The sequence below is a fragment of the Magnolia sinica genome, chromosome 15, assembly GCF_029962835.1.
Source record: "Magnolia sinica isolate HGM2019 chromosome 15, MsV1, whole genome shotgun sequence".
In the NCBI taxonomy this organism is placed as follows: domain Eukaryota; kingdom Viridiplantae; phylum Streptophyta; class Magnoliopsida; order Magnoliales; family Magnoliaceae; genus Magnolia; species Magnolia sinica.
In genome coordinates, this window is record NC_080587.1 from 69,897,983 (window position 1) to 70,178,191 (window position 280,209).

At 41.1% G+C, this 280,209-nt stretch overlaps 5 protein-coding genes and 2 non-coding genes across 9 annotated transcripts in view; 2 read left to right on the forward strand and 5 right to left on the reverse strand.

Moving 5' to 3' along the window:
• The window catches only part of LOC131227966 (putative D-cysteine desulfhydrase 1, mitochondrial), a 16,734-nt gene extending 900 nt beyond the window's left edge, over nucleotides 1–15,834 (reverse strand). Inside the window, exons 1-9 of one of the 2 annotated variants that reach the window (XM_058223780.1) lie at nucleotides 15,598–15,833; nucleotides 9,675–9,740; nucleotides 9,302–9,496; nucleotides 8,723–8,833; nucleotides 7,213–7,304; nucleotides 5,284–5,376; nucleotides 1,951–2,008; nucleotides 1,754–1,867; nucleotides 478–575 (exon numbers count right to left, since the gene is read on the reverse strand). In XM_058223780.1, coding sequence (XP_058079763.1) covers nucleotides 478–575; nucleotides 1,754–1,867; nucleotides 1,951–2,008; nucleotides 5,284–5,376; nucleotides 7,213–7,304; nucleotides 8,723–8,833; nucleotides 9,302–9,496; nucleotides 9,675–9,740; nucleotides 15,598–15,810 — 1,040 coding nt within the window. In that variant the 5' untranslated portion in view covers nucleotides 15,811–15,833. Of the gene's footprint in view, nucleotides 1–477; nucleotides 576–1,753; nucleotides 1,868–1,950; nucleotides 2,009–5,283; nucleotides 5,377–7,212; nucleotides 7,305–8,722; nucleotides 8,834–9,301; nucleotides 9,497–9,674; nucleotides 9,741–15,597 lie in introns of both variants that reach the window. The other variant, XM_058223781.1, reaches the window with a different exon arrangement.
• Nucleotides 15,835–65,310: 49,476 nt separating this feature from the next.
• LOC131228042 (probable cyclic nucleotide-gated ion channel 20, chloroplastic) lies at nucleotides 65,311–119,706 on the forward strand. The gene is made up of 13 exons (XM_058223878.1): nucleotides 65,311–65,479; nucleotides 66,910–67,438; nucleotides 67,606–67,797; nucleotides 68,744–68,842; nucleotides 79,453–79,590; nucleotides 79,893–80,141; nucleotides 91,784–92,047; nucleotides 111,159–111,304; nucleotides 113,446–113,523; nucleotides 115,722–115,851; nucleotides 115,962–116,208; nucleotides 117,662–117,833; nucleotides 119,344–119,706. Exons 2-13 carry the CDS (start codon nucleotides 66,926–66,928, stop codon nucleotides 119,468–119,470), a joined length of 2,355 nt encoding a protein of 784 aa, XP_058079861.1. The 5' UTR covers nucleotides 65,311–65,479; nucleotides 66,910–66,925; the 3' UTR covers nucleotides 119,471–119,706.
• A 19,812-nt stretch (nucleotides 119,707–139,518) lies between these two features.
• On the reverse strand, nucleotides 139,519–150,733 carry LOC131227762 (uncharacterized). Of its 2 annotated transcripts, none has more exons than XM_058223566.1 (4): nucleotides 150,332–150,733; nucleotides 149,982–150,046; nucleotides 148,021–148,082; nucleotides 139,519–140,451 (listed from the first exon to the last, which is right to left on the reverse strand). In XM_058223566.1, the coding sequence occupies exons 1-4, from the start codon at nucleotides 150,581–150,583 to the stop codon at nucleotides 139,895–139,897; spliced, it is 936 nt and encodes a 311-aa protein (XP_058079549.1). In that variant the 5' UTR covers nucleotides 150,584–150,733; the 3' UTR covers nucleotides 139,519–139,894. The 2 variants fall into 2 exon arrangements, with proteins under 2 accessions (XP_058079549.1, XP_058079548.1); XM_058223565.1 differs by having other exon boundaries at nucleotides 139,519–140,454; nucleotides 150,332–150,732.
• A 21,790-nt stretch (nucleotides 150,734–172,523) lies between these two features.
• On the reverse strand, nucleotides 172,524–178,787 carry LOC131227257 (peroxidase N). Its single transcript, XM_058223001.1, has 4 exons — nucleotides 178,514–178,787; nucleotides 174,902–175,084; nucleotides 174,615–174,780; nucleotides 172,524–173,169 (listed from the first exon to the last, which is right to left on the reverse strand). The coding sequence occupies exons 1-4, from the start codon at nucleotides 178,733–178,735 to the stop codon at nucleotides 172,751–172,753; spliced, it is 990 nt and encodes a 329-aa protein (XP_058078984.1). The 5' UTR covers nucleotides 178,736–178,787; the 3' UTR covers nucleotides 172,524–172,750.
• A 14,814-nt stretch (nucleotides 178,788–193,601) lies between these two features.
• Nucleotides 193,602–193,708, reverse strand: LOC131228329 (small nucleolar RNA R71). Its single transcript, XR_009162837.1, has one exon. It is a non-coding gene; the product is annotated as a small nucleolar RNA R71 (small nucleolar RNA).
• A 36,696-nt stretch (nucleotides 193,709–230,404) lies between these two features.
• LOC131226980 (uncharacterized) lies at nucleotides 230,405–231,164 on the reverse strand. The gene is made up of 3 exons (XM_058222669.1): nucleotides 231,023–231,164; nucleotides 230,775–230,839; nucleotides 230,405–230,684 (listed from the first exon to the last, which is right to left on the reverse strand). The coding sequence occupies exons 1-3, from the start codon at nucleotides 231,162–231,164 to the stop codon at nucleotides 230,571–230,573; spliced, it is 321 nt and encodes a 106-aa protein (XP_058078652.1). The 3' UTR covers nucleotides 230,405–230,570.
• Nucleotides 231,165–246,077: 14,913 nt separating this feature from the next.
• On the forward strand, nucleotides 246,078–246,182 carry LOC131228421 (small nucleolar RNA R71). Its single transcript, XR_009162923.1, has one exon. It is a non-coding gene; the product is annotated as a small nucleolar RNA R71 (small nucleolar RNA).
• The last annotated feature ends 34,027 nt before the right edge of the window (nucleotides 246,183–280,209 follow it).

Below are 280,209 nucleotides of genomic sequence, written 5' to 3' on the forward strand. Positions count from 1 at the left end.
CTTGAGGCACACAAGAAATATAAGGTGGGCCTATCGAACAGACGATCAAATTTCACAATTGGACCTGTTTGTCATAATTTTTCTGGACCATTCATTTCTCAAGCTATTAATCAGATGGTTAGGATTGTCTGGGAACTGCAGTGGGCCCATGAAGAGTGTTGAACAAAATAGTTGGTCCAAATTGATGAATTGACCGTCCATGTTTCCATATAACCAGTTTGCAGAGCAATATGGTGCATGCAAACTAGTAGTGTAGGATCATTCCCCAAAAACAAATCAAAATCGTGCATGCAAACTAGTAGTGTCGGAGGTTGGTTTGCATGTCAAACTCTGAAAAATCCATGTCACATTCGACACTGTACCCAGATCCCAGCAAAAGAGATTCTGCCCCCACAAACCACCAAAACAAAAAAAACAAAACAAAACAAAACAAGAACAGAAATGGAAATTTTGATACAGAATATGATCGTGTCATACCTGTAAACAGGGTCAAGAACAACACCAGTTGATGTAGCTATTTCTTTAACAAATTTAAGCTCCTCGGCAGTGTTCATTGCATAGCCTAGGCCCTTAGCCTATGAGACATAAAAATTACCAGTTAGTTCTAGTCCCGTATCAGCAAGGAAACAAAGATGGGTGCATTTTCTAAGAAGATCACCATGGTGCCATTGCTGCACCCAAGGTTTAAAAATGTTGCTATGACCTCATAACAGCAGACTGGTCATACCGCTATTATCATGGCAATGGCCCTATGAAATGGAAAATGGGAAAAACAGAAAAATGGAAATGCATCCAGCCAACAAAAGATAACGGACATTTTTACTGGAAAATGGCATCATGATCCATAACATAATGCCCTTAGCCTATGAAACACAACTCTAATCCATGTATGCATGAATCGCAGGATCCTTCTAAGTAGGTGCCGCTCCTGCTTTGAATTGCACTTTGGATCCTTGCACCTGCTTCCTAAGCATTTATACTTTGATTTTGAAACAGACGCTTCCCAGCTACCGCACTCAAACCTGTTCCCGCTTCTTTTCCCACTTCATGCAACTATATGCATGATCACTACTAAAACTAAAAGAAAAGATCAATGATATTGTGCAGCTCATCACAGTGGACTTGATCAATTATGACAGTTCTAGTTTTACTTCCCATAAATAATAAGATTGCTGTTTCCAAACTCTGTAGATTTAGGAATTCTCGAGATCTTACCTTTCCATTCTCAAAAAGGAATTTAACAGTATATACCCAACTATACTAAGAGGAGTTACATGATCCTCAGTCTGAGTTGCAAGTGGGACCCACGTCTAGAAGATAAACTGTTAAATCTGACAGTCACCAACATTGATGGACTGTCCCCAAAAGTCTTGACAATCTTAACACCCTAAATCAGACCCACAAATAGACAACTTTTTTTCTACTTGAAACTTTCACCTACAAATAGACAATTAAGGTAACAAGAGAGCAATGGTCGACATCCAACAGGAAAAGGCCAAAGATTGGATGTGTAGGATATTCCCATCTCGACATTATTGGGCATGTTTGATTCACTGTGGACCCGTTAGATGAACAACATCAACCATGGAACTATGGGCACTGCTTGCAGGAACTCAGGACCCAAGGGTACCACACAAATCCCCAAGCTGGGGATCATAGATTTCCTACAATAATGGACACAAACATGGGAAACTAATTAATGACATATGTAAAACAATCCAGCAATCTTTTGTTTATGTAAGAAACTGCTCACATCTTGAATGTCGACGATTTCATGCGAGTCAAGACCCGCTTGAAGTCCATCTATTAGGCCTTGAACATAGTCATAAAAGTAATCAGGATCGTCACAAACAGAGAATGCATGAACCTGCAGCAGCGAGCACTAGTTAAAGAAATCACTTGCTCAATTAGTGAAGACAAGGAACAACATCAGAAAAGGAAATGACATACTTTTGCCTTTAACTTGCTTAACCTTGACCCCAATGCCAGACCAGCAATAGTCCCACCACTAGAAATTGAGGAATGGGAAAAGTTTAGGCAGCCACTACACTCTAGTACTCAACATAGTTGCTATATAACAATTAGAAGAAAATACTACAAGAAAAAATATGCAAGATGGAATAAACATACAGGAAAATGGTACTATGAAGTTAAGCTCATGGGAGCTTCCATGGGGTCGAGCTCTATGGGCCTCCCCATGATGTGTGCTGGACATCCACGTCATACATCTCGTGGATCTCCCTAGGTTATGGGATGTCCCAAAATCAGTCAGGTCTGGAACCCAGGTGGCCAACACCATCTGGAACTGCATGAAATCATGCCTAAAAGATCTAAAATCACTTGGTGGGCCCCACCTCAGCTTGGAATGGCCTGAAACTTGGTGCAACCCCTCATCCAACTGGGACACACACAATTGGTGGACCATATGCCTGAACCACATCTCAGAGGGCCCTATAAACAATCATGAAGGTTTTAATGGGTGCTCATCCACTCTACATTGTTCCCTGTGGTGTGGCCCACCTAAATCATGGATTGGCCTGATTTTTAGGCCCATGGCCCATCATGGGAGAGGTGCATCTGATTCACAGTTTGGATGTCCAACACACATCATGGTGGGGCCCATCAGAGCTTGACCTCATGAGAAGCTCCCATGAGCTCAACCTCATTGTACCTTTTCCCATACAAACTGGATAACTATATTGGCAAAAGATGCAAAAAAAGTGTATATATGACATTGACAAGTCACACTTCTTAGATTCAAGTAATTACAATGGTGGAATAAAGTTGTCTATTCTTTGGAAGGGGAGCTGATACTCTAGATGCAAGAACAACAATCACCATGTTAAGAAAGAGTGGGGCATGTTGAAATTTTTTGTAGTTTGCACGAAGCATTCTTTGTAATTTCTATGTACTATGAGGGAATTCTTGTAATATATGTAGATCATATTTAGATAGCTTTGAGAAGATCTCTAGGATCTTGCTAGATAAGCTTGAGAATACTTCTAGAATCTCACAAGCCTATAAATAACATACCTTTGCATTCATTGCATTCATTTAATAGAGAAACGATTCCTATCATGGTATGCCAACATGGTTGCATAACGGCCGTAACAGCCAGTACATAATGGTAACGGTGGCAACTGTTGTGCGCTACAAGACCGAAGCGGCCGTAATGGCCATTACAAGAAAAAAAAAAAGGCCCGTAACAGCCCCGTACAGCCTTTTCTTTTTCTTTTTCTTTTTTTTTTTGAAAAAATCTGATTCAGCCCCGTTATGGGCCAATTTTTCTGTAACGGCCATTACAGCCCATATCATAACAGTAACGGTAGTAGCTGTTACAGCCACCATTACTGTTATAGAATACCTTGATTCCTATACTTTCTAGTTTTTTCAAGGTATTAGAGCAAGACCTATTATCCAACTTTCCTCGTAATTCAAGTAGCCCACTGATCAAATCCCTCCAACTCTAGCATTCAAAATTTACTGATCTCCAATCACGTGATGTGCTCATCTCATTCCCTCGGTTTGTTTTCATCTTCTTTCTTTTCCTCCACATAGAAAAAAGGGTCGTCTTCCATTGATTTCTTCTTCCCAAATCCTTTACTCCTTCAAAATCTCAATTTTTCATTAAAAGTAAAGAAAAAAAAACTTTCCTTTTCATCTCCCCTAAATATATCTTGTTCCATTAATTTCTTTCCCGATATCCTCTCTTCAAAATCTCCATCCCTTCCCTTAAACAATGGTCAGCTTCAGCTTTTTCTCAAATTAATCCTTCGTTCTCTCCATCTAAGCTCATTGGTGGTATTTGGAGATGCAAATTAGGTGGTGGGAATGAGGAATGTTGGTAACAATAGGAGTGGGAATGAGGAAATAGTAAAAATTGCTGACCAAGAAGTTTCCCAAAATGACCACTTTCGATATCTTGATAATTCATGAGAGTGGAGAGATTGATAAGGACGTTGCCCATAGAATTTAAGCAGGGGTGGAAGAAGTGGAGATGTGCCTCTGGAGTTTTATGTGATCGCCATGTACCACTCAAACTGAAAGGGAAATGTTAAAGGACGGCTCTAAGACGGCCATGCTTTAAAGGACGTAATGTTGGGCAATTTAGGAACAAGATGTCCATAGGATGTGTAGCTGAAATGAGGATGTTGAGATGGATGAGCGGCAAGACAAGGATAGAATTGGAAATGGATGCATTCGAGGGAATTTAGTAGTCGCACAAATAGGTAACAAGATGAGGGAAAGTACACTTAGATGGTTTGGTCATGTGCAACGGATATCAAGAACTGCGCCGGTTAGGAGTGAGTGCGTACAAGTTGAAGGCTCAAAAAGGGCAAGGGGAAGGCCCAAAAGGATGTGAGTGGAGGTAGTAAGAAAAGAATAGATGGCCCATGGTCTGACTGAAGTTATGGCCCTTGATAGAGTGGAATGGCAATGTATGTAGCCAACCCCAATTAGTTGGTATAAGGCTTAGATGATGTTGACCAGCTTCTACTTGGAGCCAAGTGCCAACAAAGTCTGGCATGCATTTGGCGTAGGTGGAAAACAGCACTTGCAGTAATGGCTTCCATTCTTCCACATTTCCCCCTCCAAATTACAAGATATCCACTGGAAGGTACAGAAGATATCTCACTCAGGAACTGAGAATTTCTAATATATCCTTAGAAAATTGAAGCTTCCAAAAACTAATAAAATTGAAAAATATTAGCCACCTGTGGTAAATCATGAATAAGCAAAATACATGAGAGAGGAACTGATTTCAGAAAGTGAATAGTGAATCTAAGAGAATTGCTTTGCTTTCCAATTCTGAACCAACACTCAGCACTCACCAACATAAATATGTCATCATATCAGTATCAATATTTCATAAGGACGTGACAACATTTTGACTTTACTAAACATTTCTTACACTGAAACATGAGACAATTCCCAAGTTACAGCAATAACTTGCAATGCTATGTTACTGAGAAACAAAGGTATGTGGTCTGGAATTGTTACAGGCTTAGAGCTATGCAATTTTGTAAAAACCTGAAATTCAGGAAGCATCTATTACTATCACAAGAGATTGCCCATTACACAATACAGAAGTGTTGTAGCCATGCTGATACGTGATTCATATACTACACTGCTTTTAATTTATTTTTTTTTAAAAGGTAATTCATATACAATATAACTATCACTTTGAAGGTCCAGCTGAATAATACACAACATAGTTGTATTAGTATATGAGTTAAGAGGACTGTCATGTGTTAGCTGTGGTTTGCTAGAGAAGAGTATGACCTGCCACAAGCTACAACAATGTCATCAAATTGACTTTCACCAAACCCATTCTGAAGTTGCTGCTCTATCTCCCTAATTGCTTCAACGTAGCCCCTGAGAAATAAACAATGAAAAGGGAAGCAAGAATTGTTATATAACCTACGTGCTGTACAGAGAATGGATGAACCAAGCATACACCCTATTTAAGAATAAGATAAAAGCATACTCCTAGCTGACTATAGGAATGCTGAGACAGACATAATGTGTGATGATCAAGGAGAATACAACCAAATTCAACATCATCAATGCTACCGAACAGAAGAGCAGACAAACACTTCAGTTAAACTACCTACCAAACAGCGCTGGAGATGTACATATGAACATGCAAATAGATTTATTTTCAGACATGAAAGCATATTCACATACTATGGTGCATGCATAGTGCATACAGTACTGCTGTGGAAATTCAAAGGTGTCATTAAATAAATTTTAGACCTCACAACTTAAAGGCCAGCCAAAACAATCAGCCTCTGATCTCTTCCTTAAGTGTATCTGCTCAAATCGAGTGAAAGTAAAAGAAAAATCTAGTAAAAGTGTGGCAGACAGAGAGAAGGAAGAAGCTTTGCTTCTGCACCAGGAGTTCTGCTCCATCCTATCCGATTAAAAGAATCCACTTGGATTAATACAGCAGAGCAAAACCAAACCCAGAACATAACTTTAAAACCCTTAAAAACCAAGGTACACCTTATACAGCAGGACCACCCATATGCCATCATCTGTTTTGTTCATCTGCGAGTAAACCCCACTCTGCAGGGCCAGTAAGATCCAGATGCATGAAAAAAAGACAGAAAGAGCAGTGTCTCCCTATACCATTCTCTATCTATTTCACCATTTGCTCTAGCAAATATAAAAACAAGAAATTAAGATAACAGCATGGAAGTATGGAAAATGAAAATGTTCTAACAGCATAAAAAAATCGGTGGCATATTTTGAATAGAAGTTCAACATGATTTTATTATTGTCGTTGTTGTTGTTGTTGTTGTTATGGTAGAAGTTCAATATACAAGCCAAAATTTTGAAGTAGCAATGAAAATAAGATTAGTGATCATTAGTTTCACCTGTTGCAGAATTGACTTGAGTTATTAAATTAAAAACAAAACAAAAAAAGAAAAAAGAAAAAGAAAAAACAAAACAAAAACAAAACAAAAACAAAACAAAACAAAGCAAAGAACAAAAAAGAGACTGGAATGCTAAAGATAGAACATCAAAGTAATTGATAGAAGATTAGATTATAGTTAACATCCACGAACACCAAAACAGATAGGAGATGAAATTCCAGATATCATCTCCATCAGAGTACAAGACATCCACCAACATAAGCTCAGAGAAATTATATGGTCCTTAGCCTCATCAAATGTACATTTGCTGATGGCTGGGATTCCATACATGTTGGGCCAATTATTCAGTGTTCCAGAACATAGGTCTGATGGGCCCCACTGCGGACTGTTATGCCCCAAAAACCTCCCAGATTAGGAGGTTCTAACCCTTCAATACTTGGCTTCTTTACCATTGAATGTAGACAGTTGATGTATTTGTTTCTTAACCACCTAGTTTTAGGCCACTGATCAAAGGGTTAGGATCTCTTCCAACCTGTGATATTTTTGAGGCATCCCACATCCATGGTGGGGCCCATCAGGACCAATGTTCTAGGTCACCAAATCATGGGCCCCACAATGGCATTGAACTGTATGTTTGATGAGGCTCAGGACCCTAAGCCCAAGAGAACACATCAGTGAAAGTGGATTGCATACGCCAGTCCGAAGCTCAACATGGTAAAACACCAAAAACCTTTGACATGAACAAAAACGAGCAGATCAAATCTGCATTAAGCTCCTGTAGGTAAAACAAGTAAAAACTACTCAAAAGAAGATTAAGACATCCCAATCTCACCAGGTCCCTAGTGAGTTTGATCCGCCAACAGGAATGACATATGGTCTTCTCCCCTCATTTAGTAGCCTCTCTTTTAGCAAGTTGCCAAGAGCCTGAGGTCCAAAAAATAAATATAAAAAGATTATGCAACTATCAAACTATGCAACAGAAAATAAAGGAATTTCTAGTAATATCAGCAATGAGGAAGTTGGTAAACAACATAAATATGAGGTAATTAGCTCTGGCTAATACTTCTTTTTATTAATGTTACTTGCATCCAAAAAAGTAACATTGTTGGCAGAGAGGCAAAACAATAGAAGCTCTCTAATCACATAATAAATTTTTTGGGTGCTCCTTATGTGCATAGTTATGAAATTGATGTTGATTGAAGGAAATCAATTCTCATAATGGTAGATGAAATGGTCGGAAGATCCTATGATTAATGAGGATAAATGAAGAGCCGAAGGTGCAAACAAATTCTCCATGATCTAGTTGACATTGCATTTGAGTTTATAACCATGAATAAACCTGAAGACGCTAACAAAAAAAAAAAAGACCTCTGTGAAAGTTGTGAAACTGAGATGGAGAAAGATTGAGTTCCAGGTTTTCCAAGAAAAAGATCGAGTTTCATTTCATTAGTTAAAAAGGATATTTGTACACATTTAATATACAATTGTTATGATAATGTTATGGTATCATAAAAGAACAGCAAGTGCATTGACCAAATTTCTGTCAACAAATAAGAAGATACTCCAAAATTCCCAACAAGGGACTCCCTTTAAGCTGATAAAACATGTAGTCCTCTGACAACTTCCCATCAAGAGCCAGAATGCAGGTTTCTCCTCCAATGTAGCTTTGGAAATAGATTTCCAAGAAATAAATTTTCTCCTCTAATACCTCCTTTTCCTTTTCTCTTTTCAGGCTATCACATGAGGATGCATTTTCATTGAATCCTGTCATATGAAACAAATGGGAAAATTCTGCCAACAAAGCATCACAGAATACTCGTGATTTGTTTCTCTCATTTATCAATAAGATGAAGCTCTGATACCTTTTTCTTATGAATACTGAATACATGAAGCTACAAAACCTGGTAGTTGAAGCTCTTATTTTTGTGAAACAATACTTATTCACTGCAATAAACGAGATATCTAATTAAGCAGTACAAAATCATCGTAAAAAGAAAATTGGAATGTGTCTATCTTTATTTAATAATAACCTGAAAATAAATATAGATACTCTTGGAAATCATCTTAACTAGAGAATGAAAGAATGCTGTTTTCCAAAATGTAAATAAAAACAGAAACAAATTCTCACAAGTTCAGAAAAAGTAGGCAATTTATACGAAACTCTCTATTCTTTAAACCACATACAGTTAAAATAAATGAAAAATAGTGCAATAAGTCTTGGAAGAAAATAAAAGAATCAAGGCAATGAGTATTGGCAGATAGGAAGACCCTGAAAATGAGTATAAATGTAGCAAAAATAGATAGCTACAGAGGATGAATGGTTTGGGTGGGACAGGACAAACCATGCTCCCAATTTTTGAATATTCTTCTTTTGAGACAAGTTCAACGTGCGCTCCTACAAGCCGCTCAACAAGGAGATTTCCTGTCAAACCAGGATCTTTGTCCACTAGAACCTGCATCACATAGAAGTAAATATCTGGGTAGATTTATCGCAAATTTGGAGATTAAAGAATAACGAGGCAGGGATTATATGATCATCAGCCCAAAATTAGGTGATCCAGATTCCAGACCATTGATTTGATGGGACAAAGTGGATGGTCCTTGCCCTAACAATCTCCTCGATGAGAAAATCCAAAGCTTTCAATTGATACCCTGCTAAATAGATGGTTAAGAAAAGAAATATGGCTGTGGTCCAAATTCAACTGAAAAGAAGGCAAAAGATGAGATGATTAGGACCCTCAAATCTAGGAGATTTTTGGAGCATGCTCCATCAAGAGTGTAGTACATCAGATCAACTGCTGGAGCCCAAAACCATGGGCTCATGTATACTAAGCACATGAGGAAACTATGCATATCCTCAGGTCAAGGATCATATAATTTCTCTAATAACAAAACAAGGTGCCAAGAGAAAAACAAGAGACCTTGGATGTGCGTAGTATCAGATAACAGTCAAGGTTCAAATACTTTGCAGCCACAGCTGTTGCACGGCAGTGGTTGCTCTGAATTCCTCCTATTGTTATAATACAGTCTGCATCATGTGCTATTGCATCTGCCATCAAGAATTCCAGCTTCCTGACTTTGTTACCACTCAGTTGCATTCCTGAAAGATCATCACGCTATATAGTTCGAAGATTTTCTGTCAGTGTACAAATATATGAGGGCAAAACATAATGTCATTTTCACAAAAAATGGTATCAAAACTTCCAAAAGAAGAAAATGCATTTCTAGTAGCACGATTGGAAGGTGACAATATCGAAAACTAAATAAAGCTCCGAATTGCTTATGGGTGATTACCTTTATGTATACCTCAGTATCTTTCGGCAAACCCGGAAGATTCCATTTGTGAATTGGAGTGGGAAGCTGAACAAATCAAAAGATTTTTCTCAATAAAACAAATCAGACATTGACCCATGAACGGTTACAGCAATTTGGTATTACCATGAAAAGCAACAACAATTTGGAGTCTACTCCTCCAATGTTCAAACTTCAAACTAAGAGAGGCAATTACAATTTTGTAATCTCCATTTAATTGAACTAGTTATTGTAATGCAAATCAATAGTTCATCCAAACATGACCTAGCCATAATTATACACGAAGAGTAGTATGGGTTTTGAACTGCAACTGCAAAGTAAGGCCTTCATAAAAGTAATAACATGAGGCAATTTCAGAATCTCAGATGCAAAAGCAAAATGTCAAGAAGAGATAAGTGCATTTTTTTGTATACTAAATCACATTAATGTCAAAGAATCCAAACCACTGCAAAAGAATAGAAAAGACTCATACACACCACTCGAGCAAAATGATACATATGAGGTTGTTGTGTTGTATCTACTGCAGAAATGAAGGGGATAAGAGTATGCATTTCTTTCATAATATAGCTAGCGCAAGGGCCTGGAGAAATAGAATAAGCAGTTTGGTAGTAAATGGTAATAGGACATCGGATGAGGGGCAATATGCATAGGCTACACTTTTGTTTTCGATGCGGAGGCGGGCTCGGGCTTGGTTGATAATCTTCAGAAAATCATTTTGCTTTGATGCAGTTTCTGCCTTTCTAGGCTAAGCATCAACATTGCCAGAGAGTGGAATGCTTAAGAGTCCAAGTGTATGGTTGAGAAGCTTTCATAGTTGCCCGCCGATTTCAGATGTAGAAAAGGGGGCCTTTCCTTCAACGTATGTAGGTTTGTCTCTATGCATTGGGAAGCCGGCTAGGTACCTTTGGGATAAGATTATCGAGATGAAGTTCTCAAGTTAGAAGCATCATTATCTATCTTTGGGAGGCCGCTTAACCCTTATTAAAGCAGTCTTTTCTAATATACCAGTGTAGTTTATGTCATTATTCAAATGCCCTAAATCAATGCTAGATAGACTGGAAAAGTTGAGAAGCGATTTCTTGTGGCAAGGGGTGGAGGAGAAAAGGAAGTTTCATCTCCTTAGGTGAAAAGATGTTTGTAAGCTAGTATCTTAAGGCATAGTAGGTATAAAGGATTTGGGAACTATGAACATGGTGCTTCTTGGGAAGTGGTTATGGAGATATAGTTCTGAAGAGAGAAGACTTTGGAGGGAGATTATTGCTAGTAAATACAAGGTGTCGAAGGGCAAATGAGGTGTGAAGAGCTCATCTCTACACCGCCAGTCTAGTCTTGGAAAATAGTGGCTTCGGTTGAGTATTTATTTAGCAGAGGGATCTCCTTTTTCTTTGGGGGTCAGGACTCGGGTTCGCTTTTGGGTGCATGTATGTTGGAGAGATGAAGCACTTCAAGAAGCTTTCCCCAAAGTCATTCGCATTGCTTTAGATAGGTTTATTTTTGTGGACGAATGTTATTCGATATGCGGTGGTTAAGTGAGGTGATCTCCTCCTTACAATAGGGAAATGACAGATGAGGAGATTTATGGAGCTGACGAAGATGCTGAATCTTTTGAAGAATGTGATTCCCTCGGTTTAAGAAGAGGACTTGATGATTTGGCAAGGTCATAGTTCAGGCCGCTTTTCTGTTTGTTCTTTCTATAGTATGATCCATGGATCGCCTTGCATTCATTTATATCTGCTCCATAAGTGGTTTTATGGAGCTCCTCCTAAGGTGGCGGCATTCGTTTGATTAGAGGGAAAAACGAGAGTGTTAAATATTGATAATTTACAAAGAAGATCCCTTTGTTCTTCCCAACATCTAGTTGATGTGTATGGAAGAGGAATAGTCGATTGATCACCTCTTCACTCACTGCACATTTGCTCGAAAGGTGTGAGACCACTTACTGGATGCTTTTCATATTGCTCAGATGATGTCAAAGTTGGTTGTAGATCTTTTATGAGCCTGGCATGGAGGAGGGGTGGGGAAAGTTGGGAAAGCTATATGGAGATTGCTTATTCTAGCGATTTTGTGGTCCATATTGGGGGATCGTAATAGGCAGTGTTTCCAAAACAAGAGCTCATCACTTCAAGAGGTCATTAGGGAAGTTAAATGTAATGTCTTGTGTTGAGCTTCTTATGCTAAGGCAGTTAAATCTACTAATTTATCCTCTATTTTTTGAGGTGTAGTGTTGGGTTGTATCTTTTCGCGAGTTTTGTGTGCTTCTAATAAATTTTATTCTCTTAAAAAAATTTAAAAATATTTTTTTTTTTAAAAAAAAAAAAGGAAGCAACCATCAAATTGAAATTGCATTTGTCCAAGTCCATTTCGAAAGTATGATTTCTAAGGAAATGACAGTCTGGTTGTTTCCATCTCATTGAACTAGTAATTGCAATTCAATTTGATTTTGCATCCAAATACGCCCTAAATGTGGTCACCTCATTGCTCAATGAGATAGGTGTCATTCTCACAATGCATCAAATCTGGTCAAGTTCTGCTGGATCCTAGCTTCAGCAGATGAAAGAGTGGAGCTTATGGTATGTACCGAAGGAACACGACATAATACATATGATGCGGCAAGCAATATGCAAAGGCTGCCAAATTAATGCAGAATAATCTTGTATACTGCCCATTTCAAGTGCATGCTTATTTTTCAATTTCTGGTTTATGCAAACTGTGAAGAATGAAGAATTATATGATATACCCTTTTTTAAAAAACAAAGAATTATATGATATGAGATCTTCGTCTTTGCACAGCGCATGCCGGTTTTCGTGTCCAACAAGTGGGCCCCATGGTTCACTAAACCAGATCATTGGTCTGTTTTGCACCTTGCGTTCTACCGTGGATGGACCATTTCATAAAATCTCCCGGATTAGAAAATGCCTCCAATATTGGGACTCCTTTCAGTTGAATATGGACCGTTGCTTTATTTCTCTTCTTAACTATCTATTTGTAGCACACAAATTGAAAGGTTGAGATTGTCTTACTGCGAAAAATTTTTGAGCATTGACCATCCACAGTTGGGCATAGTAGACAAGTGGTGTGGATCATAGAGCCATGTGCATACTAATTTAGAAACAATCACAAAAAATTCCACATCCCACATAAAGTCAAGCATTCAACAAGGGGGATCTACAAGGGTCCAAGTCTACACATGCAAGGGCTGGATCAATTAAAATTATAGACCAAAAAATAATCAAAGGAGAGTAGATTCATCCACACATGCAAAGGATTATTTTCCCAATTCAAGGGATTCACATATTTCAATTCGGGAAACCCTAGGGTTGTAAAAAGGGAATAGAACTTGGGAGTTGGGATTTAAGATAATGTAGGGTTAGGGTTAGGGAAATAGGGTGATAAAGGAGTGAAATAGAGGAAATAAACGAACCCGAGGTGATCCACACGTGTGGATAGCGGCTGCACCCAGACGCATGTGAGTGGGATCCTGGCCGCACGTGTGTGGGGCCTACGAATCTGAAATTGGCCAACTTAGGTCTGGTCGACAAGGGGAGGTCCACCTTCACGCCAAATTTCGAGATAATCGGATGTCTGGTTTTTACACGTTGCTCCGCCGAAGTTTCAGCCCTCCTGCAGGGCCTGATTCTACAAATCTACTATAGAGGAAGGATTAGCTGCAAAAAGGGATGGATTTGGAGATGGGATGGTTGTGGGAGATGATAAATATTGAGGGTAGGAGACAGGGGTGATTTGAGATGGGTGTGGCTTTGCACCACGGTAGTTAGCCCTTCGAAGAAGGGAAGGTTTAGCACCGAATTGGATTTCCACGACTCAGAGAATTAGAGAAGCAGGAAAACGCAAAATTTTATTCATAATATTCAATGGAAAAAAAAACCTACAAGGGGTTGCCTATTTATAAGAAAAACTTATACCCCAAAAGTCGCACCATGTGCGCAACCTATTACTTAGAGATGAAGTAACAAAAATAACAACTAATTAAAGCAATCTAAACTGTCCATGATATTCCTAACAACAATACTAAGCAAAACTCAAAGTACTAGATCATCTAGAGTAGTGGGCCACGATCATGAGATCCAATGGTGGGATCCACATGACGATCGGGTCTACTCTAAGGAACCAAAACACAGTCCTCTAACTAGGAGGCCCTCCCTAGACGTCGTCATCGATCCAGATCAATGGTGGGACTCTCCTCCTCCTTGCGTACGTGCGTAGGGGGGCATGCATGTACACGAGATGTCCCCATCAAATCTTGTGCATGTTGTGCAAAGATGCAGGCTGTGTATTAGAACATACTGCCTGAAAAGCCAATAAATAAATAAAAGATGGAAGGCATTATATCATACTCTACGGGAGTATGGTGGAGCATATGTATCATGAAGCCAAAGCAGTAGTAGATTTTTTTGGCTAAAAATGCTTCAAAAAACTATCAGGTGTGGGTGGGTACTACACCTCCCATGATGGTAAATGTGTTACATACTAGCCTTTTTTGTGTTGGTTGCCCTCATTCTTTATGTAGTTAGTTTGTTCGGTATTTAGGAAATGGACGGATTGATCACATGGCACGCACGTGGATCAATCCAAACTACCAAATTGAGGGGCCCAATGCAAATGAGACAAATCCCAAAAGACCAAATAAATGATCCTGACCATGAAATTTTGCACCTTCAAGTTTGGGCCACTAATCATTTCTATTTATCTGTCCTGATTAATTGGTCCGCAATAAGATTGTGATGATCACCTGGTCAGTGTGATTCGGGGCCATGCCCCATTCATACCAATATCCACGATTTGGACAATCAGCAATTGACGCATACATGTGTGTGCAGATGATCAACCATACTCTACCCGACCCACCCCCCCCCCCCCCCAAAAAAAGTCCAAATTAAGAAATAAAAGAAGAAGCAAAAAAAAAAAGAAAAAAAGGATGCATTTTCATTAGATACGCCCACATTAGGCAAGAAGAGGGCGACTCTATCAGCAAGTGTGGGTGCAAATATCAAATTTCAAAGAGAAACTGCATAAAAGGTCGTTTGGATGCTTGTAAAGTTTTAAGTTGTAAACACCTTGCACCTGAAAAGAGTTTTAGGTGTAAACTGTTTACATGTTATTCTGTTTGGCTTTTAAGTGGTAAAGTATATACGGATACATAGATATGTGTTTGGCTAACATGTAAAGTATCTACAATGTAGAAGTAGGTATTCACACCAAATAGAGCCTACGGCAATATATCATGCCAAAATCTGCAAATCACATAAAAAGGGCTCGACTTTTATTGGGGCTTAGGAAAACATCAAAGTACACACGCTGGACAGATTGGATTTCCTGCATCCATCACAATTGTCCCCACAAACAATCTGGAAGACTTTTAATGGTGGGTGTCCCATCCCAAATGTGCCCTCTCATGTGGCCCATCTAATAATCAATCAGGCTGTTTTTTCAGAGCCATAGGAGAGCATCAAGGGACACACATGATGGACAGATTGGATCCACTTTACACATCATGGTGGGCCCCACACATCATGAGTGTGCATCAACCATTGTGTTCTACTATGTATAATATCTTTTCAGTTGTAAAGATTTTTACATGTAATCTGAAACATGGCTTTCCTGTAAAAGAAAAAGGTAAGTTTACCTATAGCCCCTTCACAGCTAAGGATTTTACAAGGATCTAACTGACCCATAAGGTTTACTAGATAAACACGTAAGCATAACCAAACAAACAGCTAAGTTCAAAACAAAAACCGGACCAAATTTCAATATTTTGCCATTTAGGCCGCGTTTGGTTGCACTATCAAATCGAATTGCAGTTCGGTCACTTCCACTTTACTGGGAAAAAAGGGGGAAGATTTTATCGCGACAGAGAAATAAAAAGGGAAGGGGAGAGAAAATTACGTGTCCGAGGGAGAAGATATGGGAAGGGATGGGGCTGAGCTTGGAAGCAGCCCATGGTGGAGGGGTGTACGGCCTCCTGCTGAGGAATCCTATTTCCTTTGCGTTGGGATTCACGCCATCTGTTTCCATGATTAGGGTTTTGAGGGAGCAGAAGTGCTTGCAAGCAGAGGAGGGGGTGAGAGCTGGGCGGAGAAAGATGGAAGAAGAGCCCATCTGTTTTTTGTTTTTTTTTTCTTTTGGAAGGAGGTACTTTATTGGAATTTTACAAAATCATACATCATGCATATGATATTTACATCTTAGTCCTATTTTCAATTAAGTTTTCATTAATCATTTTATTGTCAACTAATGCCTACCTTTTAACTTAGACGCAGATTGCATACGGTGCAATGTGGGCCCCACTATGATGTATGTGTTTAACCCATGCTATCCATCAAAATTTCCAAATCACTTTGGGGCACTAGCGCGAAGACACCACGGATCAAAAATCTCAGGTGGACCACACCCCAAGAAACAGTGGTAATGAATCCCAACAGTTGCATACTTGTTGTGGGCTACAAAAGTTTTGAATCAAGTTGATATATGTTTTTTCTCTTCATCCATATAAGTCTACGTGTTCTTATAAAGTGTTCTTATAAATAGGTTGGGCGGTAAACAAATGTCATGGTCAATGTTACAGAGGATACTTTTCAGCTTTTCTACAAATACAAGAATAAAAGTAAGTACTAAATCTATGAGATTTACCATTCAATTTGATTTTGTTTAGTTGGGTTGGAGTTTTTTTAACCAAAGGTCATGTTATGATTTTGACTTCATAAATTAACTTTGGATGGATAAAGGGAGGGCAAAGTTTTTAGTTCTTTTTATATTGTCAAACAGTTAAATAATGAGAGAGTAAGTGCCAAAACAAAATTGAAAAAGTTGTCTCATTTAAAATTCTAATTATAGCATCCTTCTCTCACATTTGATATCACTTTTCTGACACAGAGAAATGTGCTTTAACATCTTCTTTCTTATTGGAGGGCATTTAATCAGCACTGTCGTTTCATATGGTATGGTCCAGTTGAGATTTGTATATGCTTAATATTGGGTGGTTGGCCCAGAACAAAAACCAAAAAATAGTAAAAATGAATGAACAGCATGGATTTACAAATTACAATACATACCATGCATACGCAGATTTGCTTCGCTATCGGGACTTTCTGCAGTGGAAAGCGTTGTTGGGACCCACATAGATTTATGTAACAAATCTAGTCCGATTCATCAGTTTTGAAAGACAAAAAAAAAAACAGGAATTTAAAAATCAGGCAGATCTAAAACTCATGTGGGCCACACCACATGAAACGGATGGGATTGGACGCCCACTAATGAAAATTTTGCTGGAGCCACAGAAGTTTTGTATCAGGATGATATTTGTGACTACAATTGTTTATCTGAATGGTAATAACCCTATGAACGGTTTGGATAGCCTATACGCATCATTGTCAGCTCCACAGAAGGTTTTAATGGTGGATGTTTGCGTTCCCGTCTTTAATGTGGTGACGTGGCCCATAGTTTTCAATCCAGTCCTATTGTGGGGAAGCGGATTGCCTGTGACCCCACAGAGATATTCCTTTGCCTGGGTTGTGTGGGGCCCATAAATATGTCCGTGACAAATCCACTCCGTCCGTCTGCTTTGCAAGACCACGAAGGACAGGCGGCTAAAAAATAGGCTGATCCAGAATTCATGTGGGCCATACCACACATCGGGATGATATTTGTGCTTACAGTTTATCCTGGTGGTAATGACCCTATTAACCGTTTGGATGGTATATAAACATCATAGTCAGCTCTAAAAACGTTTCAACGGTAGACATTTCTGTTACCACTGTTTCATTTGGTGCGGCCCACCTGAGCTTTGGATCTATCAGAATTTTAGAATCCTCTCCTATTTTGGCCTTTCAAAACAGATGGACGAAGTGGATTTGTCACGGACATCTCAATGAGACCCACACATCCTCGGCACAGGTATATCTCTGTCAATCGGGTCACAGGAAATCCGCTTCCGATGTCGAGAATTTTTCCAGTTGAATCTGGACAGGTGTTGGTTTTTGTTTTCGGCCGTCTATATGCGGGCTACAAATCTGAAGGTTGTGATTGTCTTATAGAGCAGAGTTTTGATCATGAACCATGTGCACACGTATCAAAAGTGAAAACCCTCGTGTACGGTGATAGTTCCCATTCCTTATCACTGGAAGGACCCATTCGTGTGCGTCGTGTGCTTGTGTGAATGCATCTGCATCAATCCAGACCATTGAAATCATACATCGGGCCTGACACAATAAATCACATTGATTGGATGATCCTGATCATCTAAGAAATGGTAATTTTTCTCAACTACCCTTTCGTGGGTCACTACATTCTTTCGGTCTGATCCTTTGTTTAGAAACCATCCACGTTGGTGATCACGATTTGGATGGTTCGGATCCAGCCATATGCATTCTATGTGGACACACTGGTGGGTGTTCCTGTGGGGGATATGCCACATCAGGAATGATCAGGTACTGCTCTGCTTCCTTTTAAAGCTGGCAATGGGCCTGCCGACTGGCTTGGGCTTTGGACTGGGCTTTGAGCTGTTAACTTAGCCTGTTGGCTGTTATTGGGTTTGATATGCATGGCCCAATTACTTTTGGGCCAGGTCCTGGTCCATAGTCAAGTTATTTTACCTAAGGTGGATCAACTTGATTTCACATCTACATGTCTTTTTCCGTTTGTTTGGTTGCGGGTTATTTTTCCTTCTTAACTGTGAAGCAATATTATTAAGCATAGGCAAAAAGAAAAGACAAAACAAAGATTCCTAATTACTTGAATAATTGTTATTCTTGCAATTGCGGTATCTTGGTTTTTACTTAATCTTTGGATAAGTATGAACCATAGATGATATATTTATGGTGCGAAAAGTAGAAAAGCATATTTGGTTTCCAACATCATAAGTAATTTATCGAAAGTTTGTTTGGTCCCTCTCATATCCATCGTTTATCATGTGAGGCAAACTTTTGATGTGGATCATTCATTGTGTGGGCCTCACCTTTAATGTGCGATGTCCATAATGCAGGGCCCACCTTTGTTGTGTGTCATTCATCATTAGGGGGCAACCTTTAATGTGTAGAGTTCATTAGGTAGGTCTCACCTTTGACGTTAGTCATCCGTCATGCCGTGCCCACCATCAATGTCATTGTCCATCATGTGGGGCCCATCTTCAGTATCCACTGCTCATCATATAGAGCTCACCTTTGATGTGGACCACCCATCAAGTGGGCTCACCTCTGATGTGGGTCAGCCATCATGTGGGACCCGCTTTGGATATGGGTCACTTATCATTAGGCTGACCTTTAATGTAAATTGTCCATCATGTGGGACCCACCTTGATGTGGATAGTCCATCATGTGCGGCCCACCATTATTTGTTTCTCATCATGTAGAACCCACCTTTGATATAGGTTGCCCATCATGCGAGTCTCACCTTCAATGCAAGTGTAACACCCCATTTTTTTTAACGGTGGGTTCCACCATATCCTTTGGTGTAGCCCACTTGAACTTTGGATCAACCTCATTTTTGGGCTAATGCCCTAACTTGATCTGGAAAAATAAATGGACGGAGTGAATTTTTAATAAACATCATAAGTGGGGCCCATCGTGTTTTTTTTTTTAATATAAAAAAAAAACAAAAAACAAAAGTGACGTGCCTGTGCACGTCACCTAAAACTAATCCCACTTCCCAAATTTCTCTCTCCTCTCTTTCTTCTCCGTAATACAACTACAAACTCAAACTCATCTTTGGCCATCAACCCACCATTAGCTCCAGCATCAGACTTCAACCGAAAATAATGTCGACTCTTCTTCACACTTGACAAGAGATGTGCGATATCTGCAAGCTTCCAACCACAATACCCACTAACCAAGTTCATTGAAGATTCAAAATCTACCTTCCTTCAGCCCCGTGGGACTCATCTGAGTCATCTAGAACAAAGGGCACGTTAAGATCTATCTTATACAAGAATCTGCCATTGAAAATCATGACATCTCCTTTGTTAAGTAGCCACCACATGGTCTACATGAAACACTATTTCAGATTCAAATAAGAAGTCATCTGGGCCGAATGGACCGCATTTGTATCGATCTTAGATCTTCTCGCCTAATCCAACCATACATGGGATATGTCACACTAAATCAGGTAGGTGATTTTCTCGATTGAAAAGACTGCATTGTTATATACTTTCATTTCATTAATGATTTATTTCGTAATGCTGATTTAAGACATTTAATGTTGGTTTTACATGATGTAAAATGCATTTATTTGATTTTTAATATGTGGAATAAATTCATTTGATTATTGTTAAATGCTTTTAATTATATTATGGGTGTTCTGCCCTGAAAGGACCATTATGTTATTTTGATACGGGTGTTCTGCCCATGGTCATTCCTGAAAGGATAAGCACGGTACAGATGCTTTGCCCAGGGTCATACCCAAAAGGATCGGCACGGGTGCTCTGCCCTGGGCAATTCCCTAAAACGATCAACACACACGGGTGCTCTACCCTGGGTATTTATTAGAGCTGGGCATTGGTCCTGATCGGATCGGATTAAGTTCAACTCGACCTGATCCGAAATTCTACAGGCTTGACCCGAATCCGATCCGATCCGTGCCCGGATCTGGGTCACATGATCCGGACAGATCCAATGCATGGTTTTCATGACTCGAACAGTGTCCGACTCGGGTTGGAAAATCAAGTCGGATCGGGTTGGGTAGAATTCGAATATATAAATTTAATTAAATTGTTACATGTGATGTGGTCTACTTTAACCTTTAATATACGTACTTTTTGTACTCAATGGCTAAAATAATATGTAAAAATTGATGAACGGCTTAGATAAGACACACACATTATGGTGGGCCCCACATAGTATGAAAGAACTTCCTAACTAACATATATAGCGTTTTTAACTTTTTATTAAATCTTTGACGTGCAGTGCACGAAAATCAAATTACTTGCCTTTCTTCAAAGTTGTACAGGTGATTTCTTAATCCAAGTGAGCAAGGTTTGTAGATCTAATCATAGGGTATGTGTTATATCAAAACCGTTCATCCATTTTCCAAGCTTGTCTTAAGGCTTGAGACGAAAAATAAGACAAATTTAACTATCGAGTGGACCACACGAATGGTTTAACAGTAAAAATCATTCTCTACTGCTATTTGTGGTGTGGGCCACATGATCTTTGGATATTATTTATTTTTGTCCATAATACTCTATAAGTATCTCTAAAAGTATATGAACGGTGTAGATATGATAAATACATCACCGTGGGGCCCATAACTTTGATCTCCTTTGAACCGTCCGTACAACACAGAGCTCGAGGAGCACCTGCAGCTCGAGGCGGCCAAACGTATTACAGCTGGAAACGGATTGGCTACTTCCTTGGCCACCGAACGTCCGTGCTCTGTGGGCCCCATCATGATGTATGTGTTTCATCCATGCCCTCCATCTATTTTTATAGATCTTTTTAAGTCATTATAAAAAAAAAAAAAAAAAAAACTAGGTATATTGAAATCTCAAGTGGACCACATTATAGAAAACAGTGTTAAATGAATTTTGACCATTAAAAACGTTATGTAGGCCATAAAACTTTTCGATCAAGCTGATATTTATTTTTTCCCTTCATCTGGGTCCTCATGACTTGATCAACATATTTTATGCAATCTATATGTTTTATCCACATCGTCCATCCATTTTTAGGAAAATTAGGGTAAAAATAAAAAATATATTTCATACTCCTGCTCGCCTATCGGTTCAGGTCTATTCGGTGCGGTTCGGGTCCCAATCAGTTCGGGTATCCGGGTCGAGTCGGTCCGAACAGAGGTCTATCCGGACCTGACCTGAAAAAAAAAAATTGGATCTGGAAACTACAACCCGATCAGGCCCGATCTTGGCTGTCGGTTCTGTTCGGAACGGGTCAGATTAAGTCGGATCCGCCGGATCGGGTCACAAATATACACCTCTAGTATTTACCCTAAAAGTTTATTCACCAGGTGTTCTGTCGAGGGTCATTCCCTAAAAGGATCAACATTGATGCTCTGTCGAGAGTCATTCTCTAAAAGGAGGAACACACACGGGTCCTCTACCCTAAATTAAACCAAAAAGGATTTTAGATGACTTGTTATTGTTGTCATATAAAATATCAATTCAATAATCGTAATTAATCCTATTTATTTTATTGAGTTGTATTGGTGTTAAAGTAGAATTTTTAATTTTGGAAATGATATGACCCTACGAGCCATCACGCTCACACCCTTATAGATTGTTTTGCAGGGTCTGTGTATGAAGAACCAATTAGACAATATTGAAGACTTTTCTTTTCTGTTTATTTGGAAATTTCTTAAAATTCAATGTATATTGTTATTATTTATTTTTGAATATCAATGTAACTAAAGATTCAAGGATTGAATAGTGGACAATATTTAATGGCAATGATTAGTATCTTTTTAGTTGCTCTGATTGCTTTGAAAATGCATGGAAATAATGTGGGTTGTGTTGTATATTTTATTTAAAGTCGACTCACAGTCCTGAAATTTGGGTTCGAGCCTGGCCAACTGGGGTTCCGAATTTCGGGGCGTGACAGATTGGTATTAGAGCCTAGATTTTAGATTCTCACGAGGACCTTAGATGTATGTTATATTAATGATTAGATTAAGCTTAGGTTAGAATCAACTCATGACTTAAAATAGAGATTGAATTAGAAACCCCAACTTAGGACCCCCTTTGTTCTTGTGAAAAATTAAAAAAATAATAAAATAAAATTCAAAATTCAAAATTAGGATTCCTTTTCTTCTGTGTTAATATATAAGCTAACTCTATTTAGACCTAACATCAAGTAAGGATTTCAATCTGGACCATATATGAATTTTATAGAATTCTAGCTCTCTACTTTTTGCTAAATAGCAATGGATAGCAAGATTTGACTGACTTAAAAAATTCGTAACTAATTAAGTACAGCTTCGATCAAGGTGATTCAAAATCTAAATCGTATATTAATAAATTTATTTTCATAGAAAATTTTATTAAAAATTATAATTCCATACTTTTATTGGATCAATTTTGAGTTATCGTCAGACCGTTCATAAATCATTTAATTTTGGACAACCTTCACTGTCTGAATTTTAGAATTTTCTGTAAACCTTGGTATATGTTGAAATTTTATAGCGTGTTAACAGACTTATAAATATATCAAAAAATAAATTAATTTAGACCAATCCAATGTTTGAAACTATCCAATGCATCAAATAGAACAGTGTCTTCGACATCAGAAATTTTTGCACTTCAACTTTGATATATACCTCAATACTGTTCCTGTGGAACCATCACGTATACTAACTCCAACCACCAAATCCTTCCTTGGAAATCCAATAAATATTTTGTGAAGCATATTTTCAACTAATCATAGATTGTAGTTATAAACAATTCGAGTCATGTCACTCTACCATGAATGCCTGAACCTAATGCCTTTAGAGTTGATCACTTGCAAATAGAGTAGCTAGGACCTAAAATATTTTTAGGTTGCTTTGGTTATACCGGCCATGATCACACTTCTACATCCCTACTGTCAAAATCCTGCTACAACTGTGGATTTGAAGACCATGTCGCATGTCTATGCACGATCTCTTCCTCTTCGCCAACCGTAAAATCAGGACCACATAAGCAAGTCTTTAGGCCACCTCCACAGAATGGGTTGTCATCCATACACCAACGATCTCTACTGCACTCTTCAGCGCAACCATCATCTCGAGATCACTTTCACTATATTTTCAAAAGTTACAAGGTCACCCTAGCAGCAACATTCACCATACCATCTATGATGATATTCGAGTGTAGTCGATAGTATAGTAAATTTCGGAGACGAAATTTTTGTTAAGGTGGGTAGAATGTGACACCCCATTTTTTTTAACGGTGGGTTCCACCATATCCTTTGGTGTAGCCCACTTGAACCTTGAATCAGCCTCATTTTTGGGCTAATGCCCTAACTTGATCTGGAAAAATAAATGGACGAAGTGGATTTTTCATAAACATCATGAGTGGGGCCCATCATGTTTTTTTTAAATATAATAAAAAAGCAAAAAACAAAAGTGACATGCTTATGCATGTCACCTAAAACTAATCCCACTTCCCAAATTTCTCTCTCCTCTCCTTCTTCTCCGTAATACAACTGCAAACCCAAACCCATCTTTGGCCATCAACCCACCATTAGCTCTAGCATTAGACTTTAAACGAAAATAATGCCGACTCTTCTTCACACTTGAGAGAGATGTGCGATATCTGCAAGCTTCCAACTACAATACCCACTAACGAAGTTCATTGAAGCTTCAAAATCTACCTTCCTTTAGCCCCGTGGGACTCATCTGGGCCATCTAAAACAAAGGGCATGTTGAGATCTATCTTATACAAGAATCCGCCATTGAAGACCGTGGCATCTCCTTTGTTAAGTAGCCACCACATGATCTACATGAAACACTATTTCAGATTCAAATCAGAAGTCATCTGGGCCGAATGGACCGCATTTGTATCGATCTTAGATCTTCTCGCCTAATCCAGCCATACATGGGATATGTCACACTAAATCAGGTAGGTGATTTTTCCGATTGAAAAGACTACATTATTATATACTTTCATTTCATTAATTATTTATTTCGTATTGCTGATTTAAGACATTTAATTTTAGTTTTACATGATGTAGAATGCATTTATTTGATTTTTAATATGTGGAATAAATTCATTTGATTATTGTTAAATGCTTTTAATTATATTATGGGTGCTTTGCCCTGAAAGGACCATTATGTTATTTTGATACGGGTGCTCTGCCCATGGTCATCCCCGAAAGGATAAGCACGGTATGGGTGCTCTGCCTAGGGTCATACCCGAAAGGATCGGCACGGGTGCTCTGCCCTGGGCAATTTCCTAAAACGATCAACACACACGGGTGCTCTGCCCTAGGTATTTACCCTAAAAGTTTATTCACCGGATGCTCTGTCAAGGGTCATTCCCTAAAAGGATCAACACCGGTGCTCTGCCAAGGGGTCATTCTCTAAAAGGATCAAAACACACTGGTGCTCTGCCCTGGATTGAACCAAAAAGGATTGTAGATGACTTGTTATTGTTGTTATGTAAAATGTCGATTCAATACTCGTAATTAATCCTATTTATTTTATTGAGTTGTATTGGTATTAAAGTAGAATTTTCAATTTTAGGAATGATGTGACCCTACGAGCTGTCGCGCTCACACCCTTATAGATTGTTTTGTAGGGTCTGTGTATGAAGAATCAATTGGACAAGATTGAAGACTTTTCTTTTTTGTTTATTTGAAAATTTCTTAAAATTCAATGTATATTGTTATTATTTATTTTTGAATGTCAATGTAACTAAAGATTCAAGGATTGAATAGTGGACAATATTTAATGACAATGATTAGTATCTTTTTAGTTGCTCTGATTGCCTTGAAAATGCATGGAAATAATGTCGGTTGTGTCGTATATTTTATTTAAAGTCAACATACAATTCTGAAATTTGGGTTCGAGCCTAGCCAACTCGGGTTCCGAATTTCGAGGCGTGACAGCAGGTTTCCCATCATGCCGGGCTCACCTTGGATGTGGCCTATACATCATTAGGGGGGAACCTTTGATGTGGATCATCTATCATGTGGGGCCACCTAGATATGGCCCATCATCACAAGGGGTGCACTAGATCTAGATCATCTACCTATTCATTGGATCACTTTGCAATCTCATGAACTTAGAAAGGGTCCATGGCCACAAGAAAGGGTCCATGGCCACAACAAGCATATTTCCTTAGATAATTTTCTAAATTATTGTCACCATTGAAGATAAAAAAAAATAAGTTACTTTTGAAAGTTGAAAAGCAACAAATTAAAAAAATTAGAAAAACCTTATAAAAACTTATAAAAATAAATTAGTTTTTCTAAAAAGTTACTTATTTAAGTTTAATAAACAAACAAACTTGTTTAAAAAAAGTAATTTTTTAATTTATACAAGTAAAAAAAAAAAAAACCTACTTATTTGATAATGTGTCTCTAATCAGCCCAGTCATTGGAGTGACCCTTTTAATAAAATAAAAAATAAAAAAAAAATTTACACAAGCACACACCCCCCCCATGGTAGAATTTCACAACCTATGGGTACTCTCGAACCCTTGACCTGGTGTTGGAACTCTTGAGAGTACCACCAAAGCAAGAGAAAGGACCCCATTGGAGTGACCATTGTCAAGTAATACTTTCAAAACTTGCACTTCTTAATATATGAAAAAATATGATAGAATTTCACTCCAATCGTTATTGAAAATTTTCACATCTGGCCTATATGTCATTTGGTGCACCTTGTAAGGGGGATCGAAGCCTTTATTACATTCTATGTGCCCGCCATATTGTCCGTGTAAAATCCACTCCATCCATTAGGTGCATTGCTCTATTATATACCTTAGGGCCAAAAGTAAACCAAATTTGCAAATCAAGTGGACCACACCATAGGGAACAATAAATATAAGACGTTGGTATATATCTCATCAAACCTATTTATTACTTGTTGCTCGGTAGAATGAAGTGAAAAATAAGTAACAATGCTTTCAACAAATTAATTACTTTAGAAAATCATCATGATATGGTGCCATATTTCATACAATTTAATTACCAATTTAGGAAATAGGTACCTAAAAAACAATAGAACCCTCCATGATTATAGTCTTTCTAAAAAATCAGGTCAATACACTAACTAAATGTGTCAATCATGTATTTCGAATCAAACCAACGATTGTGTTCAGTTAATCTAGACTACTTGATGAGTGGACCCATCTGATTTTTATTCCGGGTGATCTTCATGGTAGTTCATGCGCTGGCAACATGATGGTGTGAAGGTTGGTATGATGGGACGCGGATTGCGTCGTACCCCTGGCCGAGACGGTAATCCATCCAGGCAGGGTTCTGTGGGGCCCAGCGTGATGTAAGTGTTTTATCCACGCCGTTAATGGTTTTTCTCAGGTCATTTTAAGGCATGAGCCAAAAAATGAGGCAGGAAAATCTTAAATGGACCACAAATTGGGGATTGAATATTCACCATTAAAAACTTGTTGGGACTGGAGAAGTTTCGGATCAAGCTGATATTTATTTTTTCGATTCATCCACGTCTACATGACCTTATGATAGGTTGGATGGTAAAAAAAACATCACAGTGGCCCTTATAAAGGTTTCAACGGTGAGTGCATTATCACTGCAGCTTCCTTTAGTGTGGTCCACTGGAGCTGTGAAACTACTTCATTTTTTGTCTCATAACTTAAAATGAACTGAGAGATAATATTAACGACGTGGATAAAGTACTTACATCATGGTGGGCCCCAAAGAGCCCTGCCCGGACGGATTTCCGTCCGGTATGATGCCCCAAGTTACGGTGTATCGCCGGTAGTTGATCAGTTATCCTAATAATAAAAGGTGAGTGGATCCGGTGCTTAGTGGATGCACCATAATTTTAGTGCTTCCACATCTACAAAAGCAGGTTAAGTTGGTGAGATCGAAACCGTTCGTTTTCAATATGATTGGACCATTACTAAAAGATTGAAATATCTGGACGATCCTAACCCTTCAATCGGTGGAATGCAAATGAATACTAAAAAGCAAATCATCACTAGGTCTTATCAGCTTGAAGTTGGATGGCTAAGATGGTCTAATAAAGTAATTTTTAATTTGTGAAAAATCAAAGGTGGATCCCCCAACATGTCTAGTTCATCCACCATTCACATGTGCCATGTGTATGCCACGTAATATGGAAGTATAAAAAATGGTAAGATAGTAGCTCCACTTGATTATTAACTAAAAAATCAATAAAAAAAAGCTGTGACACTTAGTAGAATATGTTTATTTGTAATCATGCATTCATAACTTATACAAAAGGCATACAATTCAATTGAATTGAACTGCCCAAACACTATATCACACTTTAGATTGATCTTAAATTAAGAATCATATTAATTTGAAGTTCTAACTAGTTGATTAGTTGACATTTATTGAATGGTTAGTGTGAAAATGTAGGCAGTGTAAATTGAAGAAACAAACATCTCAATATTCACAGGGGTTAGGATCATCCAATCAATGTCTACGAAGGTTAGAATTATTTAATGAGTGGAGTTATTGGATGAAAATTTCTAAAGTTCAAGCACAATATGCAGACTCTATCTATGTTGGAGATTAGGATGTCCTGCATGAGATTTGGATGTGCCTGATTTTTGGGTGTCAAGAAGGAGTTGAGGGGCCACATGTGATGAATGGATTGGATGACATTCAGATATAACACTGGTGTTGGATATGAGCCCATGAGGCCTACACAATTTCTACTTGAAATATCCTCCGGTGGGTGCCCTCTTTCTGTTGAAATTCAAATTTAAGTTTAGATAGAGAGGAGATAAAGATGAGGTTTGAAGTAATAGGAATAAGCCATATCTATATCATAATCGACTCCTCTTAATTAATTCCTTAAAGATATGGACTCTCCCAAATGTATCCCTAAATTTAAATAACCTAGATAAAAGATCAAGATAAAAGAGAAAAATACTTGTTTATCTTTAATGATATTTTTTTGACTTTGTGAAGGTCATTAATATATATATATATATATATATATATATATATATAAGGAAAAGGTACTATACGCTCGACCGTATTAGTGCTCGGGAAGATTTTATAGGAAATCGGAGAAATATGGCGTAGATTAGATACTAAAATGGCTAGAAACGTTATTGAAGTGATGCCACCAAGTTTCATGGGCCCTACCATGATGTATGTTTTATATCCACACCTTCCATCCATTTGGAGAGATCATTTTAGGGAAATATGCAAAGAATGAGTTAATTCCAAAGCTCGGTGGACCCAACGTAGAAAACAGTGGGGATAGTGAGGCCCACCATTGAAAACTTCCAAAGGCCACAAAAGTTTTAGATCAAGCTGATATTTGTGTTTTCTCTTATTTCATGTCTTTTTTAACTTTTGAACGGGTTGGATTTCAAATAAACATTATGGTGGGCCTTGGGATAGTTTCAATGGTGGGAATCACTCTCCCCGCTGTTTTCTGTGGTGGGTCCACTATAGATTACTCGTGCCCTGAAATGATATTTCAAAATGGATGGACGGTGTGGATGTAACACATACATCATAGTGGGGCTCACAGAACTTGGTGACGTAGCTTCAATAGTCGACTCGCTACTCAACTGTGCGTATTAAAAGGGGAAGCAGATTGGCTGGTGTACCTCACCCTGCTGTATTGACGTTAGCAAGTTTTTTTAGTTTAATCATGAGGAATGTGTTATATATATCCAAACCATCCATCCATTTGGTGAGCTCGTTTTAAGGCTTTGGACGAAAAATAAGATAGATCTAACTATCAATTGGACCACATTGCAAAAAGCAGTGTAAGATTGAATATCTACCATTGAAACCCTTTTTGGGTCACAGAAGTTTTGGATCAGTATGAATTTATTTTTTTTCCTCTTCATTCAAGTCTTTTTGACCTTATGAACAGCTTGGATAGAAAATAAACGTTCTGGTAGGCCCTACAAAATTTTCAACAGTGAAAATCATTATCTCCGCTGCTATTTGTGGTGTGGTCCAAATGATCTTTCGATATGATTCATTTTTTAAATAATGCTCTAAAATGATCTCTACAAATAGATGAACTGTATAGATGTAATAAATACATCAATGGGCCCATGTAACTTTGATCTCCCTTAAACCGTTCGTACAACTCGAAGCTGGAGGAGCGTTGGTGCTCGTCTCGCACGACACGTACCTACAGCAGCTATATGGCTGGTGTGAGATACACTAGCCAATCTCAATCCACTTCCATTAGAACGCGGATTGCATCCTACCACCTCCTGGATGCCGTCCGACAAGGCTCTATGGGGCCCAACGTGATGGAAGTGATTTATATCCACGCCGTTCAACAATTTTCTCAGATCATTTTAATATATGAACTAAAAAAATGAGGCGGGTCCAAGGCTTATGTGGACCACAAGGTGGGGATTAAACGTCTACCATTAAAAACTTCTTACGAGCTGGAGAAGTTTCGGATCAAGCTGATATTTGTGTTTTCACTTCATCCACGTCTACATGACCTTATGAATAAGTTGGATGGTAAAAATGCAATAAAAACTTATTTTTCCCTACATAACCATTACAGTGCGCCCTAGGAGTTTGTAACGGTAGAAATTCAATAACAATTGTTTTCCCATGGTGTGGTCCATCTGAGATTCAGATATAACTTATTTTTGGTGTAAATCCCTTAAATTATATTTCAAAATGGATGGACGGCATGGATAGAAAATATACATCATGGTGGGGTCCACATAGCACCAGTTTTGTTTCTCCAATGTCCCTATAAAATCTCCCGTTATTTAAAATTTTTATCATCTGACTAATAATGTGCTGCCAGCACTCGACCTTATGAAAGGTATAATATGATCGAGCGTATAGTACCTTTTCCCATGTATATGAAGTAATTGAACTTATACAAAAGCACATGTGGGGTGCAAGGGACATAATTGCCTACAATCCTGATTAAATTAATGGGCCTCTTGTAACTCTTGCAATTAAAAAGGTTCCACATGTATGTATTAGATGTGGGGCCTATAGTGAAAATCAAAGATTCTCTTATGTGAAAAAAAAATATTGCCCTTTATGTTATGGCACTAGCATTTGATGGGTGCGCATGATGTTGTAATGGTATTGTCCAAATCACATACCTTGTAATGGCAATGTTTATCTTCAAGCCACAACAAGGATTACCAAATATGGAGTTTGCAAGTATCAAATGGCATGTCAGCACATGTGATGCTGCAATGGTATTGTCCATCTTTATGTCATTGCAAGGATTATCAAATATACAAGTTACAGGGACTAAATGGCACGTCGGTGTATGTGACATTGTATAGCATTGTCTAATAGCAATGTCCTTCTTCATGCCATTAGGACTACCAAATTATGGGGTTGCATGAACCATATGACACATTTGTGCATGTGATGTCGTAATGGCATCATCCAGATCACGTAACTTGTATGGTAATGCTCATCCTTGTGCCATTATGAAGACCCTTAAATGTAAGGGTTACAGGGATCAAATGACACATTAGTGCATATGATGTTGTGATGACATTGTTGATATCACGTAACTTGTAATGACAATATCCATCTTTGTACCATTTTAAGGACTGTCGAATGCGAGGTTACAAGGACCAAATGGCATGTTCGTGCATGGGACGCTATAATGACATTGTCCAAATCACATGAACTATATCTTATTGGATGTTACATAAGCATACTTCTCGCCCTCTTCAATAGAGATCTATTTATCATGTCTGCTACCCCATTCTACTATGAGGTCCTTAGAGTTGAGAAGTGTCTTGTGATGCCTTGTTCCTTTCAAAATTTTATGAATTTCGCTTCTCTATACACTATGTCATTGTCTGACCTGAGATACTTAACCCGTCTCCCGATTTGTTTCTCTACTTTTCGCCGTCAATTGCTTGAACCTGAAAAAGCTTTAATTTTGTGATTTAGGAAGTAGACCCAAAACTTCTTCGAGTAATCATCTATGAAGGTCACGGAGTATTGTGCCCCTCCCTTAGCCGATATTGTCACTGGCCTCTAGACATCAGAATGAATATAGTCGAGCGCCCCGCTACTAGTGTGTGTGGCTGACGCAGGGATGGACGTGATGAGGTCGATCACCGTCTTCCTCAAGGGGATAACTACTCCGAATCCACAGAGCTTCTCTGGACTCCTCACAGAGATACCTCAAATCCATGAGAGAAAATAAGAAAATAGAAATAAATTCTATAAATTTGAAATTTAATTGATTGATGATATATATATATATATATATATATATATATATATATATATATATATATATATATATATATATATATATATATATATACAATCATTTTGTAACGTCTTGGAAAAATCCGTATAAGGACCCAAATACCACCTTAGTCAGAAATCACCCAGGACTAAAACCTTTAGAAATTAAGTTAATGTTAGCAAGTGCTAAACTAGAGTGCTTATGAAATTAGCACTAATCACTTTAAATATGATCTGCAAGATCCAAACCGTGCAGTATTATTGACGCTACATTACCCTAAAATCTAGAATCCATCCCTTAACCCGGTTGTTCTCGGGAGCACACCGAAACTCCGTATCGGACCTGGACCGCACGTCGAAAGTCCGATTACCCCGAAACTATACGGATATGACCGCATTACTGGACTTGACAATCCTCTCGAAAATCAAGTCCTAACTATGTCTAAAAATGCACAACTTGAGCCCGGAGTGAAGAGTGTGAGAAACGTGAAAATATTTAGAAATAAAATCCGAATTTAAGTAATCTGAGTCGTGTCGCTTGCGGGCCAAATATAAGGATTCAGACCGTTAGAATCTGATCCAAATACACCCTCAAATCAGGAGAAATGTCCCACACATGTCGGTGTACTTGTGACCCTGATCGAGTGCCCATGACTGTTGAACTGAAACTGGTCCGCCACGGCTGATCTACAAATTCAATCGAAACGAAAACTCAGCCTATTCTAGATCCATGGTCAAGGAGCTTAAGTCCGACCGCACGTGAAAAAGGGGCTACCAGAAGTGCTCCGTTGGACCGGAACAGTCCATATTTGGATATAACCTAAGTATACCTTGGCCCTGGGGCCATTCCCATCAAACCTAGGCCTATATAAGGACCTTAAACCCTCTCTCTCTCATCTCATACGAATTTGAGAAACTCTAGGAGAGAGAGAAGAGAAAAGAGGGAAAGTGAGAGTGAGAGTTGGAGATTCTTCCTGGGATTCAATCCCGCTACTCCACGCAATCAACCGCCGGTCCTGTATCGCTATACAGGCGATTCCGACTCCGTACTTAGGTAAGAAAACCTAATCCTAACTTGTCATAAGATTTTCGACTAGCGTATTAGATGAATTAGCTAACCTATTCCCTGTTATAGGTTATTGTGGTGCCGTAGACAAGACGTAGCTTTAAAACTGAGTTCGTTACGAGTTTACCGGTGAAAGGTGCGGACTATAAACGTATAGGTTATGGTTTTCAAGGCTTTTAATGTCAGATAATGGTTTATTACTCATGTGGGTGCTATTTCACATGCTAAATGTGATGTTTATTTCCTGTTTCAGATATATACGAACTATATTGAGTTTAGTGTATTCCATGTATTTGTAAAAAGGATCGTATATGTGTGAAATTTGAAAGTGTGTTTGCCATGATTAATTGTCGTGTGTATATACTAGTTGTATGTGTAACAACTCCTTGATAAAAGGATTTGCCCTAGTATACGTTATGGCCAACATACGTTATGTATGTTGGAATATGTAGTCTAAGTGTTTGTAGAAATGTCTGAATGAACAAGTGTGTGATGAATTGTACTTTCTATGAGCGTGAGAAGAGATTCTCAACTACCTTAACGATGTGTATGATTTCCTCCATATAATTTATATTCTTTGTCTGTTTAACTTACGCACTGCATATGTGCGAATTCCTGTTTAAGTTGAAATCCATCAAATGCTCATATGCTAGTATAATTGGAATTGTTGATCCATTACTGTTTCGAATAGCTTGTTTGATTATCTGTTATAATTGAATATGTTTAGGACTACGGAATAGTCCAGGCAATCGGTAACAGGCATTGAATAGGTGGCTGAGGTTAATTTTGCCACATAAAACGTGATTGATGAATCTGAGCCGTACTTGGGATATTGGCAGTGATTAGGCCACACGGAGTGCTTATGCACTTCATGTCGATCAACTCAATGTGCGCTTGTACTAGTCGAGCTTGTCAAGTAACCCGATTAACCCGATGTATGTTCACCATGTATGAACACTACTGCTTGAATCTAAGGTACCAAACTCACCAGTGAAAACCCTTTTAAACCTTGGTACCTCAAGCTGTCGGCCTACGCTAGGGTGACGAGACTCCCCGTAGTGACCAGTAAGCAACCCAGACTCGTAAGCCGAATACGGTGGTATGAGACACTGTATTCGAGCTGTCGGCCTACACTGATAAGGTGACGAGCCCTTTGTAGTGACCTCGAGTGTACGCTAAGACTGCGTAGAGGTGACGAGCCCTTACGTAGCAACAGGAGTACACTAGGCCTGCACTGATAAGGTGACGAGCCCTTTGTAGTGACCTAGAACCGTAACATCGTATGAGATTTACGAGGATTGACGACCCTAGAATGGATCATTATTTGGGAATTGATATAAGGGAGGTACATTAGCTTCTCAATCCTACTGTATGAAAAGGACTAATAAGAACTTGGTAATCACATTCATGCACCGCACTGCATGTACCGTTTGGCGTTAGGCAGAGCACTGAGGAAGTGACTGACATGCGCGACCGTTAAATAAAGATCGCAGAGGGAGTGCAGGCGAGGGTATGCATCATTTATACATATCATTCTTGCATTAACCAGAGTACTTAGGAATGTTTGATTGTATTGTTTTATCTTTACTGCTTGACTGAATTGATAACATATTAACCTTTACTTCATTGTTCCATTTAGTTGATCACTCACTCCCACGTTACGGGACGGTGTTGTACACACTTACCAGACTCTAACTTAGATGCAGATGGAGACTTGACTGATGAGGCGGAGGCGGACTTCGTAGACGATGAGGATGCCTTCTCCTATATGCAGTATTCTGGCGGGTTTACCTAGACCGTTCTAATCGACAGGGCTTAAGGGTTATGCTTATAGTGGACTATTACATTTTGGCATTTTGTAATTTGAATCAATACATGTAATTATTGACCTGGCAATGCATATATACTTTGTGGACCTAAACCGGTTTATAAAGTTATACATACTCGTTTCAATCTTCCGCTTGCGTATTACAACTGTCCCTGGATTATGTTTTGCTGATTTGGCTTAATCTTATTCATGTTTTATGCATTAATACGGACGACATTTAATCATCATTAAATATGTTGCATAAGTGATGTGTTGAAACTCGGGAGTTGGACTTCTACTCAACCCTCGGTTTTCAGGGCGTTACACCTTTAAATTGTGATATCAAGCCTTGGAAGAAGTTTCAGAATCAAACTCCAACTCAAACTCCCTAAAATTCATAACTTATAGTCATAATTTCTACTAGACTTCATGGTTTTCATCCAAAAATAGTAAGTGTCCTATTTGGCTTAACCATGCTACTCTCCTAATTTTTATAAGCACTTTTCATGTTGGACACAACTCTTAAAGCTCAAAGGATAAAGAGTTATAATCTAACTAAACTTACTATAAATAGTATAAATGAAAATAAAATGGATTTTCAACCATCGATCTGATGGAATCTCACAAATTCAACATGGGTAACTCGACACAGCAGGGTTGGGTGGCTAAAGTAGCTTCTCCTACCCTAAAATCATATTGGTACGTCAAATAACTCATTCTGGTTTGTGAGATATACATGTTTTAAGGTTACGATGGTCCAGATCACTTTTACCTCCGATCGGGCCTTCTCAGGTCCATCTTGGACATGAAAGTGTTCGCGACCTACTCTACGTCAATAGCAGTGTTGAACCTTACCCCACACTACTTGCCTATGATGTCATGCTCACGGAAGTCCATCTTATATGCCTTAACTCTCTTCAACAGTTTTCATTTATAGAGTTCGATCATGCCTTAATTGCATATGCCATAGATTTATATTATCTGTGACAGATTCTGTGTATGAGATGGTAATGGCCTCACCCATAACCGTGCTCTCGATGAACTTGTACAAATTTTCAACCTTATGTCCCTTCATCAATACCATTTCACTTATGGTGACCTTTAATACACCACCAAATGCGGTGAATGTACAACTGCCGTTCGTATCTAAAACTCCAATGATATAAAATTTTTCTTCAGATATGGGACATGCCTGATATCACCAAAAGTCCAAATGACTCCGGCAAAATTCCTTACCTTGATGATTATTATTCTGATGGCCTTGCATGCTGCATCATTTTCTATCAAAACACTTCCACCATCATAAGACTTATAGGAATCGAACCAAGTCGTATTCGGGCACATGTGATACGAACATCATGAGTCTAAAATCCAAGTGTCTGAGAGACGACTCGTACTTGAAGAGATTGAGAGGATATCTCCTTCTGACTTCTCTTTTGCTATACTTGCCGATTCGCTTTTGTTCCCTTTCATTTGTTTTTGCTTTATATGTTATCCATTTATTTATGACAGTATCTCTTGAAGTGCCCCCTTAATGTTGTAATAAAAGCACCCGTCCTCTGAATTTGACTTCGATCTGGACATTTTCTTCTTGTCTGATTGAGATCACTCCACAGATCGCTCAAGTCCCTGACCCCCTTTCGCATCTAGCCCTTCCACCTGAGAGTCCTCATCATTAGATTTTTTCCTCATCTCATTGGAAATGATCACTACAGTGATTTCTCTAAGCTTCACTGTATTTTTCTCATACAACAGAGTAGTGATGAGATGGTCGTTTAACGATGGAAGCAATGCTAGAAGTAGCAACGCTTTGTTTTCTTCCTTGACCGTCTCTCCGAGCATTACCAACTCGCTACATAGCTTTGTAAAGAAATTGATTTACTCCAAGAGATTTGTTCATTCCTTTAATTTCAAACCCGAAAAGTTATTTCCTCACGAACAACTTATGTGTGGGAGATTTCGACATGTATAAGTTTTCTAGCTTCTTCCACATCATCAGGGGTGATTCCTCATCTAGGATGTTGTACATAACCTCATATAACATACATAAATGGATGATGCTCGTAACTTTCTTCCTATGATTGCTTCATTCATTATCCGACATCTTTTCTGATTTTGTTTACAACAACGCCTTATTGAACCCTTGTGAAACTAGAATGTCATTGACCTTCCATTACCATAAACTGAAATTGTTCTTCCCATCAAACTTTTGTATATCGAATTTTGATATAACATCTTCGTTCAAACCCATACCTCCAACCTAATGCTCTGATGCTACTTCGTTTGAGTGAACCTGCTCTATATCATACCATAATGATGTAAACCCAAGCTAACAACAAACCTGGATCAAACTTTAAGTATTAGAAATTCAAATCTAACACCATCGCTAATCTGTGCTTTGTAAAAGTATAATAAACGAAGATAGAACAATATGATGATGCAATATAACAAAACCAAGAGCAAACAATCACAAACACGATGATATTTTACGTGGAAAAATCATTTTGGAAAAAAAAAAAAAAAAACCACGGCATAAAAAGACAAAGATCTACTAAAATCAAAACCTTAGAGTTGTATAAACTCGTCTTCTTCGATTACAAATATGCCCAATCTCCATTTGTGATGTGCACCTCTTGGAAACCCCTATATCCCTTAAGAAATCCTTCTGAAGTCCCTTTACAAGTATAAAAAACCCTCTCTCTTGGTCAACTCTAGCCTCTTGAGAAAACACATGTATTAGTTTTCTATTAGCCTTGAGCCCTAACAAGAAAATTAGGCTTAACTATCTTATTTCACGCAAAATCATGAAACTCGACGGTCACACCCACGGTCGACTATGAACTATTACAAAGAGTCATAGTTGACTGTGAATCATCATAGAGAGTCATGATCGACCGTGGGATTCTATGGTCGATCATGAACATCATAGTGAGTTATAGTCGACCGTAAATCCTCATAGTTGACCGTAACTTGCAGAATTTCTTTACAAAGCTATGTAGTGAACATTTTAGGAGCGTTAGGTGAAAGCAGGAAATTTTACACTTTATTTATTTTGCACATGTATATATTGGAGTCCCCAGTTGGGTGGATTCCATGGGTTTGTCTTGTTGAATGTATTTTATGACTTGTATAGTCTCTATTTGGGCGAATATCACTTTTGGAGTTGTACAGTTTGATTATTAGCTATATATTTTTTAGTTTATTTATCTCTACCTAACTTTTAATACCACTAATTTAAAGTTACTTTGATTATTGATCATGAATTAATGTTAACAGGATTGTGCTGGCACGTGAGAACTCGCCCACATGCATTTTTCTAGGTTTACACCCGAGAACTCAGGATCAGAGTCTCCGTACTCGAGTATCAATTTTCGAAGCGTGATAACCACTTTTAGAATTGTACATCTTGAATATTAGCAATATATTTTATCTCCACTTAATTTTTTATGTCGATGATTTAAAGTTGCTCTAATTACTGATCATGGATGAATGTTAACTGGACTGCATAGGCCCACGTGCTTTTTTGTTAAGTTCACACCGGTGAACTCAAGATCGAAGTCTCCGTACTCGGGTGTCGATTTCGATGTGTGACAGGCCCACATATCGTATTAGAGGTTCAACTTAATCTATAACAGTTCATAATCGATCAAGATCCTCCTTTAAATTGTCTAGAACACTTTAATTTGACTATAAACTTATATACCTTCAAAAATATTAAATATCAATAGTTACTTATATAATATTTTAGTAGAAATTAATGGTTCAATGCACATACTTTTATATACTCTATAACTCAATTAAATGTTTAAATTTATGCGAACCACATCATATTAATTATAAATAAGATGAGTCATATGATTCTAACTTCCTATTAATTGATTTGCAAGTTACTAGATATGGAGGAAGCGGTCAAAGATGAAGATTAAAATGTTGCATCAAAACTTTCTATTAATGGACATGAGTCTTTCTAAAGTGAACCATTAATTAATTTTTTCATTGTAGCCGACCATTTAGCACACAACACTTTGCTAGTTAAGGCATCCATTCAACGCAATTGTTAGTTCATGATCCATTTAAAGTGGGACACACTACTTGGACGGTTTGATTTAAAATGCCCATGCACGGTCCACGTACAAATTTTTAGGGACGTGGAAGGCCTACAATACCTTGACGTAAGAAGTTTGGTGCACTCATGAGCTAAGTAGGGCTCACCGTGATGTTTGCCCGGACATATTAAGGACACGAGTCCAAAAATGAGGCTGATGTAAGACTCAAGTGGGCCGCACAATAGAAAACAGTGAGGATTGAAGATCCACCGTTGAAACATTTATGATGTTTTAAAAGTTTTCGATCAAGCCAATTTTCTGTGTTTTCGGTTAATCCTAGTAGATAATGTGGCACACTTGAGTTTTGTATCTATTTAATTTTTGGGCTCATGTCCTAATATAATCTGTCAAAACATGGAGGGTGGATTCTTCACAAATATTATGGTAGAGCCCACCTAAGCATCCTAGCTCGAGAGGATGTCAAGGACTCTCCGGCAATCTGCATCAATTTTTGAGTGCTTGCTTACCTTAGGGCCTGTTTGGCCGGGCAAATCCCATGTGATTAGGAGGGATGGGATGGATTTTAAGGTAATGATGGTGGTGTCAGTGGATTGGTTTAAGATCCATGGGATTGTTATATCCGGGACAAGTTCACTGGGTTTGCTTGGCACGCCCGACATATCCCGGGATTTTACCTTCCAATCCATCCAACCAAGGGATGGGATCAATTTTTAGGTAATGATGATGATGCCAGTGGATTGTTTTAAGATCCATGGGATTACTCATATCCCGGGACAAGTTCACCGGTCTGTTTGGCTCGTCATGCATATCCCTGGATATCGCAATCCCATCCCTCCTAATACCGTGGGATCGGTCTGGCCAAACAGGCTCTTAGGATTAAAGTTCTTACTAATATTAAAATACATCTGCGAATGCCCGTTAGGTGTGAAGGGCCTTTTTGAAAGTACGACCTGACGCAGATGTTTATAGCTACAGCAGGAAAAGGCCGGTTTTTCAACAACATCCATGGAATTATAAGCTTATTTTACCAGGCAGTGTGGGCCCACTCTGGGGTAGTGTCCACATCCAATCCATTCATAAGATGCCTTTCCCAAGTTGAACCTACGGCCCAAAAGTCAGGCCAATGAAAAACACTGGTGGGTCGTGCCACGGGAACAGCTGGGATGGGGTGGCCCACCCTTAAAATAACTTCCAATTTATTAAGTGCAAGTGACATACAATCCTTCCAATAGGTTGGCCCCACAGTGAGATCACATAATGCAAAATTCAGCCATAGATATTCTTCAGATGGGCCACACCATAGAAGACAATTTCTAACCATTGATAAATAGAAAAATCCAAGAGTGGTACGCTTGATAAGTGGATATGGCTGATTTTGAATAAAAAAGATCCTTTGATACGACTAACCAATTGCACGGGTTGGATATGGCACAAACATGAAAGGCTGTAAGTTATCTACTAAGTTATATACTGCGGGTATGCATATCAAGAATAACCGTCCATCTAGGGTTTAATTAAATAGGACGCGGATTACCTACTGAACCTGACAGCAGGAGTATCGCTACTGAAGTGACGTCACCACATTTTGTGGGCCTCACCATGATGTATGTGTTGTATCCACACCATTCATCCATTTAGAGAGATCATTTTAGTGCATGATCCAAAGAATGAATCAGATCCAAAGCTCAAGTGGACCTACCACAGAAAACAGCGGAGATTGAACGCCTGCCATTAAAAACTTCTTGGGGCCTCATAAGTTTTCGATAAAGATAGTATTTTTGTTTTTCCTTGTTCCATGTCTAAGTTGGATCTCAAACAAGCGTCGTGGTGGGCTCTAGGAAGGTTTCAACTATGGGCGCCATGCTCTCCATTGCTTTTATGTAGTGGGGCCGGTCCACTTAAGCTTTGGATCTAGCTCATTCTTTGGCTGATGCCCTATAATGATCTCTTCAAATGGATGGATGGGGCCGATACAACATATACATCATGGTGTGGCTCATAGAACATGGTGTGGCTACTTTCGGGTTGAGTACCTAATCCGCGTCTGATCCTAACCATACAATCGGTGTTCTTCAAGATAACGCCAAGGGCCTGTTTGGCCGGTCGGATTTGAAGGGATTGGATGGTATTGGAAGGGATTGGAAGTTAAATTCCAGGATTGGCCGGCGTGCCAAAGAGAGTCGGTGATCTAATCCCAATCTCATGGATCTTAAGACAATCCACTAACAACACCATCATTACCTTTAAATCCCATCCAATCCACCCTAATCCGTTTAAAATTACCCGAGAGGTGTTTGGTTGGAGGGATTAGAAGGGATGGGAAGGTTTAATCCCAGGATTGGTCGGGCGTGCCTTGACAAACTAGATCTAGCAATCTAGGGATTGACAACACCATCATTACCTAGAAATCAATGCCATCCACCCTATTATCATTCAATCCCTTCCAATCCACCCGGCCAAACGGGCCCTAAAAAACAAAAATGAAAATGATTGAAGCTCGGTGTGGAAAAGTGCAATGAGAAAATAATGGATAAGATTGTGCCATCCTTGTGAAGGTTTATTTGTGATCGATCCATTATATTTCCCATTAAATGCACGGTGCAGATTGATGTGGACCTCTTCAAATGCCAAAAGAGTGCTCTATCATGTTTCACTGCTCTAGTCTCCATCATAGACTTGGCTGGGACCCGGGAAATGTGGGCCACAAAAGTTTCGGATCAAGCTGATATTTGTGTTTTTCCTTCGTCCACGTCTATTTGACCTTAGCAACACGTTGAACGGAAAAAAAACAGCAGTGGGCCCTGGGAAGTTTTTAACGATGGTTACTCAATAGCCATTATTTCCTGTAGTGTGGTCCACCTGAGATTTGCATCTGATTCAATTTTGGAATCATGATATGAAATGAGTTGGAAAAACGGATGGACGGTGTAGATATACAAGGCATGCATTGATGTGGGCCCCAACGGTCAGCTTAGCACCAACATCTACAAAAATAATTACAACCGTTGGATCAGTGGTGTACAAATAAACGGCTGAGAGTGTGGAAGTCATCTTATATAGAAAGTGAAATCCATGGCTTTGCCTGTCTCTTACAAGTCTACCATGTGTCCACTTCTATAAAACGGACGCATGAGGACAGTTTGAGCAGACCGTGGACTTAAAAGTCCTCTCGTGATGTGCACGGCGGGGAGTGGATTAGCTATTACCGGGGTTACACTATAGTTGGTGTTCCTCTAACCGTGTGGAGCCCACCTTTATAAATTGTTTGTGTATCCAATTCGTCCATCTGTTTTTTCATATAATTTTAAGATGTGATCCAAAACTTCAAGAAGATAAAAATCTCAAGTAGACCACACCACTAGAAACAATTGTGAATAACTATTAAAAACGTCTTGTGGGCCACAAAAGTTTTAGATCAATATGATATTTATATTTTGATTTCATCCATGTATTATTGAATCATCAAGAGATTTGATGGAAAAAATAATAAGTATAACCTTAAGATGAGCTCTTTGAAATTTGTGAGACACTCAATAACCACTGTTTCCTTCTGTGTGGTACAACTGAGATTTGGATCAGCTTAATTTTTGGGAACACCATCTAAAATGGGCTCTAGAAACGGATGGACGGTGTGGATATGCTAAAAATCATCAAGGTGGGCCCCATGATGAGGCTAACACCTGGTCCGCTACCCACAGGGGACGCAAATTGAGCCCACCTACCTCAACGGTGAAATGACATTGCGAAGTTTCTTAGGTAGGGCAACACGTTGTCAGAGATGTCCCGAGTACGTACTCCCGGAAAACATTAGAGTCCGGATCCTCTGTTATCAGGTCAACAGAGAAATCCTGATACCCTAATTCTCATTGGTCCACGTCACCACTCACTAAAAAAATAAAAAAAATAAAAAATAGCTTCGGACGCCAAACCATTAGGGTAACAGGATTTCTCTATTGACCTGATAACAGAGGATCCCGACTCTAAAAAGAGTAAGGGTGGATGTCCGACAGCGTATACATTCCACCAGTCAAATATTGCCACGTCTTTTCACTACTTTGGTATTTTTCACATGCAGCCTGATGTGGTGGGATACGATTAGCTGATCCAAATGTGCGCGCTCGAGTAAGTACTCCGCCCGAGCAACGGTGCAGATTGAGTAATGCCCCGCCAGGATTTTGCCAGAGACGGTCCTGTCAAGGGCACTTTGAGGCCCACCGTGATGTGTATGTTTTATCCACGCCGTTTATCCATTTTGAAATATTATTTTAGGGCATAAGCCGAAAAGTGAGATATGTTGAAGTCTCAAGCGGACCACACCACAAGAAGAAGTGAGAATTAAACTCTTTTTGAAAACTTTCTAAGACCAACGTTGCTGTTTTTTGCCATCCAACCTGTTCAGAAGGTCGCTTGGACCTAGATGGGGTGATAAAATAAATATCAGCTTGATCCAAAACTTCTATGGCCCATGAAGTTTTCAACGGTGGGCTTTCAATCCCATTGCTTCTTATGGTGTGGTCCACTTGAGCCCCTGGTATAACTTATTTTTGGGCTCATGCCCTAAAATGATCTTTCAGGACGGATGTACGGCGTGGATGTATATACATCACGGTGGTCCCACAGAGAGCCTGACAGGATCGTCCGTCTCTAGCTCGGTCTGGTGAGGGTAGTTCCCAGTCCGCGTCCTCTCGGCGGAGTATCTAACCAAGCCGGCATTACCTGAGTCGAGTCTGGCGGCGACGTGGAAAGAGGTTGATTCGATCTCCACCATTTAAGATTGTAGGAGACTCTTCAAACGTACCCTTGGCATGGTCATAAGGCAATCTAGACCGTCCGAATTGCTGATCTAAATGTGCAAGGTGGCACCGTAATTGAAAATTTGCACGGATATTATTAACCATCTGTTTTTCTTTTTCAATTTGAACCACTCTCTATTTTTAGCCATCCGTTTGATAGCCATTAATTGAATGGTTAGGATATCTTGATTATTGTGAATTCGGCCATATGATCCATCCACGATGAGACCAGCAATTTGGACGGTCTATATAATTGTAAGTCAGTCCACGTGTGAGTGAGGACACGTCACCACCATTCATTAAATGGAGCACAACTAACATGGAAGTCTAAACGTTTTGAGTATTACGAAGACGCCAGCGAGTACGAGGACAACATGATTAGCTTGGGATTGCGTAGCATGAAAAGAAAGAATAACGCTAGATTATTAGACAGGGACCTGTCACTACCGGCCACCGTGATAGCAGTACCGTGTGTATCCAGTTTGTGAAAAATGTGACGAGTAAGTAGTTGGGCTTATGGAATTGGATAGCTCTAGTGACATGGTTGGGATTCATTAGTTGCCGAGCTTGGCTGAAGCTCATATATCTAGAGCCACAAGGCAAGACATTTATGGAGGCTGATACAACTTTTAAGAACATTCAAAGGGTTCTTTGGAGGCCGCTTCATACCGACCGAGTTCATGCATGGGTCGACTATTAATCAAGCACAAGCTGACTAGACCTCGGCCTAACCTCAGTCTGACCTATCCTCTAAGTTGGACATGTTGTATTTTGTTTTAAAATAGCATTAAAATTTGAATTTTTAAATTTTCGGTAATTTCCCTCCAATTTTGAAAAGTTGAAGTACTTTTGTGTTGTGGGTTTTGTCCCACATCGAATTTGAAAAGGTAAACTATCTTGTTTATAAGATAGTCTTTTTGCCTAGGGCTTGAGCCCCTTTCAGGGGGCATGTGAATTTGGTCCTGTGGGGGGGCTATGCCAATAGCTCTAATCTATGTCATTAACCACACACGCGGGCGCCCGCCGAGCCGAGCCGAGTCCGTGTGCGCGTGCGCGACGGGACGGGCTGGGCTGGGCATGGGCGCGGGTGCGGGTGCGGGTGTGTGTGTGTGTGTACTCGCGTGGGTGTGTGTATGGGTACTCGCAGGACTGTATATGCGGGAGTGTACTCGCACTTGCGCCTTTTCGTTTTAAACCAGAGAGATGCGTCCCTTCCGGTTGGTCGCCTCGGTTGGGTTTAAACCCAACGGACCTAACCTTTTGAAAAGGGTGCTTATGCACCACTTCGGAGTCTATAAAAAGACATCCGATTCCAGTTTCAAAGACATGAAAAATCCTTCTCTTATAAAACACTCTCTGATATTCGGTTTTAAGCATTTTCTGCTGAGTTCATCGCTGAGTCAACTCAGCACTTTCGGATTAAACTGCAAGTGGTTCGAGCCCGTGTACAGTGAGTGCACCGCTGGGACCGGGTCATAGTCGTTGTATCCTGGAGGTCGATTGCTCTGGGAACCTGTTGCACTTGGGACGCTGTCCAAGGGGAGCAAATTCGATTTCAAGCCGAGTGACTCAGTCACGCCTCGACTCATTCAATAAGTTCTTCTTTCTCAAAATTTATTTTCCTTTTTTGGTTCTCGATTTTTAATAGTCTATTTAATTCAACTAAATATTCCAACAATCTTGAAATCGAATTGTTGAATTACATAGACTATGGCTACAGTAACAGTAAATGCTTCTACTGAGTTAGCCAAAATCGAACCGTTCGCTGGACAATCATTTAAACGGTGGAAACAGAAACTGATGTTCGCTCTGACCACCCTGAAAGTTTCATACATTTTATCTGAATCATTTACTATAGATCCAGCAAATCAAACTGAAGTAACAGATGAAAATAATTGTAAAAATTATATTCTAAACTCTTTATCCAACGAACTATATGACGTGTATGCTTCTTACGTGTCTGCTAAAGACATATGGACTGCTTTGGAAAAGAAATACATATTAGAAGATGCAGGCGCTAAGAAACATGCAATTGCTAATTTCCTTCATTATGAAATGACAGACGATATACCTGTCACAAATCAGATTCATGATTTTCAAAGTTTAGTTCATGAACTATCGACAGAAGGAATTAAGTTGGATGAAGTGTTTCTTTCAGGAGCACTAATAGAAAAGTTACCGCCCTCCTGGAAAGAATATAAGAATAGAATGAAACATAAAAAGAACGGTATTTCTTTGGAAACCACTATCGTACACATACGAATAGAGGAGGCCAATAGAATCAGGGATCAAAAAGAAAATAAAAATGAGATAGATTCAAAGGCGAATCTTGTAGAATCAAGTCGGGCAAATAATAAGAAAAAGGGCAACTGTCATAACTGTGGCAAACCTGGACATTATGCAAATGAATGCAGGCTCAAAAAAAAGAATGCGAATAATCAATTCAAGAAAAAGGAAAACTGCTACAACTATGGAAAGCCTGGGCATCATGTCAAAACCTGCAGGCTTAAGAAAAACAAAGATAAGCCGCAGGCTAATCTTACGAAAAGTGCAATGAAGTTTCAGTCGATAGTAGCTGTGGTGTCAGAAGTCTTCCTTGTAAACAACTTGGAGTGGGTGCTAGACACTGGTGCAACTAGGCACGTGTGCAAGGATCGTAGCATGTTTACCTCCTACCAAGTATCAGGAGATGATGAACAGGTGTTCATGGGTAATGCTAGAATGTCTCCAGTTGTAGGGAAAGGGAAAGTACTTCTGAAACTCACTTCTGGAAAGACTCTGATGTTGAATGATGTCCTACATGTGCCCGACATTAGAAGAAACTTGGTCTCTGGTTCACTCCTCAATAAGGCTGGTGTTAAGTTAGTTTTTGATTCAGATAAGCTTGTAATGACTAAGAATGGAACTTTTGTTGGTAAGGGGTACTGTAGCGATGGCTTATTCATTATAAATGTATCCAATGATAATAATAAGAAGACATTCAGTTCTGTTTATACCGTTGAACCTTGTTATCTATGGCATAGTAGATTAGGTCATGTGAATATAACATCTTTGAAGAAAATGAAAAGATTAGGTTTATTACCTAATATATCTAATGAAGAATTTGACAAATGTGAAACATGTGTCGAATCAAAATTCATTAGAAAACCCTTTAAACAAATAGAAAGATCATCTGTTCTATTAGAGTTAATACACAGTGATTTAGGTGATTTTAGAAATCACATGTCTAGAGGTGGAAAAAGATATTACATAACTTTTGTAGATGATTACTCTAGGTTCACTAGAGTCTATCTGTTAAGGAACAAAGACGAAGCTTTAGATGCTTTTTCTAAATACAAAATTGAAGTTGAAAATCAGTTAAATATAAAAATTAAAAGACTTAGAACAGATAGAGGAGGTGAATATGAATCTTCTCAATTTAGAGAATTATGTGAAAAGAATGGAATAGTTCACGAAACTACAGCTCCTTATACACCAGAACAGAATGGAATAGCAGAACGTATGAATAGAACTCTAAAAGAGATGATGAATGCTATGTTAAATAGTTCTGGCTTACCCTCAAATATGTGGGGAGAAGCAATTCTATCTGCTTGTTATATTCTAAATAGGATTCCTTCTAAAGCTTCTGAACAAACACCATATGAACTATGGAAGAATCATGTTCCTAGTTACAAATATATTAAAGTGTGGGGGTGTCTTGCTAAAGTAGGATTACCTGAAACTAAGAAAAGAAAGTTAGGTCCTAAAACGACTGACTGTGCATTTATAGGTTACGCACAAAACAGTGCGGCCTATAGGTTTCTAGTTTTAAAAACTAAGGATAATATTCTAGATCCTAATACAATTATAGAAGCTAGGGATGCAGAGTTCTTTGAGAACATATTCCCTATGAAATCTAAATCTATAGGAATAGAGGAAGTCAGTGAATCAGATATTGCATCTACTAGTAAAAATGCATACGAGAAAGTAGTAGAAGAGATACAACCAAGAAAAAGTACTAGGGTTAGAAGAGAAACTAACCTAAGAGATGGTTTTTTCACTTTCTTAGTAGAAGATGATCCTACAACCTATATAGAAGCAATTAACTCTCCAGATGCAACCTTTTGGAAGGAAGCAATAAATGATGAATTAGAATCTATTATATCTAATAACACTTGGGAAATTGTAGACCTACCTCCTGGAAATAAACCAATAGGTTGTAAATGGGTGTTTAGAAAGAAACTAAAACCAGATGGGACTATTGATAAGTTTAAGGCTAGGTTGGTAGCAAAAGGCTTTAAACAAAAAGAAGGAATAGATTACTTTGATACATACTCTCCTGTAACTAGAATCACAACTATCAGGGTCTTAATAGCGATAGCTTCCATATATAAACTGGTGGTACACCAGATGGACGTTAAGACAGCTTTCTTAAATGGAGACTTAGAAGAAGAAATATATATGGAACAACCTGAGGGTTATAAGATATCAGGAAAAGAAAATAAAGTATGTAGACTAATTAAATCATTATATGGTTTAAAACAGGCTCCTAAACAATGGCATGAAAAATTTGATGGTGTTTTAAAATCAAATGGTTATCATATAAATGATGTAGATAGATGTGTATATAGTAAAATTTCTGGAAATGATTATGTTATTATATGCCTTTATGTTGATGACATGCTTATTTTTGGAACTAATATTAAATTAGTTAATACAACTAAGAAATTCTTGTCATCTAAGTTTGATATGAAAGACTTAGGAGAGGCTAGTGTAATCTTGGGTATTGAAGTAACCAGGAAAAATGATGTTATTATATTATCTCAATCTCATTATATTGAGAAGATATTGAGAAAGTTTAACCATTTTGACTGTTTACCTGTCAGTACTCCTTATGATTATAGTGTGACTCTCATGAAGAATACAGAAAATAGTGTGTCTCAATTGGAGTACTCCAGAATAATTGGTAGCCTTATGTATCTAACAAACCGTACTAGACCAGAATTGCTTTTGCAGTAGGTAGGCTAAGTAGATATACACATAACCCTGGAAAAGAGCATTGGAATGCTTTGTCTAGGATTTTGAGATACCTAAAAGGCAGTATAGCCTATGGTTTACATTATAATGACTTTCCTGCTGTATTAGAAGGATACAGTGATGCTAATTGGATTAGTGATTCAGATGAGACAAAATCCACGAGTGGATATGTCTTCACTTTAGGTGGAGGAGCAGTCTCTTGGAAGTCTACCAAGCAGACATGTATCGCTCGGTCTACTATGGAATCCGAGTTTATTGCCTTAGAAAAGGCTGGAACAGAAGCCGAGTGGCTTAGAAATCTCTTAGCTGATATACCATTGTGGCCAAAGCCTGTATCAGCCGTATCTATTCATTGTGACTGTCAAGCAGCTATAGCGAAAGCAAAGAGTAAAATATATAATGGAAAGAGCAGACATATTAGACTCAGACACAACATAGTGAAACATATGTTGCGTGATGGAGTCATATCTATTGACTTTGTGAGGTCAGAAAAGAATCTAGCAGATCCTCTGACTAAAGGACTATCTAAAAGGTTAGTCAATGATACATCGAAGGGAATGGGGCTGAGCCTAATATATGAGCTGCCAGTGTCGGCAACCCAACCTATACAAGTGGAGATCCCATGAGATAGGTTCAATGGGTAAACAACAAGACACGAGGTAGATGATTGCACTGAGTTGTATGAGCCCCTTCTATGGTGTACAGTGCGAGCAGCAACGCAGAAGGATGAGTTGTTAGAACTCTTAATGAATCCATAGCCATATATTTGGTGGTGTATATAGTTGCTGCATACACTTGATGGAATTCACCTATATGGGTGTGGAGGTGGAGGCCGCTTCCTATGAGAATCTAGGCGAATTCTCTAGAGCACTCATGAAATCCAGGTAATGGTGTATGGCCGAAACGCACCGAACCGCAGAATCACTTGCAGAGGAAGAGTTGTGTGAGTGGCATGTACTTGCGATCTACATTAAAAGGATTCAGGTTCAAGACTATGGTGTCACCTGATTCCTGTAGACCTGTCTTGCTTACTCTAATGTCGGTTCAAGTATATGGTGACACCGGCACCATTGCACAACTATTACGCTTTAATCCGAAAGGATTTTATTTTAAAACATGTGGGGGATTGTTGTATTTTGTTTTAAAATAGCATTAAAATTTGAATTTTTAAATTTTCGGTAATTTCCCTCCAATTTTGAAAAGTTGAAGTACTTTTGTGTTGTGGGTTTTGTCCCACATCGGATTTGAAAAGGTAAACTATCTTGTTTATAAGATAGTCTTTTTGCCTAAGGCTTGAGCCCCTTTCAGGGGGCATGTGAATTTGGTCCTGTGGGGGGGCTATGCTAATAGCTCTAATCTATGCCATTGACCACACGCGCGCGCGCGCCGAGCCGAGCCGTGCCGAGCTGAGTCGAGTCCGAGTCCGTGTCCATGTCCGTATCCGTGTGCGTGTGCGCGTGCGCGACGCGATGTGACGGGACGAGCTGGGCTGGGCTGTGCGCGGGTGCGGTGCGGGTGCGGTGTGTGTGTACTCGCGTGGGTGTGTGTATGGGTACTCGCAGGACTGTATGTGCGGGAGTGTACTCGCATTTACATTTTTTCGTTTTAAACCAGAGAGATGCGTCCCTTCCGGTTGGTCGCCTCGGTTGGGTTTAAACCCAACGGACCTAACCTTTTGAAAAGGGTGCTTATGCACCACTTCGGAGTCTATAAAAAGACATCCGATTCCAGTTTCAAAGACATGAAAAATCCTTCTCTTATAAAACACTCTCTGATATTCGGTTTTAAGCATTTTCTACTGAGTTCATCGCTGAGTCAACTCAGCACTTTCGGATTAAACTGCAAGTGGTTCGAGCCCGTGTACAGTGAGTGCACCGCTGGGACCGGGTCATAGTCGTTGTATCCTGGAGGTCGATTGCTCTGGGAACCTGTTGCACTTGGGACGCTGTCCAAGGGGAGCAAATTCGATTTCAAGCCGAGTGACTCAGTCACGCCTCGACTCATTCAATAAGTTCTTCTTTCTCAAAATTTATTTTCCTTTTTTGGTTCTCGATTTTTAATAGTCTATTTAATTCAACTAAATATTCCAACAGGACATGGGTCAGCCGTCAGTCAACGATAGGTTGACTACGGATCGACCATACCTCAGCTAATAGCCGATCGAAGGCCAGCCATCCACAGTCAACTACAATTTAGCAGAGAATAAGCGGCCAGCATAAGCCATCCAAACATACTGATACTCCAAGATCGGTCGACGATTGGTCAAGCTCCGTCAGTCATTCCCATCTGGACGCTTAGAGCCGAGCCAAAGAGTTGGCACGATATCGAGATCCTCGGAAGATAACTTCCGATTACGGAAATCTAGGAGATCGAAGATCTCCGGATCGTCTTAGATAACGATCAATCCCCTCCAAAGAAAGGTCCTGAAACCATAGGATCACATCTCCTCTATAAATAGAGGACTTATCTACGGTGAAAGGTACAGATACATATTCATTCTTCACCCCAAAACCTTTACCACTAGGCCCAGATTTCAGGCCTGACTTAGGCATCAAACGGTCCCCTGAACTAACCAGGGTCTCCTTTGTCCTCTTCTTGTGTAGGCACCAGGTATTCAAGTATTGAAAGGGGGGTGAGTCGAAAGCTGCATCAACAGTTTGGCGCCATCTGTGGGAATCGACATTACGAGTCATGTTCCGCTCTATCAAAACCTACGATTTGTCATGGCAAGAGGAAAGGAAAAAACCCAAACTCCTTCAGAGGCAATTCCGATCGCAACCTTGTCGTCGGAGGAACAAGGCCCACAAACAGTGGACCGGCCAGAGCGACAAGAGAGTTGCCAAGGCTCTTTGGTTCGAAGAGCCACATTTGGTCCGTCCAGGTATGGGCAGCGAGACACCAGAGGAAGCAGACAACGCGATTCACTAGAAAGAGAAGTCGGAGACATGAGGGCTGACATGAACTACATGAAACAGAAGTTGGAACGAATGCAACCTCTGCGAATGCAGCAGCCCAATCTGGGGGAAGAGCAGTCGAGTGACGTATGACAGTTTGCCAATCCTCAACCATCAGCCCCCGACCGCTCCTTAGCCGAGCCAGCATCCAGGGCCTCCCGAGCCCGTTCCGACTCATGTCTCGGAAATGGCTTCGCTGCCCACTTCCGACCTACGGCACGAGATAGACTGGAGGAGACTCAACCGATCCTCGGCCGAAGGAACGACGGATAGTGAAGCACCCTGGAAGGCCGCGTTCCTGGCCCTGAAGAAAGAAATTATGGACATGAAGCAAAGTCGGATGAGCAATGCATCTGGGCTAGAAGAGAAGGAATCACCATTCATGGCTGACATAATGCGTGCTCGGCTCCCTGATTGGTTTCGCTTGCCCCAAATCGCATCATACAATGGGAAAGCCGACCCTACTGAACATATAGAGTCCTTTCGGACTTATATGGAATTACACGACACCTCGAATGAGGTGATGTGCGACACCTTCCGCTCACTTTAACCAATGTTGCCCGACTCTTGTTCAAGCAATTAAAGCCGAGGTCCATTAGCTCATTCGACGAGCTCAGCGAGGCCTTCGTCGCGAATTTCATAGGGGGCAAGAGAAGGCTTAAAGTTTTAGGCTATCTCAACAATGTAGTCCAGAAGGACAGAGAGCTCCTCAAAGACTACATTCAGTATTTCAACCTCAAGTCACTACAGGTTCGAAAACATTCAGACGAAATAGCCCTAAATTCCATTATGCAAGGGGTAAGAGACAAACCGTTTCTCTCTTCCTTGGATAAAAATCCTCCATCCACTTTGACTGAGTTCATGGCTCGATCACAGAAGTAGTCCAATGCCGAGGAAATTAGAATTTACGAGAAGCAGCTCAGAACAAAAGCTCCTCGGCTAAGGGATCGACAAAGAAGGAAGTCGACTTAGTCGATGCCGGTAAAAAGTGTAAGAAAGATCAGCCTCGAGACGAACGAAGGTCGAGCAAACGACCCGATAGCAAGTTCACGAACTACACTCATCTTAATAAGCCCCAGGAATAAGTCCTGATGGAGATAAAAAAAAGTGAACGATTCGTCAACTGGTTGAACAAGTTGTGAGGCAATCCTAACCGACGCAACAAAAAAATTTATTGCCACTTCCATCGCGATCATGGACCCAACACGAGTGACCGCTACACTCTGAAGCAAGAAATTGAAAGGCTCCTTTGCGAAGGCCATCTCGATGAGCACATGGATTAAGGAGCCAGAAGGGCCGCCACATCAGAAGAACACCCGTGTGAAAACCAACCATTAGAAGAAATTTGAATCATCGTCGGTGGTCACAAGGGCGAAGGCAACTCAAACAACGCACGGAAAACCCATGTGAGGAACATGAGTCGACCCGAGTCTGAGATCATGATCCTGGCCCGGCCCTTGAAGGAAAGGAAGCTGGAGAAGTATAGCGTGAACTTTACTAAGGCCGATGCCTGAGGCATCCATCATCTATGTGACGATGCTTTGGTCCTCACCGTCACAATCGTTAATCGCAAACTCTTCAGGATCCTCATCGATACAAGGTTGTCCGCTGATGTGCTATTCACCCAGGCGTTCAACAAAATCAGCATCAAACGGTCCGCATTACAGCTTGTCAGAACTCCTTTGATTAGATTCTTAGGCAGACAAGTCCTACCTGAGGGAATCATTCAGCTCTCACTCACTGTTGGGGACGTGACGAACTAAGCAACAACTATGGTTGACTTCCTGATAGTCAATCAATCTTCGGTCTATAACAATATTCTCGGTCGTCTTTCGCTTTGTCTTCTCCGAGCAGTAGTTTTGACATACCACCTTTCCATGAAGTTCCCGACCGAGTCAGGAATTGGAGTCGTAAAGGGAGATCAGCATGACGCCCGGCGTTGCTATGCTACTGCCTTAAAAGCTCTATCTGAAATAGCAACGATCGAGTCTCTGGACCCGCTTGACGAAGCTCCCAAATGAGGTCAACCGGTGGAAGACCTTGTCCAGGTCCCTCTGGATGAGTTTGACCTCTCCAGAATCGTTTGAATTGGCTCGTTCCTGATTTCGTGGTTGAAAGAGAAGTTGGTCGCCTTACTGCGCCGATACGCCGACGTCTTCGCATGGTCATACGAAGATATGCCCAGGATCGAACCTTCGATCATCAATCATCGCCTCAACATCGATCCGACCTACAAGCCGATCCGACAGAAGCGGCGTGCCCTCGGCCCTGAGAGGTATGCCGTCATCGAGAAGGAGGTCAGCAAGCTCTTCAAGGCTAAATTTGTCGAAGAAGTGTACTATCCCGACTGGGTAGCTAACATTGTGCTCCTCAAAAAGGCCAATGGGAAGTGACGGGTTTGCGTAGATTCCACCGACCTAAACAAAACCTACCCGAAGAACAGTTTTCCTCTCCCTATGATTGACCAGTTAGTTGACAGTACTGCGGGGCACGAATTACTTAATTTTATGGATGCCTACTCAGGATATAATCAGATTATAATGCACCCCTCTGATAAATCGAAACTACCTTTGTCACTGACAAATGTCTTTATTGTTACTGAGTGATGTCATTTGGTTTAAAGAATGCAGGAGCGACCTACCAAAGGTTGGTCAATAAAATGTTCACCCAACAAATAAGGCGGATGATGAAAGTATACATTGACGACATGCTCGTCAAGAGCATCAAAGCAACCGAGCACATCGCCGACCTCGAAGAGATGTTCCTCATCCTCCAGAAATACCAGATGAAGCTGAACCCGAGCAAGTGCATGTTCGGTGTAGGCTCGGGTAAGTTTCTCGAATTTCTAGTCAGCTAGCGAGTAATCAAGGTAAATCCAGATAAAATCCAGGCTCTGCTTGATATGGACTCACCAAAGACAATCAAAGATATTCAGCTGCTGACCGGAAAAGTCACTACACTTAATTGCTTCGTGTCCCGAGCCACAGATAAATGTCTTCCCTTCTTCAAATAATTGAAGGGTCGGCAGATGGTGAACTAGACAGAAGAGTGCAAGACAACCTTCCAGCAGTTGAAACAGTACTTGGGATCGCCACTGCTGCTCTCTAAGCCCGAGCCGAGCAAAACACTGTTGATCTACTTAGCAGTATCCGACGCAGCTGTAAGCTTGACTCTGATTTGTGAAAATGAGGGGAAGTAGTTTTCAGTTTGTTACGTCAGCAAAGCACTAGTCTCGTTAGAAACAAGATATCCGACCTTTGAAAAAATGGCCCTAACACTGGTTATTTCTTCTAGACGCTTGTGGACATACTTCCAAGCCCATTTGATTGTTGTTTTGACCAACCAACCATTACAGCAGACACTTTAGAAATTAGAAGCATCCAGACACCTCACTAAATGGGCGATCGAGCTAAGTGAATTCGACATTTAGTATAGGCCCCAAGTCGCAATCAAAGTTCAAGCATCGACTTTATCGTTGAAGTCACACAATAGTCCGAGCCAATCATGGCCGATCCTTACCAGGTCGATCCACGTGAAAGCTCAGCCGATGCTCCAAATTCAGAACAATGCAATTCTGCTTCCCTACCCGCCTAACCCCATTGATGACTATATGTCGACGGTTCATCCAACTCCAAGGTAAGCGGGGCAGAGGTTGTCCTGGAAACTCCCGATCATACATACATGCAGTATGCCTTGAGACTCGGATTTCAAGCTTCAAACCACACGGTGGAATATGAAGCACTGCTCCTTGAACTTCGTTTAGCGGCCAGCTTGGGGATCACTCATCTCGACGTATACAGCGACTTATAGTTGGTCATCAATCAAATATCTGATGTCTACCAAACCAGGAAAGAGCGGCTGAAGGCTTACCTCCAGAAAGCAAAAGAACTTATCAGTGGTTTTCAACACTATACCGTCATCTAGATCCGACGAGCAGAGAATGCCCAAGTTGACTTACTGGCTAAGCTCGCTACAACTGACGAAGATGAGATCCCCAGGTCCATCCTAATCGAGTACGTCTCCAAGTAGAGCATCGACGAGACCGAGGCTGTAACCGTACTCCCGATTGATTCAAGACCCTCTTGGGTTGATCCCATCATTCGTTACATCGAAGCAGACGAGCTACCTGAAGACCGAGCTGAAGCTTGACGACTGAAGATCCCATCCGCCCGTTACACTTTGCTCAATGGGATATTATTAAGAAAGGATACTACGTGCCTCTGTTGAAGTACTTGCGACCAGACGAGGCCGATTACATCCTAAGGGAGATAAACGAAGGTATCTGTGGAAATCACTCTGGAGGATGATCTTTGGCTGATAAGGTGATGCGACAAGGGTATTACTAGCAAACCATCCAACATGATGCACGAAAACTCGTCTAGAGTTGTGACAAATGCCAAAGGTTCTCAACCGTCCCTCGACAGCCACCCGAAGAGCTCACCCCTATGATCGGCCCGTGACCTTTCGCTCAGTGAGGGATCGACATCATCGGACTTTTTCCTACGGCAAAGGGTCAGACGAAGTTCGCCGTTGTTACCATATATTACTTCACCAAATGGGCAGAAGCTGAACCATTGGCTAAGATAACCGAGCAAAAAATCACCGACTTTGTTTGGAAAAACATCATTTATCGACTCGGTGTGCCCCAGACCATCATCTCCCACAACAGGAAATAGTTCGACAATAAACAGTACCGAGAGATGTGTGAGAACCTCGGAATCAGAAACGTATATTCGTCTTCATGCCATCCTTAGGTGAACGGCCAGGTCGAAGCTGTTAACAAGATCATCAAACAGCATCTCCAAACTAAGCTCGTTCGAGCCAAGGGAGCTTGGGCCGAGGAACTTTCGAAAGTTCTGTGGGCCTACCGAACTACAGCTCAGATCGCAACAGGGAAGACCCCATTCTCCTTGGCATATGGGTTAGAAGTCATCATCTCGGTTGAGATCGGATTGCCGACCGCCCGAGTAAGCTCGTTCGATGAACAAGATAACGAAGAACTCCTGGCGCTCGGCCTCGATCTCCTGGATGAACATAGGGAACAAGCTCGACTTCGGACTATCGTTCGTTAACAACAAGTGTTACAATTTTACAACGCTCGAGTTAAAGTAAGAAGATTTCGAGTTGGAGATTTGGTCCTTTGAAAGACATTACAGAACATTAAGGAGGTAGGCGCAAGTACGTTGGGGCCCAATTGGGAAGGACCTTACGTAATTGTAAGTACTATCCGACCTGACACTTATTGACTGAAAGACTTAACTGGCCAACTACTGCCTCACCCCTGGAATGCCGAGCATCTCAAGATCTATTATCCCTAAATCGGCCAACAGACAAAGCATCGCTCGAGTTCTATTGATAATCATGCAAAAAATTCATAACCATGTAAATCAGACAATTGAATGCGAGAAAAAAGTGTATCCATTGATCAGAATAAGATTTACATCCGGAACACATCATATACTTCAATATTACATTAAAGAGGAGGAGAGGCACAAATGCACTAGTATCGAGGATCGGCGGCGCCCGGGGTTGCAGATGCTCTCGAGCTCAGCGCTCAGCGTGCTTGAAGTGCCTGAAGCTTAAAAGGGGAGCAAAAAGGAATTTTACTCCGCAAATTTAGCTTCAAGGCTTAGCCACATCATTAGGAGCTAACTTAGGAGTAGCTTTGGAAGTTGCCTCGGGGTTAACTACGACCACCGAAGGACCAATTGCAGCCGACTCAGCCTCGGGATTAGCATCCCCCTCAGCGCACAAATCACCGGATCCTGACCCGCTCTCGTCGAAGCCAGAGAGTTCGAGCTGAGGAAAGCTCTCCCTCATCAACTTCACGCATTCAGCGTCTCGGTAGAGACGATCCCACTCCTTCACGAAAGATTAGGATGAGAGAAAGGCTTTCATAGCCTCCGCCCGTCCCTCCTCCTGCGCCTGATCTTGCGCAATAACAAGAGCGGCCTTGGTCTCCGTTCTGAGCCGGTTCGCCACCTCACAGAGTCGGACGTACTCGGGGTGGCACTTATCGTATGCCACCCTAGCCTCTTCCAATCACGAGGCTAGGCGAGTATTCTCTGTCGCTACCTCATCAAGGGACACCATTGTTGATGCCAGATCGGCCGTCACAGTGGCAACTCGAGCCTCGGCGGTTGCCAGCTGAGCCTCTGCATCATCCGTGCGTTTGTTGACATTAGACAGCTCGGCGCGGGCCCTCACTGCACACGGCGCGAACTGCAAAAAAGAAAAGAGAAATTTCTAACGGATAAAGAAGTCGAATGAATAACAGAAGATTTCGTTCTTACCTGGAGGAACATCATCGTCATTTTGGCGAGCGTCCGCTCTACGGAGGACTCAAAGAGGCCGGCGAAATCATCCTCAGTCCTCTGGCGACTAGCCCAGTGGAGGATCCCTTTGACGCTCTGAAGGAAGCCCATCATTTCTCCTTCAGACGCCTCTTCGCTAGGGGGCTCATCCCCTTCCCCTTCCTCTCTCCTCTCAAGGACTTGTTTTACAACAGGTCCTGGCTCGGAAACCTCCCGAGACTCTGGTGGAACCGCCTCCGCCACCTCCATACTCTCGTCTGCGACTTCTATGACGGTTGGAGGAGGAGGAGCAGCCTTCCCTTAGCTCTTGGAGACTGCCTTCTGCCTCTTCGAAGGCCGAGTTTCAACTCGGGGTTCGCCCCAAGGAGGAGCCGTCACCTTGGAAGGGGGACGAAGAACCGGCCGAGCCTTAGACATTTCTGCGTTAGAAGCAAGATTCAACAAGTGTCAACAAAAAAAGGGAGAATTATGCCAAATACTAATGCTCAGTTATGGGTCATACCTGTCGGAGCAAAGTTTAAGCCCGACTCAAAAAGATGCTATGGTTGGAGAAGTCTTTTACAAGACCTCGTCTCCGGGTTCAGCGCTCTCAGATCCTTGATTCGAGCTTCCGAGCTCGGTCCAACTCCTGGATGGTGGGTGGGGAGGACCAAAGGAACACGGACCGTCAGAGGACACATTAAAAAGGGTTCAACCAATTAAGAAGGAAAAATAATAAACGCCAAGTCACCTGGCTCGGAGAAAGCTGGGGGAACAAAAGGTACAAATGGCTCCGATCCGACCATCTCCCAATGACCACAAGGCCAGAACCACCGATCCCTACAGCGTTTGTTGGAGGAAGGAAGGTTGGTTATTAGAGCTCCTCCTTTCTTCTGCCATGAGTAGAAGTAATACCAGCCGAGCTGCTGAGTATTTGACCATACTTGGTACAGATGGAGGAACTCATTTATGGTCAGCACTGGCTGATCCATCTCAGCCCACAGGACTGCACAATTGAACAAGTCCCTTCACCCGTTTGAAACTATTTGCCCCGGAGCCAAACCGAGAGAGCCTAGAAGATGTCGAGTGATCTCTTATAGCAGTAAATGGAGGGTGCACTGTAGTGTGACCTGAAAAATCGCGACCGCCCCAGGTGGGGGTTGGTTGGGTAGTTCATACGCCCGAGGAAGGCTAAGGCCGATGGAGTCAGGGATATGATATCCGACTCAGATTCGAAGTAAGTCATCCTCGGTCCTTCCTCGGTCATGATTTCATCGGCTTCTCGACTTTGTCATCCTCATCCACAGTAGGAGGGTTGGGCCTGTAGGAGCAGTTTCTATCACGGTCCCCTGCCTAAGAGACGAGTCAGATGCCCCAGCAGATGCCATCGGCTTCTGTGCCGGGGACTCCATTACCCTTTGTGAATGCTGGAATGCGACATCAACACCGGCCACCATCTCCGCCAGCAACGTAGGTGGTTCCGAAGCTGCTCAGAAGCTGCTCATTCCACCCTCGTCACTGTACCTCCCTCCCGAGGGCTTATGGAGCTTGACATTGTTCGAAGTTAAATGAAAGGGAAGGAGAAAAATGCTCATCGAAGTTTGCAATGATGGCTAGAAAATGCAAAGAGAGCATAGAAAGCCAAAGGCATAGAGCAGAAAAGAAGATGTGCGAAAATGGGAATGGTTTGGAGGCTAGGGCGTTTTCTTTTATAGCTGTGCCACGTAGTGCACGCATTAAATGAGAAGCCAACTCAACGCCTCTTTAGACTCCCCAGTTCGACATGCAGCGTCACGCCACACGCTGTACGGATCCGCCATCGAACGCCCTGCCACGCGCCCAACGCTCATTCGCCCCGCCGCTGAGACGACGGCCTCTCGCTCGTGCGACCTCGAAAACTGAACCGACGTGTGTTCAATACGAGGAAGTCCGCTTCTGTATTCGAGCTAACCATCATACCAGCAATAAATGCTCTATCATAAGCTCAGACCAAGCATAATCCAACCCAACACCGATTTACTCCTCGGCCTCTGCAAGTAGGTACAAGGAGTAGGGGGCTCACTGTTAGGGGAAAAATGTGACAAGTAAATAAGTTGGCTTATGGAATGGACCAACTTTACTGCCATGACCCAGATTCACCAGGCGCCGAGCCTGGCCGAGGCCTACATGTCCAGAGCCATAAGGCAAGACCTCTAAGGAGGCCAATACACCTTTAAGGACACTCAAAGGGTCCTTTGGAGGTCGCTTCATACCGACTCAGTTCATGGGTTGGCTGTTAATCAAGCATAGGTTGACCAGACCTTGGCCTAACCTCAGTTCGACCTATCCTCTAGGTCGGCCATGGGTCGGCCGTCAGTCAGCGATAGGTCGATTACGGATTGACCATATCTCAGCTAATAGCTAATCGAAGGCCAGCCATCCATAGTCAACCACAATTTGGCAGAGAATGAGTCAGCCAGCGTAAGCCATCCAAACATACCGATACTCCGAGATCGGTCGACGATCGGCCGAGCTCCGTTAGTCGTTCACATTTGGACGCTTAGAGCTGAGCCACGGAGTTTGCACGATATCGAGTTCCTCGGAAGATAACTTCCGATTCCGAAAATCTAGGAGATCGAAGATCTCGGGATCGCCTTAGATAACGATCAATCCCCTCTAAGGAAAGGTCTCGAAACCATGAGATCACATCTCCTCTATAAATAGAGGACTTATCTATGGTAAAAGGTACGAATACATATTCATTTTTCACCCCAAAACCTTTACCACTAGATCCAGATTCCAGGCCTGACTTAGGCATCAGAGGGTCTCCTAAACTAGTCAGGGTCTCCTTTGTCCTTTTCCTGTGTAGACACCAGGTATTCAAGTGCTAAAAGAGGGGTGAACCGAAAGCTGCATGAACAGACCCCACCCTTATGTATGTGTGTTTATACATGCTGTGCATCCGTTTTGCCGGCTCAAATTAGGCCATGAACTAAAAATTAAAGCATTACAAAATCTTAAGTAGACTACGTTAGGAAACCGCAGGGATAATGACGTCCACCGTTGAAACCTTTTTAAGATCCATGGTGATGTTTATTCGTCATGCAGCTTGTTTCGTAGGTCAGGACGAAGTAAAAACAAATTTTCAATGAAGGACGTCCAGTCCCCACCATTTCTTGTTACGTGTGAGCTACGTCACCTTTAGATATACATTAATTTTGGTCTTGTGGGTAAAATAGACGAACGTTGCGGATAAAATGCATATTCCAGGGTGGATCTCACTTAGTCCTGCCAGGGTCATTACCCCATCCGCGACCGTGATTGTTGGATGGAGCATATGTACGTATCCTGTAGCCTTAGTACATACAAGTGGACCCACGGTTTTGATGATTGCAATGTTGATTTGATGGGCCATGGTTCTAGGATCTTCTAAGGGGTCGTTTGGCACCTTGGATTGGAGGGGATTGGAGGGGATTAGAGGGGGTTTCAAATCCCCTTGCTTGTTTGGCAGCATAAAGCAACTGGGGATTGCCAATCCAGGGGGTTCCCAATCCCCTCTTTGAGGGGGTTTGTAATCCAAGGTGAGAGCTTAGATTACACCTAAAATCATTCCAATGGTTACAGGTATAAATGTATGTCACTATACACTATCATTCTACTGGGCATATGGCCCACTAACGATGATCAGCACCGTCCAAACATTGTTCATGTAGATCAGCACCGTTTAAATATTGTCCAGCACCATCCAAACATTGTCCATATTAATCAACGGTTAAAAATCGTTGGTTAGTCACTCGGACATGATCTTGTGCTTACGGTCCATCTGAGACTTGGAATTTCATCATTTTTAGGCAAAGCATATATTTTAGCGGGCTTATCACAACCATAGTGTCAAAAATTATATATCTCACTAATTAGGGATATTAAAGTTGATTTAGTAATTAAATTCAAACCCCCGTAAATATACCATCTATAGGTATTTTAAATTAAAGTTGATTCACACTCCAAGGTGCCAAACACACCGAGAGGATTGCCAATCCAGGGGGTTTCCAATCCTGGGGGTAGCGAATCCAGGGGGTTCCAAATCCACGCTCCCAAACAGGCCCTAACTTCATTCGGCAATTTTTGGGAAGCGGATTGGCTGGGATACCACACACTTCTGATTGGGCCCACCCTTAACAGGCCTCATGAGGATGACCTCGGTCCCGAGGATCCTAGACATATCCCCGCGCCTGAAGACATTCCACGTCGTAGGAGAAATGATCAAGTGGACTTAGTGCCTGTAAACCTTTCCATGCACGAGTTGGCTTTGGGCTCGTTTACATCCGCATCATTCATCTGAAGCGTCCATTAGTCCAGTCCCATTCTTCATACGTTTTCTCAAGAAAAATAGTATTTCGGATGGTCTGGATGTTCACACAATACAGTCAAATGGCAGGAAAAATGGATGGACAGGACTGTCCATAGAAGACAGTCCAGGCACTTACGCTTAGGACCATCCTACAGCTATATTAAAGGAAATAGAGATGATTGGACCTAATGGATGGTCCTGATATGTGATTCATATGTCTAAGAATCCAAATACAACTAGGTGTATTGAAAGGTTTCGATACGCTCACAGTGCACTAGATCATTTCTCTTTAGTAAAATAAAATTAGCAAGTCAAAGCCTAATTATCGATCTTGACAAATGAATACGGGGAGTTTGTCTTGCGTCCGTCGCGACTCAGCAACCAGTTTGTACCACCCCCTAATGGGGCCCACATGCTGGACGGAAATATTATCTGAACTGTCTATGATGTAGTTTCACTGTAAGTAACTTACTCTGAATGAATAATTATGATTATCACTACCTGTCAATGAAACGGTGAATTTCAGTGGCTGTGATCGACTCTAAAGATCAAAGGTTTGGATTTTGTATGAAGCATGATCATTGGAAATAGTTTTATTTACAGAGAAAAGGAGAATATGAAAGGTTCAAATCATCGGAATATCTCACGTGTGTGCCCCAACGGGTTGCAACGCACGCAGATTAATCACTCGCAATAGAGGAAAAACGAACTCAAAACGATAAGCTATGATGAACTGTTAAATACGATGGTTTACTCGCGAGAATATCCATCCGAATCCTTCCATACCCGCACGCATCAAATTATTTTTTGGACATCGGATCCAATCCGTCCATCTACTGGGCCCAACATTATTATTTTGAAATGCACGTTTTAGTAATCATAAAACCATAATCAAGTGGAAAAATATACACTAAATGGAAATACTCCATCAATATGCATTCTACTCACTAACACATTTCTGGACCAACCCTAAGGTTGAATTAACGACTTGAATCATACGCCGTCGGAAAAGACTGATGAACGGCACCGATCGATTACACGAGCTACATAAACACGTGCGCTTTTACACGAGTGCGGAAAGCAGGATTTGTATCTGTTCTTCGCAAGGAATGAGACGGTACGCAAGCCAGAATATCGTAGAGTCATCTCTCTGCGGTATGGATGTCAAGATTGCATGCCGATCAGGACCATCCATCGAGTGAGCCATATTTTGAAAGGAAATTGATTCGAAAAATGCGGTATTAGACAATCAAAGGCTTCATTTCTTGCACTTTTCACCAATGAATGTCTCCCGCTAAAGCCATTTGTTTTCTACCGTAAGTTTGAACTCTGAAAGTCCAATGAATAATCCAATGAATAATATCGGTTTGGATTTCCATCCATAGATAGTTACAACAAATGGACGGTCTAGATTTTTATATACACTGTAATGTATACGAAATACATACAGAGATCTACACATTTCGGTGCGACGCAATCTACTGCACTGCGCTGTTCCTCGCCGAAAGCAGCAGGTGTGAACGCGGCAGCGCCTGAAAGGGCCTAACTCAGGCATTTCTTTTACTCGTGAAAGACTTCGATACTCAGGCAGAGCGTGATGGATGGTACGTGGGCTCTTAGAAATTACTTACAAATGGCGTATTGAAATATAAATAATTCAAATTAAACTGTCCATATTGTATGTCGTGGTTTAGATGTGTCATTAACCAAAAATCAGGCTTATTTGATTAACTGACCATTGGATTAGTGCTCATTTATTGGGCGGTTAAAAATAAAAGTTGTCCACGGATCTTATTTCAAGAAAATTGTGTCCACAGATCAGAGGTTAAGATTGCTCAACCACTCTGATTTTGGGATCATATCTTATGCGTATCTCTTTCCACAGTTCAGTCGGTTCGAATTTGGTTAATATGTTTCATGGAATAGAGCTTAGGAGTGCCTTAGCATCAAGCGTCATACTCTGCCCGAGTATCAAATAACTATTCCGGAGATAATTTGAGCGCGGCTTGCCTGCGACCCGGCATGTGGGTGAGACCCTGACTCTAGGGCCCACATCGATCTATTAATTGTATATCCACGCCGTCCACATGTTTTTCTAGATGATTTTATGATATCATATGAAAAATTAAACATACGTAAATTTTTACGTTGACCACACCAATTGAAACAGTAGTCATTGACAGTCCACAATTGAAAATTAAAAACTTTTTAGTGTCCATCTTAATCTTTATTGGCCATCTAACCTGTTGATAAGGTCATACAGACCTAGATGAAAAATAAAAACAAATATCAGCTTGATAAAAGCTTTTATTAGCCACAAAAGGATTTTAATGGTAAATAACCACCGTTTCCTGAGGTGTGGTCCACCTAAAAATTTTATCTCTTCAATTTTGGGACAATGACCTAAAATAAGCTGGAAAAATAGATGAGCGGAGTGGATATACAATTCATTAATCGAGGTGGCCCCTACGGCCAGGTTGTCACCCACATTGCTGGTTCCGAGGTGGCAGCCAAAGTCAAGCTCAGCAAAGTTGGGGTGCTGACCATCAACATGTGAATCCAGATGCCACAAAGACCGTGAACGGTAATCCAGGTCGTCAATTTTATGAGAACGATTGTAGACGTTGATTCCTCAAAAGTATTCTACAGCAAACGCTACCGTCCGTTCAATCAATGGCCTAATAAACCGATGGCCATCGATTTTATGAGAACAATCGTAGACGTTGATTCCGTGAAAATATCCTACAACAAATGTTACCATCCGTTCAATAAATGGCCTAATAAACAGATGGCCCATATGAAAAGGCCACACATCGTATAGCTCGAGTGTTCTAACCTACGAAAGTTTTGATTTCATCCCAATTCGAGGTGGGCCCCATACGATCAACGGTCTACAATTCCTTTCTCTCTCTTTTGTTATCTTCCAGTTGGTTTGATATCCTTTCGCCGTCCGTCGCAGGCTTGTAACATCCCTTGTCAAGAAGTAGTCAGCACCGAGAAGGCAAAGGTTTCCTAACCGCAGCCCTCTCCACACGTATCGCTACACGCAAACTGGCAAGCATCCGGGACATCCGAGCCGTGCATTTCTGATATCTCCCACCGTGTGTTAGGATTTCTCCTCGTGGTCCACACGTGTACTCTGAACATGGACCGTCGGAATTTTTTCTATAGACCGGCGATTCTTTTCTCTGTGGGAGCCACCTTATTCCCACTTCCGATGCCCCACTCTCTTGTCAGATGCTAAGAACGTGTGGCGTGTATGCGTGTGTACACAGAGAGAGGAGAGAGGAGAGAGCCTTCACACTCGAACTCTCTTTCGTTGCATTTTCTACAATCAGCTCTCTCTCTCTAAACTAATCCTTTTCTATTTCTTCTCCCATTTCTCCCCTCTTTTGGAAATTGAGAGAGAGAGAGAGAGAGAGAGAGAAGGAGAGAGTGATTCTTCTCCCATTTCTCCCCTCTTTTGGAAATTGAGAGAGAGAGAGAGAGAGAGAGAGAGAGAGAGAGAGAGAGAGAGAGATTTATTCCTTTGCAGAAAGGAATTCGTTCATTTCCGGAGTTCGTTTCCCGATTCCTGGATTTACAGTGATTTCCGAGTCTTCTTTATGTGAATAGGTTTGTTAAAGAATCACTTCCTTTTTTCTTTTTTAAAATTTATTTTTAGCTCTCTTTTCTGTTTCTATTAATGATAGAATTGATAATAATAATAGTATGTTTATTCTATCCAGTTTTGAATCTTGATACTTAAAAATACTGTCAATGTATGTGAATCTTTCACAGACATCCCTGTAATTTCCTGCCTACCGTCACACGTGTAGACCATCAGAGCCATGGGAAAAGGCTATGTAACCACCTTATATGAAAATTGGGGCGGTTCGGTTGTCCATTCAGTTGGAATCGATTGATAGCTGATGGTCTGACTCGATGTGCCGGTGCGACTGGCTGGCATGATGAACTGGTTGGATTCATTTTCATGGTGGGCCGTTATTTCCTGCAAATTAATGTGAAATTATTTATACAGAGCGGTTTGGCAATCCAGAACATTGATCTGGTGGGCCATACAGTGAATGCACTGTGCCCAATAATCAATATGATGCGACCATGCTAACCTCTTCAATTGGTGCCCTGCAAATAGATGGCTAAGAAAACAATATCAATGTTGCTCCTCAAGTGGGAAATGGGACAGATTGGATGGCTAGGATCTTCTAATTTGGAGGATTCTTGTGTCATGGCCTATTCACGTTGGGCCTATCAGATCAATGGTCTGGATTACTGGACCGCGGGCCCCATTTGTAGAGACTTCTCTTACATGCATTAAATTTAAATCATTTGGCAAACCTGTTACTCCGCAAATTTCTCATCAGTGGAATGTCTTTGCTGAAGTATGTGTGCATCTAATTGTTCTTTAACTTGTAACAGAGGTTGCTTATTTTCTGCAGTTATGTATACATATAAGATGTTTTGATGAGGAGTTCAGACATTCTTCGATTGAGTATTTGCGTAATTTAATAAACTTCAATTGTGGGTCCCAACTATTAGTGGAGAATGGAGATACTCCAAAAATCTCCCTCAACAGATGGTCCCAACTGCTTGATTGAGCACCTGTTAAATGTGGACCTTTGGTTGTAGTTAGTTCATTACACATCTGAAGGATCGGTTCATCTGATAGGGAAGATGTTCGGGCATGGCCCTTCCCATGGCTGGGTCCACTCGACTATGGCTTAGGTTAGCAAATGGTGGGCCTGGCATCTACCATTTCTGGGTCCAAAAAAGCAGCTTTGTGTAATTGGGCATCATTTAGTACCTCATACGGAGGTCTTTTATAATAGATATCATCTGCGTTTTGATGCACAGCACTTTCTCTGGTCAGCATAGAGGATATTAACATGCAACAAATTCTCTTTTGAGATTCTAAGTTTCTAACTTCTCTTTTATACTAGGCAGTATCTTGCTTTAAATTATGAATAACCCAACTATAGGGAACTTCATTTATTTGACTTCTGCTTATCATTGCTAAAGTTATGATTTTATTTTTTAATTTGCAGGTCCAGGGCTTGAAAAATGGCAGGTGGTTACAAAGATGAGGTGCCCATGTTATCAGACACTCGTTCTCAACTATCAGATGAATGCATGGATGTGGAATTGGAAAGGTTTCATACTAGGACTACTACTAGGAGTGCCTCCATGTCCATATCAATGAACGGAATGGGGTTTTATGAAAATGAAAACAGCCTTGTATCTCATACTGGTCCTTTGCGGAACGAAAGAAGAGCTCCATTTGTACCTTTTAGTGGGCCTTTAAATAGCAACCAGAAATTCGAGAACTTTTCCCGACCAAAGAATGGGAGATTGGGTGTCAAAGCACCTGCGGTTGCACCCGAAGAATTTTCTTCTGGTGAAGGAATGACTCAAGTGGACTGGCTGCATGGCAATGTTGCTGGCAAGAACGAACATTTATTGAGGTCAGGGCCATTGGGGAAATGCAATGATCCTTATTGCACAACTTGCCCAACGTATTATGATGCCAAAGCTGCAGAAAAGAATTCAAGAGCTTCAGCTGTATTCGACTCTAAGGTGCTTTCTCTCCCCATAGTTGGCTTGCATATCTTTAATCTAGGTCGAAATAAAAGCATTTAATTGAAAATGCTTTCTATCACCCAATTGATTTATTTTTGTAACCGATATTGATGTATCTTCACTAACACCCTTTTGACGTATCATTTGGTTGTGCTTGTTCTCAGTTCCAATATGCTTTATATGGGGATGCCAAAGGTTGGGTGAGGAGATCTATTGACTTTCTAAATTCGTTTGTCCCTGGCATCATGAACCCTCATGCCAAGTTTGTGCAACGGTGGAACAAATTTTTCGTCATTTCTTGCTTGGTGGCGATTTTCATAGACCCATTATTCTTCTTCCTTTTGTCCGTAGATGAGGTATAATCTTGTTGCTTTTCATGTTGAAGGCTTCACGATTTAATTTCATTTGAAAGATTTTCACATCTTTAGGTCGGATTGTGCTCTCGTATGTTGCCCTCTTCTCATTGTTTAAGGTGGTATTTGGTCTCAAAATTTTTTGGTGAGTATTATTAGGGAAACAACATTATCATTTGGTATTGTGTTAGTGTCCATAATTTTCCTTGGAGAGCCTGTTGTTATGTTAATCTGGTGGGTGCATTTCTTTTATTTTAGTTTTCTTTGATATCATTTTATTTATAGTTATATGTATACTTACAGTTTTATATATTACAGATACTTTGACTACATTACATCGAGCTACTATTTTATGATGCTTGATTGTATTGAATGGTGTTTGTTTTTGTTTGATCTGGTAATTGTAAAGGTGGGCCCCACCTTTAAGTAATATAAGCAACTGTTCTGTTGGGCATAGGTTGAACCATGCCCCAAATTCCAAAATATTCCATATTAATGATCCTAGCTGCCCTAAGAAACTAAACCATTACAACCAATGGTCTCATTTAATGGTGCCCGATTTGATGGTTAGGATTGTCTGATGGGGGGAGTATGCAGTATATCTCCCATCCACCATGGACCCACCATATGTTATGTACGATTTGGATCACTTTTGTCTCTCTCCTTTCTTTTACTAGATCCATTGTAAATTTTACGATTGTGCTGCTGTGAACACTGTTTGAATGTGTACTTCTGCTCAAACGTTCAGGGCCTCCCATGTACAATTATGTGAAAGTTTTGGTTATTTTCTTCTTTTATTGCATATCTTTGATTTTGTTTGTTTTGACACCAGGATAACAAGTGTATAGTTCTCACTGGTCATTGGCTACAACAATTGCAGCTGTTAGAAGCATAACCGATTTCATTTACTTTTAACACATATCTTTGATTTTGTTTGTTTTGACACCAGGATAACAAGTGTATAGTTCTCAACTGGTCATTGGCTACAGCAATTGCAGTCGTTAGAAGCATAACTGATTTCATTTACTTTTTACACATACTTCTTCAGGTAAGCCACTGTTACTTGAACTCTTATTTATTCCATCTTTATTGTTCTAAAGATGGATGATGTCTGTTGAGTGTTTTCAGGTGCTTTTTGGCATTTCAATTGCATTGTTATATTTGCATAATGCCTATGGGAAAGCTTGTCGCAGCAGCTAACTGTTTTCTGGCGAATGCTATCTTTCTTTCTGATTAGAGGTGGGCATCGAGTCGAGTCAGACAGGATTGGGTACAACTCAATTCGGTCCGGAATTTTCAATGCACAGACTGAACTCGATCCGATCCGGGACTGAGTCCAGGTCCTTCGACTCGATCCGATCCGTTGCACTGCTAGCTTGACCCGAACCGAGTCTGACTCGGTCAGAAAAACCGATTCGGATCGGGTTAGGTACAGTTCGGATCCATCTTCTAAAAATTTTAAAAAATAAAAAATATGATTTTTACCATTAAATTCGTAGGGCCCACCATAACGTTTATTTTCCATCCAATTTGTTAATAAGGTCACGACTACATGGATGAAGAGGAAAAACAAATTTCATATTGATCTGAAACTTCTGTGACCCCTAAAAGAGTTTTAACGGTAGACATTCAACCCCCACTGCCTTTTTGCAGTGTGGTCCACTTGATCTTTATATCTATCTTATTTTTTGGCTCAAGCCTTGAGACGAGCTCACAAATGGATGGACGGTTTGGATGTAACACATACCTCATGATGGGACCCATAGAACTTGCTGATGTCAATACATCATAACTGTGCGTGGTACACCTGCTGCTGCCAATCTGCCTCTTCTTTATCTTCTACCTCAAGAAATCCTCCCTCAGGAAATCGGATTGCTGCAGAAGGCTCCTATTGTAGTGAGTAAACTCAATTGGGCCCACCTTGAATGTACGTAGTCTATCCACTCCGTCCATTCGTTTTTCCATCTAATTTAAGGGGTTGAGCCCAAACTTGAAGCATATACAAAGATCAAGTGGATCATACCACAGGAAACAGTGGGGATAATGATTTCCACCGTTGAAACCTTGATAGACCCCACAATGATGTTTATTTGTCATCCAAACTGTTCATTACATCATACATACATGGATGAAGGGAAAAAAAATATAAGCTTGATCCAAAACTTCTATGGCTCCCAAGAATTTTTCAATGGTAGACGTTTAATTCAACTATTTCCTTTGGTGTGGTCCATTTGAACATTGGATATTCCTCATTTTGGGATCAACACCTAAATTTATCTATTAAAATGGATTGACGGAGCGGATAAAATAAATATATTATGGTGGGTCTCACAGAGTTTACCTAATATAGTAACCATAGTGAGTTACTCGCTACCCAGTCTGCTTCTCCTTGCGTTAGACAGTCATAACTCGGTGCTCAATGCGCACCTAGAGCCATGTGCTGAGAGGACGGGTTGGCTGCTCCCCTACCACCAACCAATGGCTCGTAGTCGGTGTTATGTGGACCCCACCATAATGTATTTATTTCATCTATGCCGTCCATCTATTTTTTAAGATCATTTTATGGTATTAAACCAAAAATGAGCCATGTATACTTATTAATAGACCCCATCCGGATCGAATTAGATCAGATTCTGGATCGGATTCTGGATCGGATCGGTCCAGATTGACATTGATTCGAACTCGATCCGATGAACGGTCGGATCTGACTGGGCCAACTCGATCCGGCCCGATCGTGACCTTCTGTTCGGATCCATCGGATTGGTCCCGATATATTGGGGACATCTACCCACACATTTGAGCTGACACACCGAGTAATGGATAATGTGCATAGACAGGTTCTTGACCCAATGATACCAAAGGTCTCCTTAGGTCCTATGTCTGTACAAGTGTGGCCCATGGTTAAGTGATCTAGATGGTGATATGAGGGACTCCACCATAGGTGAACCATGCCCCAAAAATCTCTGTTACAAGATTCAATGCATCACACAACTTGACAGGAAATATTACAATAAGATGGTTTACAGTTTCACTATTTGTTTTCTTGTATCTATTTTATTATTGTTTTATTCACAATTGAGTTTCTTTCCTTTATTATTATTTTTTTTTTTGAGAGAACCAAAATGTTGTTTAAAACTGAACAAACATAGGATGTTGTGCAACAAGTTAGAAATTCATTTGGAAGCTTTCTAATTTGCAGAAAGATCACTCACAAGTTGTTTGGTGGGTTTATAATATTTTGCTAGGTGTAACTATTTGCAAATCAAGGGTCTCTACTTATGGCTTAGTGGTAGACTCTGTGAGTTTCGACATTGAAGTCGTGGGTTCAAGTGCGCATGTGGTGTGTGTGGGTGTGAGTGTTTGTGTAAAAAAAAAACATTAGCAAATCAAGGATGTCTTAAGGGAATGGCATAAGGGTGTTCATCAAGAAATTTTCCCTTGGTGTTTATATATATATATATATATATATAGAGAGAGAGAGAGAGAGAGAGAGAGAGAGAGAGAGAGAGAGAGAGAGAGAGAGAGAGAGAGAGAGAGGAATGCTCACCTGCGCACCTTCTTACGTGAGCACCGGTGCGCACCTTTGCACACGTGTCATGGACATAGAATCTGAACGGTCCACGTGATGTGGCACCCCCCGAAACCTGACGGGCCCAATTCTCAGCCTGATCCAAAACTCTGGTGGGCCATAGCAAAGAGAAATGCAAATCAAGGGAGGAAACTGTTTCCTTTTGCCATGGCCCACCAGAGTTTTGTATTGGGCTGAAAATTGGGCTTGTGAGGTTTCAGGGGGTGCCGCATCACATGGACCATTCAGATTCCGTGCCCATGACACGTGTTTGCGCACGGGCTCTCAAGTAAGAAGGTGCGCAGGTGAGCATTCCTATATATATATAACGAAGTCAAGTTATCCTTAAAAAAAGTAAAAAGAAAAAGAAAAAGAAAAACTGAAAACAAAAGTGCAAAACAACATTATGGGAGAGGCACTGAAGTTCTCACTTTCCCAAGAGTATCTTCACCTCTTTTCCTTCTCTCTGAAGTAAAACAATCCATCTTTGAGTACATGTTTTCTTTATCCCAGCTAGACACTAAACATGCTTCCATGGTCTGGCTGCTTTGTAAGAAACCGAATTATTGCAGTGCTAGAATCCCCTTCAACGATGTGGGTGTCAGCTTTCGACGGTATATGATACTCAAAATTTCTTGAATAGGGGACATTTCCCTCTCATTAGTCCCCACATAACCACAGGGCTTGGAAGTTGGAACGTGCCTTAGGATACCGCCACTATGAATAATCACCACTCAATGACCTGGATTGCCTTTGGAACTCCCACTGAAGTTAAACAGTAGGTGCCCTATGCGAGGAGGCTCCCACTCCACTCTATGCTTACATTCTTTCTTGCCTTCCGCTATTAGCCTTTTCCAGTTTTGAAGGAATTTCTCATTATAAACACCTGAAACTCCAGCAAGACTGCAGCCCAATCAATGATTGGAGACACCATTTTTCCATTTTTGATTTCTGCTGATGAAACTATATTATCAAATTATCCCTTGACTCTTCTCTTTCCATAGGGTGCAGATAAGTGTGAAAGGCACCATCTTCCACAAATTCTCTCATTACTAGTAAAATGTCCTCCATTCCAACCATTAATAATATCACCGAAAGGAGCCACTAGAAAGCCTATTAGTGCTGAACATCAACAACAAATGAGTGCATGCCTCTTGCCAGTTGACGAGGAATAAAATAAACAAGTGATCCACAGATTCCTCATCCTCCACTGAAAGTATAACAACCACCCACATGAATGAGGTGATCAGAAGATATATTGTCAATTCTAGGAAAGAGATTAATCAATGGCCGATCCCTGCACCAAACATCCATCTAGAATCGAATACGGTTCCCTTTTCCAATCAGAAAAAGACACTCCTTCCTGAAACCTCTGCTTTGTTGACACAATGGCCCTCCAAATATTAGTAGTTCTATAGAGAGAAGAGCTCTTTGTACTCCATTCGCCCGACTGAGTACTATATTTGGAAACTAAAAGTTCCCTCCACAATTTGCTCACTTTGGACCCAAATCTCCAATGCCATTTACCAAGAGGGGGGCTATGTTCATAACATCGAGATCTTTCAACCCTACCCCTTCATTTACTGGTTTACAAACCTCTTCCAATCAGAGCAAGTTAAATCTTCTTTTCTCATTGGATCCTTTCAATAAGAAATCCCTTCTCAATTTATCGATTCTGTCGACCACCGATCTTGGAGTAATCTTACATGTTAGAGAGAGCATCCAGAATGAGAGTTATCCGGCCTCCCAAAGAGAGATACCGACCCTTCCATGAAGAAAGCTTACTTTCAATTCTTTCAAAGACTTCATCCCACAAGTGTTTCGCTGATTTTCCAATACAAAGTGGAAGCTTGAATAGGTAGAAGGGAAAGCAGCCCCTTTGCATCCAAAGACTGTCGTAATTTGCATCAAATGATCGCGATCCACATGAATCTCTGAAAGTTCTGTTTTGGATACATTGACGGTTAGGCTTGAAACCGTTTCAAAACAAACCACTATCTTTCGATGATTATCGATCGAAGTCGCGTTTGCATCACAAAAAAGAATTGTATCGTCCGCATATTGGAGGTGAGAAATTTGCATTCTCGCGTTCGCCACTCTAAAACCAAAGATTAGGCCATTTTCCTTGGCTCTTTGGAGAATCCTACTAAAAGCTTCCCCAATCACCACAAAAAGATACGGAGGTAATGGATTCCCTTGCCTAATTTCACGAGAAGTGAAGAAGCCATTGGAGGACTCATTAATCAAAATGGAGAAATAGGGTGATTGAATGCAAGCTTGTATCCAACCCCTCCATTTAAAGCCACAACCAAGCCTCCCCAACATGTAGTTAATAAATTCCCAATTGACGTGCTCACAAGTTTTTTCAATATCTACCGTACAAACTAAACCGCTTTTCCCTTCCCTATGCCTAGAGTAAATGCATTTGTGGGCGATGAGGGTTTATTCCAAAATTTGCCTATCTACTATAAAGGCACTTTGGTTATCCAAAATGACTTGAGATAGAACTCTTTTGAATCTAGAGGGAAAAACTTTGGCGAGGATTTTATAGGGGCTTCCAATTAGGCTTATCGGCCTGAAGTCTTTAATGTACTTTGCTCCTTCTATCTTGGGAATTAGAGCAATGAAAATAGCCCCAAGTTCCTTTGGGAGACGACTTCTCTTGAAAAATTCTTACATTAAATCCATTACATCTTTCCTAACCACCGGCCAGAAATTCTAAAAGAACTTCATCGAGAACTCGTCCAAGCCGGGGGGGCCTTGTCCCCACACATGGAATCAAGAGCCTTTTTGACACCTTTTGAAAAAGGCATTTCGAGAGAATAAGAATCCTTTAAAGACAACTGAGGAAAATTAAAATTTCCAAGTGTGGTTTGGACCAATTGTTGCGGGAAAGCAGATTTTTGTAGAAGTAAACAATGGAGTTGTAGATCTGATCCTTATCTGTAGTTCTGGATCCCTCAGTCACCAAACTACTAATTATGTTAACCTTGGCTCAAGTGCTGACCATCATGTGAAAGAAACGAGTGTTTTTGTCCCCTTCTTTTAGCCACAATGCCCTAAACCTTTGTCTCCGTTTGATTTCTTCTTCCTCAGAGAAATTTGAGTATTTCAGCGATAATGCCCATCTTTCACATCTCTCTTCATCCTCGATAACCCTCTGCCCTCTTCCATAATATTGAACTCGTGAATCTTCATCAAAATAGATTCAAATTCTGGTTGTCCAGCACCCAAGACTTCTTTCTTCTAGCATCTTGAGCTTGTGACTTAATTTGAATCCTGCAAAACCATCCACTTCGAATGAAGTCCACCATTCTATTACTAGTTGCTTGAACCCCTTGATTTCCAACTAGGCTAAGTCGAATCTGAATTGTCTGGGCCCCCAATTGGCATCTGTCACTTACAAAACAATAGGTCTATGATTGGATATAGGCCGCAACAGGGCACATTGATTCACTAAGGGTGTGTTTGGATTACTGATTACTACAGTAATGTGTTGTAATATATGGTAAATGAGTATTGATTGTCATTACCGCAGTAGGTAAAGGTAAACCATAATACTGGTTGTACGTAATACTCCCACAGGTACACTTTCCATCTGTATAGTATTCTTGGTGGTTAGATATACGTGGATGTACTTTCATTAATACGTATCGTATTCACATCATCCTTCCATTTTGCAATATCATTTTAAGGCATGTCCTAAAAAATGAGGAAGATCCAACACTTTTATGCGCCCAAGAAGTTTGTAATGGTAGGTGTTCAATTCAATTGCTTTCTGTGGTGTGGTCCATTTTTGCTTTGGATCCACCTCATTATTCTTCTCATTCCATAAAATGATCACCCAAGAAGGATGGACAGTGTGGATATAAGACATACATCATGGCGTGGCCCACAAAATTATGGCACATGAACACACCTTTGCCCATTCGTTTTTTGCTGTGATTCCGAAAGATTACCATGATTTGACAGTTGGCGATATCCAATCAACGACAAGATGCAATGATGTGAGTTTTACATTACATTACCACAGTAGTCCATTATCCAAAAGGCCCTAAAGGAAATTTTTGAAGCCAATCAGGTGAAACTAAAAATCTGTTGAGGTGAGAAAGTATAGGTTTTGCTTGATTGTCTGTTCAAGTAAAATTGGCACCTTAAGGAAAATCAACAGGCTCATGATGTGCCACCCATTCAGAAAAAAATTTTCATTTTACGATTAACATGACCACTGTTAGATCTCTCGTACGACAAATGAACTACATTAAAATCTTCGCCGACACACCAGGTTAAATCTGATGAGGACATCATGTCACGTACACCCTTGCGTACGTATCAAAGGAGGAGGCGGGCTGCACCGATTTTCCTTCGTCTAGGCGAGTACCCGCGATCGTGCTAAAGACCTCACGTGCATGTGCGAGCATCTGGAAGACCCCACATTGGGAAGATGCACATAGGTTGCTTTACGGAGTGATCCAGACTATTAGATTGGAGGGATATGACAATCGGGCTGTTGGATCACATGATCGGGCCATTGATCGTGGATCCTCCAAACTAGTTTTTCTTAGACTTTATCAACTTCTAGGATTTAGTTTTGTTTATGTTATATTTGGACACCATTACGGGTGTTTTTTAGTTGATTTTAGTTAGACTAGGGCTATTTTCATCAAAATTCACAAAACATGGTGTTTATTGTAATTTTTGAACTTTCTTGGAGCTATAAAAGAGGGTGGGCGTGTGACTTTCTCCCTCATTGGATTTTGGTGATAAAAAAAGTTAAGCTCTTGCTTTCTTCTCCTATTCCATATTCATGAGATTTGAAGATACTTTTATGTGATTTGGAAGGGAGATTGGTGTGAGACTAATCTTAATCAATGGAGGTGCGGGGTCTCCATCTATCCCCACATCATCATCTCTTTTCCCTCCATTAAGATATTTTCTTTAAGTTCTTCGATTCTCCCATCCTAAGCCTTCATCTTCTCCTAAACTCATCTCTCCTTTACTTATCTACAATCCCAACCCCTAAGAGACCTAACCCATCCATCCACACTTGTGACCGTATAGCCACATGTGTGAATCCTTTGGGTTGGCCGTACGGCCACACCTTGCCTTTTTTTGGTTTCTTATCTCCCTTAGATAAAAATCCTCTTCTTCCATTTCCAACACCCTAACCCTAACCCTAAAATCCCTAACTTTTTCTACTTTCCCAAATTACAAAACCCTTACTTTTCCCATTCTTCAATTCACCCAAAATCCCTACACCCCTTCTATCCAAAACCCTAATTCCCACATCCTAACCTATAAACCCCTTCATCCCTTCACCCAATTTGATCCCACAAACCCTACTTCCTATATTTTCCCAATTCCCTTAACCTTAATTTTACCCTAGGTCATATTAGGCCTTCTACTTTGAAATAGACCATGCCCTATGCTAATTGGATGTTTCTAAATCCATTAGATCATAGTTTCCCTTTATTTAATGATCTTGTGTTACGATATTAGTAACTTAGGCTAGGGTTATGCATGATGTTCTTTTGGTTTTTATGATATTTGTGATGATTATGGCAATGTTTGTGTTTTTTGTTAAATATCTTAATTTTGCTACTTGATCTCATACGTTATTTCGTTCATGCATCGGTCTTACATCAAGATCCCACCTTTGTCTAACTGCCGAAAGCTTAGACCAAAGTCAATCTCTCAAGTAGTAGGAACATGGACCATAAGGTTACATAAATACCCATTTGAAATTGGAACAACAGTCTTGGAAAACAATTAAAACTGAAAATGTGCTAATACCGTTTTCTTTGCACCAAATAGTATCCCACGCAACTATCATGCCTCCCGCAGAACCAAAAGCTTCTAATACAACTCAATCTTTATTGTGGGTGCCCCAGTTGGAAATTATCATGCCTCTGTCTACACTCTAAAGCTTCGATTCCTGCAGTGCTATAATATTAGCCTTTGACTTACACATTTTAGGAACCTGGGCCCTTTTCAGGTTGCAGCCCAAACCTCTCTCATTCCAGGATAGGATTAACATTGATCACCTGACCTGCCATCTCTAACCCTTGAGCTGCTGCTGGCCTTATTTGATGAGTTGTAGTTAATCAAGCACTCAAGATTGAGATGCTCTCTCATTCCCCTAGGAGATTTTCCTAGTAGTTGATCTGTGGTCTTGATTAAATCTTTGCACTCCCTTGCTTAGGACAAATTGAACGAAATCGTAAACATTTTCCTCTCTGGCTCCAATGGACAGACCTATCATGCCCCCCACTCTGTCCTACACATCTCGAGATAATCTAATTTGGGCTGCAAATAACTTCTGACCTCCGGCAACATCTATGGCCTGACTTGTAGGATCCTCTGAGATATGAGGAAGTGGATCAACTCTGCCTCTTGAAGCACAGAGAGGGGTGACTACCAAGGCATCCTCCACATTACATTTGTCGTGATTTGAAACTTCCAGCGCCATTTTGTTAACTTTTAACTTTTCCATCAAACCATCGAGGACGGACTCGCTTTCTGAAACTCATTGGTCGTCCCAAGACTCCTTTCCGCATACAATTTCTCGAGGTTGAGGAGAGATGACCCTTGAAGCCTGCAGAAGAATATGATCTTCGCATGGAGAAGCTTCATCTTTGAAGTCCTTTTGGAAATGAAGAGCAGGTCGGGTATAAGGATGAAAGGCGTCCCACGTGCGCGAAGGATACGCACGGTCCTAAAAAGAAGCCTCCGGAATATGTGTGGGAAGAGACTCGAGTGCATGAGGCCCACTGACACGTGTCACCATCTCGCTTTCTCCTCTGGTCAGTTGATTAAGATCGGACTTCCACGTGTTAATCTTTAAATGATTTCCCTCTCCAAAGACCAAACTGACTTTCGAAAAGAGAGGCTCGGATTGACTGCAAGCCAACTTAAAGCCGACCGAGCCTCCCTCTTTGCACCACAGAATTTGATACGAGGTCTGAGCCTACCCGAGATAGACAGAAAGGGCATGATGCCCCCGAGGCTGAGGTTTGGAAACCGAACCTGCTTAAGGGAGGAGGCTCGGGCATGAGGACGATGCATTGAGACCTCCTGCCAAATACTGCACCATAGATGTAGAAATCCCATTCGATCTTTCTCCACCTACCCCATTTCCAGCAATCTGTAGAGTACACGTGTCTTGGAGAACCTCCAGTGTGGCACTGGAGTACTGGGAGGTTGCATCCTCTTCCCTCGACCGACTGCTGCTGCTCTTCGCTGAAGCTTCTCTGCCATGCCAGATTTCCCCCAGTGCTGACCAGTCCCTGATGAGATTCATTCACTAAAATTGAAAATGAAGCTATTGAGGCTCATTCCTTAATCCACGGCCATTCTTGAGCTCAAAGTTTGACGCCTGGGTGAGAAGGATGCTAAGGCTTTCTGCAACCAGTGAGAAAATAATTGCTGACAAGGGATCCCCATGGCTCTTGAAGAAGCCAGCTGGACATCTATTCTCTAAAGTTGAAAACCAAGCTGTCAAGACACATTCCTTAATTCACCACACCCACCTCAGGAGGGAATGAATGAATGAGCAAAATATTTCAATGAATTCAGCTACCATCTTATGAAGAAGGAACCTTGAACTGGGCGAGTTATGGTTCTTAGTGAAAATCATGATACTAATGATTAGCGGGTCTGCTGAAATCACTTAAATCTTTTATGATAGTTTTATTGTCACACTAAAATTAGGTAATATCCATTGGCAGAAATTTCACGGTTATAGAAAGAAGGATTAAACCCAAAGTAATTGACAAATCACCCATGGACATCCAACCCACATCAAATGACTCTATTTGTTAATGGGCTGTGGTGTGACACACACTTTGATACAATATTGGGGTACCCACCAGGCCACTGCCTACTCTCCCATTTTTCCTGTCCTCTTTACTTACGTGTCTCTTTTGATCCCTGAATGTTCTGCCTCCCTATTTGGTTTTTAGCATGCTGCTTTTGATGTCTCTAAGAATACCAATTATTGAAAATCTGTGGAATTAATCTCATTGCAAGTTGCAACTGTAAAATCCACATCATGAGGTTCCTGACCAATATACACAATTTCTGTGCTGCAGTTCAGGCTCGCTTATGTTAATCCTGAATCCAGAGTGGTGGGTGCTGGAGATTTAGTTGATCACCCAAAGCAAATTGCTCTTAATTACCTGTGTGGCTACTTTATACTTGATCTATTTGTTGTATTACCATTACCCCAGGTAAGATGTTTCTGTTTTCTTTCATTTAAATTTTATAATATTGTTTTATCTCATTTCATTCATGTGGCAAGCTACTGTGGGGCCCCATTTAGATGAAAATATTTCAATTGCCTATCATAGGCATGGGAACCAAGGTCACAAAATCAAGGCTCCAGGATACTATTGAGTATCCTCAGGCCAATGATCTTTTAATTCCTCATATTTGTGTGGGAAAATGACTATTGTCTATGATTTTTGTAGCATTCAAAGTTTCATGCATTCTGAGCCTAATATATATTTTTTCTCTTATTCTTGGTTTGAAGATCATGATATTATTGGTAGTACCGAAGTATTTGGGAACATCAGCAGCAAATTATGCGAAAAATCTTCTACGTGCCACAGTTCTTCTTCAGTATATACCGAGGATATTTAGATTTCTACCTTTGCTTGCTGGACAGTCTGCAAGCGGCTTCATATTTGAGTCAGCATGGGCGAACTTTGTCATCAATCTTCTCATTTTTGTATTGGCTGGGCATGTTGTGGGCTCATGCTGGTATCTCTTTGGGCTGCAGGTTGGTGCAGTTCTTTTAAACATTAGTTGTTGGTTTCCATGCCTTATTTTCTTTTGCTATATTGTCGTGCTTTCTGTAATTTTTTTAAAAAAGTTTGTGGAGACTCACATAATGCACTTGGCTTATTGTGCACTTGCAATACATACCATTTGCTGGCAACGATGATTTTGATGTTCCAAATAGCTGTGAGAATGCTATGATGATGATGATTGATTTGATGTTCTATCAATCAAGGCTGAAATTCAGGCTAAGCACAACATTGCATAATCTAAGCTTGTGTCTTTTTCTGATTTGTTAGGAGCTCGATCTGAAAGTGAAAAGAGTCCTCCAAAAATAGGTGTATGCTGTTGTTTGTGGTGACTGTGTTTTGCATTCATTCTTCTAGGGTATGTACAGATGTTTGGGAAGGTATAATTGTTCAATGCGTTTCAGATTTGGCGTGAAATGCATGGAGTGTGGATTTATGGTGAAAAGGAGGAAAACAGAAGTTTGTTCAATGCACAATTTTCACTGCCCCTTGCTGTTTTTCAGAGACTACATTTTGGAGAATGGTTGTATATTCTTCATTGATGAGAATTACAAAAATCTGTAAAGATCTTAACAGATATACATGTATCCATTTATATGGTTACCTATGTACAACTATACATACCTATCATATACTCTAACAACCCCCCTCATACTCAAGGTGTTTGAAAGAACAACTTGAGAATGAAAGGCAAGGAAAACACTTATGAACACAAAAGAACTTCAACTGTGACGTGATGATGGAATCTGAACAATAATAGTAAGCATGGGGTGAGCAGGTACTTTCGATGACTTCTGGGATGTGAACTGATGCAGGACATGGAAAATTAAATATGATATGCAAGATTTCAGGCTTAGATCCTACCAATTCAGAAACAATCACACAAATTCCACATCCCACATGAAAATCCAAACATTCAATTAAAAAGGGAAATCTATGCGGGTCCAAGCCGACATAGGCTAGGACTGGACCAATAAAAATTATAAACCAAACGATGTTAAAGGGAAATAAAATCAACTACTCATGCATAAAAATCAGTCCATAATCCAAGGGATTCCCTAATTTCAATTCAGGGAACCCTAAGGTGATAAAAATGGGCAAATCAATTAGGGATCATGTAATCTAGGGTTAGGATTCATGAAAAACGGCTATGAGAGGATAAAAGACGATAAAAACCTGAGCCAAAAGATGATCCCGCGTGTGGACAGCAACAATGGCCCAGATGGACGTGCGTGTGATCCCGGCCGCACGTGTGTGGGGCCCACTATTCAGAAAAAGGCCACCTTGGCCTTGGTCGGCCAGGGATGGACTCCAAAACCCCCAAATCTCAGCTCGATTTGATGTACGGTTTGTGCGTAGTGCTCCGCCGAAGTTTCGGCTCGCCTGCGGGCCGAAATCTAGAAACCTGCTGTAACGAAGAAATCTGATGCAACAAAAAGACAAATTCGAAGTACGGATAGTGGAAGAAGATGGAAAAAAAAATGATGGAAGATGGGGGTGAATTGGGATCGATGTGGCTTCGCACCACGGTAGTTAGCCCTTCAAAAAGGGAGGGCTTCGCACCTACTTTTGAATTCTTTCACAACTCACGAAGAGAGCAGAAAAATAAAATAGGAATTTTTTTTATTAACTTCAATCAATGAAAAGAACTACAAGGGGTGCCTATTTATAGGGAGAACCCTATACCCAAAAACTCGCACCATGTGCGACACCTATTACTTGGCGATGAAGTAAACTAAAATAAAAACCAAGCAAGGAAATCTAAAGCGTTCACGATGTTTTAAATAATAACAATAAGCAAAACCTAAAATATAAAACCAATCCGACGAGTGGGCCACGATCATGAGATCCCATGGTGGGCTTTTCTTGACTATCGGGCCACTTTTCTGAACCAAAACTTGACTTCTAGCTAGGAGGCCCTCCTTGGACGTCGTCATCGAGCCAGATCGATGGTGGGGTCCTCCTTCTCCGTACGTACGTGCATAGGGGGGGCGGCGTGAGTGCGCGTGTGCGCGTGATGTCCCCATCATGAACCATTGATACTTCCAATGGCTTGTGAATGATCTAGTGACACCGTTGGTGTTTGGGATTTCATCATTGCTACTCTGGTGGATACATCACTTTCAGTGGCTGAGATTTCAACCATTGTGCTTCCTGTGGCTCTGGAATGTTCCAACTACAAACTGGTGATGGCACTGGTTCTACCTAAAGGTGCATCTGAGAACAGGTCTGGTTACAAGGGTCTGACACAACAGAAAAAATGCATCGGCAAAGGAGATGCACAGAGAGGATGTGTGAAGAAGATGACATGTCTGGCCTAAAAGGTGTGTTGCAAAACAGGTCTGAGTATAAAGTACCAGCACAACAGAAACCAGGTCCTAGCATGAAGGCCCAAAAGTAGGGGTAATAGAAAGATGCAGTTCAAACAATATCAGGTGAACAAGTGGTGCGAAGTTGGGTTTCGAGACTAGTAGATCTGCTGGAAATTGGATCCACACTAGCATAATAAAAGGAATAACCAACTGGCTGGCATGTATTTCGGTGCAATCTCGGAGCACCAAAAGGATAAGGGGGTCAAATGGCCTCCCCCCCCTCCCTCTCTCTCTTTAATAGGTATTGCTACAGAACTTTAGTGGTGGGTTTTGTGCTGGAACATAGAAGTTGTGGAATCCGGCCGAGGGACTGGTTGTGGGTGGTTGCTGATGGATAGAGATGGGCAAAGACAGGATCTGGTAACGGTGACTGCGAGATCCGCCAATGGTGAATCGGGGTTATGTGTTGCATGTGTGCAGCGATGGAAGGGCTATAGATCCAGACGTTGTAGAGATGTCAAAGATGCGGTTATATTTGGTGATGCACTAAGATGGAATCGAATGGTGCAGATCTATCTATTTGATGAACGCCCACAGATCTGACAATGGTTGATGCAGGTCTAATTCGTTGGAGATTGAGACCCAACAGCTAGTGGATTCGGTAGCATAAAAGCAGATGAGCGATCGGAGATGGCGATCACATAGGTCGGAATTGTCAATGGACGGATAACAAGGCTTAAGTATCAACAATTGCGATTTGATTGGAGACAGTGATGATGGTAGCTGACAATGACAGAGAAGATGGGTTGGGCAATGTTGCAGAAGACGACCCAGATTTGACAGACTCATATCTGATGGTCCAGATTTGTCTGGTGAACACCATTGGATCCTGCAACAGAGTTTTGATGGTGTTAGATGGTTTGAGCTAGGTTCTGATGGGTCGACTTGTAGAGGGTTTCAGCAAGAAGGCATCTGAAAACAATGGCGGATGGGCTACTGATCAGAGAAGATGTTCAGATCCAACAATGGCAGATTTGATGAAAGAGATGCAGACGGAATTTGGGTGCTGCTGGTCTCCAAATCTGAAGAAGGTGGTAGCTTCTGATTTGGTATGAGAAAAGAGTTAGACAAAAAATGGGTTCAGGCCCGGAAATGACTGATGCGTTTTTGGCTGAGTGGTCGATTCCAGCCTTAGGATTGGACGTTTGCTGATGGTTTTTAGAGTGGCAGATTTGGGTTTGCAGATCTGGTTTTCGGTGGTTTGCAAGGTGAGATTGTGGAAGAAGATGAGGGTCGAAATCTACCAATGTCCTCAGGTATAGCATCAGAGATGTGGTGACGACGGGATGGTGACAGTGCTGGCTGTAGTGGCAACAGCCTCGCAAGAAGCGTGGCTACGAGTTGCAGTGATGGGCGGTGGTGGGTTTGGGGATGCTAGATTTGGTATTGCCGGCAATAGGTCTTAGCAGCGGGTTGAGGTGATAGATTTTGTCGATAGATTGCAGTGACGGGGAGATAGGTGTCATTGGCTAGGATTTTGGTTGATGTTGGACAAAATCGATGAACAGCTCTAATACCATGTTATTTTTTAGAAACTATATTTTTAAGAATTGTCGTGTATTCTTCATTAATGAGAATTACAAGAATACATATAAGAGGTGGGATGTATGTAGAGATTTGTAGAGATCTTAACCAATGTTTTCTGTATTGTTGTTGTATAATGTATTACACTCTTGAGAAACAGATACATATCGGCTATCGCACGGGATAATATCAATTGTATTGCATAATGTATCTCCGTTATTGGAAAACATGGTTCAACATTGGAAAATTGATCGAATTTTTTAATGAAACTTAAGTGATTGTTAAAAAGACACAAATACACACTTACAAATAAAAAAAATCACAAAGCCAAGTGCACATACGTATAGGGTACTAATCTCTGTGTTGTTCAACTGAACTGATGCTACTATATTCAAAGTCAATTCATCAAAATTTATAAATGTAAGAAATGTATGGAAACACAAGTATTACATTCAAAAGCAAAAGAAAAAGTAGAAAGCTAGAAATATACCTGTCGATTTGATTAAAAAAACATTTTTAATTACTTTTTTTTCCCTGAAAAACTCAAATTTCCAAGAATGTCTGGATCAGGTTATTTACATGTTTGATTTCGTGTTTGGACATTAAGATTGCAACTGATTTAGAAAAAAAATTGGGGAAATTTAGTTTTTTTTTCCAATTTTCCGAAATTTGGCTCATCTCTAGAAAATCTCGAAATCGAAGCTCCAAATTCATAAATTTTCTTGCAAAACATGAAGAATCATGGACTTCTTACTGCTTACACTTTACAATATACAAAAACGGAAAAAAAACCAAATCAAAACTAAAAAACACGCACCTTTTAGAATCCAGTCCTCAGAAGCTTTCAATCGTGATTTCAGATTTTGTGAAATTTTTAAGATTTTCCAGACAAAACAGCGCCATTTTCCTTTTATCCCTTTTGATATTGCACTTGATATTGATTTATTGCATGATACATTAAGAATTTATAAAAAAGGAGTGTGGATATATCGCAATATCCACGATATATTGCGATGTCGTGCAATATATTGCACAATACCATGAAAAATGGATGTTAAAGCTGGGTTTTGTATTGCTCAGCTGGGATAGCAAATATATCGTGGGATATATCGGTGATATCGTGTGATATTGAAAGCATTGATCTTAACAGATATTCATGTATCCATCCATATGGCTATCCATATGTATGTATAGCTTGCTGCACATGTTACAACTGTACATGCATATCCTATAACACCCAAATGCCCAGTGGCATGGAATACCATCTGTTCCACCTATATCATCATCATTATCAACACCTAAATGTGCTCTAAAATTCAAATTCGGGTTACATCAGAACAAGCATATACAATAATCCTTTTGTATGAGAATAATGCATATGCGTTGTTGGTAAAGGGAATTGAATAAGTTACTTCTTAGAAAGTATGTTTGGTATTATTTATTCATTTTTTCCATAGTAACCCATTCATTGCTGAAGAAAGAGATAGAGACAGATTGCTTAATACATAAAGAAGATCCAGCTTGCTGTTGGCTTCCAAAAGCACCTGGAGACATTTTACATCCATATGCTGGAAATATTCTAGATCACTAGTTTCTTTTCGGTCAAGCTTATCGATCATGCTAGAGAAAGCTAGTGTAACATTCCCATCTTCATCTTTAGAAACACCCCTTAGAGTGGTTAGTTTTGGGTTACCAACTGCACTAACATCAAAATTAAGCTTGAACTGTCGGACAAAATTTTCCACTTTGTTAGAGAATAGGATATACCTGGACTAGACCATGTAGATTTAGGGGCAACAATGTGAATATGTTTATTCCATTGAGAACAACGAAAATGACATACAATTTTATTTTATTTTATTTTTATTACTATTATTTATTTTCTTTTCTTTTGAACTCCTCTCTATCCCTTTTATAGCTTTCTTGTGGGGATAACTCCAAGAGAGATTTGGTGCATACCTCTTTTCTATGGCATTGTGGAGTCCCTCCCAATGCTACTACAGTTTTGGCTTGGTTGGTGGGTTGGAATAAGGTGCCTACCATCAGCAACTTGCGGAGGAGAGGAATGCCTATTAACATCTGTTCCTTTTGCATGCAGATTGAGGAATCAGTTGATTATCTGTTCGTGCATTGCCCCTTTGCGCGGAAGTTGTGGGAAAACTTTTTTGGCTGCTTTGGATGACGTTGGTGATCCTTGACTCAGTCAAGTCTTTTATCTCCTCGTGGAGTGGCGGAGGTGTGGGGAAGAAGGGCAGAGGATGCCAGAGAATGGCTCTACTTGCTGGTATTTGGGCATTATGGGGGGAATGAAATAATCATTGCTTTCGTCACATTAGTGGGGGAGTCCTGAAGGTTATCAAGAGGGCTAAGCTAGATGTTAAGGATTGGGTGTCGACCTTGAATGGAGGTGTTAATAGGGATTTTCCTTTTTGTTAATTGCTTTTCAGCAGTAATTCTTTGGGCGTTTTGCCCCTTTCACAATAAAACTGTAACCCTTTTAAAAAAAAAGAATGAAAAGAATAAATAGAAGAGGTGAGAGATCTGATCTATAGGAGATCTTAACAGATATGCATGCATCCAACTATCTGATGCATGGACATGTGATGGCCTAACCCTAGATGCACGTATAATCAGGATGACGAGATTCAAGTAAATAAATTAATCAATCAACTATTTTTTTTTTTTTTTATTTATAAATCAAAGGGTTTAGGCAAATCTTAACACAGAGATGAGATCATTTCGTCAGGATCATGCCCCTTGGCATAAAATCACATAAACAATAAAAAGGGAGGACCTAGGAATATGAGGATATCCCAGATTTAGCATAAGTCAGTCCACGGTCAAGTTTGGATTTGATTCTACTGACTATCCATCCCTCTTTTCTGTTTAAATCAAAAAGGAATGTTCAGAAGAACGAAAAGGATGAAGAAGGGAGGGTTCAAGATGAAGAAACTACGGGTCATTTGTCATCAAAAGAAAAGGAGGTGGATTTCTTACATTTTTCAGCAGCTCAAAGATCTGGGAAGAAGGAAACCTGAAACCGGGGTGGAATCCTCAACACCCAAGTGCTAATCCTGAAACCCTAATATCCTGATAGAAGAGGAAGAAAAGATACGAATTTCTATTCATTCAATGATATAAAATAAGGTTCCTCATAGTGTATATATAAGCCATGAAAAAAGTAAAAGTGCACTAAAGTCCCTGAAAACAATAAAAACAACAAAAAGACGTAAAAAAATAATGAAAATGCAATAAAGCTCCCGAAACAAGGAAAAAGTATAAAAAAAAGTCTAAAACTAAAACACCCATGCGACAGGGTGTGAAATCTGATCCATGGGCCTCTGGTTAGGGTGTGGTCATGCCACTCCTGCACTCGTAGCGCGTCAGAAAATGGGTCTGATGGACCCCGCGTGCGTCCACATCAATTCATCCGCTCCGTTACTCTGTCGGCGACATCTCCTACTCTGGTACACTTTAAAGGTGCACCACTGATGTCTCCATCAATTCTCCCGGGTAGGAAGAGTTCGCCACTAGCGAAAGTGGACTTCTATATCTCTCGAGCAAGTCGGGGTTGATACGCTGCAACTCTTATCTCTGTGATCCAAGAATTATCTGTAATGGGCATGCTCCTCCATTTGACTAGGAATTTATAGAAACTCCCGGAGCGAGTGGAAACCGCATTGGAGTCCAAAATTTCCCCTATCTCGTCTCTTTTCGGTGTAGGTGGAAGACAAGGTAAGATGGGTACAGGAAGGTTAGGTTATGGCCAAGGTCCATATATAGGGGGGGTCTGGGAAGAAACAGGGGAACTAGTAGATAGAGGTAATGGATTGTGAAAGGGAACTAGATCTTCCACATTAAATGTGGAATTGATGCCCATGGTAGCAGGGATATCAACAATATAAGCATTAGACCTCAACCTTTTCACAATTTTATGTGGGCCTATGCTACGGGCATGAAGCTTATTCACGGATTCAGGTGGAAACTGATCAGACCTAATACGAACCATGACGTCATCTCTAGGTTGAAATTCCTTAAATCTCCTGTGAGTGTCAGCATAAAGTTTATAATGTTCATTACTTGAATTAATCTTCCTCTTGATCTCACTATGCAATGCATGCATATGCTGGGCGAAGGACTCTCCTAACTTTGAAGGACACTGTGGGGTAGCCGTGGGGATCAAATCTTTGGGGGCTTGGGGTCTAAGACTTAAAACGATTTCAAATGGGCTCATTCTTGTGGACCCGTTCACTGAAGAATTATACGCGAACTCTGTTGTGGGAAGAACAATGTCCCAGGTCTTGTGGTTGTCTCCAACCAGACATCTCAACAAATTCCCTAGACTACGATTCACTACCTTTGTTTGACCATCCGATTGGAGATGATATGCTAAAGAAAACTGGAGCATCGTACCCATAAGGTGCCAGAGAGTCTTCCAAAAATAACTAGTGAACCTAGTATCTTTGTCAGACACAATGGATCTAGGTACTCTATGAAGTCGCACAACCTCCTTAAAGAATAACTTAGCAACGTGGGAGGCATCTGAGGTCTTATAAGAGGGTAGAAAATGGGTCATCTTAGAAAATTGATCAACAACCATGAGTATGGAATCGTGCTTACGAATAGTCTTGGGAAGCCTAAGCACGAAGTCCATACTAACATCTTGTCACGGGGCATGTGGAATTGGTAAATGAGTATATAAACTTGTATTTCGCTTCCTCTGCTTCGTCAGTTGACATGTCCGGCACTGCCCTACAATCTTAGTTACATCTTGCTGGAGATTAGGCTAATAGAAACGATCAGACACAAGGGCAACTATTTTATCTCAATCAAAGTGACCTGCTATCCCTCCAGCATGCAGCTTCCAAACTAGAAGATCACGGAGGGATGTGCATGGGATACAAAACTTGTCCCCTTTAAAAAGATATCCATCTGTAAGGACGAACTCCGCACTCCTTGAGGGCGGGTCACTAGACAATGGCGCATAAATGATCTCAAAATTAAGATAGTTTGAGTACTCACCCTTGAGTACTAGACAATGGCACATAAATGATCTCAAAATTAGGACAGTTTGAGTACTCACCCTTGAGTTGCTCAAAGCCTGTAACTTCAATACTCATGGACCGCAGCTTTATGATATGACGGCTAAGTGCGTCAGCAACCTTATTATCTTTTTCGGCCTTGTGCTTAAGCACAAACGTGTACTCTTGAAGAAATTGTGGCCACTTGGCATGCCTAGGGCTCAACTTCTTTTGAGAGCTCAAATATTTGAAGGCCTCATGATCAGAGAACATGGCGAATTCTTGCGGTAATAAATAATGCCGCCAATGGCGCAATGATTGCACAACCACATAAAACTCCATGTCATAAGTGGAGTAGCGTTGTTTAGCCTCGTTCAACTTCTCATTGAAAAATGCCACTTGATGTCCCTTTTTGCTTAACACTCTACTTATGACAATTCCTGACGTGTCACATTCTACCTCAAAGGCTTTGGTAAAGTTAGGTAGACGCATAACTAGCGCTTCTGTCATCTTCTTCTTAATTTCTGAGAAAGCCTATGCCACGACTTTAGTCCATTGAAACTCTCCTTTTCGTATGTAATCCGTGATGGGAGCCATAATTAAGAAAAATCCACGGATGAACTGTCGATAGAATGTAGCTAGGCCATGAAAGCACGTCGTGTATGGTACACGGCTCAGGCCAATTGGCAATGACCTTGACTTTCTCAGGGTCTGCAGACATACCCTTCATCCAAGTATTTTCTTCAGGTTCTTCATTCTCCCATCTCAGATCTTCGTCTTTTCCTAAACCCACATTTTCCTTATCAATTTACCGTCCAAACCCTAATCGACCTAAACCCATCCATCCCACTCCACACGTGTGACCGTACAGCCGCACGTGTGAATCCTTCGGGTTGGCCGTACGGCCACACCTTGCCCCTTTTGGTCTTCCATCATCCTTATACCAAAATTCCTTTTTTCCATTCTCAAAACCCTAACCCTAAACCTAAAATCCCTAATTTTCCTACTTTTCCAAATTACTCAAACCCTAATTTTTACCCTAGGTTGTATTAGGTTTTCTACTTTGAAATAGACTATACCCTATGCTAATGGGATGTCCCTACATCCATTAGATCTTAGTTTCTTTTTATTTAATGATCTTGTGTTACGATGTTAGTAACTTAGGCTATGATCATGTGTGATATTTTTTTGGTTTTCATGGGATTCGTGATGATTATGGCAATGCTTGTGTTTTTTTGTTAATTGTCTTAATTCTGCTACTCGATCTCACATGTTTTTTGGTTAATGCATCTGTCCTGTGTCAAGATGTCTTCACCTAGCCTCTAAAATGTGATTGATTAAATATTATTATTTACAAGTCGGGCATGGTGGTTGTAATGTTCCAACTTGAAGGGGTGTTGGAATGTTTCTGCGTGTATGTGAGGTTTTTGCAGCCATCCTTATATAGTGTGCTGTCTTTTTTTTTTTTTTGAAAGATGACTATATATTAATATAAAAGGAGAAAAGAGTGCTGTCTTATGTTTAGCATAGTGGTGTTTTAGTCTTTTTTCTATCCTTAGTAATAAAAGAGATTACTCGGCTGCTTTATATGACCAACAAGCTTAGACACAAATCTCTCTCTCTCTCTCTCTCTCTCTCTCTCTCTCACACACACACACACACACACACACAGCTTATTTTCTGCACAAAACACTCTCCACATGACTATTCATGTCATGGCATTATTTTATATGCTTACAAATATTAAAACCGATTGAAATCCCCATAGTAAACAGTACCACGAACATTAAGTATCAAAACAAATGACATAGTACCCCTAGTCAGGCCTGTCAACGGGTTGGGTTAAGTTCGGGTCCTATAGGACCCAGGGTTCAGGTCTTGCTACTTTCAGGTCTGTGTCTAGATCTTGGATACTTGGATTTGGGTCCAATGGGGTTGGAGCTTGGGATCTAAGTTTTGAGTTTGCTTTGGACAAATAAGAGCATTTACATGGTTGGGCCTATTGGATGGATGGTTGCGCACACGTGCGCGGTTTATTAAACCTCATTTCTTTTACTAGAATAATCAATTCATATTAAATATATATAATTTTACTATTAAAACTAACCAGACCCAACCTGACCTAGCTTTATTTGGGTCCATGTGACATGGACCCGACTTGAACTCGGATAGACCCAATTTTTAACTTGGTCCAAAAAGCGAGACCCGAACCTGACACCATTTCTTAAACCATTAAAATTGGGTCGGGTTCATCGGGTGCCCATGAGGGTCCGGTTGATAGCCCTACCCCTCGTGACTTACCCTATTAAATCCTACTAACTTATACATTTACCCATGATGGTTGGAACTTGGAACTCTTCTAATTTGTTTAAAGTTATTTGTCTTTGTGTAGCCTTTAGTCTGCAATTTATACGATGCGCTTGGAACTTTTCTATTTTGTTCGAAGTTATTTGTCTGTGTAGCATTTAGTCTTCAATTTATACTATTCACTTGGAACTCTTCTATTTTGTTCAAAGTTATTTGTCTGTGTAGCCTTTAGTCTGCAATTTATATGATAGCCTTATGCAGGTGGTTTATGTCTTCGAGAGTTATTATATGGCTCTCCCACCTTGAGTGGGATATATTTGAAATTGGCGTTTTGTAAATTTGCATTTGCAAAGATTGATATAATTTTTACTATTTACACCTTTCTTTCAGAGAGTAAATCAATGCCTGCGAGAGGCTTGTGATGCATCTCAAGTGCCATCCTGTAAACAGTTCATAGACTGTGGGCATGACAACACTGAAAAATTTGCTTCCAACCAAGACTGGCAGTCCTGGCAAAACAGCCCCAATGCTACTGATTGTTTTAATACAGATAATGGATCTTTCTCGTATGGAATTTACGTACAGGCTGTTCTCATTTCTACTGAACACAGTATTATCACAAGATACATATATTCTATGTTTTGGGGTTTCCAGGTATGCTTATGCCTTGTGCATCTGCCCTTTTTTTTTTTGGACATTTTTTATTCAGTTCTTTTGTATACAATTTGTAATTTTCACTAAAACTTAGAGAAGAAAAGAGAGAATTCCAGATTGTATTTCACTTGAATGTGTGGAGAAGTATATATTCCATGAACAATTTTTGTTTTCCTTTACCTTCTTTTACTTTCTGAGTAAATGAATATGCCGAGGAGTTCCATACTTTAACATCACAGGTAGGGTTTTGTCAGTATGAAGTGCAAAAGATTTCAAGATGTCTTAATGGTCTTAACTTGGATATCAGAAACAAATTGGCTTTCCAAGATGTATTTAAAATGTCTAATGCATATACACTTGCATTGAAAACCAATGAGATACTTAATTGGGGACTTGGGTGATGATTTGGTGCCCTACGAGCAATTTTGTTGAATCGCATATGCGACCGCATATTTGTTTTGTTTTTTTTTTTTTCGAAAAATTAAAAAAAATTGAAAAAATAGGGAAATAAGAAAAAAATTTAAAAAATATAAGAAATTAGGGGGAACTTTTCTAAGTTAATAGATAACTAATTTTACATATTTAAAATACATTTGAGTGAAATAAAATCAATTAAACAATGAATTAAACATCATGTCATCAATATTCATTGATAAAGTTAACAACTAACATTTAATACTTAACAAGTAAGAAGTAAAGTAACAACTAACAAGTAACAACAAAATGAAAAAGCTATTTATTTATTATTGATTGTAAAAAATAGAAATATAATTTACAAATTACAAGTTATACACACTAATAAAATAATACTAAATGCTATATACATTGATCTATTTGCCATTGCGGCATTTGATCACCACCATTGTCATCATTGCCGTCATCATCAGAGTCATCTCCTTCTTCCACATATACTTCTTCTTTTGTATCTTCATCATTTGTTTGTACTAATACTTCATCAACATCCAACGGTGAATGTGGATCTTCAGCTTCATTATCATTTCCTCCTTCTATCTCCTCAATCTTTTCCATGGGTTAACTGCTACCACTTGCCCCACCTTTCCTTTGCCTTCCAGTGGAAGTAGAAGTACCTTCTTCATGTGTCGATCCGAATTCGACATCTTCAACTTAGGCTCATGTCAGCCCCTCACCAGCAAAGACTGAGTCCTTCGTCTCTACGAGACACTCATTATCTGCATGCAGCTCATCTAAGTAGATAGGGTCATAAAAACCAGGATTCTTTTTCCTAGCCTAGAATCGTTCTCGCAATTTTTGATTGTATTAGATGAAGACCAAGTAGTTGAACTTCATTCATTTAAGGTAATTCCTTTTCTTGGTGTGAATTTGCATGAAAGAAAGTGTGCATTAGGCATTAAGCATAAAGCATTAGCTTAACTTACACTTACAATTATCCCAACTCCCAAGTTCCCAATTATAACATATTAATATTTTCAATTTTCCAAACTTATCGCCTTGAACATGCTCCAGTTGCACTCGTAACCGCTAGCAGAACACGTGAGTCTAAGAATCCTCATGGCCAACTTCCTTAGGGCCTTCCTATTCGGGTCCACTCCAGAGGTAGCCTAGCAGTCAGCTGAGATTTGAGAAAAACAGTTCAAGTAGAGTAGGTTAGACACTTGGACTTTGTAGCACAAATGGTAAAAAACTATTTGTACGAGAGTTGGGACAATACTACTTATTGGGTGATTTCATTTTCTGATGCCTGACGACGATATTCCTTGAGAATATGTCCTCACTCTTTGTATAGAAGTCCAATAGAGATGATATCTTGTTATGTTCTTCTCTATCTGGAATCATTCTTTCCAACACATCAATACAACCAACCATATGTATAATTTGTTCTTTTCTTAGATCGGGGGAAGCGAATAAACATGCTTGGTTAAGGATGTAGATAACCGAATACAATGGAAATGACATTTGACTGCCCCATCTTTTATTTATAATATCTATAATGACTTATAATCACGCTCCCTATAGTTAAAATGCTCCATGATCTTATTTTTCGCCCTCTCCATCGCATCATATATATAACCCATTTCTGGCTTCTCATCCTCGTCCACTTATTTCAACGCAATGACTAATGGCTCTGATGTTTTTAGCGTCTTTGCCACTTATGTAAAATTTTTTTCGAAAGGATTGTTTGTTGAACCTATTTCCCTTCAGTCTTATTTGACTAAGGCCCATTTGTAAAATCGGCCGACACTAGAAGCTTCTAAGTTCTGGTTTTTTGTTTTTGTTTTTTTATTTTTGCATTTAATCTTTGTAGTGTCAAGAAGTCTATAGCGAAACGGGTGACTGCTGGACATAGCAAGTTATCCCTAGTGTATTTTCTCATTCGATTGAGAAGAATGAAGTTTTTGTACATAAAGACTGTGATTCTTCTTGTTACTGCAATTGCTTTTATAAATAACCTACAAATATCTTCTAACATAAGATCAATATAATTGGCCGCACAAGGGGTCCAAAATAAACGACGCATCTTCTCCACAAGAGGACGACAGACAGCTACGTACGAGGCTTCGTCGTTTGTAAGTACCTGGATAACGTATTTCTCCCCTATTTCCTCACGTATAGTTTCTGGTAAATGAAATAAGTAATTTGTAGTGTGAGAATGGACCGATACATTCACAGATTTCAAGAACATTGTCCCAGTTGTACAATTCACCAGAAAGTTTATGAGAGACCTACTGGATCTATTGGTCAATCTGTTGGTCATGAGTGAACAACCATATGTTTTCCACAATTCCTTATATTCGGCTATGAATGATCGTGTATAATTAATCTCGACTTTGAGGCACTTCTCCCTCATTTCATGATATGAAAGAGGTTTAAGCCCAAGTCCAAATTGACATATTGCCTCAAACATGACTTTAAATCTTTTTCGATTTAACTACGCTGAAAGCAATGCCGATTTGGTAAAACAACTTTGCGATATATTGTGTAGTGGTATTCCTATATTTTTGTTTATACCGATTTTCTAAAGTTGTTTGACCCAACCCTTTGGTTGACTATATCCTCGGGGTGTGGTCTACACCATCTATCTATGGGCCCATGCCCACAAGCTCTTTTTGAGGCCGGTGGTGGTCTAGACCGGTCTGTCAACGTAAGGGGGTAGGGTTAGTTTCATCTATATCAATTACATTTAAATCCTTATACGCATCTTGTCCCACATATTCCTCTTGATGTAAGACACTATCACATGTCTTTCTCGATTGTTTATCCATGTACTCCATGATCTCCCTTCGGATTTCTGGAGTAATTTTATCGCATGCTTTTGCATTTGACCCCACTAAATATGCAAGGTATTGCTTGTGGCACACAATGCCACCATAACTTGCATACCCATATAACTCACATACGATGTGAGTCGTATCCGTAACACTACTATAGTGCCCATACTTCCAACCCAAGTTATTCGACTTTAATTTCAAAGAGGAAGATTGGGAAGATGACATGGTGTATTGATTCTTCATGTAATAACTTGTAAGTTGTAAAAACTAAAAACTAGAGACTAAACTAAAGGCTCAAAACTAGAGAGAGAGAGAGAGAGAGAGAGAGAGAGAGAGAGAGAGAGAGAGAGAGAGATTCTTATCTTGAATGTTGTAGTTGTAGACTTGTAGTCTTGTACTCTTGTTGCTCTTGTAGAATGTAGATTCTTGCCTTCTTTGAACTCTTGCTTGCTTCTTGAAAGTTGAATATTATCTTCTTGTAAGTTGTAACAAACTAAAAATAAAAAATGTCTCGAGTCTCTTGACTCAAGAATATAGAGAAAGAGAGATAGAAAGAGAAATGTAGAAATGACAAATGAGTGAATGGCAAATGAGATGAAAGTAGATTGTACTTGTACCTACTTTGTAGCAAATGACAAATGAGAATGATGAATGAATGTAGGTCGTAGAATAGAAATGAGAATCTAGAGATTAAATAGAATAAGAGATATAGAAATGAGAAGTGAGAATAAAGATTAATGAATGACTAAAGAGAGAAACGAGAATGAATGAATGTAGTTATGTAGATTGTAGAAATGAGAATCTAGGGATTATAGAGATATAGAAATGAAATGAGAATGAATGAATGTAGAATTATAGATTATTGAGAATCCAAATCTAGAGATTAAAAAATGTAGAATGTAGAGAAAGGGAGAATGTATGAATGAATGTTATGTAACTAGAGAATGAACATAATAAATAAGAGAAATGTAGAAAATGAAATGAATGAGAAATATGAGATAGATGTAGAAAATGAAATGAGAGACTTGACTTGGAATTTGATGTATTCTTGCTTCTACTTTCTTGAATCTTGATCGAAACTTGAAAGAAGCTGTAGCTTGGGCCTTGGCCACTTGGAACTTTAGAGTTGAAAGATGGAGATGTGATTATGTAAGAGAGAATGAGAGATTTGAGACTTTGAGAGAGAGAGAGAGAGAGAGAGAGAGAGAGAGAGAGAGAGTGAATGTAGAATGTAGATAAGGGGTATGAATGCCTTTTTATAGCCAAAAAGGTTGGATTTTGAAAATAAATAAATAAAATAAAGTCCCAATGGTCAAATTTCTGACTGTTGGGCCAATATGCTGCATATGCTGTATGCGATCGCATATTGTCACATACTTGACATATGCGATCGCATATGTGCAGGGATCGCATATGCCACAGTCGCATATGCGATTTCCCCTCCATTGTGCGCACATGCAGTCACATAGTAAAACACTACCTACGAGAGTTGTCATCAACGGGGTAGCATGTTAACTTCCCACGTAAGGCAACCACAAGGCCTTGCATAGGCCGATGATCAATGAGCCAATGTTCAACAATGAAGCTAAGCCCCAACTCAGGGGAGGTAGTTATGGAGGTAGGTTAATGCACCCAAGATGGGAAAAAGCAACACTCCTTCCATGTATTTTAAGTGTGGGCAACCGGGACATCATTCTTTTCACTGTCCTGAACATCAATTCACAATTAAATTAAATTTGGCTGAGGAAGGAGGTTATGTTTAAGGCACTCCCGACTAGATGAAATGAAAGTCGATTTGGACACAATATGAACAACATGCATATGAGGATGAGATGCATGTTGGAGAAAATGTAGCAGATGTGTATGGTGATAGGGGAGAATTGTTAGTTATTCAATGGACTATGCTATCAATGCCTCTGGTGGTTGATGAAGGGTGATGGTTGCGACATAATATCTTTGCATGACTTGTACTTTTAGTGGGAAGATACACACAATTTTGGCAGATGAGGGGAGCAGTGAGAATGGTCTCATAAGATATGGTGGATAAATTAAAATTCAATGAACATGAGCATCTGCAACCATATTAGATTTGTTAGCTTAAGAAAGTGGGAGAAGTTTATGTTAACTCCATGTGCTTAGTTTCGTTCTTTGTTGGATCAGTACAAGGATAAAGTGTGGTGTGACGTGGTCTTCATGGATGCATGTCACATTTTGTTAGGGAGATTGTGGTTGTGGGACCAAGATATGGTGCATTTGACTTGGTCCAACACCAATTCTTTGTTAAGGATGGTGTTAATATCACATTGCATCTTCCAACACCCAAATTTTATAAAGAGGGTAAAAAATCACTTAGTGTGTAGAAGTTTAAAGAGGAAGCAAGGAGACTAGCATCATTTATGTCTTAGTTGCTAAAGAAGACATGAAGCAGTTAGATGTTCTGCCTCTTGTACAAGAGCTCTGTCGTGAATATGAAGACTTGGTGCCCGAAGAACTCCCAGTTGGACTTCCTTCTATGAGGAGCATTCAACACCACATTGATTTAGTGTGGGGTTTGAGTTTATGGAATCTTGCACACCACTGGACGAGTCCTACTGAACATACCAAACTTCATTGACAGGTTACTAAGATGCTACAAAAAGGTTTAATTTCGGAAAGCATGTCACGATGTGTTGTTCCTGCATTATTAACTCTTAAGAAAGATGGATATTGGAGGATATGCATGGATAGTCGTGCGATCGACCAGATTACTATCACATATTGGTTTCCCATCAAGTACCGGGTCCTTACTCATGCATTATTAACTCTTAAGAAAGATGGATATTGGAGGATGTGCATGGACATTCGTGTAATCGACCGGATTACTATCAAGCGTTGGGTCCTGACTCATGCCTCGGTGGTAGACTCACAAGAGTTTCAACACGGGGTCATGGGTTCGAGTACCCATTGTGGTGAAATTCCACTATGTGGTGTCGGTGCGTTGGTGTGTGGAGGTGTGAGTGTGTGTATAAAAAAGGTACTGGTTTCCTATTCCTCACTTGGATGATATGCTGGACATATTGCATGGGGCAAAGGGCTTTTCAAAGATTGACCGAGGAGCTGATATCGTTAGATACATATTGAGCATGGAGACTACTGGAAGACGGCATTTAAGACTCGAGATGGGTTGTACGAGTGGCTCGTCATCCTATTCGGCCTTTCAAATGTGCCGAGCACTTTCATGTGGCTGAGGACAAAGGTTCTCTGCCCCTTAGTTGTCTACTTTGATGATGTTCTTGTTTTTAGTCTTGATTCATCTGTTCATCTTGATCATTTATGACAAATATTGGATGTACTATGAAGGGAGTCAATAGTATTGTTGATGGGGACATCACGCGTGCACGCACATGCGCGCCGCCCCCCCTTTGCACGTATGCCAGAAGGAGGGCCCCACCGTTGATCTGGATCGATGACGACATCCAGGGAGGGCCTCCTAGTTAGAAGACGGAGTTTGATTCTTTGAAGCGGGCCCGATAGTCAAGTAAAGCTCATCATGAGATCTCATGATCGGGGCCCACTAGTCTGATTAATCTTATATTTTAGGTTTTGCTCATTAATGTTATTTAGAGTATCATGGACGGTTTAGATTTCTTTGATTAGTTTTTATTTTTGTTCACCAAGTAATAGGTTGCGCACATGACGCGAGTTTTGGGGTATAGAGTTTGCTTATAAATAGACACTCCTTGTAGCCTTTTCATTCATTAAAGAAATAAAAATTCATTCGTGTTTTTTTACTCTCTGAGTTTTGAGTTGTGGAAAAATTCAAGTGGGAGCGAAGCCCTCCTTTTTCGAAGGGCTAACTACTGTGGTGCGAAGCCACGCCTATCCCAATCCGCCCCTACCTTTTTCTATCCATATCTCTCACTTTCTACAATCATTCTTGCTTTGAATCTACCAATTTTTGCAGCCGTTTTTCTCCATACAGCCAGTTTCCAGAATCTGTCCCTACAAGAGGGCCGAAACTTCGACGGAGCACTGCGCCCAGACCGTACGTCCGATCGCCATAAGATTTGGAGGGTTTGTAGTCCCCCCTGACCGACTAGAGCTTAGAAGGCCGTTTTGGGATTCGAGCCCCCAACGCACCTGCGACTAGCCTCCTGCGCTCGTGCGTCAGGCCCGGGACGCAGTCCGCACGTGGGAGCTGTCGTTTGGTTCAGGTTTTCTTCTTATTTTTCCATTTCACACCAGTTTTTCATAACCCTAACCGTAGATTGCGTGATTTTTACTTCGTTTGCCCCTTTTCTTACCCTAGGGTTTTCTGAATTGCAATTTGTGAATCCCTTGGATTAGGGTCTGATTGCTATTTCCCCTTGAGTATCGTTTGGTCTATAATTTTACTGATCCAGTCCTAGCCTGTGTAGGCCTGGACCTGCAAAAATTCCCCTTGAATATTTGAGCTTTTGTGTGGGATGTGGAATTATTATGTGATTGTTTCTGAATTAGTATGATCTAAGCCTGAGATCTTGCATATCATATTTAAATTTCACGTCCTGCATCAAATTTGGTATCAGAGCCTAGGGTTCTTATAGGGGAATATATTACATGTTTAGGGTTAGTTTGTTTAAGTCATTCATGCATTCAATTTCATCACATATGGCTGTTTAGAAGACCGTAGTCCCTGATATTAGTTGCTGAAATTTCTGTTAGCAGGAAGTTAGCAATTCACATTGCTGTAATTTTCTGTTATTCCCTTATTTTGCAACTATATTGCTGAATTTTAGTAACACTTTGTAGTTTCCCTCATATAGTCTCATAGGATCATTTAGTCCCATTTAGTTGCATATAGTCGTCATAGAAAGTCCTTAGGTTGAGTAAATAAGTATATGCCCACACGTACAGGTCGTGGTTTTGGTTTGCACCCTATACTAAACATGGAGCAACTGCAGGAATCAGTGGACAAATTAACCCAGCAGGTTGATTCCTTGAGTAAGCGCTTGGAACAACACATAGATCAACGCCTTGACCAATTTAATGATCGCGTTACCTAAATAGAGGCCTCCCTCGGGGCAAACCCCACCATTAGGGAAGATGCCCAATCTCAGGTAGGCGGTCAGGAGGTTAGACCAAGGAATGGAGGCGGCCAAGGAGTTGGTCATGGGCACGCACCTATGCACCCACCCCGCGAGGGACATCATGATCAATATGACCCAGATGCGCAACTCCTCAACAGAGTTAGAATAGATGCTCCTACATTTGATGGCCACTTGGACCTTAAAGCCTTTCTAGATTGGTTGGCAGATATGAACCACTATTTTGAGTGGTATGACATGTCGGATGCTCGACGAGTCCGATTTGCCAAGATGAAGCTTGTGGGTCAAGCAAAGAGGTTTTGGGCGACGGTTGAACGAAAGAAAGAAAGAGCGAGGGAACTCCCAATAGTCCATTGGGGAGAAATGAAAGAAACGCTTAAAGAAAAGTACATCCCCTTCTCTTATCGCTTGCGGTTGATTGAGGAGTGACAGTCTCTTCAACAGGGTTCCATGAGTGTTGCTGACTATATTGAGAAATTTGAAGAGTACTTGACCCCGTACTCACCCTTGCTCGTTTTAAAACGGGCCTCCGTCCGACATTAGGAGAGAGTTGCTCGCCAAAGACAGACACTATTGAATAGTTGTATCAAGTAGTGTTGGATGTTGAGCAATATCTCAAAGCGTCTATGGGGAGGCGGTTTGACTTTCGCGATTCTAGTGCTAAGGCCAATCCCTCTGGGGCTAAACCTAACATTGGATACCAAAACAAACCTTCCAACAATTTTCAGCCTAGGTCCAAGGAAGATAAGGGTAAAGAAATTGTTGGGTCTAGTTCACGTGGAAGTGGGGCCACTAGGTGTTTTAAGTGTCAGGGGTTTGGTCACTTTGCCTACTAGTGCGGCACGAGAGAGGGCACCAAAGTACTTATTGACGGACAAGTAGAAGTAATGCCCCCAGAGAGTAATGGTGAGGAGGAAGAATATGAGTTAGCAGAAACCCCTAGTGATGATGAAGAGGGACTGCAAGAGTCTGCGACCCTCGCAGTTGTGCGTTGCGCCTTTGCTCAAGCCAAGAATATAGACGATTGGCGCCGCAACACGATCTTCTATACTTTTGCAAAATGTGGGGAAAAGAGCTGTAAGATAATCATGGATAGTGGTAGTTGTGCCAACGTGGCATCAACTAGCATTGTGAGCCATTTGGGCTTAAAGCTGGAAGCCCATCCTTAACCCTATAAAGTCTCCTGGGTTTATGAAACTTCCATTTCAGTGTCACACCGATGTCTTGTTCCCGTTCAGTTTGGATCTTATAAAGACACTTTGGTGTGATGTTGTTCTTATGGATGTTGGTCATATTATTCTGGGCAGACCATAACTCTATGACAGGGATGTCACCATATTTGGTCATTCATATGTGTGTACATTCTGGTTTGAGGGCAAGAAGGTCAAGCTAAATCCTCTACCACCTAAGAATACGACTGGAAAGGAGTCCACCACACAGAGTGGTGTGAGCGGCTCAAAAGAATTGAAGGAGTTGATGTTCAAGTCCAAATTGCTTCATATTTTGAATGCCAAAGACTTTGAGCGAGAAACGGAGGCGGACTCAATGGTATATGCCCTCGTGGCTAGGGAGTGTACCAAAGGCTAGTGTAGAATTACCCACCGAGGCCATTTAGGTAGTGCATGAGTTTTGTGATGTCTTTCTTGAGGATCTATTGGATGAGCTTCTCCCAATGAGGGATATATAACATGGGGCGACTCTACCAAACCTCCCACATTACAGAATGAACCCAAAGGAGCACGTTGAGTTGAAGAGACAGATTGATGAGCTCCTAGAGAAGGGTTTCATTCAAGAGAGCATGAGCCCATGTGTTATGCCCGCTCTTCTTACACCCAAGAAGGATGACACATGGAGGATGTGTGTTGATAGTAGGGCCATCAACAAAATTACAGTCAAGTATCGGTTTCCTATACCACGTCTTGATGACATGCTGGATATGATGGCTGATGCTACTATCTTCTCAAAAATTGACCTCAAAAGTGGTTATCACCAAATCTGTGTACGCCGTGGTGATGAGTGGAAGACGGCCTTCAAGACAAAGGATGAGCTATACGAGTGGTTAGTTATGCCTTTTAGTTTAACTAATGCCCTAAGTACTTTCATGCGGGTGATGACCCAAGTGTTGAGGCTCTTCATGGGGAAGTTCCTGGTCGTATACTTTGATGATATCTTGATTTATAACATGACTAAGGAGCAACACCTCAACCATTTGAGGCAGGTTTGTGGGATCCTTAGGGCCAAGAAGTTGTATGCCAACCTAAAGAAGTGTGCGTTTTTATCTAGTAGTGTGATCTTCTTAGGTTTTATTGTGTCAGCTGAGGGCATATCGGCGGATCCCGAAAAGGTCAAAGCCATTGTTAATTGGCTTGAACGCCGCAATATTCATGAGGTGTGCAACTTTTACGGCTTAGCCACCTTCTATAGGCGGTTCATTTGAGGTTTCACTTCCATTATGGCTCCTATCACGAATTGCATAAAAAAAAGCGAGTTTCAATGGACAAAGGCCGCCTCGAAGGCCTTCAAGGAGATAAAGGTCAAGATGACCGAAGCTCCAGTCATACGACTTCCAGATTTTTCAAAAGCCATTGAAGTCGCATGTGACGCGTTAAGAGTCGACATAGGAGGAGTGCTTAGTCAGGAAGGGCACCCTGTCGCCTTTTTTTAGTGAGAAACTGAATGAGGCGAAACAAAGATATTCCACTTATGACAAAGAATTCTATGCGGTAGTACAATCACTGCGCCATTGGCGTCATTATCAATTACCGCAAAAATTCGTATTATTCTCAGATCATAAGGCCTTGAGATATCTGAACTCTCAGAAGAAATTAAACCCTAGGCATGCCAAGTGGGTTCAATTCCTTTAAGAGTACACTTTTGTGCTTAAGCACAAGGCCGGTGTAGAGAAGAAGCTTGCTGACGCGTTGAGTCCTTGAGTCGCATTACTTAACTCCATGAGCATTGAAGTTACGGGCCTTGAGCGCATCAAAGAAAAGTATTCTTGGTTTCCAAATTTCGGAGTTGTGTACGCCGGTGTATTAAATATCGATGATATCGGTCGATATATCCCCCGATATATCTTGTATACCACTAGTGCGATAGGAAACGCACAAGTAGTGCGATATATCCCACATGTTCGATTTGGTGAGCATTTTTGAATTTTAGTCCTTTTATTTTCTGTAAATCATGTTAAATTAGTGTCAGATTGTTACGAATCCATGATTTTTACGTGAAAAATCATGAATTGGGAGCTTCAATTTCGAGATTTGGAGGAGATGGGCCAAGTCATTTAAAATTGAAAAAAAAAATCAAAATTTCCTAATTTTTTGCAAATCGTTTGCAATCTTTGTGTCCAAACATCAAATCAAATATGTATGTAACTTAATCTAGCGATTATTCTTCTGCTTTTGAGTGTATTGCTTGTGTTTCCACGTCTTCTTACATTTATAAATTATATGAATAGACATTGAATATACTTGCATCAATTCAGTTAGACAATGCATAGATTAGGACCCTAATACAAAGAAAACCTATTATGTATACTTGTTTTTTGTAATGTTTTAATTTATAAATGTGTATTGATGTCTTTTTTAACAATCACCGAAGTTTCATTGAAAAATTCGACCAATTTCCCAATGATTCCCCATGTTTCCAACAACAGCGATACATTCCACGATACAACCGATATATCCCATGCGATAACCGATACGTATCCGTATCCCAAGAATGTGATACATAATGCAATACCGATGTTTCGAACACTGGTGTACGTGTCGTTGTTAGAGAGTCTATCAGGAGCTAGCAGTGAGTATTTGATTTTAGATGGATATTTGTTTAGGAGTGACTGCTTGTGCATATCACGCACCTCCCTCCGCGATTTTTTTGTCTGAGAGTTACATTTAGGAGGGGTCGCGGGTCATTTCGATCAAGACAAGATTATTGCCATGGTGGAGGATAGGTTTCATTGGCCAAGCCTCAAGCGAGACGTGACCAAAATTATAGGGCAATATCGTACTTGTCAACTGACAAAGCAAAAGAAACAGAATACAGAATTATACACACCTTTGCCAGTCCTATTCATCCCTTGGCAGGACATCAGTATGGACTTCGTATTTGGACTTCCCAAGACTATTTGGAAACATGATTCCATATTTGTTGTCGTGGACCATTTCTCTAAAATGGCCCACTTCATCCCTTGTTCTAAGACTTTCATCGCATCTCATGTTGGCAAGCTGTTTTTTAGTAAGGTCGTCAAACTATATGGGTTACTAAAAACCATAGTGTCTGACCATGACGTGCGATTCATGAGTTACTTTTGGAAGACACTATGGCATATGATGAATACTAGGCTCCAATTTTCTTCTGCCTACCACCCTCGGACCGATGGTCAGACTGAGGTGGTCAATAGGAGGCTAGGGAGTTTACTTAGATACTTAGTGGGGGAGCACACCAGGACGTGGGACGCCGTACTACCTATAGCCGAGTTTGCATTCAATAGTTCTGTTAATAGGACCACAGGTTTAAGTCCTTTTTTCAAGTCGTTATTGGTTATAAGCCTAGGAAGTCTATTGATCTTGTCCCCATGTCATTGTCCCATAGGCCATCAGAGTTTGCAGAGTATTTTGGGTATCACATTCATTCATTGCATTAAGAAATCAGGCAAAAGATCACTACCAGTAATGAACATTACAAATTTTCTGCAGACCAGCATAAACGTTTCAAAGAATTCAATATTGGGGACCCTGTGATGGTCCGCATTAGGCCCGAGCGGTATCCTCCGAGGGCTGTTCGCACGTTACACGCGTGTAGCGCTGGACCCTTCAAAATTATAAAACAAAACGGTCTCAATGCGTATGAGGTAGATCTTCCACCTTCCATGAGAATTAGTTCTACATTCAATGTGGAAGATTTAGTTACTTTTCAGGGGACCACTGATACTTTGTCCGACCCTTTGCCCATCCATCCTAATTTTTCAGATTTGTCCCTTGATCCATGGCCTCTTCCTGACCTTTCTTCCCAGCCTCTATCTCCCATACCTAACCTTCACACAACTAGAGAGGAAATAGAGGATATCATGGACCATCAGATAGTTTCAACGTCGGACGGCGGTTTTCAAAAGCACTTGGTTAAATGGAAGTTACGCCCAACTTTAGACAACACGTGGCTCACTGTGGAGGAGCTTCAGAGACTCGATCCTGACATCTTAGAGTGGTTCATGAGTTTTATTCAGCCAGTGGCGAAATCTTTGCAGCCGGGGAGAGTTGATGGGGACATCACACGCGCATGCACACGCACGCCGCCCCCCCTACGCACGTACGCCAGAAGGAGGGCCCCACCGTCGATCTGGATCAATGACGACGTCCAGGGAGGGCCTCCTAGTTAGAAGACAGAGTTTAGTTCATTGAAGCAAGCTCGATAGTCAAGTAAAGCCTGTCATGGGATTTAATGATCGAGGCCCACTAGTCTGATTAATCTCATATTTTAGGTTTTGCTTATTAATGTTATTTAGAGTATCATGGACAGTTTAGATTTCTTTGATTAATTTTTATTTTTGTTTACTTCATTGTGAAGTAATAGGTTGCGCATATGGTGCGAGTTTTGGGGTATAGGGTTTGCTTATAAATAGACACCCCTTGTAGCTTTTTCATTCATTGAAGAAATAAAAATTCATGCGTGTTTTTTTCTACTCTCTGAGTTGTGGAAAAATTCAAGCGGGTGCGAAGCCCTCCCTTTTCGAAGGGCTAACTACTATGGTGCGAAGTCATGCCTATCCCAATCCGCCCCCACCTTCTTCCATCCATATCTCTCACCTTCTACAATCATTCTTGTTTTGAATCTACCAGTTTTTGCAGCCATTTTCTCCATACAGCCAGTTTCCAGAATCTGGCACCGCAGGAGGGCTGAAACTTCGATGGAGCACTGCGCCCAGACCGTACGTCGGATTGCCACGAGATTTGGAGGGTTTGTAGTCCCCCTGGCTGACCAGAGCCTAGAAAGCCACTTTGGGATTCGAGCCCCCAGCGCATGTGCGGCCAGCCTCCTGCGCACCTGTGTCATGCCCGGGACGTAGTCCGCATGCGGGAGTTGTCATTTTGTTCAGGTTTTCTTCCTATTTTTCCATTTCACACCAGTTTTTCATAACCCTAACCCTAGATTACGTGATTTCTACTTCATTTGCCCCTTTTCTTACCCTAGGATTTTTTGAATTACAATTCGTGAATCCCTTGGATTAGGGACTGATTGCTGTGTATGTGTGGATGATTGCTATTTCTCCTTGAGTATTGTTTGGTCCATAATTTTACTGATCCAGTCCTAGCCTATGTAAGCCTGGACCTGCGGAGATTCCCCTTACTTGAATATTTGAGCTTTTGCGTGGGATGTGGAATTATTATGTGATTGTTTCTGAATTAGTATGATTTAAGCTTGAGATCTTGCATATCATATTTAAATTTCATGTCCTGCATCAATTGTATTTGTATGCAGAAGGGATCAAGGTTGACCTTGAGAAAATCAAAGCCATTGCTAAGTGGCCCACGCCACGAACCCTTTTAGAGATTTGTTCTTTCCACAAACTTGGTGACATTTTATCGGAGATTTATCCAAAATTTTAGCATCATCATCATACTTTTCACCGATTATATGCAAGGAGGCAAATTTGAATGGACTAAAGCGGTGGATTGAAGCTTCGGTGCAATAAAAAAGAATGATAGAGGCTTCGGTTCTTGCACTTCTGGACTTCAATGTCTTTGATGTGAAAAGCGGCGTTTCAAATGTTGGCATTGGCTCAGTGTTGAGTCAGGAAGGAAAGCTTATTGCTTTCTTTAGTTAGAAGCTTAATGATGTATAGAAGAACTACTCCACATATGATATTGCGTTCCATGTAGTTGTCCAGGCACTATGACATTGGAGACATTACTTGATTTATCGGGAATTCATTTTATACTCGGGCCATGAGCGTTGAGATATCTCAACTCCCAAATGGAGCTGGGTGCTCGTCATGCAGAGTAGATGGCTTTCCTATAAGAATATGCTTTCCTTTCCAATCACAAAGTTGGAACTCATAACAAAGTGGCCTATGCTTTTAGTAGGAGGGTGGTTCTGCTAGGAACTCTTGCTGTGGGGGTGATCAAAATCGAGGCATTAAAGAAGAATAATACAAAGAGGAACTCATTTTTGCCAAAGTATTTGCCAAGTGTGTGGATTGCTCAGATCCAAAGTGTGAATTCATCTCACATGACGGATATCTATTCAAGGGTTCTCACCTATGCAATCTCGAAGGATCGTTATGAGAAAAGATCGTATTTGAGCTACAGGAAGGAGGACTGGGTGGCCACTTTGGAAGTGATAAAACATTGGCCATCGTGGAAGAAAAATGCTACTACCCCCATATGCACCGTGACGTTGAACGGTTTGTGGCACAGTGTTGTCGATGCCAAGTCTCCAAAGGTTATATGTAGAATACCGGCCTTTATACGTTGCTTCCCATTCCAATCATACATTGGGTGGATATTTTTATGGACTTCATTTTGGGTCTTCCTAAGACTTAAAAGGGGAGCAGATTCAATTTTTGTTGTGATGGGCCATTTTTTGAAGATGGCATACTTCATTTTTTGTACAAGGATGATGGACGGTATGAATATCGCCAACATATTTTTCACAGAAGTTGTGCTACTTCATAGGGTACTGAAAACAATAACTTCAGATCGTGATTTGAAGTTTGTGGGCCACTTTTGGCGCACTTTATAAAAATGATTGGGGACTAAGTTTCAAATCTCTAACACATCTTCCTTAAACAGGCGACCAAACTGAGACAGTTAACACAAACCTTGGTAACCTCTTGAGTAATATCTCTGGTTGGATTCCATCCAACGGATGCGTACCTTGAGGTCAATTGAGAGTCGATCTCAAGCTGAGTTTGCCTACAACTCAGTAAATTGTACTACTAGAAAAATCCCTATTTGAGATAGTAAATGGGGAAGTGCACATCATGTACCTTTTATTTTAACACACACACACACACCCCACACACTCACGCCTTAGTGGGATTTCACCACCTATGGATGCTCGAACCCTTGACCGGGTGTTGAAACTCCTGAGAGTCTACCACCGGAGCAAGAATAAGGATCCATGCACATCATGTACTTGACTAAATGCCATTAGTGGTACATGATCAAGTGAGCGAAGATGCTGATGCTTTCGCCATGCACGTCTAAGACTTACAAGCTCAAATAAAGAAGGTTGAACACAACAACACTAGGTATTGAGAAGTAGTGAATGAATATCAACGTTACAAGATATATAAAGAAGGTAACTTAATTATGGTTTATCTTCGCAAAGAAAGGTTTTCGAGTGAACTTACAACAAGCTCAAGTCTAAGAAAATTGGTCCATGTTGAGTCAAGAGGAAGTTGGATAATAATGCCTATGAGATCAAGTTGCCAGCTAACTTAGATATCTCGTCAACTTTCAATCTGGCAAATTTATTCGAGTGCCATTGCGAGACGTCTAACGTGCAAGATGAAGCCATTATTGATATGGATAAGCAACTCCTAAAGAATGAAAAAAAAGGAAGAAGTTGAACAAGTGTTGCAAATGAAGACTACTAACACTTGACGGGGCCTATGTAGGCAATACTTGGTGAAATGGAAGAACAAGCCCTATTTTGAATGCACATGGATCATAGGCGACGGATTGAAATGATTGGATCCAAACCTCTATTACTTGTATGAAGCATCCAATTCGTTGGAGTTGAGTTCTTTCCAACTCGAGGGAATGATGCAGGCTCATGACCCACCTAGGCCCACAGCCTACTCAGGCTCATCTAGGCTCACTATATGGCCTGATGACCTAGGCCCACAACCCATCGTAAGGCCCAACACGTGCTGATTTTTGGATGGTTTATTTATAAATTTGGGGGCCTAAATCAAGGATTGCAATCTACTATTTTTGAAAGATATGGAGGCTGATTTAAAGATATAATTGAAGATATGAAGGGGATTTGATTGAAGATATGGGGTTGATTTAGAGATGTAATTAGGATTTTCTATATTTTCTTTTACTATTGTTAGGCTTTTACCATCTTAGGTAGATTAGATTGATTTGAGGTCAACCATGATTGATTTGAAATCAATCTCTTAGTTGGGGGGATTCTTACTAGAGATTCATTTAGAGCCTATAAAAAGAGGGGGTGGTGTAGGAAGAGTATGCATTCCAATATTTTTCTAAGTGTGAGGTTTTTTTTGGATGGTAAGAGAATAGTTTGATATCAATGAAGTTCTCTCTCTCTCTCTCTCTCTCTCTCTCTCTCCCTCTCTCTACTCTAATATTCTTGCAGGTGTTCTCTTGTCCATTTCTTTGCAATTTAGGTGTTGAGATCTCATTGACTTGATAAGCAGGTTGCACCATTTAAAACAAACACTTTGGTCAAATCATCCTAATTATTCCATCCATGGCTTGGGAAACACATACCTATACAAAAGAAGGCCAACTTTTTGATGGATAGGATCATCCGTTCAGTGTGATTTTTGGATGATCATGGAGTATGGGCTGTACCTAATGAATATCCATTTGATCGATTTGGACTGTTCATGTGCAACTAAGAATGATATATTATTTCTCATTTCATAATTCTTCAAGCTAACGAGTAATGAGAAGTCTTCCATATCTGTGCTTTTGATGGCCGTGATTCTCTTTTTGTATACTTGAATTGTATCCTTCTACCATCTTCATAGGCCACTGGCTATCAAATTCATTTGTCGATGTGATAAAGTGCCTAATGAGAAACCGAGCTAAGATGCTGGAGATTCAGTGAAAGTATCCCCCACTTTCCAGGGAGCACCCAACCTCGTATTTACTCTTCTAACCACATAAAGAACATTGCTCATGATCCTAAATTTGTAGGAGGTCAGAGGTCCATTGTTCATTTTTTCTTTCTAAAACTCCGTTGCATGGAATATTATTGTGAACTCTGTTTTGCGCTTTATTTTAGTATCAATTTACTAAAGTGTCTGCAAACTGCACCTTTACATTCATTGCTCCCCTTGACAACAATGCTTAACTATTTCTGTGTTGAGAAATACTGGCTCATTTATCCACCATTTATGCAATATATCATATACAAGCTTTTTGCTAAGTGCACACACGTGTGCAATAAAGCTTATGTACACGCCACACATGCCAGCATGGCACGATAGGTCTGAAATCCATTCCATCCATCAGAAAGGAACCACTATGTTGATGCTCTAGCCCAAGAATAAGGTTTATCCACTGGTCAGGTGGGCAGTGACCACAGTTTGCAAAACAAATGTATAGCTATGAAAAACTTGGCTGAAGTTTTCTAACCCATTGACCTGTTTCTAATATTGGGGCCCACATGCTGAGAGCACCATATTTATTTTTCAGAAAACTTGCAGAAGGTCGGATCAACCTGATGGATGGATTGGATCTTGCACCGATGTGCCATGTTGGCACATGTCTGGCATGTATATGAACTTTACCGCACATGCGTGCATGCTAGCAAAGCTCCATATACAAATATAAAATATGACCTTATACCATTCCCCACCCCCCCAAAAAAAAAAAAAAAAAAAACCTTATCTTATTACATTGGTTTTAGAACCATTCGTGTAAAATCCATAGCATGTATAGTGCTTTTAGTGTGATTCTTCTATGAATGCTAGTCCTAAACACGAGCAAGGCCTCTTTTCCTTTTCTAAATTGAATTCGTTTCTAGTGTGCTGTGTATGCTTAAACATTGCTCTTTACCAGCTTTCTCATTTCGTTTATTTTGGTCACATAATAGCAAATCAGTACTCTGGCTGGGAACCTAGTCCCCAGCTCTTTTGTGTGGGAAGTTCTATTCACTATGGGCATCGTTGGGCTTGGCCTGTTACTTTTTGCTCTACTTATTGGAAATATGCAGAACTTCCTCCAAGCTCTTGGACGCAGGTGAGGGAGTCATTTCAGTCATTTGACCATAACTTCCTTTGTTGAATTCTGAACCTTAAAAATTTCTTTGCAGATTGCAAATGACTTTAATAAGAAGAAGTTGCCTGTTAAAATTTAGTGTTCGGTCAAGCACATGCTACTATCATAAGATCGTACTGTTGTCAGACGAAAATTTGTATACTCGTTAATAGTAGTATTTTCTTGTTCTAGTTTATATTTTAGTTTTGAACGGTTATCCTTATGAAATCACTTGTTACTGCTATAGTTAAATCATTTCAAATATCTTTCCTCTATCTACAATGTACATCAGTAGACTATTAAACTAGGGAGTTGAGGTTGGGAACCACCCTGACCAATAAGTTAACTTGGTAAGACAATGATACTCCTCTGTACTATCATGTTACCAGAAGTGGGAAGTGTGCGCGTACTTGCCAATTAGGTGGTCCAAATGCTGTGTTCCTTTAACTATCATTATCCATTATGTATGATGAAATTATGAATATGTATACTTTGCATAGTTATCTGCATGCTGACTTTATCACTCTATAGTGATACATATTAACATTCAAATGCTATGTTCGACTCCCCTCCTCGGCATTACCCGATACACATGGTTGTGGGTGATTGTGTGTATCTGCAGGGAATAGTCTCGTCTCAAAAGTGGCAGGGACACCCTGTGTCTTCAAAAAATTTTAAAAAAAAAATAAAAAAAAATCAGCAAATATTTCCATGTCATGAAAACATGATTTCTCTTGTTAAGGATTCTTATGCACATGCATTCATGCAGGCAACAGCTTTTGGCTACTGTTTGTGGTGTGATGGCACCATTTCATTGAATTCAACATTGTTATAATGTGAAAGCAATGATAAACTGCCATGTATAAAAGGTTACTACTACATCAAAACTAGTTTTACATAAAACCTGATTGAATGTGGAGATCCATGAATTTCAGCACTAAATAAGTCGGGTTTGCAAAATGATTTGAATCAGTGAAATCACTGAAAATATCAAATTTTAGTGACAAGTGCTGAACATATGTTTTATCAAACAGGCCCCTGCTTGAATCCAGGAACCTTATACAAGGGTCACGTAGCTGAATCTGTAATTTGAATTATTGTACAAACATAGCATTTGTATTGGAAAAGATTCATGACTTTAAACTTCTTATTACAGACCACTGATTAGAAACATGGTTCAAATACTTCAAAACTCAATTATTATTAAATTTTTGTTAAAATATTACAAAACCATAATCATTAAAAATATGAAATTTCATAGAAAAAACTAGAACCCCTAGAAAAATTCAACTTGGCTTGACTCTGGTCTAGTTTTTTACTCAAGTTGATGAGACCGGAAAAAATGCATGATGAAAACGAGTTTCGTGTCGACTCATCATCCAATCTACTTGAGTCAACTAGGTCAAGTTTCAAGTCTGACTTTACCAGCTTTTCTATTACAATTTGAAAACCTAATTTCCAATTAATGAGAGGTTATAAACCAAGGTGTGTGCAGGCAATCTCTCACATCAGAGATTCAGTTCCTCTATAATTATTAAATTTTATTAAAATATTACAGATGCATAATCGTTAAAAAATATGAAATTTAATAGAAAAACTAGACCCCTTAGAAAAACTCGACTTGGCTTGACTTGGTTGAGTTTTTTATACTCAAGTTGATGTGACTGGAAAAAAGGCGTGATGAAAATGAGTTTCACGTCTAGTTGACTTGACATCCAATCTAGTTTAGTCAACTAGGTCAAGTTTCGAGTCTGACCTGACCAACTTTTCTACTACAATTTGAAAACCTAATGTCCAATTAATGAGAGGTTATAAACCAAGGTCTGTCCAGGCAATTGCTCGCCTTGGAGATTCAGTTCCTCTATCGTGATTGTAATTGATTCCATCCCTTTTACTGATAGGCTCTGAGTTCGATGTTTCTTTTGGTTCACCCCCCCCGAAATAAGAAACATGGACATGTTCTGCAGTCTCGGAAATGCTATGTTTTAGACATCATTCGTTCTTATTTAACAGTCTCGGAAATGCTATGTTTTAGATTGAAGAGTGCAGAGTTTTTGTTTCTGTTTTCTTGTTCTTCTTTTGTCAAGTATTCTCTTTTGATTCACGGTCTTTTATTTCTGAAGGAGGCTAGAAATGCAACTAAGACGTCGTGATGTTGAACAGTGGATGAGCCATAGGAGATTGCCAGAAGGATTAAGGAGGTATCTTATTGTTATCATCTAGATATCTAATTTGTTTTTAAAACTTTCATGCAATTATTTTTTCTCATTGTTTAGGGTGCATTTGGTTGCACCAAATATCATGAAATTTGCATGATATTTCATGATTTTTTCACGCACTCACACCACACGCCCACGCACTCACAGCAAATTTGCATGATATTTCATGATTAATCAGTCAAATTTGTTGCAAAATTTCATGATATTCCATGAAATTTGGTGCAACCAAACACACCCTTAACTAGTCTTTCCTGAATATCTTTGTCAGAGGTGTAATTCTTTAGTATCTCATACTTTATTATCTTAGCTGCACTTTCCATTTATTTTATTTTCTCTTGGTCAATTATACAAATCTCTTGTTTCTTTAGTTGCTTTGCATGAGGATCAAGGGGCTTTTCTAATCATCATGATTCATTACAGAGTCCTGCATTTTTCTAGAAAAGGGATAGAGCACGCAGGGATCCTTATTACAAGAGAGATAGTGCAGCAAGCCTTACTTTCAATAAAAGTACCATCAGCTTATATTGGACATGAAACATGAACAATTCATCCTTCAACCATTTCTAGATTTTCTATGGTTGCAAAAATCATACCCCGAAGCCCTCAGGCCTTGAAATCTTCAAATTGGCTCCTCAGGCATCTGTTTGTCAATTTTGGCTTAGAGCTATCATCTTGTTCAAGATCTTCAAAAGGGATCCTGAAATGGCATAGGAAAACCTTCTCTTAACACATGATGAGGGACAAAAAGAGGATATATGGAAGGCTTTATGAGGTTTGGGTTTCTCCCTTGCTTTAACACCCTAGTTGGGTGTTTGAGTCAGCCATTATGTATGTATCATCTTAAGTCTAAAGGCGCTTTAAAGAATTCATCTGAGTCATAAAGGTCTGATACTAGCTTCCAGTTATATAGGTGACTCTTATTGGTGACCTTTGAGATTGAGCTGATTTGTTGGAGTCACAACGTCTCGATTCATTCTTAAGATTGAGTATTTACAAAAACTGTACCTTAGTCAGACCACATTACTAACCTCCCTACTGCAATCTACCCATCTATTGACTAGAAATTACAAGACTATATTCAGAGCAATGTTTGAAATATCAGCATCGTGTTATTTATCATATCGGGTAATTTATTGCACTTTCAGGGAAACATATGGAAAATGGTTGAATTTTTCAATGAAACTTCAGGGATTATTAAAAAAGACTTTAATATATACTTTTAAATCATAACATCTCAAAAAAGAAGTGCACATAATAAGTTTCCTTTGTATAAGGTCCTAAGCTATACGCTATTTGACTGAACTAATGCAATTATATTGAAATTGAATGCATACTATTTAGTGCATATGTGATGATCATTTCATCAAACATTCCTAAATACTTCGAAATTAGTCTCAATTGACAGCTGGTTGAAGGGAAATTTTGAAAAAAAAATTAATATTTTAATAAAGTTTTATTATTATTTAATTAAAAATGATTTTTATTTCTGAAAATTGACAAGGATTTAACAAATCAGTAGATCATCCCTCATACATTCTTGATTTCATGTTTGGAGTGCAACATTGCAAGCAATTTGGGAGAAATTTTGAAAAATTCGAATTTTCCTCAAATCGGACCACCTACACTCAAATTTCAAAATTAGAGTGTTTGTGATGATCATTTCATCAAATACTCCTGAATACTTCGAAAATTGAAAATGCTTATTAGATCGAACATGTGGGATATATCGGAACTACCTGTGTGTTTTGTATCGCAGAAGTGGGATGCAAGATATATCGTGGGATATATTGGCCGATATTGTCAATATTTAAAACATTGATTCAGAGTACATTAATACCACTAGAACTGACAAAACAAAGACCCCACAAAGTGCCTGTTAGTTGATATTGAATGGAGAGAATTTATTTATATTGGAGAAGACGGAGCTGGTCTTATTTTGTTGTGATGGTGTTGGCTTATCAGTTTATTTGCGATGACTATATTTTCCATCTGGTTTTATTTTATAATGATGGTACCCTCTGTATGTTACAATTCAAAGTGTTTTGTAATCTAGTTCGAATTCGAGTTGAATCTCAACTGGACAAAGGTGCCGATGTAGGATCTGTTACTGCTTAAAAGGTTTATGCTGCTATCTAGGAGTTCCTTAGGTCTAAGATATTTTATTCCTTTGAGCCATGTAGGCAAGTACGGCAATCAGAAAGGTTCAGTTGGGCTGCAACTCGAGGTGTAAATGAAGAATTGCTATTGGAGAACTTACCAGAGGACTTACAGAGAGAGATACGTCGCTATCTATTTAAATTCGTGAAGAAAGTGAGTTCTTTAGATCATGTTTCCTTGTGAAAAAGATCCTTAATGCAAATTTTTTTTACACTATTAAACTACTGATGGGTTATGGATTCCCTAATCCCTATGAGTTGCAGGTGCGTATTTTCACATTAATGGATGATCCCATCGTAGATGCTATCTGTGCAAGACTGAGACAAAAGCTCTACATAGGGGGAAGCAAAATCCTATACACGGGAGGCCCAATTGAGATGATTGTTTTCATTGTGAGGGGAAAGATGGAGAGCATTGGGGGAGATGGCAATGTAGCCCCCTTGTCAGAGGGAGATGTTTGTGGCGAGGAGCTTCTTACATGGTGCCTCGAGCATTCTGCAGGGAATAGAGGTACAAGTCCAATCTCGAGACCTTTTCACTTGTGTAATTAGAGGATGAGTTGAAGTTGACTTGAGCTAGGATGGCCCTGCTTTCAAGAGTAGGATATCGAATCATACTTCTCCCACACATTCCAATGTAACCGCACTAGGGTAACTTACAGCTGGTTACCTAGGGTTGCCCTCGCAAACCGAGAGCCATTGGGGGAATTTTCATGCGATCCACCGCATCCATCAGGTACACTGCCTCATGTTAACCATTGAACCCAAAAGTAATGATCATCTAAAACTCACCGTTGGTTGTGTAGGGCCCACCGTGGTGTTTGTATGCCATCCAGTTCATTCATCTGATGTGTCTCATCAGGATGAATGAATTACCCAAAAATCAGTGTTCCAGAACTCAGGTGGGCCATACCATGTGCATTTAGAGGTTTTAGGTATAATTTTAAGGTGGCCCATGTGAGTGTTGAATCAGCCTGATTTTTGGGATCAAGGTTGAACAAGGTGTGGTGTACCTGATGGACAGCATTGATTTCATACAAGTTATTTACCCTATGTTAGAGAAAGTAAATTCATAGCTAGGTAAGATACGAAAGTGTTTTCCTTTCCATTATATGCCTGAGAACAAGACTGTACATCAGGTGGGCCCCACCATGTATGTGTCATGGCCTGAAAACCAGGCCAATATGGCCATATGGTGGGCCACACATTTGTTGATTCATCAATTGTGGACCAAAGGCCATTTCTTTTTTGACTGTCCATTGTTTTTGTACGCAACCCTCCTGATGACTAGACTGGTCTGATTTTCAGGCTTTGGACATGTATGTTGGGTCCCACCATTGAACGGCATGGGCCTTTTACATTTGTTTCACATTGGCACATGTGGGGCGAGTTTTACATTTGCTTCACATTGGCACATGTGGGGTGAGTTGGATTTGGAATTCTACTCTTGCGAGTAGCCTTCACATTTTTCAAGCTACGAATGTGGCCAAGTACCTGTTATTTGTAGTTTAGTTTGATCTTCAGTCTTCACGGTTTAGAATCTGCTATGCACCTGATGAAATAATGTAGTAGTCTATATTAGTATTTGATTTGCTGGAATCAGTTTCCAATTCATTCTGGTTGGTGAAAGCTTGTTAACACTGCCAAGTGTCATTAACTCATTGGTCAGGTTGCAAAAGTAAGAAATGGCTGAGAAAGTTCTCAGTTTCTGCTGACTGATTATTAGTTGGTTAATGTGTGGTTAACATGTAAACCGATTTCTCAGATGGCATGAAGAAATTTGTAGAGTCATTTGCAATGAGAAGGAACCAAGAAAATACTGCTTCTGCATTTAAAAAAAAATAAAAATAAAATATTTCTTAATTAGTTTACGTCTGTTCTTTGTTCCCGTGCTGAAAGATAAACATTTGATTTATATGCTGTTTTTGTGGACAAAATTATATTGAAATGGTTTCTTTTTTCAGATGGAAGGAAAATCAGATTGTCGGGTTCCATGGGTCACCGATTGCTTTCTAGCAGGACAGTCCGATGTTTAACTAATGTGGAAGCCTTTGCACTCCGAGCTGCTGATCTAGAAGAAGTCACGTCCTTTTTTGCACGCTCCTTGCGGAACCCACGTGTTCAAGGAGCCATAAGGTCCATACTGAACCTCATCTTGTGTTGGTTCTATGTTTAAAATTGCACCTTGCAGACTAATTCCTCCATACCCTAACCATAGTCTACTGTGACTTGGATTTATTATTTTCTTGGTCATTTTGCACCATGGTTTTGGATTCTGGATTTTCAAACCTGGATTTTACATTCTTTCAGTTGTGTTTTGGCAGCCTGGATTTTCTGTCCTGTGGAATCCAGAAACTATGTTTGGCAGCCTAGATTGTTGACTTAAGGGGCCCTTAAAAGAGAGGAGGAGAAAGTAGTTATGGCAGTTGGAGATGATAGAAATCCAGGATTTTGCACTCCACCATTTCTCTTGGATTTTAGAAGGGGTCCTTTAGAGGATTTTCAGTCCAAGTTGGATTCAAAATCCAGGATTTTGGGTGGTGTCAAACATGATTTGGATTGAAAATCCTGGATTCCACTTCCTAAATTGCCCAAATCCATGCTGCCAAATGACCCTGTATCTGTCTATAGAACATAAAATGCAAAGAAAATGTTTAGTGTTCCGGAAATGTAGGTGTAAATATCAAATATCATAGTGATCATCATCATTATAGCCTTGTCCCAACTATTTGGAGTCAGCTTTATGATCCTGTTCCGCCAATCTAGATTTGAAACAGGAATTCTCATGATTTGCTGGGCATATGAACTAGCAACTTCCTACAAACAACCAATGTGCTACTAAGGGCTTGTTTGATTCAACATAATTACCAGTAATTTCTTGTAAATAATTTATAATTATTTATTTTTGTATTTATTGCTAGTGAGATTTGACAGTCACGGTGTCTCAAAGGTTCACCCAGTTTGAGCGATGTCCGTACCTCATCTATGTCATGAAACTCTATGCGCCCCAACATGATGTATGTGTTTTATCCACACCATTGATTCATTTTTCCAGATCATTTTAGGACATCAGCCCGAAAATGGGGCAAATCCAATGCTCAAGTGGACCACACCAAAGAAGAGGGAATAACGGCTCTCATTGTTGAAAACACTTTTTTCCTTGGAATGGTCCACTTCAACTTTGGATCTACCTCATTTTTTGGTTTATACCCTAAAATGATTTGAGAAAATGAATGGATGGTGTAGATAAAACACATACATCATAGTGGGGACCATAGAATTTTGGCTTTTATGAGTTTTGAGTTTTGCTTGAAAAATGAGGTAAATTTCCGCATATATTTCAGACAGTAGGCAAATTTCATTAGTGTGCTTTTACCATGGCTTACTTGAATTTACAGCAAACCAAACGGCCCCTAACCCATGTAACAATAACTCAACGTACATCACAATTCGTGAATATAATTAGTAAGCATAGAAAAAATGTTGTGTTTGTATCATCAATTGGTACTATCATCAATTGGTACCACGAAGACATGCCATGGATGGTCCAACACTTGGGTGCACCATTTGTATAGAGCACGCATCAAAAGCCATCTGGATGGATTTCATTTCAAGGTAAAGGATCTGATACTATTGTTAATGACAGGTACGAGTCTCCATATTGGAGAGAAATGGCAGCGATTCGCATTCAAGTCGCGTGGAAGTACATGAAGAAGAGGCGTTTGGGTCGGTTGGACACCCCCGATTATCGTTCATATCATGCAAGGTATTGAACTTGTACTATGTGTAAGAGGAAAATGTATGTATATATGTATCCCACGCAGTCTTTAGTCAGTGGAGGAGGTTGTAAAATTCCATGAAGTTTCTTTTGAATCCAAACAAGCCCCACTTTCGGCTGTAAAAGATCTTTCTTTTAGACCATTACAGCAGCTTGTACTAACCATTTTCAGTATACTTGCGTGCCAGTGTTGTGATCGATTGAGAGAAACTGTTGAGATATTGTTTGATCTGGTATGGTTGTAGGTGGGTCCATGTTTTGATAATCTAGGCCCCCCATCTGGAGGGACCCCACATGGGATGGGTTATGGGTCATGCAACAATATTGGGCTCAATCAGATGATCCTAGCCACCCAAGCTCTCTCTCTCTCTCACCCCCCCCTTAAGATTCTACTTATTATGGCATATATGTACAAGATCATAAATCTTCATCCCATGGATGGCTTGAATGTTGCTTGTGTGCTACTTTGACACATTGTTTTGGTATATAGATGGGCTATCTTATACACGTGGATTAGCAAGTCTCTTAAAATAAGTTTTTTTTTTTTTTTTTGGTATTACCGACTGACTTTTGGGCTATTTTCCGAAAAAATAAAAATGCTCCCTTTCAAAATATTTAAACTAAAATACCTCATATTTGCAAATTCGGAGAAAAAACTGCTAGTTTGATTTTGGGCCTGTTTGGTAAAACTTGTTTTTACCACTTATCACTGAAATTGGCAATTTTCGGCTATTTTCCCTCATTCAGACACAAAAAATTAAATTTTAATTTGGATTTTCACTGAAAAATGGATTTACTTTTAACTTTCCTCCTCTGACCTAACGAATATGGTAAATGATTTTGAGTTAAAATATTTTTCTAAATGACAAATGTACTCGGGGAAAAAAACTTACATTCTAAGCTTTTCACCGCGACTGCCTAGTTACTGTGTTGATGTGGCAAAGTTCATCATGCTGTATGTGTTATATCCATCCTGTCCATCCATTTTGCCACATCAATATATGGCTAGAGCCACAAACTGAGGTAGACCCAAAGCTCAAGTTGACCACACCACAGAAGGTTGTAGGGACAATGATGCCCACCATTGAAACCTTTTCTAGGGCCGCTATGATGTTTTTTTTTTTTTTTGTTTGTTTGTCATCCAACTTGTTCATAAGTTCACCCAGACCTGGACGAAGGGAAAACGCAAATACCAGCTTGATCCAAAACTTCTGTGGCCCTTGAGAAGTTTTCAATTGTAGGCATTCAATCTCCACTGGTTTTAGTGGTGTGGTCCACTTAAGCTTTTGGTCTGCCACATTTTTGGGCTTATGACCTAAAATAATATGAAAAAAAAGTGTGAACGGTGTGGATCTAATACATCATGGTGGGATCACAAAACTTTATCACATCAACACGGTAACCACCCAGTTGCCGTGCAGTTTTAGGCAATCCGATTGGACGTTGATTTCCTGTAAAAAGCCTTCCGCTCTCGACAGTGGGCCCCTTGTGATGCTTGGGTAAAATTCACCCCGCCCGACCATTTTTCCATATCGTTTTAAGATGAGATAAAGAATAGGCATGTCCAAAACTTCAGTAGGCTGGACTACGGGAAATAGCGAGCAGTGAAATGCCTACCATTAAAACCTCCCTGGTTCCACCAGGATGTTTATATGCCTATCCATATCATTCATTGAGCACTCGCACAACCAAGTCCAAATAAAAATAATCCGAATTTTACATGAAAAAACCTTTGCGGGAAAAACCCACAATGTAAAGCGACGAGTAATGCACTATAAAGCAGAAATTACAAAAGATAGAGTCTTACTAATTAAAACAAACCTCGAATTTACTTCACAAGCTCTAGTTATGCCCTTGAACCCTTATGATCGAATTATATAGCCCTAATACACATCTTCACATCCAAAATCCTGATTACACCTGATATATAAGCTATTACAACCGGAATAGGAAACAAATCCCGCACTAGCTTGATAGCATCGAACACTTTCAATGACATCGAGTAACAATACCAAAACATTCCAACAACTAATATGGATTTTTTGAAATTTTCCGATGGGATCAAGCATCTGTCGATGGCATCGACAGACCCTATTATTAACTGATTTAAGACATCAACAACAATCTCCACTATGTCTTCAATATTCATTTATCATAACTCTTATCAATCATTATCTCTAATTTCGCTTTCCATCATAACTCCACCATCATTTCTCGTGTACACTCTGTTTTCCATTATTGCCTTCACTAAGCCTAGAGAAGTTGCACAGAAATTTAATTTCTATGTGGGAACCACTTTCGTAAGCATGTTAGTTGGATTCACGATTGCGTGAATCTTCTCTAGAGTCATGCCTCTTTCCTCAAGCACCTGTCGGATAAAATGGTGACGCACATCAATATATTTAGTACGTGAGTAATAAATAAAATTCTTAGCCAAATTGATCATGCTTTCACTGTCACAATTGACTGACACGACCTTCTACTAAAGCCTCAATTGATTTATCATTCATCTCAGCCAAACACCTTTCTTGAACGCATCTGTAATTGCCATATACTCAGCTTCAATTGTGGAAAGAGCCACTACATACTGAAGCTTCGACATCCAATTGATCGCTCCACCCACTAGCATAAACGAGTAACCGAAATCGACATTCTATTATTCACATTGCCTGCGTAATCAGAATTCACATAGCCTACTAACTTGTCCCCTGATTTTTCAAATGATAAGTAGTCTTACGTACCTCGAATATTTCGAAGTAGCCATTTTATTGCTTCTCGGTTTTGCTTGCCGGGGTTAGACATGTATCTAACAACAACACGCACCGCATGTGAAATGTCTGATGTACAGACCATGACATACATCAAGCTGTCAATTATACTCGAATAAGGCACACGAGACATAACCTTCTTTTCTTCATCTGTTTTAAAATACTATTCAAAGATAACTTAAAATGAGCAGCATAGGGAATATTGATCGGTTTTGCATTGTCCATTCCATACTTCATCAATACCTTTTCAAGGTATTCCACTTGAGATAACCATAACCTGCTCCTATTTCTGTCTCTGTGTATGTCAATGTCGAGAACCCTTTTTGTTGCCCCCAAATATTTTATCTCAAATGTCCCTAATAACTGAGTCTTAAGTATATCGATCTCAAACATTCTATGACTAAAGATAAGCATATCATCAACATACAATAGCAAGATAATGAACTTTTCATCACTTAGTGTCTTATAATAAACTCAATGATTATACTCATTTTTGGTAAACTTCTGACTCACCATGAAAGAATTAAATTTCTTGTATCAGTGCCTAGGTGACTGTTTCAGGCCATACAATGATCTCTTCAACTTGTAAACCAAGTTCTGTGCCCCTTGTATTTCAAAACATTCTAGTTGCTTCATGTAGATATGCTATTCCAATTTCCCGTGTAGGAAGACAGTCTTCACATCCATCTATTCTAGCTCGAGATAGTATTGCGCAACCAACACTAATATGAACCCGATAGATACTTACTTTACTACCGGCGAGAATATCTCAGTGAAGTCCACAACTTCTCTCTTGGCGTATGCCTTCACTACTAACCTTGCCTTGTACCTATCCTGTTTCTTCTTGAAGATTCATTTACATTCGATTGCTTTTTAGTAGTCGGGAATGTCCACCATCTCCCATGTCTTATTCTTGTACAAGAAGTCCATCTCATCATTTATCAGTGTTTTTCACTTTTCACATCTGGCTTATCAAGAGCCTCCTGAAAAGTATACGGATTCCCCTCATCCGTAATGAAGGTAAATGCGACATTTGAGTCATCTATGTGTCTCGCCAATAACCTGCAATCCCGTTGCGGATTCATTTTCACAGGTGCCTGCTCCACCTACTCCTGTACCTATGTCTATGTCTCATTATCAGCCCGTGTCTCATTTCTGTCTAACTGAACATTCACAACTAACCTTTCGGTTTCCTTGTGCTCATTCTTATTGAACAAGGATCCTTCGTTGAATTTAACGTCACGACTAATGATAATTTTTCGTGTGGTCCAGTTGTATAACCTATACCTCTTCACAACATTACTATAGTCAATAAAGACATACTTTTTAGCCCTTCGGTCTAGCTTATCTCTCTCAATTGATGACACATGAGAGTAAATATCGCAACCAAATACATGTAGTCCCGATTAGTCTACCTACTTCCTCTGAAATTTTACATTCAATGGCCGTAAAAGGGGATCGATTCATTAAGTAACAAATCGTGTTAATGGTCTTAGTCCACAATTCCTTGTCCAACCCAACATTACTGATCGTGCATTGGACCCTCTGCAAGAGAGTTCGATTCATTCGCTCAGCCACACCATTTTGCTTTAGTGTGTGACACATTGTGTTGTGCCTCATGATCCATTCTTTTTTTATAATACAGATTGAATTCCTCACCATTGTTCGTCCTCAACACTTTCACCTTTTTTCTCCCTAGCTATTTTTCCACCTTCGCCTTCAACTACTAGGAGTTAATGAAAATATCAGATTTATTTTTCATGAAACAAACCCAAACTTTTATAAAATAGTCGTTAATGAACGTGACAAATCATGATAACCCTCCACCAAAAACCATGGACAATGACCCTTATACATTACAATGCACATAATCTAGAACCCCCTTACAAACATGTTTCTTATATTTAAAATATCGACTATTTACCATATATACAATGCTTGCATATACTAAAATCAATACTTTTAAAAACTGAAATTAAACATCGGTCAGAAAGTACCTTCATGCCTCGCTTGCTCATGTGACCCAAAACGTGCATGCTACACACGTGCAGACGTGGAATCCGCTACAGATGCTGTAGCTCCACTCGATGAAGTACTCTCGACCAACCTGTAAATGTTTTCATTCCTTTGTGCCTTCATGACTATGAGTGCCCCATTTGAAACTTTAAGGACATGATTAAACCTGTTGAATTTGCACCATAGTGCCTCGAGTGCTCTTAGAGATATTAGACTTTTCCTCAAATCAGGAACGTGTCTATGCCATCATATGCTTGATGCGCACTGATTCAATGTCTATCACTTTTTAGGCATTATCATTGCCCATAAACACCTGGCTGCCATTTCACTCATTGTAATTGGTGAACTAACTTCGATGACGGTTCATGTAGTACAAAGCTCCAATATCTAAAATTCATTCTTCGTCGAAGTACCTAGATTTTGATGCAGTCAACACATCACTACCATTTGTCTCCTCACTAGATTCCGCAGTGTTGGGTTCCTTGGAAAAACTATCTGAATTCTTCGGATTCTAATAATCATTCTTCATGTCCTTGACATGACACGATTCATCACTTTAACTTGCCCTTGGATTTGGACCTCGATCAGAAAGATCCACTGTCTCACTTAGAATTTCTCTCCCTCGTAACCAGTGCATTGTAGATGCACCCACGTCACCGTTTTTCTTTCTCATCGCCTTTGATTGAAGGGCCGTGATAACGGTCTCAACACTAATGGTCGTTCTACCAGTGTACAAAAAGTCCTTTAACAACTTAGAAGATGCTGGAAGAGAGTTTAACAGTATATATGCTTAATCTTGATCTTTCATCATTTCCTCCATATTCAATAATTTGTGAATTAACCATTGAAGTTACTAATGTGGGCCTCAATGTTAACTAGCCTCCTTTGTCATCTTCAGATTGAACAACTGTAGCTTCAAGTGCAAACTATTCTTAAGAGATTTCTTTGCATATATATATTCTCTAATTCCTCCCATGTACTTGCTACAGTTTTCTCTCTCATGACATTATAGAGGATTTCATCCGTTAAGTACAATTGAAAATATGTTTTAATTTTCTTATCCATCTTTTTCCATTTTTTTCTGTTATATATTCCGGTCGCTTTTCAATGAAAGTTTCGTCTAATCCTTGCTGAACTAGGATACTGTTCATCTTAACTTTTCATAATTCAAAATTATTTTTAGCGGAATATTTTTCTACATAAAACTTCGAATTAGATGCCATTGATACGTTACTTTTAAATTCAATCTGCTTCCCAACATTATCTTTGATATTACTTGTTGGGGAACTGCGGAAACACTCAGAGATGAATCAAGCAAAGTACTTGCAATTGCACAATCAAGCCTAAACAAGAACAATTCGAATTTTACGTGGAAAAACCCTTGTTGGAAAAAATCCATGGCACAAAGCAGCGAGTAATGCACACAATTCTCAGTGGAGTGATGGGGCCATTAATCTTATGAGACACAAGGTATATGGGTAATATCATGGAATTTAAAGTTAATAGACAATCCTACCTATTCACATGGCTGTCCCATAATTCTCTTATTACATGTGGATCACTCCATTTTTACTCAACTTTTATTATCTCTTCACAATATATGTGGCAGGGTAACATATCGATCATGGTCATCAATCTACAAGGCAAAGCATATGCGGGTTATTTTAAAAAATCATACTTTACACCTCGCCGCGAACAATCCTAAACCTGTTTGGAATGTGAGATTAGGTGGTATAAAAATATATTTTAATGAAATGTAAATCCCATATCCTACGTTTTGAATTGTTGGTAAGGGCTGGATTAATCTATGTATCATATCATCTAGTCCCCACCAAAGATACGACGAGATTTCCAATGGAATTCAAAATCCACTAAATATGTGGCGCCCACGTTAGGCATCTATTTTATCATATCCACTAAATATGTGGGGCCCGTTGGGAGCGTTACACAAAAACCTTAGGATCTCGCCTCCCAAAACACTAGAATTATGAGATATAATAAAGCAATGAAATAAATCAAAGCACAAACCATACGACATAAGAGATTTTACGTGAAAAATTCCCAAAGAGGTAAAAACCATGGGACTTAGTCTAGAGCAACAATTCACTAAGAAGTAGAACATTACAACCGATCACAAGCACACACCGGTTAGATAAAACCTTTTTCAGTCACGTAGGAGTGGATGAACAATAAGAGAATTATGAAAAACAGAGAAATCTCACTGATCACGAGGACGTAGAAGCGTTGAGATGTCGACTGCGCAGTAGATCACCTCTATGAGCAGAATCCTCCCGTTTACAAGCTTCCTCTCTCTCTCTCACCCCTTGGCCGTGAAAACGCCTCAATGGAATAACTTTATAAAGCCTTCACATTGCCTTAGAATAGCCTTAGGGACCCCTATTTATAGTTTAGGCAACTTCCCTTTCGCACCTCTGCAAAATCACCTCAAATTTACGCAGTTTGCACAAAATCTGCGTAGAATCTACATAACTCGAGACTAGTCGAGCGGGGTCGTTGACTGGTCGAAGGACCTCTTCGATTGGTCGAGCCTGACCCTCGACTGGTGAAGCCTAAAAAATCTCGCACGTTGGACTTTGAGTCGAGCGAGCCTCGACTGGTCGAGCAGCTCCCTTCGACCGGTCGAGGAGCCCACTCGACTGGTCGAGCACCGCGGGGAAAGACATCCGTTTTACAACCAGCTGCACTACCTCTACTCTGAATTGAGGAGGAAAACCCCATCAAATCTCCTCCTTTTCGACTTAAGAGGGATTCGCCTTCTTCAAGCCAGCTAGGTTTCTACAAACCTCAAACTTGCCCTTAAGCAATGCCTTGGTCATCATGTCTGACCCATTATCGTCCATGTGGACCTTCTCAAGCTGTAACACCTTTTGTTCTAAAGTATCCCTAATCTAGTGATACCAAATCTCTATGTGCTTCGACTGGGAGTGCTGACTTGGATTCTTGCTCAAGTGTATAGAACTTTGACTATCACAATAAACCACGTGCTGCTCCTGCTTTAGGCTAAGTTCCTGTAGGAACCTCTTCATCCAAAGCATCTCTTTACATGCCTTTGTGACGACAATGTACTCGGCCTCTGTCGTCGACAATGTTACGACCTTTTGTAGTTTACTCTGCCAAGAGACCGCCCCCCCTGCAAACGTGAGCATGAACCCTAATATAGACTTCTTAGAGTCTATGTCACTTGCCATATTTGCATCTGTGTAGCTTTTTAACATAGGTTTTTCGTCACCATAGCATATGCTCAACCTGGATGAGCCTCTTAGATACCGCAGTATCCATTTTACTATATCATAAGTGTGGTTCTTATGTAAGGATTCCATCTCCTTTTGTATAATTTTCGACGACACCCCCTTACGTCCATCGGCTAGGGCCTCAGAATAATCTTCTGGCTCTCCCCCATCAGTGAGCATAATGTACTCATACGTGATTATTTCTTGGATGGATGTCTGTCCCTAGATGACCTCCTCACCTATGGCTCAACAGGTGGATCAAGTGAGGGTTGCTTCCTTGGTCCATCTTCTGTAGGAACTCCCTCGTCCTCTACACCTTGCTGTACTCCCACGTCATCAGGCACCACAGGAGGAGTAACCGAATCCATGTCCTCTAGCTCACCTGAACTAGGCTGGGTCTTCTCTGGCTTACAAATGTCTTTTATATATTGATCTTCAAAGAAGACCACATCTCTGCTCCTGACGAGCTTCTTCTCGGTCAGATCCCACAATCTGTGGCTAAACTTTTCATCACGTTACCCCAAGAACACACATTGCCTGATCTTTATATCAAGCTTGGACCTTTCGTCTTTTGATACGTGAATGGATGCCCTGTATCCAAATACCCTGATATGATTGTACAATGGATCTTGTCAGTCCACAGCTTTTCAAGTACTTCTCCGTTCTGAGATGACTGTACGATGAATCTTGTCTAGTCCACACCTTCTCAGGTACTTCTCCATTCAACAGGGCTGATGGAGACCTGTTTATCAAATACATTGCCGTGTGTATTGCTTCTCCCCAGAACATCTTGGACAACTTTACATGGGATAACATGCATCTGATTCTCTCTACAATAGTGTGATTCATTCGATTAGCCACACCATTATGCTGGGGGGTCTTGGGAACCGTCTGTTCATGCTGTATACTTAGGAACTTACAATACTCATGAAAGTCGCCAATGTATTCACCACTATTGTCAGTGCGGATCACTTTAATGATTTACCCGTCTCTCTTCGATCGTAGCATGAAACATTTTAAACACACCAAAGACCTCGTCCTTGGATTTTAAAGCATAAACCCAAACCCTCCTAGATGCATTATCTATAAAAGTGACAAAATATAATGCCTAACCCAATGTTTTTGTCCTCATAGGACCACAAACATCAGAATAAACCAAATCTAATGCATACATTTTGTTAACATGAGAAGCAGATTTAACAAATGAAACTCTATGCTGTTTCCCTGATAAATAGTAAATACAGGTTTTGAGAGGTATGCCTGTCACGTTTGGAAGGAGCCGCTTCTTTGCTAGTAATTGAAACCCTTTTTCACTCATGTGGTCTAGATGCCTGTGTCACATGTCAGTAACTAAATCTTCCGCTGTGTTCAACCCACCCTTGCACACACTGACACTTGCCATGTAAAGGGTGTAACACTTCTTCCATCTGACTGCGATCAACGAACCCTTGATGAGCTTCTATCACCCACCAACAAATAGGCTTTCATAGCCATCATCATCCAACCTTCCTGTCGATATTAACTTAAGGCGAAGGTTTGGAATGTGCTTCACATCCATGAGAACCAATGTGCAGCCCACATCGGTCTTCACACAAATATTACCGACCCCTACGATCTTTGATATGTCAGAATTTCTCATCTTCATGGTCCCAAAGTCACCTGACTTGTACCTTTTGAAGAAATTTCTACGTGGAGTCGCATGAAACGAGGCTCCCGAGTCTATCACCCAGTCAGTGTCCTGACTCATAGCCGTGAGATAAATATCATGATCTGCCGAAAGAATAACTACAACGTTGCCATTTGAAGCGACCGCAGTGGAATCGATTCATCATCCTTCTCATTTCCTTTTCCTTTCTTGTCATTCTTCTTCTTATGACATTCATGCTTGTAATGTCCCTTTTTGCTACAATTCCAGTATTTAACATCCTTCTTAACACTCGACTTGCCTCTTGATTTATCTCAGGCCTTCTCGCCCTTTCTGTTCTTTCCTCTCCCCTAATCTTATGTCACAAGGGCCTCTTGTTGAGTAGACCACTGATACTTCCTCCTTATTTCTTCATTGAAGAGACAACTAGTTACCTGTTCCATGAACACCTTTCCGTCTGGCGTGGAGTTACTCAGAGACACTACCAATGTCTCCAAATTGTTAGGCAATGAGCTAAGCAATAGTAAAGCCTGTAATTCATCATCCAGGACCATCTTCATAGCGGAGAGCTGGTTCAATATGTTGCTGACCTCATTCATGTGCTCATCCACAAAACCACTATCTTTGAACTTGAGATTCACAAGTCATTTTATCAGAAAAATCTTATTGCTAGCTGTCTTCATTTCATACAACCCTTGTAATTTCAGCCATAAGCTAGCGGCCGAGGTCTCCCTAGACATATGGTGGAATACGGAATCGTCCAGCCATTGTCTAATAAACCCCGCCACCTTCCCGTTAAACTTCTTCCAATCATCATCTGACATATCCTTTGTCTTTTCTGCTATGCCTAGAATTGGAGCATACAAGTCCTTGTAATAAAGTAAGTTCTTCATCTTAGCCTTCCATATGGTCCAGTTAGAACCATTGAGACTATCATCATTGATGAGCCACCTTCCATAATTCAGAACTGATCCCACTCCGTTTAACCAATCTGAACGCTTTGATACCACTTTGTTGGGAGCGTTGACAAAAACCTTAGGATTTCACCTCCCAAAACACTAGAATTATGGGATATAATAAGACAATGAATTAAATCAAAGCACAAACCACATGACACAACAAATTTTAAGTGGAAAACCCTCGAAGAGGTAAAAACCACAGGACTTAGTCTAGAGCAACAATTCACTATGAAGTAGAATGTTATAATCGATCACAAGCACACACCGTTTGGATCAAACCTTCTTCACTCACGCAAGAGTGATGAACAATAAGTGAATAATGAAAGATAGAGAGATCTCACCAATCACGAGGACGTAAAAGCGCTGAGACGTCGACTGCGCAGTAGATCACTTCTACGAGCAGAATCCTCCATTCTACAAGCTTCCTTTCTCTTCTCTCTCTCTCTCTCTCACCTTGGCTGTGAAAATGCCTCAACGAAATAACTTTAGAAAGCCTTCACATTGCCCTAGAATAGCCCTAGGCACCCCAATTTATAGTTTAGGCAACATCCCTTCCGCACCTCTGTGAAACCGCCTCAAATTTACGCAGTCTGCACAAAATCCATGCAGAATCTACGTAACCCTCGACTAGTTGAGCCGGGTCCTCAACTGGTCGAAAGACCTCTTCGACCGGTCGAGCCTGACCCTCGACTGGTGGAGCCCAAAAAATCTCGCACACTGGACTTTGAGTCGAGCAGCTCCCTTCAACCGGTCGAGGAGCCTACTTGACCAGTCGAGTAGTGCGGTGAAAGACATCCGTTTTACAACCAGCTGTACTAACTCTCCTCTGAACTGAGGAAAACCCCATCAGGGCCCACGTTATGCATCTATTTTATCTACACCAACAATCCCTATGCCCTCTTTACATGTTACACTCGAGTTGCAAATGCATACAGGTGATTGGAATTAATTATGAAATCTTGTCCGTTGATTACAATTCCATGATTCACCAAACAATGGTTCACTTGAGACAATTTTTACCAAAGGAAGAATATGATCCCAAACGTGAGATTAGACAGTCAAAATTCGACAGTATTTCTAGACATATATTCATCATGTAATAATGGTGTTAATTTCACCTAATGTAATTTAATACCACCTAATCCTGTTTGGAATGTGGAATTTGATGTAGCTCTCAAGGAAATACAATAAAGATATAGAAAGAAGAACTTTGTTGCTATAATTTGGATCAAGAGTACATACGGCGAATGAGAATAAGAAAAAAGAGATAGTTTGGGGACTCACTTACGTAAGGGGGTTGGAAAATCACTCACCCAATAAAGGATAGCTTGGGAATTCACTCACCCAATGGGTTAGGGAATCACTCACCCAATAATAGATAGCTTGGGGACTCACTCACCTAAGGGCCAAGTTAGGGAATCACTCACCCAATAACAGATAGCTTGGGGACTCACTCACCCAAGGGGATGGGGGTCACTCACTCAACAAGAGAAGAATCACTCTACTCACAAATAAAATGCTTGTAAAAAATAACTCTTGAATATCCCCTCTTATGAAAGACTACCACATATATAAGAGGAAAACTTGAATATGATACATTACTTCTTGGTGTACTAGCTTCTTAGTATACCAATGGCTGCATTAGAATTATGTGGTGGAGAATTGTATTAAGTCTGATGCAAATTCCATCCAGCATCGGGGAATGATAAGAAAGATTAGATTAATCAAGTATTCTATAATCTAGTTCTAAAAGTAAATACTATGGGTTTCTGATAGATTTCAAAATCTACTACATTTGTGGGCCCCACATTGATGCATGTATTTTATCCATGCCGTCCATCCATATGTGCCTGTTACATGCGACATTTGAGTTGCATATGCATACATGTGTTAGACATCGGTTGTGAATTTGGTACGTTGATTACAATTCCATGATCCATTGAATTCAGGTTTCTCTTAATACTGTTGGGGGTCGTTGCACAAAACCTTAGGATCTAGCCTCTCCAAAACACTAGAATTATAGGATAATAAAGCAATGAAATAAATCATAGCACAAACCACATGACACAAGAGATTTTTATGTGGAAAACCTTCAAAGAGGTAAAAACCACGGGACCTAGTCCAGATCAACAATCCACTATGAAGTAGAATGTTACAACCGATCATAAGCATACATTGCTTGGATCAAACCTTCTTCACTCACGCAGGAGCAGATAAAAAAATAAGAGAATAAAGAAAAATGGAGAGATCTCACCGATTATGAGGACGTAGAAGTGCTAAGATGTCGAGTGCATAGTAGATCATCTCTACGAGCAGAACTCCCCTTCCACAAGCTTCCTTTTTTTTTCTCTCTTATACCTTTAATAGCCTTAAACCCTTTAGCAAACCCTTGCAAAGCTTTAGGAAACTCACTTGCATTACCTAAAAAATCCCTAGGGACCCCTATTTATAGTTTAGGCAATTTCCTTTCGCACATCTTGTGAAACTGCCTCAAATTTACTCAGTACGTACAAAATCCGGACATGAATCTGCGTAACCTCGACTAGTCGAGCAGAGTTCTCGATCAGTCGAGCAGCCCACTCGATCGGTCAAGCACCTCCCTCGACTGGTCGAGCACCATGGAGTCCTAAACCAATTTGCTCACTGGACTTTGAGTCAAGCGCTACTCAACTGGTCGAGCACCACCCTCGACCGGTCAAGTAGCGCGGTAAAACACTTTCAATTTATACCATGCTACCCAATCTCTCCTCTGAACTGAGGAGGAAAATTCCATGAAATCTCTCCCTTTCCGACTCAGGAGGAATTCACCTTCTTCAAGCTAGCCAGGTTTCTACAAACTTCAAACTTGCCATTGAGCAAAGCCTTGGTCATCATGTCTGACCCGTTATCGTCCGTATAAATCTTATTAAGTTGTAACACCTTTTGTTCCAAAGTATCCCTGATCTAGTGATACCGAATCTCTATGTGCTTCAACTTGGAGTGCTGACTTGGATTCTTGCTCAAGTGTATAGCACTTTGACTATCGCAATAGACCATGTGCTGCTCCTGCTTCAGGTTAAGTTCCTGTAGGAACCTCTTCATCCAAAGCATTTCTTTACATGCCTCTGTGACTGCAATGTACTCGACCTCTGTCGTTGACAATGCTACGACCTTCTGTAGTTTGCTTTACCAAGAGACTGCTCCCCCTGCAAACGTGAACATGAATCCCGATGTAGACTTCCTGGAATCTATGTCACCCGCTATATCTTCATCTGTGTAGCCCTTTAACACAAGTTTTTTATCACCATAGCATAGGCTCAACCTGAATGAGCCTCTTACATACCGCAGTATCCATTTCACTATTTCCCAATGTTCTTTGTCTAGATTGACAAGATACCGACTGACAACACCAACCACATATGCTGTATTTGGGCGCGTACACACCATAGCATACATCAATCTTCCTACCGCTGATGCGTAGGGTATCTTCTACATCTCATCCACCTCTGCCTTTGTCTTGGGACACTGCCTGTCGCTCAATCTGAAGTGACCATCTAGAAGAATACTAACTGGCTTCGCTGCATTCATATTAAACCGCTCTAGGACTTTCTCAATATATCGTTCTTATGACAGCCAAAGCTTCCTACTGCTTCTGTTACGGATTATCTCCATTCATAGGATTTGCTTAGCTAGGCCCAAGTCTTTCATCGCGAACGACTTGCCCAACTCCTGTTTAGCTTGTCAATCTTCTTGATGTCTTTTTCCATTATGAGCATGTCATCAACGTATAACAACAGAACTAAAAAATCACCATCTGAGAACTTGCGCGTGAACACACAGTGGTCTGACTTCGTTCTTTCATATTCATGCTTTAACATGAACGAGTCGAACTTCTTTTACCATTGTCGTGGAGCTTGTTTCAGCCCATACAAGCTCTTCCTTAGCCTACACACCATATGCTCTTTATCCTTAACTTCGAACCCCTCTGGTTAGTGCATGTAGATCTATTCTTCTGGCTCACCATGGAGAAAGACAGTTTTAACATCTAACTGCTCTATCTCTAAATCCATGCTAGCCGCCAACTTAAGCAACACCTGTATGGATGTCATCTTCACTACTGGTGAGAATATCTCCTCAAAGTCTATACCTTTCCTTTGACCGAACCCTTTCACTACAAGTCTGGCCTTGAACCTCATTTGTAAATTCTTTTGCTCAATCTTCTTTCTGAACACCCACTTGTTGCTCAGAGCTTTCTTACCTTAAGCAATTTCACCATATCATAGGTGTGGTTCTTATGCAAGGATTCCATCTCCTCTTGCATAGCTTTCAACCACTCCCTCTTATGCTCGTCGGCTAGGGCATCAGAATAATCTTCTGGCTCTTCCTCATCAGTGAGCATAATGTACTCATGCGGTGAGTACCTCTTTCGCGGCTGTCTGTCCCTAGATGACCTCCTCACCTGTGGCTTAACAGGTGGATCAGGTGGAAGCTGCTCCCTCGGTCCATCTTCTGTAGGAATTCCCTCGTCCTCTGCACCTTGTTGTATTCCCTGTAATCAGGCACCACTGGAGGAATAACCGGATCCATGTCCTCTATCTCACCTGAACTAGGCTGATTTTTCTCTGGCTTAATAATGTCTTCTATACACTGATCTTCAAAGAATACCACATCTCTACTCCTGACATGCTTCTTCTCAGTTGGATCTCACAATCTATAACCGAACTTTTCATCATCGTACCCCAAGAACACACACTGCCTGATCTTCATATCGAGCTTGGACCTCTCGTCCTTTGGTACATGAACGGATGCCCTGCATCCAAACACCATGAGATGATTGTATGATGGATCCTGTTCATTACACACCTTCTTAGGCACTGCTCCATTCGACGGGGCTGATGGAGACCTGTTTATCAAATACACTGCCATGTGCATTGCTTCTCCCCAGAACATCTTGGGCAACTTTGCATGAGATAACATGCATCTGATTCTCTCTACAATGGTGCGATTCATTCGCTCAGCTACACTATTATGTTGGGGGGTCTTGAGAACTGTCTGTTCATGCCGTATACCCAGGGACTTACAATACTTATTAAAGTCACTGATGTATTCACCACCATTGCTAGTGCGAATGTACTTTAATGATCCACTTGTCTCTCTCTCTCTCGACCATAACATGAAACAACTTAAACACACAAAAGACCTCGTCCTTGGATTTCAAAACATAAACCCAAACCCTCGTAGATGCATCATTTATAAAAGTGACAAAATACAATGTCTCACCCAAGGTTTTTGTCCTCATAGGACCATAAACATCAGAGTAAACCAAATCTAATGCATGCACTTTATTAACATGAGAAACACATTTAACAAATGAAACTCTATGTTGTTTTTCTGATAAACAATCAATACAGGTTTTGAGAGGTATACCTGTTACGTCTGGAAGGAGCCGCTTCCTTACTAGTAGCTGAAGCCTTTTCTCACTCATATGGTCTAGACGCCTATGCCACATGTTGATAGCTGAATCTTTTGCTGCGTTCAACCCACCCTTTCACATATTGACACTTGCCTTATAAAGGGTGCAACACTTCTTTCCTCTGGCTGCGATCAATGAACCCTTGATGAGCTTCCATCACCCACCAATAAATCAGTTTTCATAGCCATCATCATCCAACCTTCCCGTCAATATCAAGTTGAGGCGAAGGTCTGAGATATGCTTCATATCCCTGAGAACTAATGTGCAGCCTACATCGGTCTTCACACAAATATCATCGACCCCTACGATATTTGATACGCCAGAAATTTTCATCTTCACGGTCCTATAGTCACTTGACTTGAAGCTTGTAAAGAAATCTCTACGTGGAGTCGCATGAGACGAGGCTCCCAAGTCTATCACCAAGTCGGTGTCCTGACTCATAGCCATGAGACAAACATCATGATCTGCTGAAAGAATAACTACAACGTCGCCATCTGAAGTGACCGCAGTGGAGTCTGATTCATCTTCATTCTCCTTTCCTTTTCCTTTCTTGTCGTTCTTCTTATTACGACATTCATGCTTGTAGTGGCCCTTCTTGCCAGAATTCCAGTATTCAACATCCTTTCTGGTACTCGACTTGCCTCTTGATTTATCTTGGGCCTTCTTGCCCTTTTTTGTTCTTTCCTCTCCCTCGATCTTGTGTCACAAGGGCCTCTTACTGAGTAGACCCCTGAGACTTCCTCCTTGTCTCCTCATTGAAGAGACAGCTAGTTACCTGTTTCATGAACACATTTTCGTCTGACGCGGAGTTACTTAAAGACATCACCAATGGCTCCCAACTATCCGGCAATGAGCTAAACAATAATAAAGCTTGTAATTCATTGTCTAGGACCATCTTCATAGCGGTGAGTTGGTTCAATATATTGCTGACTTCATTCATGTACTCAGCCACAGAACCACCATCTTTGAACTTAAGATTCATAAGTCGTCTTATCAAATTTTTTTTATTACCGGCTGTCTTCCTCTCATATAGTCCTTGTAGTTTCAGCCATAGGCTAGCGGCTGAGGTCTCCTAAAACACATGATAGAATACGGAATCGTCCAACAATTGTCTAATAAACCCCACTGCCTTTCGGTCCAACTTCTTTCAATCATCGTCTATCATATCCTTTGTCTTTGCTTATATGCGAAGGATTGAAGCGTACAAATCCTTGCAATAAAGTAAGTCCTCCATCTTAGCCTTCTATATGGTCCATTTAGAACCATTGAGACTGATCATCCTTGATGAGCCACCTTGCATAATTTAGAACCGATCCCACTTTATTCAATAAACCTGGACTCTCTGATGCTATTTTGTTGGGGGCCGTTGCACAAAACCTTAGGATTTAGCCTCCCAAAAACACCAGAATTATGAGATGATAAAGCAATGAAATAAATCAAAGCAAAACCATACGACACAAGAGATTTTTATGTCGAAAACCCTCAAAGAGGTAAAAATCACGGGACCTAGTCCAGATCAACAATCCATTATGAAGGAGAACGTTACAACCGATCATAAGCACACCTCGCTTGGATCAAACCTTCTTCACTCATGCAGGAGCGGATAAACAATAAGAGAGTAAAGAAAAACGGAGAGATCTCACGGATTACGAGGATGTAAAAGCGCTGAGATGTCGAGTGCACAGTATCTCACTTCTACGAGCAAAACCTCCATTCCACAAGCTTCTTCTCTCTCTCTCTCTCACATATACACACACACACACACACACACCTTTGATAACCCTAAATTCTTTAGCAAACCCTTGCAAAGCTTTAGGAAACTCACTTGCATTACCTAGAAAAGCCCTAGGGACTCCTATTTATAGTTTAGGCAACTCCCTTTCGCACCTCTTGCGAAACCGCCTCAAATTTAGGCAGTCTGCACAAAATCCGGAAATGAATCTGCGTAACCTTGACTAGTCGAGAAGGGTTCTCGACTGGTCGAGCGGCCCACTCGATTGGTGGAGCACTTCCCTTGACTGGTTGAGCATCATGGGTCCCAAACCAATTTGCTCGTTGGACTTTGAGTCGAGCGCTATTCGACTGGTCGAGCACCACCCTCAACCGATCGAGCAGCCCACTCGATTGGTTGAGCAGCGCGGTAAAACACTTCTGATTTACACCATGCTACCCAATCTCTCCTCTGAACTGAGGAGGAAAACCCCATCAAATGCGATACTTTTTTTTTTTTTGCAAAATAACAATTTGGTCTCAAATATGGGATTCAACTATCAAATTACCATGGTATTTCCAGACATGCTATCAGTGTGCAATAATGGTGTTAATTTCATGTAATACAATTCCATACAATTTAATTGCACAATCAATGGCCCTGCTTGGGAATGTACAAGTTGCAGGAAAAGGATTTTCTTTTCATGGATTGGTGTTTTCGTTTTTTGTATTGGAAAAAATAGTAGTAGAAATTGCCCATCATTACTTTACTTTTCTTCGTAAGGAAATCGATTAAAAATAAAAGAAAGCTAATCCATGTGCATACCAATGGCAAATGAAGTGCCTTTTATTGTTGACCGTTGATTTTTAGACATTTGCATGAAAATCAACCAAAATAATCCCATAATGCATCTTCACGTTCTGCTTTTCACATTGACAGATTTTTTTATTTTTTTATTTTTTCATTTAACGTTTATAATTCTCTTACCAAAACACACCATTAAGAAAATTCTTGAGAAGCGTTGGTGAACTGCTCTAGATTTTCCTAACATATTGTTGGAGGAGATGTGTTTTTTTTTTTTTTTTTGGGTTAGCTTGTTAGTACACACCCATGTCAGTGTGTACCCCAGCTAGGGATCGATACCAAGACCTTTAGTGTTGGAGGAGATGTGTTGACTTATGGCGTTGCATGTGTAACTTTTGACATACAATGCTTTCTTTCCTATTATGCAAAACATTCAAGCCGTTCGAAAGGTGGCCCGCACCAAAAAGATCACCTGGGGTGAAACCCGGCCAGGATGGTCTATTCATCAGGCAAACTACACCATCAAAGTCAATGCACAATCAACGGCTTGGATCCATCAACGCGTGTGTCCCACCTAGTGAGTGGATCAGTCCAACAATCTCCGGTCCCTAGTAATTTTATGACGTGGCCCACCGTTATCACAGATCAAACGTGCAATGTGTCGGGAATGATCACGTACGTACATTCGAAGACATGGTAATTACCATGCGTTTGAACCGTGTGGGGCCCACCTGTAATGTACACGTTAAATCCACACCTTCCATCTGGTATGCCTCGTTATGTTCACTGTGCATCCCGAGAATCATCCTGATCTAAAACTCTGGGACACACCACAAGAAAGCAACGTATAATCATAGTAAATTTATTGACGTGGTGTGGTCCACCTGAGTTTTGGAATGGACTCAATTTTGTTTTATCTCTTTATCCTTGGGTGGCACACCTGATGAAAGGGTAGATGGAACATGGTGGAACCCCATTCCAGCTGGAAGTTTCTGTGGTGGGAGTCCCCTTCCCAAATGTTTTCAATTGCTCCCTTCGGTGTGGCCAAGTTAAGTAACATACCAGACTGAATTTTGGAATCTAGGCCTACTACGAGGAGATACATCTAATAGACGGCTTGGATGGCACTCAAGCATCACGGACGGCCCCACACAGCTCGAAACTCGAATGCACTTGATCATTCCCGGTACAAAACAAACCGACTTGTGGCTGTCCACTTATTTTGTATGGTGGTCCATCTTAGGTGCGAAATGGCCTGACCAGGCCAAAATTAAATAATGTAGGCTGATCCATCCCATACACGTGTGCCTCCGTGTGGGATGACAGGTCCACCACACACGTGTGCAATTAAAGAAAACCCACAAAGGTACAGATCCAAAAGAAAATCAAAATCCCCACGACCACACACTCACACCTTCACAAAACCCTCTCCTCTCCTACTCTCAAAACCAATCCAAAACGAACATAACAATATCAAATTCCATCAGATACATAGAAACAATTTCACACGTGGAGTTATCCAAAAGGCAGTCCACAGCACACGTGTGTAATCAGCTCCGGTCATTAGACTGGCGTCCCACAAGGAACCCTAATCAGATGGGCCACAAGTGTACATCTGAACATAGAAGGCTGGCCGGCAATCTTTTCTCTAACCGCTCATTTCCGCACGTGTGTGGGCCCACCTGATCATTGAACAAACTTCATTCTCACGCTAGGACATGGTACCTACACCTCCACTGACGAATGGTTCCGATTCCACACACGTGTGCCATGTTGGCAAGTGTGGAAACCCTAGATTAATAAGCATTGTAAGCTACTTGAGGCTATTTTTCCTTGGTGTGCTTGCCCTAGCTAACAAGCTACTTATGGATCTTGCCTTCACCATTCCATTTTTCTTCTTCTTATTCTTCAGCATCATCACCAACTTCTCTTCTCCTTGTGACAATGAGGATAGCAATGATAACCTGTCGTTGTCGTTCTCCACATTGTTGTTGCTGCTGCTGCTGCTATTCGTTGGTGCAACTACTACGGCGGAGACGCCGCTGCGGACGCTCGCCATGCTTCTTAACCTTCCCTTTCCAAGATGGTGATCGCACAATGAATATCCAACGAGGGTCTGTTGCGAACATCTCCACCCTCTCCCATTTACACGGCTGCACCTCGAACCTTCTTTTGCTACAGAAGCTTTGCCTTTCTTCTTCTTGACATTGCCATGGATCCAAACTCCTTCCAACTTCTTGTTTGTTTTGTTGTTGTTGTTGTTGTTATTGTTCTCTTTCTCTGTTGTAGTCTCTTCTTTAACTCCCCAGTCAATGCTTCCTTTTCTCTTCTTCAATGGAAATGCTCTCTCTTCTTCTTGCCATCTCCCAGCTGCTGCTCCCATTCAATAATATTTGGAAAATAAGAAATCCAGTTAGATAAAAAGCATTGGTTATGACTTATCCACCATACAAGGGAGATACAAATGTTGTGATCTAGATGGTTGAAACTGTGGAGTCCACCGTGGATGGAGTGTAGCCCTCAAATTGCCATGATCGAACAATCTGGACCACCTGTTTGATGGGTGAAAATCAAAGATAGTGGTGCAAGAAAAGCGAGAGGATCTAGACAAATGGGTAGGCCATGGGTTGATCTGGGCCTTGTTGGGGCTGAAATTCGATCCTAAGTTATTTGAGGTCTTGGCTCTTCCTGTGATGATCATTGTTTCTAAATTCGATGAGCCAAAGTGGTCCAAAAGCTCGAAACAATTTGGATAGTCAAATCCATCCACCTAGGTTAAAGATGTTTATTTTTATTAGAATCAACAAATACTCTTTGGCCATTTTGTGTTTGAGATTATCCAAACAGTGACTTGCCTGAATCAATGATGATGATCTTCATGTGATGCATTGAAACACGAGCTTTTGAATGCTCTAATCACAGGTCATCTCAATATCAGTGGGGTAGATTGACTTGTGCATGCATGTCACTTGTAAGGTGGATGAGTTGCAAAGATTTTAAAGGAGAAATGTTTTGGTCCTATGGCAAAGTGCAGTGAATGACATGCAGGCAGTTAGAAACTCCTAAGAAATTGCATACTTTTCAAATTATGGGTACTAATTTACATGTATTATGAACGAAGAATACTCTTATTTGATGATACAGATACTAGATTGCTAGATCTGCTCACCCATGTTAATTTGGAAACAATAGGAAAATTGTCTTCCTTTTTATTTTTATTTTTTGTACACATGCACACACACTCATGCTATAGTGCATTTCATTACCTACTGGTACTTGAACCCTAGACCTCGTGTTAAAATTACTCTTGAGAGCCTACCACCGATGTAGGGACTCAAACTCAAGGAAAAATTGTCTTCCTTTGATGTGATAACTTGTGTTGTTTTAATAGCAAAGAAATCAGTAGAGTTCCCAAACAATCAATATACTTTTTGATATTTTGGATTCTTGGCATTTTGATTCATAAAAAGCATGAGAAAGGAAATAGTGTTTTTTTGGGAAATCTAATTTCCAAGAAAGGAAAAGAAAATATTATTTTCCTTGTTCATCTTTTAACAAGATTTTCATAAAAATTTAGAATATGTGTTCATATATATATATTTAGCAATATATATATATATATATATATATATATATATATTCTTGAAAACATTTTAGGTAGTCACTAGCATGTGCTAGATTAGCACATGTGGCTCATGTGGGATGCTTAGAGGCGAATAGTGGTATATGTGGTGTACATGCCATATGTGAGTACTTAAAGCTGAAGTGTAGCATACATGATATACGTGAGGTGTTTGAAGTTATTCGGTGGCACATGTGGCACAAGACATGCATTAGCACATTTGACATGTGGGCACTAAGGTTAGATGATAACACTTGTGCACATTGGCACCATTAGCATGTGGTATATTTGGAGAACTGAAAATGGGTTATGGAAAATGTGCACATTGGTGCATGGGGTGCCTTGCATATGTGGGGCATAAGTAAGATGAACGGTGGTACATGTGGTACAATAGCACATGTGGAGCACATGAGAATAAAGATTGTGACATATGTGGCACATTTGCAATTTGGGAACTCTTTACATATGTGGGGCATAAGATGAGATGAATAGTCACGTATTGCATAGTGGCACGTGTGAGGCATGATTGAAGATGGACAATGTTTCATTTGACACATGTGGCACATGTGAGGTGATTGAACATGGATAGTAACACATTTGACTCTTAACCTTTGAGAAATTCATTTTCATAGACAGTAGGAAAATGCATTTCTTAGGGTTGGAGGTGGAAAAATAAGTTCGTTTATTTTCCTACAAATATAGAAAGTGGGAAATGGTATTTTTCATGATTTCCCACAAGGAAAGGCTTACCAAACAACTGAAAGTGAGTTTATGGGAAACACTATTTCATTTCCTATACTTCCCATGAATCCAAACAGGCCCTAAGTGAATTGGCGCAAGGAGAGACGTGATGAGGTTGATCATCGTCTTCCTCAGTGGATAACTACTTCAAACCCAAAGATCTCTTTGGACTCCTCAAAGAGCTTCATTGAATCCATGAGGGATATAAGCATGAATAATTCCTAATAAATTCGAAATGACTTGATTGATGATAAAAACGTAATTACAACTCTTTAAATAAGAAACTCAAACCTAGGATGGAATTTTAGATTTAGACTCCAACTCAAGCACCCTAAAAACGTGACTTACTATAGATAGTAAACTTACTATTTATATACGACCTCTATTCCTACTAGACTTTGTGATTTTCAGCCAAAAATAGTAAGTGTCCAATTTGGCTCAACCACATTATTCTCCTAACGTTTCTAAGACATTTTCATGTTAGGCACAACTTCAACAACTCAAAGGATCAAAAGTTATACTCGAACTAAAACATACTATTTATAGTAAAAATGAAGTTAAATGGGACTTGACCATTGATTTGATGGAATCTCACAAATCTGGTATGGGCAACCTGTCATAGCAGGTTGGTTTGCTTAAGTAGGTCCTCTTACCCTAAAATCATATATAATATGTCAAAAAACTCATCCTGGTTTGCGAGATATGACTGATTTAAGGTTCTAATGTTCAGATCGTTTTCACCTCTGATCGTGCCTTCTTTGGTCCATCTTTTCCATAAAAGTGTCTGCAACTCACTTTACATCAGTCCCCTCCACTTCAAAAGAACTTGACCTCGAGTTTTTGTCCAGCTACGGTTCATGGTACTCGTTTAGGTCCGCAACGTCGAAAGCATGTGATATATCCATATCATCCAGAAGATCAACAACGTAAGCATTATCACTGATCTTTTAGAGGAATGGTACCAGTCCAATCTTCTTATTCTTTAACTTGTTGTAGGTCTCAGTTAGAAATCTCTCATTGCATAGATGAACCATAACATTGTTACCCACCTCGAACACCTTTCGCTGCCGATGCTTGTCGGCTTGCTCATTGTACTTGTCATTTGAAGCTTGCAACTTGGCTTACACATCCACATAAATGCCCACAATTTAGTCAGTTATATGTTTTACTGCAATGCTCATGCTCGGGAGCTTGAGTAAAGGGACTAGGTCAAGTGTGTGGTGGGGCACTCGACCATAAACAATATATAATGGAGACTTCCATGTCGAGCAGCTTATCATATTATTGAATGCAAAATCAGCTTGAGACAAGGCCAAATCATATTAATTCAGTGTGGAACCTGAAATACATTGGATGAGATTTTTCAATGTGTGAATTACAACTTTAGTCTGCCCATCGGTTTGCGGGTAGTAGGCACTACTAAACTGAAGTCATGTACCGAATCGATTCCATAAAGTCTACTGGAAGTGACCAATGAACTTCGTGTCGCGATTAAAAGTAATGGTCTCGAGAACCCCGTGGAGTTGCTCGACCTCTTTGGAGAATATATTCACCACATATGTTGCATTAATGGTTTTCTTACATGAGATAAAGTGCGTCATCTTTGAGAAACGATCTACCACCATGAATATCGAATCCATCATACTGTGTTCATGGGAGACCAAGCATGAAATCCACAGATAAGTTCTCCCAAGGGCTGTCAAGTACAAGTAACGAGGTGTAGAGGCCCGTATTTTAAAACTGCTCCTTGAAAGTTTAACAAATGCGACATCGCTCCATCACTTTATCCACGTTATGTACCAATTGCAACAAGTAATACCGTTCCTCAACAAGAGCCCGCATCTTATCTCACTCAAGGTGTCTACCAATGCCACCTCCATGTAGCTCTTGGATAATATGCTCCCTTAGATAACTTTAGCGGATGTAAAATTGGTTCCCTTTGAGGAGGAAACCATCTTGCATACATAGGTTATTGGGATGACCCACTTGGCACCTCATCCATGCATCATTGAAGTCCCCATCCTCGACATACAACTCATTGAGATAGTCGAAGTAGACCACCTTATTGCTCATCGTAACCAGTAATGATGTACAACGACTAAGTGCATATCAGCCACCTTATTCTACTGCCTTGACTTGTACTTCAGAACGAACGTGAATGCCTGGTCTTGAATGCCATCTTTCACTCATCACTAGGTTGGATACAAATCTGATGGTACTTGGTCCTCAGGTCTAGTTTAGAGAATACCTTGGCTCCTTCTAGCATATCAAACATGTCATCCAACTATGGTATCAGAAACCGGTATTTAATAGTAATCTTGTTAATTACCAGACTGTCGACACATGCACTAACTCCCATTTTTCTTTGGTGTTAATAAAGCTGGCACGACGTATGGGCTTATGATCACTCTCAGAAGACCCTTACAAATTAATTCCTCCAACTGCCCTTAAATTATCTCACACTCTTTCATACTCAGCCGATAATGAAGGCGGTTGGGCAAGTCAACCCGAGAGATGAAGTCTATGTAATGTTGGATGTCTCACACGGGGGCAATCCATCGGGTAACTCTTCAGGCCTTTGAATTCGTTCAACAACGGACTTAAACTTAGTGAAATGTCTAAGGGTTCCGATTCCTTATCCTTTACCACCATAGTAGACACCTCATCGGTTTCCTTAAATTCCTTTACAAAATTTTGAGTGGTTAGGAGGAAGCTCCCCTCCACTTCAGAAGCCTAAGGGTGGTTCTCTGGTGCCATATATAAGGGTAAGGATAATCTTGCGACCGTCCTTGACGAAGATGTAGACATTGTCTCGTCCTCAGTGGGTTGTATCACGGTCCGATTGCTATGGTCGACCGAGTAACATATGATATGCTTTCATATCGATTGCGTCATAAAGTACTTGATCTTTATAATTCCTAACAATTGAAAATAAGATAGTGCATTGTTTAGTTACCTTGGTTTCGTTCACATTTTTTTATCAAGCCAATCGAGTAGGGGGAATGTTACTCTGTTATAGATAAACGCCACTTGTCCACCATCACATTTGAGACGATGTTCTCGCTACCGCTACTGTTTATGACCATATCACAGACCTTGTCGTTGACAGTACACCGCGTGTGGAATATATTATGCCGCTGCGAGTGCACCTCCTTCCTTAGAGTGTATAATAATCACTTCACGACCAAGGATTCTTCATGATCCTCGACCAATCATTCTTCGTCACCAGCTCTTTATTCAATGACTTATTCATTCTTATCAAATCGAGGACCTTCTTTTACTGCTCCACCTTCAACACCTCCTTCGTTAATGGCCAAGTGAATTGCAAGGTGTTGAGATCAGGTGTTTGATAAGTGGTCCGGTTGGCCAAAATGGAAACAATGGTTTGGCCTTGACCGATTACAAGGATTTAGCATCCTACTTGGACCTACTGTTGTGGGCGCTACACGTTGAGGCCTAAATGGAATGCTCGCATGTCACCGTTTGTGGTTGTAGGAAGTTGAAAACGACCTCCTATTGATTTATTTCCTTTGGCCAGCACCGAATCCCACGGATGACCTACCATAGGGGCCCGAGTCGAAGGATAAGGCCTAGTAAGGACTCTTGTAAGTTGCGTTTTTACCATACCCGCTAATTGAACCGCTTTATCCACAGTCCCGATTGGGTGCATTTGAACTCGGTCCTAAATTGTTGGTCGTAAACTGCCTATTAATTGCACTACCTTCTACGATTCGATTTCTGACAAATCATTCTACGTTACCAATCACTGGAATTCTTCGATGTAATTTGTGACGGTCTGATTCTGCTGCCGGCAATTTTGGTATTGCTGGAATAACCTGCTCGTAATCACTGGGGAGGATCATGATCGAAGGCGTTTCATCCATGGCCATGATCAGATGGGCGCCTTGTTTTGTCGGACACGTTATAATTGTAATTGCTCCTACTATGTAGAAGTATTGAATTTCAATCTGAACGCAATCAATTTCACTTTCTTTTCTTTTGGCATGTGCCTGTAATCAAAATACCGCTTTACTTCAGTTAACCAATTGAGGAAATCTTCTATATGTAATAAGCAATTAAAATTGGAAAGTTCAGCCTTACCTCAATAGTTTCGTTCAGCACGATCTAGTCGATTGTCTCCATGTTCCAGTCGTCGGCCAATGATGCCACTAATGTCCTCATCGCCGAAGCTTGACTTATCTGAGATAGCCCTGCTATTTGCCTTTGGAAGAGCTCTATGGAAAACAGGGTTGTGTCGTATAGTGATAACGGGTGGCTGAGTGCCGCCTTTGGCTCGAGGCGGAATTAGTGCATCCGCAATACGATCGAGGGTTGCCTATAATCATTGCATGGTCAACTGACTCTCCTAGTGGAAAGCTTCTATTCTTTCCAATAGATAACAAATCCCTGAATCACCGTCCACAAAAATTTGGGCCATTCTGTTGTTAGTTGCCATTGGTTCGAGGAGAGTTCTCACTCTGATACCACTTGGTGCAGGGAGGGATGTGAATAGTTCGATCACTGTCTTCCTTAGGGGATAACTACTCCAAATCCATGGAGCTCTCTAGACTCCTCATTGAACTTTTATCAAATCCACAAGGGACAAAAACAAGAATAATTCCTAATAAATTTGAAATGACTTAATTGATGATAAAAATGAAATTACAACTCTTTAAATAAGGAACTCAAATCTAGATTGGAGTTTTAGACCTAGACTCCAACACAAACACCCTAAAAACGTGACTTATTATGAATAGTAAACTTAACGACCTCTATTCCTACTAGACTTGGTGGTTTTTGGTTAAAAATAGTAAGTGTTAAATTTGGCCCAACCACATTATTCTCTTTAGCTTTTCTAAGCCCTTTTCACGTTGGGCACGACTTCTACAACTCAAAGGATCAAAAGTTATACTCAAACTAAAACTTATTATTTGTAAACAAAACTAAACAATGCTTTTAATCGTTGATATGATGGAATCTCGCAAATCCGGCATGGACAACCTTACGTAGTGGCTTGGTTTGCTTAAGTAGGTCTTACCCCAAAATCATATATAATATATCGAAAAACTCATCCCATTTGCAAGATATGACTGATTTAAGGTTGTGACTGTTCGGATAGTTTATGCCCACGATCGGGCCTTCTCTAGTCATCTTTGCTGTGGAAGTGTCTGCTACCTACTCTCCATCATGAATATTATGAAAAAATATGAGTTTTCCACTTGCTATACAAACCGGAACTCAAAATTGAATTCAATGTGGCCGTAGTTCTCATGAGAATTATTGTTACATAATTATTATTTTCTCTCTTCTGTTGGATTACATGTCCAACGTTTTTAAACAATTAATATGGTCTTATTTCAAAACCCAAGTGTCCAGAAATCAGAGGCTAGAGTTGTTAAAACTAATATAATCTGATTTATGATAGAACTTAGTGACAGCGGGTTCCATAATTTAATTGGTTTAATTCGAGTTAATATTTGCCACGTGTACCATTTTTAAGTGCCTTCGTATCAAGCATCATCCTTAGCCAGAGTATCAAATTAACTCTTCACTTTAAAATGGTGGTGAACTATCACCTGGACAAGAAAATGAGAGGTTTGAAGTGGTCTGTAGACCCTCACAATCCACGTTTGCGTTCCTGTCAGTTACAATACAAACACACAAATCAGCAAAGTGCCCGAACACACCAAGGCTTATCATAACTCATATCAATATATATCTTAATTCTAAAATGCTCCTGTAAGCCAAGCACCACAATCCGCCATGCAAACAGTAATATTGAAATTGTTATTATTTTTTCACTACTCTTAAATTACTATTTTATCATGGAAGATTATTAACACAACATAACAAGGTTCATTATAGCTAGAATCAGTCTCCTTCTCCAAAATGCATCACTAACAAGATAAGGTTTAACTCTTTATCTCTATTATGTAGGATGGGTTAGGGATGAGTTAATGGAGTATTAGGATCGCACGGAATTGGGCTAGAGGGCCATGATTGGACAAAGGTGGTCTAAACATGCATTATAGCTTGCAACGCCTATAACTTTGCGACTGGTTATTGTATTTGTGCATTTAATATGTTGTTAGAAAACTATGGACGGGCCGTAAAATGTGGCAAATGATAGTCAGTTGACCTCGAGGAATTCATCGAAAAAAGACCATTTTTTGGGTCAAAATGGCATTTAAGTTCAAAACATGCTATTGGGTCTGGCTCAGTTGTAGACTCTGTGAGTTTCAACATTGAGGTCATGGGTTCGAGTACCCATTGTGTGTGTGTGGGTGGGTGTTAGTATGTGTGTGTTAAAAAAAATAAGAATAAAAAAACATTCAAAACATGCTATTACATTTTTGCCAATTTAGGGTTTTAAGATTCTGATTGGGGTATAAAGTCTTTGTTTTGGTTATGCAAGAGTTTTTTTTACAAGCTTGGGTAGGATTAAATGCATTTTTACTATTTTTAGTAAGTTTATTCTTTCATAAAAGTTGTATAGTTTAAGTTAAATTAAGACTTTAGGGCCTTTTTATTTATATAAGCACATTAGATACGTTGTAAGTGTCAATTTCTTTTTTGATGAAAGGTAGATTGGAGCCAGAGCCCTATAACTGTAAGTGTCAGTTCATTCACTAATATTATTTTTATTTCCATTTAAGCACTTCTCTCCTCATGGATTCAAAGATTAGAGTATGAAAAAATACAACCCCTTCTCTTTTTTCCACGCACCCACTACGTTAACTGCCATGGATTATATGGATGGATGTGAAAACAACATGTTAATCCAATTACCATTTTCGAAAGATTATGAACAAAATGCAACATGGGTTATTTTAGATAGACCATTTTCTCATGCCAAAATGCACCTTTTTGCCTGTTAGCCCACAAGGCTAGGGCTAACTCCACCTACTTGTTTATATTTTTCATGCAACATGTACCACTAGTTTTTGAAATTACCATTTTCAGATGGAAGATTACCAGCCCAACACACCAAAGCTTATTACAGCTACAATCAATTTCTTATTCTAAAATGCACCATTGGTGGCCAGTTTTTTCTTTTTTCCTTTCTTTTCTTTTCTTTTAACATACGCACACACCCACACTGCAAAAACTCATTCTAGATGAGCTGGAACATGAATATCCCACATCCAAGCTTGCCATACAACATGCAGCACTAGTTATTGCAATGGCATGGGACGAAATTATAAGTCTACCCTTATAAGTTATTTTTTAAAACACACTTACAGTCACACACCACATGAGCACTCGAACCCATGACCTCAGCGTTGAAACACACCGTGTCTACCACTGAGCCATGAGTAGGGTCCTACCCTTAAGTTATATGCTCTTATTTATTTTTTATATACTTTTCCATGTTCTATTTTTTTTTTTGGGGGGGGGACCCTTTTCTTTGTGTGTGCGCCCTTCAGTGGTCCAGATTGTGGAATGTGGATGATTTAACATGAAATGCTGCCCTTATGATTGTACCCTTGAAGATTTTTAAAGGTGTTGATTTTTTGTTTTTTAAATTTCTTTTTACCTCATACAACCCTCTTCTCCTGCACTCCATCTCTCCTCCTCTTCCTTTTCTTTTCCTCCTATGGCCTGCAAAAACACATGAAATCACATACCCACATATTTATTTATTTATTAATTACTACATGATAAAAATATGGGGTTGAAATTTCCATTTGGGTTTTGTTTTTAGATGAGTAGTGCTCTATAATATGAGGGAGATGATAAAAAACCATCCACACTTTTAATAGGTACACCCTTTCTTCCTACTTTTGGTAATACAATACCGAAGCAGAAAAGAAAAGGGTGTATCAAATAAATAAGGTGGGTGTAAATATCAACACCCAAGGAGAAATTGGAATGGAGATTCCTCACCTCTAATTGTTCGGCAATGGGGGGAGAGACCATGCAACATCCCTTGTTGATCATCAATATGGAATTTAAGCCGTCGGATCGATCATTCAGGTGGTGCGCCATTGGGTGCAACCCAGATCTTGTTTCCTTGGGTACTGTTAGTGGGTCTTCTTGATCTTGATCTTGTTTATCATGGGGTAGTAGATCTGAGGGTGTTAGGGGTGGAAGAGAGAGAGAGAAGGACAGTTGCATGGATCTGTTGCGGATTCTCATTATATAGAGATGTAAGGAATAGAGAGAGAGAGAGAGAGAGAGAGAGAGAGAGAGAGAGAGAGAATCTGATGGCCGGATTTGGGTTTTTAGGAGAGAGATGAGAGAGAGGATTTGGGTGTTTATAAGAGATGAGAGAGTGCAAAAACAGCCGTAAAAGAGATATCAGCTCTCTCTCTCTCTCTCTCAAACGTACGGAGCATGGCATTGCTAGAGACAGTATTACAGCTTTTCTATGGGGTTATTGATACTCAGCCAGAGTGTAATGGTACATACACATGCGCTCAGACTTTGCACACGTGTCACGTATATAACTCAAATAAAACCATGATAATCTTGGGACCCAACAAGGATAGATTGAAAAACGAATTTTGGTCTGATGAGATAATTCTAATATCTGGTCAATGGCTATCTATTTTTTGAAATTGGACGGTTGAAACTTTTTCATTGCTGTCCATTAGATGTCATTCAAATGCTAAGTCATGTCCCTTTTTTTTTCTCCCAATGTATTTATGGCATAATAACCATCGAATTTCGGACCCAAAATTCGTACAGTATTTTTCGTTACCAAATGCACACGTATGGAATTTTTAAGTGCATGTGTATAAAGTGTTTCGTGCTGCCAGAGTATCCATGTTACTCTCTCAGCGAAAGCTCTGGTATTTGTCGTTGACTCGTGCGGGCGATTACCGTGGAGCGGATTATGTGTGACTCGTGTAACTTCGTATTGGATGTTTCTCCAACCGTGGGGCCAACCTTGATACGTGTTGTACATCCACTCCGTCCATCAGTTGTTCCAGATTATTTTACGCTTTTTACAAAAAATTAAAACAAATCCAAGTCTTAAGTGGACCACATCATAGGAAACATCCATCATTGAACGCTCACCATTAAAAACTTCCTAGGGCCCACTGAAATGTTTATTTTCCATCCAACATGTTGAAAATGTCACTCAGACCTGGATGATGTGAAACCATAAATATCAGCTGGATCCAAAACTTTTGTTACCTCCACGAAGTTTTTAATTGTGGAAATTCAATACCTATTGTGTGGCCATTTTGAAATTTGAATATAATTTTTTTTTTTTTATATTATATTAAAAAACTTATGGACGGTATGGATATACCAAAACAAATCAAGGTAGGCTCCACGATGAGGGAAACACCCACTAAAGTATAACCCGTGTACCACCTAGTCCGCTCCCGATTAACCGGCTACCAGCTGTAAGTATGTACGGTATGTTACCGGGTGGAATCTGACATGAGGAATATCTTTATAACGAGATGTTCGTGTTCCGACAGAGTATGGAGATCCATACACTTTCAAAAATTAAATTTCAAAGAGGAATATAAGAACATAAATCTAAACCGTCCATCCTACGATAAATACAATATATGTTTTATAAAGAAATAATAATAATTTTAAAATTTTAAATATACGATTAATTTCCATTTATTTGTTACGTATTAATCTTTAAATAGTTTCCATCATATCCGTCCATTTTTTCTAATAATTGACGGTTTAATTTTTAATTTCAAATGATCCCATGGTTTGAACGGTTCAGATGTTGATGAATTTACATATGATTTGTACAGATCATGTAGGTGATCATAATCTACAGTCTATCAGATATTTCTATACTTTTCTCCAGTGGGTCCCACGAGTACGACATGGACCTCAAAGGTCTCAACGACGCCAACAACTAGGACCCAACTTTTCATGTTGCCCTCCAATAGAAGTATCCTAAGAGCACTCGCTAGCATGAGATGGAGGAGGATCTTCGCGGAACATATGAAGATTTTTTACACGTGTAGTAGATCAAAGCGTTCAACAGATGGCCTTCTAGTGAAATTATTCTGATTCAAAAATATTATAATTAATCTGATGAAGTGGACCACACTTATATGATAAAAATGAATGGTCAGCAAATGTAAAGGCCAATATTTAATGCAATATCATGGCCTTGTTAATGATGGTAACAAGTTTAATTTTGAGAAAAATCCTCATTGTAGTGGGCCATACTTGATGAATGGACCAGATTCAGCAAATATGTCACACGTGTGTACTGAAGCCACACGAGAGGCATGGTCAATTCATGATCACTTCGGTCTCTTAGTACGGTTTTTAATAGATGAATTACATCACTCCCGGCCCCCGAGATCGGGAATGATCACGTACGTTCGGACGGATGGTAATTGACATACGTTAGAGCTGTGTGGAGCTCAATTTCATGTAATATTTCCATCCAACCCGTCCATTAAATGACTTCCCAAACTTCAGACCTAACACCCAAAATTCAGCCTATTTCATGGCTTATATTTCCCACACAAAACAAAAAATGGGGGACATTGGGGAGGGTATGCATAACCTTAGAAATTTCTAGGTGGAATATGGTGACAGCCGTGCTATTTATGTATCATCCAAAATAATAATCACATGGGCACCACGAGGATGAAGTGACACAGCGAAACTCAAGTGAATATATAAGTGCTAGGAGTGATTGTTTATTGCTCCCTGATGTGTGTCCCACCTGAGTTTTTTATCTGAATGGTTCTTGGCATGTACAATGAACATGAGGAGGATCACCAGATACACGGTTTGGATTCTACATACACATCAAAGTGGGCCCCACACATCTCGAATGTTAAAACGTACGTGATATTTTCCCAGTATGAGCGTCCTTGGACCCTATCGTGCTAGTCCGGTTCACAGTTTGGTGATCGTAACCGTTGATCTTAGGATTCAAACCGTGGATGATATATGCTCTAAATATCTCACCTTTTAATCAATTCTAGCACTTTGATCGTGGTCTGAAAATAGACGGTTAAGAAAATAATATAGCAACGGTCGTAACTGAATGGAAAAAGGTGATAAAGATTGGATTGATAGGATCTCCCAATTTAAGAGATATTTGGGACACTATCCATCGAAGGAACCATCAGATCAACCTTCTGGATTTCCAATGTTTGTGGGGCCCACTTAGACGAACTCATGGACTGAGGAACTATGTCCATATCCTTGGACCGAGAGTCATAAAATTCCTATTTTTCAGAGATGAAATATATGGCCCTAAGTGTCAGAAGATGTGTGGTCCTTAATCTATAAAGGGGAGCCTGTGTCTTCTGGACTCGGATTCCCCTCCGCTGCCTAGCTCGGTAGTGGAAAGGCTTTGTGGGCCCCACCATGATGTATGTATTATATCCGCGCTGTCCATCCACTTTACCAGCTCATTTTAGGGCATGAGCAAAAAAAAAATTAAGACTGATCAAAGCGCAAGGGACCACACCACAAATGTGGGTATTCAATCCCCCCTGCTTCCCATGACGTACCTCACTTGAGTTTGGGATTTTTCTAATTTTTGGACCCATGTCCTAATATTAGCCCGTGACGAAACCACAGGAAAAATAGAGTGGATGTCACTAGGACATCACATTGGATCCCATGGAACTTTTCCGTATTGGAATTTTCAGCATGTGGCTAAGAAATCTGAGAGTCCACAAAGGAGAGAATTTGAGAAGATTTTATTTTATTTTTGTTTTTGTTGTCGTTGTTGTTGTTACTGGGAGCCGTCTAAAGCATATATCTAAGCTTTGTGGAGAACAAAATTGCTCTTTTTTTTTTTAGCTCATATAATGACGATCGTTAATGGTGATGATTGGGATCTATCACAAACAGATATGATCAATGATGATGAAATGACTTTTTATTCATATTAACATTTGTTTTCTTTAAACTTGATGATAAGGTAAATATGTGTGTCACAATTATGCTCAATGTGATAAGAACTATTTCCGGTTTTATTAAATAATAGAAAACTTATGCTAGAATTATCTTTATAATTTTTATAATTTAAGATTGTATATAACCTAAGTGGGATCTTAGACTTTTCAATCAAATGATGCATGCACTCGAAATGGTGGGTTGTAAGTTAGATAAATAAATAGTCATAAAAGCGTCAAGTTCATATTATTTCAGAGAACTTGATTTGCACCGCCCATTTAAATATATGGACTTTCGAATCTCATATGAGATGGATTGATCACTTTTATAACTTGAAAATTTAAATAACAAATAGAAAGGTTGATGATTAGCGTAAATATCATATATCATAGCTAAGAAATAATACTTGATGCAATGTATAGAGATGACCACAAAGGCACTAATCGTTGAACAAGTCAAGGGTTAATAATTTAACGGCAACAACTATGAAAACTGGTCCTGCGCAGTGCGAAATATTCTGGACATGGAAGACATTTTGCATACTCTAAATGAGTTTTAAGAGGAACTTATAATGGTTTATAACAAAAATCTAGGAGAACATAGGGCCACAATGAACCGTTAGAACAAGTAGTTTAAATAAAAATGTTCTGCCTGTAATGCCTTAATTATTAGCACAATTCACAAATAACTCATATAAATGTATGAAGTGCATAAGACCGTATGAAGTACATAAGACTGTTAAAGGGATATGGGATTCATTAGCAAATTCCTATGCGTATAAGTCAGATGCAAAAGTTCAAATAATGGAAGTAGAGTTATAGGAATACAAGATATTAGTCGGCTGCCCCATCAATGATCATATTCGCAAGATGGAGCAGATGATAGGAACCTTTATAAATGTTGGGTACAAATTGACTGAAAATCAAAAGATAATCACAATGCATCATTCCTTATCTGCATTTTGAGCCCCAATCAAAAGGATTATGAACCATACTGATTCTATGTAATGACCCGAAAAATTTCGTGCAAAGACCCGAGTACTACTTCAAATTCTTTAGAAGTTATTTGTGGGTTAATTAGCGCTAAACTCGATTACTTATGAAATTAACACCAATCACTTTAAATTTGATCTGCAAGACTCAAAACCTGTAGAATCGTTAGCGCTATGTTACCCTGAAATCTAGGATTCAACGCTAAATCCAGTTGCTCTCGGGAGTACTTGGAAACTTTGTATCGGACCTGGACTGCGCGTCGGAAGTCCGATAGCGATGATCTTAGACAATTATGATCACCTTGTTGGGCTTGACAATCACCTCAAAAATTAAGTCTAGATGATGTCCTGAGTTGATTTGCTTGAGTCCGGAGTAAAAAGTGTGAGAAAGGTGAGAAATTAAATATGAATTTATGTAATCTGAGTCGTGTCGCTTGCGCGATGATTTTAAGCAATCTGACCATTGGATTCTGACCCAAATTTACCCTCGGATCAGGGAAGATGGCCCAGGCATGTCATAGTGCTGGTGGACCTGATCGAGTTTCGGTGACCATTGAATTGAGATTGGTCCGCCATGAGTGATCTGTAAATCCGATCGGTACTAAAACTCAACCTGACCTAGATCTATGGTCAGTGAGCTTAAGTTCGACCGCACGTGAAAAAAAGACCACCAGAAGCGCTTCGTTGGATCGAAATAGACCCGATTTGGTTATAACCTAAGTATACCTTGGCCCTGGGGCTATTTTCATCAATTTTAAGCCTATATAAAGACCTTAAACCCTTACTCTCAAATTCCATACGAATTTCCTAAACCCTAGCTAAGAGAGAGAGAGAGAGAGGAAAAGAGAGAGAAAGTGAGAGAGAAGTTGGTGAATAATCTTGAGATTCTTCCCTGTTATTTTGTGTTCTTAAACTATCACTTCTGAATCGTTATTCCGGCAATTCTAAGTTTATTCTTGGATAAGTCAATCAAACCCTAACCTGTTTTGTAGCTTCGAATAGTCTAAGTGTTGATGTAGCTCTTTTTATTCATGCCTTAGGTTATCTAGTCGTCGTTGACGAAGACTTATCGTCTAAATCTGATCTGTTGCGCACTTTCTGGTTTAAGGTGCGGACTATATTCGTATAGGTTATGGTTTTCAAGGCTTTCAATGTCGGTTAATGGTTTATTGTTGTTGTGGGTGCAATTTCACATGACAAATGCGATGTTTATATTGTGTTCCTGATATATGTGAGCTATATTGAGATTTGTGTATTCCTTGTATATGTAGAAAGTATCGTATATGTATGAAATACGAACATGTGTTTACCATGATTAATTGTCGTGCAATTGTGCTAGTTGTATGTGTGTCAACTCCTTGGCGAAAGGAATTGTCCAAATGTGTGTTATCACCGACATATGTCATGTATGTTGGAATATGTAGTCTAAGTGTTTGTAGAAATGTCTGAATGATCTAGTGTGTAAAATATTATCCTATTTACGGGTGTTGAGAAGAGATTCTCAACTATCTTATCGGTGTGTATGATTTCCTACATGTAATTTACATTCCTTGTTGTTTAAATTCAGGCACTACTTATGTGTATATCCATGTTAAGTTGATATTCATCAAATGCTCACATACTGTATGATTAGAATTTTTGATCCATTACTGTTCTGAATTGCTGGTATGAATATCTATTATACTTGACTGTGTTTGGGGCTATGAAATAGTCCAGGGAATCGGTAATAAACCTTGAGTTCGTGGCCGATGTTGTTTTCACCACGTAGGACATGTTTGATGAACCCGAGTCGTATTAGGGTTATCGGTAGTGGTTTGGCCACACGGGGTGTTTGCGCACTCTATGTCGTTCAACTCAACGTGCGCTCGTGCTAGTCGAGCTCGTCAAGTAACCCGATTGTCCCGGTGGATGTGCACCATATATGAACGCTATTGTTTGAATCTAGGGTACTAAACTTACCAATGTAATCCCGTTAACCATTATACCTTGATCCGCTAAGACTCATGAGCTAGGCATGGTGGTATGGGACACCGTGATCAAGTTATCGGCCTACGCTGGGGTGACGAGCCTCCCCGTAGTGACCAGTGAGCACACCAGACTCGTGAGTCGATTATGGTGGTATGGGACACTATATTCGTGCTGTAGGCCTACATTGATTGGTGACGAGCCCTTTGTAGTGACCTCGAGCATACCTTAATACTGCATTGAGGCGACAAGCCTTAGGGTAGTAACTAAGGTATGATAGGTATGCATTGATTGGTGACGAGCCCTTTACAATGACCTAGAACCATATGATCGTATGAGATTGTTTAGGACTGACGACCCTAGAATGGATCACCGTTGGGAATTAATATGAGGAAGGAACCTTAGCTTCCCAATCTTGCTGTATGAAAAGGACTAATAACAACTTGATAATCATGTTCATGCACCGCATTGCATCTGCTTTGGCATCGTGGGCATTACGGGAGGTTGTCATTCGTACCGTACGATGAAGACGCTGAGGGAGTGCAGGCGAGAGTATGCATCATTTCTACATACATCCTTGCATTAACAAGAGTAATTAGGACGTGTTTGATTGTATTGCCTTATCATTACTGCTTGATTGATTTGATAACATGTTAACTCTTACTGTATAGTTCCACTGAGTTGATCACTCACTCTCACATTCTGGGACGGTGTTTCAACACCAACCAGACTCTGTCTTAGATGCAGATGATGATGCGACCCCTGAGGCAGAGCAGGAGTATGAGGATGACGAGGACGCGTTTTCTTTTATGCAGTTATCAGGCGGGTTCATGTGAGCCGTGTCCTGATCTACGGGGATTTTGGGTTTTCTTTATAATAGATGATTTCATTTTGATACTTATATTTTGAAAACAAACACTTGTAATTATGACCTGGCAGAGCATATATATCTCAGGGACTTACGTAGATATACATATATATTTCTTTAAGTCTTCCGCTTGCAGATTTCACCTATTCCTGGATTATGTTTGCAGTTTGGCTTAATCTACTCCATGTTTTATGCACTCATACAGACAACATACATCCATCATTGCATATGTTGCATAAGTGATGTTTTGAAACTCGGGAGCTGAGTTATACTCGACCCCCGAATTTCAAGGCGTTACATTCTATTACTATGTTTAGAGACTTTTGTGACCACTTAGTATGAGAGATTTTTTTTTTCAAAAAAAAAAGGCCATCCAACGGCCCTGGATCTATTCAATTCCAAAAGGAGGATTTACAATTTGGGGAGGCCTAGAGAAAAAGGACTGGGCCCGCCTATCATAAAGAGCTGAACAGAAAGAAAACAAGCAAACTCACAGATTGATGATTTTTTTTTTTTTTTTGGCTACAAGAAACTAATTGCCCCCAAGCCAGCTCTATCGAGAACCAGCTCCCCACGAGTGATACGGGGGAGATCCGAGGTAGATTGGAATAACCGATGTTGCTGATTTAAGCTACCCCATAGAGCCAGGCTATCTGCCACTGCATTCGACTGCCTAGGGATATGCTTAACAGAAATGGAAAGAGCGGCCCGAAAATTGTCGAATTGGTTTTTCCAGTAGAAGACGATCCTAGGGACATTCCCTCTATTAGAGAATAAATCCACGACAGCGATGGAGTCACTCTTCACCTCAACGTTAGTGTAGTCGAATTGCCTACAATGCTTCAAACCGTCGACCACCACCTTGACTTCTGCCATGAAGTTTGACCCCACACCGCATCCATTAGAGAATGCAAAGAGGAAATCACGCTTCTCATTTCTACAAACTCCCCCACTTCCAGACAGACCCGGGTTACCTTTGGATGAGCCATCAACATTCAACTTTACCCACCCCCTGGATGGGCAAGTCCATTTCACCACAGACATAGTGGGGAGGGGATTAATCGTCAGTGGAAGGCCGAGGACTACAACTACCTCGCTATTGCTCTGGGATTTACACAGCGGAAGGGGAAAAGCATTGTACAGGCGTGTGAGCCAAGACCGAACTTGGTTGATGGAGTGCTGTATCCTGATGTGACGGTTGTCAAAACGCTGTTCGTTCCTCGCTATCCAGATTTCCCAGAGGATGAGGGCCGGAGTGATCCCTCTAAGCATACCCAAAGGGGACGATTCCTTAGCAATAGCCCACCATTGTAAGACTCTGCCTCCCACAGATTGGTTGGGGAGTAAATCTACAAAGAAAGTGGACGAGAAATAGGACCATAGGGTTGAAGCTATCTCGCTTTCTACAAAGAGGTGGTCGAGGGATTCCTCGTTTCGACTACCGGCCTTACAGCAAACACAGGAGGGAGCCATTTGAATATCCTTTTTCTTCACGCTAATATCAACCGGGACTGCCTTGTAAAGGATTTTTCAAGAGAAGATGACAAATTATTATTATTATTATTATTATTATTTTTTTTGGGGGGGGGGGGGGGGGGGGAGATGGGGATGAGAATGCCACACCCATCTAGCCCATAACCGCTACTGACGATGGGATCTGATGACCTGCCAGGCTGATTTGGTGGAAAATGGGCCCGACCTTTCTCTAGTCCAAATGAGACGGTCCTCTCCCTGGTGAAGGGACAGGCTTATCGAAATGATGTGGTGACGAACTATATTTGGCAGGGAGGCATGGAAAGAGTTATTATGGAATAGGCCCTCAGAGCCAATGACCTCATTAATATTCAGATTTTGGGGCTGAGGAGAAAGGTTGTCATGAAGGTAGCCTTTGAGAGGGCCTAGCCCCATCCAATCCACTTCCGAGAAATTGTTGTTTCCATTACCTAGCAACAGATGACAATTGGCAGCTAGGAGGTTGAGGAGTTTCCTCACCTGAGTCCAAGTTGGGGAGTCAGAATGGCACTGAGCTGCTAGACCCTAAGGCTGCATGACTTCGTATTTAGCTCTCATGAATTTAGCCCATAAATTGCTGTCGTGATCAATGAAGATAGTCCAAGCTCTCTTTAACTTGAGGGCTGATGTGTCATGCCCCAAACTCACAAAACGGGTTCACAAAATTCTCGATCGCCGAATCTGGCGCCGACAGCCTCCGTAGTGCCCTATTCTTGGATCCCGGTACTCCCATGCCAGATTCCGATCCTGGGATCCTACAAGGAGGATTTTCAGTATGATTTTTTTTGTAATGAAGCATAACCACAAGCATAACCAAGTCACAAAATAACACCACCACATATCCACTATATCAAAAACTTTTAAGTACAATGTGGAAAGGAAAATACAAGGTGATCAAAAAGCTCCAAAATGATCAGGTACGCGCTCCTGCCTCAATGCTGCTGCTGTCCAACGACACCTGCACGCAACGATCGTGCATAAGCTTACAAAAGCTTAGAGGGTGGTGTAAGTGTGTGCGCAAGGCAAGCGCCAAGTGTACAATATCAGAGTAATGCGGAAATATGCGGTAAGTCCATGAATGCTATCAACTATACCAAAGCTATGTGATGCAAGGCATGAATGCTATTGGCCATACCAAGGCCATGCGATGCAAGGCTTATGTAGCCAAATGTCATATGCGAGATGCAAAACAAGCGTGCCAGTACTCATTAAGTACACATATCAGTACAGTTCCTCTCTGGATATCACCGGGGTCTAATACACCTTACACTGACTGCCTTCTCCCTAGCTATACAGTCAAGCAAGTGGAAGAGACCACACTATCCGCTTGACCAGTAGTCTGCCAATACCTACCCGGCTCGTCGATAGCAGACTCATTTGCGAGCTGGTCAAACTCAGCCTAGCTTATAGCCCCCTCACTCGGGCGGATAAGGCCACACCCCCTTCTAACCGACTACGACACAGTGGGAGACGCGGCCTACTGATATTTGACACTCGGGCGCTCGTGTATCCACTCGGTCTAGACGTTGGAGCATCTCTTGGTACCAAAATGGTTCTGAAATTTTTACCCAAGGACATCCTAAGTGCCCACAATGCTAGAACCAATATTTTCGGTATCCGATACGACCATCCACGATGTGTCTGTGGAGGTCACGACCTTAATGTCGCTAGGGTGTGCAGTGAATCATGACACACAATGCGAAATGCATGAGTCACACCGTCAGTCATGCAGCAATCTCGCCCGTACCACGCGCTCATGTGGGGCACTCCATCTCATAAGGAGTCCCGTAAATGTCTGAGCCCAACGGCTTATGCAATGATCAAACATTCCTTATATCAAGCATACATATGATGCGTATGGGCATGAATCATGGATATATACTAAGCATGTTAAAAAGTGATGAACCATCAACAAGTATGGGCCTACTAATGGGCCCTAGGGAGAGTTATAATGCAGACATTTAACCAACATTATTCTTACAATGTGGACGTCAAACCAACATTGCTCCCAAGGCATGGCCCGCCATAAAATATCATTACTCAAACCATAGGAAATCACACATTGCAATGGACCTATATACATCTTATTGGGCCTCGACCCATAGGCCTTAGATACATCAAATGGGCTGCCTCATATGGGCCTTATATAAATCAAGTGGGCCGCATCAATGGGCCTTGTGCACATTACAATGGGCCATAACCCATGGGCCTTGAATACAGCACAATGGACCTTATATTCATATCAAGGTGGGCCTCAACAACGGCCACAAATACATCGAATGGGCCTAATCACATGGGCCTTATGTACATTAGATGGGCCACACCAATTGGGCCCCATGTCTATGCTCAAGTGGGCCCCAACAACGGGCCATAATACATCAAGATGGGCCTAATCCTATGGCCTTATATTTATACCAAAGTGGAGTCCACTTGGAGTATAGATCTGACTTATTTTTAGTCTCAAGCCTGTAAAAGGAGCTTTCAAAATGGTTGGACAGTTGTATGCAACACAAGCATCATGGTGGGGGGTCCACATGAAGGCCCACCATCCTGTATACTATATATAATATAATATATAAATTATATAATATATATATATATATATATACAATATTGTATATAATATTATATATATATACACACACACGCACACACACGTGCACACACACATGCGCACATGCACACACGCACGCGCACACACACATCGTCCCCTGGACGGACGGTGTGAATGAAACCCATACATCACTGTGGGTCCCACGTGGGGCCCACCATAACGCTTATATGCCATCTAATCCGTTCATAAGGCCACACGTGCCTGGATGAAAAGGGAAAACAAATTTCATCTTAATCCAAAACTTCTGTGGCTCAGAAAAAGGTTTCAAAGGTAACTATTCAATTTAACTATTTCCTATGATGTGGGCCACCTGAGTCGTGTATACGGCTGATTTTTGGTGTGGGCCCACTGCTGGAAGTGGCCCACCATATGAGCGGGTTGGATGACAAATATACATCATGGTGGGGCCCACAGTTGGAGCCGTGGGTCCTGCCTACTGCCCGCCCACAGCTGGCGCAGGCGCAGGCGCCTCTGACACAGCAGCAGCAGCAATGCTGCTGTTGGTTTTATTTTTTATTTTTTGAAAAATCTTGTTTTTTCATGGTTTTTCACTCGTGGGGCCCGCATCAAGCAAATCCACCCCAGCCATTGGTCTCTACAGATCATAACAAATTCGTCATGCCCAATATTGGGCATCTTTCAGCATGTAGAAAAATGTAGGTGCATTTAAACGGTGAAAATCACTGTTTTTCTGAAGCATGGCCCGCCAGAAAGTTGGATCAGCCCCATTTTTCGGCTCAATACCTACAATAGTCTAAGGAAAGGGATGGACAGCGTGGATTGAATTTATATATCAAGGTGGGGCCTGAATGAGTCGCCCACCGCAAAATCTAAAAGGAATCTTTTTTTTTATATACAGTTCACGTCCAGCGTCCAGAGATGTTGGACGGCTTGGCACAACACATAAATATAAGGTGGGCCCTGCTCAGGTGGGCCACCAAATGATGGATAGTGTGTATACAATACATATAAAGCGGGCCTCACCTACAAATGACTTGGATCCAACACATGCCTCATGGTGGGGTGCATCCAAGCGGATTACACAGCCATTTCATCACAAAAGGGAAGAGAGAGAGAGAGAGAGAGAGAGAGAGAGAGAGAGAGAGAGAGAGAGGGACACGCATGATGGAGAGACCCCGACACTATGGGCCCTCCCTTGAAATCGATCATACATCAAGTGGGTCCCATTGCATGTGGGCCCATCAAATTGAAAATCAATGGTGAAGATCCTTTCTCCACCAAAATGAAAGGTCTAGATGACCCTATTTAAGCAAGAAAATAAACATCATGATGGGGTCCATGGAGAATGGTCCCATCATGGAATGATCATGAGCATCAAGGTGGGCCATCGGCTACACCTAGGGTCCAAAGTGAGATCCAAACCATCAATCGGTAGGCCTCACTTGGCCCTTCAACTAAAAATAATGGAATCTAAACCTATAGAAGCACCCATCGTCGATCCTCTTGGTCCGTTGGAAAGCCAATCTCCTTGAGCTTCACTTTGATGGAGGGAGATGAGGTTTGAATGACTAGGATGAAGGTTAAAGGGATGGGACAGTGGGCCACACAAATCACATTTTTTTCTCCATGGAAAGGCTTAGACGTATGCACCTCTTTTGCTTGGGATTGTGTTGAGAAATGAGAGGGAGAGAGAGGATGTAAGGAGAGAAGTGATGGGAGATGGGTGATGGATGTGAGTGATGGGTGAGGTGATGGATTGGTTGACTTTGGTGGTTACTTAACTTGTGGAGAAAGAAAGTATGGGTGCTCTTGTACTTGACATGAGGTGATTAATGGGATTGATTTGACATGTTGTAGAGATTCTCTTGGGATTGCAAATGTGCGGCGTTTTCTTCGAAATAAACGCCGGCTCACATCTCTTAGCCAGGGTATCAGATCAGTGCGTGAGTCGCGGCGTTAGAATAGCAGCGACGGTGCAGTCGCAATGGTACAAGTCTCGGATTAAGCCGACTCAAATCTACGGGATTTGACTTACGGTCGCGTGCAAACGTCGATTATACGTTGCAGGTTACCGGAATTCGACCGGAAGGATTGCGGCAGTCGACGGAACAGTACGGACTAGGATACGGGTCTTACATGATGAGACGTCCCTTAAACATTTGATGCCCAACCCTTCTTCTTTAGAAGGGCCCACTATAGACTTCTAACTCACCCAATGGAGATTCTTTTTTCCTTTGCACCATCCCCAAAAGAAGTTTGTGAACCCTTTCTCCAGGGAAGAAATTAATTGTCTTCATCGGGATGTTGACCGCCGCTAGGGAATGAATCGAAATGCTTGAGAGGACATGTTTAATTAGAACAAGCCTGGCAGCCTGATTGAGAGAGCGCACTTTCCGCCCAGAAATTTGGCTAAACTTTTCTCAACTAATAGCTGGAAGCTGGAAGCTTTGATTCGCCCTTTGGATAGATGGACTCCGAGGTAGAGAAACAACAGGAAAGATCTCAAGAAGCCAGACTCCCTTTCAATACCTCGAATCCTGTTGGAAGCCATCTTAGAGGAAACTATAAAGGAGCTTTTGGCAGAATTGATTTTGAGACCCGAAGTGTCCATGAAGGAGTGAAGGAAGCCCTTTAAAATCCTGATTGAGGAAGAAGAACTGTTGGAGAAAATGGTTGTGTCATCGGCAAAAAGTAGGTGAGAGATCGTCAAACTGCAACGGTTGGTCTTATAGGCTAGACTGGGGTTAGATTAGAACAGAGCTTTCAATCCCCTACTAAGAACTTCCATGACCAATATGAAGAAACTGGGAGACAGAGGGTCCCCCTGACGGAGCCCTCTCTCAGATTTGAAGAAGCCCGAGGATTCACCATTGACCAGTACCGAGAACCAAGGCCTAGACCAACATTTCTCTGTCATAGTAATCCAACCTTCGCAGAAACCGAAGCTAAGGAGAACCGCTTTAAGCATTCCTGGACAGGTTGTTGGTAGAGGCCTGGAAGAATTTAGAATTCCTGTCGCCTTCCTTAAGCCACCTGTTTCTAGATTTTTGCTTCTAGAAGATTTCTTCCATGTTTTCTAGGTGGAGGAGATCCTTTTTCTTCGATTCCAACTGAGACTAAATGTGGGGAGAGGAGCTGAGCGTCGATTCCTGCTCCAACTGATCGACCCGAGTTGTTGCTGCCTTGATTTGGCTGAAAATATTCCCGAATACCTCCTTGTTCCAGCTACTCAGAGCGGACTTGGTTTTCTGCATCTTGGTCAGGAGGTGAATCATCGGGTTGATGAACACGTTAGACTCCTAAGCGCTGGAGATGATAGTCGTGAATCCCTCGTGGAGCGTCCACATCCTTTGGAATCTGAAAGGGCGAGGGGTGGAAGGGAAGGTTGACGAGGTGTATAAGAGGAGAGGGGATTGAGTGGTCGGAGTTTAGACGGGACAAGTCTTTAACGTGAAATGAAGGGAAGTAATGCAACCAGGCATCCGAGTAGAGGGCTCTATCAAGTCTTGCCCACTTTCTGGAATTCCCTGACCAATTGTTGCACTAAGTAAACACATTTCCTGAGAAACTTGCATCTATTAGGTTGGCTTGGTTGATTGCCTCGACAAATTTGGAAGTGCTAGGCCCTGCCAGCGGGTTCCCTCCAATTCTCTCCGTTTGAGAAGTAACCGCATTGAAATCGCCATACACAAGCCATAGACCTCCCACCGCAATCGCCTGACTAGCCAGATCTTCCCACAGAACCCTCCTGCGCAGGTAAGAACATTTAGCATAAACACAAGTGAGATGAAGAGGAACCTTGATATTCGGAACTGTGGCCCTGAGAGCAAGGAATTGGTCTGAGGCTGATAACGAGTCCATAGATATGAATGAGTGGTGGAAGATCCAAATCTTCCCACCAGCGGTTGCATTGGACAGAGAATAATGAAATCCTAGCTTGAGCCCAATTTTAACTCTTTTTGAGTCATCAAGCATTAGCTCAAGTAAAATTACAATCGCAGGTTTATACAAATTGATGAGTCTCTTCGCATGTCTGATTGAGGGAGAATTCCCAATTCCCCTCACGTTCCATAAAATGATCCTATCCATCAGAAACGCTTCCTGAGATTATGACCCTGCTGCTCTTGCTACTATCGATGTCCCTCCTTGGTTTGACATAGTTCTTGAGGGTGGGTTCTATGAGAATAGGTTTTTCGACCTTCTTTCTCCTCACCCTGCTTGAGTCAAGGTCTCTATGGGTAGGGCCTTCATCTGACTTCACTGAATTTGAATCAGAATCTGATGGAACCTGACTAACCGGACCCCCTGGGTATCGATCTGACGACTGCGTGAAGAATGGTGAAAGGTCGACATGAAGATGCTCAATGTCCAGAGGGCTGCCCATGTGCCCGATCTCCTTCTTAGCAAACATCTCGCTAGCTTCATGGAGAAAAACGTCTTGGTTTCTAGGCTTAGTACCTTCAGATTGGGAGAGAAACCTTCTATGGTACGTGATGACCTTGGGAGGTCTGGATTGGGCTTCTTTTTGACAGACCTAGCTGTGGGAAGGAACCTTGGACTTGGAATGGGTGGATAAAGCCACTGTGACATGTTGGCTCAAGGACAGAGGTTCGTTCATAACGACTTGAGCCACAGAGGAATGGGTGTTGTTGACTGAGGGGAGTTCTTCTATGTGTGATGGGCTGTTGTGTATATGGCTCCTGTATCTCAACTGAGGCTGATTACCACTGATCGGGGAGGCAATGGCTAGAGGCCGGGGCGAGAAGGGCGTGGCTGGAATGAAGGAGCCTTCAGGGGATGAGGCGGAGGAAGGAGGGACTGAGGCCTGGAATGATCAAGGGATGCGAATTGGGAGCCAGGCCGATGTGTAGATCCAGCCTCGAATGGGATCATAGCAGCATTTTCTCGATCAGGAGCTGTGCCAATTTGGAGAGGAAGGTCAGGAGGGTTTAACGAGGCATTTCGTCGAGCAGGTGACTTGCACCCTTGAATATCGTCCAAGGAATGGTAGAAGGACGAAAGCACCCATTGCTTGGTGCCTTGCTCTTTCTCTTGCGAAGAATACTTCGGACTTTGAGAGTGGGAGAAGGTAGGAATGGCCCTTATAGGATTTTCTAACATTGTATAGATGGGATAGGATTCACTGCCCACCTTGAGCTCGACTATCCTGAACATATCTCTCCTTGGTTTGATGCGGATCTTGACTCTTGCAAAAGCCTGGAAGATTCCGTACCTTGTAGATGAGTCAATTTCGACTACGCTCCCGAAGTGTTGTCCGATGTCGACTATAACTGATTCAAACCAGGCATGGGAAGGGATTCCATACAATCTAATCCACGTTCCTCCATGTCCTAGAACAACATTCGGATGCCAAGGTTCAATGCAATCCAATCCCATGGCTAAGTGAAGGGTTGAGTCAGCAACAAAATCATTCAGATCCTCTCTACTTCTGAAGTGAAGGAGAAAAGCTTGAGGAGCTATCCTCGTCACATCCACTATGGAGGTTACAAATCTGGAGTTCCTTAGGGTTCGAATGAGCTGAATGATGGAGATGTTCGGGTGGCTCATGTAGCCAATGAGAGCCATGGCCAGTTTGTTTCGTCTGTGGGCGACTGAAGCTCTGTCCGCTATCATCGTGGCATGCTCTGTTTCAGGATGATTGGAGGGCTTGGATCGGTGAACGGTTTTGAGAGTGTCCTTGTAAGATCGAGCGTGGGGGTTTGGGGGAGGGTTAGGTGGATGGCTAGCATGCTTAAGAGGTATGGGATTTGGGGTGGAGGGGTGGGGGGGTTAGGATGATCTCCTTACGAGCGATTGGGTGGGTTAGATTTAGGGACTGTAAATTGGACTGTGACCACCCTGCCAGCAATCCGTTTACCATTTAGAACCCCAATGGCAGCTCTAGCTTCATCTTCGTAGAGGAATCGGACGAATGCGAAACCTCTAGGTTTGAGGGATGTAGGGAATGTGGGTTAGTGGACTGCCTTGACCTTCCCGTATCTGGCAAAGATGGCTGCAATGTCTTCCCGGGTACAGTCAAAAGGAAGATTAACAATGAAGATAGAGAATCCTCCCATCGCCCTGGCTTCATTTCGATTCATAAAGAGTCCAGACGTACCTCCGTAGTTACTGCTGGAATTGGGAATGGCATCACTAGGAATCTTCCGTTTTCTTCTCACTGTTTCCCACCCCGGGGAGATCTCCCTGACATGATGTTGTTCTCTTCTATTCCGAGGTTGAGGCCGCTAATCGGCAGAGACATGTCATTGTTGCCCTGTCTGGAGTTAGAAGGGGATCTGGGCCGATGGAATGGTTGGTACCCAAAGGCTTCAGGAGATCTGGGCTGACGAAGGGGTCGGTACCTGAAGGATTCTGGAGGTCGCTCCCTTTTCTTCTTTTTCATCTTCAGATCTGGTCTCCTACACCAATCATGAGATTGAAATAAATGCAATTTAGTCAAGTTCGGCCAATGTCTTTTCAGTATAGACCCACAAGTGGAAGGCTAACAGGAGACGGTTTAAGCTCATAAGAAGGCGAAAAAGAATGACAAAGAACAGAAGACCGCAATGCCTCTTCCAAATCCTAAGAAGAGAAAATGAAAGAAGAAGCTGAGAAAGTCAAATATAACCTACTTCGTTTGCGGAAACTCCGGCCACTATGCCCGTTAGTGTGCCTATAAAAAGACAATAACTTCTATGTCACTATATACTTTGTTAGTATGAGTTTGTTCTGAAATCCATTCCTTTGATATTATCTAATGAGTGGATTTTCGATTCAGGCACAACAAAGCACGTGATATGAGATTGTTGAGGATTTAAAGAATTTTGGCATATAACCAAAGGGGTTATAAGGTGTATATAGGGAATAACGCTGCCGAAGACACGCATTGGCTGTAACGGGGTTCTAAGTTTCAATGCAAATGTGGTAACACAAACGGGGCCCACCATGATCAAAACTATAAGAAGATTGTTGATTCTGACTTGTTCGGTAGCATAGATGGCTGACTTGAATGGGGTGTTTCAAACTTGATGCAAACATGGCCCATCGTGATTGAATCTGGCTCGCATAGGAGTGTGTCGAATCCGATGCGAACAGGGCCCACCGTGATCGGAAACATCAACTATGTAGATCGAAAATCAATGTTACAGGAGGAGAGGGGAGGAGTTTCGATGCTTGTGAGATAGCAACCAACAAGAATGAGAAAATATCTAAGGCGAGCCTTATGGTTTTGTCAAACGCCTAAAAAATTGGTAGCCTTAAACAAATTCCCCAAGTAACCTACCTTTTTGTAAATTTTTTAGACGAATTTACCCCTATTGCAGCTCTGCGCCAATGAGATAACGATGACACTGGTGTTTTTGGAAGTGTACTACATAGTTCAGTTCCATGTGAGTTCGTGGGGTCCATTGTAATTGAAGTCTTTCATCCACATCGTCCATCCGTCTTACCAGATCATTTTAATGCCAAAGCTGAATCATATCTAAAGATCAAGTAGACCACCCCTTAAGAAGATGTTGCAATCTCATACTATCATTGAAAATTCTTAGTGGGCCATAGACCTTTTGGATATGATTGAATTTTGGGACCATACCCTAAAATAAGTTGCAAAAACATATGTATGACATGGATTAGACACATACATACATAGATGGTCCCAAGAGTGTAGTGCGCAAGAGTTTCGTTCATCACATGTTTGTACGGAGGAGATTACATGGTAGAAACTTGAACAAAGCTCTTCGGCATATTTTAAAATGAAGTGTCGAATGAAGCTTTATGATCACAGGTTCCATCATAATTTAGATCCCATCCGTTGATAATGCTCGTGGCCCCACCTTTCTTTAGAAGGATGGCATCTTCAGGCTGCTATGAGCTATATGTGGCCCACAACGAGAAAAAACTCTCAAAATTGGCCAGAACAATAGCTACTATTTTATTATGGTGTGGTCCACCTGGTTGGAAGATAGTAGTAATTCTCTGGATAATATACTTCTTCATAATTTCAATAAGAATGGATGGAGTCGATTCGATCGAAAGGGGAAAATGGACACACATACGGTGTACAAATATCACTTATATAGGCCCAAAGCCGACCCAAGATCTCATTTTCATTCCCGACGTCGAGCATTACATTCCCTCTCGAACCTTCTTCTCTAGGACCCACCACCATCCCGTCCAGCACCCTTCTTTGGCGTCATCTTCTCCGGTGTCATCTAAAAATCATTAAAAAGTGATCTTCCACGACCGAATTCTGTACAGAAGGCAACCTTCAGTACGTGGATCATATTTAAACTTGAAGTATGAAAATACCGGACCAACAAGAAAAACACTACAACTGTCCACGCTCATCGATCAATGAACCATGGCCCCTAGTTGTTTGAAATTGGTGGGGCCAACGAATGGAAGTGGGTTTACTATCTGACCATGATTAGACGAGTAGTCCTATGCATATGGCACTTGATAAAACTATTAATATCATGCTAAATTAGCCAGGTGGGCCAGGCCGAAGCATATCGAAGCCCAGTCTACAATATAAGGACCTATTTTAGGTCCTTGGGCTGGGACTGACCCACCAAAATACTCAGCCCATCTATGTTAGATTAGTCAGCAAGGTGGACTTGCCTGTCAGGCCTTAAGAAAGATATGAGCCCAGGTCAAACCTAGTGCTGCCAACGAGACAGCCATGGTTACTTTCGGCCTTTATTTTCAACTATTTGGCTGGGCTTTCGGGCCAGCCCAGAGCCTGGCCCATTGCAGCCTGAGTCAATCCCAATTCCCTATTGCCCTATAACTAGAGCTGGGCATCAAGTTGAGTCGGACCGAGTTAGGGCTGATCTGACCCGACCTTGTTTTGAAATAGACCTGACCTGAATTCGACCCGACTCGGTACTGAGTCCAACATGCCTGACCCGATCCGAGTCCTGTTCTGGCATGGAATAATTAGGATTGAGTTCGACCCAATCATGAGTACCGAGTCGGATCGAGTCAGCATTGAGTCAGGTCGAGTGTGGCGGGTATCCATGGGTTGAAATCACAGCTCGAAACCTAAGTGCACCTACTGGAACCTCTCCATCAGCTACACGACATCTCAGATCTGAAATGTCAAATTTGGGTTTTTTGTTTTAATGTATGATTCGGTTTCGGATCGAGTCGAGTCAGTACCGAGTTAGTTTTTGGGTCGAGTCAAGTTACTGGGTGACCCCAACTCAACTTGGTTCGAGTTCGAATTGGACGAAGTCTACTCGGTTTGGATCGACTCGCCCCTCTTGGTTCGGGTCGAGTCAGGATTGAACGAGTTGGACAAGTCGAGTCTGCCAAGTTGAGTCATCCCATGCCCAGTTCTACCTATAACTCAGGTCTCGGTGCAATAGCTGCCTCAAGTCTTAGCCCAAACCCAGCCCAAAGCAGGCGCGACAAATGGTGGGTCTAACCGGATATTTCCATTTGCTGCTATATGAATGAACCTGTACTTTTGAACACAGCCATTTGATCATGATCATCCCATTGCACATCCTGGTCGAATCCATTTCTACGTACCCATACTCCATTCTAGTTCAAACATACAGGTGGAACCTCACTCATGTGGTCTCTAGACCACTTATTTGGTGGGACCCATCGTGGACTAGTCATGTCCCAAAGTTCTCCCGGATGGGAAAGTGCTAAACACATCATGAGCGGATTTTTCTCATAGACAATACATTTGCTGGCCGTTGATCAGAAAATAAATGTGCTACAAGGCCAACTTATGAACAGTCCAGATCATCCAAACCTGTCGCTGGGTCGAACCAAAACACCATTTGTGATCAGTTAGCCATCCAAATCATCAAACAGGTGGAGCCGACCATATAGAAGAAGAGAGACCAAAAAAAAAAAAAAAAAAAAAACCAGAATTGCTGCACTTTAATGAATCTTAATCTTTTGCTTACCAGGAACAAATTTTTTTTGTTGGTTTCAATCTGATTGGCCACGTTACCACACGGTATTTATTGCAACAGTGCTGACAACGTCTGGAATGATGTGGACTAATCACGATGAAGAAAAAGAAGAATTTTCTGTTTGTTTCAATCAGAGGATCCAGATTCTTCTCAGAACATTAATTAAAAAAGAAAACTAACTTCTTATAACATATAAGAGCACTATTACATCAGTGGACACTATGAGCAGGAGAGCCGGTGCGCACACTATCCCCATTGAAAGACAACCGCGGGAATAACGAAGCAATTCAAAATACGACTTTTGAAAAACACCCATTCAGAATGCATATTAAGATTCCCCCCTACCATCATCGGATGGACGGCAGGAGATGCAAGAGCACTGACTTCTTAAAATATAAAATCACTGTTACTACAATGCACACAGTGAGCACCGAGAGACGGTACGCACACAATCCTCTTCCAACAAAAAACGTTGGCGGGAATCTGAAAGCAATTCAAAACGCGCGAATTTTAAAAAACACCCATTTCAGAATGCACGTTAAGATTCCCTCCTACGCTCATCAGACGGTGGGAGATGTGAGTGCACCAACTCTCAGTGCACACAACTTTAGTTCACCACCCGGCAGTTCTTACGTATTTCTCCAGCTGATCCAGTTAAAGGGCTTATATTCCCCATCTTGATCATGGAGTTAATGAAATCCTTGAAGAAAAGAGAAGGGTTGTTGCTGTAAGCTTGGACGAGAGCTCTTGTCGTGGTTGCTGCCTCATCGCTCGAGAAAAGGACCTGATCTGAGGTCAAAAGGCCTTTGTTGTTGAGAAGGTTCTTGAAGTAATGGTTGTCGAATACATCGGTGGAGCCGCGATCAAGCGCGGTGGTTCGGTTGCCATCGTCCGTCTGTGGGCACAAGCTCTGTAGATCGCTGACCATGTCTGTGTCCATGGTGGAGTCCGGCTTGCCTGTGCCGGAGAAGTTGAATAGTCTTGGGCTGAAGGTGGCACACTTAGCTAGACCGATCGTGTGGGCCCCTACAGAGGTGCATGATCACCGTTCATAAAAAATATTTCTATGTACCGTTTCTTGCAAGCTAAAATACCTACGTTACGAGCTCAACGTGCATGCATGCATGTTAGATTTATGTAGGTTTTGAGTTTTGACATTGGGGTCTGTGGTTTGGTAATCCAAACTGTCGGTCTGTTGTTACTCGTTGTATCCGTACATTGCAGCAAGAATATCCTCAATGGGAGGATCTTAACCTTTGAACTTGTGGGCTGCAGATAGCTGGTTGAGAGTAGAATTATAAAAGCAGTCCACGTTCTACTCGTAAAGAAGTCCAGGGTTTGGTTCCAAGGATGTTATAGGACGAAGCAGTTCAATGGTCTGGATTATGATACCGCGGGCCCTACCCATCAGATCTTAAAGGAGGTGTATACGGGGAATAGATGCCCATCCTTTTTCATGCAAGAAGCGGATTGGCTGGTGTATCACACACCACTGACCTGGCTGATGTGGATACGTGTTGTGCGAAGACGAGCTCTGACGCTCCTCCAGTACGAACGGTTCAAAGGAGATCAAAGTTATATGGCCTGACACTGATGTATTTATTATATCCACACCGTTCATCCATTTGAAGATATCATTTTAGATCTTAATCCCAAAAATGGATCATATCCAAAGCTCAAGTGGACCACACCACGAATAGAAGTGGGGACGATGATTCTCACCATTAAAACATTCCTAGGGCCCACCATAACGTTTATTTTCCATCCAATCTATTCATAAGGTCACACATTCTCGAATGAAGAGGAAAAAAAAATATCATATTGATCCAAAACTTCTGTGACCTAAGAAGGATTTCAGTGGTAGACGATCAATCCCCCACTGCTTTTTGCAATGTGGCCCTCTTGATCTTTGGATCTGTCTTATTTTTCGGTTCAAGCCTTACAACGAGCTTGCTAAATGGACGGACGGTTTGGATATTACACATATCTCATGGTGTGACTCATAAAACTAGGTTAAGTCAACACACCAACCAGGTCGATGGTGTATGCATGGTACACCAGCCAATCGTTCTTAACCCACGTGGGGTCCGCAAAGGGTTAAGTCATCCAGATCATTGGTTCAATGGGCCCCTCTTTTGATGTATAATGACCGAAAATCTCCTCAATAGCTAAATCAAATCCTTTAAACTTCTGTCCTGTAGATAAACGGTTAAGAAGAGACAGAGACACGTCCGTACATTCGACTAAGAAAAGACCCAAGATCAGTGAACAGGATCTTCCAATCTAGTTTCATTGGGTTTTCTGGTCCATCGATGGTCCAGTTGTATCAGATCAACGGTCTTGATTACTGAACTAAGGGGCCCACTTGAACAAATGGAAAACCCGAGTAGACTGCATATGAGGATCCTGTAATCCTCTCACTCTCACACGTAAGCACGTACGTGTGCATGTGAGCTTCTACTACCACTAACCTGATAAGGACACGACGTCTGTGATGTCAAGGCCCACCGCGACGAATTTAGCGATGATCTGAGACACCGATTCAAAAGGTGTGGGAAGAGAAGAACCGGCTCCTGTTACGTTGGCTACTAATCCATCCCTTCTCCCAAGGAGAACTTTCCAAGGACGTCCCCCGCTCTGCAAAAGAAATGGACGGGTTTAAATTGGACACGTGACCCACCTGATGAGTGTGTCCCACTTACTTTTTTTTTTTTTTTTTAATGAAAAGATTTAAAAAGGTGGAATAGGATGGACGTACAAAGAGAACAGCATCACGAGCAGCTATAGCAAGGATATCGGCACATGATACGACTCCACTACAATTGCTCTCAACGGCGCTCTTAATGGTGTCGATGACATCGAATCCTCTCGCTGAGTTCAAGTTCGCTAGTGCCAACTTCTCAGTATTGTTGCCATCCAAAAGAACTGATCCATCGCAGCCCTTCAAAAAAAAAAAAAAAAAAAAAAACGTATAAGCGTTTAGTGGATAGCCATCAATTGGATGGTCAAGATTGTTTGATCCTTCTGATTTTAGCAAGGTTTAAACATATACACATCTCATGATATGAACTGGTTTTGTCCATAGACGATATGTCTCCATCAGCCTGATGTGGGCCCAAAACGTCCTGATAAAGGGAAATATAATGTGATATGACCCAGTAGCGATCGATACGGTATAGTGAAGGTTGGAAATTAATTTTCAAAGCTTGGATTTTACTGATAGTTTCCATCGACAGCGTGCTCCACATTTTGGATGGTCTCGATAATCCCATGCACGAAGAGATAGTTAATTGTCACAATTAAGGCTGTAAATGGATTGTATACGGCAATATTCGTATCTTATAGGCTTTAAAGTTAAATAATTGTGTAAAATATTTTGTATTCAAATTCAATTTTCTTATATTAAATATATCAGATAATTAGGTAAATGGATATTCATTGTCAGCCCTAGATGCACCGTATTCTAAATGCATTTATTTTATACATGTGTGACCAAGGTTTCAAAGACCCAATTGTGTGATGATCTAGGTACATGGGTTGCCTACTGATGCTGCCCGTAGCTAGTTGCTATTGGTTGGTGCTAGAGGTGTACACAAGTCAAACCGAGTCAGGCTTGGTCACCAGTTGATCCCAGCTCGGCTTAGTCCTCGAGCTTGACTGGCCAGTTCGGCTCGGTTCTGTCAGCAGCTCAGGCCAGTTCAAGCCAAGATCGAGCCTCTGCGGCATTTTCTCAAACACATGTAGTGCTCCTTCAATTTCTCACAGAATGTAGTGCAAAAACCCTCAAGCTCGAGTACGATAAAAGACCCTTCAAGAGAAGAAACATCGTCTAGTTTTGAATTTTCTAGAGAGAGAGAGAGAGAGAGAGAGGATGGCATTGAGAAGGGCGTTGGGGTGGTCAGATGGGGAGCTGATGAGATCAGACTCAAAACCATGCTTGAGGTTGATAAGACACACTGCTGGGATTTTCTTTGTCGGAGGTGGTCTAGCCTTCTGGGTCCTCTGCAGATTGCACTACGGTCCAAGAATAATAGTACTGAGGAGTCTTAGGTGGTTTGCTTGTGGGACAGTATCTATGAGCTTGAGATAAAAATCAAGATGTATTTCTTTCATATCCATACCTTCCTTGCCACCAGTCGACACTTCGTCGAGTCATTTCATCAAACATTTATTGAGCAACATCAATATCAAAAGAACCGAGTCACCGAACTGGTTCGATCCTAGTTCGATTCGAGTTGGGGTTCGATCCGAGTCGAGTTGAGCTCAGGCAAGCTCAAAAGATCAGCTTAACTCGGCTCGAACTCAGCTTCGAAATGAGTCAAATCGAGCATTTTCGAGTCAAGTCGAGTGAGCTAACCGAGCTAACTCGGTTCATGTACAGCTCTAGTTGGTGCTCTGTAGGCTTACCATGATGTATGTGTTTTATTCATGCCGTCTGGCCATTTTGCTAGATCATTTAACGGCATGAGTAAAAAACAAGGCATATCCAAATTTCATGTGGACTACACAACAGTAAACAGTGGTACTGATTGAATTCCAACTGTAAATACTTTTTAGGAGCCGCAAAAGTTTAGGATTACCTGATATATATGTTTTCACTTGTCTATGTCTGTGTGACCTAATCAAAACGGTGGCAAAACATTACAATGGGCATTCAATCACAAGTGTTTTCTTATGATGTGGTCCACCTAAAATTATTGGTAAAAATGGGTGGACAGCATGGATCCAACACATACGTCATGGTGGGGGCGCACAGAGCACTGCCCGATAGCTAGCCACCTCGCTACTGGCAGCATCAATACGCAATCAGCTGAGTCCATGATGTAGACTATTAGTATGATGGGACCTACCATAGATGTAGGTGTAGCATGGGCTCTATCACTCTTATTATTTAATATACCTCTCGAAAATATTATTGGATGAGTAAATGATGAAAATGACCTTGAGTAATTTGATAAGAAAATGCATATACGTTAATATCTTCGGAGTTAGATGGTGAATTTATCATGAAATCAAGTAAAAAGTTTCATATCCGTATCTGATTTTCTTGGATGAGAATACATAGGGTAATTGGGTAAACAGACATCAATTGCAGACGAGTCTGGTCCCTTATCAAGTGGCTGAAAAGGAAAATTTTGTTTTAGTTTAAAACTCAAACATTCAACTCAACTTTAAGAGTGATTAAAATACTCTTCTTTGCCTTTCAAACTTTTAACTTGCCTTTTCATTTAAATAACAAAGGATGTTCTCGCAATTACCCATAAAGCTTAGACTGTTGTCCTTAGTTAATACCTTTCATATTAAAAGGAGCACTAAGCTGAGTGACATGACAAGGAAAGTCTCACCTACTTGCACAGTGATTGGTCAGACACCCAGATTTAAGGACAGTTTGGGGATGTGGAAAATGTTGTGTGTGGACCCCACGTTAGTGCTTGACCAATCTTCGTGCGGCTATGTGAGGCAGCATATGCTAGTTGATATTTTAATCCATTAACGTAAATAGAAATGGGTTCTAGGGAGAAAATTCATACCTTATTAAGGTGTGATGTAGAGCGGGGGTCACGGACACTTTCATGGCCAAGATGGATTGGAAATTGCCGGGTCGACGACAAAAGTGATCTGGACCATCAGAACTTAAAACAGACGTATCTCGCAAACCGGAATGAGGTATTGGACGTACTGTTTATGGTTTTGAGCAGTACAAGCTACTTTAGCCACCCAACGCCACTATGCCGGGTTGCGCACGCCAAATTTGTGAAATACCATCAGAACGACGGTTAAATTCTTGTTTTAGTTTCATTTTTACTATTTATAGTAAGTTTTAGTTTTAAGTATAACTCTTCATCCGGATCACTTCTGTCATCAACCGGTCTTTTTTGATCCATCTTGGCCATGAAAGTATCTATGACCTGCTCTACATCAGGTGCAAATTCTTATTTGGACCCAACTGATCTGTCCCATGATCAACAAAGACTGTTGGATTCGATGAAGTCGCGGGACATTGTAGATGACCCAAAAACATTCATGGCTGGATAATCACAACCATACAAATAAGGCCGTGAAAAATGATCAACAAAGGCTGCTGGATTGGACGAACCCCACATGACATCGTAGATGACCCAAAAACATCTATGGTTGGATAATCACAACCATACAAATATGGGCATGAAAAATGGCTCGCTTGCCATATTGTAGGCTCTTATTTGAAAAGCCATGATCATCCAAACTAGATGATTTTGTGGCCATGTTCGATCAAGGTGGGTCCTCTATGATAATGTGTGGACCCACTTGGGCAGCCTGAACAATGAAATTACGGAGCAAAGAAATAATCTAACCATGAAATCATGAAACATGCAATGTTTAAACTCACATTTACGAAGCAATCATGAAAATGAAGCCGAAGGATAGAAGCCCCCATCCTCATTTCATTCATGATAGCTGACTTGAGCGTTTTCCGAACGACTTCGAATACACCAGGGCATGTCGAAGCATAGAAGTCGGCTGTTAATTGAGCAGTTATGATTGCGCTTGAGCACAACATTAGAGAAACTATAATCAAAGAAGAAGTGAAAATCCTTCTATGTTTTTCCATCCTTTCTTTCCTAACAAAGATATGAAACTGTTTCAAAAGGAGTTGAGAGAAAGGAAACAATGTAGGAGACTTAAGTGTACATTGCATTAGAGAGGGGAGATTTATAGACATGGCCTCAGGTAATTTAACTATTAAAAAAAGATTATCTAATGAACTACTTTTAAGGCGTTTGGCTGGCCGAATTTGGCTGTTTTCGAAGCATGAACCGACCTAAACCGCATTAAGACTCCGATCAGCGTTATCCTTTCGATTAAGAGATTTTAATAATTAAGAGATTAAGAGATTTTAATAATGTCAACAGACCAGGTGATTAACATGGTAGTCTTTTTCAAGTTGCATTTTGAAATTGGAATTCAAGTGCATCATACCACACCCAAACACACCACTAGTGCTTGAAAAAGCTAGCCTTTTTGGCTAGCATTAGCGTGTACGGTGCAACCATTAATGACCGACATACATATATTTTATGCGTATGCATGTATGTATAGCTGGAGCTTACATGCACACTAAGTAGATATCACGTGCAATGCACTTAGTTTTATAAAAACTGAGGTGCATGCTCATGTGATTTTCGTGGGCGCGTTTTGGTCAAGTGGAGTTTTATGATACTCAGGTTGCATAGAAGGGTTGGTACACAGGCACTCAACCAGACATGTCTTATGCAGCGAGGGAGTGAGAAAATTCATGACTTCTCTAGGATTACCTCACATGAAAGCCGTTATTCAAATTTTGTGTTACCTCAAAAGAGCACCGCATCATGAAATTGTATAAATGGAAATTTCATCTTCGGATCACAGGATATATAGAACCATACTGGGTAGGTCCTTTAGAAAATAGAAGATCTACAGTTGAATATTGTACATTTGTGAGAGAAAATCTGGTTACATGAAAGAGTAAGAAGCAAAGTATAGTGGCTAGATCGAGTGCCAAAATAGAGCACAAAGTAATGACTTATACCTCCTAAGAGCTGATGTGGGTCAAAAAATTGTTACAAGAAATGGGATTTAAAGTAAACCTACCTATGCATTTATTTTGTGACAATCAAACTACATCACACATAGCAAAGAATCCAGACTATCACAAAAGAGCTAAACACATCGAAGTCTAGAGAATGTACACGTGGAACAATGCTTCAGCTGACTAACAGACCCAAAATTAGTTAGATTAGTTGAACAATCCTAACACCATAATCTTGGACACTTGTTTATTAAAACATGACCAATGGATTTTTATTTATTCATTTCTAACGGTTTGCTGAGTAACTACTTATGCCTTAAGTAACTAATCTTTGTTATATAGTTTAAATAAAAATGTTATTTATAATTGATCATAAACCACATTTACTTATTTCAAATAAGTTACTAATCTCCTGCTATAAGTAGAAAAAGTAACTTATTTAGTGGTATCCAAACGGCCCCTAAATGTCTACTAACTTGATAGGTGGATAATAATTAAATGAGTGTGTGTATCTTGGAATTTTTTTAAGTGATACATCCAAACTGGGAACCCTAATTTGGATAGTTTTATTTTTGAGTTGCATCCATGACGGGTATGCAATTTCTAATTAGCAAAGTGCGTGTGTATCGTCCATCACACACTGCCAGAGTATTTAAATTTTTCCCCTTGAAAAGCCTCTTCAACGTAGGGATTAGTGCCCCTGTGCATCCGAACCTGTGGAAATGGGACCTCGCATGCTGTTGAATCTTTGATCTGACGTATTAAATCTAGATGGGATGGGACACGAATTGCCTGAACCCTGATACTATGTGGGGCCACCAAGAGGCCTGTGCAAAATCCACTCCATTCATAAGTTTTGCAAGCTCACAATAGGAGAGGTGTACGAAAATAAGGCAGATCCAAAAATCAGGTGGACCACGACACATACGAAAGTGGGGATTGAATGCTCACATTGGGAACTTTGTAGGGGCTACATAAGTTTTGGGTCAAGATGATATTTTGTGGTCACCGTTTATCACTGTGGTAATATCCTCATGAACTGCTTGGATGGCATATACAAATATCAGGGTGGGCTTTGGGGAGATTTCAACGGTGGGTATTTCCATTCTCACTATTTACTTACTGTCAGATGGCTGATCATGTTTGGACCAGCTTGTGAAACTGATGGGCAGCGTGGATTTCTCCAGGGAAACTTGGTGGGCCCACATAGCTTCCGCCTACAGGAGCTTCCTGTTGGAGGGGCACAGGCAATTCGCGTCCATTGCGATGCTCCAGAACTGTCCCCACATAGGAAGATTGTAACTCTTCGGAAGATGGCCTAGTAATGGACGGTTAAGAAAATATTACAAAGGTCCAGATAAGTGAAAGATCGGATAGATAGGCTCTTCGAATCTACAAGTCGTTCTGGGCCGGGTCCATCCACGATGGGACGCATCATACTGACGGTTTAGATCACCAAACCATCTGCCCCATTTGTATGGATTGGATGCGTCCGGGCACTGTACGAACGTGACGTATCAGAACCCTACAAATCGATGGTAACAAAAAAATAATTGCGTCCACATGAGACTGTAAATGACTCCCGTACATCTTATCATCCACTGTGTATGAGGTAGGAAACAGGGCATCAGCGCCGTCCATTTACCGACTCTTACCGTTGATTGGCATAAAATAATGCCGACAGCACGATCCTCCTTTCTTAACTCTTCCCTGCTGAAAGTGCACTGTTAATAATTTTTATTTTCTTCATCCCTCTGAATTTGACGGATCAGATCGCTAGGATCGCCTAATCACTATCTATTCTAAACTGTGGGACCATCCAGTGAATCCAGACCGTCCAATCCATTCATCATTTGTGCAAAGTCAGAACCCAAAAGTTACTGAAAAGACAGCCGCCATCCAACCACAAAACTTCATATGGACCGAAGCCGTAACTTGTGTGGTCTGTCTAAACAAAAGCCACAGATTTGATGATCAGATCATCCAGTTGGTGTGTGATTTTTAGTGTAATCCATCCATGATGTGTCCTATCAACTAGATGGTCAGGATTTAACGGTACATGTGGACTGTTTATACAGTAGCGATAACGCATACACTTGAATTGTATGCTCAAGATAATGCCATAATGTAGTCAACATTTTCAATTACCATTGTCTGATCTAGTGCTCCCACCACCACACGTTAGAGAATTCGTTGTTGCATTGGGATACGTAGAAAGGCCAATCAATCAATCCGGACTGCCCATTATAACCAACTCGTGCTTAGTGGGCAGCTGACCAGAAATTATATGCATGGAATGATTCTAACCATCCAATCAATGACCTGTAAGATGGATGGTCACTTGAGGCATTGCCTACGGGTTTTAGTGACCTTTGTTTGCATGTACTGTGAGGGTAATAAGATGGTGGACAGCCTCTACATTTAGCGGTGCCACCCTGGATCTTTATCCTTCTAGCAAGTGGACGTATAAAATTACAAGAGGTATGCTCCCACATTTTTGGAAAAAAAAATAAAAAGTGGACGCATAAACTCCAGGTAGACTAGGACTTAGATTAAGTTGATCTCCCGAGTTAGGCTGATTCAGTTGAGACTCAGGTGAGTGGCGCAGGGATGAACGTGATGAGGATAACTACTCCGAATCCACGAAGCTTCTCTGGATTCCTCACAGAGACTTCTCGAATCCATGAGAAAAGAAAGCAGAAAATAGAAATAAATTCTAAGAAATTCGAAATTGATTAATTGATGAATAAAAACGAGTTCACAACCCTTTAAATAAGGGTACCAAGCAATGAGAAAGAAATCAGAATCAAACTACAACTCAAACTCCTAGAATCCGTGACTTACTATAAATAGTAAACTTACTATTTATAGACGGTCGTGATGTCTACTAGTGCGCAAGGTTTTCGGCCAACAATAGTAAGTGTCCTATTTGGCTTCACCAAACCGTTCTCTTAATTATTCTAAGCTCTTTTCACGTTGGGCGCAACTCCTAAAGCCCGACGGATGAAGAGTTATAATCAAACTAAAACTTACTATTTATAGTAAAAACGAAATTAAAACAGGGAAACGACCGTCGATCCAGGGGTTTTTCGCAATTCCGGGCTGCATAAGCTGGCGTAGCGGGTTGGTTGGCTTCAGTAGCTCGTTCTATCCCAAAATCATATATTTTATGTCAGATAACTCATTCCGGATTGCAAGATACGCCCGATTTAAGGTTCGATGGTCTGGATCACTTTTGTCGTCGACCGGGCCTTTTCTGATCCATCTTGGCCATGTAACTGTCCGCGACCCGCTCTACATTAGTCTCCTCCACTTCAAAAGAACTCGTCCTCGAGTTCTCGTCATGCTCTGGTTCATGATACTCGGTTAGGTCCGCGACATTGAAAGTCCGTGAGATTGCCATGTCATCTAGGAGATCAACAACATAAGCGTTGTCATTGATCTTTCAGATGATTAGTACCGGTGCAATCTTCTTATTTTTCAACTTGTTGTACGTCCCGGTCGGAAATCTCTCTTTGCGCAAATGGACCATAACGCGGTCGCCTACCTCGAACATTTTTTGTCGCCGATGCTTATCCGCTTGTTCCTTGTACTTCTCGTTCGAGGCATGTAGCTTGGTCTGCACTTCTGCATGGATGCCCGTGATCTTGTCTGCCATATGTTCTGCTGCAATGCTTATGCCTGGGTGCTTGGGCAGAGGGACCAAGTTAAGTGTGTGGCGAGGCACTCGTCCGTACATAATCTGGAACGGTGATCTCCCTGTCGAGCAGTTCATCATATTGTTGAATGCAAACTCTGCTTGAGATAAGGCTAAATCCCACTTTTTCGATTTTTCTCTCGAAATACAGCTAAGGAGGTTTCCCAACGTGCGATTCACAACTTTGGTCTGCCCATCAGTTTGTGGGTGGTAAGCACTGCTGAATTAAAATCGTGTATCCAATCGATTCCATAAAGTCCGCCAAAAGTGGGTAATGAACTTCGTGTCACGATCGGAAGTAATGGTCTTGGGGACCCCATGTAGCCGTACGACCTCCCTGAAAAATAGATTTGCCACGTGTGTTGCATCGAGGGTCTTCTTGCATGGGATAAAGTGCGCCATCTTGGAGAAATGATCTACCACCATGAACATCGAATCCATGCCGCGTTGTGTTCGTGGAAGACCAAGCACGAAGTCCATTGATAAATCCTCTCAAGGACCGTTAGGCACAGGAAACGGGGTGTAGAGGCCCGTATTCTGAGATTGTCTCTTGGAGGTCTGACAAACATGGCAACGTTGTACGGCTTTTCCCACATCGCGTACTAATTGCGGCCAGTAATACCGCTCTTCCACAAGAGCTCGCGTCTTGTCTCGCCCCAAGTGTCCATCGAGGCCACCTCCATATAGCTCCTGAATAATCTGCTCCCTCAGAGAACTTTGGGGGATACATAATCGATTCCCTTTGAAGAGAAAATCGTCCTGTATATGAAGGTCACTGGGGTGACCTTCTTGGCACTTCATCCAAGAATATTTGAAGTCCTCATCCTCGGCATACAGCTCCTTGAGACAGTCGAAGCCGACCACCTCGTTGCTCATCGTAACAAGTAGTGATGCACGACGGCTAAGTGCATCAGTCACCTTGTTCTGCTGCCCTGACTTGTGCTTCAGAACGAATGTGAATTTCTGTAAAAATGCAACCAATCTAGCATGCACATGATTCACGTTAGTCTGACTATTAATAAACTTTAATGCTTGATGGTTAGTGTACAAAACAAGCTCTCTTTGAATCAGATAATGCCGCCAATGTCGCAGCGCCAGAACAACTGCGTACAACTCAAGCTCATAAGTCGACCACTTCTTTCGGGCTTCGCTGAGCTTCTCGCTATAAATGGCTACCGGCCTGCCTTCCTGTGATAATACTTCTCCAATTCCGACGTATGAAGTGTCACATTCAACCTCAAACAATTTGTTGAAATTAGGAAGCACTAAAATTGGTGTTGTAGACAAACGATGCTTGATCTCATGAAAGCTCTTGTCAGCTTTATCGGTCCACTGGAACGGTCCTTTTTTCATGCAATCTATTATAGGCGTGACTATGGTACTAAAATCTCATACAAATCGACGATAGAAAGTCGCAAACCCGTGAAAACTCCTCACCTCATGAATGTTTGTCGGGATCGACCATTCCCTAATAGCTCGCATCTTTTCATCGTCCACATGAATGCCTGTGGATGTTACAACAAATCCTAGAAACAACAGGCTGTCAGTTAAAAAACTACACTTCTTCAAGTTGAGGTATAACTTGTTAATTTGTAGGACCTGCAGCACTTGCCTGAGATGTTTCCTATTCTCCGCCTCATCCTGGCTATATATCAATATGTCATCAAAATATACTACCACAAATACGCTAGTGAACGATTTTAGAACTTGATTCATCAAACGCATAAAAGTACTTGGTGCGTTCGATAGGCCGAAGGGCATGACCAGCCACTCATACAACCCTTCATTGGTCTTGAATGCCGTTTTTCACTCATCACCAGGTTGAATACGAATCTGATGGTACCCGCTCCTTAGATCTAGTTTAGAGAACACATTGGCCCCTTCTAACATATCAAGTAAGTTGTCCAACCGTGGTATTGGAAATTGATATTTGATGGTAATTTTTTTGATTGCCCGGCTGTCAACACACATGCACCAGTTTATCTTTTTTTGGCGTTAATAATGCTGGTACGACATATGGGCTCATGCTCTCTCTCAAGAGATCCTTACGGATCAATTCCTCCACTTGCCCCTGAAGTATCTCACACTCCTTCGGACTCATCCGATAATGAGGGTGGTTGGGCAGGTTAGCCCCAGGTACGAGGTCTATGTGATGTTGGATGTCCCTCATGGGAGGCAATCCATCAGGTAAATCCTCAGGGTAGACTTCTTTGAATTCGTTTAGCAACAATCTTAAACTTGGAGGGATGTTTGAGGGTTCCTCTTCCTCGCCCTTCACCACTATAGCGTATACCTCACCGGTTTTCTTGAATTCCTCTATAAAATTCTGAATGGTTAAGAGGAAACTTCCCTCCACTTTAGAGGCTTCAGGGTGGTTCACTAGTGCCATAGGGGTAAGGATTATTTTTCGACTATCCTTGACGATACGTAAACATTATCTCGTCCCCAATGGGTTGCATCATGGTTCGACTGCCAGGGTCGACCGAGTAACATATGACAAGCTTCCATATCGACCACGTCATAAAGTATTTGATCTTTATAATTTTTACTAATTGAAAATGAGATAGTGCATTGTTCAGTTACCTTGGTCTCATTCACCTTTTTTATCCAGCCAATTGAGTACGTGGAAGAATGTTTCATCGTTGGTAGCCATAACTTGTCCACCATCACTCTTGAGACGATGTTCTCACTACTACCACTGTTTATGATCACATCACAGACCTTTCCATTGACGGTGCATCGAGTACGAAATATATTGTGTCGTTGTGGATGTAATTCCTTTCGTGGGGCATACAACATCGCCTCACAACTAGAAATTCGCCACGATCCTCACCCGTTATTTCATCGCCACCTGCTATTTCTTCAGTGATTTGTTCATGTTCATTAAAGAGATGGTCTTCTTCTGTGGCCTCATCTTCAGTGCCCCCTTCGTTTATAGTCAAGTGTGCAGCGGGACATTGAGGACAAGTGTTTGATAAGTGGCCTGGTTGGCCACAGCGGTAACAATTGTTCGACCTTGGCCGAGCATAAGGATTTGGAATCATACTCGGACTCATTGTTGTGGGTGTTGCACGTTGAGGTCTGGATGAGCCACTCCCCATATCACGGTTTGTGGTTGTAGGAAGTTGAGGTACTAGGTTTTTTCATCGTGGCAGCACTAGATCCTGCGTGGGACTCGTCATGAGGGGTCGAGTTGAAGGATATGGACGAACAAGAGCTCTTGCAAGTTGTGTTTCTGCCCTACCCGCTAATTGAACTGCTTCATCCACAGTCCCGACTGGGAACATTTGAACTCAGTCCTGAATTGTTGGTTGCAACCCACCTATAAATCGTGCCACCTTCTGTGACTCAGATTCTGACAAATCGTTTCGTGTAGCCAGCCATTGAAATTCTTCAGTGTAATCTGTGACTGTTCGATTTCCTTATCTATAATTTTGATATTGCTGGAATAATATCTGCTCATAATCACTGGGGAGAAATTGAGATCGAAGAAGACATCTTATCCGTGGCCATGATGAGATGGGCGCCTTGTTCTGACGGGCTCGTGAGAGTTGCAATTGTTCCCACCATGCAGAAGTACCAGATTTTAATTTAAACGCTACCAATTTTACCCTTTTATGATTTGGCACGTCTATGTAATCAAAGTATCTTTCTACTTCGGCTAGCCAATCGAGAAAATCTTCTATACGTAATAAACCGTTAAAACTAGGAAGTTCAGCCTTACCTCGATAGTCTCTTTCAGCACAATCTAGATGATCACCTCCATGGATTGGTCGTCTAGCAAAACCCTCATTAAGGTCCTCGTCGCCAGAACTTGAATCATCTGGTGTAGCCCTACGGTTTACCACTAGTAGTGCTCTATGAAAATCGGGGTTGCGTCGTACAGCAACCATAGGTGGTGGAGCCACCATGGGTGGGGGAGCAACCAAAGGTGGCGGAGCACTGCCTAGGGATCGGGGCAGGAGTAGCGCATCTGCAAGACAGTCGAGAGTTGCTTGCAGCCCTTGCATGGTCAACTGACTCTTCCGGTGGAAAGCTTCCATTCTTTCTGAAAGATAACGAATCCCTGGATCACCGTCCATAGGATTTTGATTCATACCTTCATTGTTTGCCATCAGCCCGAGGAGAATCCTTGCTTTGATGCCAATTCACGCAGGGATGAACATGATGAAGATAACTACTCCGAATCCAGGGAGCTTCTCTGGACTCCTCACAGAGACTTCTCGAATCCACGATGAAAGAAAGCAGAAAATAGAAATAAATTCTAAGAAATTCAAAATTGATTAATTGATGAATAAAAACGAGTTCACAACCCTTTAAATAGGGGTACCAAGCAATGGGAAAGAAATCAGAATCAAACTACAACTCAAACTCCTAGAATCCGCAACTTACTATAAATAGTAAACTTACTATTTATAAACGGTCGTGATGTCTACTAGTGCACAAGGTTTTCGGCCAAAAATAGTAAGTTTCCTATTTGGCTTCACCAAACCGTTCTCCTAATTATTCTAAGCTCTTTTCACGTTGGGCGCAACTCCTAAAGCCCGACGGATGAAGAGTTATAATCAAACTAAAACTTATTATTTATAGTAAAAATGAAATTAAAACAGGGAAACGACCGTTGATCCAAGGGTTTTTCACAATTCCAGGCTGCGCAAACCGACATAGCAGGGTTGGTTGGCTTCAGTAGCTCGTTCTACCCAAAAATCATATATTTTACGTCAGATAACTCATTCTGGATTGCAAGATACGCCCGATTTAAGGTTCGATGGTCTGGATCACTTCTGTCGTCGACCGACCCTTTTCTGATCCATCTTGGCCATGTAACTGTCCGCGACCCGCTCTACATCAGTGAGTCCCAACTGAACTCAAGACCCAATTAGTTGGTCGGAGTCACATAGTCTTTTAACTATGCTTGGCCCTCTAGTATGAATATCTTTGTTTGGGCTCTTTTAAGGATATTGTTGGTATCGGACTCTTGACTCCATGGCTCAATGGAAGATAGACTTTATTTTAACACGAGGTCATGGATCGAGTGCCCATGTGGCGGGTGCGTGTAAATGAGCAAGTGTGTAAAATATATAAATACTCTTAATGTCTCATTTTTATATTAGATGAATGTTTTCCGTTTGGAAATCAAATTTTGTCCTACACAAGAACTTGCATCTTGTACAAAAAATAAAGAAATTTGATTTAGGTCCATACAAAACTAATGTCTTACACAATATTCTAGCCGAGCTTTTTTTTTTTTTTTTTTTTCAAAAGAGGAATATATATATCATCGGCAGACCTTTACAACTCATTCGGGCCAATGCCAGGTGAACATGCTCTGGCAAAGGCCTATCGTAAATGGAAAAGAAAAATTTATATACTTGGACATTACCCAAAATATGGTGCAACACGAATGGTACCTAGACCCACCTTATAAAAGGAAAACTGAACCCCTGATCTCAGGTGGAAGCTCTGCGACATAAAGAGCTAGGATGAAGCGTTGGAATTTTGACCCCAAAGGGGCCATACCATTCGCCGGTCCGTTCCCCTCCCTGAGGACATGGCCAAACTTGGACGTCCCAGAGGCCCTAATCCTATCTATTCTTTGCATCCAAAATTTCCAGCCCCAACTTGGCTCCAATAAGCCGTTGTGGAGGGCCACCACTATCTTAGAGTCTGATTCGACCTCGACATGGCGAAAGCCCAACTTAAAGCAATGAGCTAGGCCGTTGTATATAGCTCTCAATTCTGCTCTTGCATTCAATCCAATTCCATAGCCCATCAAGAAGGCAAAACAAAAATCCCCATTATGATGTTTGCAAATACCACCACTACCAGACATCCTAAGATTGCCCAAGGCAGATCCATCGACGTTAAGTTTTACCCACCTGCTTTTAGGCCTTTCCCAATAAACTATCCTTGAGGAAACTAATGTGAAGGAAGGAGCTACAATGCCCAGGTTCTCCAGCCAATGCTAGTTAAACCGAGGGGCTTTCTTATCCTTAGACACTCGTGAGATTAAGGACGACAACCACCATTTCAACCGAGCAATTACCGAGGATGAACTAGTGGTGGCCCTGTCATATTTGGCCGCATTTCTGGCTATCCATGTCTCCTATAATCTAGTCGAGCTTGGCAATCAAACTCTTATAATCAATCATACACAATGAAGGAATGTAGATGGACTCACTTTATGACACTTATCGAATTGAGTCGTGTTGATGCGTCGTCTTGGGTTGTTTAATCGATGCTCTTCAGTGCTTCAATAAGCTTTCTTTGCTTCCTTGATTATGATGCCGATACTTTACCAAGGATTCAGCTTTGAGATTAACTACCTTACATGTAGTGCTCTTTGAGGCGACAAAAGTGATGAGATATTGGGTGAATCTCTTACAACTAATGGAATATTGTAATCCTAAAAGATTCACCTAGATATGTGTTTTAGAGAGTTTAAATAAGAATTTGACTATACGTGCATCCAAGCCTAATATTTAGAACAAGGTGGAGATTAAGTTCATCTTTAATATTGATGTTTGAATCCTTTTTTAAGTGATAAATCATAAGGAAGATAACTTAGACCTCATAGACTTTGAGGCTTGGGATAAGAAATATGATCATTGTAACGTCCTATATTTTCGCTTATTTGGATTTTCAAAAACCTTTTTTTTTTGGTTATAATTAGCTTAGGTTGTAACTAACTGACCCTTAATGCTCGAGGTGAGCCTATACATGGGTGATATTGGTAAGGAATTGTATAAATCCAATTAATCAATCGTAGGAAGCCAAAGAATTCGCCGATCGTGTAAATATCGAGTTTATCCTCGTGATTTATTCATCTAGAGCCCAAATCTAGCTTACCATTGTGTCCTGGTTATGTTATTAGGTACACAATATTATCATCCTCATGTTTAAGGGAACTTGCACCAAATCACCAATTTGGTTGTGTAGTTAAAATATATAAATTTTCTTAAATAAATAGATGTGGAGCTTGTGCTTTCCTTTCTGACAGTGGTCGCACATTCAAAACAAGGTTAGAGTTGTCGCCGGTTGCATTGAATCAACCTAATTAGCAATTCAACTAATGTTGTTGGGTCAAAACTGAGTTGCACTTAGAATCGAATTTCTTAATGACTCAGATTGAAACTAGACGAGTTGAGTGGCTGTTGAGGGTCAAATATTGCATATCAGACCCAGTTATTGCCTGAATTTATGAACATGGTACCGTTGAATAGCACATTTTAATCATGTTTGTATTGCAAGGTGAAATTGCGAGCTGAGACTGGATCGGGATGCTAAAAGCACGGATTTAACGTTCAGAATGCACCAAGGCAAGGGACGGACTCCAGGGGACCAAGATCGACGGAATTACACACCAGAGATTCAAGGACGAATCGGTTTGGCTTGGACGATTGCACAAGAGAGATCACTGGGTTTCCATCATCTGTTTGGCTCGAAACTTTATACATGGATCGAGGACCAAAAACTAACCGTACACGTCAAATTTCAGCCATTGGATCCTCATGAAAGTGGTTGAACTAACAGATCAGTCAATAAAACCCTGATTTGGGGCCCACCCGCTGTCTAGATACTCTTTAACTTCGGCCCCCACGGCTCAAATGAAATGGGGAACAAGATGGATGGTGTGGATTTCTCATAATCATCATAAAGTGTACATAGTACACTTTTTGCACTAAGACGTGCATGGTAACACAGGGATCGTCTCCTCTTCAAAAACAGAAACTCTGTTTCTGTTATGAAACAGAGACTGCGGACGAAATTCGGTGGGCCACCATTGTGCTCCAAACGCTTGATCCTGACCATCCATTGCGTCCAGAGCAGAAGTTTTACCATATCCATGGTGATCATCTGCGACCATGCATGCACACACAAGAAGGATGTGATCAAACGCAGAATGAATGGTAGAAGCAAAGATCTCATGGGCCACTGCGTTTTGAATCCAAATCTGTCCCTTCCCAAACGGTTTTTCGAGAAGAACCCGGTGGACGGCATGGATTTTTAAAGGATAAATGAAGTGGACCCCACCGGACTCAGGAGACCTCTCCACCGGACTATAAGATATAAGAGAGAGAAGAGGGGAGGGAAAATCATCAATCAACGGAGGAGAAGCTTGGAACGTGGAGCAATCTTCTCACGGAGTAATTTTCTTTTTTCTTTGGCTGTATGTTTTTTTCTTTTTTATTAGGGATTTGTTGATCATGTCTATGGTTGGCTAAACCTCTTAGCTAGGGCTAAGAGGTGAAGCCTGTAGCGAGATGGGAGATACTATTTCATGTTTTTAATTTAAATTTTTGAACTGAATTTGATTATAGTTGGTTATTAAAGGAATATTTTTCTCAGTCTTTAATGGTCTGTTGTGACTGAAATTACAATGGGTTTGCAATAGCTTTCAATATTTCTTTTCCCCTTTTGATGTTTATGACGTCAGGAAGCCCTGTTGTTCACCATTGTCTCCTGGGCATGGTTGGATGATGGTATCCTTCCTAACTTTCATGCACTGTTGATTGGTTGATAATTAGTTTAAATCCTGTTGTTTGCTTTGTCTCCTGGGCATGGTTAGATGATGGAATCCATTCTAATTCATATACCTTTCATCTTGCGAAGACTAGATCAAGTAAGTTCAGTTTGATTTCCATGATTATTGATGCAGGCATAAGATCTCCCTGATCTCTACAAGTGGATCCTCTGAATCCCTAGTTTCCTTCCTCTGAATTCCTTAAAGTTTTAGATAATTATTCCACAATTATTCCTTAAATTCTATTTGGTTTAGATCACATCTTAGTCTAGTTCTAGTTCTACTTGGTTTCAGATAACGTACAGGTATCAGTCCCTATGGATTCGACCTCGGTCTTACCGAGTTTATTACTACATCACAACCCTATACTTGGGAAGTGAACAAGTTTTTGGTGCCGTTGCTGGGGACTGACGGTTGCGATTTTCTAAAATTAATTAGGTTTAGAATTAATTTAAGATTAGAATTTGACTAACTTTAGTTGTAGACTTTTTATTTGATTTCTAGAACTAACGTGTTTCCCTGTTTTATAGGATCTTGACATAAGTTCTAAATTGGTAATTCCTTCTTAATCTCTCTACTTTTTCTACTTTTTAGAATTAGGGTTTAAATTTTGAAAATTTTTAATTCTAGTATTTTTCTATTTTTAGGAAGTAGTTTATTTTTAGAAACTTTCCTCTTTTGTTTTTTTTTTTTTTTACTTTCTAATTTTAACTCTTTTAGAATCTAATTTTGTTTCCTAATTTATTTTTAGAATATTTTTTAGAAACTAACCTTCCTATTTTGTAGGCTTTTAAGATAGAAATTTCTAATTTGGTAAGCTCCTTCCCTACTTTCTATTTTTCAGTTCTCTTTTAGTAATTTACTTTCTAGTTTAGGACTTTCCTAATTTATTTTAGAAATTTCCACTTTCTTTTAGGAATTCCTTCTTTTAGAAATCAGTTTACTGCTATCTTTCTTTTAACGGATTGTTCTTCTCTTTTTTAGAATCTAACTTGTTTGTTTTCTTTTGCAGGTCCTTAACTTAGGGGCTTCAATTTGGTAATTTCTTTCCAACTCTCTCCTTCTTTCTAGACTTTCTTTTCCTTTCTTAGAATTAGGTTTCAAATTTGATTGAGGGCTGTGAGTGCTTCATGCCCAAGTGGGCCCGTGACGACACTCGACGTCTCTTGACTGAAGGAGGATTGGTTGAGGGGTTGACTATCCATCGCAGGACTAGACACCGCTCGAAATCCCCTGAGTTAACTGAAGTTATGGCTGAAGACCAACCTCCTCTACTTCCACCGAGGGTGGAGGATACTCAAGATGAGAATGAGGTGCATCAGGCACCCCCGCCTCGTACTTTACGAGATTATCTACAACCGGCGGGAGTGAGTACGCCCTTATGCATGATTTTTTCTGAAAACACAGGACAAATGGACATCAAGCCAGGAGTTATCCAACTCTTTCCCAAATTTCATGGACTTGAATCAGAAAGTCCATATTTACATTTGAAAGAGTTCGATGAGATTATAGCTATATTATATTTTCCTAATGTATCTGAGGATACAATTAGGCTGAAACTCTTTCCTTTTTCCTTAAAAGAGAAAGCTAAGACGTGGTTACATTCACCGCATCCTAGATCCATTAGCACATGGAACGACATGCAGAGGGAATTCATAAAAAAATTCTTCCCACACCATAAAACGATTACCCTCAGAAAAGCAATCATGAACTTTGCCCAAAAGGAAGATGAAACATTCTTCCAATGTTGGGAAAAGTCCAAAGATTTGATCAGTTCATGCCCACAACACGGATTTGCAATGTGGGGCATTACAAATTTTTTCTATGATGGGCTGACATCTTCTATGCACCAAATGGTCGAGACAATGTGTAATGGAGAGTTCATTAATAAAGATGTTGACGAGGTATGGGATTACCTCGATAGTCTTGCTGAAAAAACACAATCATGGGACTATTACCCAAAGTCGAACACCATGTCTAGGCCGAATCAATTAAAGGAGAAAGGTGGATTATATCTCTTGAAAGAAGAGGATGATCTCAAGTGTAAAGTGACTATGCTCATAAGGAAAGTTGAGGCCATGGAAGGAAAGAAGGATAAGGTTAATGAAATTGTTTGCGGCATCTGTGATTGCAACATTCATATAACTAAAAATTGTCCTACAATACCCGCCTTTCGAGGAGTGTTGAATGAACAAACTAATGCCGTAAACAACTATCAAAGACCTTTTACTGGACCTAACTCCAATACATATAATCCTGGTTGGAAAAATCATCCAAACTTTAGTTGGAGGAATGGACAAACGGCTACTCCTCAAGGTTTCTTCAATCAAAATCCAAATCAAGTGAAACCTCAAGAGGAACCGGTTCAAAATTCCATGCAAGAGCTGGCTCAGGCAATGTGGGGAATTACAGATTTTATGCAAACAATAGATGCTCGTATGACGGTTATAGAAAAGTGGATGCTTCCTGCACAACCTCTCCCCAATCCTAAACCGCAGTACGAGATTAATGATCCCAGCTCTTCAAATCAGATGGGGCACGCTAAATCCATCACCACTCTTAGGAGTGGAAAGATCATTGATAAAACTCTTCCGGTTAGGCCCGAAAAGCCTCAAGAACTAGAAGAGGACAACAACGATGGATCCAGTGATGCCCCACAAAAATTAGAACCGGAACTTCTAGAGAAGCCAGTTGCTCCGTTCCCCCAACGGTTGGTCTCACCAAAACCTTTCTCTAACTCTCAGGATATCCTAGAGGTGTTGAAATAAGTGAAAGTCAACATTCCTCTACTTGATGTCGTGAAACAGATTCCTTCATATGCCAAATTTATGAAAGACTTATGCACGACCAAAAGACGGCAAAGTATTCAAAAGAAAGTTTTCTTGACTGAGAAAGTGAGTGCTATCCTAAAGCAAGATGTGCCATAGAAATTCAAAGATCCTGGTAGCCCAACCATATCATCGGGAACCATCGAATTGATCACGCACTTCTTGACTTAGGAGCGAGCGTCAATCTGATTCCCTACTCGGTATACAAACAGTTAGGTTTGGGTGACTTAAAACCCACCCTAACCACACTACAACTTGCTGATCGCTCTGTTCGTGTACCAAGAGGGATAATCGAGGATGTGTTAGTCCAAGTTGATAGATTTTACTACCCTGTAGATTTTATCATCCTGGACACCGAACCCATCAATAACATAAACACTCAGATCCCCATCATTCTTGGCCGCCCATTCCTTGCTACTTCAAATGCAATTATCAATTGCAGGAATGGTGTCATGACTATGTCTTTTGGGAATATGACATTGGAGTCAAACATCTTTTTCAATAACGACAGAAACTTAGAGGATGAGGACGATTTTCACGACATTAACATGATTGACTCTTTCGTGGAAGATACGACACCTCTAACCTTATCCTCCGACCATCTAGAGACGTGCCTGGCCCACTCTCATGATTTTGATGATGACATGATTAGGGAGACGTGCGCCTTGCTTGATACTGCACCGGTACTTGAAGTTAACCGGTGGAGGCCACAATTTGAAGAATTGCCACAAACCGATGTAGTGCCTGTACCGTCTAACCTCAAGCCGCCGAAGCTTGACCTAAAACCTTTGCCCTTTGATTTGAAATATGCCTATTTAAGTCAAGATGAGACATACCCGGTGGTGATCTCTGCCCAACTGGAGAAAGAACAGGAGAGTATGCTTATATCTACTCTCATTGAGCATAAAGGAGACCTGGGATGGACGATAGCGGACCTCAAGGGGATCGATCCCTCAATTTGTACTCACCGCATATATCTTGAAGATAATGCAAAAACCGCTCGGCAACCACAACGTAGACTAAATCCAAACATGAAGGAAGTGGTTAAAGCCGAGGTTCTTAAACTATTGGACGTGGGTATTATATACCCTATATCTGATAGTCAATGGGTGAGTCCAACTCAAGTGGTCCCTAAGAAGTCCGGAATCACCATCGTAGCCAATGCTAATAATGAACTCGTGCCAACTAGAGTCACTACTGGTTGGAGAATGTGCATTGACTACAGGAAGTTGAATACCGTCACGAGGAAAGACCACTTTCCTTTACCATTCATTGATCAGATCCTGGAAAGGTTAGCTGGTTATTCCTATTACAGTTTCCTTGACGGGTATTCGGGCTACAACCAGATAGAGATAGCCCTTGAAGACTAGGAAAAGACCACATTTACATGTCCCTATGACACCTTTGCCTATCGAAGGATGCCATTCGGACTATGTAATGCCCCTGCCACCTTTCAGCAATGTATGCTTAGTATCTTTTCTGATATGGTGGGGGCAATATCTAGAGGTCTTCATAGACGATTTCTCTGTTTACGGTCCATCTTTCAGCAAGTGCTTGGAAAGTCTTAAATGTGTGCTGAAAAGATGTGAAGAAAAGAACTTGGTACTTAATTGGGAGAAGTGCCATTTCATGGTTCAGAAGGGAATTGTCCTTGGGCATATCATCTCGTCCAAGGGAATCGAGGTAGATAAGGCAAAAATTGATCTTATCTTTAACCTACCTCCACCCAAGAACATCAGAGACGTACGATCTTTTTTAGGACACGTAGGATTTTACAGGCAATTCATAAAGGACTTTAGTCTCCTCTCTCGTCCTTTATGTAATCTTCTTCAAAAGGATGCTCCGTATGAGTGGACTGAGCAATGCCAGGAAGCTTTCACCAAGCTTAAGGGCACATTAACCACTGCACCTATCATGCAGCCACCTGATTGGAGCCTTCCTTTTGAGCTTATGTGCGACGCTTCTGATTATGCTCTTGGGGCGGTCCTAGGCCAGAGAAAAGATAAGAGGCCCTACGTCATTCATTACGCAAGTAGAACTTTAAATTCTGCCCAAGTGAATTACTCGACTACGGAAAAGGAACTCCTAGCCGTAGTGTTCGCTTTGGATAAATTTAGGTCCTACTTGATCGGATCCAAGATCATTATCTACACAGATCATGCGACACTTAAGTATCTTCTTTCTAAGAATGATTCTAAGCCTCACCTGATACGATGGATCCTTCTACTCCAAGAATTTGATTTGAAAATTAAAGATAAAAAGGGAGTAGAGAACGTAGTGGCCGATTACTTTTCTCGCCTTAATACCTCTGATTCCCTTGAGGCGACTCATATCAATGATATGTTCCCTGATGAATAACTGTTTAGAGTCTCCCATTCTCCTTGGTTCGCTGATATTGCTAATTATCTTGCCACAGGTTCTATACCGACACAGTGGACTGTGCAAGATAAGAAGAAATTCTTCACCGAGTTGCGCAACTTTTTCTGGGATGACCCTTATTTATTTAAATATTGCCCAGACCAAATCCTAAGGAGATGTGTACCAGACGATGAGCATCAGAGCGTCATCTCCTTCTGTCACTCACAGGCCTGTGGTGGTCACTTTTCTGCTAAAAAGACCACGGCAAAGATTCTGCAGTGTGGTTTTTACTGGCCCACTATGTTTAGGGACACTCATGAGTTTTGCAAAGCTTGTGAGCGTTGTCAGAAATTGGGAGCATTGTCCCTTTGAAATATGATGCCTTTGAATCCCATCCTTATCATTGAAGCATTTGATTGCTGGGGCATCGATTTCATGGGAGCATTCCCCTAATCATTTGAAAATCTGTATATTTTGCTCGCTGTGGATTATGTCACTAAATGGGTCGAAGCGATTCCGTGTCGAACTAATGACCATCACACGGTCATTAAATTCCTAAAAGAAAACATCTTTTCTCGATTCGGAACGCCTCGAGCCATCATTAGTGATGGGGGCTCACACTTTTGTAATAAACCATTTGAGAGCTTAATGAAGAAATATAGTATCTCTCATAAGGTGAGCACCCTGTACCATCGACAGACAAGTGGGCAAGCCGAGATTTCTAATAGGAAAATTAAACATATTTTAGAGAAAATGGTTAACCCTGAATGTAAGGATTGGTCAATCCGATTGACTGATGCCTTATGGGCATACCGTACTGCCTTTATAACCCCTATTGGAATGTCTCCCTTTAGACTTGTATATGGGAAAGCTTGTCACTTGCCTGTGGAGCTGGAACATAAAGCGTACTGGGCGATCAAAAATCTTAATTTCAATCTGGACAACGCTGGCTCGCTACGCAAACTTCAATTGAATGAACTTGAGGAAATCCGGAATGATGCGTACGATAATTCGAGAATTTATAAGGACAAGATGAAAGCATTTCATGACCAACATATTTTACGAAAATCATTCACGCCTGGTCAGAAGATCCTTTTGTACAATTCTCGATTACATCTCTTTCCGGGTAAGCTTCGATCTCGTTGGACCGACTCTTACATTGTTGTTACTGTTTTTTCTCATGGGGCCATTGAGATAAGAGATCCCGACAATGGCAAGGAGTTTAAAGTCAATGGACATCGATTGAAACCATTTGTCGAGAAATTTGATTCAGAGGACATGTCCATACACCTGACTGCTCCTGTTTACCAGGATTGATCTCCTAGTCTGATGGAGGTATAGGTAGGTTTATCGCTTTCATAGGACTAGGGTAGTTGCTTTATTTGTCTCGCTGAAGACGGTAAACTTAGTGCTCCTAGGAGGCAACCCAGCTCTTTATTTCATTTCATTTCTATCATTAGTTAGTTCAATGTTTGTGGGTAACATTACTGCAAACCCTCATGAGACTACAACTCGACCACTAGGGGCAACCTAGGGGTTTAAAGGCTTGTTGCATACGTTAAATGCAATCGAGAGCACCTACGAAAGTGGTGTAGGTAGGATTGTATTTTTGTAATATTTATTTACTTCTGTTGGTTTCTCTCTTGTGCTGACCTGCTTTTACGTAGATATCTTTGGAAAGCCTCTTGATTCTTTCATCCAGGTACTATCTTTCCATCACTCCTCTTATATTTTCATTGTCCCATGTGTATTGCATGCTTATTTCTTTTACATTGAGGACAATGTAGATTTTAGGTTGGGGGTGGGAGATTAGGTTTCCTAATCTGTGTTTTCTTGGTCTTGAGCGAAAATTGTGAAAATTTTAAATTTTTCTGGAATTTCGTATGAATTCAAAGTGATTTTGATGGCCATCTGGGACACTTGGAATTACAAAATACATGATGTTGGTAATTTATGACTCTTGGATTCAGAGTTTGAACTATTAATCCATGATTAGAAGTTTTAAACATTGATTGAATCATAATTTTACATGTCACATCTCGCTTACATATTAAGGTTTCGTTCGATATTGAAGTATTAATTTGGTGATCACTAAGCTTGAAAGGAACCAACCTGAGAATTGAAAGGATTGAGTGAATGGTTTTCACCATAGGTTTGCTCCTTACAGGTGAAGGTTTGATTCCCCAAGGTTGACATTCAGAAACTTTTTTGGCGACTGGTCTTTATCATAGGTTTGCTCTCTATAGGTGTAGATTCGATTCTCCTCCTTGGATTTTCTTAAAAAAAAAAAAAAGAAGTTGACATAGTGTGAAAATCATCAAAAGCTGGAAGAATGAATCAAGTTTTGGTTTAGGTGTTGGTTATCATGAATTCTATTGTGGTTTCCAATGATATCCTGAAATAGAGAAGTGAATTTTAATAGTGTTAAGCTAAGATTACATTATACACTCATGGAACTCAATATTTAGAATCGTTCTAATTAATGGATTAATATTTGAGCTTGATTTCAGGATAAAGTAATGCTAACATTCATGAATCTGAGAATTCTCATATCTGGATTATTCTGCAAAAATCACTCGAGTTTATGGAAATTGTTCTGTAATTCTCTACTTACTTTTCGCATATTTTGCTCGGGACTAGAAAAATGCTGGTTGGGGGTTGTGTTGAGGGTCAAATATTGCATATCAGACCCAGTTATTTCTTGGATTTATGAACATGGTACCGTTGAATAGCCCATTTTAATCATGTTTGTGTTGCAAGGTGGAATTGCGAGCTGAGACTGGATCGGGATGCTAAAAGCACGGATTTAACGTTCAGAATGCACCAAGGCAAGGGACGGACTCCAGGGGACCAAGATCGACGGAATTACACGCCAGGGATCCGCGAAAATTGAGAAACTGAAGCTCAAGCGGCCTGAAAGTCAGCCAGAATGCAAGATCACTGGGTTTCCATCATCTGTTTGGCTCGAAACTTTATACATGGCTCGAGGACCAAAAACTAACCGTACATGTCAAATTTCAACCATTGAATCCTCGTGAAAGTGGCTGAACTAACAGATTAGTCCATAAAACCCTGATTTGGAGTCCACCCGCTGTCTAGATACTCTTTAACTTTGGCCCCCACGACTCAAATGAAATGGGGAACAAGATGGATGGTGTGGATTTCTCATAATCATCATACAGTGTACATAGTACACCTTTTGCACTAAGACGTGCATGGCAACACAGGGACCGTCTCCTCTTCAAAAACAGAAACTCTGTTTCTGTTATGAAACAGAGACTGCGGACAAAATTCGGTGGGCCACCATTGTGCTCCAAACGCTTGATCCTGACCGTCCATTGCGTCCAGAGCAGAAGTTTTACCGTATCCATGGTGATCATCTGCGACCATGCATGCACACACAAGAAGGATGTGATCAAATGCAGAATGAATAGTAGAAGCAAAGATCTCATGGGCCACTGCATTTTGAATCCAAATCTGTCCCTTCCCAAACGGTTTTTCGAGAAGAACCCGGTGGACGGCATGGATTTTGTAAAGGATAAATGAAGTGGACCCCACCGAGAGTCCAGCGGCGATCCGTCTACTGGCCTTGTTCACGCACAGCGAAAAGCCCGGCCGCTGCGGGCCACTTTGCAAGCATGGACAGAGTCGGTCCGTCCATCTGGACTATCCAAATGAATCTCCAGGTATGGCCAACCAGGTTCAAGAGGACTGAACGGTTTAGATATTCAGATCGGTCCGTTCAGAGCGCGAAAACACGGGTTGAGTTCGACTGCAAGCCGTTCAAGCTTCCGGCTGTGAATTGTTTTCTGGCTGCGTAAATTCTCCGCAGGAAGTTTTCAAAAAGAGGATTCCTTTCTGACTCAGGAGACCTCTCCATCGGACTATAAGATATAAGAGAGAGAAGAGGGGAGGGAAAATCATCAATCAACGGAGGAGAAGCTTGGAATGTGGAGCAATCTTCTCACGGAGTAATTTTCTTTTTTCTTTGGCTGTATGTTTTTTTCTTTTTTATTAGGGATTTGCTGATCATGTCTATGGTTGGCTAAACCTCTTGGCTAGGGCTAAGAGGTGAAGCCTGTAGCGAGATGGGAGATACTATTTTATGTTTTTAATTTAAATTTCTGAACTGAATTTGATTCTAGTTGGTTATTAAAGGAATGTTTTTCTTAGTCTTTAATGGTCTGTTGTGACTGAAATTACAATGGGTTTGCAATAGCTTTGAATATTTCTTTTCCCCTTTTGATGTTTATGACTTCAGGAAGCCCTGTTGTTCACCATCGTCTCCTGGGCATGGTTGGATGATGGTACCCTTCCTAACTTTTATGCACTGTTGATTGGTTGATAATTAGTTTAAATCCTGTTGTTTGCTTTGTCTCCTGGGCATGGTTAGATGATGGAATCCATTCTAATTCATATACCTTTCATCTTGCGAAGACTAGATCAAGTAAGTTTAGTTTGATTTCCATGATTATTGATGCAGGCATAAGATCTCCCTGATCTCTACAAGTGGATCCTCTGAATCCCTAGTTTTCTTCCTCTGAATTCCTTAAAGTTTTAGATAATTATTCCACAATTATTCCTTAAATTCTATTTGGTTTAGATAACATCTTAGTCTAGTTCTAGTTCTACTTGGTTTCAGATAACGTACAGGTATCAGTCCCTGTGGATTTGACTTCGGTCTTATCGAGTTTATTACTACATCACAACCCTATACTTGGGGAGTGAACAGTGGCCTCAACTGACTTTTGATCCATGGAGTTTTAGAACTATGGTCTTCATTACGGGCAACCATTAAGCCCTTGTTTACATCTGTTCTTCATTAGGGGTAAACATTAAGCCCCTTTTTTGAGTACTTAGTTGGATCTTGGAACATTCGTATTTATCTCTTTTCCTAGAATAATAATTAGTTTCTGGGTCTTTATTCTTGCTCCGGTGGTAGACTCTGAGGAGTTTCAAAAACGGGTCAAGGGTTGGAGTATCCATATGTGGTGAAATCCCGCTATTCTATTTCTTTTGGTTACCCCAACAGTTTGGACTATTAGATGTCTATTGTGTTTTTTACAGTGACCCACCTGATGAGAGGATAGGTGCCAGGTGATCCTCGTGGGGCCCACCATTCTCTTGGTGTTGATGTCCCACATGAATAAGCATGTGGATGAAAAAGAAGGTACTGTTGGTCTGCATCTTTGCACCACGGGTCGATCACATGCATCAACTGTTGCAATCCCATCTGATAAAAAATCTCCTAGATTGTAGGATCCCAGTGACCTATATTAAAACCATTTTCAGTTTAATGAGGTCCCTTGCGGAATTTCTCTTAACCGTTCTTTAGGGAGGAGGTTTTGAGGCATACTACATCTATGGTGGGACAGCACTGATGGTCTGGATTACCGAACTACTGTCCCTACGTGTACAAGTCTATTGAGTAAACTGTAAAGACGAGCCCCGTATCACATTACTCTTCTTTTAACTCAGGTTTGCTAGCGTTGATGGCCTCTCTATGGTCGAACATTCCTGAAGAGATCATATATATATATATATATATCTTCTGAGAGTTTGCTTGCAAATGCCACTCAAATTGGGAGAGTTCTGTACCTGATTAAGGTGATTCCTGAAGAGATCATTCAAAGTATTTCCAGCACTTGTCAAAGATGCAACTGGAAACACAATTGCGCCTTTCAACTATTTCCTAAATGCTTCTGGGTCATCCTCCGTACACGTAGCATCTATGTACATTAAATCATAATGTCAATTCTACGAGCCCCAGGAGCTTCCAGGTCTGATTTCTCCAAAAATATTCCATTACCCGCAATGTTGAAGACTTGCAAGAAGCCTGCTGTTACTACAAACCTCATGCTTCCATCAAAATGTAAGCAATATGAAGAATGCTCAAATGATCTACAAACATGCATACACTCCATGAAGTGGTAAGCAATTTCATTGAAATCAATCGCGGGCCTGAAAAGCCATAAACGAAAGTTGAAGTTTTGACATATTGGCATATAGCAAAGTGTAGAAATTTGCACAAGAAGACCCCCTTAGCATGCAACAACTAATAGATAGGAATAAACTGTTTAGCTTCTGGCCTTATGACAGTGACAACCATGAATAAAATGTAGAGTTAAAGTAACATGAGCTTTCACATTGTTGCATGACTTATCCCAGTTCATTCCCAATTCATTTCTTCTAGTATAGGTTCCTAGATCTTCATTTCTTCTGATTACAGCCCAATTCATTTCAACTAAAGTCAAAACATACATCTTCATCATCATCATCTAAGCATTTTCCCAACTAATTGGGGTTGGCTACATCCGCAATATACTTAAGTTCTTAGCTTGTAAAGTTGGGACGCATTGTGGATGGAGCACACCCCAAAAATTTTCCAGGTATGAAGATCCTTTCCACCCATCTTAAGCAATTTTTTGTTGAATGTAAAGTGTCACATTATTCTTTTCTGTTGCGCGGCACGCCAACAATGCAGTGAGCCTAGATCCAATCTCAGGCCTTACCCACAAACGATAAACAGGAAGAAATATAAAATAGAAACAAATCAAATCAATCCAAAACAAACCACAAGACAAGATATACGTGGAAAAACCCCAATCTAGGGTAAAAAACCACGGATGCAAACTTCCACTATGAAGAACGAAGATTACAATGCAATATACTAACCTCTCCCTTAAAAATACAGAGAAAATTCCTTGCCCACACTTTAGAAATATTTTTCAATATTCACTCTTAACCCTAGAATAGCCCTAGGGACCCCAATTTATAGTTTTGGCAACTTCCCTTTCGTACTCTTGCGAAAGGCAACACGGAAATCCGCAGTCCGCATCAGATTCAGAAACGAATCTGCGTAACCATGACTGGTCGAGCAGACTGCACGACCGGTCGAGCGGACCCCACGACCGGTCGAGCAGGGGCCACGACCGGTCGGGCAGCCCCTAGATGTGGCTCCACATCTCAACAATCTCCCACTTGGAGACACATCGCCATAGACCTTCGTCTTCTACATTCGGAGTGCATCACCTCCCTGTCTTTAAGCCTGAAGACCAATCAAAGCTGAACAGAGCTTTAGCTTCTCCCGTGTGATCGCCTTGGTCAGCATATTCACAGGATTCTCACTTGTATGAATGTTCTACAGAGCAATCGATCCATCTTCCAGTAACGAACGTATGAAGTGATATCTAATGGCAATATGCTTGGTCCTTGAATGAAAAGCTGAATTCTTAGCCAAGTGTATTGCACTCTGACTGTCACTGTACAGCTTGCAATCTACTTGCTTCTTACCCAACTCTTCCATGAAACCTTGCATCCACACCATCTCCTTGCACGCTTCTGTAGCCGCAATATATTCTACTTTTGTCATACTGATAGATACTATCTTCTGTAACTGAGAGACCCAACTGACTGCAGCACTACCTAGAGTAAAGACATAACTTGTAGTACTTCTTCTGCTGTCGATATCTCCTACTAAATCTGAATCCACGTAGCCTTTTAGCTTGATTTTCGATCCACCATAGCATAACCCTACATCCTTAGTACCTACCAAGTATCTAAGGATCCACTTCACAGCTTCCCAATGTTCCTTTCTAGGGTTGTTCATGAACTTGCTAACAACTCCCACTGCTTTAGCAATGTCTGGCCTCGTGCTCACCATAGCATACATGAGACTCCCAATAGCTGACGCGTATGGGACTTTAGCCATGTAGTCCCGTTCCTCCTGCGTCTTTGCCCCTTGCTTCTTAGATAGCTTGAAGTGGTTGGCTAATGGAGTGCTAACCAGCTTAGCACCTCCCATATTGAATCGATCAAGTACCTTGGCTATGTACTCTGCTTGTGACAAACCCAGTTTCTTGTTTTCCCTGTTACGCTTAATCCTCATGCCTAGGATTTGTTTTGCAGCTCCTAAATCCTTCATGGCAATTCTCTAGATAGTTGTCTTTTGAGATCTGAGATGTCCTTCATACTTGAACCAGTCATAAGCATATCATCAACGTACAGAAGAAGGATGATATATGACATATCAAACTTCTTCAAATAGTAATAGTGGTTTGCATGATATCTCCTATAACCATTTTCCGACATGAAACTGTCGAATTTCTTGTACCACTGCCTCGAGGCCTGCTTCAGGCCATATAGACTCTTCTTCCGTCTGCATACTTTGTTCTCCTTTCCTGGTGCCATATATCCTATCGGCTGATGCATATATATCTCTTCTTCAAGGTCCCTATAAAGAAAGGCTGTCTTAACATCTAGCTGCTTTAGATGTAAGTCTTCTATAACCACTATACTTAAGACCATATGAATCGTAGACATTTTCACCACGGGTGAAAATATTTCAGTGAAATCGATACCTGCCTTTTGTTGAAACCCTTTCACAACCAATCTAGCCTTGTACCGTTTCGAACCATCGTGCTCCTCCTTCAGTCTGTAAACCCACTTGTTATGAAGTGTTTTCTTACCCTTAGGTTGAGTGACTAGCTCCCATGTATGATTGGACTCAAGAGAGTCCATCTCTTCATCCATGGCCTGCTCCCACTTAACCCGTGTATCTGACTTTAATGTCTCTTCAAAATATTCTGGTTCACCATTATTTGTTAGCAGTAGATAATGTAAAGAAGGTGAGTATCGGACCGTGGGTCTCCTCTCCCAAGTAGACCTCCTCACAACTGGTGTATGCGGCTCTACCTCATAATGCTCCTATGCATGATCATCCTGTGGCGCTGTAACACCTGTGTCCTGTAACTCTTCCAACTCTACGAATTCCTTTTCTTTGGCCTTATTTTCTTGCACACGGTCCTTATGCATTACTTTTTCATTGAAGACTACGTCCTTGCTTCTGATGATTTTTCTGTTTTCTGCATCCCAAAACCTGTAGTCAAAATCATGCTGCCCGTAGCCTATAAACGTGCACCTCCTGGACTTCGCACCGAGCTTGTTTCTGTGCTCTGCATCAATGTAAACATATGAAGTGCAACCGAACACTTTAAGATGTGCAAGGTTCACTTCTTTCCCAGTCCACGTTTCTTCTGGTAGCCCACCATCCAATGGTGCTGAGGGACTTCTATTGATGAGATATGGGATAGTATTCACAACATCTGCCCAAAAAGTCTTGAGCAACCCTGCATGTAGCCTCATACTCCTGGCGCGCTTAAGGATGGTCCTGTTAATGTGCTCAGCCACACCATTCTGTTGTGGTGTCCCTGGAATCATTTTCTGATATTTGATTCCATTTGGTGCACAATACTCCTCAAATCTCTTATCACAGTATTCTCCTCCTTTATCAGATCTGAGACATTTTACTGTTCTACCTGTCTCATTTTTTACCATAACTTTCCACTTCTTAAATACATCAAATATATCAGATTTATGCTTTAATAAATAGACCCACAATTTTCTACTAGCATCATCAATAAAGGAAACAAAATAACGTGAGCCACCAAGAGATAATACCTGTGTTGGTCCCTACACATCAGTGTGTACAAGCTCCGACAGATGCGTCTTTGGAGCGCGTCCCGTCTTCTTGAAACTTACCCTCTTCTGCTTGCCATACACGCAGTCCTCAAAAAATTCCAAGTCAATGGACTTCAGCCCTGGTAGCTTCCCTGTTGATAATAGCACTTTCATCCCTTTCTCACTCATATGTCCCAACCTCTGATGCCATAACTGCCCATTCACACTAGTTGATACGACTGAGAGTGAACTATAAGATCCTGAAGTTATGTACAAAGTACCTTTCTTTTTTCCTCGAGATATCATCAAGGCACCTTTTGTGATCTTCCAAGAATCAGAAGTGAATGTCGTCACATAACCGGTATCGGCCAACTGCTCCACTGAGATCAAGTTACGTTTTAAACTCGATACATGTCTGACATCCTTCAATTTCAAAACCGTTCCATCTTTCTAATTGACATGAACGTCTCCCTTTCCAACAATACTGCATGACTCATCATCACCCAAGTAGACTCTCCCAAAGTCACTTGACACATAATCATGTAGAACTTCCTTACATGAAGTGGCATGAAACGAAGCACCCGAGTCTATAACCCAAGACTCATTCCTCGCATCAAGAGATAAGATCAACGCCTCTATGTCATTTTCCTCAGATAGATTCACTGAATCCTTCCCGCCTTGAGAGCTTCCTTCTTGCTTCTTGAGCGCCCTGCAATCACGTTTCACGTGCCCCTTCTTGCCGTATTGCCAACACCTGTCTTTATCATTCGGTCCCTTGGACTTCTTCCTCGACTTAGAACGTCCGTGTTTATTGCCTCATTTATTCAGCGATCTTCCTCTTCCTTCAACGTTTAGAGCATTCCCTGAATCCCCTGAAACTCCTGATGCCTTTCTTTTAGATTCTTCGCTGAGAATTAGACCGGCCACATCATCAAATTTTAGCTTTGTCGACCCTGAAGAATTGCTCACAGCAATCACCAAACCATCCCAACTATCTAACAAACTGGACGAGATCAATAACGCCCTGACCTCATCCTCAAAAACATTGCCAATGGATTCCAACTGGCTCGTGACTGTATTGAACTCGTTTAGATGTTCAGCCATGCTCCCACCATATGACATCTTCATGTTAAATAGCTGTTTCATAGGATGAACCTTATTGGATGCTGAGGGCTTTTCATACATGGTGGCTAGGGCTTCCATTAATTCTTTTGTAGTTTTCACCTTGGATATATTGAAGGCGACGCTCTTAGACAAAGAGAGTCGGATCGTTCCTGAAGCCTTCCTATCTAGTAAAAACCATTTATCATCTGTCATCCTTTCTGATTTCTTTTCTTTTCCTCCTAGAGGAATATAGAGGTCATTCTGATATAGATAATCTTCAATCTGCATCTTCCAAAAGGCAAAGTTTGAACCATCAAACTTCTCAATTCTAGTTTTCCTTTCTTCTGTCATCACTCCCAATAGAACTAAACAAATAGCTCTGATACCAATGTTGCGCAGCATGCCAACAACGCAGTCAGCATAGATTCAATCTCAGGCCTCACCCACAAACGATAAACAAGAAGAAATATAAACTAGAAACAAATCGAAGCAATCCAAAACAAACCACAAGATAAGATATACGTGGAAAAACCCTAATCTAGAGAAAAAACCACGGATGTAAACTTCCACTATGAAGAACGAAGATTACAATGCAATATACTAACCTCTCCCTGGGAAGTACAGAGAAAATCCCTTGCCCTGGGAAGTACAGAGAAAATCCCTTGCCCACACCTTAGAAATATTTTTCAGTATTCATCCTAAACCTTAGAATAGCCCTAGGGACCCCAATTTATAGTTTTGTCAACTTCCCTTTCGTACCCTTGCGAAAGGCGACATAGAAATCCACAGTCCGCATTCGTAACTATGACCAGTCGAGCAGACTGCACGACCGGTCGAGCGGACCCCACGACCGGTCAAGCATGGGCCACGACTGGTCGAGCACTTCGAAGCCAAAAGACTTATGCTCGCTGGACTTTGAGTTGTGCCAGTCCACGACCGGTCGAGCAGGGCCAGCGACCGGTCGTGCGGCCCCCAGATGCGGCTCCACATCTCAACGTTTTCAACCATATATTTTGAGAAATGATCAGTGATTCCATAAATCCCCAATTTCCAAAACTCGACGGTATGCTTCCATGGAAATCATTTTCAATCAAAGTCTTTTCAATCATTTTCAGCCAATGCTCGAGTATGTGAGGCTGGGTGGACATCGGTTTGCATTATATGGATGCAGAATAGTAAATATCATAGGTGGGGTTGTGGACAATGCTTGAGTATACGAAGCTGGCTTGAAAGCAGTTCACATTAATGTAATGATGCAGTAACAGAAAATGTTCCTCAAAATACCGTCTCTGTTTATGGATGAAATGAATGGGTTTGCACTTTTTGTTTTAAAATGGGCTTGCACTAAAATAGCTTCTGCAACTTATATGTGCATTTTCTATTGGAGTTGATTGTGTTGTACTACATGGAGTTGGTTAAGCCATAGATGGCAAAAAATGTAGTTCTTTCTTATGTTTGATCCTCATTGTGTGAGGTCTGTAATATTGCACGTGACGCCATTTTTCTTCTTGTTTTAGTGCAGTTAGTGTTGAAGTTTTGTTGTTGCTTGTGCTTTTTTTCTTCTTCTTCTTCTTCTTCTTCTTCTTCTTTTTTGAATGCAGGAGACTTCTAGATGATGTGAACCCAAGGGTAGAATATTACTCTTCATCCTTCCTCTTGAAGGCAGACCATTTATCCTTTTGACATTAGAGGCAATATAAGATAAGTACTGATTAGATAGTGCATACAACTGTGGTTAGTTAGCATCATCTTTTGTTTGAAACTTGTTCTCATTAGTAAATGAAATTTCATTTTGGTTAGCATCATCTTTTGTTTGAAATTTGTTCTCATTAGTGTCATTGACACGTGCTTTGGTTTTTGCCAGATAAAGAAAGGCCTTGAGGGGAGTAAAGGTCTATGCCTCCCACATGAAAACTCATCTAGACAATATCGAATTTCAGGGATAACTGCTCAGTCAATGAGCCACCTGAAGTAAGCTTAGTTTGTTTAAATTCAGCTTGATATATTCCCATCATGATACTTGAAATTCATTTTTTTTTTTAATAAACCTCGAATGTTTTTTCAAGAATCAAACAAATGCTTTCTTTAAAAAAGATTCAAATAAATTGTGAAGATGATTACTCGAAGGGAACTGGTGTTGAGCATATGATGTTGAATTTTTAAAATATATTTCCCTTACAACAAGGGTTCCAATTGTGAAGGCATGGATAGCATGTATTGCATATTTTCTATTATCAATCCTAATTCTGATTAGGATGTTGTAGAGAGCAATAAATTAGAGAAATTTCTTTGAAAGTCACTCATGGGCTGTAAGTTAGGTGGGCCTATTTCTCTGCCACATTTTGCAAAATATGGGCTGTAAGTTAGGTGGGCCTATTTCTCTGAAGAGTATGATTTCTCTGCCACATTTTGCAAAATATGGGGTGTAAGTTAGGTGGGCCTATTGTGTGTATGGCCGAAAAATCAGCGCAGAGAGAGAGAGAGAGAGAGAGAGAGAGAGAGAGAGAGAGAGAGAGAGGCTGATGCATTTGTTTGATGGAATGGGATTGGAACCATTTGTGTTTTCAGGGTTGAATCCACGGGTTTACCTAATTCTCTTCTAGAAGGCTTAACATCCTAACAACTAGTCCCTCTCTAATGAAATTGCCCAAAAATAACCGTTTTTGGCTTTGGTGGTCGATTGCATTGGACTGCATCTAGTAATAACATTATTCATCAGAAGCGGTTGACATTGAAGAGCCAGAGAACCTGTTATCTGTTCTTCTGCTCTAACACACGGGACGTGGTTCATTAGATCAAATGAATGTTGTATAATTTGTGATTGCACTAATTACCAAGTCTACAACCTCAGAAGTGTCATGTTAACATGCACCCACCTAGTTGCATGCACAGCGCTGCTTTTTTGTGCATGTCCACAAGGAGAGGATTATATATTTACTCTTACATATATATAAATTCAGAAATGGAAAACTGATATGGAAGTTGCTTGGTGTTGCAGATACGGATGTATCTTGACATCCTTGTTCTTCTATTTGAACACACTGTTTTTTTTTTTTTTTGTATGCAAATGCCTTTTATATTGCCAAAGGCTTCTGGTGCATTTTCTTGTTCTTCTATTTGAACACACTTTTTTTTTTTGGTGCAAATGCCTCTTATATTACCAAAGGTTTCTGGTGCATTTTCTTGTTGTACTCCTAACCAGCTACAGTCACTAGCTTGCTTTCTTCCTTGGTTTTAGGATGTTCTCTGCCATGAAAATTTTTTCTTCAAGTGTTCTTGTTTTGTGATGGTGAAATTTCATTCCAGATTTTTGCAGAAAAACCAGCTGTGCATCAGCCATTTCTGAACTTTGTTCCTACCAAGTTAAGAACAGTATGTGGAAGTTCTACCATGTAGAACTTAACTTCCATCTTCAACCATTTTATTTTAAATATGGCTATTAATGGGTCGACTTAGTTATTTAAGTGCTCAATTGGATTTTGTATTCATATTTGTTAGATTGCAATGTTGGATGGGGTCATCAATATACTTTTTAGAAGCATGTTGCACCTGTTAATGTATTCCAAGGACACCATGTTTAGAACTTTATGAGGGTTTGATGTTTTTTGCCTGGGAAAGTCTCTTAGTGGTTTTCTTCTTCTCTGCACTACTTAGGATAAGATGGAAGGAAATGCGATTGGAAAGGCTTATCTCTTACAACTCATGGTCCTCTAACAGCACTGTCCTATCAATATCCCATCTGTTTTTCTGCTTCTTTCTTCACAACGTTAAGTGAGCAAATTTTAGTATTATGTAGTTTATAGATTTCAAAGTAGTGTTGGTGGTGTTCTTATGTTCTTAAAGATTTCACAGGAGATGCATTTTCGCCCCTAGTAAGTGAACAAGTTTGCAAGCAGAACTAATTGCTTCACAGACATAGATCTTGGGTATATCATCCGCTGCATTCAACGGTTGTTGTAGTAGATTACAGTCCATCACAAAAAATAAAAATAAAAATAGGTCTCTCTGTTTGCTAAGGGGATGGAAGAACGGGAGCGAGAGAGGGCTTCTCCCTGGGAGAGGGTTCTCCCCCGTTGATCTAGGATCTCCCCGTCAAAGTTCTCTCTGTTTGCTGCGAATCTAAATTTCGACACCTCTGTGGAAGGTTTGCATCGAATTTTCAGACGGTATGGAAAGATATTAGATGTTTTCATTCCATGGAATTGAAACTTGAATCGATCCCGCGGTTTTGCTTTCATTCGATTCTGCTATGAACAGGACACATTAAACGCCATACAATGTCTGAATGAAAGAAGGATAGATGGTCGGGTTCACATTGCCTGGCAAAACGGCAGTCACAGATCAAGGAGGATGTGCAGTCATCTCCTCTCATGAATAATCTGGCGAATAAGGTTGCCCTGGGTCCCGGACATGTGGAGGTGGTAGCAGGGTCAAGGCAGGGTAGAGATGGTTCGAAGGAAGGGCATACTATGGAAACTACTATGGCAGATCCTAAGGCTGTGGAGAATCGGATGCGTTTGCTGTCTTTAGCCACGGTGGGCATTGCGGTCGATAGAGGTGTCCGGATTGTAAGGTTATCAGAGGCAATGCGGGCCTCGACCTTGAGTTCAGCGGCAGTGGAGATTGTCCAAATTTCTACCTTAAAATTTCTCCTAATATTCAAATCGAAAGGGGATATGGAGGTTTTTAGATGCAATGCTGACCTGCATATGAAAATGGGGCTTCAATCGGTTGAGATGTGGACTCCGAAAGAGGTGTTGGGTGGGGATGGAGTCTGGATTAGATTATTCGGGATCCTCGCTTAGGCCTAGATCGAGTCGGTCATTCTAGATCTAGCAAGTTATTTTGGGAAAATCACTCGGATAGACTCCAACTCTAGATTCGGCTATTTCTAGGCATTTGCTCGAGTAAAGGTGATTCTCGGGCCGGGCGTAAGCTTCAGTACTGTTTTGAAATTGATGGTGTTGGGGAAGAGCTACCCCATTCTAACTGACTGTTCTTGTACGGATGCTCTCCAGCTATTTCACAATTGTCTAAGGAGAGCATGAAGGAATGGGTCATCAGGAGATTTCATGGCCCTTCAGGCAACCTGTCAGATGTTTGTGGAAATGTTCTAGTCAGGGTATCAGAAAATCAAGGTGGAAGTTTGGGTCATTAGGTAATTGTTTGCGGAAATGCCAATATGGGGGATAGGGGCAATGCAACTTAAAAGGAAAGAGTGCTAGAGGGGGGCCACAGAGAACATCAAAACCCGCCAGTTGAGTTTGCTCAAACGACCGATATACCTCAGGATCTGCTGTTGATTAGTCTGCCAGATCCTATCTTGGCAAACGATAGGCTGATCAACACAAATGTGAATTGCCAATCAATGATGCCTCAGGAAGATTGTCATCGTCTTTTGCAATCTAGGAGACTAGAGATTTATTTAGATGAGCTTATCAGCCTGGGTGAAGTAGAATTGTTGAGCGGGCTGCCGCCACTACAACTAGCGTTGAGCTACAGCAGGACGAGAATGGACCAGGACATTATGCAGCTACATGGATCTGGGTCGAGTCCATGTTAGGAGCTTATGAATATGGAATGGATGTAGCAAGTTCAACCTCCAACAAACCCATGCAAGGAGGCTGCAAATTAGGGTGAGGTGGAATTGGTGGGTGGATTGAAATCATATTCCCACCCCCACCCCCATAGAGACTCAACGGCTAGCATTAGCGACAGGGACCCACCTATGCCCATAGGTGAGGCTTCTCAGCAGGGGTGGATAGTTAGATCGACATCTCTGTGGGTAACTCTCAGGTGCTTGCAGCATTAGGACTGCAGTACAAGATGCCCCTGATAGAGCTTCTGGAAAACGGAGGAAAGGAGAACCACCAACCGCTGGTGACACCTGATTTGGCGAGTAACAGAGCAGAAAAGGGGAAGATTACAGCAGGGGATAGTAATTTTGGGATGAACAGAGCAGAGAATAGATGCCTTATGGATATGGATGTGGTACTAGTCAATGCTCATAGATCGACAGGTAGGGAGAGGGCTGAATTGGAGATTGATTTATCTCCTTATTTTATGTCAGAAACCAGAACATTCTTCCAGCCTAATGGAAATCTGGACATGGAGTTTATTAGCCCGGCGGCACATCACGGTGTGTTTCAGGATTAGGAGTAAAGGAAAGAAATGAGTGAGGACTTTGAGGATGAGTTCTGGAAGCTAGCATTGAATGAGTATAAGAGACAGGAGGGACTGCAACAAAAAGATAAGGTAGAAACAACAAAAAATATAAGGAGGCACCGAATACTATATGAGAAAGGAACTGGGGGTCTAGACTTTGTTGATTAAGGCCGTAAGTACCGGATGTGTGACGTATGGATAAGATTATTGTATGGAATGTTCGTGGGATTGGTAACCAACAGGCGTTACGGACGGCAAAGCGGATAATCAGACATCATGATCCCTGCATTGTGGCATTGATGGAGCCAATGCTGGGAGATGAGAAGTGAATACGAACCACTCTAGCGTTATGTTTTCACTCTTCCTTGTCGAATGGTCCAGAGAGTGGAAAGATTTGGGTATTCTTCAAGTCTCTTCTTTCTTGCTCGGTTGTTTTTAAATCTGATCAATATTTATCGATTGTAGCTTCAATGCAGAATTGTTCTTCCCCTCTTCATATCACTTTCGTATATGCAAGGTGTGCTAGGATTTTGAGGAGAACGCTATGGTCGGATCTGGCTTTCCTCTCCTGTTCGATACATGGTCCTTGGGCGGTATGCGGCAATTTCAATGCAATCGTAGATGAAGCTAAAAGACGGAGTAGGCAGGCTGCAGATAGAGCTTCCTCTACTAAATTTGTAGATGCTATTCATTTCGTGGGCCTACAAGACGCAGGTTTTTCTGGAAGTAGGTTTACTTAGAGCAACAATCAGGGCGGGACCTCTCGTGTATGGGCAAGACTAGATCGAGTGTTAATTAATGTGAACTGTCAATGCTTTTCTTATAATTCCAAGTCTCTCATTTGCCTCGTATTCAATCGGATCATGCCCCTCTTCTCCTCAACTTTCCCCTGCAGCTGAATGGGGGACCAAGACCATTCTGGTTTCAATGAATGTGGACTCAACATGAGTCCTTTTTGAGTGTCGTTAAGTCAGCCTGGAATAAGGTGGAATCAGCTCATCCTATGCATAATGTGCTAGCTAAGCTCAAGCAGGTGAAACAATATTTAAAACTTTGGAGCAAGGAAGTGTTTGGCAACATCTTCGATCAGATAAAGATGGTGGAAAGTGCTATTGCCGACTTGGAGGACAAATTGATGGATGTTTCAGGTACAACTGATCAGTCCATCAGTATTCAGTAGCAAATTAACACAAATTCTGACAGGTTAGCTTCCCTGGAATTAATTTAGGACATATTTTGGAAATAAAAATCGAGAGTGGATTGGCTGTCGGAGGGAGATAAAGACACGAAGTTTTTTCACGCTACGCCAATGGAGAGACAAAGAAGAACTCTCATTCGCTAGGTGGTACTTGAGTCAGGGGGTATCGTGGCGGCAACTCATTTCCAACAGATTTTCAGCGCAGCTGCTAGGCAGATCGATCAGAACTTGCTTAACTGCATCCCTCCTCTCGTCACTCAGGCCAAGAATGAGAGTTTAATGGTTCCTCCCTCTTTGTTGGAGGTCCACATGGCGGTCTTATCCATGCCAATCGACAGTGTGGTTGGCCCTGATGGGTTCTCGACTAGTTTTTTTTGTTTCTTATTGGCCTGTGATTGCTCAAGACATTCACAAAACGATATCTTTTTTTTTCCTTGGAGGAAATATCCCAAGGTCAGTTACGTCCTCGTTTATTTGTTTAATTCCGAAAGTTGCTTCGCCTGAACGTTTTTCTGATTATCGGCCAATCAGTTTATGTAACGTTTTGTACAAGATTTTCGCCAAGATTGTTGTGGCCAGACCTAATAAGATTCTTCTGAGTTTGATCTCGCCTGAGCAAGGGGCTTTTGTTCAAGGCCGATCTATAACAGAAAACATTGCCTTAGCCCAGGAGCTATTCAGAGATTTGAACAAGCCTGTCAGTGGTGGGAATATTGTATTGAAATTAGATTTGGATAAGGCTTATGATAGAGTAAGTTGGGAGTTTCTGCTTCAGGTATTAGCGAGGTTTGGTTTTAGCAGGTCTTGGATTAAGATGGTTGAAAAGTGTTGGGCAAACAGTTGGTTTTCGGTGTTCATAAATGGCGAGTTGGCAGGTTTTTTTAAATCCTCAAGGGGTTTGAGGTAGGGCGATCCGATCTCGCCTAGTTTGTTCATTCTGTCAGTTGAGGTTATAAGTAGGGGTCTCAAATACATGATTGACCATCAAATTTATTGGCCTTTTGCGCTTCGTAGAGGGTGCCCAATGGTTTCGCATTTGCTATATGCTGATGATACTTTAATATTCACAAATGGGGGTAAAAGATCACTCCAAGTGATTAAGAAATTCTTGGATGCTTTTCAAGCTACATCGGGCCAGTGTATTAATTTGCGCAAGTGTTCCCTTTTCTACTCAAAGAAGCTTCCAAGTAGGAGAATCAGATCGATCGAGGCACTCCTTGGCTTTGCAAGCTCTTCGCCTTCGCTTACATATCTCGGTGTCCCTATAATGCAAGGAAGACTCAAAGCAAGTGATTTTAATCCTCTAGTGGACAGAATTATGGGGTGAATTAATGGGTGGAAGGCTCGGACCCTATCTCAGGCTAGGAGACTGGTTTTAGTGAAGAATGTCCTCACAAGTATTCCGGTCCATATTATGGCGGTGGCCCACATCCCTACCAAGGTTATGAATGGAATTGAGAAGCAGATGGCAAAATTTTTCTGGGGATGGACAGATGGGAAACAAAAATGCCACTGGAAGAACTGGAAAGTGCTAGCTACGCCTAAGGAAGAGGGTGGCATAGGTTTCAGAAGGCTTGCTGACATCATGAAGGCTTTTAGGCTTAAAATGGCATGGACAATCAAGTTTGGGAAGGAAGAAAATGTTTGGAAGTCTTTCATGGCAGCCAAATATCAACAATATTTATCTCCTCATACATCGAATAGACCAAGGCGCACCTCCTCTCCGCTGTGGAAGCGAATCATGGAGCTCTTTCCTATGGTGGAATTCTGGGTACTTTGGCATATTGAAGTTGGAAAGTGTAACTTTTGGAAGGAGAATTGGACGGGTTTTGGGCTTCTTTCGCAGCTCGCTGTTTCTGTGGTGTTGGAATGCCTACTCGACCTCCAGGTGTGCCATGTGCTTAGAGCAGCTGGTCCTCTTCCCCCTTCTTCCATGTGGCTCTTCGTCCCTCAATGGGTAATCGATCATATATTTCAAGTCGGGTACTGTATTGCAGGGGACACGGATTCGCCAATTTGGTTGTTCACTCCAGTTGGGGAGTTCTCTGTTAAATTAGCCTAGGCTATGAGTAGGGTTCCGAGTACAGGTCGTAGCGGGTCAGGATGGGTATGTCATGTAAAACTTCCGCCCAAAATCTCGCTTCTTGCCTGGAAAGTCTTACAAAATGAGGTCCTGGTTGATTGCGCGGTTCAGTCTCGTAGTGTACAGCTTGCATCTAGATGCGTTTATTGTGCTCTTCAAGATGCCCAGGACCCCCTATTGTTTATACACGAAACGGTTATCCATTTGTTAGTTTCGAGCAATTTAGCACAGCGAGTGTGGCTCACTTTTGGAAGATGGTTTCAGATTACAGTCATGAATGCTACTTCGATCGAGGCTTGGTTAAATCAGTGGTGGGCGGTGGTCACGGCAAAGAAAATGAAAACGTTAGGTCATATGCTTGCTCCTTGCTTTATAATTTGGGAGATTTGGAAAGCTAGAAATGCCGTAATTTTCGATACGGCGGTGGTGTCCTTGGCAACTGTCATTGCCAAAATCAGGTGGTGGATTATTCAGGTTAATGGCTCAGCTGAGGGTGTTGGTGACGTTGATAGGGGACGACAGTCCTGGCCACAAATTGCTGTTTTTAACTCTTTCAAAAATTCTGGTGGTTGTGCATTGTTGGTCAAGTGGGAGAGGCCCCCACCTGGTTGGTTTAAAATAAACGTTGATGGCTCAGCCCGAGGAAATCTAGGTAGATCCGGGGGGGGGATTTGTCGAGGGGATAATAGTGAATTCATTTTCGCCTTTTTTGACTATGGGATAGGTACTAACACAGCTGCAGAGCTACGTGCGGTTCACGATGGTTTATTCTGTGGTCTCCGAAGGGGCTTGTCGCGAATCATAATCGAATCGGACTCTAGGCAAGTGATAAATATGCTGAACAGAGTGACTAAGCTGGGATGGAAGTGGAAACCTTGGATTTTCAGGATAACCCAGATGAAGATGTGGGGTCAAATTACGTTTGCACATATCCTGAGAGAAGGGAACTCTCCGGCAGATTTAATGGCCCGGTAAGGTAGCGAAGCCTAGTCTTCTTCTTGCTTCGATAACCAATCTGAGCTTCCTCGCCAGGTCAGAGGTTCTATTTTTCTTAATAAGGTTGGCTTAGGTTTGATTAAGATGATATGATGGTCTATGCTTTTTTTGTGCAGTTTTTGCTTGTTTTACGATAGGCCCCCTTTTTATGTGTAGGGTGGCCCGAATGTACAGGTGCTACTTTGTCAATGATATAGAAAGCGTTTTCCAAAAAAAAAAATTGCTTCACAGGAGATGCAGGATTGAAATGAAAGACTGAAATTCTAGAGTATTGCCAAAACTTGAACTCAGAATGTAGTTTTGCAATAAGTTGAGTGGAACTGGTACTACCCTTTTTTTTTTTTTTTTAAAGGAGGATTGCCAAAACTTGAACTCAGAATGTAGTTTTGCAGTAAGTCGAGTAGAACTGGTACTTATTTATTTTTAAAGAGAAGGTAAGCACCAAGTTTATTACATTTTATGTGATAGGAAAACCAATCATTCTAATAGGCGTCAGAATAAAACTCATATCTAGATGCATGTTTTGAAGTTCCTATCTATAATGTCAGCTTAGAGTTAACATGATACTAGGAAGGATAAACAATTGTTGAAATTCTTTAGAAATGCAAGCAAGATACTAAAGTACACATCTAGCTTACCAATCAGGAGACTGATTAAAAAAAGAAATCCATTTCAGATTGATCGCTTTGGACCTATAAACATATCATATAGGGAAATAATCTCTCATATAAAAGTTAGACACATTGGTGCAGGTTTGGAATTGATATGATCACACTTGAATGATTACGATAAGTAGTCCAAACTTGAGAATGGCCCAGGAGCAACAACCTTATCCTCAAGTTGGCATTGAAAAATTATTGTATGATTTTGTGATCTCACACATATGTGGCCCATCGAATAGAGATAATGGGTTTGATGGGTACCACTTCACTATTAGCTTAGTTTTCATTGAATGTAAACTAATTGATGTAGAGCGGGTCATAGATAGTTTCATGGCTAAGATGATTAGAAAAGGCCTGGTCGACGACAGAAGTGATTTAGACTATCAGACCTTAGATCGGGTGTATCTCGCAATCCGAAATGAGTTATCGGGTGTAAAATATATGATTTTTGAGTAGAATGAGCTACTTTAGCCACCTAACCCCGCCACGCCGGGTTGCACAAGCTGAATTTTTGAAATACCCCCGGATCGACGGTCGTTTCCATGTTTTAATTCCATTTTTACTATAAATAGTAAGTTTTAGTTTGATTATGACTCTTCATCCATTGGGCTTTAGGAGTTGCGCCCAATATGAAAAGATCTTAGAATAATTAGGAGAACAACTTGGCAAAGCCAAATTGGACACTTTCTATTTTTGGTCGTTGTGTACTAGTAGACATCACGACTATCTATAAATAGTAAGTTTACTATTTATAGTAAGTTGTGATTTCTAGGAGTTTTAGTTATAGTTTGCTTCTAACTTCTCTCCCTTTGCTTGATATCCCTATTTAAAGGGTTGTGAACTCGTTTATTCATCAATTAATCGAGTTACGAATTTATTAGAATTTATTTCTACTTTCTTGCTTTCTTTTCTTGTGGATTCAAGAAATCTCTGTGAAGAGTCCAGAGAAGCTCCGTAGATTTGGAGTAGATCCCTGAGGAAGACGGTGATTGACCTCATCACGTTCATCCCTGCATCATTAATGTTGAGTTTTTTTTTCTTAATTGTATAGGTGGGTTAATCCTCTTGAGGCCTAATCATGGTGGCCCACTCTAGTTTTGCAGCAGCTGCGATGTTTCTTAGTAAATTATATAAAAACTATCTTGGTATTATTAGGAGTTATTGAGGGAGTTGTATTTCTCAATCATTTTTCATGAAGTGTTGTTTGTTGATAATATGGGTTTGAAGCTCATCATGTTGTGTGCATGATATCCAATTTGTCTATCACATTTGCCACCACTTTTTCTTCTTATGTTCCAAAACTCAGGCCCATTCAAGATTTAGAACTCTACTACATTAATCATTTTGGTGGTTTAATCCAAACTGTATAGAATTTATTTCTTGATTTCACTTTGCTTTACACTTTAGTTTGGATGGAATCGTTATCTTAACTAAGAAAATTGTGAACTAGCTTATATTTTGATAGATTTACCTTATATGATTTTTGATATTTGGGATATTTTTAGTTAACAAAGATTTGATTTTTGTATCTTACATTTCTATAGTCATTTCTGATTTTTAATTGTACCGCAACATTCTTTCAATTTCAAATATTAAGGGAAAAAAAAAATACATGTTCCAAATGGTAAAAAAATAAAATTTTAAATAAGAAAAAAAAAATACTGTTCTCTAAAATTAGTAAGGATTTAGAAATGTGCCGATTCTAAGAATAGCTTCGGAATTGAAAATTTGCGACGGTTTTCAACCATTCCTAATTTTTTGCGATGCCCTAATTAACCATGGTTTTCTAAATAGAGATTTTGGTGTAGTCATGTAAATGCATGAGCTCAAAATTCCACTGGCAATGGATAATAGCTAATAGATGATGGGGAATCATCACATGCAGTTTCGAACGTTGGTAACAACCTTCAGCTTCAAGCTGCGCCAGTCCCTCTATGATGCGTGAGTGTCATCCAACCCATCATCCGTTAGATGAACCCTTGCGGTAGGCCTAGCTCCCAAGAGTGATCCTACTCCAAAAGGGGATAAAGGGGGACAATGCGGAGGAGGGTGAGGCTTACCATAAAAATTTAAAGATGGAATGTGGGGTCTATGTTTTATATATGCAATCCAATCCAAGTAGTCAGACACTAGAACAAATGGTCACAAAAAAAAAAAAGAAAAAAAAAAACTCAGACTATTACAAAAATCAGGTGGACCACACCATGCGACCTTCTTAGGCATGGCTGTACATTGCTTCCTGTGGTTTTTCCATCCTTTTATTTGGTTCACGATGATTTTTTGGAATGTATGGTGAGCATGAGGTGGACCAGATGCATGGTTAGGATTTTACATGATGTAAACATCATGAGTGAGCCCCACACTGCTCAAATAATTCACTAAATTGACAACAACTATTTGGAAATTTTGAAAAATAAATCAATCCAACAGATGGACTGATCATATAAAAATGAAAGGTATTCAAATGGGCGGTTAATCAAAACATTTTTAGTACCTCTAAAATATATTCTTTTGAATGTCTAATCACTGCCAAATTCACTGAATGATTAAACCCATCTCTTCATCTGATCCTTTGTCATTGAAATGGATTGATTTGTTCTCGATTGTCATCCACGCAAATAATATTCAAATCCTGTTCAATTCCTGCTCGACCAAGGCAATCAATGCATTAATGAAAAAAATAGAATAAAACCATTGCTGACGTAGAAATGCTGAGAAAGATAGACTGTGCCATAAAGACAATCTGAAATGGACCACTGATGGCCATATGAGTCATCAGTTGTCCATTTCGGATTGTCTTTATGGTTCCTTGGTATATCACCTGTTTATTTATTTATTTAAGGAAAGCAAATATATTTATTTTTATGAACAGACCTACAAGCTTTCAGGCAAGCCTTCAACATATCACATATTGACTGGAAAGAAAGCATTGTATGTGAACATTACTCTCTCCCACGCACAATGCAACATGTGGAGTATATATATTACGTGATTGTGCTACAATTCCACAAACTAACATATGGAGTATTTGAATTGAATGGACTCTTTAGCTCAAGCTGACTCATGAGGCCTTGAATCAGTCCCCGAAGTCGGGGCTGAATTGCCCAACTCGCCAAGGTTGGGGATGACCGGGTGTGGCTTAGTGGCATTAAACTGGATCAGATCGCACCGAATGCAAGTCAATTTGAACGAACCGATCTTACTCATCCTCGCCTTAAAACCATGAGTTTAATCTAATGGTAAAGGATCGTGTTGGGTGTGGAAGCAGCGGTGACAACCACAGCGGACTCAGATGGGAGCTTCTTATCAGGTGGGCCCACACCGTATGGATGCCTTTTCTCAAAAGTCATTCATTAGGCGGACCCCATGTGTACAAAATATTGGAGGGTCTAAGACAAACTAACCAACGGTCCACATTCAATCGGCAGGAATGACCTACCAGATCATCAGAACAATTGATCTTTTACGGTGGAATCGATTTGATGCTATGATTTGATGGGATTTCAGACCACTCCAAAAGTGGACGGTCCAAGCCAACTTGGATGAATCGTACAAGTGCAAGTCTTAGAACCATGATTTCAAGCTAGTGGTAAAGGACCGTGTTGGGCACGGAAGCAGCAATGACATTTGTGCCACAGCGGACCCCGATGGGAGCGCTTCTTATCAGGTGTATATGCCTTTTCCGAGGCTGATTGCGTGGTGTGCCACACAGTACTGAACTCGTTGGTGTGTTGGCATCACCAAGTTCTATGGCCCACCAAGATGTATGTATTATATCCATACTATCCATCCATTTGCAGGATCATTTTAGATCATGAGCCCAAAAATGAGGCAGATATAAAACTCAAGTGAATCACACCACAAAAGACAATGGGGATAATGATTCCTACCGAACCGTCTTACGGTCCACCATGATATTTATTTGTCATTCAATCTGTTCATAAGGTCACACAAACCTGGATGAAGGAAAAAAAATTAGATTGATCGAAAACTTCTGTGCCCTTAATAGGTTTTCAATGGTAGACCTTAAATCCCCACTTCTTCAGTGGTGTGGTCCACTTGAACTTTTTGGTCTGCCTTATTTTTATGCTCATTCACTACAAGGATCTCATAAAATGGATGGACGGTATAGATATAACACATACATCATGGTGGGGTCCACAGAACTTGGTGACGTCAACACACCACGGAGGTCTTTTCTTGAAAGTCAGGTGTACTATCCATTCATTAGGTGGGCCACATGTGTACAAAACAATGGAGGGTCCAAGAGAAGCCAACCAATGGTCCACATTCAACCTGCAGGTATGCCTCACCAGATCATCAGAACAATTGATCTTTTCCAGTGGGATCAATTTGTTGCCATGATTTGATGTGATTTCGGACCAATCCAAAAGTGGACGGTATATATATAAAATAATAATAATAAATGCTTGCACGAGTGCATGGTTGCGAGGGAACCTTTAAGTTTCACTTCAAGTGGGATTGATACGTTGAAAGTTTTAAGATTTTAAAAGTCTTATCAGAAACTGTCAATGGCTCCAATGAAAGGTAGCGAGAGTGACAGAAAAACCCTAATTATCAAGTGGAGTGATTGAATGCTCTGGCAGAGTATGATGGTTGATACTCATGCGCTCATAAGTTATACGACTAGCAAACATTTACTCAAATTACACCGACTTAATCGTGGAACCCTCTATCAGATAATGCTCACAATCCGTACATCTACTTTCGATTTTTAGACGTTTGTTGAAATAGTATCATTAGATTTTTTTCATTTAACCGTCCATAAATGCCAATGAATCTTAGATTCAGATTACTAAATAAGCTTAAGTTTTGATTCATGATACATCCAAACAGGGACCTCTAATTTTATTTATTTATTTTAAATTATGCTATTTTTGAGTAATTTTAAGTGCATGTGTATCATTCATCTCACTCTACCAGAGTATCAAAGTTATTTTCAAGAAACGAACCTCACGGGCAAAAACTACAGGCCGGCCGTGAGGTTTGATAATTAAATGTTATGAATGATTTAATAATGCATTGTGTCCACAGTGCTTACACTCCGAATATGATAATAGCCAACTGATTTGGCTGCTATAATTTGGAGCACTTTCTATTTTACTCTGAGGGTGTATTTGGATTGAAGATTAATTAGGTGAAGCATTCAGGTTACATCGACAAGATATTTGTATTTGATTCGAGAGAAGAATGTTGGGGAAAGTACTCTGCCTTTGACTCCATGGGAAGTGGATTGTGTGGTGTGCCTCACCATGATCTCGTGAGTGGTAAGAGATGTTGTCAAGTTTTGTAAGCCCCACCATGATGTATAGGTTATAATCACATTGTCCATCCAATTTCAACACATGCACGTGTGTGTGTCTCCCAATGCTCACGGAACTCGCGTGAACATTTTCGAGAATTCATCATACCTGATGTGACTCTGAAATTTGAATGATTCATGTGAGGCCGCACATCATGAAACCCTCGCCTCAATTTTTTACTTTGATCCAAAACTTTGGTGAGCCATGAAAAATGGAAAAAAATTTCCTCCCTTGATTTGCATTTATCTTTGCTATGGCCCATTAGAATTTTATATCACAGAGAAAATTTATCCTTAGGGGTTTCATGGGATTCCGCATCACATGAACTGTTTAGATTAGATGCTCATAACACGTGTGCAAAGGTGCAAACATGCACAAGTGTGTGTGTGCACGCGCGCGCGCGTGTATATATATATATATATATATCACACACAACTAGATGCACCATTCTGTGGTGGGCCATAGGCTTTCAAATCAAGTCCATCCATGACTTGGGTTGGCAACGCCACATAGAATTGTTGGGAAGGATACCCTCCTATTAAAACATTCATAATCATTTATTGAGCCCATTGAGATGTGGCTCACAAATCCAACCCATTCATTGTGTGTGTCCCACTTGGATGAAGGGTTGGACTAAGTTTCAGCCACATCCAAAACTCAACTGGGCCCCACCAATTGTTTTTATATGTTTTAGGCATGTCTTCCTATGGTTTTAGATGGTATGGCCCACATGGATTCCCTATATGGTTGATTTTTGGGATATCCCATAACCTTAAGGGTACCCGTCAAATGCACAGTGTAGATGTTTGCAACACATCACAGTAGGGCCCACATAGCTTGATGTCATGGGAACTTCCCATAAAAGAAAAGGCAAATTTTAAAAGCATTCTTTTAAGCACACTGCCTGAAATTTATTGAATTGAAAGAAATAACTCTATACATTCATTCGGGTGGCCCCGCCAGTCATAGAGATCAAAGGGATACGTAAGCTATAAGGAACGTAAGCAACATGACAAGAAATTCTCCTTTTCTGACTGTTCTGCTGAAACAACACTGCTCACCAAAGGGATGGCTTGCAGCAGACATACGATCCACAAACATGATCAATGCAGCAATAGTATGCAATAGATGTTGGGAAGTATGTGGCAGAAGTCGAAATAAATAAGACAGAAATATCAAAATTCAAATCAAGTTCAAAGCATGTATTAGAAAAAAAAAAAAGAAAAAAAAGAAAAAAAAGAAAAAGAAGAAGAAGCATGTATTAGATACGCTTTTTGTTAAAAAATTAATTATTTGCCCCCCTCCACGTGCAGCAATCACAAAGAAACTATGACAAGAACCCTGGCACGCAGTTTTGTAATTTGGATAGACTGTGTTATGAGCAAACAATGCACTTCGAGTGTTTGCATTGAGAAAATAATAGGAGGATTTATGTCGCTCTTGAAAGAGCAATGAAAAATGTGATTAATCCTTGATTTACACTGGATTTGATGGATAATGAAAAGCCATGTGTTTTGGCAAAGAGGCATTTCTGATTCTGTAATGATTCAAAATAGTCATTTCTGATTCGTTTTCATGGCCAAATGATGCAACGGTCAGATTCTATCAGTTGAAACATCGAAATGGTTGAATTCTATAGGCCAAAAGTTCTCAATGGTTGATTTCTACCAATTAATTTCCATCGATTGATCATTAAAACGACGGATCTCATGATGGACAATATATGGCAATGGCCGATTTAGGAACGGCTTTGCCCAGTGGCACCATGATTCACATCGATCGACGGTAGGTCACGTGAGAGTTTTATTTACAACAAGATGTGCACGTGCGAAGTGCAAATGATGTAAAGTGGGCCGCGGACACTTTTATGGCCAAGATGGACCAAAGAAAGCCCAATTGGATATAGAAGTGATTAGGACCATCACAACACAAATGTAGGCATATCTTGAAAATTGGAATGAGTTATTCAATGTATAGTGTATGATTTTGGGTAGCAGAAGATACTTTAGCCAACCAACTCCGCTGTGCTGGGTTGCCTTTGCTGAATTTGGGAGATTTCATCAAATCAATGGTCGAAAGCCCATTTTAATTTCGTTTTTACTATTTATAGTAAGTTTTAATTCGATCATAGCTCTTCATCCATTGAGCTTTAGGGGCCGTGCCCAACATGAAAATGGCTTAGAAAATTTAGGAGAATAATCTAGTTAGGCCAAATAAGACACTATTTTTGGCTGAAAACCATAAAGTCTAGTAGAAATCATGACCATCGGTAAATGTCACATTTTTTTATGGAGTTAAGAGTTATAGTTTGATTCTAAAACTTCTTAAGCTTGATATCACTATTCAAAGGGTTATAATCTCGTTTTAATAATCAATCTATTTATTTTTGAAATTATTAGAGATCATCACGTCTTTCCATGTATCACTAAAGTGCACCACTAGCATCCCACGCCACATGGTGCATGCACTTAAACTAGCATTCTTCTCTTTACAATCTCTAAGTAAAAATGGTAGAGAACTCAAAATTTATAAATCATTCTAGCTTTTTCTCTCCAAGCAATTGTGAGACTAAAATTTTTCAAAGAGTTTTACTTTTGCAAACAAATTAAGTTTTTGAGAAAAAAGTTAATTGATTAGAGGTGTCAGCAAAACGCTGTTGTTTGTTCCAAAAACAAAACCCCCTTAATGCCTCGGGACAGCAATGGGGGATGGTCCTACGTGAAGGCCTTCACATAAATTGCTTTGAATGGGTAAATCAAGCTCTTCTGTTGTCAATGAAAATAATATATAACCTCTGTACAGAATTAGAAATAAAACTGTACACTCACGCAATCCACACGGATGCACGTTTAGTCGACCATGAAGACAACAAAAAGTCACTGTCGACGAAAAAATTCACGTTTGCCCATGAAATTGACGTTCTACCAGACAGTGCTACACAGATTAAAGGCCCTCTTTCAAGAAAGACACCCTTATATGTAAATTCCTTGAGAGGTGAACCATTCCATCTGGACAGCTATTAAGATTCTCTATTCAATAGTGATGGGTTATTTGATAAGATGGTAGAGACTGAGACGTATAGGCATATGCACAAACCATAACAGGCGTCGGTGACACGATATCTAACTAAATCCAAACCGCCCCAGTAATGGGACCCACTGTAGATGGGAATGGCCATAGAATCAGATTGATTAAACGATCTTGACCTGTGATCGACGAGCATTTTTTTATTAGCCTTTGGCCATTGACTATATTTCATTCTGAGCATCCATCAGATATCCACAACTACCCTTCCTCGATCACTACCCATTTATTGAGTGGCCCATTATTTCAACAGCTTGAGGTACATGCTTATGATTATAGTCATCTATTTTTTATTCAAAGGAATTAATTGAAGTCTGCTACATGAATTCTCTCTCTCTCTCTCTCTCTCTCTCTCTCTCTCTCTCTCTCTCTCTCTCTCTCTCTCTCTCTCTCTCTCTATATATATATATATATATATATATATATATATATATCCAGTTAGACTACAAGGGATCTAGTCTTTTTTAACCACTTAGACCACATGACTTTAGAGCTGCCTTCAACTGTTACGAACTCACCCTTGGGGACACGTACATTTATTTTCTTGCAACTCCTGTCTTATCTTTACCAGCTGATTAGGGATTGAGCTGGAATGGGGCCCACTGCTTTTGCATGCCAAATCCCAAATCCTTTCTGGACCCAGAGCCTTGCTTACGGACTTTGGCTATCGTCATCATCTTCATAATCATCAGACAGAGGTGAGGGCCTGAGTGATTGGTGGGATCGTACACTTTCAGCTATGGGTCGAGTAGGTATTCAGCTCAAAAACGTTGGGCCTCTTTGGAACATGGGATTAGGTGAGGTAAGGTGCATGGGATTGCATTTGGTCTCTAACGGTGAGGATTGGATTAATCCAAGTATCATATCATCAAGTCTAAATGGTCGATACTACAGGATTTTGGGAGGATCTCCAAATCCACTGCATGGGTGGGCCCTACATTGATGCATGTGTTCTATTCATGCCATCTATTCATATGCACCCTTTACATGTGACATTTGAGTTGTATATGTATACAGGTGACCGACATCAATTGTGAATCTATCCATTTGGTTTACAATTCCATAGTCCATCAAATGCATTCGATAATTGGGCAAAGATGGGATTAGGTGGGATGGAATTGTGTTTGATCACATACAAATTCCATCTTCCCGGTTGAGGAAGACGAGAAGGGTTGGGATTAGGTAGGATGGAATTGCATTTGGTCCAATGTGAGATTTCTGGTGGATTTTGAAATCTACTGTAAATGGGCCCCACATTGATCCATGTATTTTATCCATGTTGTCCATCACACCCTTCACACATGACATTCTAGTTATATACATGTACAAGTGACCGACATTTATTGTGAATTTAATTCATTGATTATAATTCCATAGACCACCAAATGGGATTAGATGGCCAAAATACCATGGTATTTTTCTTATAACAAGAATTTTATTCCAAACATGAGGATTGGATGGCCAAAAACCATGGTATTCCAAACATGCAATCATTGGACAATAATTGTGTTAATCCCATCTAGTACAATTCCATGCCATTTAATCACATGGACTAACTAGCCCTAGAGGAAGAATTTGATATCTAATCCCATGAAGCAAACATGCCCGCAAGGTCCATCTCAGAGAGTGTACAACCTTGCCATATCTCCTCACCAAACCAGCTGGTGAGGACTTGAGTCTGTGGGCTGGGTGTTGGGGAATCGTGGAAACACCCATAGATGAATCAAGCATATTCACAATTGCATAACCAAGTTTAAATAAGAACAATCCAAATTTTAAGTGGAAAAACCCTTATGGGAAAACACCACGGCATAAAACGACAAGTATATACTGTGAAAGTAGAAAATAACAATAAACAGAGTGTTACTGATTTGAACAAGCATCGAATCCACTTCAAAAGCCCTATCTATGCCCTTGAAACCCTTAGGAATGAATTAGAATGCCATCTCTTTTTCCCTAATCCTGATTACACCTGATATATATACTATCATAACCAGAATAGGAAACAATTCCGCACTTACACAATTTTGCGCACATCTTCGATGGGACCTTCGATGCCATCGATGACCATCGATATCATCGAACTTATTTCGATGACATCGAGTAGCAACTCTAAAATGTTACCACGACTAAAGTGGGATTTTTCAGATTTTCTTGATGGGATCGAGCACCTATCGATGGCATCAATCTCTGCTCGATGCATCAATAGCATGTCTTCAATCGTCATTCATCATAGCTCATAATTATCAATCACCATCTTTAATTCCACCTTCTATCATAGCTCCATCATCGCTTCTTGTGCACACTCCATCTTCCATTTACACTTTCGCCTAGCCTAATGAAGTTGCATATAACTTGATTTTCTCTATGAAAACCACTTTAGTAAGCATGTTAGCTGGATTCACGCTCGTATGAATCTTCTTTAGAGTCACATCTCATTCCTTAAGCACAGCTATAAGATAAAATGATGATGCGCATCAATATGTTTAGTACATGAGTGATAGACATAATTCTTACACTACCAAAAAACAGGGCAAAGGCTACGGATAAAAACCATAGCTAAAAGTCTACGGCTACGGTTAAAATCCATAGCACGATCGTAGCCATTGGTGTCGTAGCCATAGGTCTAAAAGCTATGGCTATGGATAAAATTCGTAGCCATAGAGATAATGGATACGGATTAAATCCGTAGCCGTTGCTTTTGTAGCGCTAAAGTATTTACAGCTACGGATTATATCTATAGGTAAAAGTTCAACAAGAACCGTAGCAATAGGCTGAAATTAGCAACAGCTACGGTTTTTAGATACAAGGCTACAATTAATAGCCGTAGCCAATGGAACTGTAGGTACGGATTAAATCCGTAGCAATATTGTCCGTAGTTTAAAATTATATACAGCTACGGATTTTATCTATAGCAAAAAGTAGAATGAGAACCATAGCAAAAAGTTGAATTTAGCAAGAGCTACTGAATTTAGCAAGAGCTACGGTTTTCAACAAATAGCTACGGTTAATAGCCGTAGCTAATGTTTATTGTTAATTAAAAATTTAATTAGTAATGGCAGCTCTTACCATTGTAGTACACCCTGATAACTCATATAAGCTAATATAGATAAATACTTTATGGCTAAATCATTCATTCATTCAATCATTCATTCATTCAATCAAACACAATAATTCATTTCCATTCACAAAAATACAATGCCAACATAATAGTTATATGCCTATTTAAAGTTCTCATTAATAGCAAGATCCAATGCCTTCTCGCAGCCAAATAGCTTCTCAACAATTGCAAGCGAAAACTCCATGGATGTGCATCTACTGGTTATCAATTTTGCAATCAACTAACACCCTATTCTCAGCTTCACTTTGATCTGAAAGCTTACCGCACATGGATGATCATATACCTGTTTGATCTGAAGGAGAATCAATGTTATACGTTGTCAGTCGTTCTTTCAGCTCGAGCACCTCATCATCTTCCTCTTCACTATCAACGGCAGTCGGCATTTTCTGCTGAAAGATCCAAACCAAAAAGGCAATGAGAAGTCCACAAAAACAGGGAGATGCTTGGGAAATAAGAAGTTTCAGGATTTGCAAGCACACATTTGTAACAGGAGCCTTCTTCGGAGCTCCCCTACCTTTAGGTTTTACCCCCTCAGAAACATGTCCTACGGAGAAAAAAAGATAACATGCATTGAGATGAATGAAATCTTCAGGATGGGAAAAAAATGGTAACTAACAATCCACCCATTTCGGGTTTCAATTTTTGTGCTGCCGATTGGCGTGTGTGTCTAAACATTGGCTTACTGACAAAGATGATTTTTTATTCATCAGAAAAGAATGATGCCTACCAGTTTTAGCTGTAGTACTAACTGATGCTACAGATTCAACAATAGTATCTACTTCATTGGCTTTCTTGGTGTTGCTCTTTCTTGGGTTCTTTCCAACTTGTCTAGAAGCCTTAGCAAGAGGCTTGCCTGCCCTACCCTCCATCTGTCCTCTTGGTGTTGCTCTTTCTTGGGTTCTTTCCAACTTGTCTAGAAGCCTTAGTGAGAGGCTTGCCTGCCCTACCCTCCATCTGTCCTGTCACCTCCTTCACTTGGGCTTCTTCCTTCTCATGCTCCTGCATCGATTGAAAATCAGACAAGAAAGACCCCAAAAAAAAAAGGAAAGTCAAGTCCTCAAAATTGGGATGAGACGAGACGCACATCAAGTGCCGTAATGAAAGCATCAAGATCTTTCATCCACAGAGACTTCAGATTTTCCTTCTTCAATTCCTCCACCTCCATATCTTGCTTTCCCTTTTCAGCCAACAGCTCTTGAACCTTTTCTAACGTCAAGGTTTCAATTGGCATCAATAGTAGATACTCATAATTACTTGCTCTTGCAACTCTTCCCACCTCCAGTGTCTCTTCATTTTCTTCTGTTTCCATTGCCTCGTTGGTATCAACGCCTTTGGTTTTAGGGAATGGTGTGAAATCCTTCTGCTGCAACTCAAGGACCAGATAGCATATCAATGATCGTACCAAGATTGAACATGGCCATCACAAGACCTGCATTCGACAAGATCGTGACAAAATTTTTCATGATTTGAGGCTTCTTAACACCCCATCTACAGTAAAAAAGATGTTAAAAGAAAATCAGATTCACATGGAAAGAGCAACACATCTAAAATTCAAATCTCTGTCGGAAAAAAAAAGAAGAAAACTATAATTCCAAATACCTACTTCCAGTTCATGAAGAAAGATATGTTTTAAAATTTAATTCTAGAAATTTCCCACAATTAATTTCCTCAATGCTACACATTTCAAAGTCTATGTCTAGTAAGGATTCCATGTTGCCATTCCTTTGTAGAAAAAAAAAGAAGTCTATAATTATAGGATTATGTTCTATGTTATGATTTTTCTTTTTTTTTTTTTTTTGTCCTTTAAATTAAAGAGCATCTTGTTTCTATGTTCTCTGCTCAATTTTATCCACATATTAACAGTAGCTTGTTGGTCATGCTGAAATGTAAAAGGAGAAAAAAAAAAAGAAAAAACCTGCAATCTTGTTGTATTGTTGTTTTCTTGCCTTTGGACAAAATAATCAGCACAAATATTGTTTCTTTCTCAATTAAGTAATGTCGACCTATTAGAATAGTTGAAGTACTCTTTTTCTTTTCTTTTTTCAAATTGATCTTTGATAAGTACATTTCTTTGACAAAGCTGCCTAGAAACCATACTAATGATAATTGTTAACTTCATGCATATGCTGCTTTTGGGATTTGAAAGTTTAATACCTAGGAACTCATTGTGGAGCCCCACAGTGTTCCTTCTCTTCTTTCCAAGTCATCAATATTCTTTTGTTTCCTATGGTGTGGCCTACCTAGTTTTTCTAATACTGCACTTTTTGGGTAGTTCTTTCATCCTGACAAGGAACATCAGAAGAATGGTTTGGGTGGCATATAAACGCCATGGTGGACCCTACACAAGCTTATATTTTTGTTTTCCATTCATCCATGTCTGTATGATCTTATGAACAGGTTGGATGACAAATAAACATCACTGTGGGGCCTAGCAAGGTTTCAACGGTGGAAATCATTATCTCCACTATTTCCTGTGGTATGATCCACTTGATCTTTGGATATGCTTCAATTTTGGGCTCAACCCCTTAAATTATATGGAAAAACGGATGGACAGAGTGGATAGACCACATACATTCAAGGTGGGCCCAACTGAGTTTCTGAGTAACTCAGTACGATAAGATGGTATTGAGTAACTCAGTATGCAATTTGATTTCCTTAAAATGGCATGTCCACATTCAATTGGAAAAGTCAAACTACATGTGCAAGATTTTCCAGAGGTGAACTTTGGGAACAAATTCATGATGGCGCCACCAGATGAATGGTTAGGGTCACAGAAATGTGGAGGCCAATAGCACCATTGCTAGCAAAACCAAAAACACCTTTTTGTTCGGCCAAACATCATCTCTAGTTTCTCACTAAGGACCCAACAATTCTCAAAGTCTATCCTTGTAAATTCATCAGAAATTGGGTCAAGTAAAAAGAATTGATGTATTTTTTAAATAGTTAAGATTTATCCTTCAAACTTCATCAGGTTTGAGAAATCGAGTTTTGTTTTCAACTGTTCTCATCCGAGGAAAACATCAAGATTCATGCATTCCATGTGAAAGCTGACCCTAAATGGCTGGGACAAGGCTACTACTATGATGACAACATCAATGAGCCTTCACAGTGTATCCTTCTCTTCTGATCGATAAGCTAAAGCAGAAAGATTTCAATCCAATATCACAATGTGGCAGAGTTAGATCCATTTATCTGCTACTACTGGGGTCAACTAAGAGTTTGGACCATGACAATGACAAGAAAGGAATGCTAATAACAGTTCATCTATGACCAGAAGACGCTTGTTTTTTGTCCAGTAATGACAGAATTTCATTGTTAGGAAATGAATGAATGACCAGCCATGTTTTCAAATAAATCAAAGTTAGATTAGGCTGCATTTGGACTAAAATACCCAAGAAAAATTTATCAACAGATAGCTAATCCGATGATATACCACATAAGAAAAGCGTTTATTGTTTCAAATGCCACCCACTCTTTACAATATTGGCAACATTGGACTGGACTGGACTGTCCCACATGAATTTTTTTCTTGGGGATTTCAGTCCAAAAGTAGCTGAAACCTCTAGCTCTATAATTCAAGAAACGAGAGAATGGAGACTTACTGCAATACATCGACAACATGACCACGGTCCATTAAGAACTCTCGTAGCTGCAACAGAGCATCAAGATGATCAGACAATGCTATGAATTATATTAGTCTTTGTTGCTTGTAGCTGTCACCTTTATCATTACCATCGCATTCTCCTCTGCCTCCTACTGAAGTTTCTTTGACTCTTGGACCACCCTTTCCATGATGAGTTCTTGTTCAGCAAAAGCCTTCTGTGCAGATTCCTCCTTTTCACGCTTCTACATTTTCTTCATGTTACTCCCTAGAGCATGTATATCTCTGTGTACAAATAAAACAATCATGTTGATGGTATATATGTAGGAAATTCCTCATATGGTAGAATATACACAATGGTAAGGGTATATACATGTTCAGCTATATACACAACCATATGACTGTGTATTGAGCCCCAATACACAGCCCCAAGAGAGTACACATTATATTATGATAATAATTTGAGTTATTTCCTATTTTATAGAGTTTTATCAATATTGTGGGAGATCCTCACCGCTACTAATTACACCAAGTGCATTCGCACTTTTGCCAATCCACACATGCTAGTTCTAGCAGATCAAAGGCAATGGGAGTTGTCCATAAATTTTGGTCAGTTCTGATTGAGAGAACTCCCAGATTTGTTGCTAAAAGGATGCAACAAATCCAGGGGATTCTCAGGGCACAATCTGTCCACTGGGACGCAATGGATGAATGGGCTGGATTACTGATCCATGGCCATCACTTATCCTAATTGAAATTCGGCATGCAATAAGCAAAGTCGCAAGTTGCATATAATGTGTTACACTAATACTATGTTCTCAAACAATACCAAAGCTACAGGTTGCCTGTAACATAATCCAATCCACCCCTGTAACTATTTTTTTTTCTCTAGAAAAAATAGTTGCAAATTGCCTACTCTAAGCTCAGATACATTTCCTGTTAATTGTTGTGTAGGCCCTATTTGGTAGACACCTAAAAATGAGTTTGTTTCTTCTTTATTAACAGTGATTATGTATTATAGATCAGGACCTGTAATACATAATTACTATTAACTAAAATGGGATGAACTCATTTTCAGGCCTTTGACGAAAAGGGCCTTAACATTTCCTTCACAAGTCTATGATCTTTATTCTGTCTATGAACACCAACGTGTATAAGCTCAGTGGGGCATCAAAGACATGAAGATATGCTTAACACAGATTGCAGCCCATGGATTATGGTGAATTTTAGTTCTCTTAGTTGCTTAGTTGCAGTTTTGAGAACTCTCACATCCCACTGTGGAATATCCTTTAAACTAATTAGCTGTATGCACCTCAGCTTTCTATTGTAAACTATTTCAAGAAGTAGCTGTCAGGAAGTACTTAGAACTTCTTTTGTGTTTTCTTTTTCTCATAGATTGGCACATCCAAACAACTGATATGTTGCTGAGTTGCAGTTGCTAATTTCTTTTGGGTTGCAGGGCTGAGAAAAATGAGAATGGAGAGGCGGCATTCTCTTAGTGTGCTATTATTACTCTTAATGCAGGCATGAGAAAAATGAGAATGGAGAGCCGTCCATTAATTTATGAGCTCATTTTAGACATGAAACGACAGAAAATGAGGCAATTCCAAAGCTCAAGTAGACAACACCACAGGAAGTAGTAGGGATAATGACACCCACCTTGAAACATTCACAGGGCTACTATGATGGTTAATTGCCATCCAACTTGTTCATAAGGTCACAAAATTTGCTTACAGTCAAGCAGTCCAAAGTGGATCAGGGTCACTACCAATCCAGTTTTAAATTTATGGCATTCCTTTTGAGTTGAAAGAAAGCAATCAATTGCAGGTTATTGGATTAACCAAGGGAGTCGCTATTAACGCCTATTCCAATTGATTTAGCTGCACCCTATTTTCAATTTTGGGTCTTGAAATATTACCACAAATGTACTCTTTAGAATGCCCAAAATGGAAAATGGAGGGTAAGCAAATCAATTAGGTTGGGTGTTGACATCAATACCCTTTACTAATATTCCAGCATCATCAAACAAAATAGTAGTCTGTTGTGAGTATCAAACAACAATATACCCTGAAAGTATATTTCATCAACGGATAGAGAGAGAATACAATCAAACTGAAAATATACTACTCCACAAAACCACATCTCATTGACATTTTAACAACCAACTCCCCTGCATGTTTTAACAACCAACTCCACAAAAATTTCATATTCATTGAAATTAAGTGATTGAAAACATTGATCTAGTAATTGAAATAAAAAGAAATGATATATAAAACACTTCATATGAGTTCTAGTAATTGAAATCATTGATCTGGTGTGCCACCCCATGAGTGTATATAGGCAAAAAATTCGGAAAACCCATCTGTGCAATTAAGATTCAGAAACAAAGGCTCCATAGGCAACAAGTAATCATACAAAGAACTTTCTATCCTTACATGGCATTTGCTATGATTGAGGTTTGATTTTTTAACCCATCCCACTTTGAAATCCCACCATTGGATTTCTAATCATCCCATGACCACTCCCTAGGCTCTATCTTCAACAGCCCGTCAACCAATGCTTCTTGTTTGAGTGAACAGTTCCTTTCTCATGCCATTGGTTGGATGACTACTACAGTCCAATGACTTATTGCAACATTTCTCATCATCATCCAAGCCTCATCATCCAATAAATTGGGATGAGGCTTGATTTGCAATGAATCAAGGTGACGTAGATCAAGAGAGACAGAGAAAAGGGGCCAGAGATCGAGAGAGAGAGAAGAACGCATACCAAAATCCTCTCTGACGATGCAATCTAAGGAATGCCGATGATGATTTTTCTGTTTCGAACAATGGTGTGGGAGATCGAGAGAGAGAGAGAGAGAGAGAGAGAGAGAGAGAGAGAGAGGGACAGGAACAATGGTGCCGGAGATCGAGAGAGACAGAGAAAAGAGAAGTGGGAGATTGAGAGTGAGAGAGAAAGGGACGGACGTGAGAGTGAGTGAGAAAGGGACAGACGTGATGGCGAAATAATAAAATTTTGGAAGAGGGGGAAAAGAAAAACGAGCGCGGTTTTCTGCATTTTGTACCTGCTATGGCTCTACTACGGTCTAAAGCCGTAGCTAAAAGTCCATTAAGCCGTAGCTATTGTTCCATCCATAACCACCCCTCGGCGTTCACACGTTTGGTGGGATCTGGACAAACGGATTTTTTATTCTATTTGTGGGGTCCATCTTGATGCATTTGACAAATCCACTCCGTTCATTAATTTTGTAATTTTTTTTTATAGGAAATGAGCCCAACAAATCTACAAACATTTTGTCCAATTGAACCACACCAACTTTCAATGGTAGGTATTAATCTCCACTCTTTCCTAATGTGTGGTCCACTTGATCGTTCGATCTACTTCATTTTTTGGATCCTGCCCTAACATTATTTTTCAAAACGGATAGACGTATTAGATGGAGCACACGAATTTTAATGGGCCTCGTAGAGTCCCTCAAGGGGCCATGCAGGTTGGACGGACGTGTGAAGGTGGTAACTTTTAGCTACGGTTTGGGGATTTTTAGCTACGGTTTTAAGCCGTAGCAGTAAAGCTACGGTTTATATCCGTAGCCAAACACTAACATAGTCCATAGCCTTTAATCATTTTTTGGTAGTGTTAGCTAAATTAATTGCACTTTCGTTGTCGCAATTGATTGGTACGGTCTCCTGCTGAAGCCCCGATTGATTTATCATCTGTAAGGCCTGTATCTTGGAATCTCGTCGTTCCTTAGGATCTTGTGATCCTCCCCATCGAATTCCGATGACCCGCGACCTGTAGATAGCATTTGCGATCGACCTTAAGTCGCATCCTATAAACCTATGCCATTGCGACCGCGCTGTCGCCGTAGTTTCAACGCCGCGTCTCATGCGCCAATGTGACGCCTAGATTAGGTGATATGGCCCGAGCATTATCTCGGCCATGGACTGTGCATTACGGGACCATAGATTTCCTGATAAAGTACATTCCCTAGAAAGTCATCATGAGGATGATGTCATCCTAGGCTACCTAGCCTACGGTGACATCACCCTACTACATCCCATGCTTGCTAGCAATAATTATTAGGCATGTCATGCTTCTTACACATGCAATCATCATCTTACATAGTCATCATGACCCTCATTTACATCTCTCTCCCTCTCATCTTCCTCATTCTTGCTAGCAAGGAAGCTTGGGACGTCCATAAGAGCCCAACCATTCTAACCCTCTTTCACCTTTAAACATACTCAATCCAACCGTCCATAACCCATCTCCACCAATGAAAGACCTCCATTGAAGCTTGATAACCCAAGGGTAGAAGAAGGAGAAGAAGAAGAGAGGTGGGTGTATTTTAGGACTAGATTTCTCATTTTCTTACATAGATCTTCTTATTTTCTAGCATGAGGCAAGTAGGACCCACCAATCAATGGTGAAGATCCTATTTTGACCTCTAACTGTGGCCAATGGCCCATCTTGGCTTGCATGTATGGATTGGATCATTTTGAGGGGCTTATAGTGGCGGAACCTCTCCTTTGGCCGTCCTTTTCTCTCTCTCTCTCTCTCTCTCTCTCTCCCCTTCTCTCTCTTTCTCCCTGATGTGTCCATGGCAGCTAGACTGTGCAGCAGCAAGGACGTCTCTACTGCCCATGTTGTTGGACGTCCAGGCCCATATTGCTGGCCGTTGGGCCTGCATGGGTTGGACGGCCATATAGGCCTGATGAATGGATGACATGGATGGTGGCTTGGGTCTGGATGTGTGTGACCCATCCAGGAGGGCCTTACCTTGATGAATATGATGTACATCCACCCATCCAACAACGTATGGGCTACATCACGCAGCAGCATGTTGCTGTCCAACTTTCTGGCCCACATTACTGGCCATCTGGATGGGGCAAAACCATATATACAAGCTTGATTCTCTCACTGTAGTGGGGTGGTCCACTGGTGTGTGGACCCCACCTTAATGTATGATTGTATCCACAACGTCCAGCCTTAGCGGGACGCCCGTGGAGTGGGCCCAAGAGGCTTGGATGGTCCAACAGTTGGGACCATCTAGCAGCCTATATGAAGGGAAAACCATAAATATCAGCCTGATCTTTGGGTTGGTGGGCCACTCATGTAGACCCCACTTTGTTATACATTTGAGGGTGCATATCATCCACCCATTTCCCATGATTAGGCAGGCCCTGGGCCCATTCCAAAGGTAGAACCAAACAGGGCTACTAATATGTATATCCAGCAACTTACTGGCTAGCCATGAAGTATGTGTTTTATCCCCTTGATGTATGTGTTTTTGTTTTCTCTATTTACCCCCATTTGTGGCCCACCTACTGAGGCCCAAATCAAATGTATGAGTAGCATCTAGGCTGTCCATCTAAGGGACACCACCTGCCAGGGCAGCAGCCCATCTGCTGGACGCCCAGACAGGCCCAGCGTCCAGCAGGGGCTGGCCGTCCATGGCCTTAGGCCCACCGTGATGTTTGTGATATATCCATGCTGTCTTCCATTTGTGTGGCCCACTTGGACATGGCCCACCCCCTCGTGGGACGTCCACAGGTGGAGCCCACCTTGCTTATGTATTGCCCAGGCCGTCCAGGCCCTTTGGACAGTCCAGACTGCACAGCTAGTGCACATGTACACCATGCACATTCGTCTCATATGAGGTCCACGTATGAAGTTTGCGAGAAATCTGCACCGTCCATCTGGTTCTTCACATGATTTAAGGCGTTGAGACCGAAGATGAGGTGTATCCAGAGATCAGGTGGGCCCCAGATCAGTAAATTGTGGACTGACTGTCCGTTGGGCCACTTCCACAGCGATCCAATGGATGAAATTTTACGTGTACGGTTTATTTATGGTCCTCAAGCCACGTGTGAAGTTTCGAACTGATCAGATGGTGGGAACCCTATGATCTTGCATTTTGGACACTTTTCAGGCCACTTGAGCTTCAATTCCCCGATTTTCGCGGACCCCTGGTGTATAATTCCGTCGCTCTTGGTCTTCTAGAGTCCGTCCCATGCTTTAGTGTCATCAGATCGGTAAATCCATGCTTTTTAGTGTCCTTTCCCAGTCCAAGCTCATGAAGACGCCCTGCATCACAAATTCAATTAAATTAGGCTATTAAACGGTGTCATGCTTGTAAATCCATGCAATAAATGGGTCTGATATGCAATATTTGACCCTCAACACAACCCCCAACCAGCATTTTGCTAGTCCCGAGCAAAGTATGCGAAAAATAAGTTGAGAATTACCGGAGAATTTCTATGAACTCGAGTGATTTTGGAAAACAATCTAGATATTCAGAATTCAACAATTCATGAATGTTGGGCCTTACTCTCTCCTAGACTCAAATACACGGTAAACTTCATTCAAAGTATTAGTCCCTTAATTAGAAATAATCCTAAACATTGAGTTCCACAGATGTAAAGTGTAATCCCAACTTTCAACATTAATATTCAATTCTTTATTTCAGGATATCGTTGGTAATCAACAAGAGAATTCATAATAACCAAAGCTTGCCTCAAAGATCATCTTTTCATTCCTTCAGTTTTTTTTTTTTTTTTTTTTTTTTACTAAAAACCAAGAAGGGGAATGAAGTCCACACTTATAGGGAGCAAACCTATAGTGAAGATTCTTTGCCTAACCTTTCTCGACGATATCTCTTCCTTTTAATTGATCTTGACGGGCAATTGTTCAAGTTGGTTCCTTCTATGCTTACTGATCACCAAATTAACCCTTCAGTTTCAAACTGAAATCTTAATATGTAAGCGAGATGTGACATGTGAAATCATGACTCAATCAATGTTTACAACTTCTAATCATGGATTAATAATTAAACTTAACTGTGAAATCTAACGAGCAACTGAATCCACGAGCAGTAAATCACCAACATTCCATATCCTGTAATTCTAAATCAAAGATGGTCGTCCAATCACTTTGAATTCACCAGAAAGTCCAGAGAAAATTTAAAAATTTTCACAATTTTTGCTCAAGAAAATACTGATTAGGTAACCTAATCTCCCACCCGCAACTTAAAAGCTACATTGTCCTCAATGTAAAGGGTATGCGTATGGAATGCGCATAGAACAACAAAAGTAAAGAAAAAGTGAAGGGAAGATAGTACCTGGATGATGAATCATGAGAGACTTTCAAAGATATCGCAGCATGGAATCCAGTCAGCACGAGAGAGAAAATAACACAAAACTAACAAAAATAAAATCCTACCTATACCACTTTCGCAGGTGCTCTCGATTGCATTTAGCGTATGCAACAAGCCTTTAAACCCCTAGGTTACCCCTAGTGGACGAGTTGTAGTCTCGTGAGGGTTTGCAGTAATGTTACCCACAAACATTGAACTAACTAATGAAATGAAGAGCTGGGTTGCCTCCCAGGAGCGCTAAGTTTACCGTCTTCAGCCAGACAAATAAAGCAACTACTCTAGACCTAAGAAAACAGAAAACCTACCTATACCTCCATCAGACTAGGAGATCAATCCTGGTAAACAGGATCAGTCAAAGGCATGGACATGTCCTCTGAATCAAATTTCTCGACAAATGGTTTCAATCGATGGCCATTGACTTTAAATTCCTTGCCATTGTCGGGATCTCTTATCTCAACGGCCCCATGAGGAAAAACAGTAACAACAATGTAAGGGCCGGTCCAACGAGATCGAAGCTTACCCGGAAAGAGATGTAATCGAGAATTGTACAAAAGGACCTTCTGACCAGGCGTGAATGATTTTCGCAAAATGTGTTGGTCATGAAATGCTTTCATCTTGTCTTTGTAAATTCTCGAATTATCGTATGCATCATTCCGGATTTCCTCTAGTTTATTCAATTGAAGTTTGCGTAACGAGCCAGCATTGTCCAGATTGAAATTTAGATTTTTGATCGCCCAGTACGCTTTATGTTCCAGCTCTACAGGCAAGTGACAAGCTTTCCCATAGACAAGTCTAAAGGGAGACATTCCAATAGGGGTTTTAAAGGCAGTACGGTATGCCCATAAGGCATCGGTCAATCGGATTGACCAATCCTTACGATCTGGGTTAACCGTTTTCTCCAAAATGTGTTTGATCTCCCTATTGGAAATCTCAGCCTGTCCACTTGTCTGTGGATGGTATGGGGTGCTCACCTTATGAGAGATACCATATTTCTTCATTAAGCTCTCGAATGGTCTATTACAAAAGTGTGAGCCCCCATCACTAATGATGGCTCGAGGCGTTCCGAATCGAGAAAGGATGTTTTCTTTTAGGAATTTAATGACCGTGCGATGGTCATTCTTTTGACACGGAATCGCTTCAACTCATTTAGTGACATAATCCACGGCGAGCAAAATATACAGATTTCCAAACGATTGGGGGAATGGTCCCATGAAATCGATGCCCCAGCAATCAAATGCTTCAATGATAAGAATGAGATTCAAAGGCATCATATTTCGACGGGACAATGCTCCCAATTTCTGACAACGCTCACAAGCTTTGCAAAACTCATGAGTGTCCCTAACATAGTGGGCCAGTAAAAGCCATACAGAATCTTTGCCGTGGTCTTTTTAGCAGAAAAGTGACCACCACAGCCTGCGAGTGACAAAAGGAGATGACGCTCTGATGCTCATCGGCTGGTACACATCTCCTTAGAATTTGGTCGGGCAATATTTAAATAAGTAAGGATCATCCAGAAAAGTTGCGCACCTCGGTGAAAAATTTCTTCTTATCTTATGCGGTCCAATGTGTCGGTATGGCACCTGTAGTAAGATAATTAGCAATATCGGCGAACCAAGGTGAATGGGAGACTCGAACAGTTGTTCATCAAGGAAAATGTCATTGATATGGGTCGCTTCAAGGGAATCAGAAGTATTAAGGCGAGAAAGGTGGTCGGCCACTACGTTCTCTACTCCCTTTTTATCTTTAATATCCAAATCAAACTCTTATAGTAGAAGGATCTATCGTATCAAGTGGGGCTTAGAATCATTCTTAGAAAGAAGATACTTAAGTGCCGCAGATCTGTGTAGATAGTGATCTTGGATCCGATCAAGTAGGACCTAAATTTGTCCAAGGCGAACCCTACGGCTAAGAGTTCCTTTTCCGTAGTCAAGTAGTTCACTTGGGCAGGATTTAAAGTCCTACTCACGTAATGAATGACGTAGGGCTTCTTATCTTTTCTCTGGCCTAGACCGCCCCAAGAGCATAATCGAAGCGTCGCACATAAGCTCAAAAGGAAGGCTCCGATCGGGTGGTCGCATGATAGGTGCGGTGGTTAACGTGCCTTTAAGCTTGGTGAAAGCTTCTCGGCATTGCTCACCCACTCGTACGGAGCATCCTTTTGAAGAAGATTACATAAAGGGCGAGAAGAGACTAAAGTCCTTTATGAATCTCCTGTAAAATCCTGCGTGTCCTAAGAAGGATCGCACGTCTCTGATGTTCTTGGGTGGAGGTAGGTTAGATATAAGATCGATTTTTGCCTTATCTACCTCGATTCCTTTGGACGAGATGATATGCCCAAGGACAATTCCCTTCTGAACCATGAACTGGCACTTCTCCCAATTAAGTACCAAGTTCTTTTCTTCACATCTTTTCAGCACACATTTAAGACTTTCCAAGCACTTGCTGAAAGATGGACCGTAAATAGAGAAATCGTCCATGAAGACCTCTAGATATTGCCCTACCATATCAGAAAAGATACTAAGCATACATCGCTGAAAGGTGGCAGGGGCATTACATAGTCCGAATGGCATCCTTCGATAGGCAAAGGTGCCGTAGGGACATGTAAATGTGGTCTTTTCCTGGTCTTCAGGGGCTATCTCTATCTGGTTGTAGCCCGAATACCCGTCAAGGAAACTGTAATAGGAATGACCAGCTAACCTTTCCAGGATCTGATCAATGAATGGTAAAGGAAAGTGGTCTTTCCTCGTGACGGTATTCAACTTCCTGTAGTCAATGCACATTCTCCAACCAGTAGTGACTCTAGTTGGCACGAGTTCATTATTAGTATTGGCTACGATGGTGATTCCGGACTTCTTAGGGACCACTTGAGTTGGACTCACCCATTGACTATCAGATATAGGGTATATAATACCCACATCCAATAGTTTAAGAACCTCGGCCTTAACCACTTCCTTCATGTTTGGATTTAGTCTACGTTGTGGTTGCCGAGCGGTTTTTGCATTATCCTCAAGGTATATGTGGTGAGTACAAATCGAGGGATCGATTCCTTTGAGGTCCGCTATCGTCCATCCCAGGGCTCCTTTATGCTCAATGAGAGTAGATATAAGCATACTCTCCTGTTCTTTCTCCAGGTGGGCAGAGATCACCACCGGGTATGTCTCATCTTGACCTAAATAGGCATATTTCAAATTAGAGGGCAAAGGTTTTAGGTCAAGCTTCGGGGCTTGAGGTTAGACGGTAGAGGCACTACATCGGTTTGTGGTAATTCTTCAAATTGTGGCCTCCACCGGTTAACTTCAAGTACCGGTGCAGTATCAAGTAAGGCGCACGTCTCCCTAATCATGTCATCATCAAAATCATGGGAGTGGGCCAGGCACGTCTCTAGATGGTCGGAGGATAAGGTCAGAGGTGTCGTATCTTCCACGAAAGAGTCAATCATGTTAATGTCGTGGAAATCGTCATCATCCTCTAAGTTCTGCCGTTATTGAAAAAAATGTTTGACTCCAATGTCAAATTTCCAAAAGACATAGTCATGATACCATTCCTACAATTGATAATTGCATTTGACGTGGCAAGGAATGGGCGACCAAGAATGACGGGAATCTGAGTGCTCATGTTATTGATGGGTTCGGTGTCCAGGATGATAAAATCTACAGGGTAGTAAAATCTATCAACTTGGACCAACACATCCTCAATTATCCCTCTTGGTACACGAACAGAGCGATCGCAAGTTGTAGTGTGGTTAGGGTGGGTTTTAATTCACCCAAACCTAACTGTTTATATACCGAGTAGGGAATCAGATTGACGCTCGCTCCTAAGTCAAGAAGTGCGTGATCAATTCGATGGTTCCCGATTACACATGATATGGTTGGGCTACCGGGATCCTTGAATTTCTGCGGCACGTCTTGCTTCAGGATGACACTCACTTTCTCAGTCAAGAAGATTTTCTTTTGAATAATTTTCCGTCGTTTGGTCGTGCATAAGTCTTTCAGGAATTTGGCATATGAAGGTATCTGTTTAACGACATCAAGTAGAGGAATGTTGACTTTCACTTGTTTCAACACCTCTAGGATATCCTGAGAGTTAGAGAGAGGTTTTGGTGAAACCAACCGTTGGGGGAATGGAGCAACTGGCTTCTCTAGAAGTTCCGGTTCCACTTTTTGTGGGGCATCACTGGATCCATCATTGTTGTCCTCTTTTGGTTCTTGAGGCTTTTCGGGCCTAACCGGAAGAGTTTTATCAATGATCTTCCCACTCCTAAGAGTGGTGATGGATTTAGCATGTCTCATCTGATTTGAAGAGCTGGGATCATTATTCTCGTATTGCGGTTTAGGATTGGGGAAAGGTTGTGCAGGAAGCATCCCCTTTTCTATAACCGTCATACGAGAATCTATCTTTTGCATAAAATCCGTGATTCCCTGCATTGCCTGAGCCAGCTCTTGTATGGGATTTTGAACCGGTTCCTCTTGAGGTTTCACTTGATTTGGATTTTGATTGAAGAAACCTGGAGGAGTTGCCGTTTGTCCATTCCTCCAACTAAAGTTTGGATGATTTTTCCAGCCAGGATTGTATGTGTTGGAGTTGGGTCCAGTAAAAGGTCTTTGATAGTTATTTACGGCATTGGCTTGTTCATTCAACACTCCTCGAAAGGCAGGTATTGTAGGACAGTTTTCAGTTGTGTGAATGTTGCAATCACAGATGCCGCAAACAATTTCATTGACCTTATCCTTCTTTCCTTCCATGGCCTCAACTTTCCTTATGAGTGTAGTCACTTTACACTTGAGATCATCCTCTTCTTTCAAGAGATATAATCCACCTTTCTCCTTTAATTGAGTCGGCCTAGACGTGGTGTTCGACTTTGGGTAATAGTCCCAAGATTGTGTTTTTCAGAAACTATCGAGGTAGTCCCATACCTCGTCGATATCTTTATTAATGAACTCTCCATTACACATTGTCTCGACCATTTGGCGCATGGAAGATGTCACTCCATCATAGAAAAAATTTGTAATGCGCCACGTTTCAAATCCGTGTTGTGGGCATGAACTGACCAAATCTTTGAACCTTTCCCAACATTGAAAGAATGTTTCATCTTCCTTTTGGGCAAAGTTCATGATCGCTTTCTAGGGTAATCGTTTTATGATGTGGAAGAATTTTTTATGAATTCCCTTTGCATATCGTTCCATGTGCCAATGGATCTAGGACGCGATGAATGTAACCACGTTCTTAGCTTTCTCTTTAAGGAAAAAGGAAAGAGTTTCACTCTGAATCCTCAGATACATTAGGAAAACATAATGTAGCTATTATTTCATCGAACTCTTTCAAATGTAAATATGGACTTTGATTCAAGTCCATGGAATTTGGGAAGGAGTTGGATAACTCCCGGCTTGATGTCCATTTGTCCGTGTTTTCAGGAAAAATCATGCATGAGGGCGTACTCACTCCCGCCGGTTGTAGAAAATCTCGTAAAGTACGAGGCGGGGTGCTGTTGCACCTCATTCTCATCTTGGGTATCCTCCACCCGGTGGGAGTAGAGGAGGTTGGTCTTCACCATAACTTCAATTAACTCCGGGGATTTCGAGTGGTGTCTAGTCTGCGATGGATAGTCAACCCCTCAACCAATCCTCCTTCGGAGGACGTCGAGTGTCGTCACGGGCCCACTTGGGCATGAAAACACTCACAACCCTCAATTAAAAACCTAATCCTAAGAAAGGAAAGAAATCTATAAAGAAGGAGAGAGTTGGAAAGAAATTATCAAATTGGAGTCCTAAGTTAAAAACGCAAAATAAACAAAAATAAGTTAGATTCTAAAAAGAGAAGAATGATCCTTTAAAAGAAAAATAACAGTAAATTAATTTCTAAAAGAAGGTATTCTTAAAAGAAAGTAGAAATTTCTAAAGTAAATTACGGAAGATCTAAACTAGAAAGTAAATTAAAAAAAACTGAAAAATAGAAAGTAGGGAAGGAGCTTACCGAATTAGAAATTTCTATCTTAAAGGCCTACAAAATAGGAAGGTTAGTTTCTAAACAAAAATTCTAAAAATAAATTAAGAAACAAATTAGATTCTAAGAGAGTTAAAAAAAAAAAAAAAAAAAAGTAGAAAGTTAATTAAGAAATAACCTAGTTTCTATTTCCTACAGATGAGAGGATACTAGAATTAGAAAATTTCTAAGATTTAAACCTTAATTCTAAAAACAGAAAAAGTAGAGAATTTTAGGAAAGAATTACCAATTTAGAAATTTATGTCAGGATCCTACAAAACAGGAAACAAGTTAGTTCTAAAAATCAAATAGAAATAAAAATCTAAACTAAAGTTAATAAAATCCTAATCTCAAACTAATTCTAAAACTAATTAATTTCAGAATAACGTCCCCGGCAAGGCGCTAAAAACTTGTTCACTCCCAAGTATAGGGTTGTGATGTAGTAATAAACTCGAAGACCGAGGTCGAATCCACAGGGATCGAAACTTATATAATCCGAAACTAGGTAGAAATAGAACTAGCTAAGATGTAATCAAAATCAAATGTAAATTTAAGGAATAATTGTGGAATAATTATCTAAATCTTTAAGAAATTCAGAGGAAGGAAACTAGGGATTCAGAGGATCCACTTGTAGAGATTAGGGAGATCTTATGCCTGCGGCAATGATTATAGAATTCAAACTGAACTTACTTGATCTGATTTTCAAGAAATGAGGGGTATATGAATTAGAATGGATTCCATCATCTAACCATGCCTGGAGACAAAGTAAACAACAGATTAAACTAATTACCAACCAATCAACAATGTATGAAGATCGGAAGGTACCGTCATCCTACCATGCCCAGGAGACGATGGTTGACAACAGGGCCTCCTGACGTCATAAACATCAAAAAGGAAAAGAAATATTAAAAGCCATTGCAAACCCATTGTAATCTCAGTCACAACAGACCATTAAAGACTGAAATGAATATTCTTTTAATAATCAACTTACAATCAAGTTCAGTTCAGAAATTATAACTTATACGCATGAAACAGTATCTCCCATCTCGCTACAGGCTTCACCTCTTAGCCCTAGCTAAGAGGTTTAGCCACACATGATAGGGGCTAAATTCCAAAGAAAGAAAAAGAAGAAGAAAAGGGCGAAGGAGAATAGCACAGAAGATTCAAAAAAAAACGAACCCAGCTTTCCCTTGCCTTACTTGTTCCAGCACCAAAAGCTTCCCACGTGTAGCAGCAACTAACTTTTTCACTTTCAGCCGTGCCTAGCAGAAAACCACAAAAAGAACTCCGTTTTTCTTCCTTCCTTCCTGCTCCACGTTCAGCAGCAACCTCTCTTCCAGTGCTCCACTCTCCAAACTCTAGATGATGCCTAAGCTCTCTCCCCGTCTCCAAAGCTTTTTCTTTTTCCCTTTTCTTCTCTCCTCTTATACACAACCGAAGACGGTGGCTGGCTGATTTACGCAGAGAGCTTTTTCCGCAGCTTCTTTCGTTGCCGTGCGCATGAACAAGAACAGACACTTCTTGGCGCCATTATATCTCAGCAAAACAGAACCTGCTACCTGATCTGATCCGTTCAGTCAGCTTGGCATTAATCGGTTGCACCTTGAGAGGTGTTTGGACCGTCCAGGTGAAGGGACCGATCATGCCCATGATCGTTGAGCGGACGCAAAGCACGTGCGTGCGTAAACAGGGCCTGCGTTGCCTGAGCTGCGATGTTGGTGGGGTCCACTTCTTGGTGTTTCCTGCAAGATCCAGTCCGTTCATTGGATTGTATACGGAAAATCGGTCGGACATGAGCGTTTTTCGTCCGTTTTTATGTGGCCCATTCAATTTCTGCTTACACCGTTAATCCTCCGTTTGAACGGCTAGAGTTCTCTCCTCGTAGTCTTTTGCAATTCTGCCACCTAGGCAGTAACAAAAGGTGTCATGGGGATCTGCTGGACCGTCCGGATTGGACCGTTGAGACACGGTGGTGGCCCACAAACGCCAGCCGCGAGCTCTGTTTACGCACGCTGGATAGAATTTGAATCGGAGAGGGACTGTGTTGCCGTGCACAGCTAGTGCACATGTACACCATGCACATTCGTCTCATATGAGGTCCACGTATGAAGTTTGCGAGAAATCTGCACCGTCCATCTGGTTCTTCACATGATTTAAGGCGTTGAGACCGAAGATGAGGTGTATCCAGAGATCAGGTGGGCCCCAGATCAGTAAATTGTGGACTGACTGTCCGTTGGGCCACTTCCACAGCGATCCAATGGATGAAATTTTACGTGTACGGTTTATTTATGGTCCTCAAGCCACGTGTGAAGTTTCGAACTGATCAGATGGTGGGAACCCTATGATCTTGCATTTTGGACACTTTTCGAAGCCACTTGAGCTTCGATTCCTCGATTTTCGCGGACCTGGTGTATAATTTCATCGCTCTTGGTCTTCTGGATCCGTCCCCTGCTTTAGTGTCATCGATCGGTAAATCCATGCTTTTTAGTGTCCTTTCCGTCCAAGCTCATGAAGGCGCCCCGCATCACAAATTCAATTAAATTAGGCTATTAAAGCGGTGTCATGCTTGTAAATCCATGCAATAAATGGGTCGATATGCAATATTTGACCCTCAACAGACCCACCCTGATATATGTTATGTATTCATGCCACTCATCTAGTGGAGCCCATTGTGATATGTATGGGCCACCATGAAGTATATACTTCACTCAGATTGGCCATCTGCTGGAGCCCAACAGGCCTAGGAAGTAGGGAGGGCTGAACGTCCAACATGGGCCTTGTATTGCTGCATATATTTGTATATTATGAAGTTGTGAGGCCCACCAGATTGAAGGTGTAATACATACATACTATACATTTATTTTTCTGAGATCATGGGTCACATTAGTGCCTTGTAAGGCCCACCTTCCAACTGATTAACTGAAGATCAGACTGTTACGCCTTAAACTCGGAAAACGAGCTCACAAAATTCTCGATCGCCGAATCCGGCGCTGACAGCGTCCGTAGTGCCCCATTCTCGGCTCCCGTCACTCATGTGACAGATTCCGATCCTGGGATCCTACAAGGAGGATTTTTAATATGAATTTTTTTTTTTTTTTGTAATGGAGCATAACTACAAGCATAACCAAGTCACAAAACAACATCACCACATATTCACTAATATAAACATTTAAATACAATGCTGAAAGGGAAATATATATGTATCAAAATCAAAGCTCCAGAAGTCCACTGCATGCTCCAAGTTCAACGCTGCTGCGACCTAACGCCACCTGCACACATCTATCATGCATAAGCTTATAGAAAGCTTAAAGGGTGATGAAAGTGTGTGTAAGGTAAGTACCAAGTATACAGTAAAGCCCATAAATCATACATCATCGGAATAAACGAAAATACTGACAAGATCATGAATCATACGATATCAGAGTAAGCGGAAATATACTGGTAAGTCCATGAGTCATATAATATTAGAGTACGCAATGCAGATCATAATGAGTCAAATATCATATATTGCGAATGCAATACAATATGCATATCCTGTCAAGTCCTTCTAAGCCATATAAGTGCAGAAACGCAGCAATCCAAAATGCCATATGCCGTGGATGAAATGCAATATACGATGCGAATTAAATGACCAAGCTGGAGTGAAGTCGGGATGATGGTGCGTAGTATCGTAGGCTATGGGGACCATCACAAGAAAATTCTATCCAAACCAGTCCCATACCTAAATTTGGATAGTCAAACACAATGTGGTAAACTCATGATCTCAGGTTAGTCGTGCGCCCCAACCGAAATTCTGGCCATTGCGAAGGTACATGTAACAAATAGTTGCGCACCACCAGCCTGAGTGGATAGTGAATGGATGAATGAATGAGTATGCAACTCCTGCTCAGTAGCCTGCCAACCACTGATAGCTCGCCCAGTGTGGTAGCAGGCCTAGGCCTCAGCCCTGCCCACATCAGCGTCCGCCCACGTGCGCCCGTCCACATGTGCAACAGTGACCGAGTGTCATAATATCATGTCAGTCCTCATATCAAGTCCACATATTAGTACTGTACATCTCTGGGATCATCACCAGGGTCTAGTATACTCCACATTGACTGCCGCCTCCCTAGCCGCACAGCCCAGTGAGTGGAAGAGACCACACTATTTGCCTGAATAGTAGTCTGCTAATACCTACCCGGCTTGTCGATAGCGGACTCATTTGCCAGCTAGTCAAATTGAGCCTAGCTTACAGCCCCCTTACTCAGGTGGATAAGGCAACACCCCCTTCCAACTTACCACGACACAGTGAGAGACGCGGTCTACTAGTATTCGGCACTCGTGCGCTCATGATTCCACTCAATCTAGATGTTGGGGCATCTCCTGGCCTCGGAGGTTAGGGACTTTCACCCAAGGACATCTAAAGTACCCAGATGCTTGAACTAAATATTTCCAGTGTCCCATCTGGCCATCCACGACATGCTTGTGGAGGTCACAGCCTTGATGTCGTTAGGACGTACAGTAATCACAATCATACAATGCAAGATGCATGAGTTATGTAGTCTAATTATGTATCAATCCCGCGCATATCGTGCGCTCATATGGGATAACTCCACCTATCAGGGAGTCTTATAAACCATTTGTACTATGGCATATGCAAGGGTCAATCACATCTCACAATAAACATGCAGATGATGTGTTCACACCCCAAGTGTAGGTTTGTGATGTAGTAATAAACTCGGTAAGACCGAGGTCGAATCCACAGGGACTGAAACCTGTACGTTATCTGAAAATAACCAGATCTAGAACTAGGCTAAGATGAAATCTAAACCAATTGTGATTTGAGGAATAATGGTGAAATATTAATATAAACTTAAAGAATTCAGAGAAAGGGAACTAGGGATTCAGAGGATCCACTTGTAGAGATCAGGGAGATCTTATGCCTGCTTCATGGATATTATACTGAACTTACTTGATATAGTTTTCAAGAGATGAAAGGTATAAGAATTAGGTATAATTCCATCACAAATTCATGCCTAAGAGACAAGGTAAACAACAGAACTTAGACCAATCCATAACCAACTAAAAGATGTATGAGTGTTAGGAAGGATTCCATCATCCAACCATGTCTATGAGACGATGGCGAACAACAGGGTTTCCGAACATCAAAATAAAAGGAAAGGAATTATTCAAGCCATTACAGATCTACTGTAATTTAAATCACAACAAACCATTAATGACTAAAAGAATTTCTTAAATCAAAACAGAGTCAATCAGTTTAGTTTAAATCAAACCTGTAGAAGCTCCCATCACGCCACAAGCTTCACCTCTTAGCCCTAACTAAGAGATTTAGCCTAACATAATCATAGGAAAAAGAAGAAAAATAAAGAAAAAATACATAAAAATTCCAAACACTTCTCTCTCCGCCTCTCTTTCTCTATCTGACGTCCCCTATTCAAGTACACCCTCTTCTCCACGTTTGGAACTCTTTTTATAGCTTTTGGAGTGGTGAAAATCGGATTTGGGAAGCTATCACACGCGCAGCGAAAGCCTTTTCACAGCCAAGTTCGGGGCTTCATAACTTTCGCGTTCCTTGCATTATTTCTGTAAAATCAGTGTCTCTTGGAAGTATTTTGGCTAGCCTACAGATGGACGGTTCAGATCTGCCATATGATCAAAGATGGTAGGCCACAACTGCCTGGAAGATCATATTTCGACGTGATCGGTGGGCCTCACAAAGCTGTTTTCGAAGAAATCCACCCCGTCCATTAGATTGCCCTCGAAATTTCGATAAGAAACGGATGGTTTTTCATGTCCATTGACTCAGAATCAGAGAAGAAATCATCCAAACATCAATTTGAACGTTGCAGGGTAGTCCACTTATGGCCTCTGTATCGCACACGTGTGCTTGCATGGGTCCAAAAGTTTAGCATGGGTTTGAAGAATTCATGGCCCTCTATAAGATGGATGACTTAGATCATCCACTGGGAGAATGTGTGGGGCCCACTAGCGTCCGCAAAATGGACAGCGTCCGTTCATTACGCTACGTGAAACGGCAGTTGCCGTTTTTGGGAAGAAGACGCGGGTCAGTAGCGCTGACCCACTTTAGTTAAATCGGTGCGAGTCATGTACGTGTACACGTGCAGTATACACGCCTCACATACAAGCCCCACTGTGATGTGATTCGAAAATTTGATCTAGCCATTTACTTTCTCATCTTATTTAAACCGTCGAGACCAAAGTTGAGACAGTTCCAGATATCAGGTGGGCCCAGAATCAACGATTTATGGGCTGATCTGTCAGTTGGGGTACTTTCATAATGATCCGAGGGCTGAAATTTGATATGTACAGTTAATTTATGGCCCTCAGGCCATGTATAAAGTTTTGAGCCAATCAGATGGCGAGAACTATGTGATCTTGCATTTTTCAGCAATTTTGGGCCTCTTTAACGTGAATGACTTGATTTCCTCGGATCCCTGGTGTGTAATTCCATCGATCTTGGTCCCCTGGAGTCCGTCCCTTGCCTTGGGTGTCATCAGAGCGTTAAATCCATGGTTTAAGCACCCTTTTTCAGTTCATGCTTGTAAATACACTCTGCATCACAAACACGATTAAATCAGGCTATTAAACGGTATCATGCTTGTAAATCCATGCAATAACTGGGTCTGATATGCAATATTTGACCCTCAACATAACCCCCAACCAGCATTTTGCTAGTCCCGAGCAAAATATGCGAAAAGTAAGTTGAGAATTATAGAACAATTTCTATAAACTCGAGTGATTTTTGTAGAATAATCTAGATATGAGAATTTCCAGATTCATGAATGTTGGATATTACTTTCTCCTAGACTCAAGCGCACGGTAAACTTCATAATCAAGTTCAAAGTATTATTCCATTAATTAGAAAAATTCTAATCATTGAGATCTATGAGCATACAGTGTAATCTCCGCTTATCATCATTAAAATTCACTTCTCTATTTTAGGATATCATTGGTAACCAATAAGACGATTCATAATAACCAAAACTTGCCTCACAAATCATCTTTTCATTCCTTCAGCTTTTGATTTTTCCATTAAAAGTGACGCCAAGAAGGGGAATCAAATCCTCACCTACAGGGAGCAAACCTATGATGAAGACTGTACACCCAAAATTTTCACATATCATTCATTAGGAATTAAATCTACACCTATAGGGAGCAAACCTATGGTGTAGATCATTCGCCCAATCCTTTCAATTTCTCAGGTTGGTTCCTTTCAAGCTTAGTGAGTACCAAGTAAATCCTTCAATATCAAACTGAAACCTTAATGTGAAAACGAGATGTGATATGTGAGATCATAACTCAATCAATGTTTACAACTTCTAATTTTGGATTAACAATTCAAACTTAACTATGAAATCCAACAGATACTGAATCCAAGCGTCTTAATTTACCAACATCACGTATCTTGAAATTCCAAGTGCCCTAGATGGCCGTCAAAATCCCTTCGGATTCACAAGAAAGTCCAGAAAAATTAAAAAAATTTCACAATTTTTGCTCAAGACCAAGAAAATGCTGATTAGGAACCCTAATCTCCCACTCCCAACCCAAAATCTACATTGTCCTCAATGTAAAAGAAATAAGCATGCAATGCACATGGGACAACAAAAATATAAGAGGAGTGATGGAAAGATAGTACCTGGACGAAAGAATCAAAAGGCTTTCCAAAGATATCTACGTAAGATCGGGTTAGCACAAGAGAGAAACCAACAGAAGTAAAATAAAAATAACAAAATATGAAATCCTACCTACACCACTTTCGCAGGTACTCTCGATTGCATTTAGCATATGCAACAAGCCTTTAAACCTCTAGGTTGCCCCTAGTGGACGAGTTGTAGTCTCGTGAGGGTTTGCAGTAATGTTACCCACAAACATGGAACTAACTAACTAGGAAAATGAATGAATTGAAAAGCTGGGTTGCCTCCCAGGAGCGCTAAGTTTACCGTCTATCCTAAAATAGTATACAGGAAACTATCCTAGTCCTAAGAAAACAGGAAACCTACCTATACCTCTATCAGACTAGGAGATCAATCCTGGTAAACAGGATCAGTCAGAGGTATGGACATGTCCTCTGAATCAAATTTCTCGACAAATGGCTTTAAGCGATGTCCATTTACTTTAAGCTCCTTACCATTGTCGGGGTCTCTTATCTCGACGGCCCCATGAGAGTAAGCAGTGATAACAGTAAAAGGGCCGGTCCAACGAGATCGAAGCTTACCCGGAAAGAGATGTAATCAAGAGTTATACAAGAGGACTTTCTGGCTTGGCGTGAATGATTTTCGTAAAATATGTTGGTTATGAAACACCTTCATCTTGTCCTTGTAAATTCTCGAGTTCTCATAAGCGTCGTTCCGGATTTCTTCGAGTTCATTTAACTGAAGTTTGCGTAGCGAGCCAGCGTTGTCCAAATTGAAATTCAAACTTTTGATCGCCCAGTAGGCTCTATGTTCCAACTCCACAGGCAAGTGGCAAGCTTTCCCATAGACAAGTCTAAAGGGAGACATTCTAATAGAGATTTTAAAAGCAGTACGGTACGCCCATAAGGCATCGGTCAATCGAATTGACCAATCCTTACGGTCAGGGTTAACCGTTTTTTCCAAAATGTGTTTGATCTCCCTATTGGAAATCTCAACTTGCCCGCTTGTCTGTGGGTGGTATGGGGTGTTTACCTTATGAGAGATACCGTATTTCTTCATTAAACTCTCAAATGGTCTATTACAAAAGTGTGAGCCCCCATCACTAATGATAGCTCGAGGCGTTCCAAATCGAGAAAGGATGTTTTCTTTCAGGAATTTAATGACCGTGCGATGGTCATTAGTTCGATACGGAATCGCTTCGACCCATTTAGTGATGTAGTCTACGGCAAGCAAAATATATAAATTCCCAAAAGATTGGGGGAATGGCCCCATAAAATCAATGCCCTAGCAATCAAATGCCTCAATGATAAGAATGAGATTTAAAGGCATCATATTTCGACGGGACAACGCTCCCAATTTTTGACAACGCTCACAAGCTTTGCAAAACTTGTGAGTGTCCCTGAACATAGTGGGCCAGTAAAAGCCACACTGTAAAATCTTGGTCGTGGTCTTTTTAGCAGAAAAGTGACCACCACAGGCCTGTGAGTGACAAAAGGAGATGATACTCTGATACTCATCGTCTGGCACACATCTGCTGAGGATTTGGTCTGGGCAATATTTAAACAAATACGGATCATCCCAGAAAAAGTTACGTACCTTGGTGAAAATTTTTTTCTTATCTTGCGCAGTCCAATGTGTCGGTATGGAACCTGTGGCAAGATAATTAGCAATGTCAGCGAACCAAGGTGAATGGGAGACTCTGAACAATTGTTCATCGGGGAACATGTCATTGATATGTGTTGTTTCAAGGGAATCAGAGGGATTAAGGCGAGAAAGATGGTTAGCCACTACGTTCCCTACTCCCTTTTTATCTTTTATCTCTAGGTCAAATTCCTGGAGTAGGAGGATCCATCGTATCAGGTGGGGCTTAGCATCATTCTTAGACAGAAGATACTTAAGCACTGCGTGATCAGTGTAAATAATGATCTTGGATCCAATCAAGTAGGACCTAAATTTGTCCAAGGCGAACACTACGGCTAAGAGTTCCTTTTCCGTAGTCGAGTAGTTCACTTGGGCAAAATTTAGAGTCTTACTTACGTAATGAATAACGTAGGGTTTCTTATCTTTTCTCTGGCCTAGAACTGCCCCAAGAGCATAATCAGACTCGTCGCACATAAGTTCAAAAGAAATGCTCCAGTCAGGTGACTGTATGATGGGTGCATTAGTCAATATGCCCTTAAGCTTAGTGAAAGCTTCCTGACATGGTTCAGTCCACTTGTATGGTGCATCCTTTTGAAGTAGATTACATAGAGGACGAGAGATGAGACTAAAGTCCTTTATGAATCTTCTGTAAAACCCGGTGTGTCCTAGGAAGGATCGCACGTCCCTTATGTTCTTGAGTGGAGGTAGGTTAGAGATAAGATCGATCTTTGCCTTATCCACCTCGATTCCTTTGGATGAAATAATGTGCCCAAGGATAATTCCCTTCTGAACCATGAAATGACACTTCTCCCAATTAAGTACCAAGTTCTTTTCTTCACATCTTTTCAGCACACATTTAAGACTTTCCAAGCACTCGCTGAAAGATGGACCGAAGACAGAGAAATCGTCCATGAAGACCTCTAAATATTGCCCCACCATGTCAGAAAATATGCTCATCATACATCGTTGGAAGGTGGCAGGAGCATTACATAGTCCAAACAGCATCCTTCGGTAAGCAAAGGTGCCGTAGGGGCATATGAATATCGTTTTCTCTTGATCTTCAGGGGCTATCTCTATCTGATTGTAGCTTGAATACCCGTTAAGGAAGCAATAGTAAGAGTGACTAGTTAGCCTTTTCAATATTTGATCGATGAAGGCTAAAGGGAAGTGGTCTTTCCTAGTGATGACATTCAGTTTCCTGTAGTCAATGCACATTTTCCAACCAGTGGTAACTCTATTTGGCACGAGTTCATTGTCGACATTGGCTACGATGGTGATCCCGGACTTCTTAGGAACCACCTGAGTTGGACTCACCCATTGACTATCAGATATAGGGTATATGATACCCACATCCAATAGTTTAAGAACCTCGGCCTTAACCACTTCCTTCATGTTTGGATTTAGTCTACGTTGTGGTTGCCGAGCGGTCTTAACATTATCCTCAAGATATATGCGGTGAGTACAAATCGAGGAGTCGATTCCCTTAAGGTCCGCGATTGTCCATCCAAGGGCTCCCTTATGCTCTAGGAGAGTAGATATGAGCATACTCTCTTGTTCTTTCTCAAGGTGGGCAGAAATCACCACCGGGTATGTCTCATCTTGACCTAAGTATGTATATTTTAAATCAGAGGGCAAAGGTTTTAGGTCAAGCTTCGGTGGCTTGAGGTTAGACAGTAGAGGCACTTCATCAGTTTGGGGTAACTCTTCAAATTGTGGCCTCCACCGGTTAACTTCAAATACTGGTACCGCATCAAGCATGGCACACGTCTCCCTAATTATGTCATCATCAAACTCATGGGAGTGGGCCAGGCACGTCTCTAGAGGATCAGAGGATAAGGTAAGGGGTGTCCTGTCATCCACGAAAGTATCGATCATGTTAATATCGTAGATATCGTCATCTTCCTCTATCCGTCTGGCCGTGTTGAAAAAAATATTCATTTCTAATGTCATATTCCCGAAAGACATACTCATGACACCATTCCTGCAATTGATAATTGCGTTTGAAGTGCCAAGGAATGGGCGACCAAGAATGACGAGAATCTGAGTGCTTGTGTTACCGATGGATTTGGTATCCAGGATGATGAAATCAACTGGGTAGTAAAATCGATCAACCTGGACCAACACATCCTCAATTATCCCTCTTGGAATACGAACAGAGCGATCAGCAAGTTGTAGTGTGGTTAAGGTGGGTTTTAATTCACCTAAGCCCAACTGTTTATATACCGAGTAGGGGATAAGATTAACGCTCGCTCCTAAGTCAAGAAGTGCGTGATCAATTCGATGGTCCCCAATTACACATGACATGGTTGGGCTACCGGGGTCTTTGAATTTTTGCGGCACATCTTGCTTTAGGATGACACTTACTTTCTCAGTCAGGAAGATTTTCTTTTGAATATTTTGCCGTCTTTTGGTCGTACATAAGTCTTTCAGGAATTTGGCATATGAAGGTATTTGTTTCACGGCATTAAGTAGTGGAATGTTGACCTTCACTTATTTCAACACCTCTAGAATATCCTGAGAGTTAGAGAGCGATTTTGGTGCAACCAACCGTTGGGGAAATGGAGCAATCGGCTTTCCTTGAGGTTCCGTTTCTAACTCTGGTGGGGCATGGCTAGATCCATCTTCTTTATCCACTTCCGGGTCCTTAGGCTTTTCAGCCCTAACCGGAATGGTTTTGTCAATGATCTTTCTACTCCTAAGATTGGTGATGGATTTAGCTTGCTCCATCTGATTTGAAGAGCTTGGGTCGCTAACTTCATATTGCGGTTTAGGATTGGGAAGAGGTTGAGCTGGGAAGCTCCCCTTGTTCCCAATCGTATGTTCAGCCTTAAGTCCTTGTATTGCTTTTGTTAGGTCTTGGAAGGCCTGTAGCATACCCTGATTGAACAGCTCTTGCTTTTGAAAATGTTTCAGAACCAAATCCTCTTGAGGTTTCTCTTGAGTTGGATTTTGATTTAGGTATCCTTGAGGTGTAGCGGTTTGTCCATTCCTCCAACTGAAGTTTGGATGATTTCTCCAGCCAGGATTGTATGTGTTAGAGGTGGGCCCACTGAAAGGTCTTTGGTAATTGCTTACAGCATTGGATTGCTCATTTAATACCTCTTGAAAGGCAGAGATAGTTGGATAGTTTTCAGTAGTATGAATGTTACAACCACAGATGCTACAAACAATTTCCTTAGCCTTATCCTTCTTAAATTCTATGGCCTCGAGTTTCCTAGTGAGATTAGCTACCTTAGCATTAATATTATCGTCTTCTCTCAGGAGATACATTCCACCCCTTTCCTTGGAATGAGTCGGCCTAGACGTAGTACTAGGTCTAGGGGAGATGTCCCATGTTTGTGTGTTCTCAGCAAGTTTAACAAAGTAATCCCACACTTCATCGACTCCTTTATTCATAAACTCTCCATTACACATCGTCTCGACTAATTGGCGCATGGGAGATGTCAGTCCATCATAGAAAAAGTTCGTGATGCGCCACGTTTTAAAACCATGTTGTGGGCATGAACTGAAAAGATCCTTGAACCGCTCCCAACATTGGAAGAATGTTTTATCTTCCCTTTGGGCGAAGTTCTTGATCGACTTTCTTAGGGTGTTCGTCTTATGGTATGGGAAAAACTTCTTAATGAACTCCCTTGTCATGTCATTCCATCTGCCAATTGATCGAGGACGTAGTGAATGTAACCACGTCTTGGCTTTCTCTTTCAAAGAAAAGGGAAAGAGTTTCAACCTGACCGTGTCATCAGACACGTTAAGAAAGTATAAGGTAGCTATGATCTCGTCAAATTCTTTTAAATGTAAGTAAGGATTCTCTGACTCAAGCCCATGAAATTTAGGGAGGAGTTGGATCACCCCTGGCTTGATATCCATGTGTCCTGCATTCTCAGGAAAAACCATGCATGAGGGCATACTCACCCCCGCCGGTTGTAAGTAATCTCGTAAGGTACGAGGCGGGGGTGCTTGATGCACCTCATTCTCATCCTGGAGATCTTCTACCCTAGGTTGGGGTAGAAGAGGTTGATTTCCAGCCATATCCTCAATTAACTCAGGGGATTTCGAGCGGTGTCTAGTCCTACGATGGACAGTTAACCCCTCAACTAATCCTCCTTCAGTCAAGAGACGTCGAGTGTTGTCACGAGCCCACTTGGGCATGAAACACTCGCAGCCCTCAATCAAATTCTAAACCTAATCCTAAGAAGGGAAATAAAAAATCTAAAAAGAGAAAGAGGGTTGGAAGGAAGTTACCAAATTAGAGTCCCTAAATTGAAACCTGCAAAATAGAACAAAACAAGTTAGTTTCTAAGAATAGCAAGCCTATAAAATTCCTAAGAAGAGAAATATAGAAATAAAAAGAAACAAGGAAAAATTCCTAAATTAGAAAGTAGAAATTTAGAAAGAGCGTACCAAATTAGAAATTTCTAATAAGGCTTCAAAACAGAAAAGTTAGTTTCTAAACAGAAAGTCTTAAAATAGAAAATTTCTAAAAATAAAATAGGAAACAAAATGAGATTCTAAAAGAGTTAGAATTTAGAAACTTACTAAAAAGGGAATCCTAATCTAGAAATAGTAAGGAAGAGAGAAATTACCAATTTAGAAACCTATCTCAGAATCCTACAAAATAAGAAAGTTGGGTTAGTTTCTAAAAAAAAGGAAAACTATCTAAAAATAGAAAGTTATTTAAATAGAAAATTTCTAAAAATTAAAGAAAAACCTGGAATTAGAAAATTCTAAACTAAATCCTAAAAATCAGAAAAGTCCTAATCTTAAACTAATCCTAAAACCAGTTATCTTTAGGAAACGTAGCCGTCAATCCCCGGCAACGGCGCCAAAAACTTGTTCACGCCCCAAGTGCAGGGTTGTGATGTAGTAATAAACTCGGTAAGACCGAGGTCGAATCCACAGGGACTGAAACCTGTACGTTATCTGAAAATAACCAGATCTAGAACTAGGCTAAGATGAAATCTAAACCAATTGTGATTTGAGGAATAATGGTAAAATATTAATCTAAACTTAAAGAATTCAGAGAAAGGGAACTAGGGATTCAGAGGATCCACTTGTAGAGATCAGGGAGATCTTATGCCTGCTTCATGGATATTATACTGAACTTACTTGATATAGTTTTCAAGAGATGAAAGGTATAAGAATTAGGTATAATTCCATCACAAATCCATGCCTAAGAGACAAGGTAAACAACAGAACTTAGACCAATCCATAACCAACTAAAAGATGTATGAGTTTTAGGAAGGATTCCATCATCCAACCATGTCTATGAGACGATGGCGAACAACAGGGTTTCCAAACATCAAAATAAAAGGAAAGGAATTATTCAAGTCATCACAGATCTACTGTAATTTCAATCACAACAAATCATTAATGACTAAAAGAATTTCTTAAATCAAAACAGAGTCAATCAGTTTAGTTTAAATCAAACCTGTAGAAGCTCCCATCATGCCACAAGCTTCACCTCTTAGCCCTAGCTAAGAGATTTAGCCTAATATAATCATAGGAAAAAGAAGAAAAATAAAGAAAAAATACATAAAAATTTCAAACACTTCTCTCTCCGCCTCTCTTTCTCTATCTGACATCCCCTATTCAAGCACACCCTCTTCTCCACGTTTGGAACTCTTTTTATAGCTTTTGGAGTGGTGAAAATCGGATTTGGGAAGCTATCACACGCGCAGCGAAAGCCTTTTCGCAGCCAAGTTCGGGGCTTCATAACTCTCCCGTTCCTTGCATTATTTCTGTAAAATCAGCGTCTCTTGGAAGTATTTTGGCTGGCCTACATGATGGACGGTTCAGATCTGCCATATGATCAAAGATGGTGGGCCACAACTGCCTGGAAGATCAGATTTCGTGAACGTGCTTAGCCTTTTGCACGTCCGGCGCTGACGTGATCGGTGGGCCCCACAGAGGTGTTTTCGAAGAAATCCACCCCATCCATTAGATTGCCCTTGAAATTTCGGTAAGAAACAGATGGTTTTTCATGTCCATTGACTCAGAATCAAAGAAGAAATCATCCAAACATCAATTTGAACGTTTTAGGGCAGTCCACTTATGGCCTCTGTATCGCGCACGTGTGCTTGCATGGGTCCAAAAGTTCAGCATGGGTTTGAAGAATTCATGGCCTTCTACAAGATGGACGACTTGGATCATCTACTAGGACAATGTGTGGGGCCCACTAGCGTCCGCAAAACGGACAGCGTCCATTCATTACGCTGCGTGAAACGGCAGTTGCCATTTTTGGGAAGAAGACGCGGGTCAGCGCTGCTGACCCGCTTTAGTTAATTCAGTGTGGGTTGTGTACGTGTACACGTGCAGTGTACACGCCTCACATACAAGCCCCACTGTGATGTGATTCGAAAATCTGATCTAGCCATTTACTTTCTCATCTTATTTAAACCGTCGAGACCAAAGTTGAGACAGTTCCAGATATCAGGTGGGCCCAGAATCAACGGTTTATGGGCTGATCTGTCAGTTGGGGTACTTTCATAGTGATCCGAGGGCTGAAATTTGATATGTACGGTTAATTTATGGCCCTCAGGCCATGTATGAAGTTTTGAGCCAATTAGATGGCGAGAACTATGTGATCTTGCATTTTCACCAATTTCGGGCCTCTTTAACGTGAATGACTTGATTTCCTCGGATCCCTGGTGTGTAATTCCATCGATCTTGGTCCCCTGGAGTCCGTCCCTTGCCTTGGGTGTCATCAGAGCGTTAAATCCATGGTTTAAGCACCCTTTTTCAGTTCATGCTTGTAAATACACTCTGCATCACAAACACGATTAAATCAGGCTATTAAACGGTATCATGCTTGTAAATCCATGCAATAACTGGGTCTGATATGCAATATTTGATCCTCAACATGATGCATATGGGCATGTATCATGATGCTATGCTGTCACATACTCATAATTGGTATCAATAACCAGTATCAACAATCGGCCTCGATAATGTGGACATTTAACCAACATTTTCCCCAAGGAATGACCCACATAGAGCCTAACATATAGTGGACCCATGGCCTTACACAAGGACCTAATATACAACACCATGGGCCTCACTCAGGAGCTTAATATACATCACGATGGGCCTCTCACATGGGCCTAATATACATCATAATAGACTCCATCGCTTGGCCCTCAAATGTATCACAATGGGCCTCATCACATAGACCTTATATTCATTACATTAGGCCTTACACATGGACTGCATATACATTACATAGGTCTCGATAATCGGCCTTGGCAATCGAAATCGGTCTCGACAATGTAAATCGGCCTCAATAATCGGAATTGACACTCAGAATCGGCCTATACAATTGGCCTCGATAAATCATAATCGGCTTCGATACTCGGCCTCGACAATCGGGATCGGCGTATACAATTAGCCTCGACAAATCGAAATCGACCTCGATACTCGGCCTCGACAATCGAGATTGGCCTATACAATCGGCCTCGACAAATCCAAATTGGCCTCGACAAATCAAAATTGGTCTTGATACTAGGCCTCGACAATCGAAATCAGCTTATACAATCAGCCTCGACAAATCAGACTCGGACTCGACAATCGGGATCGGCTTATACAATCAGCCTCGACAAATCAGAATTAGCCTCGATAAATTAAAATCGGCCTCGATACTCGGCCTTGATAATCGGAATCAGCTTATACAATCGGCCACGATAAATCGGAATCGGCCTCGACAAATCGAAATGAGCCTCGATACTCGACAATCGAAATCGGCCTATATGGGCCTATCAAAGGGCCCTAGGGAAAGTTATAATGTGGATGTCAAACCATCATTGCTCCCAAGGAATAGCCCGCCATAAACATCATTACATAAACCATGGTGGAATTACACATTGCAATGGACCTTATGTACATCCCATTAGGCCTCAACCCATAAGCCTTAGATACATCAAATGGGCTGCATCATATGAGCCTCATATATGTCAAGGTGGGCCTCAACGGACGGGCCACAAATGCATCAATATGGGCCTCATCACATGGGCCTTATATATCAAGGTGGGCCTCAACGGATGGGCCACAAATACATCAAGATGGGCCTCATCACATCCCTAAAAAAGAATCATTTTTGAAAGATCATTTGGACCATACCACAAATAGCAATGGAGATAATAATTTTCACGGTTAAATAAATCACAGGGCCCACTATAAAGTTTATTTCCCAACCAATCTAATCATAAGGTCATAAAGACCTGGATTAAGAGGGGAAAACAAATATCATATAGGTCCAAACCCTGTAGCCCAAGGGTTTTAATGGTGGATGTTCAAACCCACTATTTTCGTGGTGTGGTCCACCTGATCGATGGCTGGACACATCATGGAGTGGCCCTCCGTGATGTATTGGAGATCCAACCTATTCATTAGTTAACATAGTAATAGATGAAGTGAAAACAAATATCAACTTTATTGAAAACTACGGTGGCCCTTAGAAGTTTGAACGGTGGAAGTTACTATCCACTATTCCAATGGTGGGGTCCACTTGAACTTTAGATCTGACTCATTCTTTGCCCCATACCATGAAATGATATCTCAAAATGGTTGGGCAGCATGGATATAATGCAATGCATCATGGAGGGCCCCATCGTCCAGACAGTGGACAATGTAGATTAAACAAATACATCATGTGGGTTGGGTCCCACCGTCCAGTGGTGTGGACGGTGGAATAAAACACATACATCATGGTACGGCCCACCGTCCCTGGACAGTGTGGAATACAATACATACATCAATGGGTCCCACGTGGGGCCCACCATAACATTTATCTGCCATCCAATCTGTTGGTAAGGTCACACAGACCCGAATTGAAGAGGAAAAACAAATTTCATAATGTTCCAAAACTTCTGTGACCCAAGAAGGGTCCCAATGGTTGATGTTTAATCCCACTGTTTCCTGCTGTGTGGGCCACCTGATTTCAAGTTACGGTTGATTTTTGGGGTGGCTCACTGCCTTAAGGGTGCCTACCAAATGCACGGTGTTGATGTCCAACACACCTCACGGTGGGGGCCACGGCTGGGACCCAAGGTCCTTGCCCCCTCCCTTCACGTCCCAGCGCAGTAGGACGCTGCGCGTCCTCTGGACAGCAGTAGCGCCTACTACACACCCTTTTTTTAAAATATAGTTTTTCTGTGGTTTTTCACAAGTGGGGCCCGCATCAATAGAATCCACCCCACCCATTGGCTTCTACGGCTCAAGACAGACCAAACGAGCTCAATATTCGATATACTTTGGTGTACAGAAACATCAGAGTAGATTTTAACAGTAAAAACCATTGTTTTCTATGTTATGGCCCACCAGATACTCAGATTGGCCTCTTGTTTTGGCTCAACGCCTAAAATGAGTAGGGGAATGGGATGGGCGACTTGGATTAGATCCATATATCAAGGTGGGGCCTGCATGAGTGGCCCACCCAAAAAGCTTAAATAAATATTTTTTTTGTTGATGTGAGTACAACCCACTGTCTGTTCTCACTTTAGTGAACACATCCAACGTCCAGGGACGTTGGACGGACTATGCTCACATATAAATCAAGGTGGGTCCCACATGGATGTGGCCCACTTGATTTGGATCAATCTGATACTTGTGTCTTCCCATCACCATAAGGTATGACCCACATGGCGTGGACGGTGTAGATCTAACACGTCCATTAAGTGGGTCCCATGAAGGTGGATGACATGGATAAAATGCATACATCATGGGGCCAATAACAAGGGAAAGGAGAGAGAGAAAGAGAGAGATCGAGTGATGGAGGGACCCCGGCACTATGGGCCCTCCCTTCCATACATCACAACATACATCAAGTGAGTCCCATTACATATGGGCCCATCGATCAAAATCAACGGTGGAGATCCTTTCTCCACCAAAATGCAAGGTCTAGATGACTCTATTTGTGCAATGAAAATAAACATCATGATGAGGTCCATGGAGAATGGCCCCATTATGGAATGATCATAAGAATCAAGGTGGGCCATCGGCCACATCTAGGTTCCAAAGTGAGATCCATACCATCAATCGGTAGGCCTCACTTGGCCCATCATAAAAACATGAAATCTAGGCCTATAGAAATACCCACCGTTCGATCTTCTTGGTCCGATGGAACGTCGATCTCCTTGTGTCTCACTTTGATGGAAGGTGATGAGAGATAAAGGGCTAGGATGATGGATCTTGGAGTAGGAAGTGGGCCACACATAACATCTCACTTCTCTCTTTGGAAATGCTTGGACGTCCACCATTTTTTTCTCCTTTGTTGCTTGGAAAATGTGAAGAGAAAGAGAGAGAGAGAATAGGTGGTTGTAAGAGAGGTGATGGATGTGAGTGATGGATGTGAGGTGATAGTTATACTTAAGAGTTGACTTGGTAGGTTACTTGACTTGGGGAGAAAGAAAGCATGGGTTGTGTACTTTGATTGATTGATTGATGGGAGATTCTCTTGGGTTTAGCAAATGCGCGGTGTTTTTCTCAAACTGAACGCTGGCCCATATCTCCTGGCCTGTGTATTGCCTTAGTGTGCGAGATGCGGCGTTGGAACCGCGGAGATGGTGCGGTCGTAATGGTATAAGTCTTTGATTAAGCCAACTCAGATCTACGGGATATGACTTAGGGTCACACGCAAACACCAATTACAGATCGCGAGTTGTCGAAATTAGACCTAGAGGATCGTGAGAGTCTACGAAACAGTACGGACTAGGATACAGGCCTTACACAGACTGTCTAGATTTTTTCTAAATTTTTGGACGTCCAGTAGGCCCTGATGGGTTGGACGTCCAGCCTTAGAGCTCATTTTTATGCATGAGCTGGACTTTATGGGTTGTTTTGTAAGCCCACTATGTTATATGTGTTATACACCTTGCCCAGCTATTTTATAGAGTATATGGGCTGCCCCATGAGGCCCACCAGGATGCATGTGTTGTATGTCTTCCTTGGCCATTTATTTTCTAGGCTACGGGCTACCCCATGTAGCCCACCTTGATGTATGTAGACCATGGGCCATTTCTTGAGGCCCACCATGATGCATGAGCTGATATGTATGCTGTTCATTCATTGTATGAGATGGTATGTATGCTGCCCATTCATTTTCCTAGCTAGTGTAAGGGTCATGGGCCCCATTGTGAGATAGCTTCCATAACAGGCCGCACTTTAAGAGGCAATGGTGGTTAAATGTCCACATTGTAAACCTCTCTAGGCCCATTGTTAGGCCCATTCTCATCTTCTCTTAGTGGGCTAACCCAAACCATTGGGCCCCCATTATTAATGGTGCTTCCACCGTGCCTTGTAGATTGGTTTAAGCCATATAGCCCATCTTGTGCTTATTGGGCCCTATAGGAGGCCCAGTTAACTACATGATGGAGAGGGTAAGGAAGCCCACTCTTTGTACTTAGGCACATCCTCTTGACTCCCCTTGTTATATACATTCGACTTACCCATGAGGTCCATTCTTGATATGAGTATGCCATCTTGGCCATCTACTGATTGTAGGAGAGTATATCATTATCGTTGGATATGCCTAGTAGAGCATCATGATACATGCCCATACGCATCATTTGCATGCTTGTTATGAGGAGTGATTGATCATAATATATGCCATTAGGCTGATTGTTTACGGGACTCCCAGAGAGACAGAGTTGCCCCACATGAGCACGCAGTACGCACAGGATTGCTTCATGACTGGATAGTATGACTCATACATTTTACATTTGTGTGACATGATTACTGTAAGTCCTAGCGACATTAGAGCCGTAGCCTCCACAGGCATATCATGGATGGCAGGATGGGACATCGAAAATGTTTTAGTTCTAGACATGGGGCGCCATAAATGTCCCTCGGTGAAAGTCCTTAAACCCTTATGATACCAGGAGGTTGCTCCAATGTTAAAACTGAGTGGATACATGAGCACCTGTGTGTCGAATACCAAGAAGCCACGTTTATTACTGTGTCGTGGTCGGTTGGAAGGGGGTGTGACCTTACCCACCCGGAGAGAATGGGATATAGGTAGGAAGAGTTTAACCAGCTCGAGGAATGAGTCTGCTATGGACGTGTCGGATAGGTATTGACAGACTATTGGTCAGCGAATAGTGATGTCTCTTAAACTCACATTGGAATGCACGCCTAGAGGAGGGATAGTCAATGTGTAGTGCACTAGACCCCGATGATATTCAAAAGAGGAACTTTACTAATATATGAATCCAGCTGAGGACTGGTGTACTTGCGTTGCATCTTGCATATGACATTTGGCTACGTAGGCCTTGCATCGCATAGCCTTGGTATGACCGTCAGCATTCATGCCTTGTATCACATAGCCTTGATATGGTCGACAACATTCATACCTTGCATCGCATAGCCTCGGTACGGCTGATAGTATTCATCCCGGCAAGTCCATGAATACTATCAGCCGTATCGGAGTTTGTTCCAACAGCTGCCACACGTGAGATCCTGATTGTCTTCCTCCCAGTGTTGTTGCATGCTGGGGGAAGGAAGGAAAGTAGGGTTTCGTTCCAGGACCAGAGAACGGCAAACTCTGGGCGGGCTGCCAGGTTTCGCCTACGCTACGGTTTCACAAGATTGAACCTTTTTCGAAGTTAAGGAGTTCTAGAGCACGAGGGAATGGGGTTATTCCCGGGACTGCCTCGTCTATGTACTCGGCGCCTCCCCTGATTTCTTGAAGATGCGCGCGCAATACGATAAAGGGCCCCTTGGGAGGAACCAATAAAAAGCCAGGGTAGAGCCTCGGAGCCGACCCAAGCGAAGATCGGCACTCGAAGGCCTTGATGAGGAGCAGCCCACAAAAGGGAAAGCCGTGGAGACGGCAGACTCGCCAGTCAGGCACACCGTGAGGCTGACTACAGCAGACCGGGAGGTGACAATTCAAGTTTTCCTGTTTCCATTTCCGGGAGTGAATGTAGGAAGTGCAGACGGTGGATCAGGTGTCAACATTCAACCAAAGGCGTCTTGGGAATCGGCAATAGCTAAGCATTGTAGCCATCACAGTTCAAGCTACGTATGGCTGGCGTACAACCTACGGGCTTCTTAGCCAAAAGAAAAACAAAAAAGGATGCAATGGGTGCCTGGTTTGGCACCTTTAGTCCAATCTTAGACAAAGAGCAAGGAGGATATTCAGCACTGCTGGGTAGACCATGGCTCCAACCAGGGTGGTTCATGACTGGGCTAATAAAAAACAGTCTCAAGCAGGGAAACGCGGGATGGAACGCGGAAAAGGCGTCGGCTTTGTTTCACAGAAAAAGGACTAAGGAAATTTCGTTTCCGTAGTGGTGATGCTGGCGTCAGTTGACCTGGTTGATATACTCAAAATATGCAAGATCGAAGACGCGATTCGCGCGGGTCCGCTTTTCTTTTTAAGACAGCAAGGAGGCGATTTGTTCGCTGGGCGATTCAGCTAGCCAAATCGCACGGAGGCGATTCATTCGCCCTACTATCCTACAGAGCCATTCATTCCGTCTAGGGCGACTCATTCTATTCTCTCTGAGGTCAGGTAGGTGAAGCGTGACGCTTAGGGGGGCGCGTCGAATCGCTGAAAGGCCTTGGTGATTCTCCAATTTGGTAATCTGAAGATAGAAAACCACAATTATTCCGAACTGAACTTCAATAGTCTCGTATCCATGCTGCCCCGACTCCAAACTCGATGTTTGTTAACTAAGCGGGACACTTCCAAACTTTTTCTTATCAAACCTCCGCTGCCCTTACCAGGCAGTTTTCATTATGTGTCCTTGGCAGTGTCTAGGGAGGTTAGGAGTGAGTTAAGCCAATGCGTACAAATAGACAGACCAGGCTCATCCTTTTATGTTGAGGTCAGTGCAAGTCTGTCTATGATTAAGAGTCTAGGTGGTGTTGAAGCTGGCTCATTCATGCTAGTCATCTTAGAGCTATGAGTCAGAACAATGTTCACCAACTCTTCCATAGTTATCTTGTTAATATATCGATCAAGCTTTTTCATTTGAGTTTCAATTGTTACATTAAATAAAAGTGTTTTGTCTCCTCCCCAAGGTAGCATTGCCGAGTGGGCGATCCCTGTCTTGTTTATCCAGCTAGCTTTTCTCCGTGGTACTCAAATTCTATTTGTGAGAGCTCCTTCAGCTCGGCTACCTTTTTTTTTATTGATGAGATGAAAAAGGTAAGGTGGGACCTTAAACCGAAAAAAGCATTCTAAAGAAAAATGCCTATCTATAAAGCGCTGATAAGAAGAGGGAACAAGTCCCACAGAGAGATGAGAAGTGGGGGAAAGAGTGAAATTACAATCTCTTCTGGAATGGAAGACCTCCCATCCACTGACTACAAGACTGTGCGCCTAAGACCCAAGTTAGCCTGACGGTCAGCTAAATGAGTCGCTTCCCCCTTCACATGATGAATTTGAACTACACTAATCTTGAGAAATGTTTTCTCAGGATAAAGCAGCTGAAAAACGTAAGCGCCAACGCGCGTTTTACTAATAGGCTTTGAAGCTGGATCCCTAAGGCTGCTGTCTCTACTTACGACGGAAAAGACTTTGTATTCAGTCCAGGTTCAACAAATGGCTCTGGGGTGTCGGGCGAGGTGCTGACTCTCCCTCCGCTGATAGGTATCGATCTCGATCTACTGAATGCGCACCTGGATAATATGCTAGTAATCAACCGGATTTGGATCGTATCTGGGCGGGATAATGACTCTCGAACAAAGAGGGATGCAGCTGGCGAACTGTGACTAGAGGATCTGCTCCTTTTCACTCGGTCAAATGAAACCCCTCCGCTTGCTTCGATGCTTCTGGCTTCCAGGGAGAGATGTTTTTCGAACGAAGTGCTTGTGCTTTCACTCGATCAACAGGTTCCGAATCATTTTCCAGGTGCTCGAACAGGATCAACTGAATCGACGATCAATTGCCGCGTGCTCTATTTCTCCCCCCGCCCGTCGTTCTGGATGCTCCCGCTTTCCCCACAGCTCTTGCCCCTGCTAATGAAATCCAATCTGCAGGCACCTGCCTATGTATCTGCCGCTTTCACTCGACCATATTCATTCCCAGCTTTTGAAGGAGTTTCTAAAATAAACGTATGAGAAATGAAGGGGTTGAGAATGCCTCATTGAAAGGGAGATCTCTGGGAGTCGGAAGCAGGAATCAACTCGTCTTGAAGACGGAGGGAGGATGGGAATTAGGTGCAAGAACACCCGATTAAAGAGCGATCAGGAGGGAGGAAGAATCGTCGACTTGCCTGACTTCCCGGATCTTATGCCAGAAATGGAGGATTTCTTGCTTGCTCCGGAACGATTATTGACCCAGGTATTGAGTCTTTAGGGAGGTCTGCTCGGAGGTATTCAATTATGTCTGATCGGCGCAGCTCGAAATCAAAGTTCTCTTCCGGTCCCCGCCCACTGAAATGCTACCTCAAATATCTGGTGCCGATGAGAAGATTAGGAGGGGTTCTTATGAGATGAGGTATGTTTCCCCCTTCCAGGAGGTATTCGACGGCTCAAGTCGAAGAATAGCGGGAAATCTATCATAACCCGAAGGGCCTCAAAATGTCACTTTTTCCTCTTCTGGGCAAACGACGGATGGGAGGGATTAATGAGTTGCATACCCGAAATGGAAATCAGGTCTCAGTTACAACATAGGAGATTTGGGAAGACTCCTATGATTGCCTGGACCCAGAGGTCTCAGTTCCAACCACTCTTTTCCATCTTGATCGAGCAATGAACCCGCGGGCTTTAGCACTCGACTGCACCGGGCAAATGAAATGGTTATCAACCACCGAGGCGACTCTATTGACTTCTTCAGATGGTAGCTCATTTCGACCGGAGGAGTTGACTTATCGACCAGAAACAGGAGTGATACCCGCCAAAAAACGTGAGCGCCTCGCGCGAGACGGCGCATGAATCTAGGGCTCTAAAGTCAAGCGGAGCTCGTTGCTTTTTGGCCTACTCACTAAGGACTCTGACGGGCCTTCTTTATCTACCACTAAGGACTCTGACGGGCCTTATATACATAAGGGGTTGACCGAACGATTTGCGTATTGATGGGGAGAACGGAGCAGTAGCGGGTTTGGCACAGGGACCTGCCGTTGTGTGATCCGGCAGATGTCTCCCTGTAGCTTCCGGGGGGGCCGAAGCCATGGACTGAACACCAGCAAGAAATTCATAGGTGCGGGTCGAATACAACATACCTATACCTATGCTTTCTTTGTCCACGCCTTCGCCTTCGGAATCGGACCACATCCGCAACTAAGGACTCTTGGTCTCTCTCTCGAATTGAGACTACCTTTTCACCTGGAGAACATTCATATGCATATGGGTTTGGATCCGATAGATATAGCTCTCCGATAGAAGGATCCGTGGGTGGGTCTACCGATGGTGGTTTTGAGTCATCAACACACTGTTGCTTCTAGTGGATTTGACGCCGGGTCCTGATCCCCAACTAGAAAAGAAAGAAAACTCGATCTCGAGATGTGCCGGCCGGGATGCCGCAGGCTCGGAGGGAGGGAACGTGAGGCAAGGTGATTGATGGCTTTCAAACAGGAGTTGGAACTAGTGCAAGGGATGTGGGAACATTAGCGGAGGCTGGCTATCGAAATGGAAGGGGCTCTGCTATGAGATATGGTTCTCGAATAGGAAGAGATACCGGGAGGGTCCAGTCCCATATATTATGGGTATTGGTAGGCTGCAGAGGATTAGTTTGCCTCTGCTCCTGCAATCGGGTAATAAACTAGATCTCGAACTCCAGCTGGCTCTGACCACGCTGGTGAATTCCCCTAAAGGGATAAAGCGGAGGATTAGTGTGTTCACCGGTTATGGAGAAAGAGCGGTGCTGGTTAACAGTCATTTATATGGGACGGGCCCAACGGATTATGGGACAACAACTAACTGGCTTTCCCACCGTCGGTTGCTCCTGTCCATGCATTTGGATTCGCACCTGGAAGTGGGACTGAAACGGGCTGTGCCTCCCCCGCCTTTACTCCTCCTGCCCATTTTAGCCGCGAGATCAATTGGTGAAATGGTAGCTTCTCGGTCGCCTCTGGTTCCATTTCCAAAACAACTGGTGCTAGTGGTGTTTGAAAAGCATGAACCAATGAAAGACGCTCGTCTGGATGGAATCTGTGACTAATAGCTTCTTCGCAACCGGATGGATTTTAGGTAGCTGCTTACTCCACAATGGGTGGTTTTATTGGTGGCGGTGATGCAGGTAAACTGGGTGGGTTTACAATCAAAGCTCCAACTGTCACTGATGCCGGGTAAACAACTAAAATGGGGTCTTCATTTTGATCTAGGACCGGTAGCGGGCGGGAATGCTGCCTCTGCACCAACCTATGATTCTGCGGCTTCACCTTCGCCTTTGTGTCTCTTGCTCATCTTGCTCGCGTCTCCGCGGGATCGACCTCAACTTAACTGGAACGGATTATTCGACCTGATCGATTTGTCTGTCCCAAAACGTGTGCTTCCGCGGAGTATGGTTCAACCCGGGCTAGCTATGGAACAGGCTTGTGAACTAGGGACCCCGCTTCGGGATCTTCATCGACTGGATAAAGAGTTTCAACTGATGGGGCTGGAACGGGTTCTTTAACTGGGTAATCAACGTCAGTTAATAGGCTCTGAAGCTCTGCGTCCGTGGGATCAACTCCATCTTAGAGATCTGGAGGATCCGCAACTACAAGCTCTCGAGTGGGAACAGGATCTGCTACTGCTTATGGGTATGCAATCGAAGAATCTGGATCTGCGAGATATGGATATGAAACTGGATATGCTCGAACCGGACCGCATCTCGATTTGCACATGGATAATCTGTATAGGACCAAAGGGGTCGACGGTTCAAAACTCGGTCGAATACGTCGTTAACCGAAGCTGGTGGATCGACGAGAGTACGCCTAGCCAGGAGTGTGGTTGGTGCCACCTCCCCTGCCTGAATGCCTTTGCAGGATGCTTATTCGCCCACTCCTTCACAGAGCGATGACTAACTGCCGGGGATTCATTCCGTAGAGACTTCCATGGTAGCGCTTGGCTCGATTCCTACCACGGACGGGGATACATTTCATCCATATCGCTGGCCTCACATGGACGGAGATGCTTATGCTTATCATATCACGGCTTCCTAAGATGCTAACACAGGGGCTACGCTACTACGGGGCTACTACTGCTACGGGAGCTTATTGGTGGAGCAACAAGAGCGGAGTAATGTCCAACCAAACGTGGAAATTTGGTGAAAACATCAATAGCTTCCTCGTTCGTACTCAATCAGTAGATCAATGATTCGAATGCGCATCCCTATCCAAAGAAAGATTAGGTGAAACTTCAGCCCATTATGAAATTAGAACATGCTCCTCCTCATCGGAATAAGAACGAAGAAATCTCGTTGTCGCGGGCAGGCCTCTGCACTACAATCTGTCTACTCGAGACACGAGTTGACAGGAAGAGAGTCAGAAAACATGGGAAGGTCATCTGGATCGTTTCATCGAGCAACAAATGGGCGGGCGACCCTTCTTGCTTGCTTGGCCGTCAGTCAAAGAGAGGATAGGAATTGGCCTCGTTCTATCGGAGTTGCTAGCGGATCGAAATCGGAGGGGTAGCTACGCGGAATCAGTGCCAATCAGTCACTTATACAGCCAGCCTTGGAATCTGAGCAGTCATTCCATGGGTAGGCTTGGGGAATGGTTTGATTTTCGGGAATGGAAGATGATTCGCTTACCTTTCCTTCCGATTCCACCTTGTGGATACTTCGCTATTTCACCCTGCTGCGTCATAGGAGGAACAACCAACCTCTCCCCCTATGTCTTTATGAGCAGGACGGCGAAGCAAAGGCAGGATCCACTCAAACAGAATAGAGCTTGCTACTGGGTGGGGCGCTTACCCCATTACCGACGAAGGGAGTACATATCATGTCATGTTGGTTTGGTCAATCGAATGGGGAACAGAAAGTCACAAGCGAGTGGTTCTTCGTTCCCTAAGGATCGAGGGTTCGTTTGAGTTTGACTAACCAAATATGCTAGGAGCGGATTTCATGGATGGAGTTGGGGCCATTGAGAAGTAGTCAACAGATTAGTGAATATGCGGATTGGCTAGTAGGCCACTTGATGTTGATCACATCCCTGAGTTTGAGTGCTGGATAAAGGAAAGAATTGTAGGTCTAGGAAGGTCCGAGTAAGATAGTCTTTTTTTCCGGAATAAGAATAGCTGTTGAGTGGAAGGTGTATTACCACCACCGTCGGTTGGGATAACGGTGTAGTAGCAGTGGTAATAGTAGTAGCACCAACCACAATGGGAACAGCTTGAGCAACTCCTTCATAGGGGTAACAAACAGAGGTGCACCTTACATAACAACGGCATAGTTCTAATAGCACGGGTTCACCACTATAAGGGCTAGCTGTATTTTTCAAGAGAATGCAGTTGGCTGTCACCCAAATTCCACCCCTCTCTCTTAAAGGCTTCCCCCTCCTTTCTTGTGCTACGTGAGAATGGGAAGCACAATCTCGATTCAAATTTGGGAACTAGTCCAATCGAGTGACTGGCTAACTCTCCAATTTCTTTCAAACTGGCTAATTCCAGCTAATCAAGCTGCCATTAGAAGGGGGTAGGTCATGCCCGCGACACATCAAAAAGAGGTTTTTCAGTTCACCCCAAGTAGGATAGATTCAGAATCTGCAGTTGATCCTCATCCATTTGGTGATCATTAACCCATTTTTCTACCACATCAAGAGCCAACAACTAGCTCCAAAATGTGTTAGCTTCCAATGAAAAGACTTCATTTAGATCTTGACATCAACCTACTCTATATTCTCTTTTTTGATCACCTAGCATTTCAAGCAGATAACTAACATTGGGATCCAGCTTCGCTGGGAATGGATTCTGTCCCTCCCAGTTGAGCTCTCGTTAACCCAACGCGTCTATTGCCTCCCCAATTGGAAAAGGATGTTACTGTTTATCAAGATGGAATTATTGACTAATTCGCATTACCAATGGATTGAACTCTCCCTACGCGCCATTGGATCAGTTGGTCCCCCCATCGCCAGTTGCTGCTCAGTGACCTAACATGCCCCTACCTCTAAATCACAATGCCTCCCCCCCGGAGGGAAAATGAGTTCCATTCTATGGTTCCATCCCGGTCCGGGGCTCACCATCGCTAAAACCTCTCCTTTTGATTAGTCAAATTCTATTAGATCAGTTAGTTGTTTCTCAAGCTCTTCAATGAATAACAAGGCACGCCCCACATCTTGTCTTGATTCGACTATTCGGGACAGAGGGGGCTTTCTCTAGACTCTTCATGTGGTGAGGGAAGTTGGCTTATGCACCGACGTCAGGGTGGGCAAGAGTCAGATTGAACTTGATTGGGGATGGCTCGAAGATCGTCGATGTGCCGCCTGCAATCCCCTACACGGGGATAACCACCTCTATTCCGGGTCTGATTAGATCCAATGCGTAGGTTGATCTTTTCGTGTTCGGGTCTGAGGAGCAGAACCTAACATCGGGCAGGAAATGAAGTCAAAGAAGCGCTTCTCTTTATCCCGAGAGGAACCTGTCACTGGCTGAGAGATGGAACAAACCAAAACCTATCGGACTTCTCCCTCACCAACTCTTAGTGCTTGCTGATTGGGACCAAAACCCTAGAAAATGGACTTGCCAATATTTTTCGCATTACTCTGATATTACATACTTGGCACATATATTGTGCACACACTTACACCACCCTCTAAGCTTCCTGTAAGCTTATGCACAACTGTTGCATGCAGGTGACGATAGGACGTAGCTGAGCTAAGGAAGGAGCGTACAGCTGAGCTTTTGGATCATTGATATCTATCTTGTATTTCCCCTTTATGTATTGAACTCTAAAGTTTTTTTTATTATAGTGGACATGTGGTGATATTGTTATTGTTTGTGGGTTATGTTTCGTACAAAAAAAATCATGTTGAAAATCCTCCTTGTAGGATTCCAGGATCGGAATCCAGTATATGGGTGCTAGGAGTCGAGAATGGGGTATTACAGAGGCTATTGGCATCAGATTCGGCGATCGAAAATTTTGTGAGCCTAGTTCTCGAGTTTGGGGCCGACATCATCTCCTTTAACTAAACACCTTCCTTCAATGTTTATATCACTGCCATGTACTTAGCTCTGATCATGGAAATAGCCATCACAAACCGAAGCTTCAATATCCAACTGATCACTCCACCTAGTAGCACAATCTCAACTGATTTATCGTCCCCCTCAACCAAGTACTTTCCTTGAATGCTTATGTCACTGCCATATATTCAGCTTCGGTCATGGAAAGAGCTACCACATACTAAAGCTTCGACATCTAACTGATCACTTCACCTGCTGCACAAACAAGTAACCGAAAGTCGACCTTCTATTATCTACACTACCCGCGTAATCAGAATCCACATAGCGTACTAGCTTGACCCCTGATTTTTCAAATGATAAGACGTAGTCCTACGTATCTCAAATATATCAAAGTAGTCATTTCACTGCCTCCTACTGTTGCTTATCAGGGTTAGACATGTATTTGCTAACAACACCCACCGCATGTGAAATATTCAATCTTGTACATACCGTGGCATACTTCAAGCTGCTAACTGTGCTTGAATAAGACATACGAAACATATTTTGCTTTTTTTTATCTATTTTATGGCACTTTTCAGAAGATAACTTAAAATGAGATGTGTGAGAAACGCTGACTGGCTCATCATCCATTGATGCTTTTCACTTTTCAGCATCTTTTTTCAGCATCTGGCTCATCAAGAGCTTCCTTAAAAGTAGACGGATTCTCCTCATCCATAATGAGGAAAAATGTGACATTTGAATCATCCACGTCTTGTCGAATTGGGCTCAACCCAGCCCGGCTCGATCACCAGCCAAACCCAGCCCGAACCCGGCTCGGCCTGGTCACCGGGCCAACATGTACAGCCTGATGATCAGGGTCAAATATTGCATATCAGACCCCAGTAATTACTAGATTTTACGTATATGAAAATGCTTAATAGAGTATTTTAATTGTATTTTTGTTACAGAATGAAGTCAGGAGCGTTAATTGAAAATTGATGTTAAAGGCATGGATTTCATGATCCAAAGTCTCCAGAGCACGGGATGGACTCCAGGGAATCAATAATGAAGATTTTACACGCCTGAGATCTGAGGAAAGCAAGCCAAAGGGGCCCGAAAAGGGTCCAGAATGCAAGATCACATGGTTCCCGCTATCCGATCAGTTCGAAACTTCATACATGGGATGAGGGCCGTAAATTAACCATACATATTAAATTTCAGCCATTGAAGAGCTCGGGAAGTGGTCTAACGGCTAGATCAGCCCCTTAATTCATTAAGTGGGGTCCGCTGGATATCTGGATATACATCAATTTTGGTCCTGACGGTGGAAATAATATGAGAAAAAGGATGGACGGTGCGGATTTCTCGAAATCATCACAGTGGACCTATATCTATAGCGTGTGTACACAGTGCACATGTGCACTGCTTGAGCACCGAACGGACTAAAGTCGGTCAGCAGCCAAAAACTTGATGTTTTATTTAAACCAACATGATTTAAATGATTTTTAAACGCGCAAGTATACGAATCAGATGTAGATACGGTACGTATTACGAGATCGTTCCCACGAGGACTGGTCGTCACAATTCAAATCTATGATTCTCCTTAACTAATCCAACAAATAATGGAATGAATTACTAAGCACAATTTTATGAAAAACAATTAATTAAGAACAGGGAAGAAAATTCAATCAGAGAGAGGGCACTAGGACTTTCGAATCCACCCCTAATTATCCTAACCCTTGTTTTGTCTGTTGATTCACCTTGATCTAGATTGATACCACTTAAACAGAGAAAGCACAATCTGTGTCCTTAATCGGGCATACAAACTGTCTAATTCCTTTAAGCAATGCCATGAATGACATATCCCATATCCTTGGTCGGGTACATGGAATGTACATTCATTAAAGCACCCTGTTTCTTCCTCTATAGGAAACTTGTTCTTGATCAGACACAAGTACCTATAATAAGCATCCAAACAACATCCATATATATACTTTAATCAAGTTCATAGATGGATAAGTATAGAATTTAAACCCATAAAGCCCACTTAAAGAAAGAAACAAATTAATTGAAATTCAAAGTAAATCAACCAATACAAGAGCTAATCAAATTAGGGGCTTCATCTCCTGAACTCGGCCCGGTCTGCAATCGAGCGAGTTCGGCCCAGATTCAGACCTTACAAGGAGAGAGGGAGAAGGGGAGAGGTCCCCATTCTCACTTCTAAAGTGCTGATGAGATGTTGTTCTTTGATTAAACATCTCAAGAATCCGATCTCCTCCTTGCATTGGCCTTTCTGATTGAGATAAAACTATATTTAAAGATACCTAAATTTGTAAGTTTTTTCTTATTAAAAAAGAACTACATTTCTTTTAGAACAAATTTCAACAAAAAGAGAAAAAAATCAATCATTTATTATTTCATATTCCTTCCTTTTCATGCAAATGCTGAAAGTGCCCTAGTTTGTCAATTAACGTGTGCATTAAGTTAGCTAGGCAGAAGAGCCCCACAGGAAGATTGATCAAGCGTCTGCCTCAACTGGTTGTGTGCCCACACTCATCACAGGTAAATCTTGAGCCTCACATCCCATGTCCTAAAACACCAGGTAATTAAAACCCTTAAAATTGGTTAGAACACCATAAGGGATTATAGTTAGAAAACTTTGTTCAAATTCAGAAAAATCTCTAAGTTTCTACCTTTGTCGATTTATCGACAAGTGGTTCGATGAAATCGAACCTTGTTGTCGATGTCCTCAAAACTCACTCAATATTATCGAAATGAAGACATAAGATGTCCAGCAACCACAAAGATATCTGGACGGAATTATCGATGTATCGATAGAGGGTTCGATATCATCGAAATTT

What these genes read in the sequence shown, in the direction of transcription:
- LOC131228042 (XM_058223878.1), top strand. Translation starts at nt 66,926, where the DNA reads ATGGCAGGTGGTTACAAAGATGAGGTGCCCATGTTATCAGACACTCGT. An exon ending in CAGCTGTATTCGACTCTAAG is followed by an intron (nt 67,439 to 67,605) that starts GTGCTTTCTCTC and finishes GCTTGTTCTCAG; the next exon opens with TTCCAATATGCTTTATATGG. An exon ending in TTGTATTACCATTACCCCAG is followed by an intron (nt 79,591 to 79,892) that starts GTAAGATGTTTC and finishes CTTGGTTTGAAG; the next exon opens with ATCATGATATTATTGGTAGT.
- LOC131227762 (XM_058223565.1), bottom strand. Translation starts at nt 150,583, where the DNA reads ATGAGAATCCGCAACAGATCCATGCAACTGTCCTTCTCTCTCTCTCTT. An exon ending in GGAGAAGAGGGTTGTATGAG is followed by an intron (nt 148,083 to 149,981) that starts GTAAAAAGAAAT and finishes TGTAACTGACAG; the next exon opens with GAACGCAAACGTGGATTGTG. An exon ending in CCTCTCATTTTCTTGTCCAG is followed by an intron (nt 140,455 to 148,020) that starts GTGATAGTTCAC and finishes GAATGGGAGCAG; the next exon opens with CAGCTGGGAGATGGCAAGAA.
- LOC131227257 (XM_058223001.1), bottom strand. Translation starts at nt 178,735, where the DNA reads ATGGAAAAACATAGAAGGATTTTCACTTCTTCTTTGATTATAGTTTCT. An exon ending in CTCGTGATGCTGTTCTCTTT is followed by an intron (nt 174,781 to 174,901) that starts GTACGTCCATCC and finishes TTTCTTTTGCAG; the next exon opens with AGCGGGGGACGTCCTTGGAA. An exon ending in AGACGTCGTGTCCTTATCAG is followed by an intron (nt 173,170 to 174,614) that starts GTTAGTGGTAGT and finishes GCACCTCTGTAG; the next exon opens with GGGCCCACACGATCGGTCTA.
- LOC131226980 (XM_058222669.1), bottom strand. Translation starts at nt 231,164, where the DNA reads ATGGAGGGTAGGGCAGGCAAGCCTCTTGCTAAGGCTTCTAGACAAGTT. An exon ending in TAGTACTACAGCTAAAACTG is followed by an intron (nt 230,840 to 231,022) that starts GTAGGCATCATT and finishes TTTTCTCCGTAG; the next exon opens with GACATGTTTCTGAGGGGGTA. An exon ending in AGAAGGCTCCTGTTACAAAT is followed by an intron (nt 230,685 to 230,774) that starts GTGTGCTTGCAA and finishes TGGATCTTTCAG; the next exon opens with CAGAAAATGCCGACTGCCGT.